This window comes from Salvelinus alpinus, chromosome 11 (assembly GCF_045679555.1).
Source record: "Salvelinus alpinus chromosome 11, SLU_Salpinus.1, whole genome shotgun sequence".
In the NCBI taxonomy this organism is placed as follows: domain Eukaryota; kingdom Metazoa; phylum Chordata; class Actinopteri; order Salmoniformes; family Salmonidae; genus Salvelinus; species Salvelinus alpinus.
Window position 1 is genome coordinate 55,673,351 of NC_092096.1, and position 284,298 is coordinate 55,957,648.

The following is a 284,298-nucleotide window of genomic DNA, read 5'->3' on the forward strand; positions in this document are numbered from 1 at the left end:
GTGTGTGTGTGTGTGTGTGTGTGTGTGTGTGTGTGTGGGAGATCCAGGAGCTAGTTGAAAGGTGAGAACAACAGCGTTTTCTCAGTCGGGTTTCCTCTCCTTCCACAGCCCCTCTGAAGACATCTAGTATGGTGAAACACTAGCAAAAGTCCAATTAACATTTCATCTGGGCTAAAGCTCAAGACACTCAAGTTGTATCTCTGCCTTCTCTTTCTTACTCTAATATCTCTGTTATAAGCTGATAGATATTGCTGCTTCTATCTGAATTGTTCTCTGTTCATAACAAGAGGAGACATATTCTCAGCATCTAAGAGTTGCTCAGTATTCAGTGATGGCGTTAAGTCCATCAATGCCAGCTCAGTCACCTTTCATTTGGATCAGAAGGAGTTTCACAGGTAGGGGAAGTTAAAGGAGAAAGGACTTGTGTCTTACTGCTTTTCCAGTCCGTCCACTGATAATCAGTAATATGACTAGAGAAGTTAAAAGGTTGACCTTCTTCTGAGGTGACATAGACCCTATTTTGGTCCGTCTGTAATTACACTAGTCTTGTTTGGATGCAAGGGCCCAAAGGGGAAGTGTGTGTATGCCTTTTTAGGAGAGTGTGTACATTTAGGAGTGTGTCAGGTCAATGACTTCACCAATCCTGGGGAGAGGGACAGAGTGCTGGTGGTACCAATGAGAGGTAACAGCCACATGGAAAACACCTCGCAAGGTCCTCTTTCTCTCCCTCTCTCTCGCTCTCCTCTCGACAGGACCACACGATCTATTCCCACCAGGTGAAAGAGCACACACACACAGGCACACACAAACAGGAGCAATGGTGATGACAACCCAGAGCTGAATGATTTAAGACTTGGGCCAGACTCTCCTCTCTATCTGTTCTCTAAAAAGCCCATGCCTGCCCCGTTTAACCATGCCTGACTCCAGAGGACACACACACACACACACACACACACACACACACACACACACACACACACACACACACACACACACACACACACACACACACACACACACACACACACACACCCGTTCAACACATCCGTCGCCGTTACGACAGCGTTAATGTGACAGCGTTCAGTTAGTGTTGACTAAGAACCTCCTGTGACCCTCTCGCTAATCATCCATATTTAACAGCCTGCTGGATTGACAAGGTCAGATTCATCCGCCATCTTAATCCCTTTATTCACTCCCTTGTTCCCTGCTCTTTTTTCATTTCATGCCTTTCATTTATTTACTTCCTCATTCCCCTCTCTTCTTTCACACCGAGAGCCATTATTTTGACAATGACTCTCAGTTGTGTCATCATGGGAACACTTCACCAATCACGTGTTAGTTATGAAGCTAATTAACCAATCAGCTGTCTGTCATCCGTGTGCTTTCCGTAGAAGTAGAAGCTAAGAGAAAAAAAGAGGCAAGGAAGGAGAGGAGAAACGGAGGAAGAAAGGTTTCACATCAGGAGATGTCATAATTGACAGGAAAGAAGGGCAGTAGATAATTGGCTAGAGGAATGCACCAATGATTTGTAATGATGTATTTCTAAGCAGCTTTGGTGAAGTGGCTCCTCATGTTCAGGTAGTGTGGGGGTCAGTGGATGCAGGGAAAGCCTGAGGCGAGGAAGGAAGGAGAGGGAAAATGAAACGGAAGAAAAGGAAGGGTAAATTAAATAGGCGAGGGGCATGGGAGACTGGGAGAGAAAGAGCCTCTTCTCTCTCCTCTCCTCCCTCAGGATTGACACCATCCATCCATTTCTCACTGATGCCTCTACTAGAGAAAACCCCCAAAGCATCAAAGCTTTCCCTCCAGCTACCTCTATTTCTCCCTCTCTCCTTCTCTCTATTTTCCCTTCTGGATCGAGCCTCCAACTCTCTCTATTTCTCCCTCTCTCCTCCCTCTCTCCTTCTCTCTATTTTCCCCTCTGGATCGAGCCTCCAACTCTCTCTATTTCTCCCTCTCTCCTCCCTCTCTCCTTCTCTCTATTTTCCCCTCTGGATCGAGCCTCCAACTCTCTCTATTTCTCCCTCTCTCCTCCCTCTCCCGCTCTCTTTTTCCCACGTCTGGATCATACAGGGCTAATCACAATCTGTTTCAGTGTGATATCACAACGGCTCTATTGTCAATGTAATTCCATCCAGTCTATTGGGCAGCCGATCACAGTGCAGTCCCAGCCCGTGCCAACCCAACACATACACACACACAACCCAGTGCCGCTGCAGCCCTGATGCCACCTAATTGCTTTAGGATGACCCCATCCATCCACCCACAGCTCTGTCCAGTACCCATACACCCTCAATCTCTTCTATTATTTCATGCTTTTTAGATTTCTTGTAAGTGCTGGTTAAATGTCAACTCAGTCAAACTACTGTATCGTTAGTTGATCACCATGAAGGGACAACAAAGCATTTGTTCTTGGTCTTTACGCCTCTTCAAAGATGAGTAAACAATTATGACTATGTCTATATAACCTTTACACCAGGGTTTCCCAACTGGCGGCCCACGTGTGATTTTATTTGGCCCCCCAAGTTTTCTGAGCAAAAACAATTATATTTGCATATATTTTTTTAAAGTATTGGACAAAAAATACTGTAAAAACTGATTTTGATTTTTGTTTGGAAATCTATTCCAAAGTATTCCCACGCATAATAGGGAGGTACAGTTGAATTTGGAAGTTTACATACACCTTAGCCAAATACATTTAAACTCAGTTTTTCACAATTCCTGACATTTAATCCTCGTGAAAATTCCCTGTTTTAGGTCAGTTACCACTTTATTTTAAGAATTTGAAATGTCTGAATAATAGTAGAGAAAATGATTTATTTCAGCTTTTATTTCTTTCATCACATTCCCAGCGGGTCAGAAGTTTACATATACTCAATTAGTATTTGGTAGCATTGCCTTTAAATTGTTTAACTTGGGTGAAATGTTTCAGGGAGTCTTCCACAAGCTTTCCCACAATAAGTTGGGTGAATTTTGGCACATTCCTAAAGACAGAGCTGGTGTAACTGAGTCAGGTTTGTAGGCCTCCTTGCTCGCACACGCTTTTTCAGTTCTGCCCACACATTTTCTATAGAATTGAGGTCAGGGCTTTGTGATGGCCACTCCAATACCTTGACTTTGTTGTCCTTAAGCCATTTTGCCACAACTTTGGAAGTATGCTTGGGGTCATTGTCCATTTGGAAGACCCATTTGCGATCAGGCTTTAACTTCCTGACTGATGTCTTGAGATGTTGCTTCAATATATCCACATAATTTTCCTCCCTCATGACGCCATCTATTTTGTGAAGTGCACCAGTCCCTCCTGCAGCAAAGCACCCCCACAACATGATGCTGCCACCCCCATGCTTCACGGTTGGGATGGTAATCTTCGGCTTGCAAGCTTTTTCCTCCAAACATAACGATGGTCATTATGGCCAAACAGTTCTATTTTTCTATATCATACCAGAGGACATTTCTCCAAAAATAACTATCTTTGTCCCCATGTGCAGTTGCAAACCGTAGTCTGGATTTTTTATGGCAGTTTTGATGTAGTGGCATCTTCCTTGCTGAGCGGCCTTTCAGGTTATGTCGATATAGGACTCGTTTTACTGTGGATATAGATACTTTTGTACCTGTTTCCTCCAGCATCTTCACAAGGTCCTTTGCTGTTGTTCTGGGATTGATTTGCACTTTTCGCACCAAAGTACATTCATCTCTAGAAGACAGATCGCGTCTCCTTCCTGAGCGGTATGACGGCTGCGTGGTCCCATGGTGTTTATACTTGCGTACTATTGTTTGTACAGATGAACGTGGTACCTTCAGGCATTTGGAAATTGCTCCCAGGGATGAACCAGACTTGTGGATGTCTACAATTTCTTTTGATTTTCTCATGATGTTTAGCAAAGAGGCACTGAGTTTGAAGGTAGGCCTTGAAATGCATCCACAGGCACACCTCCAATTGAGTCAAATGATGCCAATTAGCCTATCAGAAACTTTTAAAGCCATGACATTTTCCATGCTGTTTAAAGGCACAGTCAACTTAGTGTATGTAAACTTCTGACCCACTGGAATTGTGATACAGTGAATTATAAGTGAAATAATCTGTCTGTAAACAATTGTTGGAAGAATTACTTGTGTCATGCACAAAAGTAGATGTCCTATCCGACTTGCCAAAACTATAGTTTGTTAACAAGAAATGTGTGGAGTGGTTGAGAAACGAGTTTTAATGACTCTATGTAAACTTCCGACTTCAACTGTATATGTGTCCGTATACAAATGTAAGCAAGGTTTGAAAGGATTATGTTTTAGTCAATTTGCAGTCTACAAATGATTTGTAATTATGTTCCGGCCCCCTGACCATCCGCTCAAGAAAAAAAATTGTCCCACGGCTGCATCTAGTTATTACCCCTGTTTTACTCTTTTACCTGAGAGTGTACCTGCAACACCACAATCTGAGTACTCAATCAGTGACCTAACTCACCCTTTGCCTGCAGTTTGCCTGCATGTAATTTAAAAATCAGTGTTTAATATCTATCCCAAGCTGTCTGCATGATTATACAAACATTCCTACTGTGATATCATCAGTGTACTTAGCATCACCCATTTAATCCTCCCAAAAAAGCCCTGTCGCACTAAACCCCATAGACATGTCATAATACCTTTACATAACGCCTGTTCAGAATGCTTTAATTAAAAATAAAGAAATAAAGCTCATTTCAAAATGCTTTCCTACTTAGCAGATCAGCACTCGCATCGGCGGCTTTAAAAAAAAAAAAAAATGACAAGATAGCACGGGATGACAGGCTTAGAAAGAGAGGGAGGGCGAGAGAGCAAGAGAGGAAAAGGGGGAGGAGAGGAGAGAGAAAGACAGAGAGATAAAGAGGAGAGGGAGTCTACAGTATTCATAATGCTTTATCTCAGGGTAGTCGCGTTTCCTGTCACTCTAGCAGCAGAAGACAGACACTCCCATCCAAACTTCATCAAACTATGCACTCTAACCACTCTGATGGAGAAACAACTCACAAACCAACACGCCAAACAAAGCGGTACATACACTCTTGAGAACTATACGCCACACACACACGCACGCACGCACGCACGCACGCACACACACACACACTGATAGTTCCTCTGAGATGCGAGTGTGTGTGTGTTATGTTACTGAGAGTGGAAAGAGGAAATTAAAAGACAATGCCACAGTTTGTACTGCATCTCTCTCTCTCTCTTGTTTCTCTATTTCTCTCTCTTTGTTTCTCTATTTCTCTCTCTCTCCTCCTCTCTCATTGTTTCTCTTTCTCTCCTTCTGTCCCTCTTCTTCTCTCCCTCTCTGGCTCTCTCTCTGGCTCTCTCTCTAGCTCTTTAAGTATTTAAAGCTACCAGCCAGGCTTTTTCTCTCTACTGCCCTCAGTCTGTTTTGAGTGGGGCTAAGGCTGTCCCTTGTCGACCTGTCCGCTTCCTCGCTTCCTCTCACTTTCTCTCCTCTCATCAGCACATTTATAATTTCTACTTCATATTCACAATTAATTGTCTCCTTTCCGCTCTCTTGTTCTTTTTCTCTCTTCTCTTCATCATCTTGTCATGTTAACCCTGTCAGCGATTGGGTGCAGAGATGTAGCGGAGTCAGGCGCAGGACACAGGTTTGAGAAAAACAACAGAGTTTACTCACAAAAAGGCAAGCAATATTCCAATAAGGAAAATACATACAAAAATAACACCTGCACGAACCACTAAGACACCAACAATCACGGACAGAACAGAAAGGTATGCCAGAGGGTTAAATAAGGAACATGATATGGGAATTGAAACCAGGTGTGTGTAATACAGACAAAACAAAACGAAAATGAAACATGGATCGGTGGTGACGTCGACCGCCAAACACCACCCGAACAAGGAGAGGGGCAGACTTCGGCGGAAGTCGTGACAAACCCGCTCTTCCTCTCCTCCCCTCTCCTCTCCTTTCCATTAGTTTCCTCTCCTCTCCTCTCCTCTCCATTGCCTGCCTCCCTTAGACACACAAAGAAAGGGCTGCTCCATGACCCGTGCATTGTTTCAGTGTTGCAAGAGAACCTCTCTTACACAAGTACTGTTCTCTAGTTATCTGAAGAGAGAAGAGAAGTGGAGATGGGTTACAGGGAGGCTAGGCTGCCTATTGTCTTTGGTTGGCTTGGCTGGCTGGCATTTGGAGAATTCTTGTAATGTATCACTAAATCCCAACAGCACTCAAGCCCTTCATGTCTGTACTGGGAACTTGTGGGAAGGGACGTAGTGGCAATGATATTTCTATCCATCAGCTCTGGTTGTTGACTGGTTTGTTTGACAGATTACATTATTGTCAATACATTGGCATTACATTTTCAATACATTGGCATTACATTTTCAATACATTGGCATTACATTTTCAAAACATTGGCATTACATTTTCAATACATTGGCAAAAATGTCTAAAACATGTTCTCACTTTTTGTTAATGGGGTATTGTGTGTAGATGGGTGAGAAAAATACATCTGTTTAATCCATTTCGATTTCAGGCTGTAATACAACAAAATGTGGAAAAAGTCAAGGGGGTATGGAACCATGGCAGACACAAACGTGCTACACACTTACTCACTTTTTTCCCTGTGTGACTTTGAGAGGCGGATAAATTTGCCAGGTATCTTTGTCAGAGAGTAGTGCAGTGGACTTCAATTACTGCCATTAGCTTAGTGCGCTTTTTTTCTTCAGCGGATGGTCAGGGTGCCGGAACATAAATACAAATCATTTGTAGACTGCAAATTGACTGCAAGAAGCCCAAACAAATATAATATTTGACCATAACATAATTATTTGAGACCTTGGTTAAATTTGTATATGATTACATACACAGTATCTCTCTATTATGCGTGGGAATGCTATTATGTGTGGGAATGTTATTATGCGTGGGAATGCTATTATGCGTGGGAATACTATTATGCGTGGGAATGCTATTATGCGAGGGAATGCTATTATGCGAGGGAATGCTATTATGCGAGGGAATGCTATTACGTGAGGGAATGCTATTACGCGAGGGAATGCTATTACGCGAGGGAATGCTATTACGCGAGGGAATGCTATTACGCGAGGGAATGCTATTACGCGAGGGAATGCTATTACGCGAGGGAATGCTATTACGCGAGGGAATGCTATTACGCGAGGGAATGCTATTACGCGAGGGAATGCTATTACGCGAGGGAATACTATTACGCGAGGGAATACTATTACGCGAGGGAATACTATTACGCTTGGGAATGCTATTACGCGTGGGAATGCTATTACGCGTTGGAATGCTATTACGCGTTGGAATGCTATTACGCGTTGGAATGCTATTACGCGTGGGAATGCTATTACGCGTGGGAATGCTATTACGCTTGGGAATACTATTATGCCTCGGAATACTATTATGCTTGGGAATACTATTATGCTTGGGAATACTATTATGCGTGAGAATACTATTATGCGTGGGAATGCGTGGGAATACTATTATGCGTGGGAATGCTATTATGCGTGGGAATGCTATTATGCGAGGGAATACTGTTATGCGGGGGAATACTTTGGAACAAGCCACCAGATGGGGAACCCTGTTATCAGATGTGTCTGTATAGAGTAAGGTATAACGTGTGTGTGTTTCATCAGTATCTCGGTTGGCAGGATATGAGGTAACTGCAGGCTGATGGCCAAATGCATCACAGTCTAACAAAGACGTTAGCAACCCTCGTCTCAGAGCAGGAACTCTGTCACCTGAGGTTTATGCGTCTGTGTCTGTGGAGAGAGTGGAGTATATTAAACGTTCCCTGTAGGACGCGTTTCAATAGCAATCCTTGTTTTGGGGGGTTATTCATCTCAGAGCGACACCAGGCTAACAACCACTGACTGACACAGGCACTCGTGGATTATTGCATGGCTTGGACGTTGGCGAAAGGTTGTAATTTACCCAGGCCTTATCGACGGGTGTATCTGTGGATTTATAGTAATAGGATCCTTTCAATTGTAGCCTTCGTGGTATCGCACAGCACGCACACAAACACACACACCATAGGCCTGTATTGCTATCACATCTCTGCATTTGTGTTTTTATAGCCCCGTGGTTGTGTACATTTTAGTTTTATTGGGTATATTCATCTGTGACTCCCATGTCTCGGCACAGTGTTGCAGACCACACAAAATGAAAACAAGTAGCCTCCACACAGTGTAGTGTATATATATATATATATATATATAAGGGACTATGCATACTACGCATGTGTGCCAGTGTGTTTAGGTGATAAACTAAAGCTGGCTATTATTATTCTATCTGTATGCGAATGTGTCTGTGTTTCTCTATATGCATGGCTGCATCTCAAATGGCACCCTATTCCCTGCATAGTGCACTAGTTTTGATTGGCCCTGGTCAAAAGGACTGCACTATATAAGGAATAGGGTGCCGTGTTACCACAATTTATGTTGGCGTGGTAGGCACTGTTTCCTAAGGATTACAGAGGAAGCTGGCATTATGCAGGCTATTTGCAAACTTTCATCTCCACTCTCTCTCTTCCTTTCCTTTCCCCTCTAGTCATTCTCTGTGATCCCTCCTCCCTTTCCCATTTCCCTCCCTCTACACCCCTCTCTCCATCTACAATTGAAAGTTGTGGAGGTAGCCTTCGGCCTCTGTTTCGGCCTCTCTCTCGCACTCTCTCACACACACACACAGGGCTGAGAGGAGGCGATGCACTCGTTCCTTCAGATCTGTGAAGATTACGGGCTCTATTCAATCCGCATCGTGGAAATTCAGCTGCTTTACAGCGCAATTGACATTTAAAGGCAATGTTCCGCTTTAGCGGGGACCACATTCACGGTAAACGCAGCATATGTCGGCTCAATGGGAAACTACCTTTACATTTCTATTGCGCAATCTGTAACAGTACAGCTTTACAGATTGAATAGAGCCCCTAGTGCTATGCTAATCTTTAACAGTCCCCTCTCCAACGGAGGGCTCGGAGATGAACTGTTCATGTCAAACATCAAAACGAGTCCACTGCTCTGCTCCCTCCTTTCACAGCACAAGTAAGGGACTAGATGAACCCATTTGCCTCAAGTGTTAATGAACCATACACAGTTACATGTAACTAATCGAAGGATGTTTCTGTGTGAGAGAAGATGATTCTTTATGGGGAGAGTGTGTGTAAATGTGTGTAGAGCACTTTGTGTGTTTGTGGCGATGATGAACATCAGGGTGTGTTTCTCCACTGTGTGTCTAAATGGGATTTCCTCTGGAGAGGTCTCTGGGGTCTCAGACTATTAATCTCTCACACGGACACTGTGTCTGGACTCCAAATCCCACAATCCCATCTGCTTGAACCCCCCCCCCTAGCCTACAGCGGTGTGATAGGAGAGTCTGATGAGATGTGATATTCAGGGACTAAAGAGAGTGTTTTAGTGCTAATCTGTGTGCTCATATAAAACATGTGTTTGGGATTTTCTACTTGACAGATTAAAAAGAGGAAGTGGACTTCATAAGCGGAGCCAGGGACAGCAGCACGATGATGTTACATCATCTGACCATGGTTGGGACGTTATCTCTCTATCCCAATGAACAACTGAGAACACAGTGTTCCAACTCTAGTACTACATCTGGTTGATGATTGAGGACTGGACTGACAGTGACATGTTTTCAGTCGAGATGTAATAACTAGAGACTTCCTGAATGCCTCAGTGTGACTTGATAGAATGATGGAGGGATGGAAGGATGAGGGATTGAGGGATGGAAATATGGAATTACGGTGTTCCTATTAGGTCAGCCAAAAATAACAACCAAGCCACACCATCCCTCTATCCCTCCATCCTTACATAATGATGTGGAGGATTAGAGAGAGAAAATGAGACCAGTCACCTCTGTTGTGTCAGAGAGAGGGGGGGAGTGAGAGAGGGAAAGGGGGATACCTAGTCATTTGTACAACTGAATGCATTCAACTGAAATGTGTCTCCCGCATTTAACCTAACCCCTCTGAATCAGAGGTGCGGGCGGCTGCCTTAATCGACATCCACGTCTTCGGCGCCCGGGGAATAGTTGGTTAACTGCCTTGCTTAGGGGCAGAATGACAGATTTTTACCTTGTCAGCTCGGGGATTCGATCCAACAACCTTTCGGTTACTGGCCCAACACTCTAACCACTAGGGAGAGGAGGGAAGAGATGGAGGAGAGGTAGAATGTAGGAACAGAGGGGAGAGAAGTGTGACATGATCAATTTGGGCACCATCCATGCATAAATCATCAGATACATTTTTAAGAGTTTTGGAAAATAACATGTACTTCGTTTTTTACCTGCATTAAGTACCCATTTCAGTTCAACAAAAGGTTTCTACAAAGCAATAAAGGCAGATTGTAGCTCTGAAAGAGCCTTGTCAACAGAAGGGGCAACGGAATACACAACAGTATCATCTACACACAAGTGGAGTTTACAATTACTTACAGACAAACCAATATTGTTTATATATATAGTAAAAAGTACAAGGCCCAACATCGACCTTTGTGGGACACCTTTAGTAATATTAATGAACCCTGACTTAACACCATCAGAAGATACACATTGTGTCCTGTCTGTCAGATAATGTTCAAACCAATTGCATGCCGCCTGATCCAGGCCAAGTTCAGATAACCTATGAATGAATAATGAGTGGTCAACATTATCGAAAGGTCAATGAAAAGGGCAGCACAATGCTGCCTTCTGTCCATACAGTTTACAATATCATTTATAACCAATGAAGCAGCAGAAATATGCTATGATTTGGCCTGAAACCCGATTGATAAGCACTTAGAATACATCTTGTTGATTAAAGATTCTAAGATTTTCACGAGGAAAAACAGTTCAGAGATCAGGCGATTAATTATTCATGTCAGTGGGGTCACCTCATTTGTGGAGAAGGAGCACATGGACAGCCATCCAAACCCTAGGGTTAGCAACTGAGATAGTAACAAATGTGTCAATGATTCCACAATCAGAGGAGCAGAAATCTGCACCAAGAAAGGATCAAGAAAATCAGCCCAGTGGATTTTTTTAACATCAATCTTACGCAAGGTGTCTAGCACATCACAAGTAGAAAGTTGTTGAAATGAAAACAAAGATTCACTAGAAGTTGATGGATCTTCCATCATGTCAATTAGAGGCTGGGAGAGGGAAAAGCAGTCGACTGACCAGGGTCAATTAAACCACCATTTATTTTAAATAAAAAGCCTGCAGGTATAAAATGCTGACTAAAAGCGTCATTTATCTCATTTTTCTCTGTAATGATGCTAGAGTCTGACATCTTGCTTAGGCAAGGAAAGAGATTCATTATCACACTTCAGTGCATTAACTGTTTCCCAAAATGTTGACGGATCATCAGCAGAGTCTCCTCATAATGAGATCTGAAAGTTCTATAGAGAATTAAGGATTTGTCATATTTTTTACTCAAAGGTGTTTAAAGGGGGCAAGTTTGTCTGCAAGAGAGATAAAAATAGATGACAAATGTTCTACAGCCAATTCATGGTCAGGTAAACAGCTGATAATGGAAAGCTCAGTAATAAAAAATGAAGAATTCCAGGAGAAAAGTAAAAAGATTAGATACAGTATGTCTTCATAATTAAATGAGAATCAGTATTTTTCTGTTTGGTATCTCTAATACATGCAATATGACAGTGATCGCTGAGATAATTTGCCAAGACACCACTAGACAAATACTTGTGGGGGCTATTAGTCAGAATTAAATCAATCATTGAGGAGTTAGCAAGGTTTTCCACATTGAGCTGCATCAGGAATCAAGGTAAGACCCAGATGCAGACACGGAATATTAAACCATTGTCAATTTGACAACAGGGGCAGGCAATAGACAGGTCAAGACAGGCAGGGGTCAACAATCCAGAGGTGGGGCCAAGGTACAGGTCGGCAGCCAGGCTCAGGGTCAGGCAGAGTGGTCAGGCAGGCAAGGGTCAAAACCAGCAGGGCGAGAAAAGAGAGACTGGGAAAAGCAGGCGCTGAGAACAAACACGCTGGTTGACCTGACAAACAAGATGAACTAGCAACGGACAAACAGAGAACACAGGTATAAATACACAGCGGATAATGGGGAAGATGGGTGACACCTGGAGTGGGGTGGAGACAATCATAAGGACAGGTGAAACAGATCAGGGTGTGACAAGCTGTGTGGGCTTTGAAATCAGTTGAGGCAGGGGTATCTCAATCTACACTGAAGAAAAATATAAACAACACGTTAAGTGTTAGTCCCATGTTTCATGACCTGAAATATGAGATCCCAGAAATGTTCCATACGCACAAAAATCTTATTTCTCTCCAATTTTGTGCATACATTTATTTTCATCCCTGTTAGTGAGCATTTCTCCTTTGCCAAGATAATCCATCCACCTACGCAGGTGCATCTTGTGCTGGGGACAATAAAAGACCACTCTAAAATGTGCAGTTTTGTCACACAACACAATGGCACAAATGTCTCAAGTTTTGAGGGAACGCTCAAATAGAATGCTGACTGCAGGAATGTCCACCAGTGCTGTTGCCAGTGAATTGAATGTTAATATTTCCAACGTCGTTTTAGAGAATTTGGCAGTACGTCCAACCGGCCTCACAACCGGCCTCACAACCGGGAAAGCCAGGACTTTCACATCCGGGCTTCTTCACCTGCGAGATCGTTTGAGACCAGCCACCCGGACAGCTGATGAAACCGAGGAGTATTTCTGTCTGTAATAAAGCCCCTTTGTGGTGAAAAACTCATTCTGATTGGCTGGGCCTGGCCCCCCTGTTGGTGGGCATGGATCCCAAGTGGCTGGATCTATGCCCTCCCAGGCACACCCACGGCTGCGCCCCTGCCCAGTCGTGAAATCCATAGATTTAGAAATCACATACATTTCACATACAGCGCATTCGGAAAGTATTGAGACCTCTTGGCTTTTTCCACATTTTGTTACGTTACAGCCTTATTCTTAAATGGATTCCCTCTAGCAGTGTGGAGGCTGTGCTTTGGAAAAGTGGGTGGGGTTATATCCTGCCTGGTTGGCCCTGTCCAGGGGTATCGTCGGACGGGGCCACAGTGTCTCCCGACCCCTCCTGTCTCAGCCTCCAGTAATTATGCTGCAATAGTTTGTGTCGTGGGGCTAGGGTTAGTTTGTTATCTGAAGTATTTCTCCTGTCTTATCAGGTGCCCTGTGTGAATTTAAGTATGCTGCCTCTCTTTATCTTTCTCTCTCTTCTCTGAGGACTTGAGCCCTAGGAACATGCCTCAGGACTATCTAACCTGATGACTCCTTGCTGTTACCAGTCCACCTGGTCGTGCTGCTGCTCCATTTCAACTGTTCTGCCTGCGGCTATGGAACCCTGATCTGTTCACCGGACGTGCTACCTTGTCCCGGACCTGCTGTTTTCGACTCCCTCTCTCTACCGTACCTGCTGTCTCTAACTCTGAGTGATTGGCTATGAAAAGCCAACTGACATTTACTCCTGAGGTGCTGACAGGTTGCGTGCCTCTACAACTAATGTGATTATTATTATTTGACCCTGTTGGTCATCTATGAACGTTTGGACATCTTGGCCATGTACTGTTATAATCTCCACCCGGCACAGCCAGAAAAGGACTGGCCTCCCCTCAGAACCTGGTTCCTCTCTAGGTTTCTTCCTAGGTTCCTGCCTTTCAGGGAGTTTTCCAAGCTACTATGCCTCTACATCTGCATTGCTTGCTGTTTGGTGATTTAGGCTGGGTTTCTGCATAGCACTTTGTGACTGAGTTTCTCCCATTCTTCTCTGCAGATCCTCTTTATCTCTGTCAGGTTGGATGGGGAGTGTTGCTGCGCATCTATTTTCAGGTCTCTCAAGAGATTTTCATTCAGGTCCAAGTCCGGGCTCTGGCTGGGCCACTCAAGGACATTCAGAGACTTGTCCCGAAGCCACTCCTGCGTTCTCTTGGCTGTGTGCTTAGGGTCGTTGTCCTGTTGGAAGGTGATCCTTCGCCCCAGACTGAGGTCCTGAGCATTTTCTCAGTTCATCTTTCCCTAAAGCCTGACTGGTCTCCCAGTCCCTGCCGTTGAAAAACATCCCCACAACATGATGCTGCCACCACCATGCTTCACCGTCGTGATGTGGCAGGTTTCCTCCAGACGTGACGCTTGGCTTTCAGGCCAAAGAGTACAATCTTGTTTCATCAGAGCAGATAATCTTGTTTCTCATGGTCTGAGAGTCCTTCAGGTGCCTTTTGGAAAACTCCAAGTGGGCTGTCATGTGCCTTTTACTGAGGAGTGGCTTCTGTCTGGCCACTCTACCATAAAGGCCTGATTGGTGGAGTGTTGCAGAGATGGTTGTCCTTCTGGATGATTCTCCCATCTCCACAGAGGAACTCTGAAGCTCTGTCAGAGTGACCATCGGTTTCTTGGTCACCTCCCTGATCAAGACCCTTCTCCCCCGATTGCTTAGTTTGACTGGGCGGCCAGCTCTAGGAAGAGACTTGGTGGTTCCAAACTTTTTCCTTTTAAGAATGATGGAGGCCACTGTGTTTTTGGGGACCTTCAATGCTGCAGAAATGTTTTGGTACCCTGCCCCAGATCTGTCCCTTGACACAATGCTGTCACGGAGCTCTCGGTCTCGGAGCTCAACGGACAATTCCTTCGACCTCCTGGCTTGGTTTTTGCTTTGACATACGGACAAGTGTGTGCCTTTCCAAATCATGTCAAATCAATAAAATTTACCACAGGTGAATCAAGTTGTAGAAACATCTCAAGGATGATCAATGGAAACAGGATGTACCTGAGCTCAATTTCGAGTGTCATAGCGAAGGGTCTGAATACTTATGTCAATAAGGTATTTCTGTTTTCGGAGAGCAGAAATCATTAAATATTAAAGCATTAGACCTCTCACTAAAGGTATCAGTCATACAACAGTTAAACTTAAATCCAAACCAGTTCTCTAGTAAATTGGTAGGAATGTCTCACCCCATGTTCAAGAATGGCCTTTTCCCTTTATTCAGATTACAACCTCTCACTTTCAGTTGTTTGAAAATGAAATAATCTCCAAAATATCGTTATTTTTAAAACAAGCCATGGGTTGGTTGCAATTTCAGTTTAATCCACAAAAGACAGAACAAATAATACAACAAATAAACAAATTAAACTCAAATATATGAATTTGATAACAAAACATTTTCAATAAAAAGGTATAATCTTTGTAAATTATATCATAAATAGAACTGGTGGAGGTATGTCACACATGCAGCTAACAAAAATAGATGAAAATGTCTGCTCTACTCAAAATTACAAACAACTCATTGCAACATTACTGCAAACATTACTGCAAAAATGGAAGAGGCAAGTGGAAGGGAAGGGGGAAAAAGTAAGGAACATGTCTGTAGGCCCTGCAATAAAGACCAAAATAAATAAAACAGTATATCAGTTTCATTTAAGGACCAAAAAACTAAGGACCAAAAAACTAGCTGTGCCATATAGATTTCAAAATAGTTGGGAAGAGATTTCCGATGTACCGATTCCATGGCACATGGTTTATGAACTGATACGCAAAACAATGCTGGATTCAAGACTTCAAATTTTTCGATTTAAATTATTAAACAAAATTCTTGCAACCAATGGAATGTTATATATTTATATATATATATATATAAATACAGTTGAAGTCGGAAGTTTACATACACTTAGGTTGGAGTCATTAAAACTCGTTTTTCAACCACTCCACAAATTTCTTGTCAACAAACTATAGTTTTGGCAAGTCGGTTAGGACATCTACTTTGTGCATGACACAAGTAATTTTTCCAACAATTGTTTACAGACAGATTATTTCACTTATAATTCACTGTGTCACAATTCCAGTGGGTCAGAACTTCCGACTTCAACTGTAACTATTTGCTTAGCACTTTTGAAATGTACAGCGACAGAATTCAGATCATGGGCCATTCTTACAGTGTTCTCCCTGTACACCAAGTCCGAACCGTAGGATAAATAAAGGGGGCATATAAGCAGACAATGAAAGCTTTTACAAAATTTGATGATTACATTTCTCTAAAACAGGTTATAGGCTACTTTGCACCACCAAGTCAGAACAGTAGGTGAAATTAAGAGGGGTAAATCGACCAAATTATTCGGGTGAGCCACATGGGCTACTAACATCTTACTAATCAAATCAAATCAAATACCATTTTGTCGGTCACATACACGTTTAGCAGATGTTATTGCGAGTGAGCCACCTGTCCTGAATGACGGGTTGCCGCTGAATTTATGTATGTATATTTATATATGTGTGTATGTATGTATGTATGTACAGTGTGTGTGTGTGTGTGTGTGTGTGTGTGTGTGTGTGTGTGAGTGTGTGTGTGTGTATATATATATATTTACAAAATATATGGGGGATTGGAAATGATGCAGACAAGTGTGTGCCTTTCCAAATCATGTCCATTCAATTGATTTTACCACCGATAGACTCCAATCAAGTTGTAGAAACATCTCAAGGATGATCAATGGAAACACCTGAGCTCAATTTTGAGTAAATAAGGTATTTCAGTTTTTTATTTTTAATAAATTGCAAACATTTCTCAACCTGTTTTCGCTTTGTCATTATGGGGAATGGGAGATTCGATATAGGCCGATAGTTTTTTCGATTTTCTGGGTCAAGGTTTGGCTTTTTCAAGAGGCTTTATTACTGCCACTTTTAGTGAGTTTGGTACACATCCGGTGGCATAATAAATAACATGAATAGACAGGTACAGAATTATATCAATTTAAAATAAGAATACACTTTCATAATCATAATAACGGCTACACTGCAGTCATCCATTTTGTTTTAGTTGCTTACTGTTACAATTGCACGTCCTGATCCTAATCTCTCAGAACCAGTTGTTCTGTGAAAAACTTGTGAGAATCTCACAACATTTGGAACCGCCGTGTCCTTGGTTCTCCCGTTTGACGTCAATACTATTCATAATAATAATGTGATTCATAGATGTTGCTGAACGCAAGTGCAATGAAAACGGATGAAAATGGAAATGCAACAATTCCCCAGCTAAGACTCCAACCACAGTCTTCACTCTAGCACCTGTGCCATTCAGCTCATAAATGAGCTGCAGATGGAGTGTCCTCCCTGCTAAGGTTTCAATTTAAACCTTAAATTGAAACTTCCCATTTGGGCTAACAGTAACAGAGCTAACACTGGATTGTGGGGGTTTGCAGTTGATAAAAAGAAAATTCAAATGTTGGATATCCCCACTCTGGCTGGATTCCAATAGGAATTGCACATCCCTTGCTAGCCAGCATAATGCGACTTGCAGGCCTGAGTTTCAGGCCACTACGTTAGGGTAAAACTAGGCCTTAAAAAACAAGGTCTTATGAAATATATATTGTTTTTTCTTAAATAATAACATTTTAATGATAATATATTTGCTTAGGATCTCACTTGGTGAAAGCCACATGACTGAAAATGAGTCCAACAACCATGTCACTAAAAAATACAGTCATGGGTAGTAACTCTCTACGATTCACTCGAAAAGGCAAGGCACACTGGGAAATATGAAAATAGAGCTTTACACTGAGCAAAGTGTTAATTTAAAACTGATAAGTATGGACCCATATAGACACTGGAGAGGAGAGGAGATCATCTGATGTGTGATCTCTGGTCAGAGCTAACAGGTTGTGTCACGCTCAGGGATTTGACAGTAATGAAACCGACACACACCAAAACTTATGGACTCTAACTCCTTATATTCTCATCTCTCCCACCTCTTTTTCTCTCTCCCTTCTTCTCTCGTTATGTCTACCTCTCTCTTCCACGTCTCTCTCTCTCTCCCTCTCTCTCACAAACACTTTTTCTCCTTTGTAGTGTTATCTTTCCTTGGCCTCCCTCCCTCCTCTTCTCTCTTCCTCCTGGCACTCTGTAGCAGGTCTTGGCTCGTTTGGACTGAGTGATGTCTTCATCACCAATCTCCTGTGTCTGTGGCTCTTCCCAGTTTTAAGTGTCTACCTCCCCTCAATGTGGAGCTGCGAGAAACGGTGTCCTTCGGATCCGCTGGAGTTCTGTGGTGTGAGGAGAGCTAAGCTAACTCCAGAGCCAAAAGGAGAGAGAAAGGGATAATAAGAGAGTAGGAGGGAGAGAGAGGGAGAATAAGAGGGTAAGAGGATAGGAGAGAGAGAGAGAGAGAGAGGTGCAGTAGGGATATGCAGAGAACTGGAATAGGTGTGTGTGCATGAGCATGTGTGTGTAAGTTCCCAGGAGAGGGAGAATCTTACAAAGAGAGAAAACCCAGCAGGTGAGAATCCAATCCAGGGCTTATATCCATATAATATAAGCACTGTTCAACTGCTATTACTATACTGAAGAAAAATATTAAATGCAACAAGCAACAATTTTGAAGATTTTACTGAGTTACAGTTTATAGAAGGCAATCAGTCAATTTAAATTAATTCATTAAACCCTAATCTATGGATTTCCCATGACTGGGCAGGGGTGCAGCCATGTGTGTAGACCAACCCACTTGGCAGCCAGGCATACCCACCTAGAAGTATGTGGACACCTGCTCGTCGAAGATCTAATTCCAAAATGATGGGCATTAATATGGAGTTGGTCCCCCCTTTGCTGCTATAACAGCCTCCACTCGTCTGGGAAGGCTTTCCACTCGATGTTGGAACATTGCTGCGGGGAGCATCAGTGAGGTCGGGCACTGATGTTGGGCGATTAAGCCTGGCTCGCAGTCGGCGTTCCAACTCATCCCAAAGGTGTTTGATGGGGTTGAGGTCAGGGCTCTGTGCAGGCCAGTCAAGTTCTTACACACCGATCTCGTCAAACCATTTCTGTATGGACCTCGCTTTGTGCACGGGGCATTGTCATGGTGAAACAGGAAAGGGCCTTCCCCAAGCTGTTGCCACAAAGTTGGAAGCACAAAATCATCTAGAATGTCATTGTATGCTCTAGAGTTAAGATTTCCCTTCACTGGAACTAAGGGGCCCGAACCATGAAAAACATCCCCAGACCATTATTCCTCCTCCACCAATCTTTACAGTTGGCACTGTGCAGTCGGGCAGGTAGCGTTCTCCTGGCATCCGCCAAACACAGATGAATCAGTCAGACTGCCAGATGGTTTAGCGTTATTCATCACTCCAGAGAACGCGTTTCCACTGCTCCAGAGTCCAATGGCGGCGAGCTTTAAACCACTCCAGCCAACGCTTGGCATTCTGCACGGTGATCTTTGGCTTGTGTGCGGCTACTCAGCCACGGAAACCCATTTCATGAAGCTCCCGATGAACAGTTATTTTGCTGACGTTGCTTCCAGAGACAGTTTGGAACTCGGTAGTGAGTGTTGCAACCGAGGATAGACGAGTGTTACACGCTTCAGTACTCGGCGGTGCCGTTCTGTGAGCTTGTGTGGCCTACCACTTCGAAGCTGAGCTGTTGTTGCTCCTAAACGTTTCCACTTCACAATAATAGCACTTACAGTTGACCGGGGCAACTCTAGCAGGGAAGAAATCTGAAGTACTGATTTGTTGGAAAGGTGGCATCCTATGACGGTGCCGCGTTGAAAGTCACTGAGCTCTTCAGTACGGGCATTCTACTGCCAATGTTTGTCTATGGAGATTGCATTGCTGTGTGCTTGATTTTATACACCTGTCAGAAACTGGTGTGGCTGAAATATCAAAATCCAATCATTTGAAGGGGTGTCCACATACTTTTGGCCATGTAGTGTATATTGTTTAATAATGTACATTGATAATACTTAACCAATATGCAATCGAGTATGTTGAGATTAGCTGACTAAGATCGAGAAATGGTAATGAGAAGCGAAGAACAAAGCAAGTATTTCGTTAACATAGTAGCGTGTACAAGTTCCATAGTATAAGGCGAAATCATAAGTTACAAAGCATCACTGGCATTAAAACAGGCCTTATTCTAAGCATTAAGATCTAAGCGTGAACAAAACATGCCTACTCAGGCCAAAGGCCAAGCAGTCTAGGGAAGAGCGTTTTCATGCAACCGTTTCCGTAGGGCAAGAGATCGAACACAATACCTTTCATTCCATTTATGCCATTTGAAGGTTAACTTTTCAAACCATAACCATTCACCATTGACCAATCAGACCCACCAAATTTCGGTAGCTTGATCAATCTGGCCCAATCTCCACAGCATGTCACAGCATCCAAAGGCTTGTGTGGGGGATGAGGCCAATGCAGAATAAAACCTTTTGCATACAGTACTTTCAAGTTCACCCTGTCCAGATACAAGTTACCACAGAGATCATACATCAATATAGATGGCATAAGAATTATCCTCAGAGGACAAGTTTCAGACGAATACCAAACATGGCTGCAATAGCATTATTCTAACACACATTTCAATAAAGGCATTTTGTCCTCTTAACGGGGAAGGGCTAACTGGTCCTTGAGCATCGTCTTGGTCCATTTGCCATGCGGACCCAGGTGAAAAAGAACAAATAAGTTGGCGCGGGGTCTTCATACGTCTGTCTATGACGTTTGATAAGTGACGTTGTACCGATGACACTGTCCTGTCTGACTCAGTGTGTCTGTCTGTCTGTCTGTCTGTCTGTCTGTCTGTCTGTCTGACTGTCCTTGTCCTTGTCATATTGAGCAGTGTCGAGAGGGACTACAGCCACTGACATCCACTCTCTGTTTGTCTCTTTACACCAACATCACAGAGAGAGGGGGGGCGATAGAGAGGGAGACAATAGGAAAGGGGGAGAGAGACGAGGAGAGGAAGGGAGAGAGGCGAGGAGTGAGGAGGGAAGGAGGGATTTCGAATCAAAGAGAAGGGAGGGAGAAGGAGAGCAAAGGGGAGGGCTTAGGGAAATAGAGAGCGTTATTGAGTGAGAGAGAGGGAGCGAGAGAGCGTGTAAAGCATGTTGCTGCTGCTGGCTCTGTATTGCGCTGTGAGCAAAGGACGAGAAAGAAAGAGAGAGAGGGAGAGAGGGAAAGAGGGAGTCACACACACACCCTGTCTCTTGCACACACACACACACAGAGAAACTGAGAAGTGTCTTGCTCGGGAGATTGAGAGACACATGCACGCACTCTCACTCTCTCACACATGCACACACACACAGGGGGAGTGGTGAAGGCAGGCTCCGGTGCGTTTTGAAGCAGCAGTGAGAGTAAGAGAGAGGACTAGCCAGTACAGAGGACAGACGACTCTTAAGCTTGAAACGGACCGTCACCTACTTACCAGCCCCCAGCCGATGAGCCACAGCCACGGCCACAGCACCGTAAGAGACTACAGCTACCTGTCACCTCCATCCCTTCCTCCATCCCTCTCTCCCCCTCAACTCATCAGTGTCTGTGTGAAGGGCACTCGGCTGTAGTGGTTCTGTAGTTAGCGCGCCTCGCAGAGTTGGAGATCTGAGGGGAGGATAGGCAGCAGGCGTACTGCATGTGTTCCCCCTCTCTCTCTCTGCTCTCGTTCTTCATCTCTCTCGCTCCCTCGTTCATGAATGTCACCTCTGTCTGTGGGAACTGCTGGTATTTACAAATGTTTCTTTCTCTCTCCCTCTTCCTCTCTCTCTCTCCCTCTGTCACTCTTGGGGGGGGGTAGGTGATAAAAGGGGTTATGCCAGGAGAGCTTGAAAGGAAGGGAAGATCCAGCTCTCCGTCCGTCCATCTGTCCGTCCGTCCGCCTCTCTTCATCCTCATCCCCCTTTTTTTTCGGAGCCGATACCTCAGGTCGGACTGTCCCATTTTGAATTCTTTCCCTTTCTCTCGTCATTCTCTTGTTTTGATGGCGGGATGTTAAAGATCAGGTGAAGAAAGGAGGAGCTACATTGTGGACGTCTGCCAGGTCATGTCATTTATACATTTTTTGTTTGTTGTTATTTCAACGCTCCCTCATTTCTCCTCCTCCTGACTGAATTGGAGAGTGTGTGTGAGACGCAGGACTGGAGCCTACGAGGACTTTGAGACTGATCTGTTTTGATATGATTCGGTCGTCAGGAAAATTCTTTCCTACCCTGACGGAGCTGTATCAAAGTTAGCTGGTGCTCCAGGGAGAGGAGGGGGCCGTGGGGAGGGCCTGTGGCCCACGACGGAGCACCCAGATTGGAACACATGCAGAGAGGGACACTGGCATAGTGGTTCTTCTCACCCACTGTTTTCTGTGTACAAGGAAAATGACAACATTAGTTTTCTATTGTCCTGTTGCCACGTTGACGGAGGGACAGTGACATAGCAGGGCAACACCTGAACAACATCAACGGTAACAGCAAGGACAGGCAACAGCCATATCGAAAAGACAACAACAGTTAAACCACCAGTGACAGCAACAACGCACTGCAACAACGCACTGCATCTAACCAAACCTCAATCAGCCAACACCTGATAACTTTGGGTGGGCCTTTGACAAGGACTCCACCCCTCCATCTCTCCATCCCCCTCTCTCCACCTCTCGCTCTGCTGTGGTGTTCTTCTCCCTTCATCCTCCAGCGAGAATCCCCTAGTGACCCCACTCTGCTACTATATTTATCCAGATATTGTTGACATTATATTGACATTTATATGTCAATCTAGGCAAGTTTGCTCAAAGGATTCTGGGTAATCACCCCGGGCGGTGCTCCATCGCCCTGGGTGAAAGGGCAGGGGGGCGGCCCACGGTTCCCCCCGACCACAACCGGGTGAAGAGCGGGCGCGGGCAGCAAGATGGCGGCTCTCGCCAGCTCGTTGATCCGCCAGCGGCGGGAAGTGAAGGACCCCCAGGCCAACCGGCAGGTGGCCAACAAGAGGAAGCCGTGCCCCAAGGCCAACAAGTCCCTGTGCCAGAAACAGATATTATTACTCATTTCAAAAGTCCGACTATGTGGCAATCGAGGCCGAAAATTAGAAAAAAGACCGGGTGAGTCAACACTTATATCTTTCTCTTTTCTGTTTTTTTTTTCTTTCTTTCTTTCTTGTCTTTCTTTCTTTCCCGCTGAGATTCAGGATTGTATCTTTGGTCTGGTTCATTAAAAGAAAAGCTCCTTTACCTCCCTGTTACTGAACACACACGCAGAGTATGAGTTGAGTCTGTGCTCCCGGTAGGAAGGAGAGGTGTTGTTCAGGTATTGACCAAGCGGCAACACTAGCATAAGCCCCCGTCGTATGTGGGAGGTCAATGGAGCTGATCACAGGTTTATTGAACTCAGGTCAAGGTGAATCATCAGGGGAATGGCTGGAACATCTGTTGCATTATCAGCTAAATGGAAGCGAGAGGGAATAACTATTTGTATGTACTGGTTCTGTTCAGCCTGTCTGTAGAGAATCTAAAACCTTCAGACATATATCCAGTCACTTCTGACAAGACAATATAAGCACATTTTCTTTCTCAGACACAATTGAACCATCTAAACACCTCAATTCCCCTGTTACAATACACCTCAATGGTCAAACAAGAGTCCTAGTATACATGACAGAGAATTAACCAGAAAACGGACCCCTTCTCTGTCTGTAATGGCTCTGATTATTGTGTTACGTGTCAACACGGCGGACCGACCAGCAGACAGGTCCCGGTCATTCGCGACAGTCGAATGAACTTGACATATGGCGTAGTGATTTAGCGCCGTATGAAAACGTCACTAGTCTCATTTACGATTCTGGGGGCCGTTCACTGAGGGGCCCCCACGGTAACTGGCTTGGGACTATTTCTACAGTAGGTGTTGTGTAAAATAAACCGTGTGTGTGTGTGTGTGTGTGTGTGTATGAGTGTGTGTGTGTGTGTGTGTGTGTGTGCGTGTGTGTATGTGTAATAAACCCAGAGACACATTTAGCCTGTCAGAGTAAATCTATCACAAGACATTTCTGGTTAGCGGAATTAAACTAGACGTGAGGAGGCATATTCCCAGACTGCTTTGGGGTCTTCGTCACTTCATCTGGTGGCGTTTTATGACCTCCTATATAAATGTACCAAAATGATGTTTAATGGTGGCAATCGTATTTCTATGAGGTAGTGTGAGACATTGGGTTGAGTATGACATCTAAGACAAACAGTTCTTTAAAGGGATATTCTGGCATTTAGGATGAACTCGTGGACACCAGTTTTATGTCTATGCGTGCTGTATGAAGGAAATAAGAGGTCTATTCGCAAACCAACGCTAACTAGAAAATGGCTTCAATTTTTTTTACTATAATACTGCTTAATTGCCAAATCTCGCAGTATCCCTTTAATGTAAAAAAAAAAAAAGCAATAATATGAATATTATTTACAACATTGTGATGTTTGGAAATAAAGAGCACATCCTGATTTTGTGTGATACACACACATTGTGACACACATCTCAATCCTCTTGTCATTTGGAAGCGGTCGTTTGGAGGGTGTTGGGTGTCAATGAATTGGATTGATTTAGTACGTGTGACGTCACCTTTAGAATCTATTAGCCTTTTCTCTCTCGGTATACCGTCTTCTATGTAATATCATATGTCCAAGTATGTTTTCAGGCATGTCGCTTTAAGAATTGAAGGCTCACTTACTGTTTGATGCTGTTTGAGGTTTCTCTCTATTGTGGTTGGATTGTTGTGTGAATTCTCTATGAATGTTGTGTGAACGTTCTACAAAACGTTGTGTGAACGTTCTACAAAATGTTGTGTGAACGTTCTATAAATCAGTGGTTCTCAACCCACATTAAACCAATCTGGGAAACCATTTTTTAATGCTATATTGATAGTAATTGTAGCAATCATATGACAAAGGAAATAATTCAATGTTGCCCATATTCTTGATGAAGAATGTTAATAAGCCCTGCTAATAGCACCTCATTAAAAATACTGTGACTGAAGAAAAATATGTCAAATGGTGAAATGATTTAATCACTCTCCCTGGTTTTAGTCATTTAGTAATTTCAGTTCAGACCAGTTGAGAATCGCTGCTATAAATGTTGTGTGAACGTTCTATAAATGTTGTGTGAGCATTCGATAAATGCGGTGTGAGCGTTCTATGAACGTCGACCCACCATATTTCATCAGGATAATCACCATGGAAACCTTAACCCTGAACACAGCATCTGCCGTTGCGGCGACCGCACTGTAATTACAGGTGTAAAATATGGTGGGACACACTCACGCTCACACAGTCACACCGATCCAAGCCACAGTGAAAACAGATATAAAAGCCAGGTCCTAATGGCCTGCCATTGTTTGAGACCCATTCCTTTTCTTTACAGTCTGATTGATTTATGATGGCAATACAAGCCCCTTTGCCCTTCTATGGGTTCTCCACAATGGTGACATTCACTTTAAGATGTAGCTGGGCCCCTGTCATTGTGGGAATATTGCTGAGAGAGAGATAGCGAGAGAGAGTGAGAGTGAGAGAGAGAGAGAGACTTAATCATTTGTTCAGGGTGCGTGAGGAGGTGTGTGTGTGTGTGGTACACGGTAACGAGGGATGGAGAGAGGAATGGAGAGAGAGATGGAGAGAGGGGATAGCTGTGTAATGTTTAATTCCTGTATCAACTATGGTGACAGTTCGAACGTGTAGTATGGCAGTGTGTGATCTTTCCATTGGTGTGTGTTGTTTTGTTTGTGTTGGTGAGTGTGGTGGTGCGGGTGATATGGGTCAATATGTTTTAGTGTGTTTGTGTGTCTCTGTGAGTGTGTGAGTGGCAACGCAATCCCTTACAGAAAAACCACAGGAGATGTCAGTTAGAGAATGAGGTGAGTGGCGAATGTTAGAGGACATGGAGATGTCAGGTAGAGAATGAGGTGAGTGGCGAATGTTAGAGGACACGGAGATGTCAGTTAGAGAATGAGGTGAGTGGCGAATGTTAGAGGACACGGAGATGTCAGTTAGAGAATGAGGTGAGTGGCGAATGTTAGAGGGGGAATAATTAGCCACATACACCTCCTAGCCATTCACATGTGACACTTCACACGATTTGTGATATCATGTGAAAACGTGTTTTTTGGACCACTTCACACGTGATATGAGGAAACCCCGGGGGGGTACTATCCCAAACTAATGACGGCCCACCCTCCACTTCAGCCCAGTCAGCTGTTAAGAAGGTCAGCCTGCTCCACTGCAACCAACACTACATGGAGGAGGAATCACCACATGGGAATTAGAGAAGGTGTGAATGCGCACATGCGAGAGTGAGAGAAAAGGAATGGGATGATGTATAGGGCATAAATGCTGTTAACCAAACAGAATACTGTAACACCTAGACCTCACATCATTTTAGGGGCACGCTCATCTATGGTGTGTGTGTGTGTCTGCATGATAGTGGGCCTGCACGAGGATGTGTCTGTGTGTCTGTGTTTGCATAGAGACAAATGATGTGGTGACAACACACACACTCTGGCTGACTGCTGGTGTGTATAAAGGAAGTGTGTGTGTGTGTTTGTGTGTGTGTGTGTGTGTGTGTGTGGGTGTGTGTATAGAGGCAGCGTGTGAGCGGCTCATTCTTGCAGTGTGATTCATCAGGCCCCGTCAGCACCGCTCATTAACACACTGATTTATCAATAACAGACACACACACACACAGATTTGTACTTTTTTTTTTTTTTTTTCCACAGATTTCTACTGTAAGTCGCTCTGGATAAGAGCGTCTGCTAAATGACTCAAATGTAATGTAAATGTAAATTTGATCAACAACACCGTGCTCAGTTTAGAGAGCAGCCGCTCAGCCCTGCACACACACAGAGCGGTATCGGCCTGTCCCGAGGTTAACCCATCTCTCTCTCTCTCCCCCCTCTCTCTCCTTCCCTCACCCTCTAAGTGTATCTTCTCTCCCTGGCTAAAGTAACCATGGCAGCGTTGTCAGTGAGCCAGGCAGTTAGTCAGGGACAAAGGGGAGCTGGGGCATTGTGTATTATATATGCTACAGTACATAGACCCAGGAACCAGTCTATTGTGAAGCTGATAATGTGCATCTATAACGTACAGTAACTCTAATTATTATAGGGGAGTGGCTACTATTGGAGATGAAATGACAGGCACTCACTGTTGTGCGAGGGTTGTGTATGCATGATGCTAGTAACTACATACAGTAGACAGTATTACACACACACACACACACACACACACACACACACACACACACACACACACACACACACACACACACACACACACACACACACACACACACACACACACACACACACACACACACACACACACACACACACACACACACACACACACACAGCAAGTTTGTCAATAAGGATATGGGTCCGTCAATAAGGATATTGCTTTCCCATTAGTGTTGTAGTGTATGAAAAATACAACTACCGCAATAAACCACAGAAAATGTAAGTGTTACATACCACTGAACATTTTAAATGATTTCATTACGTTATTGTTTCCAAATACGGTCGCAGATCTATAAAAGGCTATGAGCTGTGAGCGTATGACAGCAATTTGTATCCCGCCATTCAGACCACCGCCATCCATGAGAATGATGTCTGATTCTACCCGTCTGAGACGGCCGTAAATTTCCATTGTTTTTCACTACTCACCTCCTGTTTAATGCCAATGGGACAGATGTTGTGTGTGAAATGGTGCCGGTAGCAATGGGTTTTAGATGATCACATTTGGTCCTACCTGACTGATTTATGGTTTTATGTGGAAAGTATATTTGTTTTCTGTGGGTTTGGGTTGGACGTCAATCATCGTCCATGGGCATCTACGGGCGATGACTTTGGGGAGGTGGTGGTGGTGGTGGTGGGGGGTGGGGGGGGGGGGGCTGGGTATAGTGCCTGGTAAAGGCATTATTTGGATTGGATTGGTGCGAGTGCCATGGTACCAAAGTGGGACAGAGAGAGAAGGGCAGTCGATTTGGGATCGGAATTACCGTGCTTCAGATGACCTTCAAAGTAAGAGCACAGAGGGACAATGCACATTTACACACACACACACACACGCACACACAATCTGTGACAGGTGTGCCACTGGTATCAGTATGTCAAACAGCTCAGGGGTCATCAATGCACAATTAACCTGTAACACCATCTGTAACTTGTACCGGTGACACACACACACACACACACACGGATAGAGTGCCCAATTAGTGCCCGGTGAGAGCATCGGCATGGATAGGTGACAGTGCCATGGTACCAAAGTGGGACAGAGAGATTGGAGCACTTGATTTTGGATCGAACAACTGCGCTTCAGTTGACCTTCAAAGTAAGAAAAAACATAGGGACAACACATACACACACACACACACACACACACACACACACACACACACACACACACACACACACACACACACACACACACACACACACACACACACACACACACACACACACACACACACACACACACACACACACACACACACAAACAGTCAAAAACTGCACTGCAACAACAGGGCTCGCAATTTTAACAAATCACCACACTTTTACAGCATATAATGGTGCAATCAAGCAACACATCAACAAACCTTTTTTTGTGACAAATTGGACAAAATCATCACAAATTGTCATGCAGAATGTCATGACTGCCGAAGCAAAAATCAAACATTTTGGACCGCAGCTACCACAACAACAAAAAAATCAATATTGGCACCCTTGCACTTTTTTCAAGTAACTCACAATTTTCCCTAATAATAAGTTGAAATTGAACAAAGTATTTGTTCTCCAAATTCTTTATTTTACTGTTAATATTACAGAACCTTTGTTTTTGATTCAGAACTTAATATATCCATTTAAATCAGAAAATAAACAGGAATGGCATTGACAAAATTATTGACACCCTAGACTTAATATTTGGTAGCACTGCCTTTGGTCAAATTTCAAGCACTTCTGATAACCATCAATGAGCTTCCGGCACTTCTGTACTGGAAGTTTGGCCCACTCCTCTTGTGCAAACTGCTCCAGTTCTCCCAGATTAGAAGGGGGCCTTCTCCCAACTGCTGTTTTCAGATTTCACCAAATTTTAAATGGGATTTAGATCTGGACTCATTGCTGGCCACTTCAGAACAGTCCAGTGTTTTGTCTTGAACTAATCCTGGGTGCTTTTTGAAGTACACTGCTCAAAAAAATAAAGGGAACACTAAAATAACACATCCTAGATCTGAATGAATGAAATATTCTTATTAAATACTTTTTTCTTTACATAGTTGAATGTGCTGACAACAAAATCACACAAAAATGATCAATGGAAATCAAATTTATCAACCCATGGAGGTCTGGATTTGGAGTCACACTCAAAATTAAAGTGGAAAACCACACTACAGGCTGATCCAACTTTGATGTAATGTCCTTAAAACAAGTCAAAATGAGGCTCAGTAGTGTGTGTGGCCTCCACGTGCCTGTATGACCTCCCTACAACGTCTGGGCATGCTCCTAAGGAGGTGGCGGATGGTCTCCTGAGACATCTCCTCCCAGACCTGGACTAAAGCATCCGCCAACTCCTGGACAGTCTGTGGTGCAACGTGGCGTTGGTGGATGGAGCGAGACATGATGTCCCAGATGTGCTCAATTGGATTCAGGTCTGGGGAACGGGCGAGCCAGTCCATAGCATCAATGCCTTCCTCTTGCAGGAACTGCTGACACACTCCAGCCACATGAGGTCTAGCATTGTCTTGCATTAGGAGGAACCCAGGGCCAACCGCACCAGCATATGGTCTCACAAGGCGTCTGAGGATCTCATCTCGGTACCTAATGGCAGTCAGGCTACCTCTGGTGAGCACATGGAGGGCTGTGCGGCCCCCCAAAGAAATGCCACCCCACACCATGACTGACCCACCACCAAACCGGTCATGCTGGAGGATATTGCAGACAGCAGAACGTTCTCCACGGCGTCTCCAGACTCTCACGTCTGTCACATGTGCTCATGTGCTCAGTGTGAACCTGCTTTCATCTGTGAAGAGCACAGGGCGCCAGTGGCGAATTTGCCAATCTTGGTGTTCTCTGGCAAATGCCAAACGTCCTGCACGGTGTTGGGCTGTAAGCACAACCACCACCTGTGGACGTCGGGCCCTCATACCACCCTCATGGAGTCTGTTTCTGACCGTTTGAGCAGACACATGCACATTTGTGGCCTGCTGGAGGTCATTTTGCAGGGCTCTGGCAGTGCTCCTCCTGCTCAAAGGCGGAGGTAGCGGTCCACTTGCTGGGTTGTTGCCCTCCTACGGCCTCCTCCACGTCTCCTGATGTACTGGCCTGTCTCCTGGTAGCGCCTCCATGCTCTGGACACTACGCTGACAGACACAGCAAACCTTCTTGCCACAGCTCGCATTGATGTGCCATCCTGGATGAGCTGCACTACCTGAGCCACTTGTGTGGGTTGTAGACTCCGTCTCATGCTACCACTAGAGTGAAAGCACCGCCAGCATTCAAAAGTGACCAAAACATCAGCCAGGAAGCATAGGAACTGAGAAGTGGTCTGTGGTCACCACCTGCAGAACCACTCCTTTATTGGGGGTGTCTTGCTAATTGCCTATCATTTCCACCTGTTGTCTATTCCATTTGCACAACAACATGTGACATTTATTGTCAATCAGTGTTGCTTCCTAAGTGGACAGTTTGATTTCACAGAAGTGTGATTGACTTGGAGTTACATTGTGTTGTTTAAGTGTTCCCTTTATTTTTTTGAGCAGTGTATGTTTGGGGTTATTGTCCTGCTGGAAGACCCATGACCTTTGACGGAGACCCAGCTTTCTGACACTGGGTCCGACATTGCACTCCAAAATGCCTTGGTATTCTCCTGATTTCATGATGCCATGCACACGTTCAAGGTACCCAGTGCCAGGGGCAGCAAAGCAACCCCAAAACATTACTGAACCTCCTCCATGTTTGACTGTAGGGAAGGTGTTATTTTATTTGAAAGCTTAATTTTGTTCTCTGTAAACATAGCGATTGTGTGCTTTACCAAAAAGCTCTAATTTGGTCTCATCTGTTTACAGGACATTTTCCCAGAAGGGTTTTGGCATGTTCAGGTGTCAAATTGCAGCCCATCTGTCTTATGTCTTTCTCTCAGCAGTGGGGTCCTCATGGGTCTCCTACCATATAACCCCCTTTCATTGAGTTGGCGACGGATGGTGGAGTTGAAACTGTCATACCTTGTGTCTGAAGGTCAGCTTGAATCTGTGTGGCAGTTGATCGAGGTGATTTCTCCACAATTCAAACAATCGTTCGCTGCACTCTTCCATCAAGTTCTCTCTTGCGGCCACATCCAGGGAGGTTGGCTACAGTGGCATGGGCCTTAAACTTCTTGATAACATTACGTACGGTGTAAACAGGAACATCAAGGTCTCTGGAGATGGACTTGTAGCCTTGAGATTGTCCATGCTTGGCTACAATCTTGTGTCTGACCTCCTCAGATAATTCTCTGGTTTTCTTTCTTTTCTCAATGCTCATTGCGGTACACACAGTTACACAAAACAGGAGAATAAGTCTTTTTCTCTATTCAGACTGGTTGAGTACATGATTTTTATACTGCAGACACCTTCAACTCAGCACAGGTGAGTTCAATTCCAAAGTAAATGAGAATCACCTGTTTGAATGAATCATCTGTTTCTAATTATTTCTAACTACTTCCAGAAGGTGCCAATAATATTGTCCGGGCCATTTTAGGATTTCTTTGTGGAATTAGCTAAGATTCAGTAAATTATTCAATTTTATTTTATTTTTCAACTGCACACCGAAGACATACATACGTGGATCCCAAAATATGTTTTAATTTCAACAGTTTTCTGGAAGAAATGCTGCATTATTTGAAAAAAGTGCAAGGGTGCCAATATTTTTGGCCACGACTGTATGTAGTTGGCAGCCTTCTCTCTCATTGTGAATATGTGACTTAAGCACATGCAGGTAAAAGATGATGTGTTTCTGCCAAGGCAGCATCTTCCTCTCTCCCCACCTTCTTGACTCAATGTCAAAAATTAGCAAGTGGCGAGATGACATGAATGAAGCATTGTCCCTTTAATCAATGGCCACACTTCTAATGTCAGTATTAACATGCACTGAGACAGGAAAGCCCACATTAGCATTTTCTATGCAATCAATTTGCCTGATTTTTATGCACACACAGATGTGCATACGGTGCATTCGGAAAGTATTCAGACCCCTTGACTTTTCCCACATTTTGTTACAGCCTTATTCTAAAATGGATAAAATTGTTTTTTTCCCTCATCAATCTACACATAATACCCCATAATGACAAAGCAAAAAATGGTTTTGGGAATTTGTAGCAAATGTGTAAAAAATATATATTCTCATCAATCTACACACAGTACCCCATAATGAAATACAAAAACAGGCATTTAGAAATGTTCGCAAATTTATAAAAAATTAAAAACTGTAATATTACATTTGCATAAGTATTCAGACTCTTCACTCAGTACTTTGTTGAAGCACCTTTGGCAGTGATTATGGCCTCTAGTCTTCTTGGTATGACGCTACAAGCTTGGCACACCTGTATTTGGGGAGTTTCTTAAGCTCTGTCAGGTTGGATGGGGAGCATCGCCGCACAGCTATTTTCAGGTCTCTCCAGAGATGTTCGATCGGGTTCAAGTCTGTGCTCTGGCCGGGCCACTCAAGGACATTCAGAGACTTGTCCTGAAGCTACTCCTGCGTTGTCTTGGCTGTGTGCTCAGGGTCGCTGTCCTGTTGGGAGGTGAACCTTCGCCCCAGTCTGATGTCCTGAGTGCTCTGGAGCAGGTTTTCATCAAGGATCACTCTGTACTTTGCTCTGTTCATCTTTGACTCGATTCTGACTGGTCTCCCAGTCCTTGACCTGAAAAACATCCCCACAGCAACAGTTTTCAGCTGTGCTACCATAATTGCAAAAGGGTTTTCTAATGATCAATTAGCCTTTTAAAATGATAAACTTGGATTAGCTAACACAACTTGACATTGGAACACAGGAGTAATGGTTGCTGATAATGGGCCTCTGAATGCCTAAGTAGATATTCCATTAAACATCTGCCGTTTCCAGCTACAGTAGTCATTTTCAACATTAACACTGTCTACACTGTATTTCTGATCAATTTGATGTTATTTTAACGGACAATTTTTTTTCCTTTTCATTAAAAAACAAGGACATTTCGAAGTGACCCCAAACTTTTGAACGGTAGTGTATATGCAGAGAAAAACACAAATGCGCATGCACCACAACCACCCCCCTCTCCCCTTCACCCCTTCACCCCTCGTGGCCATGCGTGCAGAGTGTGATATCTCTGTCGGCCCTGTCACACCGGCCTCACACACCCTCATTAAATAACTCTTCCCTCTATCCCCCTCTTTCCTATCCTCCGTCTCCTCCACCTCTCTTCTCCCCATGGCCAGTGTATGTGTGTGGTGTGTCAGAGCTGGGTGCGTGTTCATTTGCTTTGATCATGGAGGGATTAGGGGGTGACAACAGGTGTGAAAGACAAAATAGATAATGGCATACTATGCTCCTGGCATCTCTCTCTCTCTACCCCCCCACGCCTCTCTCCAGCTACCACTACCCCTTCCCACACACGCACACATATACACATGCTGCACTAAAACATGTACTGTATACTAACGGCCACTTAAAGCAATCTTTTGACATGAGTACATGAAACACAGTTAATGGTAACTGCCCAGTGAAATCTCACTTTTAAAAGTTCATATTCTGTTAACTCATAACCAAATAATGTTGTTGACTTGTCCTATACTCGTATGTGGCCAAAGCATAAATTGGAGAAAAAACACTTAACCCCCCCCCCCCCCTCAAACTTGTATCTCAAACAGCGTTAAAAGAATGCTTGCTATTTCCTTATAGAACATGATGTCATCTCCCTGAGGAGGATAATCTGGCCAATCAGCAGTCTAATGACCATTATACGCCCATACCCTTCTGTTGTTGGGGTACACACACACCGTTCCAACACAGAAAATTAGCTTTATAACATACTTAATTTTTTTTAATTAGGAAGGAAAACTATAAATAGGTAATATTTCATAGAAATCTGGAAACACTGGGCAGTTACTTTAAATATTCAACACCTTCCATACTAAGTACATGAACTACATTAAAACATTCATGCTCTTCTGCCATGCAGCCAGCAACCACACACCTCATTATCAAAATGACATCCGGAGGAGCAGTGTGTGCGTGTGTGTGTGTGCACGCAATGGCACGTGTATGCATACGTGCCTGAGCTTTCACGTCTGTCTGTGTGACTGTTCTTGTCTGTGTGTGTATGTGTCTGCTCATGCCTGCGTGGTTCTGTGTATGTGTGCCCGTGTGTGTGTGTGTCAACCATCCCATAAGAGGTAGCTAGAGTAGAGTGTAGAGTGCTAGTATTTAGACTAACAAGGAGTACATTACAGCAGTAAAGAGGCTCCCTGTTGATGTTCTGCTAAGGCAGGGTAGTGTTGTGATGGTAGGGCTGATGATGTAACAGGACCTTCATGCTCACCGGGACGGGGCTGCATTACAGGGACGGGGCTGATCTCTGTGCACTGTGGGGTCTCCCCTGGGAACCTGGTGTGCGTGCAGAGCAATGAGTGCAGATACATGTAATGTATATTCGTTTGTGTGTGTACACTGCATGACCAGAAGTATGTGGACACTTGCTCGTCAAACATCTCATTCCAAAATCATGTGTATTAAAATGGAGTTTATCCTCCCTTTGCTGCGATAACAGCCTCCACTCTTCTGGGAAGGCTTTCCAGTAGATGTTGGAACCTTGCTGCGGGGACTTGCTTCCATTCAGCCACAAGAGCTTTAGTGAGGTCGGGCACTGATGTTGGGCGATTAGACCTGGCAAGCAGTCGGCATTCCAATTCATCCAAAAGGTGTTTGATGGGGTTGTGGGCAGGGCTCTGTGCAGGCCAGTCAAGTTCTTCCACACCGATCTCGACAAACCATTACTGTATGGACCTCGCTTTGTGCACAGGGTTATTGTCATGCTGAAACAGGTAAGGGCCTTCCCCAAACTTGACACAAAGTTGGAACCACAGAATCGTCTGGAATTTCATTATATGCTGTAGTGTTAAGATTTCCCTTCATTGGAACTAAGGGGCCTTACCCGAACCATGAAAACAGCCCAGACCATTATTCCTCCTCCACCAATCTTCGCAGTTGGCACTATGCAGTCGGGCAGGTAGGGTTCTCCTACCATCCGCCAAACCCAGATTTGTCTGTCGGACAGCCAGATGGTGAAGCGTGATTCATTACTCCAGAGAACGCGTTTCCACTTCTCCAGAGTCCAATGGCGGCTAGCTTTACACCACTCCAGCCAACACTTGGCATTATGCATGGTGATCTTAGGCTTGTGTGCGGCTGCTGGGCCATGAAAACCCATTTCATGAAGCTCCTGACGAACAGCTCTTATTCTGACGTTGTTTCCAGAGGCAGTTTGGAACTCGGTAGTGAGTGCTGCAACTAAAGAGAGGCGATTTTTACGCACTACACGCTTCAGCACTTTGCGGTCCCGTTCTTTGAGCTTGTGTGGCCTACCACTTCGAAGCTGAGCCATTGTTGCTCACAGACTTTTCCACTTCACAATCTCAGCATTTACAGTTGACCGTGGCAGCTCTAGCAGAGATTGCATGGCTGTGTGCTTGATGTTATACACCTTTCAGCAATGGTTGTGGCTGAAATAGCCAAATCCACTCATTTGAAGGGGTGCCCACATTTGTATACATGCCTTCGGAAAGTATTCAGACCTCTTGACTTTTTTCCCCATTTTGTTACATTACACCCTATTCTAAAATGGATTAAATAAAAAAATACCCCATAATTACAAAGCGAAAACAGTTTTTTTGATTTTTGTGCAAATTTATAAAACATTTAAAACATAAATATCTTATTTATGTAAATATTCAGACCCTTTCCTATGAGACTCGAAATTGCCCTCAGGTGCATCTTGTTTCCGTTGATCATCCTTGAGATGTTTCTACAACTTGATTGGAGTCCACCTGTGGTAAATTCAATTGATCTGACATGATTTGGAAAGGCACACACCTGTCTATATAAGGTCCCACGGTTGACAGTGCATGTCAGAGCAAAAACCAAGCCATGTGGTCAAAGGAATTGTCCATAGAGCTCCGTAGAGCACAGATCTGGGGAATACTTATGTAAATGTGATATTTTTCTTTTATATATATATATATATATATACACATTTGTTACAAATTACCAAAACCAGTTTTTGCTTTCTCATTATGGGGTATTATGTGTAGAATGATAAGGGGAAAAAATGATTTAATCCATTTTAGAATACGGCTGTAACGTAACAAAATGTGGAAAAAATCAAGGGGTCTGAATACTTTCCGAATGCACTGTACAGTGCCTTGCAAAAGTAGTCATCCCCTTGATGTTTTTCTTATTTTGTTACATTACAACCTGCAATTTAAATAGATTTTTATTTGGATTTCATGTAATGGACATACACAAAATAGTCCAAATTGGTGAAGTGAAATGGAAAAGATAACTTAACATTCAAAAAAATAAAAAACGGAAAAGTGGTGCGGGTATATGTATTCACCCCCTTTGCTATGAAGCCCCTAAATAAGATTAAGTGCAACCAATTACCTTCAGAAGTCACATAATTAGTTTAAAAAAAGTCCACCTGTGTGCAATCTAAGTGTCACATTATCTGTCACATGATCTTAGTAAATATACACCTGTTCTGAAAGGTCCCAGAGTCTGCAACACCACTAAGCAAGGGGCACCACTAAGCAAGCGGCACCATGAAGACCAAGGAGCTCTCCAAACAGGTCAGGGAGAAAGTTGTGGAGATGTACAGATCAGGGTTGGGTTACAAAAAAATATCTGAAATTTTGAACATCCCACGGAGCACCATTAAATCCATTATTAAAAAATGTAAAGAATATGGCACCACAACAAACCTGCCAAGAGAGGACCGCCCCCACCAAAACTCACAGACCAGGCAAGGAGGGCATTAATCAGAGAGGCAACAAAGAGACCAAAGATAACCCTGTAGGAGCTGCAAAGCCCCACAGCAGAGATTGGAGTATCTGTCCATAGGACCACTTTAAGCCGTACACTCCAAACAGCTGAGCTTTACGGGAAGAGTGGCCAGAAATAAAGCCGTTGCTTAAATAAATTAATAAGCAAACACATTTGGTGTTCACCAAAAGGCATGTGGGAGACTCCCCAAACATATAGAAGAAGGTACTCTGGTCAGATGAGACTAAAATTGAGCTTTTTGGCCATCAAAGAAAACGCTATGTCTGGCGCAAACCCAACACCTCCCATCACCCCGAGAACACCATCCCCACAGTGAAGCATGGTGGTGACAGCATAATGCTGTGGGGATGTTTTTCATGGGTAGGGACTGGGAAATTGGTCAGAATTTAAGGAATGATGGATGGCGCTAAATACAGGGAAATTCTTGAGGGAAACCTGTTTCAGTCTTCCAGATATTTGAGACCTGGACAGAAGTTCATCTTCCAGCAGGACAATGACCCTAAGCATACTGCTAAAGCGACACTCGAGTGGTTTAAGGGGAAACATTTAAATGTCTTGGAATGGCCTAGTCAAAGCCCAGACCTCAATCCAATTGAGAAACTGTGGTAGGACTTAAAGATTGCTGTACACCAGCAGAACCCATCCAACTTGAAGGAGCTGGAGCAGTTTTGCCTTGAAGAATGGGCAACAATCCCAGTGGCTAGGTGTGCCAAGCTTATAGAGACACCCCAAGAGACTTGCAGCTGTAATTGCTGCAAAAGGTGGCTCTACAAAGTATTGACTTTGGGGGGGGGTGAATAGTTATGCACGCTCAAGTTTTCATTTCTTGTTTGTTTCACAAGAAAAAATATTTTGCATCTTCAAAGAGCTAGGCATGTTGTATACATCAAATGATACAAACCCCCCAAACAATCAATTTGAATTCCAGGTTGTAAGGCAACAAAATAGGAAAAATGCCAAGGGGGGTGAATACTTTCGCAAGCCACTGTATATAGTGTATGTGTAGGTGACCTTTGTGGATGTCTGCGTGTGTGAATGTATGTACATTTTGTGTGGGTTAGCCACCTTTGAGAGATGTGAGAACAAGTGTGTGGACTTGTGTATGCATCTTCAAGGGGAATGGAAACACTTTAGGAAGTAAAGCTATAAGCACAGATATGTATTTCATCCACTAATACTAAACATGAGCATTTGACATAGAAACATCTCTATTTTTAGGATGTTGATATTGTATGTTTATTAGAGGTATGGGTAGCGCCATTTTAAATTGCCACTGACGACTGGCGGGATTGAGCGAATAGTGAGCAATAGTAATGGGGTCTTTTTGTAGGAACTAACTCCGCCATGGCTCGTTTAACAAAGCCTATGGGAAAATGTATAGGGTTTTTAGATAAACTATGAAAATAAGGTCTGTGGTAACACAGGCTTAGGAGATCTTATACGTTTTGTTCTATGAGTCAATCTTCATCAGCTAACGTCACAATTTTGAAGCCTTTTTGTAATAAAAACACAACACACAAAGGCTTCATAATTCATAAAGATCATGTTAACTGACTGACATGATCTCATAGAGCAAAACGGCTAAGATCTCATAAGTCTGTATTAACCACAGACCTTCGGCGTTTATTCCAAAACTCAATTTTTCCCCCATTTATTTTGCCCATATGAATGGCTGAACGAACCAGAGGTAAATCATTTCCGTTTTTTAGGACTACAAGCTGGCGAGATCTATTTTGAGTGGGGGACTGAAAGTGAATGAATGGTGCCACCGGTCTCACCTACACTGGACCTGAAAGGTTTCTCACAACTATGACAGCTTTGTCATTGAGATCAGGACAACAATATTAAGGTAAGAAACTGTATAGCCGGTCGTGACCGGGAGTCCTATAGGGCGGTGCACAATTGGCCTAACGTAGTCCGGATTAGGGGAGGGTTTGGCCGGGGGGTTCTCCTTGGCTCATCGCGCTCTAGCTACTCGTGGTGGGCCGTGCGCTTGCAAGCTGACTTCGGTCGTCAGTTGAGCTGTGTTTCCTCCGACATATTGGTGCGGCTGGCTTCCAGATTAAGCGAGCAGGTGTTAAGAAGCAGCGGGGCTTGGTGGATCATGTTTCGGAGGACTCATGACTCGACCTTCGACTCTCCCGAGCCTGTTGGGGAGTTGCAGCGATGAGACAAGATCGTAACTACCAATTGGTAGAAAAAACAAATAGTTTTTACGTTGGTAAATTATAATATTTACATTTTAAAGTATTTTTCCCGATTATAATATGCCTGTGAAAGGAACTTTTGATAAGAATCCGAGTACACAGTCGCTGGCTAGCCTACTTGATTTAGCTCTTCTCTTGTCTTGTCGCGTTGATGCCTAATGAGATATCTAGCTATGTTTTCATTGATAGATGTACAAAATACAATGCTCATATTGACAATTCAAAAGAGAATTTGTCATTGGTATTAGCTAAGAGCTAAACTGAAATGGCTAGTGTCTGATTCGATTTGTAGCTAGCTAGCTAGTAGCTAGTCAGCCACAAGAGAGAGCTGCTGCAGGATTGCTATTTTACAAGTAAAATGTATGATACCCATATAATTATCAGCTAGCTAAATAACTATCTACATAGGTAGATATCTCATTAGGCGTCTTTATCTGTGATATGATTCCTAAAAATAGTAAGCCTGCTGACTGTTGATTGCAATAATGAATGTAGCCTAAACCTGAAGCTTAACCCTTACAGCTAGCTAGCTAATAGCTCTGACTTTTGAAAGCTCAGGCTGGTAGTCAGCTCGGTAACTACATTATCCTGGTCTAGCTGGCACTCTAACTGTCAATTATGTATTATTGTTGTGTACTACTGGGCCTATATATACTGTACTATATACTATACTGGTCTATGTTTTAAAAAATGTGCTTCTCTCTCTCTCTCTCTCTCTCTCTCTGTCTGTAGGACACTGGTGAACTGTCAGCTCTCAGAACTTAGTGAAGAGCACAACACTGTAGACATGTCACCTGTGCACCAGGCAGTCAATAGAAGGTGTCTCCAAGGGGCCAAGGACAGACAGGGGCTGGAGAGACTGGACAACATGCTGCTGCATCTGCAGACAGGGCTGAGGGACAGTCATACCCTCACAGCCTAGATAGAAACATAGGAAGGAGGATATGACGTGGTTTGTTTGTGTTGCACCAGAATGCCAGGGCAAGCAGCAATGCATCGTAGAGGACCTAAATTGTTTTAGGTTGTGGTACTCCAGTGAGTGTGACTCATTGCAGACATAGGGACTAGTAAAGGGACACCTAGTCCTCACCCAGCAGCTTAGATTGTCACTAGTCATTTAGCCTCCCTTGCACGCTTTTAATTTGTTCCCATTCTGACTAGTCCTCTCCGTGTATTAGGCTATAAGCATAGTGGAATGCATTAGGCTATTGGCATTGTGTATTAGGCTATAGGCCTAGTGTGTACAGAAGAAATATAAGTTTTAAAAGCCAAATATTATTATTATATGCCTTATTCTTATCATATTTTGTCATTCAAATTGTCATTGTAACTTGCACTTTGTTTTCAGGTTTGAGTGAAACGATGTATTCCCCTCAATAAAGTACTTTCAATAAACTTCTTGATTTATTCATATTATATTACTTGTGTATGACTTTCCTTATCATATGTAAGACTAAATGCCATTTGTAATGTTTTGTTGCAGATATGTGTTTAATATACAGTCCAGATAAGAAAATGTCTAATAATGGAACATTCCATGGAATTCTAGAAAAAAACACAGTTCACTAAAACGGATGTAACTCATTCACAGTACAAGGTATTAATATTCTGATTTCAGATTTTCAACCCTGACAAAATAAGAAAGACTCAATATGATCTATGTTTTTGTCTGTCCTCATAAGAAGTTGTGTAAATGGCAGTTGTTTGACAAAAACGCGTTGATTTTCGTATAACATACACATTTTCACAGGTGTTTTTTCTTGACTGATTACCATTTCATTGATGCAGTGCTATTGTATGTCATTTCATTTGAACGGGCTGTTTCACAGCTTTGAAAATACAGTATGTATTGTGTATTCTTATATGGCTTGACACCAGCAAATTTGGCTACATTTACAGTTAGCTGCTGTTCTAAAGCCTAGTGTTTCCATTCCCCTTTAACACTTGAAGCCTGTGTGTGTGTGTGTGTGTGTCTGGGGCACCTTGATAATTGCAGCACCATGTCTACCTGTGCGTTGGTTCTGTGCTACAGGTGCACGATGTGTCCTTCACTTTAATATGCCATCAATCTCTCACACTGGAGACATGCCAGAGAACACACACACAAGGTACACACTTCAAGGATGTACACTTGCAGGATACGCATCAAGGCATAGACATTCACACACTTACACTGTAAAGGGGTTGGTGTGAATTTAAACAGTAGCTCAGTGGCAGCTCAGTGGCAAGTAAAATAATGTATTATATATTGCAGTAAACCTATTGTAATATACAGTGCCTTTGGAAAGTATTCAGACCTCTTGACTTTTTCCACATTTTGTTACGTTACAGCCTTATTCTAAAATGGATTAAATATGTTTTTTTTCCACAGAAATCTACACACAATACCCCATAATGAGAAAGCAAAAACAGGTTTATAGAAATTTTTGCAAATGTAGTTAGACCCTTTTCTATGAAACTCGAAATTGAGCTCAGGTGCATCCTGTTTCCATTGATCATCCTTGATGGTTCTACATGATTTGGAAAAGCACACATCCGTCTATATAAGGTCCCACAGTTGACAGTGCATGTCAGAGCAAAAACCAAGCCATGAGGTCGAAGGAATTGTCCGTTGAGCTCCGAGACAGGATTGTGTCGAGGCACAGATCTGGAAAGTCCCAAGAACACAGTGGCCACCATCATTCTTAAATGGAAGAAGTTTGGATAGACCAAGACTCTTCCTAGAGCTGGCCGCCCGGCCAAACTGAGCAATCAGTGGAGAAGGGCCTTAGTCAGGGAGGTGACCAAGAACCTGATGGTTACTCTGACAGAGCTCTAGAGTTCCTCTGTGGAGATGGGAGAACCTTCCAGAAGGACAACAATCTCTTCAGCACTCCACCAATTAGGCCTTTATGTTAGAGTGGCCATACGAAAGCCACTCCTCAGTAAAAGTCACATTACAACCCACTTGGAGTTTTCCAAAAGGCAACTAAAGCATGAGAAACAAGATTCTCTGGTCTGATGAAATCAAGATTGAACTCTTTGGCCTGAATGCCAACACGTCACTCCAGGAAACCTGGAGCCATCCCTACGGTGATTCATGGTGGTGGCAGCATCATGCTGTGGGGATGTTTTTCAGAGCAGGGACTGGGAGACCAGTCAGAATTGAGGCAAAGATGAACAGAGCAAAGTACACAGAGATCCTTGATGAAAACCTGCTCCAGAGCACTCAGGACATCAGACCGGTGTGAATTTTCACCTCCCAACAGGACAACGACCCTAAGCCAAAGACAATGCAGGAGTGGCTTCGGGACAAGTCTCTAAATGTCCTTGAGTGGCCCAGCCAGAGCCCGGACTTGAACCTGATCGAACATCTCTGGAGATCCCTGAAAGTAGCTGTGCAGCGACGCTCCCCATCCAACCTGACAGAGAAGAATGGGAGAAACTCCCCAAATACAGGTGTGCCAAGCTTATAGCGTCACACCAAGAATACTCAATGCTGTAATTGCTTCCAAAGGTGCATCAAACAAGTACTGAGTAAAGGATCTGAACACTTATTTAAATATAATATTTCAGTTTTTTATTTTCAATAAATTAGCAAAAATGTCTCAACTTGTTTTTTCTTTGTCATTATGGGGTACTGTGTGTATGTAACAGGTGTAAAATATACTTTACGTATTTCAGCGAAAATCCCTCATTTATTTTAATTTATTATTTTCAGGTTTTGAGATGTATTACAGTACTTTCAAGAGTGAACTATTTTATTGTATTCATTTTCTAAATTGTGTTAATGTTGTGGTGTCATCAACGGGAACAATGCTTTTACTCCTCAGTTTGCTCAAAGCAAGAAGAGAGGTACAGTGGGGAGAACAAGTAGTTGATACACTGTCGATTTTGCAGGTTTTCCTACTTACAAAGCATCCAGAAAAAAAATCCAGAAAATCACATTGTATGATTTTTAAGTAATTAATTTGCAATTTATTGCATGACATAAGTATTTGATCACCTACCAACCAGTAAGAATTCCGGCTCTCACAGACCTGTTAGTTTTTCTTTAAGAAGCCCTCCTGTTCTCCACTCATTACCTGTATTAACTGCACCTGTTTGAACTCGTTACCTGTATAAAAGACACCTGTCCACACACTCAATCAAACAGACTCCAACCTCTCCACAATGGCCAAGACCAGAGAGCTGTGTAAGGACATCAGGGATAAAAATTGTAGACCTGCACAAGGCTGGGATGGGCTACAGGACAATAGGCAAGCAGCTTGGTGAGAAGGCAACAACTGTTGGCGCAATTATTAGAAAATGGAAGAAGTTCAAGATGACGGTTAATCACCCTCGGTCTGGGGCTCCATGCAAGATCTCACCTCGTGGGGCATCAATGATCATGAGGAAGGTGAGGGATCAGCCCAGAACTACACGGCAGGACCTGGTCAATGACTTGAAGAGAGCTGGGACCACAGTCTCAAAGAAAACCATTAGTAACACACTACGCCGTCATGGATTAAAATCCTGCAGCGCACGCAAGGTCCCCCTGCTCAAGCCAGCACATGTCCAGGCCCGTCTGAAGTTTGCCAATGACCATCTGGATGATCCAGAGGAGGAATGGGAGAAGGTCATGTGGTCTGATGAGACAAAAATAGAGCTTTTTGGTCTAAACTCCACTCGCCGTGTTTGGAGGAAGAAGAAGGATGAGTACAACCCCAAGAACACCATCCCAACCGTGAAGCATGGAGGTGGAAACATCATTCTTTGGGGATGCTTTTCTGCAAAGGGGACAGGACGACTGCACCGTATTGAGGGGAGGATGGATGGGGCCATGTATCCCGAGATCTTGGCCAACAACCTCCTTCCCTCAGTAAGAGCATTGAAGATGGGTCGTGGCTGGGTCTTCCAGCATGACAACGACCCGAAACATACAGCCAGGGCAACTAAGGAGTGGCTCCGTAAGAAGCATCTCAAGGTCCTGGAGTGGCCTAGCCAGTCTCCAGACCTGAACCCAATAGAAAATCTTTGGAGGGAGCTGAAAGTCCGTATTGCCCAGCGACAGCCCCGAAACCTGAAGGATCTGGAGAAGGTCTGTATGGAGGAGTGGGCCAAAATCCCTGCTGCAGTGTGTGCAAACCTGGTCAAGAACTACAGGAAACGTATGATCTCTGTAATTGCAAACAAAGGCTTCTGTACCAAATATTAAGTTCTGCTTTTCTGATGTATCAAATACTTATGTCATGCAATAAAATGCAAATGAATTACTTAAAAATCATACAATGTGATTTTCTGGATTTTTTATTCTGTCTCTCACAGTTGAAGTGTACCTATGATAAAAATTACAGACCTCTACATGCTTTGTAAGTAGGAAAACCTGCAAAATCGGCAGTGTATCAAATACTTGTTCTCCCCACTGTATGTGTTTATGTATGCTCCGGTCTTTTGAATGCAAACGTTCACAAGTGCACGAAAAAGACAAGCAAAAATGATATCATCATTGACTTAGTGTTGTTGCACTACTGTTTGTAGGAATATAGATTAGCGTGAATGGGAAAATTTTAGAGCGCAACTTTGATTGCAACTTTGCAATGCTAGCTAGGGCAGCTACCGTTAGCTTTGGTTGCGGGAGAGGGTCTCTTTCAGGTACAGACAGCATGAGTTTTCTGACGATTTTCTCAAGGACATTATACACTGTCTTTTGTATTTATCAGGCAAATATACTTGTGTATGAGAGTCCAGACAGCAGCATTAAAGTTTGCCTTGCATTTGTATGCATTCCATGCAGGTATGTTGTGAAATGTGACGTTATTGTAATTCATGTTTAATGTGCCTAGTTAGCGGTCGTTCATTTTGTTACTTGTCTGGTCATTGCCTGATTAGTATGCCTCAGGTATAATGGTACAAAAGTACACTCAAATAAATATCTAGCACGAATGAGCAAATTATTAGAGTTCAGTGTGTCAAATCGGAGGGCCTGTTGTCCGGACCTCTGGCAGTCTCTATGGGGGTGCCACAGGGTTCAATTCTCGGGCCGACTCTCTTCTCTGTATACATCAATGATGTCGCTCTTGCTGCTGGTGATTTTCTGATCCACCTCTACGCAGCTCTACGCAGCCCTTCTTTGGACACTGTGTTAACTAACCTCCAGACGAGCTTCAATGCCATACAACTCTCCTTCAGTGGCCTCCAACTGCTCTTAAAATGCTAGTAAAACTAAATGCATGCTCTTCAACCGATCGCTGCCCACACCTGCCCGCCCGTCCAGCATCACTATTCTGGACGGTTCTGACTTAGAATATGTGGACAACTACAAATACCTAGGTGTCTGGTTAGACTGTAAACTCTCCTTCCAGACTCACATTAAGCATCTTCAATCCAAAATTAAATCTAGAATTGGCTTCCTATTTCGCAACAAAGCATCCTTCACTCATGCTGGCTAACATACCCTCGTAAAACTGACCATCCTACCAATCCTCGACTTCGTCGATGTCATTTACAAAATAGCCTCCAACACTCTACTCAACAAATTGGATGCAGTCTATCACAGTGCCATCCGTTTTGCAACCAAAGCCCCATATACTACCCACCACTGCGACCTGTACGCTCTCATTGGCTGGCCCTCGCTTCATACTCATCGCCAAACACACTGGCTCCAGGTCATCTACAAGTCTCTGCTAGGTAAAGCCCCGCCGTATCTCAGCTCACTGGTCACCATAGCAGCACCCACCCGTAGCACGCGCTCCAGCAGGTTTATCTCACTGGTCACCCCAAAAGTCAATTATTCCTTTGACCGCCTTTCCTTCTAGTTCTCTGCTGCCAATGACTGGAACGAACTGCAAAAATCACTAAAGCTGGAGACTCATATCTCCCTCACTAGCTTTAAGCAGCAGCTGTCAGAGCAGCTCACAGATCACTGCACCTGTACATAGCCCATCTGTAAATAGCCCATCCAACTACCTCATCCCCAACATGTTTTTATTTATTTATCTTACTCCTTTGCAACCCAGTATCTCTACTTGCACATTCATCTTCTGCACATCTACCATTCAGTGTGTAATTGCTATATTGTAATTACTTCGCCACCATGGCCTATTTATTGCCTTACCTCCCTTATCCTACCTCATTTGCACACACTGTATATAGACTTTTCTACTGTATTATTGACTGTATGTTTGTTTATTCCATGTGTAATTTTGTGTTGTTGTATGTGTCTAACTGCTTTGCTTTATCTTGGCCAGGTCGCAGTTGTAAATGAGAACTTGTTCTCAACGAGCCTACCTGGTTAAATAAAGGTGAAATAAAATAAAAATAAATACAACTAGTGTATTGGTGTACAACGTTTATAAAATGAAATGTGAGTCTTTTGAAAATATGAACATGTACATTTTGTACAATGCATTTTTTTGTTGATGTAGAATTTGCTCAAAGCGTGATGAGAGGCAAATATACTTGTGCGTGCGAGTCGAGACAGCAGCATTAAAGTTTGCCTTGCATTTGTATCCATACCATGCAGCCATTAAAAGAGAGACACCCAGCAGAGTTGTGTCTAGAGCCTTCCCTTCCACCTACACCTCACCAGAACATAACGCAGAAAGGTACCAGTACAGAACCGGTTACATGTAGATTGATGAGAGAATTATTTCTTTTTTAAATCAATTTTATAATAAGGATGTAACGTAACAAAACGTGGAAAAAGCCAAGGGGTCTGAATATTTTCTGAAGGCACTGTAAATACAGTATCAAAGCAAGTACTGTGTAATGACACACAATACCAACAACATTATCTGGGTTAAACAATTATTGAATAATGATGGACAACTATATGATTATCCAGAATTCATGAGAACACACAATGTTACATTCAGTCCTGAGGAGTATCAAATTGTTGTTAGAGTGCTCTAAAAGTGCTATTCTTCTTTTTGGAGAATATAACAATACTCAAAGTGCAACTGTTGAGGATTTTGTAGCCTCAATACAATTAGAATGAATTGACATTTTAAACTATGAATGTAATAACATGTATATAAGAAAACTATGAGGAGACGTTACTCTTCCCTCTGCTAAAATGTACTTGAATGCAGCCCTAGGACAAGTGAAGTCTCGTTGTTGTCTGGCAAATATAGTATATCTAATAAGGTGAAAGAAGTATCATACAAACTCATTCATAAAATCTACCCTGTAAATACACAGATTTAAAATAGCTATTGATAACAAATTTGTATTTTGTGGTTGTGACCCAGAAACTCTTGACCGTTTATTTTGGGACTGTTCTTATGTGGGATTTATGAGGGATTTTATTTGAAAAGAAACAACTATTAATGTTAATCTGAGAGACTGATATTATATTTTATTTTGATCCAAATGATATGGACCCTGATTTAAATGTCATTGTTCATTTGTTTATTTTTCATGGAAGATTCTTTGTCCATAAAATGAAGTGGGCAGAGAACAAACCCCTATTCACATTATTTAAGATAGAATTGAAATATTATTTAGAAATGATCAGTAAATGTAAAAACAAAAAAGCAATACACACCATTAAACGTTTTGACAAATTGAAAACGTATCTCGATATGTAATACGTCTGTTAGGTTTATGTACTCGTTTGTATATTTCTGTTTTTGTATTTGTTGTGTTCATAATAAAATACAATTTAAAAATATATTAAAAAAGACACAATACCATCAAATTGACTGGTACCATAATCGGAACGAATGAATGGATACATGGATGAGGGGAGTGGTATGTATTTCACAGTATTTTACTGTAATTACAAGGGATTGATTCAAGCAGGTTGGCTGCTAGGTAAAGTGTTTGCACATTACAGCATATAAATGAATAATTGGTGTTTTATATCACTTGCACTTCTAAATTGTCAACTATTTCTTGTTTTAGACTGCATAACCACATACTGTAGGAATTAAATTGCTACTCACATGTGCAACAAATTTTGCCTCTTACAAGACACGCCTCAAAATATGCTAATGAGTCAGAAACCATGCACCCACTGCTGGTCAAAATGTTTTTGGCGCTTCAAAGACACAATACGGCACTGTATTCTGTGGGGTGGAATTACAGTACCACAGCAATTATTTCCCTGCCCAAAACATTTCCGCACAATGCACCATAATTTACAGTATGCTGCAGTAAAACGTTTCAGAGTATTTTACTGTTGATAATACCCCAAATTACCATATAAATTACAGTTTTCCAATACAGTGTAGCTACATATTGGTGGGGGATAAGAGGAAACATTCTTGAAAGAGAAGAGCCGGGGTTTACCTTCGAGTTGATGTAAAATATTCATCATCAACTTGGCTGTACCTCAGCATAAACAGGAGAGATGGAGAGAATGAGAGGAGAAGGAGGAAGACAAGAAGAAGGGAAAGATGACAGTGAATCATCAGTTAATGTATGAATAAATTCTGTAGCCACACAGAAGAAAAAAAAATATATATATTTTTTTATAGCTTTGGTTAAATGTTGGATTTATACATTATGATTTAAATTGAGCATTTTCTCTGGCACTCATTTTTAACCCATTCAATTATTTAGTTTATTTCATAAAAAAAAAAAGGTGTTTTGACATCAATCATACAGAAAGTCATCTTTAAATCCTGTTCATAAGCATATCAACAACAAACCTCAGGAAAAGTCTCAAAGCAAATGCCAACATTGAGTTCAATCTTCCACACCAGGCCAGTGAAAAACCCCAACAGAATGAATCCTTTACAAGCATTAACAACAAGTAGTAATGAAAAGGAGACACTGCAGCGACCAGCTCTAATCCAATAGAAATTGAAGCGTTTCAGCTTAGTGGTCATTCACTCTCCAAATCAAATCACAAAATGGAGGCTTCTCTGCCAAGTGCTGTTCACGGCTTCTGTAAGGAACAAGGATTGTGTGGCAATGCTCCATCTGGGGAGAGGAGAGAACAGAGAGAGAATGGCCCCGCTCAGTCCAAATCAATCCACAGTAGAGACTATGTACTCTGGTCCAAACCAGATTAAAGCCATACTACGGAACGGTTCTATCCAAGCCAACCCAGGCTAAACATGCCCCTATTGAAGTCAAAAAAGGGTAGAAATAGCCTGGTTCAAACTGGATGGACTGGAGTGCAGTGAAGTGAGCCAAAACTGATATTGTATGAACATACAGCCGGTCCTATTACAAGTGGGCAATGCTTACTCACAAACATCATGGTGACACATAAAAGCTTGCACAATCACAGACATATTCAGTTGGACATAGACACTGACTAAGCCAGGGCCATGGGCCTGTAAGATAGACCAGTAGATGAGAGAGAATGAGTGTGTGTCTCAGGAGGTAGAGTTACGTTTTAAATGGAAGGGCTTTGTGTCCATAATGAAGGGCCTATCAACACCTCTCTCTCTCCCTCCCTCTCTATCTCGTTAATGCAGACAAGGACAAACTGAGCCTGACATGTACTGAGAGGTAACCACAGAGACAAAAAGGGAGGGAGGGGATGGGGGGGAGGGGAAGGGAGGGAGGGAATGGGGGCGGGGAGAGAGAGTTTTGGAGCAAGGGGCAGTGGATGGAGGGAGTGAGGGATGGGAGAGAGATACAGAGAGGGGGTAGAGAAGAGAGAGAGGGAGGTGTGGGTTAGGGCGAGGAGTGGTAGAGGAAGAGGAAGATGTCAGGTGCTGTTTGCCTCAGGTATGCTAGGTAACTCGTCACTAATGGCTAAAACGTCATCCCTTCCCCCCCTCCACCCCCCTTTACCTTCAGCTTTAACTTCCAACATTACTTTCACCTACACTGTTACTTTCAACGTCTCTATTTAAAGCTCTAATTGGAGGAAAGTACTTGGGGGGTGTAGTTGGGGGGTGTGTGCTCTCTCTCAGGATGGGAGAGAGCACACACACACACACACACACACACACACACACACACACACACACACACACACACACACACATCTGTGTGTGTGTGAAACCCCACCTCTTTAAGGAATACCTAGGATAGGATAAAGTAATCCTTCTCACCCCCCCCCCCCTTAAAAGATTTAGATGCACTATTGTAAAGTGGCTGTTCCACTGGATGTCATAAGGTGAATGCACCAATTTGTAAGTCGCTCTGGATAAGAGCGTCTGCTAAATGACTTAAATGTAAAAAATGTAATCTGTGAGAGCTACTGTACGAGCCTGGGAGCCTTGGGTACAGCCCCCATCCATTTAGCAGGAAGCTGCTGTGCATTCGGTAATTTGTCTTCATCCCCATATCGGGCCCTGTTTTATATGAGGGGAGTTTGAGAGGGGGAGAGAGAGAAAAAGGTCTGCCTGGGGACCCAGCCTGCAGTTTGATTACAGGAGGAGGACAAGATGGAGGGATGGAAGAAGAAGGATGGAGGGAAATGTGGCCCACAGCACCGGAAACACCTACGTATCTGGGTTTTTGAGTTAGGCCCCTTGTGATGTGTGAAGGGTTTGTGTGTGTGTCTCCATTCATGTAGTTGAAGTGAGACTGTACTCTCCTCTGTTCTGCAGGCAGCTCCACTGCTTCAGACAGAGATAAGCAGGCATAATTAAGAGGCCATTAATAAATCTGTTAATGAGCACTCCATTAGAGAAAGGAAAAGGCCTGGCACATTAAACCCAGTCTATTGTACGGTGCTACACATGCTATATTATAGAGGAAACAACATGCTACACTATAGAGGAAACAACATGCCACACTATAGAGGAAATGACATGCTACACTATAGAGGAAACAACATGCCACACTATAGAGGAAACAACATGCCACACTATAGAGGAAACAACATGCCAGACTATAGAGGAAATGACATGCTACACTATAGAGGAAACAACATGCCACACTATAGTGGAAACAACATGCCAGACTATAGAGGAAATGACATGCTACACTATAGAGGAAACAACATGCCACACTATAGTGGAAACAACATGCCACACTATAGAGGAAACAACATGCCACACTATAGAGGAAACAACATGCCAGACTATAGAGGAAATGACATGCTACACTATAGAGGAAACAACATGCCAGACTATAGAGGAAATGACATGCTACACTATAGAGGAAACAACATGCCACACTATAGTGGAAACAACATGCCACACTATAGAGGAAACAACATGCCACACTATAGAGGAAACAACATGCTACACTATAGAGGAAACAACATGCCACACTATAGAGGAAACATCATGCCACACTGTAGAGGAAACAACATGCTACACTATAGAGGAAACAACATGCCACACTATAGAGGAAACAACATGCCACACTATAGAGGAAACAACATGCCACACTGTAGAGGAAACAACATGCTACACTATAGAGGAAACAACATGCTACACTATAGAGGAAACAACATGCCACACTATAGAGGAAACAACATGCTACACTGTAGAGGAAACAACATGCTACACTATAGAGGAAACAACATGCCACACTATAGAGGAAACAACATGCTACACTATAGAGGAAACAACATGCCACACTATAGAGGAAACAACATGCCACACTGTAGAGGAAACAACATGCTACATTATAGAGGAAACAACATGCCACACTATAGAGGAAACAACATGCTACACTGTAGAGGAAACAACATGCCACACTATAGAGGAAACAACATGCCACACTATAGAGGAAACAACATGCTACATTATAGAGGAAACAACATGCTACACTGTAGAGGAAACAACATGCTACACTGTAGAGGAAACAACATGCCACACTATAGAGGAAACAACATGCTACACTATAGAGGAAACAACATGCCACACTATAGAGGAAACAACATGCTACACTATAGAGGAAACAACATGCCACACTGTAGAGGAAACAACATGCTACACTGTAGAGGAAACAACATGCCACACTATAGAGGAAAGAACATGCTACACTGTAGAGGAAACAACATGCCACACTATAGAGGAAAGAACATGCTACACTATATCGGAAACAACATGCCACACTATAGAGGAAACACCATGCTACACTATAGAGGAAACAACATGCCACACTGTAGAGGAAACAACATGCTACACTGTAGAGGAAACAACATGCTACACTATAGAGGAAACAACATGCCACACTATAGAGGAAACAACATGCTACACTATAGAGGAAACAACATGCCACACTATAGAGGAAACAACATGCTACACTGTAGAGGAAACAACATGCTACACTATAGAGGAAACAACATACTACACTGTAGAGGAAACAACATGCCACACTATAGAGGAAACAACATGCCACACTGTAGAGGAAACAACATGCTACACTGTAGAGGAAACAACATGCTACACTGTAGAGGAAACAACATGCTACACTGTAGAGGAAACAACATGCCACACGATAGAGGAAACAACATGCTACACTATAGAGGAAACAACATGCTACACTGTAGAGGAAACAACATGCTACACTGTAGAGGAAACAACATGCTACACTGTAGAGGAAACAACATGCCACACGATAGAGGAAACAACATGCTACACTATAGAGGAAACAACATGCTACACTGTAGAGGAAACAACATGCCACACTATAGAGGAAACAACATGCTACACTATAGAGGAAACAACATGCCACACTGTAGAGGAAACAACATGCCACACTGTAGAGGAAACAACATGCCACACTATAGAGGAAACAACATGCTACACTGTAGAGGAAACAACATGCCACACTATAGAGGAAACAACATGCTACACTATATCGGAAACAACATGCCACACTATAGAGGAAACACCATGCTACACTATAGAGGAAACAACATGCCACACTATAGAGGAAACAACATGCTACACTGTAGAGGAAACAACATGCTACACTATAGAGGAAACAACATACTACACTGTAGAGGAAACAACATGCCACACTATAGAGGAAACAACATGCCACACTGTAGAGGAAACAACATGCTACACTGTAGAGGAAACAACATGCTACACTGTAGAGGAAACAACATGCTACACTGTAGAGGAAACAACATGCCACACGATAGAGGAAACAACATGCTACACTATAGAGGAAACAACATGCTACACTATAGAGGAAACAACATGCTACACTGTAGAGGAAACAACATGCTACACTATAGAGGAAACAACATGCTACACTATAGAGGAAACAACATGCTACACTATAGAGGAAACAACATGCTACACTATAGAGGAAACAACATGCCACACTGTAGAGGAAACAACATGCTACACTGTAGAGGAAACAACATGCCACACTATAGAGGAAACAACATGCTACACTATAGAGAAAACAACATGCTACACTGTAGAGGAAACAACATGCTACACTGTAGAGGAAACAACATGCTACACTATAGAGGAAACAACATGCTACACTGTAGAGGAAACAACATGCCACACTATAGAGGAAACAACATGCTACACTGTAGAGGAAACAACATGCTACACTGTAGAGGAAACAACATGCTACACTATAGAGGAAACAACATGCTACACTGTAGAGGAAACAACATGCCACACTATAGAGGAAACAACATGCCACACTATAGAGGAAACAACATGCCACACTATAGAGGAAACAACATGCTACACTATAGAGGAAACAACATGCCACACTATAGAGGAAACAACATGCCACACTATAGAGGAAACAACATGCCACACTGTAGAGGAAACAACATGCCACACTATAGAGGAAACAACATGCCACACTATAGAGGAAACAACATGCCACACTATAGAGGAAACAACATGCCACACTATAGAAAAACAACATGCTACAGTTATGGAACAGGTATATATCATTATTATAATTAATGTATAATTAGATGTTTACTTCTCATCTCTAAAATATGTATGTTACTCTATATAATATTGTGCTTATCTTCAGTGTTAGTGAAGGGGGACTGGTCAAAAGTAGTGCACTATATAGGGGATACGGTACCATTTTGGATGCCACCCTGCATCCCATTTGGGAGTCCAGATGCTGCTGAGAGTGGTGTTGGAGGGCCAGTAGGAGGCACTCTTTCATCTGGAACAAAAAACTATCTCAATACTCCAGGACAGTGATTGGGGACATTGCTCTGTGTAGGGTGCTGTCTTTCGGATGGGATGTTAAATGATTGTCCTGACTCTCTGTGGTCACGAAAGAGCCCATGGCAATATCGTAGAGGTGTTAACCCCGGTGCCCTGAATAAATTCCCAATCTGACTCTCATACCATCATGGCTACATAATCATCCCCAGCTTCCAATTGGCTCATTCATCCCCTGCAACTACTCCTTGGTCATCCAAGATGGCGTAGCAGTCGGACGTGTGTTTTGTCTTGTCCCGTCCTGTCCCGTGTATATATCGTTTTCTTTGTATATATTTCGTATATATATTTTAATCTCACTTTCCATCTACGGACTGAATATACTCTCCTGCAACCCGCCTCACCCAATGTGGTACGGATCTGCTATTTTTATACTTTAGAACCGGAACCCCCATCAGAAGCTAGCCAGCTAACTAGCTACTAGATAGTAGACAGTTAGCCACTGCTAGCGGTCCTCACTGTTAACTTGGACATCAGCCAGCCTCAGCCCGGTCAATTCCTGTCCGTCTGCACAGCGCGATATCAACCCAGAGCATACCGGACTGCTTTTTCTCTACCACATCTCCGGATTCCTACCGCAAGCTCTGAACCTTTACACCGGATCATCGGAGCAAGTTAGCTGCTATCCGAGTGGCTACTCCTGGCTAACATCTTTGTCCCGAAGCAAGCACCAGCTAGCCTGGAGCTAGGCCCATCTCCCGGCTAGCCGAAGAGGTCCATCAGCCAATTCTTGGGCTACAATACCTCTTTTGCCAATTGGCCTGGACCCTTTACTGCCGACACGAAACCCAGCCGATCCATCACGACTGGTCTGCCGACGTAACCGTCCGAGGTGGTTTCAACAGGCTCTTTCGTTGCGATGCCGCCATAGGCCCATCTGCCATCCTCGGCCAGCTAGCTGTCTGAATCGCCGCATCTCCAGCTCGCCTAGCGTAGTAGCGACTACTGAATTGGCTCCATGACTCATCTATTGATACTCTCTGGACCCTACGATCACTCGGCTACACATGCCTCTCCCTAATGTCAAAATGCCTTGTCTATTGCTGTTTTGGTTAGTGATTATTGTCTTATTTCACTGTAGAGCCCCCAGCCATGCCCAATATGCCTTAGATAGCCCTTCTGTTCCACCACCCAAACATGCGGTGACCTCCCCTGGCTTAACTGGTCCCTCTAGAGACAAAACCTCTCTCATGATCACTCAATGTCTAGGTTTACCTCCACTGTGCTCACAACCTACCATACCCTTGTCTGTACATTATGCCTTGAATCTATTCTTCGGCGCCCAGAAATCTGCTCCTTTTACTCTCTGTTCATAATGCACTAGACAACCAGTTCTTATAGCCTTTAGCCATACACTTATCCGACTCCCCCTCTGTTCCTCTGGTGATGTAGAGGCTAACCCAGGCTCTGCAGCACCCAGCACCACTCTCATTCCCCAGGCGCTCTCATTTGTTGACTTCTGTAACCGTAAAAGCCTCGGTTTCATGCATGTTAACATTAGAAGCCTCCTCCCTAAGTTTGTATTATTCACTGCTTTAGCACACTCCGCCAACCCTGATGTCCTAGCTGTGTCTGAATCCTGGTTTGGGAAGGCCACCAAAAATCCTGAAATTTTCATCCCTAAATATAACATTTTCCGACAAGATAGAACTGCCAAAGGGGGCGGTGTTGCAATCTACTGCAGAGATAGCCTGCAGAGTTCTGTCATACTATCCAGGTCTGTGCCCAAACAATTCGAGCTTCTACTTTTAAAAATCCACCTTTCCAGAAACAAGTCTCTCACTGTTACTGCTTGTTATAGACCCCCTTCAGCCCTCAGCTGTGCCCTGGACACCATATGTAAATTGATTGCCCCCCATCTATTTTCAGTGTTCATACTATTAAGTGACCTAAACTGGGACATGCTTAACACCTCGGCCGTCCTACAATCTAAGCTAGATGCCCTCAATCTCACACAAATTATCGAGGAACCTACCAGGTACAGCCCTAAATCCGTAACCATGGGCACCCTCATAGATATCATCCTGACCAACTTCTAAATACACCTCTGCTGTCTTCAACCAGGATCTCAGCGATCACTGCCCCATTGCCTGCGTGCGTAATGGGTTTGCGGTCAAAAGATCACCCCTCATCACTGTCAAACAGTCCCTAAAACACTTCAGCGAGCAGGCCTTTCTAACCAACCTGGCCTGGGTATCCTGGAAGGATATTGACCTCATCCCGTCACTAGAGGATGCCTGCTTGCGCTTCAAAAGTGCTTTCCTCACCATCTTATATAAGCATGCCCCTTTCAAAAAATGTAGAACTAAGAACAGATATTGCCCTTGGTTCACCTCAGACTTGACTGCCTTTGACCAGCACAAAAACATCCTGTGGCGTTTTGCATTAGCATCGAATAGCCCCCGCGATATGCAACTTTTCAGGGAAGTCAGGAACCAATATACTCAGTCAGTTAGGAAAGCTAAGGCTAGCTTTTTCAAACAGAAATTTGCATCCTGTAGCACTAATTCCAAAACGTTTTGGGATACTGTAAAGTCCATTGAGAATAAGAGCACCTCCTCCCAGCTGCCCACTGCACTGAGGCTAGAAAAGACTGTCACCACCGATAAATCTACGATAATCGATCATTTCAATAAGCATTTTTCTACAGTTGGTCATGCTTTCCACCTGGCTACCCCTATCCCGGCCAACAGCTCCGCACCCCCTGCAGCAACTTGCCCAAGCTCCCCCTCCCCGCTTCTCCTTCACCCAAATCCAGACAGTTGATGTTCTGAAAGAGCTGCAAAATCTGGACCCCTACAAATCAGCTGGGCTAGACAATCTGGACCCTCTCTTTCTAAAATGATCCGCCAAAATTGTTGCAACCCCTATTACTAGCCTGTTCAACCTCTCTTTCGTATCGTCTCAGATCTCCAAAGATTGGAAAGCTGCCGCGGTCATCCCCTCTTCAAAGGGGGATACACTCTAGACCCAAACTGTTATTGACCTATATCCATCCTGCCCTGCCTTTCTAAAATCTTCGAAAGCCAAGTTAACAAACAGATCACCGACCATTTCGAATCCCACCATACCTTCTCCACTATGCAATCTGGTTTCCGAGCTGGTCCTGGGTGGACCTCAGCCACGCTCAAGGTCCTAAACGATATCATAACCGCCATTGATAAAAGACAGTACTGTGCAGCCGTCTTCATCGAACTGGCCAAGACTTTCGACTCTGTCAATCACCGCATTCTTATCGGCAGACTCAATAGCCTTGGCTTCTCAAATGACTGCCCCGCCTCGTTCACCAACTACTTCTCAGATAGAGTTCAGTGTGTCAAATCGGAGGACCTGTTGTCCGGACCTCTATGGGAGTGCCACAGGGTTCAATTCTCGGGCCGACTCTTTTCTCTGTATATATCAATGATGTCGCTCTTGCTGCGGGTGATTCTTTGATCCACCTCTACGCAGACGACACCATTCTGTATACAGCTGGCCCTTCGTTGGACACTGTGCTAACAAACCTCCAAACGAGCTTCAATGCCATAGAACACTCCTTCCGTGGCCTCCAACTGATGTTAAAGGCTAGGAAAACGAAATGCATGCTCTTCAACCGATTGCTGCCCGCACCTGCCCGCCCGACCAGCATCACTACTCTGGACGGTTCTGACTTAGAATATGTGGACAACTACAAATACCTAGGTGTCTGGTTAGACTGTAAACTCTCCTTCCAGACTCACATTAAGCATCTCCAATACAAAATTAAATCTAGAATCGGCTTCCTATTTCGCAACAAAGCCTCCTTCAATCATGCTGCCAAACATACCATCGTAAAACTGACAATCCTACCGATCCTTGACTTTGGCGATGTCATTTACAAAATAGCCCCCAACACTCTACTCAGCAAACTGGATGTAGTCTATCACAGTGCCATCCGTTTTGTCACCAAAGCCCCATATACTACCCACCATTGCGACCTGTATGCTCTCGTTGGCTGGCCCTCACTACATATTTGCCGCCAAACCCACTGGCTCCAGGTCATCTATAAGTCTTTGCTAGGTGGTCACCATAGCAACACCCACCCGTAGCATGCGCTCCAGCAGGTATATTTCACTGGTCATCCCTAAAGCCCACACTTCCTTTGGCCGTCTTTCCTTCCAGTTCTCTGCTGCAAATGACTGGAACGAATTGCAAAAATCACTAAAGCTGGAGTCTTATCTCCCTCTCTAACTTTAAGCATCAGCTGTCAGAGCAGCTTACCGATCACTGTACCTGTCCACAGCCAATCTGTAAATAGCACACCCAACTACCTCATCCCCATATTGTTATTTATCCTCTTGCTCTTTTGCACCCCAGTGTCTCTACTTGCACATCATCATCTGCACATCTATCACTCCAGTGTTAATGCTAAATTGTATTTGTTTCGCCTCTATGGCCTATTTATTGTCTTAACTCCCTACTCTTCTACATTTGCACACACTGTACATAGATTTTTCTATTGTGTTATTGACTGTGCGCTTGTTTATGTTTAACTCTGTGTTCTTGTTTTTGTCGCACTGCTTTGCTTTATCTTGACCGGGTCGCAGTTGTAAATGAGAACTTGTTCTCAACTGGCCTACCTGGTTAAACAAAGGTGAAAAAAAAAATAACTACAACTATTCCCCAGATCGTTGCTGTAAATGAGAATGTGTCCTGAGTCAACTTACCTGGTAAAAAAAATGAAAATACTATTTTCCTTCCTGTTTAGAGTAGCAGAACACCCTCCTCAAAGTAGGCTTTAGAGTTACATGTGTATCCTGAGTATCCCCCCACCCCCTCAAAGCTTTACAGTAATAAATGAGACAGTACTATAACAGAGTAAGAGCTCTTTGCATATCTGCAGTATGTACTGTATTTCCGGTACGAAGCGTGCAGTACACCCTTTGGGGGTGGTGTTGTGTTTGTGGTGACGCCGGGAAGCTTTCAGGCCCTGTTATGTCACATGGCGGGTGTTATAAATGTTGGATGGCAATCAGGAGGGACGATCTGAGAGAGGGGCAGAGTGGGACGTGAGTGGGGTGGGGTGGGGAGGCGGTGGGGCTGTGTGTGTTTGTGTGTGAAAGAGAGGGTGTGTGTCAGAGAGAGAGGGCGAGAGTATGTGTGACCGTGACCTCCTGAAAATGTTGTTGTAGTGTTACAATGGATTTTATTGTAGTAGGAAGAGGCTGTGGCCTCGGCAACATATGGGCTGTTTGTGTTTGTTGTTGTTTTTGTTGACAGGATTTCATGATAATGGATGTGTTTCTCGCTCTCTCTCTCTCTCTCTCTCAATCCCTCTTTTTTACCTCCCCATCTCTCTCTCTCTCTCTCAATCTCTCTCTTTACCTCTCTCAGAGTAAATTAAGCTTTTACTTAGTTAAAACTGTCCAACTCCTCTCTCATTATCCCATAGCTAAAGGGCTTTGACAACAGTAATTGCTAAAAGACTGCATCCCACCCACACACAATTAAGAGAAAACATTGGAAGGATTCCGGGGGTTTTCCCTGTATTCCAATTAAACACAGAAAGAGAGAGCGCAGGGATAGAGAAGAGAGACAGAGAGAGAATAATAAGAAGGGGAGAACAGAGAATCCCCCCTCCCTCCCTCCCTCCCTCCCTCCCTCCCTCCATCCATCCCCCTCTCTTCTCCTCTCCTCTAAAACCCATCTTTTAAACTAAACTCTAGGGACCGGAGGGTGGAAGCAATTACTAATGTTTCCCCTTGTATTGCATGATGGTAATGATTAGACTGATGATGAACCACGGGGGTTGCCAGATGCTTGGAAAAACTCTTTTTAACTCTCCCCTTTTTTTTACCCGGTGGCCTTTCTCCAGGAAAGAGCCAAATAGACTTGATGAGACTGCACAAGCCTGTGTGAATGGAGGGTTGTGTGTTACAGTATCCAACCTGGCAGCCCCTGAGAAATTAAAGACATAATGAGTGAGTCACTAGCTAGGTTTCCATCCAATTGGTGACTAAAAACAATACGTCCATTTTTCCACCAGAGATGTGCTTCTATCAAATTGACTAGCTGCGGATAAAAGACTGTGTGTGATGATGTAGTGCACATAAAATGTACTTTTGTGGTTAAGTTCCCATGTACCCGTTGTGGAAATTCTTACACAGGGACACTCGAAGTCAATCTTACATTTATTGTCAGGGCACTGGAGAGGTTCCACCAAAGTGAACGTCTGTCAGAAGCTCCGCTGGGGCAGTCCCAGCAGTTGTCTTATATACAGCTATACACAGACAAGTTATATTTGCATGATTTAGCATAATTAATTCATCATTAGCATTTTGTTTCATTCATGTGACCGAACCAATACTGGCTCATAACATGTGACAGACCAATACCTCACGAGGCCTCTTCTCTCTAAGCTGAGACCTTGAAACAGATCTTTTGTTCTCAAAACAAGGTCTGGGCGTACTGCCAAATTGCAGACACTGATAATGAGGATTTGTTCAGTCAGTCACTTGCACGAACACAGAAATTGGTTTATAGAAAAGTATAAACATAGAACATAGAAATTGGTAAAGAGAAAAGCAATAGTATAACATTTCCATCACATACCAAATAAAAAATACAAGTTAAATGGTTTTCCATCACATTTTCAACTCTGCTGATGGTATTGTCCCCCCAAAAATTTGATTGCGAACTTGTCCACTCTGAACTCTGGCCAACAGTGATAAAGTGCGGGTAAGCTTGCCTACATGGTGAGCTTGTATTTGTCAAATGGCAGCAAAACATTGATCGATCATCATAATTGAATACATTTTACAGACCAAAAAAGATCCCACCTTCTTTAGCGTATTTTGTTTTGTCGACATCTGGAAAGTTTACCGACAAATCTGCTGCTTCCATCAGGCCTGTCTTGACATTTTTTATCTGATTTAAAAAGGTTGAATGCAGGTTTGGGTAGGTTACTTTATAAATGCAATCTGTTACAGTTACTAGTTACCTGTCCAAAATTGTGATCAGTCAGTAACGTAACTTTTGAATTACCCAAAGTCAGTAACATAATCTGATTACTTTCAGTTACTTTTAAATTACTTTCCCCTTAAGAGGCATTAGAACAAGACTAAAATAATCCATCTTATACATGTGGTGTGTCATCATAGGGGTCTCTGACTTGTGGTCAGACTCGTTTAGGTGGACGAAACTTAAACTTGCGCCTTTTTTCAATGCTGAATTTACTGTCAATGAGAAAACAGAAACGTGTCATAATGTATTATATTTCGCAAACATCCTTTCTGAATTTAAAAGTAATCATCTAGGTTTTTCAAAAGTATCTGTATTCTGATTACAATATGTGACCGACCGCCTTGATTCGGTCTTATGTAGCGATATTTGAAATTGTGTTTTTTACATTGGATAAAAGCAGAGACACAGAGTTACAAAATGGTATATCATACACTGCATGTGAGGTACAATGGGAAAGTAATTCTGCTTTGAAAGTTGATAAACTTGTAACCTCACGTTTGAGAAAATGGCCTTTGAATGTTTTGGTACCTTCTGGAGAGCTCTTCTTTGTCTACACCAATTCAGCATCATTCACGATAAGCTTTAGCCCCCACCCAAACTCTTACCATTTTACTCGCCTTAGCAGAGCTGGTTAGGCTGTTTTCATGTTATCCAGAGCGTTGGTGACTGTAACTGTGCTGCTGGTAACAATTTAATTACTTTTTTTTGCCAACGTTTACTGACACCGGCCATATTCAACGGGTGTTGAGCGTTCGTAAATTCACCTGTTATTCTGTACTCTGGCACACTCAGAAGAGAGTGCTCTGTAATCGGAGTAGATGGCTGTTACGTTCCCCAGTTTCTGTGTTGTGGTTTGTGTATTTGCATGGCTTCCTGAAATTCTCCCTAAGCAGCTGATTGGTCAGCCCCATTCATGATTGGAGAGCTGACCCCACCCCCTCTTCAGGACGCGCTGTCTTCAATTACCAACTCCTTCTGAAGCTATATAAACCAGAGTTCTGTTGCTCAGTAGAGAGAGGAGGCTGATGGCTGTATCATGTTGGTTGTCGCGAAAGGATTTGGTATGTACTGTGTTAGTTGTTGCTCAGAGATCTTCTTCAATGTCCTGAGTTCGTTTTTTTCTCTGTTTTTACTTTGTTCCCGAAGGGGAAGGCACCTAGGGAGTGCTTAGGCAAGAGGCCTGCGGGCATACATATACCCGTAGTATATTCACTGTCTATTCACACTTGGTAAGACCTGGGCGGACCATCCCCTGTATTTTGGTTAGCGCACCAGGTGGTGCTAAGTTAGATAAGTAGTGGGTAGGCAGGTTAAATAGGAGAGGGGGCTTTGATATTTACTTTCTTTGCTTTGGTTCCGTCCAGCCTCTTTTCCCCCAAATTACTGTGTGACGGAATAAATTCCTTGTAAACGGTACCACTCTCTGCCTTTGTCATCCTTACTCGCACCTACAGTCCCATACCTCTTTCACACCACGGGGAGTTTAGTTGTAGCAGGGTGTTGCGTTTCCTCTTTCGAGAGGCGTGTGTAACAATGGCCAGACTGAATTTATGAACGCACCCGAAATTGTTAATTGTATATTGGAGTCTTTTGTTAAGACATGTAGCTAGGTAAACAATGAACCATAATCCAACTCGATGTTACTACACTGCAGGTAGCTCACCAACCAGGTTCAATGTTAGCTAGCTAACATTAGACTATAACTAGCCAAGCAAATGGCTCTGAGATACGAATAATAAGATCATACGAGCCAGCAAGCTAACAGTACACTAACTTGAAAAGATTAGAAACTTGTAAGATCTGAAAATGTAGCTAGCTAGACTATCTGTGGTCTGAAATCGGAATAGATAGCCAGAGTGAATTTACCAGCTAGTACGTCTATCAACAGTTAATGCGGTGGCATTCTATTAAAATGGTGGGGTCTTTTGTTAAGACATGTAGCTAGCTAGCTAAACAATGAACCATAATCCCAACTCATGACATTACTACCCTGCATGAATCTGCAGGTAGCTAACACACCAGGTTCAATGTTAGCTAGCTAACATTAGGCTATATCTAGCCAAGAAAATGGCTCTGAGATACGAATAATATGATCATACACGTAACCTTACCTAGCGAGCCGGCCAGCTAGTTGTTGGGGATGAATCAGAATGAGTTGGGTAACATAGATAAGATGTTTTATTTTCATCATATGGTTGTGAGATACTTGTCATTAAAATCTTTCCCTTTGTCTATAGGGTTGGTAGTTGCAGTTATCACTTCTCAGCTAGTGCTTAGTCACATTGGGGCGCAGAGAGGGGAGAGGTCAGGCTTGTCTTATGTCAATCTAACTATTCCTAAACCATGTGAAGGGATGGCGTTATTAATGGGGAACCATTGTCGCTATCTCATACAATGTCTGTACGCCAGTCACTCCCTACTTTTCTCAGTGGGGGAAAGAGTATGGCTGTGTCTGGAACCATTGTATTTCCCCTCTGAGGTTGCCCTTATCTTGACCTAGTATTTGACCTAAGAGGCTCACTGTCTGATTTTGAGTTTGTCCAGGTTTGGGAGTATCTAGGATTGACAATTGATATATGCCATTGGATGAGGTAATGTTTTGGTAGACAGTGAAGTATCAAGGAAGAGATTAGAACCTGTTTAGGAGACCAAACTGAGCGATAATTTATAGCGAATGCTGTCTCTGTATGGGATACTCCTCTCTAAAGTAAAAGTCTTTCTTTGTGAAGCAGTTCCTATAATGAGATTACTTGTAACTCTCTCTACATTTACATTTGTCTTTCTACATACAATCAGTTTCTCCCAAACCTTGAGAGAGCGAGAGAGATTGAGAAAGATAACAGGGGATGAACAGATGGAGCAGGAAGCACCTGCTGCAACTGTAAACCATGTGGGTAGCCTTGCTGGCTGGTGGAGAGAGAGAAAAAGAAACCACACCACTGCTCTCCCTGTCTCCCTTTGTGGTAGACTTACTACAGACCACACTGGGATAGGATAGCAGTAGTTTGGTTCAGTGGCCAGGAGCCAAAACCACAACCACCGTTGCTAAAGCATCAACTAAACAATATGAAACCATCATAAAATGAATAACACTTCATTTGGCCCTGACCAAACTCTGTATCAGGACATGGTAGTCTGTCTATCTGTAGTTGTTTTTGTCTGGGAGCCAGTGCCACAATTGATTTGAGCAGTTAGAGAGGATTACGCAGGAGGTGGAAACAGCAGTGGTACAAATGAATGGGGGAAATTATTAGGACTAACATTTCAGGTGATTGCAGGGAAATCATGGGGGAATGATTAGTGTGTGTGTGGGTGCATGCACTGACTGTGTGTGCGTGTGTAGCGGGGGAGCGGATAAACTGAGGACAGAATCAGAGAGAGACATAAAGAGACTCCCAGCAAATCAGATTAATTAAAGAGTATTGATGCATGAGATTAGATTGGGAGCCTATGGTGTAAAGGATATGATTACACGAGAGAGAGAGAGAGACAGAGAGGAAAGATAAATACTGAGAGAGAACGGGAGAAAGAGATGGAGAGAGAGGAAGAGAGTGAGTGAAAGACCAGAAAAACAGGAGAGAGCTCCCACCAACTCACTCAGTCGCCCACGGAGACTAAACAGCGTGCTTTTGCTTGGTTGCCAAGGCACCCAAGGTATTTCCTGTTGTCGTGGCAACGTCAGCTGACATGTGGGTGACGATGACATCTACGGCTGTGTGCGCGGCGGCCTGTCACACACACACGCACTCTGTCCTCCAGTCCCTAATTAGGAATGTCACCCAGAAGAAGGTGACGAGACCGGGCCCGCCGGAGAGAGAGCGAGCCAGCGAGCTTAATCACACACACAAACACGATATGTCAGGACACCCATAGCATTTCTTTGTCAACACACGCAGTGTCACATGTCACCGAATATGACAGTGAGAATACTAAATATGTCAGGTCTTTAATTTGTTTGTATCTTTATGGAGGACAGCTGTGAAATAGGGTGTGTGTGTGTGTGTGTGTGTGTGCGTGTGAGACCATTAAGTTGCATGGCTGTTACTTGCCCCCGTGGGAATTGACAGGGACGTATATAGAGATAGATTTTGGAGTAACGGAGGGAATGTGTGAGGGAGGGAAGTAAAGAGAGAAATAGCTAGCTGAGGTTTGTTTGTTTTTATGACTCCTGACACAAGGTAGACAGGGTGCTTTTGAGTGAGAGAAAGAGAGAGAGAGAGATGTACACCACTGAAAGCTGATTAGCATTGTGGTCCATGTCCCACTGCCGTGGCTTCGACTCACTGCTAAAAAGAGAGAGAGAGAGAGAGAGAAAGACAGAGGGATGGAGAGATAAAGTGGCAGAATCGCTGCCTCAGCACTCTGGGGCGGAGAAGAGAGGAGTCTGGTGAACCTGTGTATTTAGAGAAAGAGAGATGGAGGGAGAGCGAGAAGGGAGAGAGAGAAGGGAGAGAGAGAAGGGTGGAACTGCAGACAAGAGGACACTTCACCCTCATACAGGATAATTGACACTTTTCTCTCTTCCCCCTCTGTCCTCTATCTTCCCTCCGTTCTCAGTGTCTGTGCTGCCTCATTGAACTATGGTAATAAAACAACTAGGTACTGCTCTTCTTCTTTTTCTCCTTCTGTTCTTCTTCCTATCCTCCGCCGTCATTCTTTTCTCTCTTCTAGCTGTTGGGGGTGTGTCCTCTTCTCTCGTCCTGTGCATTGCTGCTGACGTGCTAAAATACTCTGCTCCATACTGGTGTTTAAGGAGACAGCACATAGACTGTACACCGCTCAGACACAGTCACACACTGGTGCTCGCTGGGCGAACGGTACAGCGGTCATTAACTAATGGACTGTGGGGAGAGCGTGCCCACCGCTGCCCGCCACACAGGGGTCAGGGGGTCACTGACGCAAGAGAACACCAGTCCATCGGAGGGTCACTCCACCCCATCTATCTCTGTCATACTGCCGTGCCAAGACAACACACACGCACACTAGCTGATAAACACATACACACACTCACTATCACACATTCATTGATAAACACACACACAAACACACACACACGCACTGATAAACACACACACTCGCTGATAAACACACAGATGAATGGAGCTGTCTTCAAAAACTGCTGAGAGATGTGTGTGTGTATGTGTAAGGCATTGGCAGCCACACACTGTCTCTCCTCAGCTCAGTGAGTCAGACACAGAACAGTAGCACTGCAGTGGGAGTACAAAGTCTCAGTTCACAATAGGAATTTGGAAGGTGATACGAATAGCTGCCTGGAAGCAGTGTTAACTGTTGACTGTGAAATATACAGTTGTATGGAATAGTGAGTCACACTGTAGAATGATGCCAATCAGTAACTGTCACCCTGAGAGCGACGGGAAAGAGATTTCAGAGGCAGATTATTGTGCTAGTATCTGCCTCTGATGGCACTTAAGGGAATATACAGAATGTATCTGTCCATAGGTCATACCACTTTAACATTACCACGTTGGATCACTTTCCTGTTAAATGTATTGGGTATTAAACCATTTAAACAGCTGAAAGACAAGTAGGGTTCCTCGTTTGGTTCGTAGCCATCCTCCAACTTTGACGCCCTTTAACGATACAAGTTGCAACACAAGAGTTAAAGCTAGATTGATTTTTTTCCCACTCTTTCGCTGACTCCGCCCCACCTTTGATTTTTCTTTCTTCTCTCTCCCACTCTCCCTTTTCTCTCTCGCTCATTCTCTCCTCCTCCTTCCACCCCTCTCTCTTTTCCCACGTTCTCTCTCCTTCCCTTCCCTCTCCACTCCCTCCCTTTTCTTTCTCCCCCCTCCCTCCCTCTCCCCTCCCTCCCTTCCTTTTCTTTCTCCCCCCTCCCTCCCTCTCCCCTCCCTCCTCACCGCTCTCTTTTCTTTATCTTGTTCCCTCTCTCCGCTCCTCCCTGTTCTATCAGGTGTTGGGTGGAGGCCAAACACCAGAGCATTGTGGGTCTAATCGTTAACGTCATTAAACATCACTAACGGCTCGGCATGGGAAACCTCCGCAATGGCTCTCTCCTTCACGCTTTCTCTCGCTCTCCCTTCCCTCTCTCTCTTTAACTCTATCCATCTGTCTGTCTGTCGGTTTGCCTGTCACTCTACCCGTCTGTCTGTCCATTTGTCTCTGTTAACCGTCTGTCTGTCCATTTGTCTCTGTTTGCCTGCCTGTTTGTCTGCCTGTTTGTCTGCCTGTCTGCCTGCCTGCCTGTTTGCAAGTTAGTCTGCCTTTCTCACTCTTCCTTTTTTCTCCTCTGAACACGACAGCCCCCAAGGGAAACGTTTCTCTTCTATAGCATTGTCATGCCTCCCTCCCTCCCTCCCTCCCTCTCTTTTCTTCCTCTCTCCCTCCCTCTCTTTTCTTCCTCTCTCCCTTCCTTATCAATATTCCCCTTCATCCTCCCTCTTATCTCTTCCTCTTTAACCCATCGCTCACTCATTTCTCTGACAGCTGCTTTTCTTTCCCCCCTTCTCCTTTCTCTGGCTCCCTCTATCTCTATCTCGGTCTTAATCATTTTGCCATCCGTTAAGCTACAAATCATTAAGCTTTACAGACAAACTGCTCATTAGTCGCTCTTTAATTAATCCTCAACTCCCCTCCTTCACTCTGACCTCTCAGCGGGGTGTGTGTGTCGTGTGTGTGCATGTCTCTGTGTGTGCGCATCTGTGCGTATGTGTATGAGTGAATATCTGTGTGTGCGTTTGCGTTCTGTGTATAAGTGTTCTGTGTGTGTGTGACTGCCTTTCAGGAAGTAGATGGAGATAAATGTGATGTATGGCTTTGTGTCTTAGCCTCTCTGCCTTCATTGTATGTATCTAGTCTCTCTGGATATAGAGACAGACATTATGGAATTAGACTGAGACAGCTGACAAATATCCACTTTATCTCCTACTCACACACTTTTCCTTCATTTTCTGTCCATTTTTGCCCATTTCTCAGACCACCAAAGGCCAAGTCTGCGTCCAAAAATGTACATATCTATGTCCTATGGCAGCCTATTTCCTAACTGCACTATATGTGATTATGGTGCCATTTAAGGCATATCCCAAGAGATGTGTACTGTTTTCATTGGCTAGCTGTCATCTCTCTTCGGCCAATGCAATGTCAGTAGAGAAATACTGTCCCAGTTGGTGAGCCATTGTAACTTACTTAGTGGTCTAAGTGACAGCAAGAGTTGGAGCTGTTGTACGTAGTGTCAGGGCTCCATTTCATTGGTCCTGGTTGCTTCTTCCTCTTCTTATCACTAACCTTTTCTAACACGTTAATAAATGTCTAATAAGCTCCACGACCATTCATCAACAACAAATAAATCCGTTTCATTAATTATCATTATCGATTTCCCTAAAAGCGGGCGTTGGGCGGGCTGCAGAGTCAGAGCAGCGGCGAGAAAATGGTTTGTTTTAAAGTGTCACCACGCCCATCTCTAGATGAATGATGAGGAAGTCTTTCACAGCCAGATATGATTGATGGTCCCACTAAATACGCCCATTAGGAAGTGGGCTCTCCCTGCCTCCCTCCCCATTACTCTTACTCACACAGGGCCACCAAGAGCAGCCATGGTCATTTGATGCAATTTAAATGCAGAACTATCGTGAATATGAATATGTGAAAATGTGATGGAAGATACACCTAGAGCTTTTTATGCCTCCCGTGTGTGTGTGTGTGTGTGTGTGTGTGTGTGTGTGTGTGTGTGTGTGTGTGTGTGTGTGTGTGTGTGTGTGTGTGTGTGTGTGTGTGTGTGTGTGTGTGTGTGTGTGTGTGTGTGTGTGTGTGTGTGTGTGTGTGTGTGTGCGCGTGTGTGTATGTATTTCTCTCGAACGCTCTAACTGCTCTCTAGAGTTTTGTTATTGGGCGTGATAGGAACAGCGATGGGAGATGTTACAGCTTCACCGACAGCAGCTTTTGGTACAGTAGAGATACCTGCTACATCCCAAAATGGCACCCTGCTCCCTATGTAGTGCACTACCTTTGACCAGGGCTCATAGGGCTTTGGTCAAAAGTAGTGAACAATATAGGGCATAGGGTTCCATTTGGGACATAGCACAGTTGTGTGTAGGTAAGAAGTGGTAGCTTGTTCTTTAGTGTTTTTACTAATACTATTATATTAGTCTTCATCTTCTTCTTCTTCTTATTATTATTAATTGAGTACCTTCAGTGGATGGAATAAATTATTCAATGTGAAATATTAACGCTACAGTCGTGGCCAAAAGAATGACACAAATATTAATTTTCACAGTATGCTGCCTCAGTTTGTATGATGGCAATTTGCATATACTCCAGAATGTTATGAAGAGTGATCAGATGAATTGCAATTAATTGCAAAGTCCCTCTTTGCCATGCAAATAAACTGAATCCCCCAAAAACATTTCCACTGCATTTCAGCCCTGCCACAAAAGGACCAGCTGACATGTCAGTGATTCTCTCGTTAACACAGGTGTGAGTGTTGACGAGGAGAAGGCTGGAGATCACTCTGTCATGCTGATTGAGTTCGAATAACAGACTGGAAGCTTCAAAAGGAAGGTGATGCTTGGAATCATTGTTCTTCCTCTGTCAATCATGGTTACCTGCAAGGAAACATGTGCCGTCATCATTGCTTTGCACAAAAACGGCTTCACAGGCAAGGATATTGCTGCCAGTAAGATTGCACCTAAATCAACCAAGGAGAGCGGTTCAATTGTTGTGGAGAAGGCTTCAGGGCGCCCAAGAAAGTCCAGCAAGCGCCAGGACCGTCTCCTAAAGTTGATTCAGCTGCGGGATCGGGCACCACCAGTACAGAGCTTGCTCAGGATTGGCAGCAGGCAGGTGTGAGTGCATCTGCACGCACAGTGAGGTGAAGACTTTTGGAGGATGGCCTGGTGTCAAGAAGGGCAGCAAAGAAGCCACTTCTCTCCAGGAAAAACATCAGGGACAGATTGATACAGAGATCAGGTACAGGGATTGGACTGTTGAGGACTGGGGTTAAGTAATTTTCTCTGATGTATCCCCTTTCCGATTGTTTGAGGCATCCGGAAAAAAGCTTGTCCGGAGAAGACAAGGTGAGCGCTACCATCAATCCTGTGTCATGCCAACAGTAAAGCATCCTGAGACCATTCATGTGTGGGGTTGCTTCTCAGCCAAGGGAGTGGGCTCACTCACAATTTTGCCTAAGAACACAGCCATGAATAAAGAATGGTACCAACACATCCTACCAGCAACTTCTCCCAACCATCCAGGAACAGTTTGGTGACGAACAATGCCTTTTCCAGCATGATGGAGCACCTTGCCATAAGGCAAAAGTGATAACTAAGTGGCTCGGGGAACAAAACATCGATATTTTGGGTCCATGGCCAGGAAACTCCCCAGACCTTAATCACATTGAGAACTTGTGGTCAATCCTCAAGAGGAGGGTGGACAAACAAAAACCACAAATTCTGACAAACTCCAAGCATTGATTATGCAAGAATGGGCTACCATCAGTCAGGATGTGGCCCAGAAGTTAATTGACAGCATGCCAGGGCGGATTGCAGAGGTCTTAAAAAAGAAGGGTCAACACTGCAAATATTGACTCTTTGCATCAACTTCATGTAATTGTCAATAAAAGCCTTTGACATTTATGAAATGCTTGTAATTATACTTCAGTATTCCATAGTAACATCTGACAAAAATATCTAAAGACATTGAAGCAGCAAACTTTGTAGAAATTAATATTTGTGTCATTCGCTCCACGACTGTACATCCTTAGGGGAAAAAATGCTATCTAGAACCTAACCTAACCTTAGGTTTCGGGTAAAACCCATTCCAACGGGTTGGTTCTACATGGAAGCCATAAGGGTTCTACCGGGAACCAGAAAGGGAAAGCCATGTAGTAAAGAGTGTAGTAAAAACCAATGTGGGTGGGTGTCTTAAAAGCCGTAAGTTGTGATTGCGGGAGCAAAGACAATATTAGCTGCAGTAAGGGGTAACACAGTGACTGGCTTAACAAGAGAGGAGAAGGAATCCGGAATCTATGCCAAACTATTGCAATTTGAGTTATTTGAGCTATTTGACCAGTATAAGGAACAGCACCGTCTCACCCTCCAGTGTGTCTCAGCAGACAGACTGATTTGCTTAAGCACTGTCTCGCTTCAGTGCTTTATTGACGTTTGGCGTGACGAGCACTCCTCTTTTATTTAGAGTGTGAATCTCTCCTAATGAAATAACAGTGTCATTCCGCGCTACCCACCCACCGCCGCAGCCACGCTATTCCCACACCCCTCCCTCCTTATCTCTCCTTCTTACTCTCTTCTCTCGCTCTCTTCCTTTTGCTTCTCTCTCTCTCTCTCTCACTTCCTTCTCTTCCTCTTACTTCTCTCTTTATCTTTTGTCTTAAAAGGCTAAACTAATCCTAGATTCAGCACTCATACTCTGAGCATACACTACATGACCAAAAGTATGTCGACACCTGCTCGTCGAACATCTCATTCCAAATTCATGGGCATTAATATGGAGTTGGTTCCCCCCTTTGCTGCTAGAACAGCCTCCACTCTTCTGGGAAGGCTTTCCACTACATGTTGGAACATTGCTGCGGCAATTTGCTTCCATTCAGCCACAAGAGCATTAGTGAGGTCAGGCTCTGATGTTGGGCGATTAGGCCCGGCTTGCAGTCGGCGTTCCAATTCATCCCAAAGGTGTTCGAAGGGGTTGAGGTCAGGGCTCTGTGCAGGCCAGTCAAGTTCTTCCACATCGATCTCGACAAGCCATTTCTGTATGGATCTCGATTTGTACCTGGGGGTATTGTCATACTGAAACAGGAAAAGGCATTCCCCAAACTGTTGCCACAAAGTTGGAAGCACAGCATCGTCTAGAATGTCATTGTAGGCTGTAGCGTTAAGATTTACCTTCACTGAAACTAAGGGGCCTAGCCCGATACATGAAAAACAGCCCCAGACCATTATTCCTCTTCCACCAATCTTTACGGTGTGCACTATGCATCCGGGCAGGTTGCGGCGTTCTCCTGGCATCCGCCAAACCCAGATTTGTCTGTCGGACTGTGACAGATGGTGAAGCGTATTCATCACTCCAGAGAACGCGTTTCAACTGCTCCACCACTTCAGCTTTACACTTTGGTTGTGGTAAAGTGGGAGATTTGTACAGGGTAAAAGGGATCTTGAAGAAGGAACGCCATGCCATACCCTGTGGCTGGTGCTTAATTGGAGCCAATTTCCTCCTTCCTGCAGCAAGAAGCAGTCAGCTGGTATTCTGTCTATAATGGAATGGCCAGCACCGGATCTCAACCCTATTGAGCTGTTGTTCAGCCACTTCAACCGACGCTTGGCATTGCGCATGGTGATCTTAGGCTTGTGTGCGACTGCTCGGCCATGAAAACTCATTTCATGAAGGCCCCGACGAACGGTTCTTGTGCTGACGTTGCTTCCAGAGGCAGTTAGGAACTCGGTAGTGAATGTTGCAACCGAGGACACACGACTTTTATGCTCTTCAGCACTCGGTGGTCCCGTTCTGTGAGCTTGTGTGGCCTACCACTTCGCGGCTGAGCCGTTGTTGCTCCGAGACTTCCACTTCACAATAACAGCACTGACAGTTGACTGGGGCAGCTCTAGCAGAGCAGAAATTGACGAACTGACTTGTTGGAAAGGTGGCATCCTATGATGGTGCCATGTTGAAAGTCACTGAGCTTTTCAGTAAGGCCATTCTACTGCCAATGTTTGTCTATGGAGATTGCATGGCTGTGGGCTTGATTTTATACACCTGTCAGCAACGGGTGTGGCTGAAATAGCCGAATCCACTATTTTGAAGGGGTCTCCACATACTTTTGTATATATTGTGTATCTCTTTCCACCCTCTCTCTCTTTCCTCTCACTCCCACTTTCTTGCTTCCTTTAAAAAAAAAATCCCTCTCTCACTCTATCCCGCATTCTCTTTCTTCCCTCTCTCGTTCAGCAGAGAAAAGTAATGACTTGATATCCCCTGCTGATTGGTTGATGTACACTACCGTTCAAAAGTTTGGGGTCACTAAGGATTTTTTTTGTTTTTGAAAGAAAATCATATTTTATTTCCATTAAAATAACATCAAATTGATCAGAAATACAGTGTAGACATTGTTAATGTTGTAAATGAGTATTGTAGCTGGAAACGGCAGATTTTTATTGGAATTTCTACATAGGCTTACAGAGGCCCATTATCAGCAACCATCACTCCTGTGTTCCAATGGCACGTTGTGTTAGCTAATCCAAGTTTATCATTTTAAAAGGCTACTTGATCATTAGAAAACCCTTTTTGCAATTATGTTAGCACAGTTGAAAATTGTTCTTCAGATTGAAGAAGCAATAAAACTGGCCTTTTTTAGACTAGTTGAGTATCTGGAGCAAATCAGCATTTGTGGGTTCGATTACAGGCTCAAAATGGCCAGAAACAAAGACCTTTCTTCTGAAACTCGTCAGTCTATTCTTGTTCTGGGAAATGAAGGTTATTCCATGCGAGAAATTGCCAAGAAACTGAAGATCTCATACAATGCTGCGACCTAATCCCTTCACAGAAAAGCGCAAGCTGGCTCTAACCAGAATAGAAAGAGGACTGGGAGGCCCCGGTGCACAACTCAGGACAAGTACATTAGAGTGTCTAGTTTGAGAAAAAGATGCTTCACAAGTCCTCAACTGGCAGCTTCATTAAATAGTACCCACAAAACACCAGTCTCAACGTCAACAGTGAAGATGTGACCCCAGGATGCTGGTCTTCTAGGCAGAGTTGCAAAGAAAAAGCCATATCTCAGACTGGCCAATAAAAAGAAAATATTAAGATGAGCAAAAGAACACAGACACTGAACAGAGGAAGATTGGAAAAAAGTGTTATGAACAGACAAATCTAAGTTTGAGGTGTTCGGATCACAAAGAAGAACATTTGTGAGATGCAGAAAAAAATGAAAAGATGCTGGAGGAGTGCTTGACGCCATCTGTCAAGCATGGTTGAGGCAATGTGATGGTCTGGGGGTGCTTTGGTGGTGGTAAAGTGGGAGATTTGTACAGGGTAAAAGGGGTCTTGAAGAAGGAAGGCTATCACTCCATTTTGCAACGCCATGCCATACCCTGTGGACGGCTCTTAATTGGAGACAATTTCCTCCTTCCTCCTACCTCTTCCCTTTTAAGGAAGAAGCAGGAAGCAGTCAGCCGGTATTCTGTCTATAATGGAGTGGCCAGCACAGTCACCGGATCTCAACCCTATTGAGCTGTTGTGAAGGACACAATTATTATTTCAATTATAAATCATTATTTATAACCTTCCTATTAATTTTGCAACTCATTTCATGTATGTTTTCATGGAAAACAGGGACATTTCCCAAACTTTTGAACGGTTGTGTACATGGCGTTACTGAGAATGATCCAAACCATAGAGAGAGAGAGAGAGGGAAAGATAAAGAGAGAACGAGAGAGGGAAAGAGAGGAGACTAGAAGGAAGTGATGGAGAGTAGAGAGAAAGAAAGAGGGAGAAACATTGCCAGTGAGGTCCCGTGTGGCTCAGTTGGTAGAGCATATGCTAGCTTGCAATGCTAGTGTTGTGGGTTAGATTCTCACGGGGGACCAGTACGAAAAAGTACGAAAGTGTATGCACTCACTACTGTAAGTCGCTCTGGGTAACAGTGTCTGCTAAATGACTAAAATGTAAACTGAAAAAATAGAGTGAGGTCCCACTGTGGGCATCTGTCTGTGTGTGACGGCTCCAGTCTTTGGCATGTCTGCCTCACCCCTCTGCCCCCTGCCAACCCCATTCCTTAAGATGTGTCCCTCACTGCCATTCTCTGGGATGAGGCCTGCCAGCACTCATATGTCCATCTCAGACCTTGCACACACACATCCATCTCAGACCTCTCAGTTCCTACACACAGCCCTCCGACATGACAAAGAAACCAATGGGAATGGGTCAAGTTAGATGGGAGTCACAGGGGAATATTGGGACTCACAAGTCTAGTGTCCACTTGGCTTGTCTTCTTACCCCTTGCTTCACAATCAGAATAGAAAAAAGTCCTGTACAGCCCTGAGAGCTCTAACCCTGGATCGATGGCTCTCTCTATCAGGCTCCGGTGATGACTGGGACTTGGGATGAGCTGGGTGGGGCTGTCTGTGTGTGCATGTGAGATGGTGTAGAGTGGTAGTGCCGCTGCAGTGTTTAGCATACAGAACAAGGGAGGGTCCGTCTAACAGCTTGTCCAGCCCAGGCAGGAGGCACTCAGGATGGGGAAGCTCTCCTCGGCTCGCACCTGCCCTCTCCAGAACCCCCAGACGTCCTGCTGAACACAGCCCAGTCTAATTGACATGATCCCCCGCCTCCACACCACTCGCGGCGGATACTGCTGCTTTTAACCTTGACTGGAGGGGGAGTGTGAGTGTGTTTTTGTGTCTGTGTGTGTGTGTGTGTTTTTGTGTCTGTGTATGCGTGTGTGATGTTACTACAACATTTATTTTGAAGAGTGACGAATACTCCAGTCCAGAATGGAGATTACAGTTTACAACCAAGTTGTCGAACTCTGACCCTGTTTGTCTGATGTTTGACCACCCACGTGATCTTTTTGTTGTTACTTGGAAGCAAAAAGGGTTCTCCTATGGGGACAGCCGAAGAACCCTTTTGGAACCCTTTTTGCTAATAGTGTATCCTCATGGATATTTGAATGTCGTTCCTTAAATCTTGTTCGCTGCTGCTTAACTATTCTGACATTCCCTGTCATACAGTATTTCCCTGCTCTTTGGAGGTCTAAAGTAAAGGATTATCCCTGTTGTGGATGATATTGAGTTGCGCACCTTTGGGGACCTTTTAACAGAATGTGACAGGCAGAACTGGTGTTGTATGTGGAGGATGAGGGCTGAAGTAGATATCTCAGATAGGGGGGAGTGAGGCCTAAGAGGGTTTTATAAATTAACATCAACCAGTGGGTCTTGCAACGGATATACAGAGATGACCAGTTTACAGAAGAGTATAGAGTGCAGTGATGTGTCCTATAAGGAGCATTGGTGGCAAATCTGATGGCCGAATGGTAAAGAACATCTAGCCGCTCGAGAGCACCCTTACCTGCCAATCTATATATTACGTCTCCATAATCTAGCATGGGTAGGATGGTCATCTGAATCAGGGTTAGTTTGGCAGCTGGGGTGAAAAAGAAGTGATTATGATAGAGGAAATCAAGTCTAGATTTAACTTTAGCCTACAGCTTTGATATGTGCTAATAGAAGGACAGTGTACCGTCTAGCCATACTCCCAAGTACTTGTATGAAGGGACTACCTCAAGCTCTAAACCCTCAGAGGTAGTAATAACACTTGTGGGAAGAGGGGCATTCTTCTTACCAAACCACATGACCTTTGTTTTGGAGGTGTTCAGAACAAGGTTAAGGGCAGAGAACTTGTTGGACACTAAGAAAGCTTTGTTGTAGAGCGTTTAAACACAAAATCCGGGGAGGGGCCAGCTGAGTATAAGACTGTACCATCTGTATATAAATGGATGAGAGAGCTTCTTAATGCCTGAGCTATGTTGTTGATGTAAATTGAGAAGAGCACGGGGCCTATGATCGAGCCTTGGGGTACACCCTTGGTGACAGGCAGTGGATGAGACAGCAGATGTTCTGACTTTATACACTGCACTCTGAGGGAGGTAGTTAGCAAACCAGGCCAAAGACCCCTCAGAGACATCAATACTCCTTAGCCGGCCCACTAGAATGGAATGGTCTACTGCATCAAAAGCTTTGAGTCAATAAAAACAGCAGCACAACATTGCTTAGAATCAAGGGAAATGGTAACATAATTTAGGACCATTAAGGTTGCAGTAACACATCTATAACCTGAGTGGAAACCAGATTGCATACCAGAGAGAATACTATAGACATCAAGAAAGCCAGTCAGTTGATTATTGAGAAGTTTTTCCAACACTTTTGATAAACAGGGCAAAATAGAAATAGGCCTATAACAGTTAGAAAATTCACCCTCAATGGCACACACACACACAATCCATGTCTCAGTTGTCTCAAGGCTAAAAATCCTTCTTTAACCTGTCTCTTCCCCTTCATCTACACTGACTCAAGTGGATTTAACAAGTGACATCAATAAGGGATCATAGCTTCCACCTGGATTCACTTGGTCAGCTGTTCTTAATGTTTTGTACACTCAGTGTATAGCACAGTGTTAGCTAGCTAGGATGCTACATAATATGCAACACACTTCATGTCATACAGTAGTTCCCTGCTCTTTTGAGCTCTAAATTGTAGGATTCTGTTGTGTGGAGGCAGAAAACAACAACTGCTGTCCTGTAGCATTAGCTAGCACGCTACAGTAGCTCTCAACAGGCTACATAATTCCAGGTGTATTTCCTTGCTCTTTGGAGGTTGAAAGGGGAGGATTCTCTCTAAGTAGCACAGCTGTCCCATAGCATTAGCTAGCACACTAGCTGTCAACAGGAAGCTACACACGATGTTACATATTATTTCCCTGCTCTTTTGAGGTCTTATGGGAAGGATTTTCTCTGTTGTAGGAAGGGCCGTAACCAGGGTTTGAGTTTTAGTGAGGTCCGGAATGACTTTTTGAAAGTTTACTGCATTTCGATACAATTAAAACACTTAAAAATGTTGTATGGAGAACAGAAATCAACAAGCAAAAATGACCCTAGCCATTATCACCTTGGCTCATTCAGTCGATCTACAAACACATAGCCTATTAGATATGCAATTGTAACATTATACAATGTTGAGAAATGGAAAAATATGAGAAATGATTCACACTGACAAGTAGCATCAGCAACTGTTCAGTTAGTTGTAATGATGAATTGCATAAAATCCTCAACTCTACATAGGTACAGTGCATTCGGAAAGTATTCAGACCACTTGACTTTTTCCACATTTTGTTACATTACAGCCTTATTTTAAATGGGTTAAATTGTTTTTTCTCCTCAGCAATCTACACACAATACCCCATAATGACAAAGCAAAAACATGTTTTTGGAATTTGTCGCAAATTTCAATAAAAAAAAAACTGAAATATCACATTCACATAAGTATTCAGACCCTTTACTCAGTACTTTGTTGAAGCACTTTTGGCAGCGATTACAGCCTCAAGTCTTCTTGGGTATGGCGCTACAAGCTTGGCACACCTGTGTCATGATGTGGCCCTTTCTGGGTGTAGATCGTGGCTTCCCCCTCTCTCACTCTCTCCTACACCTAGGTTCTGTTATCGCAGGTCGTAAATTCCTGGCGGAGGCTCTCTCCCCCTTTTCATGCAGAGAGAGAGATCACAGAGTGAACAAAGGATTTCACGTGGCCAAACTCCTAAATCCCCAAAATGGGAAAATGAAACTATGTCTACATGTGATAATGTGGGAAGGGTCCGTGAACACTTAAGGGACAGTTATGTTGAGTGTGTTTCACTTGGTGACCTCACGAAGGACAGGAAACACGCACAACTATATCTCTGAATGTGTACATTTCTCAATTATGGTGTTTGCATCTAATTCTTTTAGAAAATGAATGAGTAAAGATGAAACTATTTGTGAAATGATGTAATGTGATGTTAACCTTTCATTTTGAGAGAATTGTATTCCCTGTAAAATGTAACTAGTCAGCGGCCACGCCCCCGTGAGCACAGACATGATCTGGCATCATGGAACCGCCCTCTTCTACTGTTACGAATAAAAGCCCCTCCTGAGACAATCCTCTTAAGACTAAACAAACCCACAGCGTGAGCTGTGTTTGCGAATAGTTAAGACCACAAAAACCTCAGTGTAAGCTAAGGTTGCAATGGTTGTTGAATTCCTAACCATACCACGTGGAGCATTGGCTACACAGCTGGAAATAAATTCTGAGACTGCCGATCCCTACAGAATAAGCGTAGAATAATCTTAGATACTAATTACTAGCTAGAATTTATGCAAACCTGGGATGCGAATAACGACAACCGCTGAAACATCTATTCTAAGAACAATGGACGCCTGACGGTTCCATTACAACAGACACTATCAGGAGCCGCCACCATGAGTAGCCAGAGACTCTCTGTTTAACTGACCAACGATTCCAACAGAGAAGACAACAACTACATAATGGCGTAAATATATTGATTGCAATTATTCCCGAATGAGCGAGTGTTCATGTGTAAAGGATTAGCATTTCAATGAATATAATTATCCACTGTGTGTAGTGATCCATTTTGTCTTTCCCGCTCTCTCATCCACACCCCCTTCCCTTTGTCCACCAAGCCGTTATATCGGTTTAGCCCACTAGGGGATCTTCCCTATCATTGTTAGTAACCAATATTTGTTTGTTTATGCATTTCTGTGAGTATTTAGTTACTTAGTAAATAAATGATTAAGCCAATTGGTGTATGGATGATTCATAGTTTAGGCTGGGTTCGTGCAGATAACCAACAATTTACGACGTTTGGAATGAGACTGGCGTGAGGTAAAGCATAATTAATTAATAGAAGACTAATTGATCAGATATTAAAATATCTGAAGAGTTATATTCGGAAAAGTATAACTTTGTAGTCTGAAGATTTTCCGTGGTGCCCCAACTTCCTAGTTAATTAAATTTACATGATTAGTTTAATCACGTAGTAATAATTACAGAGAAATGATTTGATAAAATAACTGTCTTCACCTTTAATGATGCCAAAGACACAACACCTGTTTTGGGGAGTTTCTCCCATTCTTCTCTGCAGATCCTTAAGCTCTGTCAGGTTGGATGGGGAGCTTTGCTGCATAGCTATTTTCAGGTCTCTCCAGAGATGTTTGATCGGGTTCAAGTCCAAGACTTGTCCCGAAGCCACTCCTGCATGGTCTTGGCTGTGTGCTTAGGGTCGTTGTCCTGTTGGAAGGTGAACCTTCGCCCCAGTCCTGAGCACTCTGGAGCAGGTTTTCATCAAGTGGGCTGTCATGTGCCTTTTACTGAGGATTGGCTTCAGTCTGGCAAATCTACCATAAAGGCCTGATTGGTGGAGTGCTGCAGAATTGGTAGTCCTTCTGGAAGGTTCTCCCATCTCCACAGAGGAACTCTGGAGCTCTGACAGAGTGACCATAGGGTTCTTGTTCACCTCCCAGACCAAGGCTCTTCTCCCCTGATTTGAATCAGTTTGGCTGGGCGGCCAGATCTAGAAAAAGACTTGGTGGTTCCAGACTTCTTCCATTTAAGAATGATGGAGGCCACTGTGTTCTTGGGGACCTTCAATGCTGTAAAAATGTTTTGGTACTCTTCCCCAGATCTGTGCCTCGACACAATCCTGTCTCGGAGCTCTACAGACAATTCCTTCAGCCTCATGGCTTGGTTTTTGCTCTGACATGCACTGTCAACTGTGTGACCTTTTATAGACTGGTGAGTGCCTTTCCAATCAATGGAATTTACCACAGGTGGACTCCAATCAGATTGTAGAAACATCTCAAGGATGATCAATAGAAACAGGATGCAGCTGAGCTCAATTTCGAGTCTCATAGCAAAGGTTCTGAATACTTATGCAAGTACGGTATGTTTATTTTTATTTTTAATACATTTGCAAAAAAAATCGAAAAACCTGTTTTCACTTTGTCATTATGGGGTATTGTGTATAGATTGATGAGGAACTGTCACGTTCCTGACCTTGTTTTCCTTTTGTATAGTTGTGTTTAGTGGGTCAGGACGTGAGCTGGGTGGGCAGTCTGTGTTGTTTGTTCTATGTGAAGTGTCAGTGTTAATTGACCTTGTATGGCTCTCAATCAGAGGCAGGTGTTTGACGTTTTCCTCTGATTGAGAACCATATATAGGTAGGTTGTTTCACATTGTTTGTTGTGGGTGGTTGTCTTCCGTGTCTGTATGTCTACCACACGGGACTGTTTCGTTTGTCGTTCGTGTATGTAGTCTGTTCCTGTTCGTGCGTTCTTCGTATATTGTAAGTTCTCAAGTCCAGGTCTGTCTACATCGTTTATTTGTTTTGTAGTTTGTTAGTGTTTTCGTGTTTCGTCTTTACTTTAATAAACATCATTATGTCCACATTCAACGCTGCGCTTTGGTCCAATCCCTACTCCTCCTCTTCAGACGAAGAGGAGGGGAACGACCGTTACAGGAACATGTTTTATTTAATCTATTTTAGAATATGGCTGTAAGGTAAGAAAATGTGGAAAAAGTGAAGGGGTCTGAATACTTTCTGAATATACTGTATCTCTTTTCTCAGATTACATATTATTCACGTCTGTATTCCAAGGCCTTACTAATCAAGCTCCACACAAACAGACATCAATGGAGCTCAAAGATGACCCTATTATCAAATTCAAATGAATTATTTTAGAATATGACTTATTAATAATTAATATCAGTGATGGAAAATGGTGGGTAATGGATAAGAAAAACAACCACCGATATAAACAAAACTTTTTAGAACTGTAATCTTTTGCATTTTGATAGCATTTTAATGCAGGCCTATAGGGAAGATAGGCCACCTTGAGATGTGTTCATATTGAAACATATCATTTTTTTTCTCCTAATTTGTTTGATAAGGTTAGTACAGATTTTCTCAGGGGACCCCACATGGGCCTCGACCCTAAGTTTGGGTACCACTGTACTAACCTTTCTCTCTCGCTCTCTCTTGGTTCCTCCTGCATGCATTGCAGCCATACATTGCAGCCATATCTATAAGCAACTAAGTTGTGCACAAATTTTAAGAAAGTCAGTTTTTGTTTGTTTGGGGGATGTCTGTAGACACGACAGGAGTCGCGGTAAGTTTTAAAAAATTGCCTTTTGTCTGGCGTTGCAAACAACCTGTCCGCAGCGTCTCTAGTTTTGCCTACTTCTCTAGTGAGCCGACTCTGAGCTGGGGAAGTTTGTTTCATGTCTCAGGCCCTAGGCCTGTACCGCTAGAGGGCAGGGTTAGAGAGAGTGGTGAATGTGCTGCTAAAAACGCAAATAAAGGAGGCAAATCCGGCGGACGCAGGCTAACATAACGAACAAACCGCTCTTCATGATTCCAGAGGCAAGCGAGATTAGAACTCCGATCAATAATATAAGCGTTCTCAGATTTGATCACCGCTGGCAGCAATATTTAGACTTTGACCAGAGTTGATTTTCTTTATTGAGTACAAAATATACAGTACTAAATCATGTAGTAACCAATAAAGTGTTAAACAAATACAAATATTTTTTATATTTCAGATTCTTCAAAGTAGAGACCCTTTGCACTGATGACAGCTTTGCACACTATTGGCATTCTCTCAACCAGGTGTATCTTGTTAAAAGTTATTTTGTGGAAATTTTTTCCATCTTAATCCGTTTGAGCCAATCAGTTGGGTTGTGACAACCCAACTGATTGGTAGCCCTATTTGGTAAAAGACCAAGTCCATATTATGGCAAGAACAGCTCAAATAAGCAAAGAAAAATTACAGTCCATCATTACATTAAGACATGAAGGTCAGTTAATACCGACAATGTCGTCAAGAACTTTAAAGTTTCTTCAAGTGCAGTCGCAAAAACCATCAAGTGCTATGATGAAACTGGCTCTCATGAGGACCGCCACAGAGTCACATTTGCTGCAGAGAATACGTTCATTAGAGTTACCAGCCTCAGAAATTGCAGCCCAAATAAATGCTTCACGGAGTTCAAGTAACAGACACATCTCAACATCAACTGTTCAGAGGAGACTGCGTGAATCAGGCCTTTATTGTCGAATTGCTGCAAAGAAACCACTACTAAAGGACACCAATAATAAGAAGAGACTTGCTTGGGTCATGAAACACAAGCAATGGACATTAGACCGGAAATCTGTCCTTTGATATGATGAGTCCGAATTTGAGATTTTTGGTTCCAACTGCCTTGTCTTTGTGAGACGCAGAGTAGGTGAACGGATGATCTCTGCATGCGTAGTTCCCACCGGGATGCTTTGCTGGTGATCCTGTCAGTGATTTATTTAGAATTCAAGACACACTTAACCAGTATGGCTACCACATCATTTTGCAGCGATACGCCATCCCATCTGGTTTGGGCTTAGTGGGACTAACATTTATTTTTTAACAGAAGAATGACCCAACACACCTCCAGGCTGTGTAAGGACTATTTGACCAAGAAGGAGAGTGATGGATTTCTGCATCAGTTGACCTGGCCTCCACAATCACCGGACCTCAACCCAATTGAAACGGTTTGGGATGAGTTGGACAGCAGATTGAAGGAAAAGCAGCCAGCAAGTGCTCAGCATGTGTGAACTCCTTCAAGATTGTTGCAAAAGCCTTCCAGCTGAAGCTGGTTGAGAGAATGCCAAGAGTATGCAAAGCTGTCATCAAGGCAATGGGTGGCTACTTTGAAGAATCTCGAATATAAAATATATGTTGATTTGTTTAACACTTTTTTGGTTACTACATGATTCCATAGGTGTTATTTTAAGCGTTGATGTCTTCACTATTATTCTACAATGTAGAATATAAAAAATAAAGAAAACCCCTTGTAGGTGTGTCCAAACTTTTGACTGGTACTTTTAATATTTCATTTTTCCTTACAGAAAAAATTGCAGAGGTCCAGACCTCAGTGTCCTCATATGTAGTTACAGCCATGGTTATGGGGAAGGGTAAACGACTGCTGTTGTCCCGTAGCGTTAGCTAGCACGCTTGCTGTCAACCAGAAGCTACTACACAACAAGAGCCTGCAAATGTAGCAGGTAAACTCTGTTCATCTGGAGATATAAATCACAGTTAGCTCTACAAAAAATGTCTGCCTCAGAACATACTTTGTAAACAACAAAACGGAGCGTCACAGTAGATGGAAGACGGGGTCCCGTGTCATTAAACTTTTAGTAGCTCAGTCAAGTTTTCCTTGTTTGTGTTTTTGTCTTTAACTCTCCTCCCATCTCTCTCTCTCACTCCTCTGCCTTATCGCGAAGAGGGCAGCACAGCCTCACATGCTATTCATCTTTAATGAAGCATTCCCCGTACTAGGCAGTAGGCAGGCACACACACCCTACCTCCCTCATCGTAGACACGGCCCCATTTTAAGCAGGCACCAAGGTCCCATCAATAGGCCATCATTGTAAATAAGAATTTGTTCTTAACTGACTTGCCTAATTAAATAAAGGTTAGATAAAAAATAAAACATAATTTAATAGAGAAGGCCACTGTGGACACAGATGCTGCCTTTCAGTGTAAATCACATGTTATAATATATTTGGGAGAAAATACATTAGAGTGTAGAATCTTCCTTTACTGCTGTTTGTTCCCAGATGCTGAGTTTGAGTGCAAACATCACTGACTATCATGCAATATGAGGACACAAATTAACCCTGTCCTGTCCCCCTGCAGAGCCCCAACTGAAAGGCATTGTCACGAGACTCTACAACCGGCATGGCTTCTACCTCCAGATGCTTCCGGATGGCACCATGGACGGCACAAAGGACGAAAGCAGCTCCTTCTGTAAGTCTGTCTATCTGTCTCACACCTGTCTGTCTGTCTGTCTGTCTGTCTCTGTCTGTCTGTCTGTCTGTCTGTCTGTCTCTCTAACCCTGCTGTCATGTAAGTCTCACACCTGTCTTTCTGTGCCTGACTGTCTCTCTAACCCTGCTGTCTGTCTGTCCCACCACTGTCTTTCTGTATCTGACTGTCTCTATAACCCTGTTGTCCTTCTGTAAGTCTCATACCTTTCTGTCTGTCTCTCTAACCCTGCTGTCCTTCTGTAAGTCTCATACCTTTCTGTCTGTCTCTCTAACCCTGATGTCCTTCTGTAAGTCTCACACCTATCTGCCTGTCTCTCTAACCCTGCTGTCCTTCTGTAAGTCTCACACCTATCTGCCTGTCTCTCTAACCCTGCTGTGCTTCTGTAAGTCTAACACCTGTCTGTCTCTCTAACCCTCCTGTCCATCTGTAAGTCTCACACCTATATGCCTGTCTCTCTAACCCTGCTGTCCTTCTGTAAGTCTAACACCTGTCTGTCTCTCTAACCCTGCTGTCCATCTGTAAGTCTCACACCTATCTGTCTGTCTCTCTAACCCGGCTGTCCTTCTGTAAGTCTCACACCTGTCTATGTCTCTATAACCCTGCTGTCCTTCTGTAAGTCTCACACATGTCTGTCTGTCTGTCTGTCTGTCTGTCTGTCTGTCTGTCTGTCTGTCTGTCTGTCTGTCTGTCTAACCCTGCTGTCCTTCTGTAAGTCTCACACCTGTCTTTCTGTGTCTGACTGTCTAACCCTGCTGTCCTTCTGTAAGTCTCACACCTGTCTTTCTGTGTCTGACTGTCTGCCAGTACGTAATGCCATGCAACTCTCCACAGTTTCTATTGAAATATTAAACTCTGTATAGGCACAGTGAGAATCTTTAGACAGTACGTCTTTTTAGACAGTTATTGGTAGACAAGTTATTGCATAACAGTCTGTGAATCTGAAATATATTGTAGATGTGTACAGGGCTCTCACACTTTAGGTAGGTACAGTATAGAAACTGTAAGCACAGTAAATCACTGCATAACATAACAGGTCCCGGTTGGGGTATTAAAGTTTATTCAGAGATTAGAGGACAACTGTGAAGTGTTTTTGAGTGTGAGTTACGGTATATTTCATAACAACTAGAACTCTATCAATCCTTACATCAGGCTTACTGTATCTGTGAGCTTTCTGTAAGGGGAACAAGCTTAGGGGAGAGGAAGTGGCGGAGTGCGGCACGGGAGAGGGAGGAAGAGAGGAAAGAGGTGTGGAGAGAGGGAGAGAAAGAGGTGAAGAGCGATAGAAAGAGAGAGGGAGATAGAAAGAGACGGATGGAGGGAGGTCTGGCATGTACAGCCCAGTACAGGACTCATAAATCGTTCACTTTTCATTCAAAGCAGATTATTTATTCATTCCCACAGCACGGTAGAATTGTTGAGTGATTGACATCACAACGGAATAATCATCTACCCCACTGCACAGAAAATTGAATGGGATAGATTAGTGTTTTGCGTGTGTGTGTGTGTGTGCGAAGTGTGTGCATGAGTCTCTGTTTGTGTATGTGTTTGAGCGTCTATGATCAAGGTCTGGAATATCTCATTTTGTATTTACTGTAGGCCAGAACAGAATGGCAGGCCTCCCTGTGGAGGGAGCAGAGACTCCTCTCATACACCACAACTATGGTTCTGAGTGGCTGAGGGACCTGCCTAGCTTTCTCTGTCTCGCTACAGCGTACACTCCTCAGCCTCTCTCTTTCTCTCTCCATCTGCCTCTCACCCTCCCATCAGCCCCAGGGTGGGACCCCCAACTTGTTCCCTGACCTCTCCTATGAAAAAAGTGTGTGTTTACGTGCATGCCCGGATGCGTGTGTGTGTCTGCCTGTGTACATGTCCATGTGTGTGTGTTTGCATGCGTGTGTGTCCGTGTGTGTTTATGTATGTGTGTATGTGTGTGCATATGTGTGTAATTACGCACCCCACTGCAGAGTGTGCTGAGGCCAGTCAGTAAAGGGCCAAATCAGCAGCAAATGGAGATAAATAATTAAGGAGGAAACAGTCAGATTCATATCTGAGTTCTACAGAGACAAGCTGCCTCCCAAATTGCACCATATTCCCCATGTAGTACACTACTTTTGACCAGGTTCCATAGGGCATAGTGCACTATGTAGGGAATAGGTTGCCATTATGGACACACTCACAGAGTCTGGAGTGTTCTGATGGACCAGGCCTACCCAGGCTTCCCCTGCTTTCCAGTCTTGATAACAGGACAAACACACGCTACTTTCTCACACACACACACACACACACACACACACACACACACACACACACACACACACACACACACACACACACACACACACACACACACACACACACACACACACACACACACACACACACACACACACACACACACACACACACAAAAGACATGTCAACACATCCATCCAATACACACAGTCCCCCCATTCAGCAATATGCTTTATCACAGGGGACAATTTTAGGGCTCATCATTGAGTCCTAAAATCCCACAAAAATGTGGGCTGGACCTCTCTGTCTGGAAGAAGAAAGCTGTATTCTCTTTGATTTATTTACAAAGCAATCTGACAGAAACTCCCTCTATATGTAACATCATTCATTAAGATAAAATCATGAGTTACCAAACCCGTTCACAGGACTGGATAACACTAGAGATCCCTCCAGTCTCCACAGATTTGGGAAAATCTGTGTTTTGTATATTTTGCCCCTAATTTGTGGAACAATCTGCAGTTAGATGTGCTGGTGTCACTCAGGCAGTTTCCATTATTGATTGAGGACCTCTATGTAGTTGAATGTGATTGCTTTTATTAAATTTATTTTTTGTTGTTGTGCTGAATTGTGTTGTTTTATACACATGTGTACAGTCGTGGCCAAAAGTTTTGAGAATGACACAAATATTAAGTCTGCTGCCTCAGTTTGTATGATGGCAATTTGCATATACTCCAGAATGTTATGAAGAGTGATCAGATGAATTGCAAAGTCCCTCTTTGCCATGCAAATGAACTAAATCCCCCAAAAACATTTCCACTGCATTTCAGCCCTGCCACAATAGGATCAGCTGACATCATGTCACTGATTCTCTCGTTAACACAGGTGTGAGTGTTGAAGAGGACAATGCTGGAGATCTCTCTGTCATGCTGATTGAGTTCAAATAACAGACTGGAAGCTTCAAAAGGAAGGTGGTGCTTGGAATCATTGTTCTTCCTCTGTCAATCATGGTTACCTGCAAGGAAACATGTGCCGTCATCATTGCTTTGCACAAAAACGGCTTCACAGGCAAGGATATTGCTGCCAGTAAGATTGCACCTAAATCAACCATTTATCGGATCATCAAGAACTTCAAGGAGAGCGGTTCAATTGTTGTGAAGAAGGCTTCAGGGCACCCAAGAAAGTCCAGCAAATGCCAGGACCGTCTCCTAAAGTTGATTCAGCTGCGGGACCGGGGCAACACCAGTACAGAGCTTGCTCAGGAATGGCAGCAGGCAGGTGTGAGTGCATCTGCACGCACAGTGAGGTGAAGACTTTTGGAGGATGGCCTGGTGTCAAGAAGGGCAGCAAAGAAGCCACTTCTTTCCAGGAAAAACATCAGAGACAGACTGATATTCTGTAAAAGGTACAGGGATTGGACTGCTGAGGACTGGGGTAAAGTAATTTTCTCTGATGAATCCCCTTTCCGATTGTTTGGGGCATCCGGAAAAAAAACTTGTCCGGAGAAGACAAGGTGAGCACTACCATCAGTCCTATGTCATGCCAACAGTAAAGCATCCTGAGACCATTCATGTGTGGGGTTGCTTCTCAGCCAAGGGAGTGGGCTCACTCACAATTTTGCCTAAGAACACAGCCATAAATAAAGAATGGTACCAACACATCCTCCGAGAGCAACTTCTCCCAACCATCCAGAAACAGTTTGGTGACGAACAATGCCTTTTCCAGCATGATGGAGACCCTTGCCATAAGGCAAAAGTGGGTCGGGGAACAAAACATTGATATTTTGGGTCCATGGCCAGGAAACTCCCCAGACCTTAATCCCATTGAGAACTTGTGGTCAATCCTCAAGAAGCAGGTGGACAAACAAAAATCCACAAATTCTGACAAACTCCAAGCATTGATTATGCAAGAATGGGCTGCCATCAGTCAGGATGTGGCCCAGAAGTTAATTGACAGCATGCCAGGGCGGATTGCAGAGGTCTTGAAAAAGAAAGGACAACACTGCGAATATTGACTCTTTGCATCAACTTCATGTAATTGTCAATAAAAGCCTTTGACACTTATGGAATGCTTGTAATTATACGTCAGTATTCCATAGTAACATCTGACAAAAATATCTAAAGACACTGAAGCCGCAAACTTTGTGGAAATTAATATTTGTGTCATTCTCAAAACCTTTGGCCACGACTGTATGTTGTCTATGTTTTTATTGTCATGTGTACAGGGCTCTCTGTGTAAAGAGATTCTTCATCTCAATGTGACTCCGTTTAAATAAAGGTTCAATAAAAATTTAATAAAGAAACAAACAAATACACAGACAGATCTCGACGTAAAATTATGCTCAACAAACACACACACACACACACACACACACACACACAAACAAACAAAAACATAGACAGAGAAACTCCCTCAAAGTACATTTGACCGTTGGAAGTTGTCAAAGGACACTGGGATGGGATGCATCGCTCCCTCCCTCGCTCGCTCTGACAATTAAGTAGAGAGGCTGTTGTTGGCGGAGACCCCTGGGTGTTTGGTCCCTGGCCAGGGGTATTACACACTGCGGCTGCACCGCCCTGCCAGTTAATTGCTAATTTTACTAACGCCGTCCTGTCAGATCGACCCCTGCGGCCCCCTCAGCCTTCAGCCCCTGCCCTTGGAACTTCCACCCCCAGCCCCCTGACAGACCCCAGACACAATGCCCCAGTCCTGGGCACATAGACACATCCCCCACCCTGGGCACATAGACCTAGCCCCCAGCACATAGACCCAGCCCCCATCCCTGGGAACATAGACCCAGCCCTGGGCACATTGATCCAGCCCCCGGCTTCAGCCATGGGAACTTTCCCCCAAGGCCCCCTTACAGCCACGACGGGTCAGGCCACGGGAACGGAGTATACATCCACCCCCATCACCTATGTCTTGATTCAACCCCTCTGCTCCCATCTCGGGGAAAAACGCTTATTTTCTTCCTCTATGACTTTAGAGGTCTGGACCTCTGAAGGGATGAAGGGAGGGAAAGAGAAAGGGTGAAGCAAGGGAGGGAGGGAGGGAAGCGAGCAGAGGAACAGAGGGGAAGACAGAGAATAGGGAGAGAGGGGAGGGATGAGAGATGAGGGAAAGAGGATAGAGAGAGGAGGGACTGCGCTGCCAAAGAAGCAGCTGGCGAGCCACTGATGGCCATTCAATCACTGTGTCTCCCCCCTCTGGTGGGAGGTACAAGAGACTGGCTTTTTCTCTACCCCCCCCCCCCCCCCTCCTCTCTCTCTCTTTCAGATGGTTATGTAATGGGAAAAGGGGAGGAGGGAGGGATAGAGGGAGGATCCAGAGTTTGGACACCTCTTCTCTGTTCAGCTGGACTGACCAGTGGATTGTCACGGTGACATGAATGTGTGTGTAAGAGAGCCAGACCTCCCACTTGACGGACATGGAGGGGAGACAGGGGGAGAGAGGAGTGAGGGAGGATGCATGAGTACTGTACCAAGAGAGGAGGGACTCTCCCGTCCTACAGAAAAAGGCAGGAAGAAGAAACAGACTGGAAAATGAAATGATGAGATAGAAAAAGACAGGGAGGGTGAGAGAGAGAGAGAGAGAGTGAGAAAGAGAGAGGAAGGGAGGGTGAGAGGCTGCGAGATAAGTTTACAAGAGGGTGGTTGAGACAGAGAAAAACAGAACCAGAGAGTTGCAGAGGAAGACATGAAAGTGAGATATTGGGTTTGAAAGGGTGGTGTCAATGGATTTGGCCTGCTTTGGAGGTCTCCATCCATCCGGAGGGACAGGGGGAGTGGGAGGAATGGAAATCCCATCAGAAATCCATAAAGATTCTCTGAACATTTATCCCCTCCAATTCCTGCCGCGAAAAACATTTATTCATCTCTCTCAGCTTCGGGATTGGTCTAGGCTGACATCGTCTTTTCAGTTTCAGCATCTCAATAACACACACACACACACACACAGAGTGAGCGAGAGAGAGATAGTGACATTTGAAATGGCTTTATTCTTTTGAAACTTTGTGAGTGTAACGTTTACTGTTAATCTTTATTGTTTATTTCACCTTTGTTTATTATCTACTTCACTTGCTTTGGCAATGCTAACATATGTTTCCCATGCCAATAAAGCCCTTAAATTGAACTGAGAAAGGAGATGAGAGGGTGAGGAATATGGAGAAGGTGAAATCAAGGAACTATAGTGTGAGAGAGAGGGAAAGAGAGCGAATCAGGGAGACAGAGAGCGAGAGAGACGGGGAGACGGGGAGAAAAGAGTGAAGAAAGAGAAGAGGTGCTGAGAAATTAGGATTTAGAACAATACAGATGCATGAGAGTAGAATAAGAGATATTAGCTTCGCAGGAGGAAGAATGAAAGACAAGAAGAGGGGATTGAATGAGAGAACTAGAGAGGGAAACAACAGCTCTAAAGGAATAGAGTCAGGTTAAATACACACAAAATTATTGACAGACAGACAGAGGCAGGTAGATAGAGTTTAAAGGTCGTGAGAGTAGGTGGGGAGAGAGAGGGAGAGTAGATGGAGGGACAGAGAGAATGAGAAAATAATAATTATATCTTGTATTATATATTCTAAAAAGAGAGGTATGGGTAGATGGCTTGTGGTCTTTATAGTATTTGACCTCTCGTGACCCCTATCCTCTTCCTGTTGATCTGTCTCTGATCTGATTGGTGAGTGATGGTGGAGGGAGCAGAAGTTTGTCACCAGCCATCCAGGCAACTCTAATCCCTCACAGTAGCATTGCCATGGCGATGAGAGATGAGTGACAGCCAGATAGGGGTGCACTCAGGCTTTGAACATTAGAAGAGTATGACACTATACTTCAATAACATGTCTAACACCCAAACCCATAACAATGAGTGACTGGCTGTGTCCGAATACCCATACTAGCGTACTACATACTTAAACTGCCTACTATTTAGCACATACCGTATAGTAAAAATGTAAAATCCTGACTGGCTGAGTAGGTGGGGCGGGGCCTAGTTCAGTTGGATTTTTCCAAATTCAACAGACATGCACCTGATAATAGATCCTTTCCAATTTGATTAATTTCTCTAAACTCTGAATAGAATAGGAATGGAGTTATAATCCTACTCAGGCTGGTTATAGGCAGACTATTAGACCCTTAGCATAGCCCATATCGCCCATCTATCCTATTTAAAAAGGACTGAAGACAGAAACATATAATTTGGTTCCATTTCAACATATTTATTAGTGCTGTAACATATATAAATTAAATCAAATTGCCTAGTATACAGCAAAACTAAGGCTATTGCACAAAAAACATGGACATCACAAATTCAGAACCACTGGACAGCAACATAATAAACTAAAGCACTGATCATTGGAAACGAGATCAGAATGACTGCTAAAGGCTTGATCCATACATGTAATGATATATGTAGCCTGGCCTACAAAACCAAAACAATCCATGTGTTCAAATCAAAAGGCCTGATTAACACGTCATCAATAATGCAGCCACATCCCGAATCCCCGGTGCCGACACATTCAGAAATCAAAAGATGGTTTAGTATTTAGTTTAAAAGCTCTGACGAAGGAACACTTTTCAAAATAAGCACTTTTCAATGAAAAGCCTACATTTGAACACCACCGCAGAAGCTTCGCTATACAGCATCTTCCCAATTAAGTAACCTCGTTTTGTTGTTTGGCTACTTGAAGAAAACCCGGCACTATCATTCGCAGCCCACCTCTTCCAATGCACTGTGGGAAAGTGTGAATCGGATTCTACTAGATGAACAGCCTAAATGACTATAACATCCTGGCATTTAAACCATACTTGATTTAAGAAAATTCACATACTATAACTAATTTTATTTTCACATATTGAGGATGCTCTGTTTCCCGCTATTCATTGAGTTCGCTAGTACGTCCCCATATCTAACTGATCAGCTGTTGTCAAAGCCGAAATGAGTATGACATCCAGGCTTTTAAAGTATACTCAATCTTCAAAATGTCACGTACTATTAAAACTACATTTTTTCACATACTCAAACGGCCTACTATTTAGGATGCAAGTACGAGTATTAGGTCTCTCTCACCCGTCACCCCAAACAGGAAGTTGAGAATGAGCAATACGTCCTGTATTTCTTCTACTTGTAGTCCTTCTACTTCCTGTCCATCGACTTCCTGTCCATGTGTTGAACTCTCTCCATGACACAGACAGCTAATCCTCCCGTTCTCGGCTCAATACAGCACAACATCTTCAGCAAGACCACTGATGCCCTCTCCTCCATGCCTTCCATCCATCTCCCCATCCTCCCTCTCCTTCATGCCTTCCATCCACCACCCCTTCCTCCCTCTCCTCCGTGCCTTCCTGGTTGTTTTTCTCCTCGTTTATTTATTGTGTATCGACTTGCTGGGATTGATTCGGCAAAGCCGCCTATCTCCCCATCTCCCCCCACCCATCTCCATCTCTCTCTTTCTCTCCCTCCCTCTGTCTCTTACTCGGACAACTTTAATTAATCCAGCAGTCTCCCCAGCGCCACGCCGAGTGTCTTGAGAAAGAAAGAGGAGAGGGGAAGAAAGAGAGGAGGAAGCGAAAGAGAGAAACGGCAGGCTGACCTATAATCTGCCGTAATCCATATGATTAGAAAGAGAGACACCTTTCATGGAGAGAGAAAGGAGGACTAACTCTCCCTCTCGTAGAGAATGAGAGTTATGAGAGAGGTGGGAGGGAGAGATTAATAGGAAAGTGGAAGACATAGTAGATACAGTGTCTTCAGAAAGTATTCACACCCCTTGACTTTTTCCACATGTTGTTGTGTTACAGCCTGAATTTAAAATGGATTAAATTGCGAGATTTTTGGGGGGTCACCGTCCTACACACAATAGCCCAGAATCTGAAAGTGGAATTATGTTTTCAGAAATTAGTTAAAAATGAAAAGCTGAAATGTCTTGAGTCGATAAGTATTCAACCACTTTGTTATGGCAAGTTGCATGGACTCACTCTGTATGCAATAATAGTGTTTAACATGATTTTTGAATGACTACCTCATCTCTGTACCCCACACATACAATTATCTATAAGGTCTCTCAGTTCAGCAGTTGAGCAGTGCATTTGAAATACAGACTCAACCACAAAGGCCAGGGAGGTTTTCCAGTGCCTCACAAAGAAATGCACCTATTGTAACGTCCGGGGTGTAGTGGAGGAAGAAGTCAGGCGCAGCAAGCAGCGAGTTCAGGGTAGTGATATATTTATTACACCACACCGGTGAAAATGACGCCAACTCAAAGAAATGCCCCAAACAGGGGGAACTAAACAGTTCAGCAAAACACACCATACACGAACAACCGTGACTTACAGTCGAGTACTAACGTATACTGAAAATAATCCCGCACAACCAGTAGGCGGGCCGGCTGGTAAATAAAGCCCAACCAATAAACCTAACTGAACACAGGTGCAACTAATAAACAGACAAGGGGGGGGGGAGGATCAGTGGCAGCTAATAGGCTGGCGACGTCGACCGCCGAGCGCCACCCGAACAGGAAGGGGAGCCACCTTCGGTGGGAGTCGTGATACCTATTGAAGACATTGAATATCCTTTTGAGCATGGTGAAGTTATTAATTACTCTTTGAATGGTGTGTCAATACACCCAGTCACTACAGAAATACATTCGTCCTTCCTAACTCAGTTTTACGTTAGTGTAATAAGGCACTAAAGTACAACTGCCAACATTTGGCAAATAAATTAACTTTATGAGAGCGTTATGTTTGGGGCAAATCCAAAAAAACACATCACTGAGTACCACTCTTCATATTTTCAAGCATTGTGGTGGCTGCATCATGTTACAGGTATGCTTGTCATCTGCAAGTTTCAGGGAGTTGTTTAGGATAAAAAAATAAATGGTATAGCTAAGCACAGGCAAAATCCTAGAGGAAAACCTGGTTCAGTCTGCTTACCAACAAACACTGAGATAAAAATTCACATTTCAGCAGGACTATAACCTAAAAGAAAAGGCCAATATACACTGGAGTTTCTTACCAAGACGACATTGAATGTTCCTGAGCGGCCTAGTTACAGTTTCGACTTAAATCAGCTTGAAAAACTATGGCAAAACTTGAAAATGTTTGTTTAACAATGATCAACAACCAACTTGACAATCCAGGTGTGCAAAGCTCTTAGAGACTTACCCAGATCACTGCCAAAGATGATTCTAACATCTATTGATTAAGGGGGTTGAATATACAAATCAAGATACACAATATATACAAAAGTATGTGAACACCCCTTCAAATGAGTGGATTCGGCTATTTCAGCCACACTCGTTGCTGACAGGTGTATAAAATCAAGTACACCGCCATGCAATCTCCATAGACAAACATCGGCAGTAGAATGGCTTTAGTGAAGGGCTCAGTGACTTTCAACGTGGCACCGTCATAGGACGCCACCTTTCCAACAAGTCAGTTTGTCAAATTTCTGCTCTGCTAGAGCTGCCCCAGTCAACTGTAAGTGCTGTTATTGTGAAGTGGAAACATCTAGGAGCAACAACGACTCAGCCGCGAAGTGGTAGGCCACACAAGCTCACAGAACAGGCCCGCAAAGTGCTGAAGCGCATAAAAATCGCCCGTCCTCGATTGCAACATTCCCTACCATGTTCCAAACTGTTTGTTGGGAGCTTCATGAAATGGGTTTCCATGGCCGAGCAGCCGCACACAAGCCTAAGATCACCATGCGCAATGCCAAGCGTCGGCTGGAGTGGTGTAAAGCTTGCAGCTATTGGACTCTGGAGAAGTGGAAATGTGTTCTCTAGAGTGATGAATCATGCTTCACTATGACATTCCGACGGATGAATCTGGGTTTGGTGGATGCCAGGAGAACGCTACCTGCCCCAATGCACAGTGCCAACTGTAAAGTTTGGTGGAAGAGGAATAATGGTCTGGGGCTGTTTTTCATGTTTCGGGCTAGGCTCCTTAGTTCTAGTGAACGGAAATCTTAACGCTACAGCATACAATGAAATTCTAGACGATTCTGGGCTTCCAACTTTGTGGCAACAGCTTGGGGAAGGCCCTTTCCTGTTTCAGCATGACAATGCCCCTAGGCACAAAGCGAGGTCCAGAAATGGTTTGTCAAGATCGATGGGAAAAACTTGACTGGCCTGCACAGAGCCCTGACCTCAATCCCAACAAACACCTTTGTGATGAATTGGAACACAGTCTGCGAGCCAGGCCTAATCGCCCAACATCAGTGCCGACCTCACTAATGCTTTTGAGGCTGTATAGAAGCAAGTCCCTGCAGCAATGTTCCAACATCTAGTGGAATGCCTTCCCAGAAGAGTGGAGGCTGTTATAGCAGCAAAGGGGGGACCAACTCCATGTTAATGCCCATGATTTTGGAATTAGATTTTCGACGAGCAGGTGTCCACATACTTTTGGTCATGTAGTGTATCTTAGTGTTTTATTTTTGTTTACTTTTTTTTTTTTTTACAAATGTTAGAATTCTTTATCCAATTTGACATTAGATAATTTTAGTTGTTAGTTGACAAAAATCTATTTTTATTGAACTTTGTAACAACAAAATGTGGAGGGGTCTGAATAATTTCTGAAGGCACTGTAGATATATATATACACAGAGAGAGAGAGAGAGGAGGAAGTGAGCAAACAAATGGTGGGAGAAATGGTTAAAGAGAGGAGATTGGAGAGAGGGAAGGGGAGAGTGAAATTGAGATACAGGTGAGCGAATGGTCAAAATGAAAGGAAGAGAGAGCGAGAGAGAGTGTCTGTCTGTAGCAGTGTCCAGGGTTACAGAGGGTCATAGACTCCATGTGGAGTAGGGGGTACTATATATTCTATATGTGTATGTGTGGTTGTGTGAGAGAGACAGAGAGACAGAGAGAGGGACTGTGTGTGCTCTTCTATGTGTCACCTTCTCCGTGGTCTTTAGTGACACCATGTTCATTTGCGAAACGGCCTGGTTGAGATTCAGGGATCGATAGAGCAAATAAAAGCAGGGCCTAGAGAGAAGGGGGGGGGGAGAGATACAGAGGACCAGGGCAGCCTGCACTCTTTCATCACCCATCCCATCATCACTCTCTTTCTTTCAGCAAGAAAACCCTATTAGACGAAAGCAGTTGTTGGCTGATACTTGTGGTTGCTGTTGTTCTTCCATTTTTAAACTGACTATGAAATGGCCTATTCAAAGCTACTATTCCTGGCTGTTTTTTTGGGACCTTTTAGGACCTTCAAGGGCAGTCATTGAGGGCTTTGGTTGTCACGGCAGCGGTCGCCGCAATGCTTTCAGGCGTCCGTTTAAAATCTGCATGGCTCCCGCAGTGTTGTGTAGCCCGAGGGGCGTTTTGTCAATATCACTCAAGTTAACATGTTACTTAGCATATCCCCCCAACACAGAGGGCTTACGGTCAAGGCTCTCTGACAACGCACAGACACACACACAGAATGCTTTTTACATCGACCCAGGTGTGGCGTCTTTATGGAAAACGATGCACATTAAAAAGGTTCAAAATAGAGGAGATGCACTCAACGGCATTAAAAAAGACAGAAAACTAAATTAATGTGGTGTTTACAGTGTTGTTAAAGATTCATTCTGCACATTTTTAAGAGGTGTCACTCAGTAATGTATTCCAGAGGCGTAAAGCTTTCTGTTCTCTCTCCCTCTCATTCTCCTCTCCCTCTTTCCCTCTCCTTCTCTCTCCTGTCTCCTCTCTCCTCTCTTCCTCCCTTCTTTCTATCTCCGCCTATCTCTCTCCCTCTCTCTCCTACCTCAAACAGAAAAAAATATGTTTTATTGTCAGATACACCGGATAAATGCAATGAAATGTGTTGTTTTACAGGGTCAACCATAGTAGTAGGGCGGGCCTGAAGCAAATTAGGGCACAATAGATTTTTAATTTTGTCGGCTCAGGTATTCAAACCAGCTACCTTTTGGTTACTGGTCCAATGCTCTACCACTAGGCTACCTGCCGCCCTTTAAATCAAGTAAATCGGGGGGGGGGGGGATTTAGTTATTCGTGGCAGAAGGGCACGCTGGAGGAAGCGGCGGAAGGAAGCGTCTCTAAAAGCGTGATCGCCCCAGGCGGTCTCTTCCTCTCTTCCTTCTCTCTGACGGATGGAGGGAGGAATGAAACGAGAGGAGGCTCCAATTGTCTTTTTCAAACACTGAGAATGTTTTAGTAAGAAACAAGGGCAGATTGCTCTAACACCTCTCTCTCCCTCTCCCCAATCCCTCTATTTCTTGTCCTTGTGTCTGTTTTGCAGTGCAGTTCAACTTGATTCCTGTGGGCCTGAGGATAGTAGCCATCCAGAGCACTAAGACAGGGCTCTACATTGGGATGAACAGTGATGGATACCTCTACACTTCGGTAGGGCAACCAATTATTATTAACGTTATAATGCTATAGATACCACTTCTACTATAGTTATAACATCTCTACACCTCGGTACGGCAACCTCTTATGAAGTTATAGCAGCATAGAGACACACCTACTCATTCAAGGGTTTTTCTTTATTTTTTACTATTTTCTACATTGTAGAATAATAGTGAAGACATCACAACTATGAAATAACACATATGGAATCATGTAGTAACCAAAACATTGTTAAACAAATCAAAATATATGTTATATTTGAGATTCTTCAAAGTAGCCACCCTTTGCATTGATGACAGCTTTGCGCACTCTTGGCATTCTCTCAACCAGCTTCATGAGGTAGTTACCTGAAATGCATTTCAATTAACAGGTGTGCCTTGTTAATTTAGGAATTGATTTCCTTCTTAATGCGTTTGAGCCAATCAGTTGTGACAAGGTAGGGGTGGTATACAGAAGATAGCCCTATTTGGTAAAAGACTAAGTCCATATTATGGCAAGAACAGCTCAAAAAAGCAAAGAGAAACAACAGTCCATCATTACTTTAAGAAGTGAAGGTCAGTTATTACGGAAAATTTCAAGAACTTTGAAAGTTTCTTCAAGTGCAGTCGCAAAACCATCAAGTGCTATGATGAAACTGGCTCTCATGAGGACCGCCACAGGAAAGGAAAACACAGTCACATCTGCTGCAGAGAATAAGTTAATTAGAGTTACCAGCAAGTAACAGACACATCTGCTCATCAACTGTTCAGAAGAGACAGTGTGAATCAGGCCTTCATGGTCGAATTGCTGCAAAGAAACCCCTATTAAAGGACACCAATAACAAGAAGAGACTTGCTTGGGCCAAGAAACGAGGAATGGACATTAGATCAGTGAAAATCTGTCCGTTGGTCTGATGAGTCCAAATGTGAGATTTTTGGTTGTAACCGCCGTGTCTTTGTGAGATGCAGAGTATCGGATCTCTGCATGTGTGGTTCCCACCGTGAAGCATGGAGGAGGTGGTGTGATGGTGCTGTGCTGGTGACAATGTCAGTAATTTATTTAGAATTCAAGGTACACTTTTAACCAGCATGGCTACCACAGCATTCTGTAGCGATACGCCATCCCATCTGGTTTGTGCTTAGTGGGACTATCCTTCATTTTTCAATAGGACAATGACCCAAAACACTCCACCAGGCTGTGTAAGGGCTATTTGACCAAGAAGGAGAGTGATGGAGTGCTGCATCAGATGACCTGGCCTCCACAATCACCCGACCTCGCCTAAATTGAGATGGTTTGGGATCAGTTGGACCGCAGAGTGAAGGAAAAGCAGCCAACAAGTGCTCAGCATGTGGGAACTCCTTCAAGACTGTTGGAAACACATTCCTCATGAAGCTGGTTGAGAGAATGCCAAGAGTGTGCAAAGCTGTCATCAAGGCAACTGGTGTACCTCAATAACAGTCTACACATTATCACCTGTACTGTTGTTATAGCAGTGTGTACAACTGTCTCCCCTGTAACTATTCCCCAGGTTGTTGATGTAAATCAGAATGTGTTCTCAGTCAACTTACCTGGTAAAATAAGGGTTCAGTAAAAAGTACTGTCAGACCCACAGAGAGGATGCAGTACCTGATGATAGAATATGTATTATCTCTATGGAACTGTTTGACAGTCATTGATAGAGTTTTCAGTGTCCCTACAAATCTGACAGTCTAATGCACGGTGCTGTCTGCGTCCTAAATGGCACCCTATCCCTATCGAATGCACTTTTTACCAGGGACTATAAGGTACTATATTAGAAAATAGGGTGCCATTTGGGCCGATCAACAGTGTACTGGTCCACAGCTCTTTAAGAGGGGTATTTCACCTTGATCTGGGAGAGTGGAGAGGGAAGGTAAAAAGAGAGATGCTCCCATCTAGTCTGCTGTGAAGTAAATAAAGAGTGCACGTTTCTATTTGAAGTAGATCTGTGCGTTCCCTTCAAAGTCGGCATACTGCCTGCCTACTGCCTGTCTACTGCCTGTCTACTGCCTGTCTACTGCCTGTCTACTGCCTGTCTACTGCTACTGCAGGAGCTGGGGTATAGAGAGGATTGGTGTGAAGTTTTTAAACACCTTGCCTTTCCGGCGGATCAATCTACACACACACTTTGATACACACCTTCACCCCCCCACACACACACAGCTGTAGAGGATATACTACCCAGGCATTCTCCAGACAGAAGAAAGGTGACCTATTTTCACAGGGGAAAGAACCACAAAAGAGAGAGAGAGAGAAAATCCCTTTGAAGAGAGGAAAAGAGAGGGAGCTGTTTTTTTTCGGTCTTTTTCCACAGTGTGAAGGAAGGCTCACCTCAAATTACCTGAACACTAGCTGCTGCTGTGGCAGTTTCTCACACCACACACACACACACACACACACACACACACACACACACACACACACACACACACACACACACACACACACACACACACACACACACACACACACACACACACACACACACACACACACACACACACACACACACACACACACACACACACACCTCCAAGTGACTCAGAGGACTGAAAGCATCAGAACAAGGGAAGGTGGTAGGGACTATAGCGCTTTAACACACAAAAATAAATAATATCTCAATGCCCCAGGCCGTGATAGGGGACATTGAGATATTATTGTACTGTCTTTCGGATGGGCTGTTAATTGTGTGTCCTGACTCTCTATGGTTACTAAAAATCCCATGGCACTTATCGTAAGAGTAGGGGTGTTAATCCGGGGGTCCTGGCTAAATTCCCAAACTGTCACCAGGTTGTCATGGTAACGATATGATATCATGCAGTGACACATTAGAACTTTAACTATTCTTCATAAGGCCAATATACACCGAGTGTACAAAACATAAGGAACACCTGCTCTGTCCATGAATCCAGGTGAAAGCTATGATCCCTTATTGATGTCTCTTGTTATATCCACTTCAATCAGTGTAGATGATGGGGAGGAGACCGGATACAGAATGATTTTTAAGCCTTTAGACAATTGAGACATGGATTATGTACAGTATGTGTGTGCCATTCAGAGGGTGAATGGGAAAGACAAAATATTGAAGTGCCTTTGAACGGGGTATGGTAGTAGGTGCCAGGCGCACCGGTTTGAGAGTGTCAAGAACTGCAATGCTGCTGGGTTTTTCATGGTCCACAGTTTCCCGTGTGTATCAAGAATGGTCCACCACCCAAAGGACATCCATCCAACTTCACATAACTGTGGGAAGCATTGCTGTCAACATGGGCCAGCATCCGACAACAACTTGTAGAGTCCATGCCCTGACAAATTCATGTGGTTCTGAGGGCAAAAGGGAGTGCAACTCAATATTACGAAGGTGTTCCTAATGTTTGGTACACTCAGTGTAAATACCATTCCAAGCTTCAAGATGGAATTCTTAATGGTGAAACTGCCACATCCATTTGTGATATTACAACAACAAAGAAGTTACTGCAAAAAATGAACACAGTTTTTCCCCCTCGGACATCATTGCACGTGATGCATACAGCAATATTAGTCTCAAAAAGACAGTCTGCCATCAAAATTGAGAGTAGTAATGGAAAGCTCCACTAGCCTGTTGGCGAGGATTCGTGTACAGTGCCGCATCTTAATTTGATGAACATGTTGTTGCAGGAATTTGCAAACTATTAAGTTTAAAAAGGCTTCTAAAGTTTGTAATTTCCACTTCAACATTTCAGACTTGATTTGCCCTAATGAAAAATGTATCAACCCCTACAAAAAATATCCATTCATTTTAATCCACATAATAATTCACATTTCCTGTTGCTGCAGGATTATTTTGCTGCTGTGTGAAACTGTGTCAAATTAAGATACGGCATCTGTAACATGTCTTACATCAGAAAGGTGTACAAGTGTAAAGTGAGTTAGGAAGGCGTTGATAGCCATAACTTTGGAAAGGAATATAGAAGGTAGTAGGCTGAGTACAGACTATTGGATTGCGTGTGTGGTTTTAAACAATTGATGTACAGTCGTGGGGTTAATTTAAGAACAGTCAATAACACACACACACGCGCGCACACACACACAACTGGTCCAGTAGTCTCTCAGCATGAATCATTAATGTGTCCCTATGGCAGACAGAGCCCCAACACACTGTCATTATGTTCTCCTCCGAGGCCACGCACACACCTTTCCTCTCCTCCACTCTTGTCTCCTTTAGCTAGAGAACACACTCTCTCTGCAGGAAGGCAAGTCAGGATCTGAGGATGTAAACAAGGATATAATTGAAAGAAGAGACCTTTCTGAGCAGAAAGTCTCTCTCAGCAGATCAAGGAGAAGTTAAATCATCCCACTTCAGACCTACTGCTGGTATTTCAGGATCACTCAACTAGAGAGAGCGAGAGAGAGCGAGAGAGAGAGCGCGAGAGAGCGAGAGAGCGAGAGAGAGAGCGAGAGAGCGAGAGAGCGAGAGCGAGAGAGCGAGAGAGCGAGAGAGCGAGAGAGCGAGAGGTCAATATCAAGAAACTAAAGTGGTGTCTTGAAAAAGTTCTAACAATACACAAATCAACAGAGACTTGACATGGAAACATTTGAAAGATTGAATCCTTGTCTTTTTAGCCTTAAAGTTAGTGTGTGTAACAGTATTGCTTCCATTCTTCTCCTCGCACCAACCTGGGCTTGACCCAGAGACCCTCCGCACACATCGAGAACAGTCGCCCTCGAAACATTGTTTGCAGAGCAAAGGAAACAACTATTTAAAGGTATTTAAAGAGAGAGTGACGTCACCGATTGAAACACCACTAGTGCACACAGCTGACTAGCTCGCAGCGTCACACCGGTTAGACGTGCATGTGTCTGCCTGCCTGCCTCCCTGTGTGTGTGACTGGTGGCATGGTAAAGTACTGGACTGGTTCCCTGGTGGGATGGCAGAGGACTCGTTCTCTGGTGGCATGGTACAGGACTGGTTCCCTGGTGGCATGGTAAAGTACAGGACTGGTTCCCTGGTGGGATGGTATAGTACAGGACTGGTTCCTGGTGGGATGGTACAGTACAGGACTGGTTCCCTGGATGCATAAAATAGTACAGGACTGGTTCTCTGGTGGCATGGTACAGTACAGGACTGGTTCTCTGGTGGCATGGTATAGTACAGGACTGGTTCTCTGGTGGGATGGTACAGTACAGGACTGGTTCTCTGGGGGCATGGTAAAGTACAGGACTGGTTCCCTAGTGGCATGGTATAGTACAGGACTGGTTCCTGGTGGGATGGTACAGTACAGGACTGGTTCCCTGGATGCATAAAATAGTACAGGACTGGTTCCCTGGTGGGATGGTATAGTACAGGACTGGTTCCATGGTATAGTACAGGACTGGTTCCCTGGTGGGATGGTACAGTACAGGACTGGTTCCCTGGTGGCATGGTACAGTACAGGACTGGTTCCCTGGTGGCATGGTACAGTACAGGACTGGTTCCCTGGTGGGATGGTACAGTACAGGACTGGTTCCCTGGATGCATAAAATAGTACAGGACTGGTTCCCTGGTGGGATGGTATAGTACAGGACTGGTTCCATGGTATAGTACAGGACTGGTTCCCTGGTGGGATGGTACAGTACAGGACTGGTTCTCTGGTGGCATGGTATAGTACAGGACTGGTTCCATGGTATAGTACAGGACTGGTTCCCTGGTGGGATGGTACAGTACAGGACTGGTTCCCTGGTGGCATGGTATAGTACAGGACTGATTCCCTGGATGCATAAAATAGTACAGGACTGGTTCTCTGGTGGCATGGTACAGTACAGGACTGGTTCTCTGGTGGCATGGTATAGTACAGGACTGGTTCTCTGGTGGGATGGTACAGTACAGGACTGGTTCTCTAGGGGCATGGTATAGTACAGGACTGGTTCCCTGGTGGCATGGTATAGTACAGGACTGGATCCCTGGTGGCATGGTACAGTACAGGACTGGTTCCCTGGATGCATAAAAAAGTACAGGACTGGTTCCCTGGTGGCATGGTATAGTACAGGACTGGTTCCCTGGTGGCATGGTATAGTACAGGACTGGTTCCCTGGTTGCATTAACAAGTACAGGACTGGTTCTCTGGTGGAATGGTATAGTACATGACTGGTTCCCTGGATGCATAAAAAAGTACAGGACTGGTTCCCTGGTGGCATGGTATAGTACAGGACTGTTTCCCTGGTGGCATGGTATAATACAGGACTGGTTCCCTGGGGGCATGGTATAGTACAGGACTGGTTCCCTGGGGGCATGGTATAGTACAGGACTGGTTCCCTGGTGGCATGGTATAGTACAGGACTGGTTGCCTGGAGGCATGGCATAGTACATGACTGGTGCCCGGGTGGTATGGTATAGTACAGGACTCGTTCTCTGGTGGCATGGTGTAGAAAAGGATTGGTTCTCTGGTGGCATGGTAGAGGACTAATTCTCTGGTGGCATGGAATAGTACAGGACTGGTTCTCTGGTGGCATGGTATAGTACAGGACTCGTTCTCCGGTGGCATGGTGTAGATAAGGATTGGTTCTCTGGTGGCATGGTAGAGGACTCATTCTCTGGTGGCATGGTATAGTACAGGACTCATTCTCTGGTGGCATGGTATAGTACAGGACTGGTTCTCTGGTGGAATGGTATAGTACAGGACTGTATTCCTGGGGATATGAAATAGTACCGGACGGGTTCTCTGGAGGTATGGTACAGTACAGGACTGGACTTGATCCCTGGTGGCATGAAATAGTACAGGACTGGTTCCCTGGTGACATGGAACAGTACTGGACTGGTTTTCCGGTGGCATGGTACACTACAGCACTGGACTGGATCCCTGGTGTTATGAATTAGTACAGGACTGGTTCTCTGGTGGCATGGTATAGTACAGGATTGGTTCTCTGGGGACGTGGTATAGTACAGGACTGGTTCCCTGGTTGCATGGTATAGCACAGAACTGGTTCCCTGGTGGCTTGGTATAGCACAGGACTGGTTCTCTGGTGGCATGGTATAGTACAGGACTGTTTCTCTGGGGACATGGTATAGTACAGGACTAGTTTCCTGGTTGCATGGTATAGCATAGGACTGGTTAACTGGTGGAATGGTATAGTACAGGACTGGTTCGCTGGGGGTATGGTATAGTACAGGACTGGTTCTCTGGTGGTTTGGTATAGTAAAGGACTGGTTCCCTGGTGGCAAGGTATAGTACAGGACTGGTTCCCTGGTGACATGGCATAGTACATGACTGGTGCCTGGGTGGAATAGTATAGTACAGGACTCGTTCTCTGGTGGCATGGTGTAGAATAGGATTGGTTCTCTGGTGGCATGGTAGAGGACTCGTTCTCTTGTTGCATGGAATAGTACAGGACTGGTTCTGTGGTGGCTTGGTAGAGGACTCGTTCTCTGGTGGCATGGTAGAGTACAGAATTGGTTTTCTGGGGGCATGGTATAGTACAGGACTGGTTCCCTGGTTGCATGAAATAGTACAGGACTGGTTCCCTGGTGGGATGGTAAAGTAAAGGACTGGTCCTCTGCGGACATGGTATAGCACAGGACTGGTTCTCTGGAGGTATGGTACAGGACAGGATTGGAATGGTTCCCTGGTGTTATGAAATAGTACAGGACTGGTTCTCTGGTGGCATGGTATAGTACAGGACTGGTTCCCTGGTGACATGGTATAGTGCTGGACTGGTTTTCTGCTGGCATTGTACAGTACAGTACTGGACTGGATCCTTGGTGGCATGAAATAGTATAGGACTGGATCTCCGGTGGCATGGTACAGTACAGGATTGGTTCTCTGGGGACATGGTATAGTACAGGACTGGTTCCCTGGTTGCATGAAATAGTACAGGACTGGTTCCCTGGTGGGATGGTAAAGTAAAGGACTGGTACTCTGCGGACATGGTATAGCACAGGACTGGTTCCCTGGTTTCATGGTATAGCACAGGACTGGTTCCCTGGTGGCATGGTATAGTACAGGACTGGTTCCCTGGTGGCATGGTATACTACAAAACTGGTTCTCTGGTGGCATGATACAGTACAGGACTGGTTCCCTGGTGGAATGGTATAGTACAGGACTGGTTCGCTGGGGGCATGTATAGTACAGGACTAATTCCCTGGTGGCATGGTATAGTATAGGACTAGTTCCCTGGGGACATGGTATAGTACAGGACTGGTTCTCTGGTGACATGGTATTGTACAGGACTGGTTCCCTGAGGACATGGTATAGTACAGGACTGGTCCTCTGGGGGTATGGTATGGTAAAGGACTGGTTCCCCAGGGACATGGTATAGCACAGGACTTGTTCTCTGGGGACGTGGTATAGCACAGGACTGGTTCCTTTGTTCCACGAAACAGTACAGGACTGGTTCTCTGGGGAATGGTATAGTACAGGACTGATTCCATAGTATAGTACAGGACTGGTTCCATGGTATAGTACTGGTTCTCTGGGGGCATGGTACAGTACAGGACTGGTTCCATGGGGACATGGTAAGTACAGGACTGTTTCCCTGGAGGCATGGTATAGTCAGGATTGGTAGCCTGGTTCCATGGTATAGTACAGGAATGGTTCCCTGGTGGCATGTAAACGTACAGGACTGGATCTCTGGGGAAAATTTTAGAGTACAGGACTGGTTCCTTGGGGGCATGGTATAGTACAGGACTTATTCCCTGGGGACATGGTATAGTACAGGACTGGTTCCCTGGTGGTATGGTATAGTACATGACGTGCTCTCTGGGGACATGGTATAGTACAGGACTGGTTCCCTGGGGGCATGATATAGGATAGGACTGGTTCCCTGGGGACAAAGTATAGAACAAGACTGGTTTTCTGGTGACATGGTATAGTACAGGACTGGTTCCCTGGGGACATGGTATAGTACAGGAGTGGTCCTCTGGGGGCATGGTATAGTAAAATAACGGTTCCTTGGGGAAATTGTATCGTACAGGACTGGTTCCCTGGTGGCATGCTAAAGCACAGGACTGGTTCCATGGTATGGCACAGGACTGGTTTCCTGGTTCAATGGTATCGTACAGGACTGGTTCCATGGTATAGTACAGGACTGGTTTCCTGGATCCATGGTATAGTACAGGACTGGTATCCTGGTTCCATGGTATAGTACAGGACTGGTTCCATGGTACAGTACAGGACTAGTTTCCTGGTTCCATGGTATAGTACAGGACTGGTTCCATGGTATAGTACAGGACTGGATCACTGGGGGCATGGAATAGTACAGGACTGGTTCCATGGTATAGTACAGGACTGGTATCCTGGTTCCATGGTATAGTACAGGACTGGTTCCATGGTACAGTACAGGACTAGTTTCCTGGTTCCATGGTATAGTACAGGACTGGTTCCATGGTATAGTACAGGACTGGTTTCCTGGTTCCATGGTATAGTACAGGACTGGTTCCATGGTATAGTACAGGACTAGTTTCCTGGTTCCATGGTATAGTACAGGACTGGTTCCATGGTATAGTACAGGACTGGATCACCGGGGGCATGGAATAGTACAGGACTGGTCCACGGTATAGTACACGACTGGTTCATTGGAGGCCTGGTACAGTACAGGACTGGTTCCCTGGGGACATGGTATAGTACAGTACTGGTTCCATGGTATAGTACAGGACTGGATCACCGGGGGCATGGTATAGTACACGACTGGTTCCATGGTATAGTACAGGAATGGTTCATTGGAGGCATGGTACAGTACAGGACTGGTTCCCTGGGGACATGGTATAGTACAGGACTGGTTCCATGGTATAGTACAGGACTGGTTCCATGGTATAGTACAGTATTGGTTCAATGATATAGTACACGACTGGTTCCATGGTATAGTACAGGACTGGATCACCGGGGGCATGGTATAGTACAGGACTGGTTCCATGGTATAGTACAGGACTGGTGCCATGGTATAGTACATAAATGGTTCCCTGGTTTAGTACAGGAATCGTTTATTGGAGGCATGATGCAGCACAGGACTGGTTCCCTGGGGGCATGGAATAGTACAGGACTGGTTCCATGGTATAGTACAGGACTGGTTCCAAGGCATAGAAAAGGACTGGTTCTCTGGTGGCATGGTATAGCACATGACTGGTTCCCTGGGGGCATGGTACAGTACAGGACTGGTTCTCTGGTGGGATGGTATAGCACAGGACTGGTTCCCTGGTTGTATGGTATAGCACAGAACTGGTTATCTGGTGGCATGGTATAGTACATGACTGGTGAACGGGTGGCATGGTAGAGTACAGGACTCGTTCTCTGGTGTTATGGTGTAGAACAGGATTGGTTCTCTGGTGGCATGGTAGAGGACTCGATCTCTGGTGGCATGGAATAGTACAGGACTGGTTCTCTGGTGGCATGGTAGAGGACTCGTTCTCTGGTGGCATGGTACAGTACAGGATTGTTTCTCTAGGGGCATGGTATAGCACAGGACTGGATTCCTGGGGACATGAAATAGTACAGGACTGGTTCTCTGGAGGTATGGTATAGCACAGGACTGGATTCCTGGGGACATGAAATAGTACAGGACTGGTTCTCTGGAGGTATGGTACAGGACAGGACTGGACTGGTTCCCTGGTGGCATGAAATAGTACAGGATTGGTTCTCTGGGGTATGGTATAGTAGAGGACTGGATTCCTGGGGACATGAAATAGTACAGGACTGGTTCTCTGGAGGTATGGTACAGGACAGGACAGGACTGGTTCTCTGGTGGCATGGTATAGTACAGGACTGGTTCCCTGTTGACATGGTATAGTACTGGACTGGTTTTCCGGTGGCATGATACAGTACAGGACTGGACTGGATCCCTGGTGGCATGAAATAGTATATGACTGGATCTCCGGTGGCAAGGTATAGTACGGCACTGTTTCTGAGGGGACATGGTATAGTGCAGGACTAGTTTCCTGGTTGCATGGTATAGCATAGGACTGGGTCCCTCGTGGAATGGTATTGTACAGGACTGGTTCCCTGGATGCATAAAATAGTACAGGACTGGTTCTCTGGTGGGACGGTATAGTACACTACTGGTTCTCTGGTGGCATGGTATAGTACAGGACTGGTTCTCTGGTGGCATGATACAGTACAGGACTGGTTCTCTGGTGGCATGGTATAGTACAGGACTGTTTCCTGGATGCATGGTATAATACAGGACTGGTTCTCTGGTGGCATGGTATTGTACAGGACTGGTTCTCTGGTGGCATGTTATAGTACAGGACTGGTTCTCTGGTGGCATGGTATAGTACAGGACTGGTTCCCTGGTGGCATGGTATAATACAAGACTGGTTCTCTGGTGGCATGATACAGTACAGGACTGGTTCTCTGGTGGCATGGTATACTACAGGACTGGCTCCCTGGTGGCATGGTATAGTACAGGACTGGTTCCCTGGTGGCATGTAAAAGTACAGGACTGGTTCCCTAAAGACAATGTATAGTACAGGACTGGTTCCATGGTGTAGTACAGGACTGGTTCCCTGGGGAAATGGTATCGTACAGGACTGGTTCCCTGGTGGCATGTAAAAGTACAGGACTGGTTCCCTGGTTCAATGGTTTAGCACAGGACTGGTTCCCTAAAGACAATGTATAGTACAGGACTGGTTCCATGGTGTAGTACAGGACTGGTTCCCTGGATCCATGGTATAGTACAGGACGGGTTACATAGAATAGTACAGGACTGGTTCCCTGGTTCCATGGTATATTACAGGACTGGTTCCATGGTAGAGTACAGGACTGGTTACAAAGTATCGTACGACTGGTTCCAAGGTATAGTACAGGACTTGTTCCCTGGGGACATGGTATAGTAGAAGACTGGTTCCCTGGTGGCTTGGTATAGTACAGGACTGATTCCATAGTATAGTACAGGACTGGTTCCATGGTATAGTACTGGTTCTCTGGGGACATGGTATAGTACAGGACTGGTTCCATGGTGCCATTGTATAGTACAGGACTGGTTCCCTGGTGGCATGGTCCAGTACAGGACTGGTTCCCTGGTTGCATGGTATAGTACAGGACTGGTTTCCTGGTTGCATGGTATAGTACAGGACTGGTTCCCTGGAGACATGGTAAAGCACAGGACTGGTTCCATGGTATAGTAACGGACTGGTTCCATGGTGGCATGGTATAGTACAGGAATAGTTCCATGGTTGCATGGTATAGTACAGAACTGGTTCCCTGTGGACATGGTATAGTACAGGACTGGTTCCCTGGTTATATGGTATAGTACAGGACTGGTTCCCTGGGGACATGGTATAGTACAGGACAGGTTCCCTGGGGGTATGGTATAGTACAGGACTGGTTCCATGGTTGCATGGTATAGTACAGGACTGGTTCCCTGGTTGCATGGTATAGTACAGGACTGGTTCCATGTTATAGTACAGGACTGGTTCCCTGGGGACATGATATAGTTCAGGACTGGTCCTCTGGGGGCATGGTATAGCTCAGGACTGTTTCCCTGGTTCCATGGGACAGTACAGGACTGGTTCCCTGGTGGCATGGTATAGTACAGAATTTGTTCCCTGGGGACATTTTATAGTACAGGACCGGTCCTCTGCGGACATGGTATAGTACAGGGCTGGTTCCCTGGGGACGTGTTATAGTACAGGACTAGTTCCCTTGGGGCATGGTATAGCACAGGACTGGTTACCTGGTTCCATGATATAGCACAGGACTGGTTCACTGGGGACGTGTTATAGTACAGGACTGGTTCCCTGGTGGCATGGTCCAGTACAGGACTGGTTCCCTGGTTGCATGGTATAGTACAGGACTGGTTTCCTGATTCCATGGTATAGTACAAGACTGGTTCCATGGTATAGTACCGGACTGGTTCCCTGGTGGCATGGTACCGTACAGGACTGGGTCCCTGGTATAGTACAGGACTGGTTCCATGGTAAAGTACAGGACTGGTTCACTGGTACCGTACAGGACTGGTTCCTTGGTTCCATGGTATAGTACAGGACTGGTTGTATGGTATAGAACAGGACTGGTTCCCTGGTGGCATGGTATAGTACAGGACTAGTTCCCTGGTGGCATGGTATAGTACAGGACTGGTTCCCTGGTTGCATGGTATAGTACAGGACTGGTTCCCTGGTTGCATGGTATAGTACAGGACTGGTTCCCTGGTTGCATGGTATAGTACAGGACTGGTTCCATGGTGGCATGGTATAGTACAGGACTGGTTCCCTGGGGACATGGTACAGGACAGGACTGGTTCCCTGGTTGCATGGTATAGTACAGGACTGGTTCCCTGGTTGCATGGTATAGTACAGGACAGGTTCCCTGGGGGCATGGAATAGTACAGGACTGGTTCCTTGGTTGCATGGTATAGTACAGAACTGGTTCCCTGGTTGCATGGTATAGTACAAGACTCGTTACCTGGTTGCATGGTATAGTACAGGACTGGTTCACTGGTGGCATGGTATAGTACAGGACTGGTTCCCTGGTGGCATGGTATAGTACAGGACTGGTTCCCCAGTGGCATGGTATAGTACAGGACTGGTTCCCCGGTTGCATGGTATAGTACAGGACTGGTTCGCTGGTGGCATGATATAGTACAGGACTGGTTCCCTGGTGGCATGGTATAGTACAGGACTGGTTCCCTGGTGGCATGGTATAGTACAGGACTGATTCCCTGGTTGTATGGTATAGTACAGGACTGGTTCCCTGGGGACATGGAATAGTACAGGACTGTTTCCCCTTTTGCATGATATAGTACAGGACTGGTTCCCTGGTTGCATGGTATAGTACAGGACTGGTTCCCTGGTTGCATGGTATAGTACAGGACTGGGACCCTGGTTGCATGGTATAGTACAGGACTGGTTCCCTGGTTGCATGGTATAATACAGGACTGGTTCCCTGGTGGCATGGTATAGCACAGGACTGGTTTCCTGGTTGCATGGTATAGTACAGGACTGGTGGCAGTGGCAGACAGATCTTACAGCAGTAGCAAACAGCAGTAACAAAGAGAAGTATCAAACAGCAGTAGCAAACACTAGTAGCAAACAGCAGTAACAAAGAGAAGTAGCAAACAGAAGTAGCAAACAGAAGTAGCAAACAGCAGTAGCAAACAGCAGTAGCAAACAGAAGTAGCAAACAGTAGTAGCAAACACCAGTAGCATACAGAAGTAGCAAACAGCAGTAACAAACAGGAACAGAGCAGAGTAGAAGGGATGGTCTGACAGGGGACCAGAACACTCACACACACACACACACCCCCCCCCCCCTGTAGGGAGACACAAAGTAAAGTCTGTGTCTGTGTCTGTGTCTGTGTGCGTGCACGTGCAAATGCATGTGTAGAAGAATGGCCTGACAGTGCCAGATACACTCAGTACTGCCTGTAGGGAGAAGAAAGCACTCTCCAGTTCCCTCCTCTTTCTCTCACTCTGTCCATCTCGTCTCTCTCCTTTTTCTTGCTTGTCATTCCTTTTCACTCCCTGTCCAGCCATCTATACTGAACAAAAATATAAAACGCAACATGCAACAATTTGATTGATTTTACTGAGTTACAATTCATATGAGGAAGTCAGTCAATTGAAATAAATTCATTAGGCCCTAATCTATGGACTTCACATGACTGGGAATGCAGATATGCAGATATGCATCAGTTGGTCACAGATACCTCAGGGAAAAATGGGCCTCACAATGGGCCTCAGCATCTCATTACGGTATTTCTGTGCATCCAATTTGCCATCGATAAAATGCAATTGTGTTCATTGTCCCCTGCTAATGCATTACGAAAACCCCACCACCACCATGGGGTACTCCGTCCACAACATTGACATCAGCAAACCGCTCGCCCACACGACACCATATACACGTGGTCTGTGGTTGTGAGGCCGGTTGGAAGTACTGCCAAATTTTCTAAAATGACATTGGAGGCGGCTTATAGTAGAGAAATTAACATTAAATTCCCTGGCAACAGCTCTGGTGGACCTTCCTGCAGTCAACATTCCAATTGCACGCTCCCTCAAAACTTGAGATATCTGTGGCCTTGTGTTGTTTGACAAAACTGCACATTTTCGAGTGGCTTTTTTTTTGTCCCCAGCACAAGATACACCTGTGTAATGGTCATGCTGTTTAACCAGCTTCTTGATATGCAACACCTGTCAGGAGGATGGATTATCTTGGCAAAGGAGAAATACTCACTAACAGAGATGTAAACACATTTTGTGCACAACATTTGAGAGAAATATGCTTTTTGTGTGTATGGAACATTTCGGGGATCTTTTATTTCAGCTCATGAAACGTGGGACCAACACTTTACATGTTGCATTTATATTTGTGTATATCCATCGTGCTATTCGCCTTTCTCTCAGACTCGTGGTTTCTCTCTCTCTCCTTCTCTTTTTTATTTCTTCCTCCCATCTCTAGTTTTGTCCTGATATGTACCTGGCTTTGTATATCCTCATTTATTGTCCTTGACCTCCCTTCTTACCCTTCCCCTTTCTCTGTCCTCTTTAACTAGCACTCCCTCTCTCTCTTCCTCTCTTTCACCCTGCACCCTCCACAACTCTCTCTCCTCCCCCACCCTCTCTCTATATCCCTCCCTCCTCTCTCTCCCTACCCTCTCCCCCTACACCCTCCACAACTCTCTCTCCTCCCCCACCCTCTCTCTATATCCCTCCATCCTCTCTCTCCCTACCCTCTCCCCCTACACCTCTCGCCCTCACTGCTCTCTCGCTCTCTCCCCTTCCCTCCATCCCTCCTCTCTCTTCCTTTCCACTAGAAGAGGGGCCATGGGGTGCGCCCCATGCCTAGCCTCAGCTCCTGGGGGAGCAGTAGAGACTAGAGAGAGGTTCATGTTTGAGGGAAACTCCTTGTCATTGGTCTATTGTCTGAGACGCGGCTTGCATGGGCTCAGCTACAGCTACCTGTGATGCGACGGGTGGAAATAGCTTCTGATAAAAATAGGTCTGGCCCACTTTATTAGCTGTGTGTTCTGGAAAACCCTCCTGGGTAGAGCGAGACAGGGATGGATGGAGGGATGGATGGATGGGAGGAGGGAGGATGGGAGATGAAGTTGCACACACACACACGGACTAACAGGGGCGCCCACACACACACACACTGGATGCAGGTCTAAACAAACTGACAGAGGGAGGTAGACATAATTAGGACAGTAGGCTCTGACCAGGCAGCAGAACTGACCGGCTTTTTTTCTCTAAGAGGCTGGGGGAAAGAAAGTTGGCTGGAAAATGTTTAAACAGAGGGATGACATTGTGGGTTAATACAATAGAGATAAACGAACACTTAAATAATGTTGTAAAACTGAGCGAGAGAAAGACATAGAGAGACTACACATTTATAATACACACCGCAGGCATATTTGTGTGCTTAAAGGGGCAATCAGAAGGTGAAACAATAACAAAGTGTTTCAGGGGAAAAGAGGGATGGTCCTGGAGAAATGTAACCACTCTCAAATTCATTGACAGAGCAATGGATGCAAGGACTGACCATCCATGATATCAAAATTATAGTTTTAACCATGTTTTGAGGCTATGTAGTTTTTGCTTACATTTACTTTGTTTATAAACATTGGAGTAAAACAAGGTTATATTTTGGGTTCTGACGGGGTACAACAGCTACATTCTTCATGAATCAATGTGTACATATCATTATTTATAATTCCAAAAATGGATGTAGCAACTGCTCTCTCTCTCCCACTCGTCCTTCCTCTCTTCTCCTCTCCTACACTCTTTCCTCTCTCTATCTGTTTATTTCTCCCTCTCTGTCCCTCTCTCGGTTTCCTTCTCCCCTGCCATCCTCCTTGAGTAGCTCGTTTCATCTCTTTAAAAGGCCTTATCGAGATGCAGCAAGGCAATGCCCGCAAGATAGGGATCACCTCCCTGTCACGTGACTCACACAGCCACGGAGGGAGGGAGAGAATGAGAGAGGAGGAGGGGTGGAGAAGAAGAAGGAGTGGAGGAGAGGGAACAAGAGAAGGAAGGAAGAAGGGAAGGAAACATAGGGACACAAGAGGCAGGAGGAGAGAGGAGGATTCCACCTTCACCTAAATATATTGCAGCTATAGTTAACACAATAAAATGCCTGCAATCTGATAGAGGTATGTGCCCAATGAGTGGGTGAAGCACTGAATGGGCCCTGTTCTGTAGTCTGATCACCACTAACAATCCATAAACACACACTACACAGAATAATGTACAGTAGCACACAAACACACACACACACACACTATTTTCCAATATTTATTATCGCAGCCATGCTTTATGAACTACATCCTGTGTCATTTAATGGCTGTCATACAAAACACGCTAATTGGGATAGATTATATTTTGGGGTTTCTCAGCTCCCAAATCTATCAATTTGTAATAGATGTTCCCATCCCTTCCCCGTATGCATGGGGTGTGTGTGTGCATGCGTGTGCATGTGTATGTGTGTGTGTGTGTGTGTGTGTGTACATGGTTTCTCTTAAACACAGTACAGTAGTGTGCCCATCTGTGTTTTGCTGCAATGCCATTGCGAACAGTAGAGGAGGTCACAAGGAAGTCCAGCTACTGTTGAGTGACATTTATCCCTGTAACCACCCCAGTGGAGTGTGTGTGTGTGTGTGTGTGTGTGTGTTGTAGAAATGATGCCAAAGTGAGAGTGCTCTCATATATAGATATTTTATTAGGATGTTCTATTCATATGAATAGTCTGTTGTCGGGGATGTGGACACAGTGACACACACAGTGTATACAGGACAGTACAGTATATAGACAACCTGTTGTAAGTGGACACACACATAGTATATATAAAGTACATTGTTGTGTGTGTTTGTCCACCTTCCCCAGGAGTCAGGGTGATTCTTCATACTGGTCATGTCTGGTTTGGGAGGCGGTTGAAGGGGGTGAGTTGTAGGGGTCGTATCCCTCTGGCCCCCCTCACCCCTGGACCTCCTTGGCCCTCACCCCTGGCCCTCCTTGGCCCTCAGCCTCTGACGGATGAGCTAATTAGTCAATATGACTAGAACCTGCAAGGATCCACACTGACCTCAGAGGACCAACCTGCACTGTGCAACACACACGTGCGCCGGTTAAGCACGCACACACACACACACACACACACACACACACACACACACACACACACACACACACACACACACACACACACACACACACACACACACACACACACACACACACACACACACACACACACACACACACACACACAAGCGTGCACACTAGCAAACACACACACACTGACCACCCTCTCCATCCCTCTCTTCTGACCTTCCACACCTTTCATGGAATCAGAAAACGCTTGTCTTTTTTTTGATTGAGTCAGCACTCTCTCCTCTCACTCCCTCTCCCTCCGTCCCTTTATCCAACCTCTTCTCTGTGTTTTTCTCATTCTGTTTATCCTCTCCTACTTCCCTCTTCTCCCCCTCCCTTCCCTGAAACTGACCGAGCAGTAAAGGCATGCAGACACGTGGCCCTCAGGTATGGGGGGAGGTAAAGAGGTAGGAGAGATAGGGGTTGAGAGAGAGAGAGATGGGGGTAGAGAGAAATAGAAAGGGTGAGAGAGCGAGGGTTATAGAGTGAGAGAAAGAGAGAAAGGGAGCGAGCGAGAAAAAGAGAGGTAGAGAGAGAAAAAGAATGAGAGGTAGAGAGAGCGAGGGAAAGAGAGTGTGAGAGAGCGAGAACGAGGGAAAGAGAGTGTGAGAGAGAGAGAGAACGAGACAGAGTTTAGGTTAGTTCTAGTTCCCTCTGGAAAATCCCCAAACGCGGGGTCTGGCAGACAAGGTGAGATGCAGAGGACACCCCCTCCTCCTCCTCTCCAGCTGTTCTGAACATGGTGTGTGTGTGCCTGTGCAAGTGCGTGTGTTTCTGTATGTGTGTGTGTATGCATATGTTTGTTTGGCAGTGGGGTCAGTGACTGTGAAGGCTCCTGCAGCTCAGAGGTCCTGGTAATGATCCAAGGCGTCCATCTAGCTGCCAGTTTATTGGCTTAGGACCTCTCCATGCACCTGGTCTACGGTACTACTACTGTACCATAACCTCCACCTGTGTGTGTGTAAGACACCCTACTACAACCCAGCCATTACGACAGTTATGCCGTGTTTTTGGCTATGCCGGATTAAGTGATATGACATGCTAGTCTATAAAATCCTTTCTCTGTAATTAATATTACCTGATTGAGCTAATCATGAAAATGTAATTAACTAGAAAGTCGGGGCACCACGAAATAATATTTATAGAGGAGTTATCTTCCGAATAAACTCTTAAAGACCTAGTAATATTTTACATCAATAGCAGTCAATATTAATCATCACCTTATTTCAGTCTGATCTGAAAGTTGTAAATTCTTGGTTATCTTCACGAACCCTGGCTAAAAAGTTGAACCAGCAATACAAAATTGGGTTTAATTATTTATCTACTAAATACCTAATTAATCACACAGAATTACATATACACAGAATGAATCATACCTTGATGACAAATTATGTCATAAAGGAAAACGTCCATAGCGGACGGAACAGATATGACACAAAGAAAAGGAGGTTGGGTTTGAGTGAAAGAGCGGGAAGACTGAAGAACAAAGGGAGAAGCGATGTCTCTATCGGGCCGTAGGCAGCTACTCTATCGTAAATACAGAATCTTATGCATTCTAAATTACCGCTCATTCAATAGGTTGGTGGTAGATTGAAGGCCGTGTTGCCCAACAGAGTCCTTTGTCCTTTGAAGAGTGTCTCTGGTGGTGAACGGGAAACATTGTAGTGTCGTCGTCGTGTGGTAGACGGGATACTCTGTCTGTCCTCTCCTAGCCCACGTTTACAGCGGCCGCTGCTAACTCAACGGCTAGGAGGTATCACTTCTGTAGCGAATAAGAGTTCAAAATTCATACCATTCGCAACCAAAGCTCTTCTACCACCTCTCTCCCACTCACTCTCTATCCCTCTTCATCTCTTTTTCCCTCTCCTGCCTCTCTACCCAATTTCCCCCTCTATCCATATCTTTCTACATCTCCCTCTCCCCATCTCTCTCTCCCTATCTCTCGGAGTGAGAGTAAGTGATGAGTGAGGGGACTGGTCAATCTGTTACTAATGTCAGCGAGGATTGGATGGCTCACCTCCCTCCTTCCCTAACTCCATCCTTCTATCCTGCTGCCTGGTGAAGGAGATGAAGGATCTTTCATGTCTGGCTGTCACAACAAGACTGGGCCCACATGCAGACATGGAGACACACACCTACAGTATACCTGCCCTATCCCATCTGGACAAGAGGAATACCTATGTACTGTAAGAATGCTATAGCTCAGCATTCAACACCATTGTACCCTCCAAGCTCATCATTAAGCTTGAGGCCTTGGGTCTGAACCCCGCCCTGTGCAACTGGGTCCTGAACATCCTGACGGGCCGCCCCCAGGTGGTGAAGGTAAGAAACAACACCCCCACTTCGCTGATCCTCAACACTGGGGACCCACAAGGGGGCGTGCTCAGCCCCCTCCTGTACTCCCTGTTCACCCATGACTGTGTGGCCAAGCATGCCTCCAACTCAATCATCAAGTTTGCAGACGACACAACAGTAGTAGGCTTGATTACCAACAATGACGAGACAGCCTACAGGGAGGAGGTGAGGGCACTTGGAGTGTGGTGTCAGGTAAACAACCCTTCACTCAACGTCAAAAAAACAAAGGAGATGATTGTGGACTTCAGGAAACAGCAGAGGGAGCACCCCCCCTAGCCACGGGATGATGGGACCACAGTGGAGAAGGTGGAAAGCTTCAGGTTCCTTGGCGTACATATCAATGACAAACTGAAATGGTCCACCCACACAGACAGTGTGATGAAGAAGGCACAACAGCACCTCTTCAACCTCAGGAGGCTAAATAATTTTGTAATGGCACCTAAAACCCTCACAAACTTTTACAGATGCACAATTGAGAGCATCCTGTCGGGATGTGTCACCGCTTGGTACGGCAAAGCACCACCCGCAACCGCAGGGCTATCCAGAGGGTGGTGTGGTCTGCCCAACGCATCCCCGGGGACAAACTACCTGTCCTCCAGGACACCTACAGCACCCGATGTCACAGGAATGCCAAGGACAACACTCAAGCCACTGCCTGTGTGTGTTAAGATGGAGGGGTGGCTGACATTTTATGGGCTCTTGACCAACCGTGCTATTTTGTTTGTTTTTTTGCATTGTACATAATGTTGCTGTTACCGTCTCTTAAGACCGGAAATAGCTTCTGGACATCAGGACAGCGATTACACACCTTGAACTGGATAAAGAATCTTTCTTTAATGAGTCGGACGAGAGGGATTTACTCCAGACACCCAAACAGGCCCTCATCCCCGTCATTCGCAGGAGAAAGAGAAGGAGGTATCACGGAAGGAGATTGGGGTGCCTTGTGAGGATCCGACGAAGAGTGGCTAATCTGACTAATCTACTATTGGCCAACGTACAATCACTGGAAAATAAAGTGGACGAACTACAAGCACGTGTATCCTACCAACGGGACATTAAAAACTGTAATATCTTAGGTTTCACCGAGTAGTGGCTGAACGACGACATGAATAACATACTGCTGGCGGGTTATACACTGTATCGGCAGGATAGAACAGCAGCCTCTGGTAAGACAAGGGGTGGCGGTCTATGTACATTTGTAAACAACAGCTGGTACACGATATCTAAGGAAGTCTCAAGGTGTTGCTCGCCTGAGGTAGAGTATCTCATGACAATCTACCGAGAGAGTTTTCATCTATATTCTTCGTAGCTGTTTATTTTCCACCACAAACCGATGCTGGCACTAAGACCGCACTCAATGAGCTGTATACGGCCATAGGCAAACAGGAAAATGCTCATCCAGAGGCGGCACTCCTAGTGGTCGGGGACTTTAATGCAGGGAAACTCAAATCCATTTTAACTCCTTTCTACCAGCATGTTAAATGTGAAAACATAGGGGAAAAACTCTAAACCACCTTTATTCTGTACCCCCTGTATATATAGCCTCGCTATTGCTATTTTACTCTCGCTCTTTAATTATTTGTTACTTTTATTTCTTTTTTTTGGCATTTTTCTTAAAACTGCATTGTTGGTTAAGGGCTTTACTGTAAGTAAGCATTTCACTGTAAGGTCTACATCTGTTGTATTCGGGGCATGTGACAAATACACTTTGAATTGATTTGATTCACCCCGTTATCATCCAGAAGGCGAGGTCAGTACAGGTGCATCAAAGCTGGGACCGAGAGACTGAAAAACAGCTTCTATCTCAAGGCCATCAGACTGTTAAACAGCCATCACTAGCACATAGAGACTGCTGCCTTTATACATAGACTTACAAATCAATGGCCACTTTAATAAATGGAACACTAGTCACTTTAATAATGTTTACATGTCTTGCATTATTCCTCTCATATGTATATACTGTATTCTATACTATTCTACTTTATCTTAGTATATGCCGCTCTGACATTGCTCGTCCATATATTTATATATTCTTACTTCCATTCCTTTACTTAGATTTGTGTGTATTGGGTATATGTCGTGAAATTGTTAGATATTACTTGTTAGATATTATTGCACTGTCAGAGCTAGAAACTCCATAATTTTGCTACACCCGCAATAACATCTGCTAAACACGTGTACATGACCAATAAAACATGTAATTTAATTTACCTCCGTCCCTCTGTATGTCCCTCTGTCTGTCTCTGTGTCTATGCCCTGTCCATGAGTCTGTGTACATCTCCCTCTCCTCCATGGCACCTTTCCATCGCACTCCTTCTTTCCCTTGGTTTCTTTCCCTCTCTCCCCCTATCCCTCTATTCCCCCCATCCCCATCTCCTCTGTTCCTGATTAACTTATGTAATGTGGAGTGAGAGGATGTGCTCATAACAAATCTGCCTCAAATCCCCCAACATGCAACAGGAGAGACTGAGTCAGCTAAAAAACCCACACATGGATTTGTAACGTGGGTCTGTAAATTAAATGGGCTTTAGCGTGTTTTAAGAGGGCCCAGGCGGTGGTAGGTCTGAGGTTTGGGTAAGTGGTAAGAGAGGAGAGGTCTTTATATTAATATTGTGTGTGTTTGAGCAGCCCCTGCTGGAGAGAAGCGGATTTGCATTAGTGCTTATAGTACAGTCGTGGCCAAAAGTTTTGAGAATGACACAAATATACATTTTCACAAAGTCTGCTGTCTCAGTTTGTATGATGGCAATTTGCATATACTACAGATTTGTTATGAAGAGTGATCAGATGAATTGCAAAGTCCCTCTTTGCCCTGCAAAAGTCCCAAAACGACATTTCCACTGCATTTCAGCCCTGCCACAAAAGGACCAGCTGACATCATGTCAGTGATTCTCTCGTTAACACAGGTGTGAGTGTTGACGAGGACAAGGCTGGATATCACTTTGTCATGCTGATTGAGTTCGAATAACAGACTGGAAGCTTCAAAAGGAGGGTGGTGCTTGGAATCATTGTTCTTCCTCTGTCAACCATTGTAACCTGCAAGGAAACACGTGCCGTCATCATTGCTTTGCACAAAAAGGGCATCACAGGCAAGGATATTCCTGACAGTAAGATTGCACCTAAATGAACCATTTATCTGAACATCAGTAACTTCAGAGAGCGGTTCAATTGTTGTGAAGAAGGTTTCAGGGCACCCAAGAAAGTCCAGCAAGCGCCAGGACCGTATCCTAAAGTTGATTCAGCTGCGGGATCGGGGCACCACCAGTACAGAGCTTGCTCAGGAATGGCAGCAGGCAGGTGTGAGTGCATCTGCAAGCACAGTGAGGCGAAGACTTTTGGAGGATGGCCTGGTGTCAATAAGGGCAGCACAGAAGCCACTTCTCTCAAGGAAAAACATCAGGGACAGACTGATATTCTGCAAAAGGTACAGGGATTGGACTGCTGAGGACTGGTTTAAAGTAATTTTCTCTGATGAATCCCCTTTCCGATTGTTTGGGGCATCCGGAAAAAAGCTTGAATAAACAGCCATGAATAAAGAATGGTACCAACACATCCTCCGAGAGCAACTTCTCCCAACCATACAGGAACAGTTTGGTGACGAACAATGCCTTTTCCAGCATGATGGAGCACCTTGCCATAAGGCAAAAGTGATAACTAAGTGGCTCGGGGAACAAAACATCAATATTTTGGGTCCATGGCCAGGAAACTCCCCAGACCTTAATCCCATTGAGAACTTGTGGTCAATCCTCAAGAGGCGGGTGGACAACAAAAAAAATAACTAATTCTGACAAACCCCAAGCATTGATTATGCAAGAATGGGCTGCCATCAGTCAGGATGTGGCCCAGAAGTTAATTGACAGCATGCCAAGGCGGATTGCAGAGGTCTTGAAAAAGAAGGGTCAACACTGCAAATATTGACTCTTTGCATCAACTTCATGTAATTGTCAATAAAAGCCTTTGACACTTATGAAATTCTTGTGATTATACTTCAGTATTCCATAGTAACATCTGACAAAAATATCTAAAGACACCGAGGCAGCAGACTTTGTGAAAATTAATTTTTGTGTCATTCTCAAAACTTTTGGCCACGACTGTACAAGGCCACATTCATAAGGGTTAAGGTTTTAAAACATACATTCTAAAAACAACTTTCTATCGCTGGATCCAAACATGCAACCTTTGGAACCAGAGGCAGATGCTTACAAGCAATCCACCATCCCCATCCACAAGGCCCTTAACTTAACCATTCCCTAGCTAAACCAGAGGCCTACTTGAAGGTAACAGCGCTCACTGTTGCCCCTAGTGGCCGGTTTTATTTTTTATCTCAACATCAAATAATTTCTGGGTAACAATTAAGCCCTTAGAGTTGATGTCCACATCTGGCATACATCGAATTTGCATAATAAAAAAATCCCCATCAAAATCTATTTTAGCAAAAAAAATTGTATGGGCTCAGCCTTCTGCATCTGTGGTGGAAGGTGGATGAGCTACAGCAGTGTTTGTCAGACCACGAGAGATCTCAAGAATCGGTCTTCTCACGAAAACGATCTGCCAACTTCTGTCTGTAGCGTCCGAACAGTTTGGGCTACACACTAATATGACCCCTCTATGGAAAGGTGAGACTCTTTTTCTGTTTTGCTGTAGGACGCACCACAATCCTCACAAGACTCGTCTGAAGGTAGCCCGGTATCATTTAAAAAAAATGTATGGAAGTATATATGGAAGTAGTTTAGTGACTAAGAAAATGTGTTAAATATGGGTCAAAACTAAATCTAAAACATTTCCTGATCTTTCGTGTATGTCTCAGATATACAGTAAGACAGACACTTTAAAACAAACGTCCATTGATTTCTTTTTTGACTATATGCTTTTCAATGTATGACTCTGCTATCCTTAGATTGAATCATTAAGTACCTTACTGTGATTGTTTTAATTTAAAACAAAAATTCTAAATTACTTCTTAGCAAAAAGCTATTTCTTAAGCAAGAATTTTGCTTGGACTATCTGGGAATGGTCTGATTGAGGTGCCTAATTGGAGGGGGACATGTAACCTGAAACCTACTGTTATTGGCAGAGATGTGGGCAAACTCTCTTTGTTCTTGGTCTATTAACTAATACTGCCTGGTGATGTCGCCAAGTGATCTGGGATCAGTTTTGCCTTTTGCATCATAATGAATAATATTAAATGAACAGGGCCGCCTGATACTAGATCAGTCCTACTCAGAGAGGGTAAACTCTTCTCAGGTTATAGCATGTGTTTTCAACTCACTAGGTTCAGCATATTAATACAAGAAAGAAGGACTACTAAACTAACATTCTGACCACTGTCATTATAAAAGGAGTTCACTGGTTGGTTAGAGAGTGACTAACAATTGACTTTTAACTCGGGACACTCCCTTCCAGCATTCGGGGAACATCCCCCGCCTCCCCTGAATGCACGCACCCACCACATCTATTTCTATGGGCACAAGCACTGTTCATGACACAAACTGTTCACACCTCTCTTGTTGGTGGAAAGAATTTTGCAGGTTTAAAGCATATTTCCTGCAATTCTACACATTTTGTCATGGGGTGCAAAGAACATTTTGTAGTTTTAAAGCAACTTTTCTTGCAATTCTATACATTTTGCCATGTCTAATGTGTTTTTATGATATTTGAGTGATAAATAAACTGACATGGGCTCGTTGATCTGGACATTTCTGACAAGTTATAAATAGCTATCTAAGGTATTCAATGACTAACATGACAAGAGGAACTGATGATGCACTACCCAATTTCGCACCTTCTGCATTCTACTGTTACAACTTTCAAGAGAAAGTTTAAAGCGGACTAAAGCGGACTAAGCCCCCCCTTGGAGGCGCGCACCACAGTTTGGGAACCACCGATCTAAAGATAGAGACAGCACCCATTTATAAGTTAGTATGAAATCAATCTTAACCTGTAATAAAAAATTAAATTAAATTAAACAATAGAAACGGGGTAGACAGAGTGGAGGACCAGAACAAAGAGAAGGATTCGAGGGGGCTACCAATGAGAATAGCCTACAGCAGAGGAAAGAAAGAAAAAGAAAGAAAGAAAGAAAGAGATGGAAGGATGAGATGGAAGGATGAGAAGGATGTCTACGATAAATGGGTGTGTAGTTGTGTCCTGTGGTTGGTGTGTTGGGTGGCTCAGCCTCCTGTTTAAACGATCGTTCTGTTTAAGTGGCTATTATCCTATTAAGAAACATTGCTGATGTCCTGCAGAGTTGATATAGTCAGTTCAGGGGGAGTCATTGTCTGTGTGTGTGTGTGTGTGTGTGCGTATGTGCATCCATGCGCACTTGTGTGCATGTGTGTGTAAGTATGCCTGCCTGTGTTAAACTTCTTAGGGCTGCAAAACGGGATCGATATGACAACAGCCAGTGAAAGTGCAGGGCGCCAAATTCAAACAACAGAAATCTCATAATTAAAATTCCTCAAGCATACAAGTATTTCACACCATTTTAAAGATACACTTCTTGTAAATCCCACCACAGTGTCCGATTTCAAAAAGGCTTTACAGCGAAAGCACCACAAACGATTATGTTAGGTCACCGCAAAATCACAGAAAAACACAGCCATTTTTCCAGCCAAAGACATGAGTCACAAAAAGCAGAAAGAGATAAAATGTATCACTAACCTTTGATGATCTTCATCAGATGACACTCATAGGACTTCATGTTACACAATACATGTATGTTTTGTTCGATAAAGTTCATATTTATTTCCAAAAACCTCAGTTTACATTGGCGCCATGTTCAGAAATGCCTCCAAAATATCCGGAGAAATTGCAGAGCCACATCAAATAACATAAATACTCATCATAAACTCTGATGAAAGATACATGTTTTACAAATAATTAAAGATAAACTTGTTCTTAATGCAACCTCTGTGTCAGATTTCAAAAAAGCTTTACGGCAAAAGCACCATATTCAATCATCTGAGAACAGCGTTCAGCCACAAAAGCAAGCCATACAGTTACCCGCCAAATTGTGGAGTCAACAAAAGTCATAAATAGCATTATAAATCTTCACTTACCTTTGCTGATCTTCGTCGGAATGCACTCCCAGGACTCCCACTTCCACAATAAATGTTTGTTTTGTTCGGTAATGTCCATCATTTATGTCCAAATAGCTACTTTTGTTAGCACGTTTGGTAAACAAATCCAAAGTCAGGAAGCGTGTTCACTAAAAGCAGACGAAATGTCAAAAAGTTCCGTAACAGTCAGTAGAAACATGACAAACGATGTATTGAATCAATCTTTAGGATGTTTTTAACATAAATCTTCAATAATGTTCCAACCGGAGAATTCCATTGTCTTCAGAAGTGCGATGGAACAGAGCTCGCTCTCACATGAACGCGCATGGTCAGCGCATGTTCAGGTCATGGCAGACCTTACTCAATCCCCTCTCCTTCGGCCCGACTTCACAGTAGAAGCATCAGACAAGGTTCTAAAGACTGTTGACATCTAGTGGAAGCCGTAGAAAGTGCAAACTGACCCATATCCCACTGTGTATTCGATAGGCAATGAGTTGAAAACCTACAAACCTCAGATTTCCCACTTCCTGGTTGGATTTTTTCTCAGGTTTTTGCTTGCCATATGAGTTCTGTTATACTCACAGACATCATTCAAACAGTTTTAGAAACTTCAGAGTGTTTTCAATCCAATACTAATAATAATATGCATATATTAGCAACTGGGACTGAGGAGCAGGCAGTTTACTCTGGGCACCTTTTCATCCAAGCTACTCAATACTGCCCCTGCAGCCATAAGAAGTTTTAATATGTCTGTGTGTGATTGAGAGTTTGGGCCGGGCACGCGTCATGATACAAGTCTCCTTCCCTCCTAGTCCTAGGCTAAGAGATGCAGCTTTGGGTTCATTCATTTCAACACAATCATTCCTTTTTGGAGTGAAGGGTAATTTTTATGATTCTTCCTTTCCTTTATTTTAGGCCTTCGGGTACCGAAGGGTGCCGGACACTTTTTAACATTCTCTGTTTTAGTCTTCCCATCCCTCCCTCCATTAATTCATTCCCCAATGGCAGCTCAGAGGGCAGTGTGGTTCTTATTGTCCCCCACAATTAAATCGGGGAGGGGACTGTGGATCTCCGTCTGTTAGTACATACGTTAGCCACAAACGATCTCAGACAGCACTGGCCCGATCTTCACGAAACTTGGTTGAATTATTTGTTTTGCTATAGAGATCCGGCATTTACAAAATTACACTCATTGGCCAGATGGTGGCGCTATAACAGGAGATTTAAAATGCAAGCATTGAAAGGTCACGCCCCGCACCCAATTTGACCTAGTCAGGAAATTCGGTTCATAGGTCACTCTCCTCACAAGGAAAGAAATTGCCCTGGGACCCATAAGGTCTGCCATGATGGATTTTCCGCCATTTTGAAATTGGTGAAAAACACGCTACTCTTCTGGCACCGAATGACCGATCTACACAAAACTTGATATGTGGCACCTATGGACAAAGGACTCGCAACGCAATAAACCATCACATGGGCGTGGACCAATAAACATTCACATGGGCTTGGTCTGGTACATATATGCATATAAATCAGTCAAGGGTATTCGTATTGTAACAAAATGTAGTACACATGTTGCAAACACTGTCAAGACTCAACATATGTGAGAACACTCATATCTACAACACGGTGGTGCTATAACAGGCACATGTTTATATCTCTTGATCTGTTTGACTCAGAGTGATGAAATTTGGCACACATGCTCAGGGATATGAGTCTAACTGACCCACGCAATATCTGACATCACTGGCGCAATTTTGATGAAACTTGGGTGAATCATGCGTCTTGCCAAAGAGTCTGCCATTTTCAAAATTACACTGATTGGCCCAAGGGGGGCGCAGCATCATTCGTGGGGGACAACATGTTTACTGTTGCCTTGTTTATTGATGAACCTGGTGGGGAGAGGGACTGACTGGCTGTGTTTAGGCGCCCCAATGGACTCCTGCTTATTTAATGAGGTGGCATGGGCCCTGCCATGTCTGGGGCCCTCAGGGGCCTCACAGTGTTTTGGTTGGGTCCTCCCAGGGGCCACACATCAGCTCTTTCTCAATTAATCTGTCCTCGATTCGTTGCATCCTCTCTCCTCGCCTCCGCCTCAACTGTATTGGAGGAGAGGGTCTAAGGTCCTTCCCTTATGGCCTTCTCCTCCAATGAGATTTGAGAAGGAGGAGAGGAGCTAGGATGTGATGAATCAAGGAAAGGTGCGACTACATTGTGTAAAGAAGGATTTTTAAGCCTTGAGACAACTGACAAATGGATTGTGTATGTGTGCCATTCAGAGGGTGAATGTAAAATATTTAAGTGCCTTTGAACGGGGTATGGTAGTAACACAACTGTGGGAAGCATTGGAGTCAACATGGGCCAGCATCCTTGTGGAATGCTTTCGACACCTTGTAGAGTCCATGTCCCGACATATTCAAGCTGTTCTGAGAGGGTGCAACTCAATAGTAGGAAGGTATTCCTAATGTTTTTTAGCCGCACTGCTTCTTGACACAATCCCCCTTAACCCGGAAGCCAGCCGCACCAATGTGTCGGAGGAAACACCTTACACCTGGCGACCGTGTCAGCGTCCACTGCGCCCGGCCCGCCACAGGAGTCGCTATTGCGCGATGGGACAAGGACATCCCTGCCGGCCAAACCCTCCCTTAACCCGGACGACGCTGGCCAATTGTGCGCCGCCCCATGGGTCTCCCGGTCTCGGCCGGCTGCGACAGAACCTGGACTCGAACCAGGATCTCTGCCTTAAACCACTGCAAACCACTGCGCCACTAAGGATGATTGCATGGGCTGGATCTTATAGTGCAAACAATTTCATGAACTAATGATAGATTTGCTATTAACAGTAAGTTAATGAGTGAATCAGTTAATTGGATGGGATTTATAATTTTAGGTAATTCAGAGTTTATGTGACTGTTTGTCATATAATTTTTCATACAGGGCGCCTTTCCTTCGATGGGAAATGTTTGGCAAAATTTGAGAATACCCACTTCTCCAGCCACTAAGAGAGAGAGAGCAAGAGACCGAGAGAGCGAGAGAGCAAGTGAGAAGGGGGAGAAGGCGGAGAAAGAGAGTGAGAAGGAGAGAGAGAGAAGGGGGATATAGAGAGAGAGGGAGAAATGGAGAGAGAGGGAGAAAAGGGGGAAAAGGAGGAGACAGTGGGAGAGTGAGAGAGTGAAGATAATGAGGGAAAAAACTGAAAAAAGAGGGAAGACGTAGGAGAGGTAAAGAGCGGGAAAAGGCGAAATAAAGAGAGGGAGAGTAAAGTCCTTATTCAGGGCGTTTCTGTTCACCAGTCACATCAAGGCTCCAAATCAATCCTGCAAATGGGTTTGCTCCTCAACAAGGTTACCAAATGACGGTGGGATGGAGAGAGAGAGATAGATAGAGTAGAGAGACAGAGAGAAAGGAGAAAGGAGAGAGAGAGAGAGAGAGAGAGAGAGAGAGAGAGAGAGAGAGAGAGAGAGAGAGAGAGAGAGAGAGAGAGAGAGAGAGAGAGAGAGAGAGAGAGAGAGAGAGAGAGAGATAGACAGAGGAGAGAGACAGAGATTGTGGTGGTGATATGGGTGACTATAGATGGGACAGTTGAACTGGGTTGAACTGGGGAAGGACTTCTGTTGATTGCTGGTTGTTACTGGAAACAGAATGTCATCCGTGTGTTAAAATACGTTTTTTTTTCTTCCTTCTGTCAATTTTTTCCTTGTGTGTGTGTTTGAGAGCGAGCGTGTGTTTGTTATGACACAAGAGAGAGAAGACAGATAGCCTCCATGTGTGGGCGTGTGTATGTGTGTGTGGTTATGTGTTCATTTTCCTCACAGCAGACACAGATGCTCTCCTAACCCTGTCACAATGAAATGTGGTCTCCATTTCCCGCCATTCCCCAGCTGAGCCTTTGGAATTGGAAAATAATTATATAAATAATGGAATGAATAAAAAATGGTCAGCACTTCCAATCTGTTATTCTTCTCCACTGACCCGGAGTGTGTGTGTTTGTGTACACGCTTAGAAAAAAGGTGCTATCTAGAACCCTTTTGAGTTCAATGTAGAACCCTTTACACAGAGGGTTCTACATGGAACCCAAAACAGCACTACCTGGAACCAAAAAGGATTCTCTCTATAACCAAAAATGGTTCTCCTACGGGGACAACCGAAAAACCCTTTTGAGTTTTTTCAAAGAGTGTGTGTGTGTGTATGCACACATGCGCTTGTATTCACTATGTATTCACCTATGCTTTATCTGTGTGTGTCTGTCTTCTAATCCACAGGAACACTTCACCCCAGAGTGCAAGTTCAAAGAAAGTGTGTTTGAGAACTACTACGTGACGTACTCGTCCATCCTGTACCGGCAGACCCAGTCGGGCAGGGCCTGGTACATCGGCATCAACCGAGACGGACAGGTCATGAAGGGCAACAGGGTAAAGAAGACCAAGGGGGCCGCCCACTTCCTGCCCAAACTCATCGAAGGTGCAGTACAGTACAGTAGGAAGTTAATTATGGTCATTAGTTGTCTCTGTCATTTTGTCACGTTTGCTTTTCATGATGCACTCCGGTCTCATTTGAAAAAAGAGATTTGTTCTGTTCAATATTATTCTGTGTCCCTCTTTCCTTTTCTCACATCTCTTCCCTCCCCCCTACAGTGGCTATGTACAGGGAGCCGTCGCTACATGAAGTGGTGGTGGTCGCCGAGCTGAGTTCGCCCAGGAAAATGGCCAAGGCCTCCGATTCACCTGTGCTGCAGAACGGCAAAAAAGACCCGCCCTCAAAAACCAAAACCTCCTAGCGCACAGAGAACACAGGGGCGGTCATACGGGCATTGGGCACTGGCATGGGCACCTAAAGGAACTACAGGGATGATATATAGAAGCAATGGAGCTACTTGATGGTAGCATTAGAAGAACTCTATCTCCCATAATGCAATAGTGAAGGGGTGGGGAAATAAATACCAATGGAACCCTTCTTTAAAGACATGGTGTGTCCCCCACCCACCCACCGCAGCCCCCTCCCCTTCTCTTACCCAACACCGCCCCTGTATGAGTCTGAGATTTCAGAGCAATAAAACTTGAGGAATGAGGCTGGGTGCGTCGTAGCATGCACTGGTCACGTCACAACTATATACACATCCACTACGGGAAATTCCCGGAAAGAAGACCGACACCTATCATCAGCATCGTCTGTTTTTAATCTACTTCACAACGAACAATATCTTCCTGTTTTTATTACACAGGGTTGTCACGGTCAAATGTTTCCCCCCTGCCCCACTGAGCAGCAGGGGGGGGCCTATTGTTCTACATTCCCAAAGCTTCCATCCATACTAATGTAAGGTTGATCCAGGATGCGTCTGCACCCTATTTTCAATATAGTGCACTACTTTGTGTGGGCTGTGGTCAAAAGTTGTGCACTACAAAGGGAATAGCGTGCCATTTAGGATGCGGCCCAAAACATCCTTTTGTTCTTAGTTATCGGTTAGCAGGTCTTCTCTGTCCGTCAGCACCTTTGTGACCATAGCTACTGTATCTCCTCCATACTGATGTGGAGCTTTTTTCATTTTTTTTTTCTTTCCCTCGTTAACCTCAGTTTTCCACTCGGCAGCACAAGCAAAAACCTCCTTGTTCCTCTCTAGGGCTGTTTAACAGCAGCTTCCACTGATCAAAATCTCCCCAACTCTTGAAAGAGAGAGAGAAACCTCCCTGCTGCACTGAACTACACACACGATTGTGTTCACACACACACACACACACACACACACACACACACACACACACACACACACACACACACACACACACACACACACACACACACACACACACACACACACACACACACACACACACACACACACAGAGGCTGGGCAGCAGAGGGAGAGGGTGATTGTGTGCGGGTCAGGGGTTGAAGAATGATGACGATATAATCAGTGAGATGGTGTAGATGTTCTGGGAGTCTGTTTGTCCATGTAGGTTATTATTAAACTGACTGCTTTACCCTCTCTGTGCCCAGCCATGCGTTACACCATCCTATAACTACACTAGATCATTTCTCTAGCTCATGGCCCTAACATGCTGACCACACCGCCTGCGTCGCGTGCGCGAGCATTGCAAAAATAAATGTACACATACATGTTATTAAATCATTGCACCCACACTGCTCGCGAGCGTCTGCATAGCCAGGCGCTAAAATAGAACTTGGTTCTATTTGTGACGCTTGATGCGCTACAAGTCTCGCCTCTCCTATCTCCTATTGGTTTTTAGGAGCATATTCCCACGTGGGCGATTGAAAAATGAACTGAGATCCACACTAGTCCTGTTGGTAGTGGTAATGCACCTTAAAGTTAGTTGCCAACCGCCATATAAAGTCCAAAGAAAAAGGAGAGACTACTAGAAGCTAACTCGGTTTACCCTTTTATCTGTGGATTCATTGTCGGAGTAGAGGACCTTGTGCATTTCAGGTAAAATAACAACCCAATGTTTATATCCCAGGAAAATTAACTAGCAACAGCAAGCTAGCTAGCTAAATTGCATAAATGTTTCATGCTTTCGACCTGTCCCCAAATGAATATTTGTGGTTCAGAGTTCGTTTTGATATTTCAACCTGGGTGTCCTGATCGCGTCTGGTGTGGGTGGACAAGATCAACATGCACGCGAACGGTCTGGTCGGCATGTAAGCCAGGGAGATACAGCATACATGCCCACTGTGGGGTTTATTTCCTGGTTGGGTATGTGATATTGCAGGACAGTTGTGGTTCTTCTCTGAGGGCTACAACCTCCTAGCCTGGGTGCCAGTCAGTTTCCACTGTCAAAATCCTTATGGGATTGTCATAGCAAACAGACTGGCACCCGGGCTAACGACCTCCTAGTTCCACGTTGATTTCTTCTTGTTAATCTATACTTTATATGTAATAAGCAACTAGTATGCACTGAACCTCTCCAACACTGGGTCAAGTGTGTTAGTTATTATGCAAAGGAAACAAGCCTTCTTTAAACGCACATCTCGCCATCATGTCTCATAGGGTGCGTCCAAAATGGCACCCTATCCCTATATAGTGCACTACTTTTGACCAGAGCCCTGGTCAAAAGTAGCGCACTACAGGGGAAAGGGTTCCATGTCCGATGCAACCATAGACTATTATCAACCTGTAACTTGTGCTGTCAATGTCACATCCCATGCTGCACGACAACGATGTTGCTAAGGGTAAAGACCGGATTCTAAAGGCACAGGCATAATAAAAAGAGGACGATGGTTTAGTAATAAGGATGAGAATGTATAGCTAGAAGAAGCTACATGTGCTTCCTCCTCCATTTAAAAAAAGAAGAAGATTAGCCACGAACAATCTTTCTGCCAGTCACTGACGTAAGTCTATAATTCTATGATGAGTGTTTTTTTGTTCACGTTGACGTGTTAACTGGAGGGATTTGAGCTCTGTATGCATCCCATCCCAAATGGCACCCTAGAGCCCTATGAGGACTGGTCAAAAGTAGTGCACCATGTAAGGAACAGGGTACCATTTGGGAAGTATCCAGAGCTAGGGCAGAGTGGTAGATAGGGGGGGTCCTTATTTTAGACTGAGCATGCTTGTTTTGTCGAGCCAAAGGAGAGAAAGGAAGGAACGAAGGTTCAGAGAGAATTATGGGAATTATGATGGCTTCTCCCCGTGGCAGACCAGGTAATCCCAAATAAGGTGTTGACAACACACACACATGCACGCAAACAACCTGCTGTGAAGATTTGTAAGCTGTATACACTGCAGTGTTGCAACCCTATTGGCCCAATGTTGTACAGTCCACCTTCATAAGCAGCAGAAGATAGAGGCCTACAGGGTGTCTGTCTGTCTACGACTGTGGCTAACACTTCCTCATTGGTTCAGATGAATCACTTTAATTAAGCATTTAAATAGCTTCAGTTTGATGTGTTTTGCCAGCCCCTACCGGGTGCTGAGACAACAGGCTCACGTTTACACAGACACATACAAAACACACCTGACCCACTGATTCCACAAGCTAATTCCAAGCACGTCCTACTGAAGAAAGGTTTTGAGAACATGAGTCTCCGGGAAGATTCCCAACTAAATGGTGTGAGACTGTCGGGTGAGGGGGAGGCGGAGATGGGGGGAGGGAAAGGAGAGGAGAGAAAAGGAGGAGATGGGTGTAGAGGGAAGGAGAGGCGATGAGAGAAGAGAAGAGGTGAGCAGAGCAGCGAGAATAAGAGGATACATTAAGCGAGGGCTTCTACTGGTTTATCAAACCAGTCAATGTTGAATGTCAGTGAATCCATAAATGGGATATTTGGGAAATAGCTATGAATCCTGTGATTTTACTGTTTTCTTTAAGGGCTGGGAAAATCTGTTGCGACATATTATTATTATTATACGCCTCCCGAATGTCTTTCCTTGACATAACTTTTCCATCACAACTCTCCAAACGCACCTTGATAAGCGTTAGTTACTATTAGCTATGAGATTAGAGTGTACCGTAAGTAAGTTAAGGGCTAACGCTGAGTAAGTTACCTGAGTAGCAGCAGATGATGTACGAAGACAACGTAGTCGTGATAGTACAACACTGATACCCACTAGTCCCTTAGCAATGCAATAGAGTACTGTCCTCTTCAGCTGGTTGAGATCACGGTACATTAGAGGTAATGAATGTGAGTGTGTTTACGTGTGTGTATGTCATTGTTATTACACATCACATCTGATTGGGGTGTGTTCATAAGGGTATGTTTGTGTCACTGTAGGGATAGGTGCAACTTTACACCACATTCAATTTGTTCTAACATCTCAAAAAAAACGTTGTGTGTGTGTGTGTGTGTATACATGCACGTACAGTATATCTATGAACGTACAAGGTGTGAGCACCTGTATGTACATGTACGTAGCCACAGGGTGCTGCTATGCTAGCGTATGTAAGGTAGGTATGGTTGCAGTTTATAACATATCGATGCAGGGGTATAATGGATTGTGTATGGCTCTAATCTGACGTAGTTGACAAGTCGGATTCCTCCTCTTCTCGTGTTAATCTGACATCAAAACCAGCAGGGTAGATGCTTCCATCTTAAAATGTACACGCATGCCCACGCACACAGACACACAACAAAACAAATCAAGTTTGACTCTATTCAAAGTTGATTTATTTACATCTGCATCTAAGTTGCAATAATGAAGATAGGATAGCATCCAATAGCATATTGTAAATGGTACTGTACAGTAGAGGATTATGTTGTTATTCAGATGGACTGCTGTTTTATATAGTCCCGTAGATGTTGGGTTTGCAGTGTTTGACCTTCTTTCATTAGATGCAGAGAAGGGAGACTATACATATGTGTACAGAGTGGCAAGTGTGTGTGTGTGTGTGTGTGAGTTCATGGATTTCTGTGTGCGCATTCATAAGTGTGTGGTGTGCCGTGTTTTTGCCGTGTTCCTTGAACCGTTAAAGTGTTGAATACTTCGAAGAACAGACGCCCTCCTCGTCATCTCTTCATATCCTACGCCTTCCTTCGGCCAATCAGATAACACTTCAAGTCATTCAGCTTGAATTACTGTGTCTAAAGACGGCCATTCATCTCGTTTTTGTATTTTCTATTGTCCCCCCCCCCCTCGGAGGACAACGCAACTTTGTTACAAATACATTTTTGTTACAAATACATTTTTACATACATGGTACTTTTTTTAACATAATATAACATATACTGAGTGTACAAAACATTAAGAACACCTGCCTAATATTGAGTTGTAACCCCCCCCGCCCTCAGAACAGCCTGTATTCATCGGGGAATGTACTCTGCAAGGTGTCGAAAGCGTTCCACAGGGATGCTGGCACATGTTGACTCCAATGCTCCCCACAGTTGGGCCAAGTAGGCCGGATGTCCTTTGGGTGGTGGACCATTCTTGATACACATTTGGATTCATTGGATTAAAAAAAACAAACATTTGGATTCATAGTGCTCAGACATGTCCAGTAGACATGATATATATTATTTTCAGCCACAACTACTACAGATTATATTCACCCCCTCAGCTTCTCTCAGCCCATCCCACCCATCTCCATAGACCATCCTCTCTTGATTTCTTCGTGTCGTATATTTTTCTGTGATGTCTTACATAGATTCTGAACCTTTGTAATCCCATATTATCAACAGATTGTGATTTTAAAATGAACATTTTAGCTAAGAGTATTATTATGGTGTTGATCGATTGACTATGGCTTTCCAGAACGCCCAACAGTGGTATTTGTATGGTTCATTCTGGAACACTATTATGACTTTTTACCCACTCCTGAACCGGTGACCAGAATCAAGCTACATAGGGGCAATACCAGAATAAGTGATCTAATGATTCTGTGTCTTCGCAGCAAAATCTGCATAGCTGAAATGGGTGTTTGCCCTGTATACTGTACACAACATTCTGTTTGTGGCAGGAATTTACTAGCATTTTAATTGAAAAACATATTTTTAAATCAAGCGTCGTTTTGTGTATCAGTTCATAAACCACGTGCCATGGAATCGGCACATCGGAAATCTCTTCCAAACTATTTTGCAACCTGTATGGTGCCGCCATTCATCTTTTGCCTAAATACCTTATCTGTCCATCCCATGTTTTACCTGACCACATACAGTACCAGTCAAAAGTTTAGTGTCCAAAGCTGTCCTCAAGGCAAAGGGTGGCTACTTTGAAGAATCTCAAATATAAAATAAATGTTGATTTGTTTAACACTTTTTGGGTTACTACATGATTCCATGTGTTATTTCATAGTTTTAATGTCTTCACTCGTATTCTACAACGTAGAAAATAGTACAAATAAAGAAAAACCCTTGAATGAGTAGGCTGTCCAACCTTTTGACTGGTACTGTACATTGATCAGAAAGATAGAGCTGGATTTACAGCTGCTAAACTCCCCATAAATTGCTCCAGGATTTCACATGCAAAACAGCCTCCCTTTAGAACGCGTATGACATTATATTAACACATTCATTCTGACCGTGTAAGTGGGAGAGAGCTTGTGGATGCTTGTGCATGCTTAAGTATGTGTGTGTAAGGCCGTTCGAATATGTGTGTGTGTTGTGACAGATATGGTTATTAAACAAGGTTAAGAGTTAGAGGTTCTGTGCAGGAGTACACTTCACGCGCTCCGTTTGCCCTTGGTTCCCAGGGGGCCTTCTCTCCCTCCCCTCCGTCTCTCCCGCCTTCTCACCCTCCATTTCTCCCCAGTCAGAGAAAGAGAGAACTGCAGTTTAGGTCTTCTGGAGGACTCGGGGGAGAGGGATGGAAAGAGAAAGACAGAGAGAGAGGGAGAGAGGCTTCCTCTATTGATCCGTCTCCCGAACACAACTTCCCTTCAACCTGAAGGCAGAGGCTGTGCGTGTGCGCATGTGCGCGCGCATCTTCTCTGCATCCCATCTGTCTGTCTGTGTCCATCTCTGTGTACGGCCTGTCTACAGTACATGTATTTTAAGTGTGGAAATGTGTCTGTTCACTCCGTGTGCGCTCCTGACAGCATAAGAGTGAGTGAACGAGGAGAGGAATACGTCGAGAAGCCAAATCAATGAGCGCTAGTCCTCGGGCGGAAAGCAGTGAACTTCATTAAAACATGCAACACAGAGGATATATCTAGGACAGTGTTTAACGACTTAGCAAATATAAAGCTAAAATGTGTTGTTTGTCAGATCTTTTTATTTTTTGAATGTTTTGTTTGTGAGTGAGTGGGGTTGCCGTCACACGTCTGTGTGTGTTCCTTTGGGGTGTAGTCCTTCTCCCCACATCTGCAATGCAGTAGAAAATAGACAAAAAAAAGAGAGAGACGAACCAACAGCCCCGTTCTCAGAGGTATAACCCCGACCCAACCCAGCCCTGAGTTCAATGCTAAAATACCACTGGCCCGTAGCTATGTCCAATCCCCCATCCTGTTAGACCTTGGAGTAACGCTGCATTTTAAAAGGTATAGTGCTCTCCTGAAGCACATCTGCAATGCACACACAGCACTTCTGCATGGAGTCGGGCTGGGCTGGCGCAGATGTAAATTGCAGAGGTCACCTTTAAAATAAGAGCTAAGCTGGGGAGCTGCCCAGAGGTACTGTATACCAGACCTGGGTTCAAATACTATTTGAAATCATTTCAAATACTTTATCATGACTTGATTGAGCTTGCCCGGCATAATGGAACCAATAGAATACTGGCATGAGTGCAAACCCCTCCCATTGGCCCCTTCATGAAGACTAGGGCAAACAAACATTCAAACTGTTTGAAAGATTTAGAATAGTATTTGAGCCCAGGCCTACTATGGTACGACGGTACACAGTGGCATCGCATAGTGATTGTACGTTGACTGTGCTAAAGGGAAGATGTACTACTGTTTTAAAAAGTGGGATCTTGTTGGTGAAGACAGCGATTGATTGATTGTCATCGGTGGGGGTGTTGCTGTTGGGGATATTGTGACTGTTGTAAAAAATGTTATTTTGGGGGATTCTGTCGATGGGATTTGAGTTTTGTAATGGATATGTCACAGTTGGTCTGTCCATATACTGTATGTCTTTATTCAACCTGTTTATTTTCTAATCAGACTCTGACGTGCGCCACCCACCCAACATCGAACATCAACCCGACAATGCAAACTAAAAGACAAACAGAAAAGTAAAATATTAGTGAGTGACAGAGTGCAAAGGAGGAAGGATATTCACCTTTTGGCTACAATCAAACTGGATGACCTCTGACCTATGAACCTTGAGAGGAATCTAACTAGCTCCCCAGCAGCATGTACACTGCTCGCTCACCGTCTCTCACACACACACACACACACACACACACACACACACACACACACACACACACACACACACACACACACACACACACACACACACACACACACACACACACACACACACACACACACACACACACTGTATAACCCACTTGTGTGATTTTGCGATCAATCAAAGTGGTCTGCTTTGTACATTGGAGCCCCTAGAGTTTTGTATTGCATGGATGCTCCAAGTTATTGTGATGATGATAATAATGAAGTCTTCCAAAAAAAAGGATTTTAAGAAAATCTCCATATAACTTTTTTTCTCGTCTTCCAATGCAAAAACAGTGCATCAGTCTTCCAGCTAACTAAAAAGCCACAATGACACTATTTTTGTAACAAAACAATGAGACTATAATAAACATGGACGACAGGAAAAAAGAAGGGAATGGGAGGTGGGACAATGAAGTTCTATCTATCCAAGGTTGATTTGAGCACTATAGCCTATGGCAGCAGAGAGAGTCACAGACAGACCGTACTACAAGCATGCATGCGCCCAACATTTACTGGACACATCAAAAAAGAAAGTCAAGGAGTCCTCTATTTACTCTCCCCTTCCCTTTCCCCATAAACACTCTTCCTCCTTGAACCCTTGTCTTCTCTGCATTTGCAATATGATCTGTATTCATTTCTATAATAACTTATACAACGTCAAGGGAGGCATATTATTGGATATAATTGAATAAAAACGAATATATTTGTATGATTGTAAAAAAAAAAAGAACTGGTCTCCTGGATTTGCTTGTTTAAATTGTGTACTGTGCTTTCTTTCATACTTATTACAACTACTTAATTAAGATATCATTGATGACTACTTAATTAAGATATCATTGATGACTACTTAATTAAGATATCATTGATGACTACTTAATTAAGATATCATTGCTGAGCATATCTGATAGGATCAATAATCTGATTCCCATATCTCCTCGCAATCAGATGCAACCGATTCACATGCCACTTGATATTCTTCATGAGATAAGAAAGATGGGTGTGAAAAGATGGTACAAATTAATCCCTTTCTTTGAGTTAGTACCAAAAAGGAAGCTTTATAAACTGACTTTTGACTAGCGTGGGTGTTGAGTTGACACCAGTTGCCAGTTGTTAATAGTTAGCTTCTATGGTAATTAAATTGGCGGGGCTCCAGATGCTACTGAGGGTGTATCATAAAATACCGGGACTTCACGACGGGTGCTCGTGAAGTGTGGATTGGTGGCGGCATATGTTGTGGGCACCTTCGGGGCTTTGTCTCTGCATTATGCCGGGCCCGGTGCGACCGCAGCCGGCCAAAATTGACCCAGCACAGCGGGCTTTATTTCAAAGAGAAGCAGGACCCGTCAATATTTTCAGATGTGCCAATGACTCTCTGTGATGACAGCCCATCCATCTACTTATGCAATTGCATCTTTATCCTGACAGTGACAGGCAGCTAATGCGCGTCGCCTAACTGCAGGCTATTTGAGTCACCCATTCTCTGCCTTTCACCTCAGAAGTCCTCTGTTGATTTCGACTGTAAACACCAGTGTTACACTAGTGTATACACCCTTATGTTATATTAGTGAAATTGTGTTTCCATAGCTAGTGCTGACAGTAAACACTTGTGAAGAGCAGGATCAACAACCTCTGCATAATCAAAAAAAACGACTGCTTGTGAGATGTACATTTCACAGTTAGTGATTGTAAATGCCAGCTGAAAAGTACCAGTGGTTTGGCTTTGGCCCAAGTCAGAGCAGGTCCACCGGAGCCATGGCCCAGAGAGACACAGGTGCGTGCCTGAGTAGATGGAAAAAGACAAGTCTGAGCCTTTTGGGGAAAACACTGGCGTAAATCCTGTATGGAAATGCGCCATTAAGTATGCAAGGGCTTCAACAGCATAATTAATCTCACCATTAAAAGCTCTGTATCATATTTTAGTTTAATAGCAGAGATAAGCGTGAGTAATTCGTATGAATAACTTTCACTAATGACCTAAAGGTAGATTGCATTAATAACTAGGGCTATGAGGACTCTACTCTTCTGGCCAAAACACTTCAGAAACCACATAGGCTAATTATGCTGGCAGTGGTTCAAATACATCTTCAAATGATATTCCCCCATAAAATAAAAACCCAAACTCTCCTCCCTTGTTATTTCTTTAATATTTTAATTGTAGGATTTTATGCATTCCCAACCTTGTAGCCTCGAACATAACCTTCCTCTTTATTTCAAACAGGTAAGGGATCAAATTGATTAGTTAGTTTGAATGTATCCCTTAATCAATTGAAAAAGTTTTGATATACCCTAATCTAGCACAGTCATGCCCTGAATATGGATGTGTAGGCTAAAGAAGTTTATCATTATACAGTACCAGTCAAAAGTTTGGAAACACCTACTCATTCAAGGGTATTTCTTTATTTTTACTATTTTCTACATTGTAAAATAATAGTGAAGACATCAAAACTATGAAATAACACATATGGAATCATGTAGTAAGCAAAAAAAGTGTTAAACAAATCAAAATATATTTTCTATTTGAGATTCTTCAAAGTAGCCACCCTTTGCTTTGATGACAGCTTTGCACACTGTTGGAATTCTCTCAACCAGCTTTATAAGGTTGTTACTGGAATGCATTTCAATTAACAGATTGTTATGGGATTTTTTTGAATAATGACTAAATTATGTATACATTTAACGTAGAAATATAACTAACAGAATTATATCCTGTCTGATGAAGAATGTTTGTCCATAAGAAAGAGGGACTGTTGGAACTGTGGCAGACAACTTGTGACCACTGTGAAACTGATAACAGGGATGGAAGTCTACCCACCCAGGGAGGGGAGAGACCTTGGGCTTGTAGTAGATTGTATAACAGGTGGCGGACAATGTATGAGAAGAAGACGTGTGAACTATGTTGCCATTGTATCTGAGAGGAGGAGGGACGTTTATGATAAAATGTGAGGTATATAGGCCAATGTACAGGAAATGATAAGCAGAGCTCTCTAAATAAACATTCCTGACAATTGTAGCCGGGCCTCCGCCTGATTCATTCCAACCAGTTTCCTACAAATTCTGGGTATCAGGCCGAGTAATCAATTCAATTGGGTTTATGAACACTGAGAACATAATTCTCGTGACACAGATGTGCCTTGTTAGACGTTCATTTGTGGAATTACTTTCCTTCTTAATTTATTTGAGCCAATCAGTTGTGTTGTGACAAGGTAGGGGTGGTATACAAAAGATAAAGGTATTTGGTAAAAGACCAAGTCCATATTATGGCAAGAACAGCTCAAATAAGCAAAGAGAAACAACAGTCCATCATTACATTAACTTCTCTGCGCTACGGATCCCTTTTACGGGATCAATTTCCTAAACAACCGCTAGAATTACAGGGCGCCAAATGCAAAAATATTACAAAAAATATTTATAATCATGCAATCACAAGTGAAATATACCACAACACAGCTTAGCTTGTTGTTAATCCACCTATCGTGTCAGATTTTGAAAATATATTTTACAGCGAAAGAAATCCAAGCTTTTGTGAGTGTAGCTTTCAATGCTACAACAGCTAGCCCCAAATTAGCATGGTCACGAAAGTCAGAAAAGCAATAAAATTAATCGCTTACCTTAGATAATCTTCGGATGTTTGCACTCACGAGACTCCCAGTTACACAATAAATGTTATTTTTGTTCGATAAATATTACTTTTATAACAAAAAAAACTCTATTTGGGTTGCGCATTATGTTGAGAAAACCAAAGCCGTGTTCCGTTCGACAAATTACAAAAAGTATCCGTAATGGTCGTAGAAACATGTCAAATGTTTTTTTATAATCAATCCTCAGGTTGTTTTTAACAAACATAATCGATAATATTTCAACCGGACCATAACCTATTCTTTAAGAGACAAACGGAAAATGGAGAGCTCCTCTCTCGCGCGCAGGAACTATTCGGAGGACACCTGACTAGTTTTGAAAAATCTCGTTCATTTTTCAAAATAAAAGCCTGAAACTATGTCTAAAGACTGGTCACAGCCTGAGGAAGCCAATGGAAAAAGGAATCTGGTTGATACCCCTTTAAATGGAAGAAAGACGGTCCAGGAAACACAGTTTTTATTTTTTAAATATCACCTCCGGGTTAGATTTTCTCAGGTTTTTGTCTGCAGAAAAGGTTTTGTTATACTCACAGACAATATTTTGACAGTTTTGGAAACTTTAGAGTGTTTTCTATCCTAATCTGTAAATTATATGCATATTCTGCGATCTGGGCCAGAGAAAATGTCCGTTTACCTTGGGAACGATATTTTAAGAAAATAAAAAAATTCTGACCCCTAGCGTCAAGAGGTTTTAATTAAGACATGAAGGTCAGTCAATTCAGAAAATTTCAAGAACTTTGAAAGTTCCTTCAAGTGCAGTCGCAAAAACCATCAAGCGCTATGATGAAACTGGCTCTCATGAGGACCAACACAGGAAAGGAAGACCCAGAGTTACCTCTGCTGCAGAGGATAAGTTCATTAGAGTTACCAGACTCAGAGATTGTAGCCCAAATAAATGCTTCACAGAGGTCAAGTAACAGACACATCTCAACATCAACTGTTCAGAGGAGACTGTGTGAATCAGGCCTTCATTGTTGAATTGCTGCAAAGAAACCAATAACAAAGGACACCAATGAGAAGAAGAGACTTGCTTGGGCCAAGAAACACGAGCAATAGACATTTGACCGGTGGAAATCTGTCCTTTGGTCAGATGAGTCCAAATGTGAGATTTCTGGTTCCAACCGCTGTGTCTTTATGAGACGCAGAGTAGGTGAACGGATGATCTCTACATGGGTGGTTCCCACTGTGAAGTATGGAGGAGGAGGTGTGATGGTGCTTTGCTGGTGACACCGTCAGTGATTTATTTACAATTCAAGGCACACTTAACCAGCATGGTTAGCACAGCATTCTGCAGCGATAAGCCATCCCATCTGGTTTAGTTGGACTGTCATTTGTTTTTCAACAGGACAATGACCCAACACACCTCCAGGCTGTGTAAGGGCTATTTCGCCAAGGAAGAGAGTGATGGATTGCTGCATCAGATGACCTCACCTCCACAATCACCCGACCTCAACCCAATTGAGATGGTTTGGGATGAGTTGGACCGCAGAGTGAAGGAAAAACAGCCAACAAATGCTCAGCATATGTGGGAACTCCTTCAAGACTGTTGGAAAAGCATTCCAGGTGAACCTGGTTGACAGAATGCCAAGAGTATGCAAAGCTGTCATCAAAGCAAAGGGTGGCTACTTTGGAGAATCTCATTTAACACTTTTTTGGTTACCACATGATTCCATATGTGTTATTTCATAGTTTTGATGTCTTCACTATTATACTACAATGTAGAACATAGTAAAAATAAAGAAAAACCCTTGAATGAGTAGGTGTGTCCAAACGTTTGACTGGTACTTTATGAGAATCTGAATCAAATCCGCCCCGTCTCCAATGCAAGTCGTCTGCGGTCTCTCCCGGTGGACACAGTGCCCCCGCTCACGTGGAGGTAATTTGAGCAGACAGCAGTTAACTCGATCTGCCTGCCTGACTGACAGACAGCAACACTCTGGATTTACACGGAGACCGAGGAACTACACCGCACAAACAGCATAATAACTGATATTTGTCGTGTAAAAGAGTATAAATACTCACTGTTTTGAAGGCCTGTCGGTTTGTGGGTCGCCATGAGGGCCCTGGACTTGCTCCTGCTGTTATGTTGCTTGTGTGGCCTGTACGCGGTGGGAGGTAAGTGGGACTTCAGAAACAGAGTTGTGGAGACATGGTAACTCACGGTCGATGTAGTTTGAAAATACCTACTTATTTCAATTGTTGTCAAGTGTTGATGGGCCGGCTATTTTATGCGCGTTCCCCTAAAACATGCAGTTTTGCGCAACTCAAGCAGTGAGTGAACCATAAAATCAGTCTGACGTGATGACATCATACAGATATGATTTAAATTACAAGATTATTACAAGATATATCAATAGGAGAATTACTTGGAGCAAAAAATACCAACTGCATTATTTAGGCCTCGGCTACTTACTGCATATGAGTCACAACCTATTTCCAATGTGAATTTAGGGGAGTCCTGTCTTCAGAAACTCCCCAGGAGAAACCACCCCAGATCATATCAGTATGATTGAGTTTTATAATTAGGAGAGGTCCATAATGGTGTTTTTTAAATTATTTTTAAATTAATTTCTACAATTGTTTTTTTTTTTTACCACCCAGCTGTCTGTAGTTCGTTTGAGGGGAGGTGTGTGTGTGGCATCTGGCATCTATACAGAAGGACTCATTACTGCCTCTACTCTCAGCTATCTATCTATCCTATCTATCATTTCTGTACAGTTAAAAGGCCACTGAATAACAAGTGACAGTAGACTTTGTCGTGAGCTCACATAAAATCTGGTGTATACTTTTATTCCAAATAAGTTCTACTCACACATCCTACCTGATTTCGAGGCCTACATGGTGTAGCCTAAACGGGAGGTGTTAAACGTTTAACAACTGTCTGAGTCCCTCCCGGCTCCCCATCTGTCTGTCCCTTCCTGTGCTTGGCTAATGGAGGTGCCTGGTTGTGTGATGGCTGTAATTTGTCCCTGTCAGAGGCGGTCCTGCTGGGCAACTGGTTCGTAGGGCCACATGATGAATGCTGCTGCCTCCAAAGCTGGCCATTATAAATGCTGTGAAACCTTCAGAGGAAGAGGGGAAAACAGTAGTTATGCATGGAAGTGCTACCCTGCGTCAATATTGGACAGTTTGGCAGGGCTAAGGGTTGGACGCTTACAGGGCCACCGGGCTGGTTATACAGGGGCTTGCACTCTCACCAGACCTGGGTTCAATTCAGATTTGAAATCTTTTCAAATACTTCAGCTGCGCTTGATTGAGCTTGGCTGTTGCAATGGCAAGGATTTCAAATATTATTTATGTCTCTCTTTTTTGGTAGACAAATGTGTAAGAATATTTCAGAGTAGTGAGGTGCAGGAGGTTAAGGATGCACCGTTCCACAACATGCTCTATGCCAGGAGTGGCTGGTCCTGACAAGCCACCAAAGTATAGGCTTATATTCCAGCACAATCAATTAACCAATCCAGATACAATATAAGACGGAAGTTTACATACACCTTAGCCCAATACATTTAAACTCAGTTTTTCACAATTCCTGACATTGAATCAGAGTAAAAATTCCCTGTCTTAGGTCAGTTAGGATCACCACTTCATTTTAAGAATGTGAAATGTCAGAATAATAGTAGAGCGAATGATACATTTCAGCTTTTATTTCTTTCATCACATTCCCAGTAGGTCAGAAGTTTACATACACGCAATTAGTATTTGGAAGCATTGCCTTTAAATTGTTTAACTTGGGTCAAACGTTTCGGGTAGCCTTCCACAAGCTTCCCACAATTAGTTGGGTGAATTTTGGCCCATTCTTCCTGACAGAGCTGGTGTAACGGAGTCAGGTTTGTAGGCCTTTTCTATACGATTGAGGTCAGGGCTTTGTGATGGCCGCTCCAATACCTTGACTTTGTTGTCCTTAAGCCATTTTGCCACAACTTTGGAAGTATGTTTGGGGTCATTGTCCATTTGGAAGACCAATTTGTTGATTATGGCTAAACAGTTCTATTTTTGTTTCAGACCAGAGGACATTTCTCCAAAAAGTACGATCTTTGTCCCCATGTGCAGTTGTAGTCTGGCTTTATGGCGGTTTTGGAGCAGTGGCTTCTTCCTTGCTGAGAGGCCTTTCAGGTTATGTCAATATTGGACTCGTTTTACTGTGGATATAGATACTTTTGTACCTGTTTCCTCCAGCATCTTCACAAGGTCCTTTGCTGTTGTTCTGGGATTGATTTGTACTTTTTGCACCAAAGTACTTTCATCTCTAGGAGACAGAATGCGTCTTCTTCCTGAGCGGTATGACGGCTGCGTGGTCCCATGGTGTTTATACTTGCGTACTATTGTTGTACAGATAAAAGTGGTACCTTCAGGCGTTTGGAAATTGCTCCCAAAGATGAACCAGACCTGTGGATGTCTACAATTTTTTCTCTGAGGTCTTGGCTGATTTCTTTTGATTTTCCCATGATGTCAAGCAAAGAGGCACTGAGTTTGAAGGTAGGCCTTGAAATACACCTCCAATTGACTCAAATGATGTCAATTAGCCTATCAGAAGTTTCTAAAGCCATGACATCATTTTCTGGAATTTTCCAAGCTGTTTAAAGGCACAGTCAACTTAGTGTATATAATCTTCTGACCCACTGGAATTGTGATACAGTGAATTAATCTGTCTGTAAACAATTGTTGGAAAAAATTTCCTAACCGACTTGCCAAAACTATAGTTTAACAAGAAATTTGTGGAGTGGTTGAAACACGAGTTTTAATGACTCCAACCTAAATGTATGTAAGCTTCCGTCTTCAACTGTATATTACATTATAGCATTTTATGTTATCCTATGGTCCCATCCTCCCTCCCTCCCCCTTCAGGTGCGTCGGAGGGGGAGAAGCAGCTGATTAAAGACCTGTTCAACAACTACAACCTGAAGGTTCGCCCTGCGGCCTCACCTGGCGCCAAGGTGGTGGTCCGGATTGGCATGATCCTCTCCTCCTTCGTCAGCCTGGTAAGGGGTGCCGCAACACACACACACACACACACACACACACACACACTCACACACTCACACACAAACACCTAACCACTACGTTACTGGCAACATTCCATCAACATACCAGTGAACATGACACATCCAAAGTGTTACAGGAAGTGAATGAGTAAATGATAGGGCTATGTAGAGATCAGGTGATAGATAGAGGGAGAGTTACATGGTTCACCCCCCCCCCCCTTCTTCTTTCCTCTCTCTGCTAGGTCAGGACAGCTGTCTAGCTAGACCCCTCCCTCTCCCCCTCTCATCTCCTTTCCTCTCTCTGCTAGGTCAGGACAGCTGTCTAGCTAGCTGACATTCTTCTGCAGGTTTTAAATAGCAGCGCCTGGCCGGTCAGTTCTCTGTGCTCAGTACAACTATATGCCCCTGGTCAGAGACAATCACTCCAACCCCATTCACTGCTGCTTTTCACCACAGATCTAAGATCAGATTACCCAACCGGCATTCTAATCATAATCATTAGGGGGATAAAAAAATATCTGACCTTGAATCAGTAGTTAGAGGTGACTTCTACGTACTGTACCACCAAACCCCAGCAACTCACCCCTTTTATCCCCACTGTACCCCTGTTTCCAAACATTACCCCTCTCTGGTTTCAGGTATAGAGAGAGAAGGAGGGCAGACATCCACACTGTTCCCAGCTGTCTTGTAGTGGAGGGCCTTCCCATAATGCACCACGACCTTACTGTGTGCTCTTTCTCCCTAGAACATGAAGGCAGAAGAGATGAGCACAATCGTTATCATGAACCTGGTAAGTGTGTGTACAAACTGTACTCTTTCTCTCTCTCTCTCTTTAATGTTACTATTCAGTCTACCTTGACCCAGGCTCCAATTCAATAACTTTATTTGCGTGTGAAACATTTCTCCGTGCATCATCAGAGCTTTATAAAGCTGAAATGTCAACACGCACAACACCGCAATACAAATCACGCACCCAGTAAGAACACTTGAAATAATAATACACAGTGTATGCAAAATGAAAAACTTATGCAAATGTTATTGATATTATTCATGGCCAAATGCACTGCAATATTGTGCTCCCTATAGTTAATGACACGAGCTGGAAAATGTGAAATAAATTGATCAAATGATGAGGTGGTTAGATTTCAAATCAGAAAGTTATCCCCTCCGTCTCTCTCCGTTTCTCCCGCTCACATGCACCTTTTTCCAACCTCTTTTTCTATCTCTTGTCTTTCTCGTGGTATTTCCGTCTGTTTTTAAATCATTGAAACTTAAACCCAACACCCAACGCACACATGGACAATTCCTCTGTCTGTCTGTCTGTCTGTCTGTCTGTCTGTCTGTCTGTCTGTGTCTGTCTGTCTGTCTGTCTGTCTGTCTGTCTGTCTGTCTGTCTGTCTGTCTGGTCCTGTCTGGTCCCTGTCCTCTGGTCCTGTCCTGTCCTGTCTGACACACACACATCGCTGTGATATCAGGAGTGGACAGACCACCGTCTCTCCTGGAAACCTAAAGACAATGACGGGATCGAGGTGATGAGACTTCCTGCTGGGAAGGTCTGGCTGCCTGACATCGTCCTCATCAACAAGTAAGAACCTGTTATTCCTCCTGTGTAGCTCAGTTGGTAGAGCATTGCACTAGCAACAACAGGGACATGGGTTTGATTCCTGCTGGGGCCACCCATACAAAAGTCACTTTGGATAAAAGCCTATTTTAAATGGTATATATTGTTACCCGGGTGTCCATTTCAATTCAGGAAGTATAATGACGTTCCAATTCCATAATGAATAACAAAATGTTAGTGGTCTCAGTCATTTAGATACTAAAAAGCTAAGGGTTGTGTCCAAAAAGCTTTTTTGAGAATATTGGCTATTTTGATGGCTTCTGCTCCTGGCCATTATCATTCAACACCATGTCTTTTAAGTTCACTGCAATAGTTTTGGCAGAACCTGGATGGGTCAGCCAGGACAGCGTACACACACACACACTTGCTCAGTCAGTGTGGAGGCTCCCATTAACTGTGCTGTAAATATCCCCTCTGCTCCATTCATTCATCACTGCTTTATAGGCAATTAGGCAGCGCGGCTCCCCAATAACAGAGCCAGTGGCACCGCACCGCTCAGACAACGCTCCAGCTGGGAACCCACTCACACAGAACCACACAGCACAGAGGAGTGGGGAGTGGAGCTGGATGCACATACAAGCAAGCACACACACACTCTCCAACACTTAGAAAAAAAGGTGCTATCTACGTAGAACCTAAAAACGTTCTTCGGCTGTCCCCATAGCAGAACCCTTTGAAGAGCCCTTTTTGGTTCCAGGTAGAACCTTTTCGGTACCAGGTAGAACTCCTTTGGGTTCCACGTAGAACCCTTTCCACAGAGGGTTCTACCTGGAACCAAAAAGGGTTCTGCTATGGGGACAGCTAAAGAACCCTTTTGGAACAGTTTTTTTAGCTCCACCTGTTTGTGTGTGTGCTTGTGAGCGTGCAAGTGTGTGTACTCGTCTCTGTGTGTGTGAGAGATGGTGATTTTTCTGTCTCTTTGTCTCATTCTCTGTCGCTCTCTCTGCACCCCCCCCTCTCTCTCTGCAGTAATGATGGTGTGTTTGATGTGGCCCTCCATGTCGCTGTCCAGGCCTATAGTAGTGGGAGGGTGACCTGGTCTCCCCCTGCCCTCTTCTGCAGTTCCTGTGGGGTCAAGGTGACACACACATGCACACACATGGATGTACACACACACCGATTGCAGGTGCGCATACATTCATACATGGATGCGAAGACACACACACACACACACACCAATGTTTCCTTAAAGATGTGTAGCAGGCCTCCCGAGTGGCGCAGTGGTCTAAGGCGCTGCAGTGCTAGCTGTGCCACTAGAGATCCTGGTTCGAGTCCAGGCCCATGGGGCGGCGCACAATTGGCCCAGCGTCGTCCGGGTTTGGCCGGCGTGGATGTCCGGCGTGGATGTCCTTGTCCCATCGCGCACTAGCGACTCCTGTGGCGGGCCGGGCGCAGTGCACGCTGACACAGTCGCCAGGTGTACAGTGTTTCCTCCTTTCTTCCTGGTGCGGCTGGCTTCCGGGTTTTTTATTTTATTTTATTTTACCTTTATTTAACTAGGCAAGTCAGTTAAGAACAAATTCTTATTTTCAATGACGGCCTAGGAACAGTGGGTTAACTGCCTGTTCAGGGGGTTAAGCGGACATTGTGTCAAGAAGCAGTGTGGCTTGGCTGGGTTGTGTTTCGGAGGACGCACGGCTCTCGACCTTCGCGCCCCCAGATGCAGCAATGGGACAAGACTGTAACTACCAAATTGGATATCATGAAGTTGGGGAGAAAAAGGGATAAAAATTGTGTAGCAGTGGGTGTGTCTCCCCCCATTATTATGTAGAAGGACTGAGAAACTAATTTCTGGTGACTTTTTAAAAAGGACATTTAAAATATGATTTTCACCTCCAGAAATTATTAATTGTTAAAATAATTTTAACATATTGGACCATGCATTTATCCTATGCAGGGTCCATATTATCAGGTACAGTGGGGAGAACAAGTATTTGATACACTGCCGATTTTGCAGGTTTTCCTACTTACAAAGCATGTAGATGTCTGTCATTTTTATCATAGGTACACTTCAACTGTGAGAGACGGAATCTAAAACAAAAATCCAGAAAATCACATTGTATGATTTTTAAGTAATTAATTAGCATTTTATTGCATGACATAAGTATTTGATACATCAGAAAAGCAGAACTTAATATTTAGTACAGAAACCTTTGTTTGCAATTACAGAGATCATACGTTTCCTGTAGTTCTTGACCAGGTTTGCACACACTGCAGCAGGGATTTTGGCCCACTCCTCCATACAGACCTTCTCCAGATCCTTCAGGTTTCGGGGCTGTCGCTGGGCAATACGGACTTTCAGCTCCCTCCAAAGATTTTCTATTGGGTTCAGGTCTGGAGACTGGCTAGGCCATTCCGGGACCTTGAGATGCTTCTTACGGAGCCACTCCTTAGTTGCCCTGGCTGTGTGTTGCGGGTCGTTGTCATGCTGGAAGACCCAGCCACGACCCATATTCAATGCTCTTACTGAGGGAAGGAGGTTGTTGGCCAAGATCTCGCGATACATGGCCCCATCCATCCTCCCCTCAATACGGTGCAGTCGTCCTGTCCCCTTTGCAGAAAAGCATCCCCAAAGAATGATGTTTCCACCTCCATGCTTCACGATTGGGATGGTGTTCTTGGGGCTGTACTCATCCTTCTTCTTCCTCCAAACACGGCAAGTGGAGTTTAGACCAAAAAGCTCTATTTTTGTCTCATCAGACCACATGACCTTCTCCCATTCCTCCTCTGGATCATCCAGATGGTCATTGGCAAACTTCAGACGGGCCTGGACATTCGCTGGCTTGAGCAGGGGGACCTTGCGTGCGCTGCAGTATTTTAATCCATGACGGCGTAATGTGTTACTAATGGTTTTCTTTGAGACTGTGGTCCCAGCTCTCTTCAGGTCATTGACCAGGTCCTGTCGTGTAGTTCTGGGCTGATCCCTCACCTTCCTCATGATCATTGATGCCCCACGAGGTGAGATCTTGCATGGAGCCCCAGACCGAGGGTGATTGACCGTCATCTTGAACTTCTTCCATTTTCTAATAATTGCGCCAAAAGTTGTTGCCTTCTCACCAAGCTGCTTGCCTATTGTCCTGTAGCCCATCCCAGCCTTGTGCAGGTCTACAATTTTATCCCTGATGTCCTTACACAGCTTTCTGGTCTTGGCCATTGTGGAGAGGTTGGAGTCTGTTTGATTGAGTGTGTGGACAGGTGTCTTTTATACAGGTAATGAGTTCAAACAGGTGCAGTTAATACAGGTAATGAGTGGAGAACAGGAGGGCTTCTTAAAGTAAAACTAACAGGTCTGTGAGAGCCGGAATTCTTACTGGTTGGTAGGTGATCAAATACTTATGTCATGCAATAAAATGCAAATTAATTACTTAAAAATCATACAATGTGATTTTCTGGATTTTTGTTTTAGATTCCGCCTCTCACAGTTGAAGTGTACCTATGATAAAAATGACAGACCTCTACATGCTTTGTAAGTAGGAAAACCTGCAAAATCGGCAGTGTATCAAATACTTGTTCTCCCCACTGTATAAGCATTATCACCTGTAGCCCAACTGATGCAGCATAGTGGCTATAAATGAATAGGCTGAAGCATGGGGTTGCCCATCTGCATTTACCCTATTGGGTTAATCATTAGCTCGATCCCAAATTTGATCCTTTAACTAGTTAGCATCCTATTGATTCATTTTATGTCCCAAACAATTTGCATAAGCACAGTGGATATAATATAGTCCTACCTGTTAGGGTAACTTGGGGTAACCACCACCTGGGTAAAACATGCCTGTACTTCTCACAGAAACCACTTGTCACCCCACCCCCCCCAACACTTTCCCTGCTTGCCACTAGTCTTGCCCAAAAACAAGCGTATTCTGAAAAATTATCTTGAGGTGGGGTGGCATTTTACCCCAAGTTACCCTACAATTGACCCGTGTTATACTATATTATACTCTTCCATATGCAATTGCATAGCAGTAGGGTGATTAACTATGCCGCTGTTTAAAATGGTGCAATTCGTGCATATTTAGGAGTTGAGAAATAAATAAAGTAGGAATGGAAAGCTGGGATCCTCTTTTTTTTTAACAAAGGCATTAAAACTGGAAGAATGTTTTGTGCATTGACTGCTTGTCAGAATGCATGTTTCCCTCCCGATGGCACTTGAATGCACCTGGAGAGGAATATTTCTGCTGCGTAGAGCAACCAACAACATGCCGACTAGGTAAATAGATCTATTCTGAGGTTGTCTGAATTTTCTATTCATTACTCGTTTTGTTTGCAGAGGGAAAGTAAATATGGACTGTTCTAGCATCTTCAAAGTGAGCCTCGGCAGAAACATTTTCTTCTTTCATGTTCCATATTTTGGGGTCGTGTCGGCAATGATTTTTGACGTGGCGCAGCGCCACAGCTAAGTGACTGCAGCGGAAACACTGACACACTGAATGCAGGTGCGCACACATTCACACATGTGCGCGGAGACACGCATGCATATAAACACACACGCTTGTTGTGGTTACTTTTACCCTCTCTGTGTGTCCTCTCTTTTTGTCATAACACGGTCATGGCTAGAAGGGATCCTTTTGTCAAATTAACCTCAAGTTCAATTTTTCTAACCTTAACCTAATTCTCATAACCTGCCACGTAAATGATCCTAACCTGCTGCATAAGTTATCCGAACCTGCTACGAAAAGTCACATCTGACGTTAATTTGACAAAGCTGGATCCCGTCGAGCCGTGACCCTAACATCCCCTCTTCCTGTTGCATGTGTCCAGGTGACATACTTCCCATTTGACTGGCAGAACTGCACCATGGTGTTCAAGTCTTACACCTACGACTCATCAGAGGTGGACCTGCAGTACGCTCTGGATGACCAGGGCAAAGAGATCAAAGAGATCCAATATGACGGAGGCTTCAGTGGTGAGGACACGAGAGGACGCACGCTCGCACAAACGTGCAACTACTCCAGCTGCACTTAGATGGAGTTGTCCTGCTGGCACAATGGAAACAATCAAATGTGTGTGTTGAAAGGACACAAATACTATTTGAACCCAGGGCTAGAGAAGAGATTAGAACAATGATGATTAGAATAATCTACTTTGCTGTGTATGTTCACTGAAAAAGACTTTGGTTTGGTTACGTTTTCATTATGTTACCAAACACCCATTGTCCCCAGAGAGTGGTGAATGGTACATCCGCCACCAGCCCAGCAGGAAGAATGAGATCCGTGAGGACCTGTATGAAGACATCACCTTCTACCTGATCATCGAGAGGAAGCCTCTCTACTATGTCTTCAACATCATCATCCCCTGTATCCTCCTCACCTGCATAGCCATCTTCAACTTCTACCTGCCGCCCGACGCTGGTGAGATAGCACAGATCTAGGATCAGTGTAATAATAATGGATTTATGTACCAGAGCGCTCACCACACATAGGCACAGATCTAAGATCAGTTTAGCCTCATCGACCCTAATCATAACCCTAACCTTGACGCTGGTGAGGCACAGATTCAGGATCAGTTTAGCCTCCTTTAATACTAACCTTAACTATTAGGAGTGTAATGCAAGACAGACATTAGGTGCAACTACTTCTAATATAGCAGAGAGAACAGTGTGTTATAAAATGAATGAAATTAATACATTTAAGGAGTATGTGGATGTCTATGTTGATATTGCCCTGTTCGTCATGATATGCATCCTAAAACAGGATTGCTGGTTCTTAATAGTAGGTTGAACAGATTCATGTATTTATATAGTGTTCATTTATAGAACCATATAGATCGGTAATACATGTTTTAAAAATAGCCTGCTGTTGTAGTATGGTCTAACTGAAGCTTAGTTGGTAGAGCATGGTGCTTGTAGTGCCAGGGTAGTGGGACCACCCATAAGTAAAATGTATGCAAGTGTAACAGTATAACTTTAGACCGTCCCCTCGCCCCGACGCGAACCAGGGACTTTCTGCACACATCAACAACAGTCACCCACGAAGCGTCGTTACCCATCGCTCCACAAAGGCCGCGGCCCTTGCAGAGCAAGGGGAACCACTACTTCAAGGTATCAGACCAAGTGACGTCACCGATTGAAAGGCTATTAGCGTGCACCACCGCTAACTAGCTAGCCATTTCACATCCGTTACACATGCATGACTGTAGGTTGCTTTGGATAAAAGCGTCTGCTAAATCAAGTTCAAGTTTATTTGTCACGTACGTCGAATACAACAGGTGTTACAGTGAAATGCTTACTTACAAGCCCTAACCAACAGTGGAATTTTAAATAAAAAATAGGTATTAGGTAAACAATAGATAAGTAAAGACATTTTAAAAAACGGTGAAAATAACAGTAACGAGGCTATATACAGGTGGTACCGGTACAGAGTCATTGTGCAGGGGCACCGGTTAGTCGGGCTAATTGAGATATGGACATGTAGGTATAGTTAAAGTGACTATGCATAGATGATAAACAGAGAGTAGCAGCAGTGTAAAACAGGGGTTGGGGGGGGGGGGGGCACAATGCAAATAGTCCGGGTAGCCATTTGATTAGAGAACAGTCTATGACTGGGGTAGCTGGGGTCTTTGACAATTTTTAGGGCCTTCCTCTGACACCGCCTGGTATAGAGGTCCTGGATGGCAGGGAGCTTGGCACCAGTGATATACTGGGACGTACGCACTACCCTCTGTAGTGCCTTGCGGTCGGAGGCTGAGCAGTTGCCGTACCAGGCAGTGATGCAACCAGTCAGAATGCGCTGGATTTTGCAGCTGTAAAACCTTTTTGAGGATCTGAGGACCCATGCCAAATCTTTTCAGTTTCCTGAGGGGGAATAGGTTTTGTTGTGCCCTCTTCACTGTCTTGGTGTGTTTGGACCATTCTAGTTTGTTTGGCGATGTGGACACCAAGGAACTTGAAGCTCTCAACCTGCTCCACTACAGCCCCGTCGATGAGAATGGGGGCGTGCTCAGCCTTCCTTTTTCTGGGGTCCACAGTCATCTCCTTTGTCTTGATCACGTTGAGGGAGAGGTTGTTATTCTGGCACCGCCTGGCCAGGCCTCTGACCTCCTCCCTAATAGGCTGTCCCGTCGTTGTCGGTGTTCAGGCCTACCACTGTTGTCGTCTGCAAAATTAGAGGCTCCAGTGTTGAGGATCAGCGTGGCAGATGTGTTGCTACCTACCCTCACCACCTGGGGCGGCCTTTCAAAGTCCAGGGAGGTGTTTAGTCCCAGGATCCTTAGCTTAGTGATGAGCTTTGAGGGCACTATGGTGTTGAACGCTGAGCTGTAGGCAATAAACAGCATTCTCATATAGGTGTTCCTTTTGTCCAGGTCGGAAAGGGCAGTGTGGAGTGCAATAGAGATTGCATCATCTGTGGATCTGTTTGAGCGGTATGCAAATTGGAATGGGTCTAGGGTTTCTGGGATAATGGTGTTGATGTGAGCCATTACCAGCCTTTCAAAGCACTTCATGGCTACGGACATGAGTGCTACGGGTCTGGCATACTTAAGCAATAAGCTACGAGGGGATGTGGTATATGGCCAATATACCACGGCTAAGGGCTTCTCTTGCGCGCAACGCGGAGTGCCTGGACACAGACCTTAGCCGTGGTACATTGGCCACATATCACAAACCCCGAGTTGCCTTATTGCTATTATAAACTGGTTACCAACATAATTAGAGCAGTAAAAATAAATGTTTTGTCATACCCATGGTATACAGTCTGATATATCACATCTGTAAACCAATCAGCATTCAGTGCTTGATCCAACCAGTTTATAATGTATATTATGGCACAGTGGAAGACCAGGCTACCTATCAAAGAGTCTCTCATTGTGCAGAAATTGTGTGTTTTTCCTATGACCTTCGTCTTCCTACACATACACAGCCTCTCATGGGTGACCACGAGCACAGAATGTTCCTTCAGGCTCCAAGACACACGCAAGCAAGCACACACACACACACACACACACACACACTTCAACACTAAAAAAGCTTGTTAAAACCCACCTACCTGTGAACATGTTTCTCTTTATGGACTCAAGGCTTCTGTAGGAGGGGAGTTAGAGAGAGGAGGGGGGGGGGGGGGGGGGGTGTTATTTGGCTACACTGTGACAGCACTGTAGCGTAGCAACACAACACACAGACAGTACAAGGACACATTTAAGCCCGGATCCCTGGGGCTCTGTATGTAAAGACAGTCTCTTTCTCTCTGTCTCTGTTCAGCTCTGTGCTTCTCTATGCCCCCCCCCCCGTACTCAAGGTCTCATACACACATGCATGTGTACTCCCTGTTTGCAGAGATGACAAAGGCCACAAACCCACTCCTTAAACCTGTTTGGGATAGGGGGTGGTATTTTCACATCAGGATGAAAAGCATGCCCAAAGTAAACTACCCGCTACTCAGGCCCAGAAGCTAGGATATGCATATAATTGGTAGATTTGGATGGAAAACACTATAAAGTTTCTAAAACTGTTAAAATTATGTCTGTGAGTATAACAGAACTTATTTGGCAGGCGAAACCCCGAGGACAAACCATCCAGGAATTATAATTTATTTGAGGTCACTCTTTTCAATAGGTTTTCTATGTGGATCTAGATTTAAGGCACTTGCTTGTAGTTCCTATCGCTTCCACTGGATGTCAATAGTCTTTACAAATTGGTTGATGTTTTTCCTTTGAGAAATGAAGAAGTAGGGCTGTTCAGAACGAGGGTCGAGTGTAGTGTACTGTTTGTTAGGGGCGCACAACCTGAAAGCTCGCTCCACTTTGTTTTTATCCGCTATTGAACAGTTTATCCCGTCTTAAATTGTATTGATTATTTACGTTAAAAAGTACCTAAAGTTGTTTGAAATGTTTGGATCAAGATTACAGGTAACTTATTAGATATTTTGTAGTCATAAATAAATGGACATTTTGGATATATAACGACGGAATTAATCGAACAAAAGGACCATTTTGTGATGTTTATGGGACATATTGGAGTGGCAACAAAAGAAGATCTTCAAAGGTAAGGCATGAATTATATCGTTATTTCTGAGTTTCGTGTCGCGCCTGGTGGGTTGAAATATGAATGTCATGTGTTTGTTTGGTGGGGTGCTATCCTCAGATAATCGCATGGTTTGCTATCGCCAAAAAGCCTTTTTGAAATCTGACACGTTGGCTGGATTAACAACAAGTGTAGCTTTAATTTGGTGTATTGCATGTGTGATTTCATGAAAGTTTAATATTTATAGTAATGTAATTTGAATTTGGCGCTCTGCCATTTCACTGGATGTTGTCAAATCGATCCCGTTAACGGGATTTGATGCCTAAGTAGTTTTAAATGGCAGCTAACCGTTGACGCTGTTGATATCCTATGCCGGGTCGTGATTCCTTGAAGTTAACAGAAAAAGTGTTATGGTCTCTGCTCCGTGATGGCAGCCTCTCGAAATCAACACTCGTCATTCCAAAATATACAGTTGAAGTCGGAAGTTTACATACACCTTAGCCAAATACATTTAAACTCAGTTTTTCACAATTCCTGACATTGAATCAGAGTAAAAATTCCCTGTCTTAGGTCAGTTAGGATCACCACTTTATTTTAAGAATGTGATATGTCAGAATAATAGTAGAGTGAATTATTAATTTGAGCTTTATTTCTTTCATCACATTCTCAGTGGGTCAGAAGTTTACATACACGCAATTAGTATTTTGTAGCATTGCCTATAAATTGTTTAACTTGGGTCAAACGAGTCGGGTAGCCTTCTACAAGCTTCCCACAATAAGTTGGGTGAATTTTGGCCCAATCCTCCTGACAGAGCTTGTGTAACTGAGTCAGGTTTGTAGGCCTCATTGCTCGCACACACTTTTTCAGTTCTGCCCACACATATTCTATAGAATTGAGGTCAGAGCTTTGTGATGGTCACTCCAATGCCTTGACTTTGTTGTCCTTAAGCCATTTTGCCACAACTTTGGAAGTATGCTTGGGATCATTGTCCATTTGGAAGACCCATTTGCGACCAAGCTTTAACTTCCTGACTGATGTCTTGATGTTGCTTCAATATATCCACATACTTTTCCTCCCTCATGATGCAATCTATTTTGTGAAGTGCACCAGTTCCTCCTGCAGCAAAGCACCCCCACAACATGATGCTGTCACCCCCGTGCTTCACAGTTGGGATGGTGTTCTTCGGCTTGCAAGCCTCACCCTTTTTCATCCAAACATAACAATGGTCATTATGGCCAAACAGTTCTATTTTTGTTACATCAGACCAGAGGAGATTTCTCCAAAAAGTACGATCTCTTTTGTACTTTTGTACCTGTTTCCTCCAGCATCTTCACAAGGTGCTGTTGTTCTGGGATTGATTTGCACTTTTCGCACCAAAGTACGTTCATCTCTAGGGGACAGAACGCGTCTCCTTCCTGAGCGGTATGATGGCTGCGTGGTCCCATGGTGTTTATACTTGCGTACTGTTGTTTGTACAGATGAACGTGGTACCTTCAGGCGTTTTGAAATTGCTCCCAAGGATGAACCAGACTTGTGGGATGTCTACAATTCTTTTTCTGAGTTCTTGGCTGATTTTTATTGATTTTCCCATGATGTCAAGCAAAGAGGCACTGAGTTTGAAGGTAGGCCTTAAAATACATCCACAGGTACACCTCCAAGTAACTCAAATGATGTCAATTAGCCTATCAGAAGCTTCTTGAGCCATGACTTAGTTTTCTGGAATTTTCCAAGCTGTTTAAAGGCACAGTCAACTTAGTGTATGTAAACTTCTGACCCACCGGATTTGTGATACAGTGAATTATAAGTGAAATAATTTGTCTGTAAACAATTTTTGGAAAAATTACTTGTCATGCACAAAGTAGATGTCCTAACTGACTTGCCCAAACTATAGTTTGTTAACAAGAAATTTGTGCAGTGGTTGAAAAACGAGTTTTAATGACTCCAACCTAAGTGTATGTAAACTTCCGACTTCAACTGTAGATATAAGCCTTATACAAGTTCTCATCTAACCAATCATGTATAGGTTATTAAGTTTCCGTGTGGCTTTTGAATAGTGTTAGTTTAAACGTTTGCCCCCCGTTCTATCGATTTCAGCGTGATATCCATGGAAGGGATTCATAAAAAGGATCGCGTTACACTTATGGTGTTGGCGACCCACTTGAATCAAAATGCAACACTTCAAAATGTAGCTAGCCGTCTTCCACAAAGTGTCCTCTAACCAGTGATGTACACATTATTCCCAGATTCTGTGTGGGTTTTTGAGCTGTGTTCGTTTTATCAGGATGTGGAACTTCCTCTCCCCTCTTGCGTTATTGATTTCAACTTAATAATCAATGAGTGATTGACAAAACAGTGTTGCACTTCTCTTTCTGTTTTGGTGACCCCAGTATCGGTGACCCTACTGTTTTGGTGACCCTACGTTCCATAATGTAGCTGACTGGACTGTGTTCGGCAGGTAGTCCTCTAACCACTGATGTAAAAAATATATCCAGTTTCCATGTGATTTTTGAGTTGGTTTCAATCGATGAGTGATTTATTGCCACTTGTCAAAGCAACAAGGTTTTTGGTGCGTATGCAGTTTACAAGGTTCTCGTTTAAAAAAATTAAAAAATAAAAGTAATATGATTACTATTGTTGCACATGTGTGTGTAGATTGTACATTTTATGTTGAGATTTTCAATATATCACAAACTGTTTCTGCATATTGGTTATTGATTTTTGACACTTTAAAACTGTGTTTTGACATTGGGCTTTTTATCAATATGTCTTGTCAACAGGAAGCGGTGACGGCAACATTTTTCCACATACGTTTTAGGAATATAAATGGAACTTTCAACATAAATTTCGAAATGGTTTTGTACTTAATCAGGTAAAAACTGCTGAATGAGTCCAAAAATGTGCTGCAATTGATTTGATTTTGATGATATGCTATTTTAGGGCTCCCTGCCTCCCCAGAAAGGGAACGCGAGATGAATCCCCCCCCCCCATTACAAGTCATTAGCTGATGGATTACATAATGGGCCAGCTACTGTTAACACACAGAATCAATCCCTTTGTCTTCTCCCTTCCTCTCACTAACTACACACACACAAGCTCAGTAGGCCAGACTAAGGACATGTTACAAATGATTAAAGGGGGATAATTCCTCTGTTAATAACCTATTAGGCTCTATAAATCCGCTCTGCACCGCATTAACCTGACCACGGGACTCACGCTGGGTGTCCTCTGTGTTGGTAGCAACTGGGGAGGGGAGGAGGGTGGAGGAGATGGGGGTGTGTGTGGGGGAAAGAAAGTGTGTGTGTGTGTATCCATATCTAAATTGTATAATATCAATTCTGTATAATGTCAATGTGTATATATAGATCTCTCGCTTGTGTGTGTGTGTGTGTCATCTCTAACCTATGTGTATAATATCTGTTCTGTATGTTGTTCATCTATTTATCTCTCTGTGTGTCCTCCTTTCTCTCTCCAGGTGAGAAGATGGGTCTGTCCATCAACGTTCTGCTCACCCTGACTGTGTTCCTGCTGCTGCTAGCTGACAAGGTCCCCGAGACCTCCCTGGGTGTCCCCATCATCGTCAACTACCTCATGTTCACCATGATCCTGGTCACCGTCTCAGTCATCCTCAGTGTGGTGGTCCTCAACCTGCACCACCGGTCCCCTTCCACACACCACATGCCCATGTGGGTCCGCAAGGTGAGACTGGGCAGCCCTGTTGCAAGACCCCCCCCCCCAAAAAAAAATGCCTTCCTCTCTCCCTTCCTTTCCTCATAGAAACCGATACGATGAAAACGCAAAAAAAATATTTATGATGGTTGGAGGAGGAATGCAGAAGAAAACGATAGAAGAAAAAAACATTTTTAAAGGGAGTCTCAGGCAGGCGTGAAGGTGTGTGTGTCCATACGTGCCTGTGAATGTGTGTGCGTGTGTTGAACGTGTGTGTCCGTCCGTCCAGACGTGCACCTGCATGCATATTAACCTCCATCGGCTCTGGCCGCTACATTATTTCAAGCTAATTACATCGCCTCGGTACTGCTCCACCACCGCCATAGGTCGCCGCACGCCCATCATTGAATGGCTGAACAATCACCATGGCTACGCCGAAAAATGTGCATGTTTTAATAGAACGAAACGGCACGGAAGTGGATGATAGAAAAAAGAGAGGGACACTATACAGTACTTATCCTCCTTTTCCCTCTGTTCCTCCTCCTTTTTTCCCCTCTAAAAGTGAGTGTGCGTCAACAGCTAGAAGACATTTAACTGAGGAGTTCTCCTTCCTGAGCAGAGATTCGTTGACAGGATGTATTCATTAGCTGGTTAGCATATCAGTGTACTCGCAGTGAATGGGGAATGCCACATAGGACAGAGTGAAATGCGATATCCAGGGTTGTGGTCAATTCCATTAAAATTCAGCCAATACAGGAAGTAAACAAAAATTCCAAATCCAATAAAAAAATATATATATATATAATTTGAAAAGCATTGAGAAGTCACAGTGAGTAGCAAGCACTGAGAAATAATGTAATTGGAATGTCAGTTTACTTCCTGAGCTGACTGTATTTAAATGAAATTGGATATAGCAGAGATCAAGGTTCACTACCAGATATGCTTGCTACTCACTGTGACATCACACATTGGATCAAAGATGCCAGTTAGCCTTAATTGGTTAGGACCATTGTGGGTTAGTGCACACTTCATTGTCTGTTTATGTGAAGAAGAGAAAGAGAGTGATTTAAAAAGCCTTTATTGTCAAATTCAGGAATTCACTTAGAGTTTCAATGTGACATCCACCGAAATCAGTTAAACCTCAGATATGGTGTTCCGATCACATAGGAAAGAGCAGGAAGCCACTGAAGACAGGCTGATTTCAATAAATATTACGAGTCCCGGCGTATGGAGACCACATCTCCTTTCTCCAGCAACAGAATCACTGCATTGGATACATACAGTACTGATTGTGTCCATCATTGTAGTCGTTTGCCGCCATTATACGGTTGTCCATACCAATGAATCTGATGTAGTAGACGCCTCTCACTGGTGCTGTGAAGGCCCTGTATCAGGGCTGTAGGTGTTACCAATGTTAGTGAGGACATTGGTGTAGACCAGAGAGGTGTCAGCATTGAAGGGTCCCACTGGATGGCCTAAAGCAGCAGAGAAGGCCTGCGTTCTCTCTTCAGCTCCTCCACCTCTCCTCTCAGTTGATCCACTGGGTTCTTGTGGCTCTGCAGTTCAGTCTTGGTGACGCTCAGCTCCACTCCTTGCTCGACCACCTTGTTCACTAAAACGGCATTCTCTCTTCAGTTCCACCATCTCACCGGCTGTCAGTCTGGCCTCCATGTACCTCAGCTCCACTCCCTGTTCCAAACCCATGTCTCTCAGCTCAGCCGTCAGGTTAGGGTTGTCTCTAGCTTCGGTCTTGTGACCTTGTTGAGTGATGTCATTCTCTCGGACACCTCCTCTATGTCCCTGAGCCCATGCCCCAGACAGACAGACGTTCCCCAAATGTTCCACTGAGGTCACCCATAAGGTCAGCTGTTGTCAGATACACATGGGTCTGGAAAGACGATTCTCTTCCTCGATAGTGTGCAACAAATTCTTCTAGATGAGAAGCCAAAATGAGTGACATCCTGCCATTTAAAGTATACTACGTTTTAGAAATGTCATATACTATAAAACGATCTATTTTCGCATACCAAAAATGCCTATGCAAGTACGGGTATTCGGACACGGTCTCTCTCTCTCTCTCATATCTGAGCCCCATTATCTGCAAGAGACGAGACGCATGTAGACGCTCCCAGTCCGTTGCCCCAATAGCTTTTCTACTGGCACCTGATTGAATTTGTCTCCCTGATACGACTACTTTTGAGAATGAGAGGGTTGATGCATTGAGACTCAGTCATGCAAAAAATAGTTTTCTACGGTGTGTTCACTCAGACGCACACACATGCAGCGCTGGCTTGTGTGTCGGAGTGATTGAGTGGACAGACAAGTGCGCACACAAATGCAAGCAGACGTTCACACACACACAGAACGAGAAGGTCGGCTTTAGTGCAAACTCAATGAGTGTATATCTGACACTGGAGTGGTGGACAGTAGCCTTCCAACAATGTATGGTGTATTTGTAAGAAAATATTCTGTTTTATTGTTATTTATAGATAGCTAATACAGTACCATTTTCTACATTGTAGAATAATAGTGAAGACATCACAACTATGAAATGACACATGGAATAATGTAGTAACCAAAAAAGTGTTCAACAAATCAAAATATATTTTAGTAGCCACAGCTTTGCACTCTCTTGGCATTACTAATATTGAGTTGCACGCCCTTTTTGCTCTCAGAACAGCTTCAGTTCGTCGGGACATGGACTATGGAAGGTGTCGAAAGCGTTCCACAGGGATGCTGGCCAATGTAGACTCCAATGCTTCCCACAGTTGTCTGGATGTCCTTTGGGTGGTGGACCATTCTTGATACCCACAGAAAACTGTTAAGCGTGAAAAACTCAGCAGTGTTGCAGTTCTTGACACACTTAAACCAGTGCGCCTGGCACCTACTACCATACCCCGTTCAAAGGCACATAAATATTTTGTCTTGCACATTCACCCTCTGAATGGCACACATACACAATCCATGTCTCAATTGCCTCAAGGCTTAAAAATCCTTCTTTTACCTGTCTCCTCCCCTTCATCTAAACTAATTGAAGTGGATTTAACGGGTGACATCAATAAGGGATCATAGCTTTCACCTGGATAGTCACCAGGTGTTCCTAATGTTTTGTACACTCAGTGTATAAAGATGTTTTCTTGTCACATACACCGGATAGGTGCAGTGAAATGCGTTGTTTTAGACCAGGGGTGTCAAACTCATTCCGTGGAGGGCCTAATGTCTGCTGCTTTTAGGTTTTTCCTTTCAATTAGGACCTAGAGAACCAGGTGAGGGCAGTTCCTTACTAATCAGTGACCTTAATTTATCAATTGAGTACAAGGGAGGAGCGAAAACCCACACTTGGCCCTCCGTGGAATGACTTTGCCAAACGTTTTACAAGGTCAGCCATAGTAGTACGGTGCCACTGGAGCAAATTAGGGTTAAGTACCTTGCTCAAGGGCACATCGACAGATTTTTCACTGTGTCAGCTCAGGTATTTGAACCAGCTACCTGCCGCCATTCAGAAAGAGAGGCGAACACACACACACACACACACACACACACACACACACACACGATATACAAGTACAGTTAGCGGAAGCAACAGCTGGTCAACAGCCTTGCTGATAATAACATGCTGATTCATGGTATTTCTGAAGGTATTTATACAGACATATCCACTGAAACATTCATTACTGACAGTAGGTCTCTGGAAAGCCATGAAGGTTGTTCAAATCCATGAATATCACTGAATATTACTTTGACTGATTACCCCCATGCAGTACAAAATAAGGCATTTTTCTATAGTTAAATCAATGTTACGCTGCCTGCCGTGCTAAGCCCTCCTTTCTACCCTCCCTCCTTCCTCCCTTTCCTCCCTCTCCCAGATCTTCATCCACATGCTGCCCCCCTACCTGGGCATGCTGCGGCCCAAGGTGGAGATGCCCCTCTCCTTGGACCAGCCCCCCAGGAGGGAGAAGAACAATATGACTATCAGCCGCGCTGCCGACGAGTACTTCATACGCAAGCCCAACACCTGCTTCCTCTTTCCCAAACCCAACAGGTGAGAGGTCAGGGGTTACAGGTCACTGGGGGGTCAAATGTTAGCCCAACACCATAGAGATGAAAAGAGGTCTCATTTTGTATCTGTGCCATTATGGCATCTGTAACAGCATGGGTGGTGCCATTTGAGGCAATCTTCATTTTAAAGTAGTCAATTTTGTTTTTGAAAAAAGTGTAATGCTAATATTGGGGATTTGCCACCACCTGTAGTAGCAGTAAATCCAATAGCAGTCCCCAATCCCACTTGTAGGCTATGTCATGGCAACTTTGGCTAGCTAAGCTCATGCGTAGAAACACGTCATTGGGTCTAACAGTCGTCTCGCGCCGAACTGCGCATGAGCAGGCCGTCAAATCAAGGCACTCCCTCGATATAAAGTTGTTTTTGATGGAAATTAAAATGTGTCCTTTTTTCACTTTCACAAGGTTGGAGTAATAAAATGTTCAACTACTTAAAGCTGCAATATGTAACTTATTGAGTGACCTGATCAAATTCACATAGAAATGTGTTATATATATATATATATATATATATATATATATCGTTCTCGTTGAAAGCAAGTCTAAGAAGCGGTAGATCTCTTCTATGTGTACTATTTCTATGCTTCCCGTTCCTAAGTTTCTTTTTTGCATCTTTTACTTTAGGTTTTGTACAGCAGCTTCAAACAGCTGAAAATACAATCGTTTTGGTAATGGAAAATATATTTCTCAGCGGTTTAGAGGGTACAATGAATCATTCTCTACACCAGTGGTCGCCAACCTTTTCTGAGTCAAGATCACTTTGAGTCAAAATGCAAGCCGAGATCTACCGCTCAGATTTGTTTTAAAACATGACTTAAGAAAGTAAGCCTATGCAACATTAACCAATTAAAAACAATGCTGTAGCAATGAGGTTTGTGCAGTAGGCTATAGGCCCAATACATTATAACTGCATATTGGCTACGCTTGAATTGCCCTGCTAATGTTCTTCTCAGACCATTTTGATATGATATTTAAAAAATGTAGGTATATGATCACACTGGTAATAGATCATTTGTTGTATTACTTGTGAGGCACAGCTGAGTGAGCATAATATTTTACTTATTTTTTTTACTGGACTGATTGCATATGATGGTCAGTTTGACGGGAGGGAGGGTAGTGATGGGCTTTCAGAGTATTTTCGTTGAGCAGGCTGCCAAACGGCTCTTCGTTCAAAATGCTTCAAATCAATCTAGAACCATGAAGAAATTGCAAATCTACAATGTAAATCCCAAAAGGCAGGCTACCATTATGCCAGATCGTGAAATGCGCATTGAAATACATTTTTACCAAATTATTAGATGATCTGGGAAAAGTATGTTTTTACGCACTGGGAAAAAAATCACTGTGGACCAGATTGATGTGCTTTCCCCGCTATGTCTTGTTTCTGCAGTGAACATTCACCATCATTCACCCGCAGAAAAACATTGAGCTAAAAAAAAAAACTGTTGTCGCAGTATGCAAATTGCGAATGACCCATCACTAAGGGAGGGTGCAGGCTACCTCTCACCTCACTGACACCGTCCCTCCGCTCTCCCTCCCTCTGCTGAGAAAAGGGGACACAGTCTTCCAGCTGGTAGCAAAACTCAAGTTGCACTGCAATATTTCTGCCTCATGCACCAATTCATGTTACTCCTTTTACAGTGCTGGTTGTAGCGTGAGTGTAAGTAGGGAGAACAAGCATTTTATGGCTTTAACAGAGTGTTGACAGTGCTGGAAACAACTTCAACGTTTAACTTACTCATAAAAAAACAGCTGCTCTTTGCTGTATTCGTTGAGTCTCTCTAGTCATGGTTTTGAAATCTCACAGTATCAACTTCGCTGTGCATTTAAGGTTTCTTTTTAAAGTCTGTGGCTCTAGGAAACTACAGACACGGTGAGCTGAGCTAACTGATTGGCCAGCGGTAGGCCTATAGGTTCACTTGATTTGCTCTCTGGGCCTGCCGGGTAGGCGGAGTTCTACCTTCAGATACATAAAATGGGAACACTGACTTCCCCGGCGCTAGGGCTGCTGAATCAAGTGCACCTACTGTCAACAGCGCAATACATTTAAATAGGAACGCAAGGCTTTATCATTGTTGTTTTTTTACAGAAATGTTTGGTGATCGACTAGGAATGCCATGGAGATCGACCCGCGATCGACTGTTTGATGACCACTGCTCTACACTATACTTGCTTGTTCTGTCACAAACTGAAATTAGGCTATGAGGATTTTAGCAACCAGGAAATGGCTGAGCAATTTCTGCATAGTGCATCTTTAAGACATCGGCTCGAATCTGGGTCGTGGCTTTTAGATTTCGAGAAAATTAACAACCTATGGAAGAATTTTTCACTTTCATTGACCTCTCAAACCCCAAACCACGGCCTGGTCTGCTTTGTCTGTTTCGCAAGCCTTCCTGGAAGTCTCACGATGTTGCACCTCTGGGTTTAGAAACTCTGTGATAGCACCCTATTTAAAGAAGACAATTCTCTGATCATTGGGTGATCGCGCCCAACCCATAGGAATCTCCACCCAGTTGACTACTTTAAAATGATGGAAGCTCTCAATGGCAATGTCCATGCTAAAGTAGGTTATATCCAAGTTGAATCCTCTAACTATCTCTATGGTAATTTGAAGGTCATTGCATTGGCATTGAATAAAACATTCTAGAATATACATTCCCATTCGATTTCTGTGTCTGTGATGTGATAGATGGGACCTGTGGCCATATTAAGTGTACCTATTCTCCCCATCGTGGATTTAACAATGGTGGAAACTCCCTCCAGCCAATGCTTGCACCAATTCAATGATTTAAAAAAAAGTAATTCTTATTGTCATTCTGATGGTAAAGATGGCTGTGAGATAGGGGTGCAACTTCTATCACAGATTACTTGGTGAAAGTAGTGACCTAGGCTGAGTCCCAAAGGGTGCACTATTCCCTACATAGTGCACTACATTTACATTTACATTTAAGTCATTTAGCAGACGCTCTTATCCAGAGTGACTTACAAATTGGTGCATTCACCTTATGACATCCAGTGGAACAGCCACTTTACAATAGTGCATCTAAATCTTTTAAGGGGGGGGGGGGGGGTGAGAAGGATTACTTTATCCTATCCTAGGTATTCCTTAAAGAGGTGGGGTTTCAGGTGTCTCCGGAAGGTGGTGATTGACTCCGCTGTCCTGGCGTCGTGAGGGAGTTTGTTCCACCATTGGGGGGCCAGAGCAGCGAACAGTTTTGACTGGGCTGAGCGGGAACTGTACTTCCTCAGTGGTAGGGAGGCGAGCAGGCCAGAGGTGGATGAACGCAGTGCCCTTGTTTGGGTGTAGGGCCTGATCAGAGCCTGGAGGTACTGAGGTGCCGTTCCCCTCACAGCTCCGTAGGCAAGCACCATGGTCTTGTAGCGGACGCGAGCTTCAACTGGAAGCCAGTGGAGAGAGCGGAGGAGCGGGGTGACGTGAGAGAACTTGGGAAGGTTGAACACCAGACGGGCTGCGGCGTTCTGGATGAGTTGTAGGGGTTTAATGGCACAGGTAGGGAGCCCACTACTCGCGCTGGTCAAACGTAGTGCACTATGTAGGGAATAGGGTGCCAATTGAGACTTAGCCACAGCCTCTACTCATGGGTCTGTTGGGGACGACTCACCTCCGGGGTCATTGACTTTCCCTAGTGTCCCCTAAGGTGAACTACCATCATTTACTGTTAACTCATTCAGTTCTGAAGAAGAGCAGCCCCCCAGGGATTCCTACCATGAGGACCTAATGGATAACTTAGTGTCTGAGAACATGTTTTAACCCTCCCCGGAGGCCATTTACACAGACACACACCCATGCACAGACACACAGGCAGAGTCATGCACGCAAGCGCACACACACACTCACACATAGAAAACCAGGCAGGCAACCACAGCTTTATTAACCACAGGCACGTTCTCCCGCCGCTCTAAATCAACTCACAGGGGAATTGAAGTTTGAGGCCGTGAGAGAGAGAGTGCGAAAATCATTGCTAAAATAATGATGATCAGTGCAAATCGCCTCTAACACATTAGACCTGGTGTGTGTGTGTGTGTGTGTGTGGGGGGGGGGGGAGACTGCGATTCGGAGATGGAGGAGAGGGAGTGACTACTAGAGCGATTCGATGAGGCAGCAATAGCTCTCAGCCCACGCCCCTCCGCCCCCCCTACACAGCCTGCGCCCCCCCCCTGTCCTTCTTAATTGGTTTTAGTGTGTGTCTTGGCACCGTTGGTGGCCGGTCTTAGTTTAATTAGTCTCGCTGATTACTCATCTACATCTCCCTGATGAAGTGACGCTGTGAGAGGGGGACCAAGAGGAGGGAGGAGAAGAGAGGAGTCTATCCTCCTCAGTCAGGTAGCTCATCCCAGAAAAACAGAGAGACGAGCTGCTGAGGTCAGTGGCGATTTGCTCGCCTCGCCGGCCCGGGAGACACACACACACACACACACACACCACTGCATTGTAAAGCCAGGATTTGCCCGGAATACCAAGTAGATAGACTACAGAGAGCGATAGAAGACCTGCCTGTTTGCCCGGGAGATGCTTTAGGACCACACCATAGCCAGGCTAAAAGACACAGCACCATGCTGACTCCTGGTGGTAGCTACAGAGAACTGCAACACTAACAGTCTCCACAGGGCTACAGCAACATAGAGGGCTGTTTCAGACAAAACAGATACTGCCACCTGAGAGAAGAGACTACATCTGGTCCACTAGTAGAATAATCTCTATGTCCAGGATTAGGGGTTTAAAATGGCCCCTATTTACTAGATAGGGCCCACTTTGCTCAAGGCAACTCGCAGTAAAGCTGTGTTAACCCATCGTTATAGCTAGTAACCTCCTGTAACCCATGGCAACCCATCACAACACATGGCAACCCCACTTCTTCAGAACAGCTTTGTCAGCAGAAAACTGCTCCGGTCTAGCTAAAGAGCTGAGGGAGAAAATGCAAGGAGGAGCAGGGAGGGAGTTTCTCTGACCTTATCTCAGCAGAAAAAGGCCCAGTCTAGCTAAAGAGCTGAGGGAAGAGAAGAGAGGAAGTTTATCTGACCTTCTCCCCTCTCTCTCTCAACATACAGGGAAAGGAAGTGCAGACTGTTGTTAGCAGGCTGGTATTTCACAGCTTTTAATTAGTGATGAGCTTTGTGGAGTTTGGGCCTGTCTGCACATCTCTGCCTGCTTGTTCTGTGGTGACATCTGGACTAGTTTTAACCCCTTCTATCTCCTTACCCGTCCCTTCTCTCAAATCAATCCCTGTACGATTGAAGTTTTAGGTCCACTTTGCAATCCCTGATACAGTAGTGAGGCAGAAATGTACCCCGTTTTGCCTACACCTATCATTGCCTTCAGGGCCCGTATTCATAAAGCGTATCAGAGTAATGCATGCTGATCTAGGATCAGAAAGGCAAACTGGTCCTATAACAGCACTCTGAGACACTATGAATTCAGGCCCAGAGCCACGAAACGGCCTAGGCGTATAGGGAATAGGAGGTAGTAGTTTATTCGGGATTGGAAATTCGTATCTTGTTTATGTCTAGGTACCAGTCTGAGGGCATGTGTACTGACCTGAGGAAGTTCATCGACGGGCCCAGCCACTACCTCACTCTGCCTCCGGAGCTCAAGACTGCCATCGAGGCCATCATCTACATCGCTGAGCAGCTACAGGCTGAGAAGGACTTTGCCGCTGTGAGTGCTGTGTGGGGGACCTGCCTGGGTTGAGCGTTCTCATTTGAAGTCTTTAGTTTCCCTTGCGATTTCTCCAGCTTCTGGAGAATATTGAAGATCTATATAGGGTCTGGGAATGGGCTGAGTGAATGGAGAGGGGTCTAAGAGGAAAGGGAAAGTCTAGATGTCTATAGCTTCTAGCCTGTACATTTCCCATAGCTCCGTCTATTTCATCCTCCTTCACGAGTATCGATTTATTCCTGTTATGGATCCCTTTACTTTCCTGACTTTTGTCTCTTCTTTGTTTCTCTCCCTCCCCCTCCAGCTGAGGGAGGACTGGCAGTATGTTGCCATGGTTGTGGATCGCATGTTCCTGTGGATCTTTGTGGTCTTCACTACTGTGGGAACCCTGGGCATCTTTGCCAACGCCAGCTTCAACCACACCCCCAGCGACCCCTTTAAGTACCCCTAACGTGGGACACACACTCCACGTATGCATGAACACACACAAGATCCCAAACTTTACCTCACTGAAACCCCAGAAGCCTTGACAGTTGCCCCAGCCTCCAAAACAGACATGCGTAGCGGGATCCTCTACAGGCTTGTCCACTCCACTTTTCTTACCAAAGATGCCTTGGACATAGCTACTCTATACTGTACATGGAAGGGTTTATTTTTCTATATCTGCTGTGCTGAAGTGTGACATTGCTGTAGTTCTGGGGCAGTAGGAATCAAGCGTCTCAGAGTAGGAGTGCTGATCTAGGATCAGCCCCCACCCCCCAGTCGATGGAATCTTACTCATTATGTTCTAAAAGGCTAAACTGATCCTAGATCAGCACTTCTATTGTGAGATGCTTTCTGAATACGGGCCCTGGTTTTACTAATATATATTTATTGATGGCTATATGTTTGGTGGGAGGATAAAGACAGTGAAAACCAGATACTATAAAATACCAAGTGTATGCATTTAATTTACCAGAGTGAGAATGTGTGTTTGGCATGTATACTATATGTACCTTTGGTCATCCTTTGTGTAGTTTAGTGTGTGTGAAGTCTATTCTTTTATTCAGGAGTAGAATAGCACAAACACACACACACATATATATATATATATCTATATAGTAATGGGAATTCCACAGGCAGTTGGTATAGCTGGTGAATACTGTGTGTATATATATTCCCATTACTGTAGAAATCTGTACCACACAAACACCTATCTCAATCACTATTTCTCTCTTCTCTCCCATACACACACACACACCTGTCTGTGACGCTTGTCGTGCTTTTGTTTTGTTTTTTTAAATAAATATCTGAGATGAGTCAAATCAAAGGCTCCATCTGTTGTCACAATGCAAGAGAGGGAGGCCTTGTCAACTGCTGGAACTTAGTTCCATTAATAACACTGGACACTGGTAAGTCCTCTGGGACCACTGGACAGGACACTACTCTACTGTCATGGCCTCCACCTTTAAAATAAAGACAGTGAGATGTTTAGCTTATATGTTAGATACTTTCTGTTATTTAGAGAAAGTATATGAATGAGAATCAAGAGACACCATCCCAGCATACGCAAGTGACAGCAGTGGACATGAGAATTGTCTTTGTATCTTGCAATGGGCAGTTTGTGTAGGTTTCCAGTTCTTCATTCAGCTCTGTGGTCAATGCCACCTGACTGAACAATGTCAACTGTGTCATTGTCAACAGACACAGATGAAACAACAGGTATGAATCCCAAATGGCACCCTATTACCTGCGTAGTGCACTGGGCCCTGGTCAAAAGTAGTGCACTATCTAGGGAATAGGGTGTCGTTTGGGACTTAGTGTCCAACACAGTGGCATTATGGGACAGTGGACAAATGACTGACTGACTGACTGACACACACACAGGCAAACTCCACTGTGTTTATATTGGGAGTAGTGCAGGCAAGAGGGAAGGTTCCAGCTATGTCCGCTCAACTCTGAGGTCTGAACCTGTTTCAGATTTCTGAACTGTTTGTGTTCTCTGGCAACACCCCTGCCAGGCTCGCCATCTTACCTCCACAGGAGCAGGGTCAAACTAGTGAGAAATAATGAGAGAGGGGGGAGAGAGAGTTGGAGGTAGGGGAGAGAGAGAGAGAGTTGGAGGTAGGGGAGAGAGAGTTGGGGGAAGGGGGTAGATAGAGAGTTGGAGGTAGGGGGAGAGAGAGAGTTGGGGGAAGGGGGGAGAGAGAGAGTTGGAGTGGGAGGGAGAGTAAAGAAAAAGGCAGAAGCCATCAGAAAAAGGTGCATTCCAGGACTAAGGGTTTATCCAGACTGTTTGACTTGACCTGAAAAAACTCTGGGCCCTAGTTTTCCTCTATGAAAACGCCCATAGGCTACAACAAGACACAGAGTTTTTCCTGCAGGGTTGTCATGAATGAAAACTCCTGTCCCTATGTTTTTCCGATTTACACATGCATTTAGAGGCTGCCTTCTAGCCTGATTACCTCTGTTGATAGTGATGTTTGAGTGTGTTGACCAGGTGTTGAATACTGCTGTGGTGTTTTATGGTTTGTTTGTGTGTGTGTGCTGGAGTTCCCCCAGGGTTTCTAATGATCTGCATATCACACACTGGGCAGAGCAGAGAACGCATGCCATTCCATCAAAGGACAGAAGAAGAGAAAGAAAGAGAGAGCGAAACTGAGTGTCGGGGGGTAGTAGAGTGAGAGCAACTGATAGTCTAACTAAACAGAGAGACAGACACAGATGGACAGACGGAAAATTGAAAGAGAGAGACATTAGGGGGTAGCATGCAATGAGGGTTCCACCAAAAGCATGGTGCGACCTGATGTGTGGCGTCTCAGGTATCCACCCCCCTTCCTCCTTCCTACGGGGGGAGTGATCATCTGAACCTCTCCCACTTTGTTCTCCCCAAAAATCTCCCCATTGTTATGCCCCCCTCTCCCCACCCCGACCAAACCTCAACAACAGGTATCTGACTACGGAGGCTTCCATAGGCCAAAACCCATTCCTCCCTCCTGTCAATCCCAGCACCGCCGGCCAATCAGGCGAGAGCTTCCCCAAGCGGACGACGCCCACCTATAAAGAGAGGAGAGAGAGAGAGAAACGTTTTGCACGCACAAGCAGGTTGTTGTAGCTATACGGTGGTGTACGGTGCTGTGCTGGCCTATTTCACACTTTGGACCTGGGTGTGTGTGTGGAGGCGTGTGTTAGTTGGAGTGTGTGTGTGTGAGGGTTAATGGTTTCGGAGAAGTGTTGGGTTCCTGGGTTCCTACTACCCAGGTTCCTGAACGACAATGCCTTTGAATTTGACCTTGTGACCCAGTGGGGGTGTTGAAAAACAAACATCCCCCCATGCTAGCTGGTGACCTCTGGGCCATTAGGTCCCTACAGTGGTGGTATAGTGTCCTCTGGGCCATTAGGTGCCTACAGCGGTGGTGTAGTGACCTCTGGGCCATTAGGTGCCTACAGCGGTGGTGTAGTGACCTCTGGGCCATTAGGTGCCTACATCGGTGGTGTAGTGACCTCTGGGCCATTAGGTGCCTACAGTGGTGGTGTAGTGTCCTCTGGGCCATTAGGTGCCTACAGTGCTGGTGTAGTGACCTCTGGGCCATTAGGTGCCTACAGTGCTGGTGTAGTGACCTCTGGGCCATTAGGTGCCTACATCGGTGGTGTAGTGACCTCTGGGCCATTAGGTGCCTACAGTGGTGGTGTAGTGTCCTCTGGGCCATTAGGTGCCTACAGTGCTGGTGTAGTGACCTCTGGGCCATTAGGTGCCTACAGTGGTGGTGTAGTGTCCATGTCTATCCTCTTTCTTTCTTTGGGGAGGAAAACCAGGCAGGACAGGTATGGATGGATCAGGGATTTTATGATTTCCTCTACAGAGAGAGGGGGGAGGAGAGAAGTGAGAAAGGGAGAGAGGGAAAGGGAGCAAGAGAGACAGAGAGGTAAATGGAGTGAAGGAGAGAGGCGGCCAGACGTGACAGTCACTATGATTAGAGGACATGGAACCAGGGAGCTAACGACCTGTTGGCGGGGGTGGAGATGGAGGGAGAGAGATGTACATGGTTTGCTGGTAAAATAAGTAACCTTGATCGAAGCAAAACTGTAAATCAGAAGTCCTTATTCAAATCCCCCCCCCCCCCCCCCAGGAGCAGCAGCATCAGAAGATCTTCCATAACTACAACCTGAAGGTCCATCCAGCCAAACACTGGGAGGAGACAGTCCAGGTCCGAGTGAGATTGGCCCTCCCGGTTTGTCAGCCTGGTACAACACACACATACGCTGAGTACACAAAACATTAAGAACACCTGCTCTGACCAGATTAATCCAGATGAAAGCTATGATCCCTTATTGATGTCACTTGTTAAATCCCCTTCAATCAGTGTAGATGAAGGGGGGGAGACAGGTTAAAGAAGGATTCTTAAGCCTTGAGACATGGATTGTGTATGTGTGCCATTCAGAGGGTGAATGGGGGGGTCAACTCAATATTAGTTAGGTGTTCCTAATGTTTGGTATACTCAGTGTATAAACATACACACAGCAAAACACTCAAACACACACACGCATATATTAACACACCCACAACCTCCTTCCCTTGGCACTGCCAGCCAGCCTTGTCTCAGCAACATCGAGCCTCCAATCATGCATGGATAATTAAGCTTTCCTAGGACAGTATAGCAGGCTGCCATGTACAAGAAGATTCACCCCCAACCTCAGTCTAATGTCTATCTCTCTGGGCAGAATGAGAAGAACGAGGCGATGACAACCAACGGTGCTCATGAATATATGGTGAGCGTCAAACATTTATCATCATCACCTCCTCTAAGCTTCCCTCTCATCTCCACGTTCTCCCTATCTCTTTTCAAAATGAAATTAGGGCTACGTCTCGGGTGTAGCCTCGCTCGGCTTTTCTTCCCTTGGTCTGCAGCGCAAATTGTTATTGGAGAAGGCCCGAGTGTGTGTGACAGTGCAGTGTCTTTGTAAATGAGACCGCCACAGCAGCGTTAGAAATGACAGCAACGTCAGAGAACTGTAATAATGATTTCATCTGTCTGTTCCCATTCTGTCCTTTCTCTTTTATCTCCTCGTTTTGTGACTTAATCTCTCTCTCTCCACCCCCTCCATCTTTCTCTAGGCGTGGACAGACTACAGGCTATCATGGAATCGAGAAGATTAGAATAATATAGAAGTCCTCTGTCCCGCTCCGACATAGAATAGCATAGAACATGACCAAGAGTTTGGAATAGCATAGAACGCCATCCCTGTTCCATGACCAACAGTTTTTCCTGACTATGTGACACTGAACTGGAAAAAGTCTGCCCTCCTCAGGTGTCCCTAAAACTGGGGCCTTGCGGAACTGGAGGTAACCGCCCTGTCCCATTCCTCCCTATCCCTTTTCCTCAGTGCTGAGGATTCAAATCACATTCCTGGCATGTGTTTCTGTACATCTACTTCAACCCCCCCTTCCCATTTCTCACTGTCAATCGTGAATGATAATTCTGCAGGTTAGCGTTTTTCGTCATAACTCTTGTTCTGGAAGCAGCTCTGCAGTGGTTACTAGCTGGCATAGTCATAAAATCAGATTTTAACCCTAACCTTAATCACAACACTAACCTTAAATTAAGACAAAAAAGCTTCTTTTTTTTATGCATTTTTATAATAGAGGAAATCTCTCAGTTCTGCCTCAAGGACAAGACTCATTCCCGTAAACGTCAACCTACAACAATTCTTCAAGTTTTACCACGGGAAACGTCCATGCAGCATCTGCATGCCAACCATTTGATCTCAATCAGTTTCATGGGGTCATGCGTTCTTCCGTTTAAGAACCCAACCAATTTTACTTCACGTTGAAGAGCTTTTTGAGTAAAACGTTTTGCAACAGAATCCAACTAATGAATACACCCCTGGTTTTCTGTTATACCTGATAATTACACCCCTCTGGTGTCCCAGGTCTAAATCAGTCCTTGTTTAGAGGGCCATCTTGCATAAATGTATTTTGCCCCCCACACCAAACGCGATCACGACACGCAGGTTAAAATAGCAGAACAAACTCGGAACCAATGACATTAATTTGGGGACAGGTCGAAAAGCATTAAACATGTATGGCAATTTAGCTAGTTAGCTTGCTGTTGCTAGCTAATTTGTCTTGGGATATAAACATTGAGTTGTTATTTTATCCGAATTGCACTTGCTCCTCTACTCCGCCAATTAATCCACACATAAAACGGCCAACCGAATCGTTTCTAGTCATCTCTCCTCCTTCCAGGCCTTTTCATCTTTGAACTTATATGGTGATTGGCATCTAAACTTTCATAGTATTACCACGACTACCGGCAAAACAGTTCGTCTTTCAATCACCCACGTGGGTATAACCAATGAGGAGATGGCACGCGGGTACCTGCTTCTATAAACCAATTAGGAGATGGGAGAGGCAGGACTTGCAGCGCGATCTGCGTCAGAAATAGAAAGGAGTTCTATTTTAGCCCTTGGCAATGCAGACACTCGTTGGCGCAATAATTGAATAACATGGATTTCTAAATGTATTTTGCGACGTGTCCGGTCTGGTCAGCATGTTTGCCAAATACATTTAACTCAGTTTTTCACAATTCCTGACATTTAATCCTGGTAAAGATTTCCTGTCTTAGGTCAATTAGGATCACCACTTTATTTTAAGAATGTGAAATGTCAGAATAATAGTAGAGAGAATTATTTATTTCAGCTTTTATTTCTTTCATCACATTCCCAGTGGGTCAGAAGTTTACATACTCAATTAGTATTTGGTAGCATTGCCTTTGAAATTGTTTAACTTGGGTCAAACGTTTCGGGTAGCCTTCCACAAGCTTCCCACAATAAGTTGGGTGAATTTTGGCCCATTCCTCCTGATAGAGCTGGTGTAACTGAGTCAGGTTTGTAGGCCTCGTAGCTCGCACACGCTTTTTCAGTTCTGCCCACAATTTTTTTATAGAATTGAGGTCAGGGCTTTGTGATGGCCACTCCAATACCTTGACTTTGTTGTCCTTAAGCCATTTTGCCACAACTTTGGAAGTATGCTTGGGGTCATTGTCCATTTGGAAGACCCATTTACGACCAAGCTTTAGCTTCCTGACTGATGTCTTGAGATGTTGCTTCAATATATCCACATACTTTTCCTCCCGCATGATGCCATCTATTTTGTGGGGTGCACCAGTCCCTCCTGCAGCAAAGCACCCCCACAACATGATGCTGCCACCCCCGTGCTTCATGGTTGGGATGGTGCTCTTCGGCTTGCAAGCCTCCCCCTTTTTCCTCCTAACATAACGATGGTCATTATGGCCAAACAGTTCTATTTTTGTTTCATCAGAACAGAGGACATTTCTCCAAAAAGTACAATCTTTGTCCCCATGTTTAGTTTCAATCTGTAGTCTGGCTTTTTTATGGCGGTTTTGGAGCAGTGGCTTCTTCCTTGCTGAGCGGCCTTTCATGTAATGTCGATATAGGACTTGTTTTACTGTGGATATAGATACTTTTGTACCTGTTTCCTCCAGCATCTTCACAAGGTCCTTTGCTGCTGTTCTGGGATTGATTTGCACTTTTCGCACCAAAGTACGTTCATCTCTAGGAGAAAGAACGCGTCTCCGTGGTCCCACGATGTTTATATTTGTGTACAGATGAACCTTCAGGCGTTTGGAAATTGCTCCCAAGGATGAACCAGACGTGTGGAGGTCTACAATTTGTTTCCTGAGGTCTTGGCTGATTTCTTTTGATTTTCCCATGATGTCAAGCAAAGAGGCACTGAGTTTGAAGGTAGGCCTTGAAATACATCCACAGGTTCACCTCCAATTGACTCAAATGATGTCAATTAGCCTATCAGAAGCTTCTTGAGCCATGACATAATTTTCTGGAATTTTCCAAGCTGTTTAAAGGCACAGTCAACTTAGTGTATGTAAACTTCTGATCCACTGGAATTGTGACACAGTGAATTAAACAATTGTTGGAAAATGACTTGTCATGCACAAAGTTGATGTCCTAACCGATTTGCCAAAACTCTAGTTTGTTAACAAGAAATTTGTGGAGTGGTTGAAAAACAAGTTTTAATGACTCCAAGCTAAGTGTATGTAAACTTCAGACTTCAACTGTATATTAGCATGTACGTGACATCAGTCAAAACACCTCAAAACAGGACACGGTATCAAGAACAAGATCAAACTTTCTGAAACGAGACACTTATGATTCCCACATGGCAGATTGTCATTGTTGCTATCTTTCCATCCAGAATCACAACACCACACAGACTTCTGCCCCACTGAAGCGCGCACATCGTTTTCGTGACGTTCTCAGCCAACCCATCTATGACTCATTAGGATATTCCCCGTTTGACATTACAAGCAGGTGCAGTCTTAACTTTTATTGTGAATTTGGTTTGGGCAGTGTGACACACACAGGCAGTATAGTTGGCAGCAAAAGGGCTGCCATCACATTTGATGACAAAGTTGATTTATAATTGTGTGTAGGGCAGTGTATGCCTAGACTAGGGGCTCAATTCACTCTGTCGTACAGTAGCTGTCTTTTCTCATGGTCAGTTTAAAATCACTATGATTTTACAAGCCAGAATAATGTACCAGTGTAGTCTCCCCTCATTGGTTGATTTAGAATGTAGCCTACACCAACAGGATTGGCCAGTTCAGGTGACGGTTAGACACTTGGCAACAGGCACAGTCTAGATGACAAGGCCATAAAAATGAATTCCACATACATTAGGATTCAATAAAAAAGATGAAGCTGTATTCGTGAACAAAGTCAACTTGAGTAATTTGACATAAGAAATCCCACCAAATGACTCCTGAGTGAGCAGTGAATACCCCCGTAGACAGCACCCCCACCACATCTTCCCGCGGCCATGTTTGTGGCTGTAGGATAGTCCATCTTATTCCCACGCATTAGGCTTAATTTCTATTGAAAGATTCAAGTTGACGTAGCATAGCGTTAGCTGTCATGTACCATTTAATTTGCAAAACATTTCAGGTGTAGTCAGTATGAGTCAGTTAGTGTACATCGCAATAGGTAAAACACGAAAAAAGCATACCATTCTAAAAAAAGAAAAGCCATCAGAAACCTAACCCTGGACAGAAACAGAAACCTAACCCTGGACCTACCTACTGTTGCACAGGAACCTAACCCTGGACCTACCTACTGTTGCACAGAAACCTAACCCTGGACCTACCTACTGTTGCACAGAAACCTAACCCTGGACCTACCTACTGTTGCACAGAAACCTAACCCTGGACCTACCTACTGTTGCACAGGAACCTAACCCTGGACCTACCTACTGTTGCACAGGAACCTAACCCTGGACCTACCTACTGTTACACAGGAACCTAACCCTGGACCTACCTACTGTTGCACAGGAACCTAACCCTGGACCTACCTACTGTTGCACAGGAACCTAACCCTGGACCTACCTACTGTTGCACAGAAACATGAAACTCGTGTAGTGAGTGTCAGAGTTTATTGGTAAAACATGGAAGCGTAAAAAGTAGACTACATAAACTGTTGCACGTCCTTTTTATGCCCATGTCCTTACGTGTGTGGTAAGAATGAGGTAGCCTAAACTAAGGGCTATGTCAAGGGCAAGAACTATTGGCAATCAGAGGCTAGGCCTGCTAACTAGGTTGTCTAACAGCATAATTGTTTTCTTATCTCCCATGAGTCACGTCCGCTTGTCATTTGGCCTGATTCAGACATGCAGGAGTGTGTTTCTGTCCCTGTCTGACAGGCTGAACACAGCCTTGGGATGTTTCTCAGAGTCTGTAACATCTCCTCTACTTAAGTGCCAGTAAACCTGCCACTGGCAGATGTCATCAGGGAGATTGCTATACGGCCCCAGCCAATCGCTCGAGCCAGAACACCAGCCCCACCAATAAGCTGTTTGCGCACTCAAAGCACAGGAGGTTGAGGCCGATGCATGCGGGGATCCCAGGGTTTAAGAGCTCACTGGCGATACACAGGACCAGGTAAGACGCCCACGTTGTGCTGAAGCTCAAAGTTTACCTCAGTAAAGGGGGGGCCTCTGCCATTCGGCCTCCACTGACAGTGCTTTCGCCTCGTCAGCCCCTGGCTGCCCCAACTTGGCATACCTGAAGCTCAAATCGCTATGCACCGTTGGGTTGACGTCGTCCCTCTGCTCTGACAGCCTGTTGGCCTCCTTCAGCCACGAGGACAGTTGTTTGTAGTGGGGCAGCAGCACACATGCGATGGCTACGCAGATCCCCACTGAGAAATGTACCATAAACACAGACTCCTGCACCGCGCACCCTAAAGCGTTTCTCCCTCGCTCGTATTCAACCTCTATGAGATTGGTGACAGCTGAGTAGCAGGAGCGTACGCCGGCTAGCGCCCATACCAGCAGCATCAGGGTGCAGTTCCACAGGGCCCTGCAGGCGGTGGTGTGGCACACGGCATAGCGTGGCTTGGAGGCGTCGTCCAGCAGCCGTACTCTGTTGTCTACAAAGAGTACAGAGTACTTGTTAGCTGTACTCTACAAAGAGCTTCTCACAAGCAGGCAATGTTTTTTCTAGTGTTATCAGTATTGCCTGGCCTCTTGTGACATGTATACAGAAACAACACTTCAACTCTCCCTTTCAATGGATGTAGTATCCCTTAGTTTGGATTCCACAAACCTAAAGTGTTAAATACAGTAGCCTCATACATTTAACTAGTGACAGGCAGAAGCTGGTCAAAGGCTAACATTTCCGAGTATAGCAATCCAATGACAATATTTTCAGCTATAGAAAACGACAAGTTAGTCCCAGTGTAGGAGGAAATGAATGCCTTCTGAGATGATGCAATTGCCTATCCCAGATATTTTCCACTGAAACTGGAATCGTCAAAGATGAAAAGCTTCAAAAACTATCATGCTGATCTCACGGACTGCTAGTCCTTGCATCCAGAGCGCCAACTATGAATTTGAGCATGATTGGATTCCTTCAGCCCCATCCCTCAGCTTAATTGCAAACCAAGTGACTGGGCTGCCTTTGACTATTGATCCCTGTAAGAATGTGATCATCTGAACACTTCACATTTAGGCTCTACCCACTCAATTGTTGTGGGTAATCCTGCTGTAGACAGTATTTTCAGGTGAACCAAAAGAAGAGCAGTTGTTCATCAATAAAAAATATCTGGTATATTACAAGAAGTCAGAGAGAACACATTCAGGGCAGAGGCAAAGAAAAGGTCTATCGGGCTTCTTGGAGACAGAAATCAGACAGTACCAAATGTTTTCTAAACATCAGCCCTGGAAGCTTGTTTTAAGGATACAAAATCACAGTGTTCATAATGTCATCAACACAAAGCGAAGTAATCAGTGTGTCCTTGTACCTTCAGTAGTTCTGCTATCAAACGGTATAGGAACAATCAAATTCCACTGTGCCACCAGGATGGAGCCAGCATGCCATGATTATTTTACTCATACAAAGCTGTTCATTTTAGTCTACTCAAACAGACCCCATTTCAAAGGAAACAAGCACTCATTAAGATCAGGTGTCACTAATTAGTGGGCACGACCAACACACCTTAACACACTTAACTTGATAGAGGATAGAGAGAGTTTTGTTGATGCTGAGAACAGAATGTACATATTTTTAAGTAACATTCTTAGAACGTTCTCTGAACATCATTACGTTTTCTTGTGTTTTTTCTGAAACGTTTTCTTCATTTACTTAGAGCAGAATTTAGAGCTTATTGGTGTTAATGTGTACAATATATATTTTTTGAACATTCCCAGAATATTGCCAAGAACTGACATAAAAGAGAACCATACGTTCTCTGAACATTCTGAGAACATCGCTTAAGTCACACCAACGTTCCCAGAATGTAGTAAAAATATGACAATTAAATAGAATCACGTGGGAACTTGTGTGGAAGGTTCTGTGGAAATACTGAAATTCCAACAGAAGAACATTGTTTCCTAACGTTCTTGGAGCAATTTGAGAACATAACTTTAAATAGAACCACGAGTACACCTGTAGGAAACATTATGCTGTAGTACTGAAATTGCAACAGAAGAACGTTGTTTTTTAATGTGCTCTGAACTATTTGAGAACATGCCCGATGTCAAACCAGTTGGAGAACGTTCCTAGAACATTAACAATATTTTTATTAATTTTGTCAAGTTCCTTAGAATGTTCAAAAGCCAATCAACTATCCTGCACCATTCCCAGAAAGTTGTGGGGAGGTTTTATCCAAAATAGCCATAGGACAACCACGCTTTCACCAAGCTCTAAGAAACATCTGGTTCTCAGAATGTTATGTGCTAGCTGGGAGACAAATGTTCAGTTTTACCTGTTTACCTGTTCCCAGAACCAATGGGAAACCAAAAACGTATGTTCCCACAACTTCCAAGGAACCAAATGTGCTAGCTGGGATGGGGGAGAGCGATTGAGAGCGATGTACATGGTTTGCTGGTTAAATAGATTTTTTTCAAATGTAACATTTAAAGGTCATTAACACTCCATTGTCTGATCATTCTATTTACAATCTATTTTGACTTCAGATTTTTCCGCTATTCCAGACATGATTGAATTCCTTCATCCCCATCCCTCAGCTTAATTGCAAACCAAGTGACAGGGCTGCCTTTGACTCAATTCAAAATGTAAGAATTGTTTTACAACAACAAGAAAAAGCTAGCAATCCACTTAATACTGTGATCATTTGAACACTTCGCATAGCTTTGCCTCTCAATTGTTGTGAGTAATCCTGGTGTAAAGAGAATTTTCAGGTGAACCAAAAGGAGAGCAGTTGTTGATATTAATAAAAAATATATATCCGGTCTATTACAATAATTCAGGGAGAACACCTCCTTAACAGAAGCAAAGAAAATGTCTAACGGGCCTCTTGGAGACAGGCCCTTTCTAGTCAAAATGAAAGACTGCGACTTTGCCAGCTGCTACAGAATCACAGTGTTCATAATGTCATCAATACAATGATAGTCAGTGTGTCCTCAGTCCTTGTACCTTCAGTAGCTTATGGTGTCAAGCACTATCAAACAATATGAGAACAATCCATAACATTCAGTAACAGGTATAGTGACCATCAACCCGTACACAAATAGTGCACTGGAAATCATGTGCACTACAGAATGGGGAAACATATAAATATGTTAGGCATTGTGTCAATTACTCATCTGAATATGAATCATCATCTTAAGTATTTCCATCCCCGTTTTGGTCATTTGAAATACACATCAAAAGTGGCATGCCAGTGACCAATCAGTATTTCAATGCATTTTCAAGTTTAAGACTACTACAAGTTTCACAGTATTACAATAAAAAACGTTGGCCATCCTAAAACAATTACAGGCAGGTCTTCACCCCCCTCCCTCTGTCTAATTTCTTCAGTAGCCCGCTCTCTGAGCAGCCGAACGAGTAGAGCAGAGACTGAAGTAGAAAATCCTGCGCATGCGTAGAAGCTTTGGAGAGGGGTCCAGAGAAGTCGGATCCACAGCCACTCAGTTGAATTTTTTTTCTGGTCAAGTCCACATGATCAGGAAAAAACTTTGGCCCTACCATAATCTCTAGGTATAGAGGCTAATTACTAGGGCTTTGTAGATTGTCATACTGGGTGTGTAGTTCGTGCAAGGTTCCCTTGAAAAGGAGACCTTGGTCTCAATGGGACTCTCCTGCCTAAATAAAATAAAAAAAGTAAAAGTGCATCACATGACTCCTGCAGCCCTCATCCTCCACATACAACACCTGTTCTGCTATGCTATGTTTTCCTGTGTTGCTGCCATGCTATGTTGTTGTCTTAGGTCTCTCTTTATGTTGTGTTGTCTCTCTTGTCGTGATGTGTGTCAACGTGCTGGTCTACAGCGATGAGACAGTGAACTGGCTGCCTCCTGCTATCTACCGCAGCAGCTGCCCTATAAACCAGTACATCATAGCCAGACCTGGGTTCAAATACTATTTAAGATCTTTCAAATATATATATATATTTTTTAAGTTTACCCCTTTTTCTCCACAATTTCATGGTATCCAATTGGTAGTTAGTCTTGTCTCATCGCTGCAACTCCCGTACAGACTCGGGAGAGGCAAAGGTCGAGAGCCGTGCGTCCTCCGAAATACAACCCAACCAATCCGCACTGCTTCTTGACACAATGCCCACTTAACCTGGAAGCAAGTTGCACCAATGTGTCGGAGTAAACACTGTACACCTGGTGACCGTGTCAGTGTGCACTGCGCCCGGCCCGCCACAGGAGTTGCTAGAGCGCGATGAGACAAGGACAACCTGACCGGCCAAACCCTCCCCTAACCCGGACAACGCTGGGCCAATTGTGAGCCGCCTCATGGGTCTCCTGGTCACGTCCGGCTGTAACACAGCATGGGATCGAACCTGGGTCGGTAGTGATGCCTCAAGCACTGCAGTGCCTTAGACCTCTACTCCATTCGGGAGGCATAAAATCAAACATGTTTGAAAATTTCAGGATGTCTGGGACTGCTCCAAGATGGTATCGGTAGCCGAAAGTGTGTGCGTGCGCGTGCGCGCGTGTGTGTGCGTGTGCGTGCGTGTGTGTGCGTGTGTGTGCGCGCGTGGTGTGTGCGTGTGTGTGTGTGTGTGTGTGTGTGTGTGTGTGTGCGTGTGTGTGTGTGTGTGTGTGTGTGTGTGTGTGTGTGTGTGTGTGTGTGTGTGTGTGTGTGTGTGTGTGTGTGTGTGTGTGTGTGTGTGTGTGTGTGTGAGGGGGAGAGAGAGAGAGAGCTCTTTCCACCTCAGGGCCCAGCTATGCTCCGTCCTGCCTACTGCGTGACAGCAGCATTCCAGGGCTTCTATTCATTACCACAGACAGATGGAGCCTGCCTCGCTCCGTCACTCACTCTTTCTCACACACACTCACACAGTCACATAAACAGACAGATATAGTTTACAAACACACACAGACACCCACACTTAGAGAGCAAACGAATAGAGGCACACATACTCATGAACTCATACATAGCACACCCACTCACACCCTCTCACACCGACACACAGAACAGAGACACACCAGTAGATCACAGCTACTTTATTTAGCATTTTTCTCCAGTGCCAGCCTTGCTATTACAGTTAGGTCCACTGTGTGCCCATTCTTGGCAGTAGTATAATCTTCACTAGACCAATTGATGTCTCATCTCAGGGATATACAGCCCCCATAAAATATGAGTCTGGCATTGTAGTTCTATTCCTTCTATCCCTATACCCTTTATACCACACACACATATGTACATACACACACACACACACTTAATCCCCTTTCTTTACCGGAACTGGTCTGGTTTCCTACTTCCCCAGTCTAAGGGGAGATATCTGGTGTCGCCCTGTGTCCCTGGTGACATCATGCTCCCCTCAGTGACACCCTAGCTCACACACACACTCCCTTAGCCTTTGTGTTGCCAGGAGGTTATGATGCCCACATGATGGTGGAGGTGATGACTAATAGGTGGAATCTGGTGCCAGTCTGGCCTCCCTAAAGAGGTGATAGCTGATAGATACTAAATGGCCCTGGGCCCTGGGCCTGGCTAACGAACACACACATCTCTCATTGGCTGTGTGAGTATAAAACAGTGAAATATTTGTACATGTATCTCCATAAAACCAACTGTACATGTATGGTGTATTAAATATTCTAAATATTCGGTGAGCATCAAAATTGATATACTGATATATTGCTAGTGATGTATGGCTTATGATATAGTGATATATTGCTAATGATATAGTAATATTGTGATATATTGCTAGTGATACAGTGATATATTGCTAATGATATAGTGATATATATTTGTATTTTTTTCACCTTCATTTAACAAGGTAGGCCAGTTGAGAACAAGTTCTCATTTACAACCTCGAACTGGCCAAGAGAAAGCAAAGCAGTGCGACAAAAACAACACAGAATTACACATGGAATAAACAAATGTACAGTCAACACAGTAGAAAAATCTGTAAACAGTGTGTGCAAATGAAGTAAGGAGTTAAGGCAATAAATAGGCCATAGTGGCAAAGTAACTACAATTTAGCAATTTACACTGGAGTGATATATGTGCAGATGAGGATGTGCAAGTAGAAGTACTGGTGTGCAAAAGAGCAGAAAAAATATACACTGCTCAAAAAAATAAAGGGAACACTAAAATAACACATCCTAGATCTGAATGAATGAAATATTCTTATTAAATACTTTTTTCTTTACATAGTTGAATGTGCTGACAACAAAATCACACAAAAATTATCAATGGAAATCAAATTTATCAACCCATGGAGGTCTGGATTTGGAGTCACACTCAAAATTAAAGTGGAAAACCACACTACAGGCTGATCCAGCTTTGATGTAATGTCCTTAAAACAAGTCAAAATGAGGCTCAGTAGTGTGTGTGGCCTCCACGTGCCTGTATGACCTCCCTACAACGCCTGGGCATGCTCCTGATGAGGTGGCGGATGGTCTCCTGAGGGATCTCCTCCCAGACCTGGACTAAAGCATCCGCCAACTCCTGGACAGTCTGTGGTGCAACGTGGCGTTGGTGGATGGAGCGAGACATGATGTCCCAGATGTGCTCAATTGGATTCAGGTCTGGGGAACGGGCGGGCCAGTCCATAGCATCAATGCCTTCCTCTTGCAGGAACTGCTGACACACTCCAGCCACATGAGGTCTAGCATTGTCTTGCATTAGGAGGAACCCAGGGCCAACCGCACCAGCATATGGTCTCACAAGGGGTCTGAGGATCTCATCTCGGTACCTAATGGCAGTCAGGCTACCTCTGGCGAGCACATGGAGGGCTGTGCGGCCCCCCAAAGAAATGCCACCCCACACCATGACTGACCCACCGCCAAACCGGTCATGCTGGAGGATGTTGCAGGCAGCAGAACGTTCTCCACGGCGTCTCCAGACTCTGTCACGTCTGTCACGTGCTCAGTGTGAACCTGCTTTCATCTGTGAAGAGCACAGGGCGCCAGTGGAGAATTTGCCAATCTTGGTGTACTCTGGCAAATGCCAAACGTCCTGCACGGTGTTGGGCTGTAAGCACAACCCCCACCTGTGGACATCGGGCCCTCATACCACCCTCATGGAGTCTGTTTCTGACCGTTTGAGCAGACACATGCACATTTGTGGCCTGCTGGAGGTCATTTTGCAGGGCTCTGGCAGTGCTCCTCCTGCTCCTCCTTGCACAAAGGCGGAGGTAGCGGTCCTGCTGCTGGGTTGTTGCCCTCCTACGGCCTCCTCCACGTCTCCTGGTGTACTGGCCTGTCTCCTGGTAGCGCCTCCATGCTCTGGACACTACGCTGACAGACACAGCAAACCTTCTTGCCAAAGCTCGCATTGATGTGCCATCCTGGATGAGCTGCACTACCTGAGCCACTTGTGTGGGTTGTAGACTCCGTCTCATGCTACCACTAGAGTGAAAGCACCGCCAGCATTCAAAAGTGACCAAAACATCAGCCAGGAAGCATAGGAATTGAGAAGTGGTCTGTGGTCACCACCTGCAGAACCACTCCTTTATTGGGGGTGTCTTGCTAATTGCCTATCATTTCCACCTGTTGTCTATTCCATTTTCACAACAGCATGTGAAATTTATTGTCAATCAGTGTTGCTTCCTAAGTGGACAGTTTGATTTCACAGAAGTGTGATTGACTTGGAGTTACATTGTGTTGTTTAAGTGTTCCCTTTATTTTTTTGAGCAGTGTATATGGGGATGAGGTAGGTAGTTGTTTGGATGGGCTATTTACAGATGGGCTGTGTACAGCTGCAGCGATCGGTAAACTGCTCTGACAGCTGACGATTAAAGTTAGTGAGGGAGATATAAGTCTCCCACTTCAGTGATTTTTGCAATTCGTTACAGTCATTGGCAGCAGAGAACTGGAAGGAAAGGCGGCCCAAAGTAGGTGTTGGCTTTGGGGATGACCAGTGAAATATACCTGCTGGAGCGCGTGCTACGGGGTGGGTGTTGCTATGGTGACCAGTGAGCTGAGATAAGGCGGAACTTTACCTAGCAAAGACTTATAGATGACCTGGAGCCAGTGGGTATGGCGGCGAATATGTAGCTCCAGGACCAGCCAACGAGAGCGTACAGGTCGCAGTGGTGGTCGCAGACTGCATCCAATTTGCTGAGTAGAGTGTTGGGGGCTATTTTGAAAAATGACATCGCCAAAGTCAAGGATCGGTAGGATAGTCAGTTTTACGAGGGTATGTTTGGCAGCATGAGTGAAGGAGGCTTTGTTGCGAAATAAGAAGCCGATTCTAGATTTAATTTTGGATTGGAGATGCTTAATATGAGCCTGGAAGGAGAGTTTACGGTCTAGCCAGACATCTAGGTATTTATAGTTGTCCACATATTCTAAGTCAGAACCGTCCAGAGTAGTGATGCTAGTCGGGCGGGCGGGTGCAGACAGCAATCGTTTGAAGAGCATGCATTTCGTTTTACTAGTATTTAAGAGCAGTTTGAGGTCACGGTTGGAGTGTTGTAGTGCATTGAAGCCCGTTTGGAGGTTTGTTAACACAGTGTCCAAAGAAAGGCCAGATGTATACAGAATGGTGTCATCTGCGTAGAGGTGGATCAAAGAATCACCCGCAGCAAGAACGACATCGTTGATATAAACAGAGAAAAGAGTCGGCAAATTTAGGGAGGAGGCTTCTGATGTTAACATGCATGAACCCAAGGCTTTGACGGTTGCAGAAGTCAACAAATGAGAGCACCTGAGGACACAAAGGGCCTGGGTTAACCTCTACATCACCAGAGGAACAGAGGAGAAGTAGGATGAGGGTACTGCTAAAGGCTATAAGAACTGGTCGTCTAGTGCTTTGGGAACAGAGAATATAAGGAGCAGATTTCTGGGCGTGGTAGGATAGATTCAGGGCATAGTGTACAGACAAGGGTATGGTAGGGTTCGAGTACAGTGGAGGTAAACCTAGGCATTGAGTGACGATGAGAGGTTGCATCTCTGGAGGCGCCAATTAAGCTAGGTCTCCGCATGTGTGGGGGGTGGGACAAAGGGGCCATCTGAGGCATGTTGAGCGGGACTAGGTAAAATAAAACAATGAAAGCTGCCTTAAACAACAGTATACAAGGCATATTGAAATTAGAGAGAGGCATAATGCAATCACAGGTGTTGATTGGGAGAGCTAAGACAACAACGGGTGAGTAAATGGCGATGAATGGGCAGTGAGGGTCAGTTAGCTATACACAGGGCCTGAGTTCGAGGCTGGGGCCGACAGATAAACTAAATGAAGTATCGTGTTAATGAACAGTCCAGCAGGCATCAGCTGTGTAGCCGAGTGATCATAGAGTTCAATGAGCAGCAATAGATGAAACAGGGAGCCGTTCGGTAGTCGATTTCTACGCTAGGCGAGCGGGGGACATGGCGTTCAGGAAGGTAGCGGGCCGGGGCTAGCAGATAGATCTTCACCAACATCTACGACGCAGAGGCCGGTTGAGAGCACATCGGCCGAATTACGTCAGCAGACCAGCAGACCAGTCGTGATGGATCGCCGGGGCTCTGTGTCGACAAAGGGTTCAGGCCAATTGGCAAGAGAGATATTGTAGTTGGGGTACTTTGTTTGCTAGCCGGGAGATGGGCCTAGCTCGAGGCTAGCTCGAAGATAACTGGTGCATGCTTCTGGACAATAGCCACTCAGTAGCAGCTAGCTAGCTGCGATGATCTGGTGTAATGGTCCAGAGCTTGTGGCAGGAATCCGGTGATGTAGTGGGGGGAAAAAGCAGTTGGATATGCTCAGGGCTGATATCGCGCTGTGAAGACTGGCAGGTATTATTCGGGCTAAAGCGGCTGGTGTCTGAGCTATAGGTAAAGACCGCTAGCAGTGGCTAACAATGACTAAATAGCTAGTAGCTAATTAGTTTACTATCTACTGAAACAGTTCTATTTTTGTTTCATCAGACCAGAGGATATTTCTCCAAAAAGTACGATCTTTGTAGCAAACCGTAGTCTGGCTTTTTTATGGCGGTTTTGGAGCAGTGGCTTCTTCCTTGCTGAGCGGCCTTTCAGGTTATGTCGATATAGTACTCATTTTACTGTGGATATAGATAGTTTTGTACCTGTTTCCTCCAGCATCTTCACAGGGTCCTTTGCTGTTGTTCTGGGATTGATTTGCACTTTTTACGTTCATCTCTAGGAGACAGAAAGCGTCTCCTTCCTGAGCGGTATGACGGTTGCATGGTCCCATGGTGTTTATACTTGCGTACTGTTGTTTGTACAGATGAACGTGGTACCTTCAGGCATTTGGAAATTGCTCCCAAGGATGAACCAGAGTTGTGGAGGTATACATATTTTTTTCTGAGGTCTTGGCTGATTTCTTTTGATTGTCCCATGATGTCAAGCAAAGAGGCACTGTGTTTGAAGGTAGGCTTTGAAATACATCCACAGGTACACCTTCAATTGACTCAAATGATGTCAATTAGGCTAGCAGAAGCTTCTAAATCCATGACATCATTTTCTGGAATTTTCCATTCTGTTGAAAGGCACAGTCAACTTAGTGTATGTAAACTTCTGACCCACTGGAATTGTGATACAGTGAATTATAAGTGAAATAATCTGTCTGTAAACAATTGTTGGAAAAATTAATTGTGTCATGCACAAAGTAGATGTCCTAACCGACTTGCAAAAACTATAGTTTGTTAACAATACATTTTTGTGTGTGGTTGTGGTTGAAATCGAGAGGTTGAACTCTAGTTTTAATGGCTCCAACCTAAGTGTATGTAAACTTCCGACTTCAACTGTATGTGATGGTGTGTATAGACATTAAAGACAGTATATGAGTACTGCTGCACTGTCAGATCTAGAAGCATAAGCATTTCGCTACACTCGCACTAACATCTGCTAACCATGTGTATGTGACCAATAAAATTTGATTTGATTTGATGAATAGAAAAAAGGTGTGTACAGCTGTAGTTATATTGGATGAGTCTTGACTAGAATACAGTATATACATATAAAGTGGGTAAAACAGTACGTTAACATTAGTCAAGTGGCCAAGGTTCAAAGCAGTCTCTAAGGTGCAGGGTAGAGTACCGGGTGGTAGCTGGCTAGTAACAGTGACTAAGGTTCAGGGCAGAGTACTGGGCGGATGCCAGCTAGTGGTGACTGTTTAACGGTCCTTTGTTACCCAAGGGATATACAGTAGTTCAACCAGGACTCGGGGGTAGACATAAGATAGTAAATGTAAATCTTGGACACTCCAATTAGTATGATATTTTACGTTTCGTAGTGTATGTATTAATTTGTGGATGTCGATCATCCATTTCGTATGATATGCTACGATTTACAATTCGTACGACATCTTACGTATTGCAATGCGTACAATATCTTACAAATTTGCTAAACGCTACGAATTTGTTGCGGTGGCTAATGGTGGCTAACACTAACATTAGCTAGGTGGCTAACGTTAGGGTTACTGTTAAATTCTAAGGTTAGGGTTAGGAGTAAGGTTAAAGGGTTAAGTTTAGGGTTAGACGAAGGTTTAGCTAACATGTTAAGTAGTTGCAAAGTTGCTAATTAGCTAAAATGGTATAGTTGTCTGTGATGCGATTCAAATGCGCAAACTTTGGGTTGCTAGACGTTTGCGTTATACGCCCACCTATCCACCCCTACCAACTACCCTACTTTCGTTTTTGCCTTAAGTAACCTTTTGTCTTATGTAACCATACCAAACGTTACATATCAAATTAATTTGAGTGTCCCGGATTTACATTTACTATCTTACATCTAGTTTATGAGACCAGGCTGAGTAGTTTCATATGATCTATAAAAAAAAAATTACATTCATTGGCTGTTCTCTATGTGAATTGGTGGATATTCTAGTGTGGTTTGTACACTTTGCGCTATTGGACAATGCAGTGTAGAGTTTATATAAAATACTGATCACTTAAATGCTATATGAGTACATAATAGTCAACTTAGATGCATAGTAGTTCCCCACGTTACACACAGTGATAGTCAGTGCCTTTGTCGAGCTCTCACATAAAGATACATCGTAGCGTAAAGTAGTGTTCGGGATGGATTCTCTGACATCACTGCTGCTATGGAACAGCTGTGTGAGGCAGGAATACCTATAGGGGTCAGAAGTCATACCAGCACCACAGTAAGTTGCTCCATGGTTGTCCCAATGTTACCTCTGTGTCAGGAGTGTGTCACTCCGGCCCGGGGATGGGGCGGGGGGGGGCCTAAATACATAATACTTGTGTGTGTGTGCATTTGTTTGTTTGTGTGTGTGTGCATTTGTTTGTTTGTGTGTGTGTGCATTTGTTTGTTTGTGTGTGTTCATATGCTGTTGCTCTCTCTCTCCTCCTTTCCATACACCTCTCTCTCTCTCTCTCTCTCTCTCTCTCTCTCTCTCTCTCTCTCTCTCTCTCTCTCTCTCTCTCTCTCTCTCTCTCTCTCTCTCTCTCTCTCTCTCTCTCTCTCTCTCTCTCTCTCTCTCTCTCTCTCTCTCTCTCTCTCTCTCTCTCTCTCTCTCTCTCTCTCTCTCTCTCTCTCTCTCTCTCTCTCTCTCTCTCTCTCTCTCTCTCTCTCTCTCTCTCTCTCTCTCTCTCTCTCTCTCTCTCTCTCTCTCTCTCTCTCTCTCTCTCTCTCTCTCTCTCTCTCTCTCTCTCTCTCTCTCTCTCTCTGAGGAGTGAGAGTACAGTGCAGCTCCAGAGGTTCTTTGACAGTGACAACTACTGTCTGATCCTCCCCCCGGACCTCAAGTCAGCCATAGCTGCCGTCACATACATGGATGAGCAGCTGAAGAAGCAGGATGGCACCGCCTCGATGGGCACCACACACACACACACACAACCTCCCCCTCGCTTCTCATCACATTCATCTCCATTCTCTAGTCCCATAGCACAGTCAGTGTTCCTAGCATGCTCTAGTGATGTCCATGTGTCACTGCAGACATACTGTACATTTTTCAATACTCACATGCTTGCGTACTGTGCCTTCGGAAAGTATTCAGACCCCTTGACTATTTCTACATTTTGTTACGTTACAGCCTTATTCTAAAATGGATTAAATAAAACACTTTCCTCAGCAATCTACACAAAATACCCCATAATGACAAAGCCGAAAACAGGTTTTTAGAAATTTTAGCAAATGTATTAAATATAAAAACAGAAATACCTTATTGACATAAGTATTCAGACCCTTTGCTGTGAGACTCAAAATTGAGCTCAGGTGAATCCTGTTTCCATTGATCATCCTTGAGATGTTTCTACAACTTTATTGGAGTCCACCTGTTGTAAATTCAATTGATTGGACATGATTTGGAAAGGCACACACCTGTCTATATAAGGTCCCACAGTTGACAGTGCATGTCAGAACAAAAACCAAGCAATGTGGTCAAAGGAATTGACCACAGAGCTCGCAGACAGGATTTTGTCGAGGCACAGATCTGGGGAAGGGTACTAAAACATTTCTGCAGCATTGAAGGTCCCCAAGAACACAGTGGCCTCCACCACTCTTAAATGGAAGAAGTTTGGAACCACCAAGACTCTTCCTAGAGCTGGCCGTCCGGCCAAACTGAGCAATCGGGTGAGAAGGGCCTTGGTCAGGGAAGTGACCAAAAACCCGATGGTCACTCTGACAGAGCTCCAGAGTTCCCCTGAGGAGATGGGAGAACAAGAGAACAACAGGACAACAAGAGAACAACAGGACAACGACCCTTAGCACACAGCCAAGACAACGCAGGAGTGGCTTCGGGACAAGTCTCTGAATGTCCTTGATTGGCCCATCCAGAGCCCGTACTTGAACCCCACCGAACATCTCTAGAGAGACCTGAAAATAGCTGTGCAGCAACGCTACACATCCAACCTGACAGAGCATGAAAGGATCTGCTGAGAAAAATGGGAGAAACTTCCCAAATACAGGTGTGCCAAGCTTGTAGCGTCATACCCAAGAACACTCGAGGTTGTAATCACTGCCAAAGTTGCTTCAACAAAGTACTGAGTAAAGGGTCTGAATACTTATGTAAATGTGCTATTTCAGTATCTTTTTTTTTTATTTTTACATTTGCATTTCTAAAGACCAGTTTTTGCTTTGTCATCATATGGTATTGTGTGTAGATTGATGATGGGAAAAAAACAAATTAATCCATTTTAGAATAAGGTTGTACCCTACAAAAATGTGGAAAAAGTCAAGGGATCTGAATACTTTCCGAAGGCACTGTATGTCTCCGTCTCTTTGTGTGTGTGCCTGCGTGTGTTTACCCTACAGGAGACAGGACTGGCAGTACATAGCCATCGTGGTGGACAGGCTGTTCCTGTGGCTGTTTGCCATCATCTCTTCTCTGGGGACTCATGTTTATGTACGCCAGACTCAACTACACCCCAGATGAACCCTTCCCCCTGGGACTGTAGTCCATGCACACACCCCAGTACAGCCACTCTGTTGCCCACAAGGGATTACAAGAACTACACTTCCCATAATTTCATAACTGAGTGCCAACTTGTTTTGTATGAATAGGGCCAGAGGTATTCCCTGGTAAAACTCAGGGCCCTATGTATATTTGTCACTGGTGCATTGTTTGGGATGACACGGTACCATGTACTTTTAAATGAATAGTCCCCTTCTCCAATTCTAATCTAATATATACTGTTTATAGATTAGCATCTATTTATATAGTACAAATTTATTATTTATGTAAATTGTGAATGTAATATATTTAATCTATGGTTTGACCTCTTGTGATATTTAAAGACTGAATCCATGTACCAACCGTTGTCGAATAATTATTCTCTGTAGAGAGGTTAGCCTGGGTGCCAGTCTGCTTGGTGCCAGTCTGCTGGATGCCAGTCTGTATCTGCTCTCTTGCTAAATCCTTATGGAATTGTCGTGCAATGTTTGACTCGGCAATGGCAGAAAGGGAGTTGGCAAGATCACAAACAGATCTGGGACCAGGCAATAGTATAAGGGTATAGTAGTTTCTCTAGTCTGACTGTAAAGGTCCCATGCTTGTATTGGCAGATTGACTCAATTGTTGGCCGCATTACTTTCCTCAATTGTTGGCATCCTTATTAAATACAACATCCTCTTATACCAAGCTATACTAATGACCCATTCAAACAGTCTGCATCTAAAAAAGCACCTTATTCAATATATAGTGATAGACCTGTGGTCAAAAGTAATGGACTATATAGGGAATAGGGTTCTGTTTAGGGTGCAGCCCTAGAATGATTTATAGAGGTTGAAATTAAAAAGTAACTGATGTTTTGGGAGTGCGAAATAATGGTGATTAATTAACCTCTCATCGCCTGCAGTTGGTAATTTAGACAGAAGGGGGCAGCAGACTGCACTGTATATTCACCTGCTTCTGTTTTGAGCTCCACTCTGCTGGGTCTGTGAGCATGTGACTGCATTACTGTTGCTTTCACTTTGAGTTTGAGCTATTTCCAAAGTCTTGAGTAGATACACAACACCTCACAACAGGAGTTTTTGTAGAACACATTTTCTTTATTACTTACATCATGTAATATGTACAGTACCAGTCAAAAGTTTGGACACACCAACTCATTCAAGGGTTTTTCTTTATTTTTACTATTTTCCACATTGTAGAATAATAGTGAAGACATCACAACTATGAAATAACACATATGGAATCATGTAGTAACCAAAAAAGTGTTAAACAAATCAAAATAGATTTTATATTTGAGATTCTTCAAATTAGCCACCCTTTGCCTTGATGACAGCACTGCACACTCTTGGCATTCTCTCAAATAGCTTCATGAGGTAGTCACCTGGAATGCATTTCAATTTACAGGTGTGCCTCGTTAATTTGTGGAATTTCTTTCCTTCTTAATGCGTTTGAGCCATTCAGTTGTGTTGTGACAAGGTAGGTGTGGTATACAGAAGATAGCCCTTCTTGGTAAAAGTCCAAGTCTAACCTTAACTCTGAGTCCAAATTTGAGATTTTCGGGTTCCAACCGCTGTGTCTTTGTGAGACACAGAGTAGGTGAACGGATGATCTCTGCATGTGTGGTTCCCACCTTGAAGCATGGAGGAGGAGGTGTGATGGTGTGGGGGCGCTTTGCTGGTGACACTGTCAGTGATTTATTTAGAATTCAAGGCATACTTAACCAGCATGGCTGCCACAGCATTCTGCAGCGATACGCCATCCCATCTGGTTTGCGCTTAGTGGGACTGTCATTTGTTTTTCAACGACCCAACACACCTCCAGGCTGTGTAAGGGCTATTTGACCAAGAAGGTGAGTGATGGAGGGCTGCATCAGATGACCTGGCCTCCACAATCACCCGACCTCAACCCAATTGAGATGGTTTGAGATGAGTTGGACCGCAGAGTGAAGGAAAAGCAGCCAACAAGTGCTCAGCATATGTGGGAACTCCTTCAAGACTGTTTGAAAAGCATTCCAGGTGAAGCTGGTTGATAGAATGCCAAGAGTGTGCAAAGCTGTCATCAAGGCAATGGGTGGCTACTTATGTGTTATGTGACAGTTTTGATGTCTTCGCTATTATTCTAGAATGTAGGAAATAGTAGAAATAATGAGAAAACCAATTGAATGAGTAGGTGTGTCCAAACTTTTGGCTGGTACTGTATGTTTTCTTTTCACAATGATAATGGTTAAATCCGCCTGCTCTAGAGATACTGTAAATTAATAGATTATTTATGAACTTCTATGGTTCACACTTCAGCTATTTATGTAGGATTTCTTTGTTTTCATTTTCACATATAATCTTCCACCTATTGTTAAGAATTCCCCCCAAAAATTACATTTTGAAAGATAACTGTCCTCAAAACTCTCAAACTGTTACATAACATTGTCTTTTAATTGAACGCTCCCCCTTCTTTCCTCCCTCTCCTCATTTCTAACCCTGCCCCTTGATTACTTTGAAGTGCACAGCTACCTAGCAAACACAGGACTACACTATATGCTTTGTAACCTTGGGGGCGGCAGCAGGTAAATGCTTAGAGTTGTAAACAGGCTATCCACTTACAGTTGAAGTCAGAAGTTTACATACACATTAGCCAAATTACATTTAAACTCAGTTTTTCACAATTCCTGACATTTAATCCTAGTACAAATTCCCTGTCTTAGGTGAGTTAGTATCACCACTTTATTTTAAGAATGTGAAATGTCAGAATAATAGTAGAGAGAATGATTTATTTCAGCTTTCATTTCTTCCATCTCATTCCCAGCGGGTCAGAAGTGTACATACACTCAATTAGTATTTGTAGCATTGCCTTTAAATTGTTTAACTTGGGTCAAATGTTTCGGGTAGCCTTCCACAAGCTTTCCACAATAAGTTGGGTGAATTTGGGCCCATTCCTCCTGACAGAGCTGGTGTAACTGAGTCAGGTTTGTAGGCCTCCTTGCTCGCACACATTTTTTCAGTTCTGCCCACAAATTTTCTAAAAGAATTGAGGTCAGGGCTTTGTGATGGCCACTCCAATACCTTAACTTTGTCGTCCTTAAGCCATTTTGCCACAACTTTGGAAGTATGCTTGGGGTCATTGTCCATTCGGAAGACCCATTTGCGACCAATCTTTAACTTCCTGACTGATGTCTTGAGATGTTGCTTCAATATATCCACATACTTTTCCCCCCTCATGATGCCATCTATTTTATGAAGTGCACCAGTCCTCCCTGCAGCAAAGCACCCCCACAACATGATGCTGCCACCCCCGTGCTTCACAGTTGGGATGGTGTTCTTCGGCTTGTAAGCCTCACCCTTTTTCCTCCAAACATAACAATGGTCATTATGGCCAAATAGTTCTATTTTTGTTTCATCAGACCAGAGGACATTTCTCCAAAAAGTACGATCTTTGTTGCAAACCGTAGTCTGGCGGTTTTGGAGCAGTGGCTTCTTCCTTGCTGAGCGGCCTTTCAGGTTATGTCGATATAGGACTTGTTTTACTGTGGATATAGATACTTTTGTACCTGTTTCCTCCAGCATCTTCACAAGGTCCTTTGTTGTTGTTCTGGGATTGATTTGCACTTTTCGCACCAAAGTATGTTCATCTCGAGGAGACAGAACGCGTCTCCTTCCTGAGCGGTATGACGGCTGCGTGGTCCCACGGTGTTTATAATTGTGTACTATTGTATGTACAGATGGACGTGGTACCTTCAGACGTTTGGAAATTGCTCCCAGGGATGAACCAGACTTGTGGAGGTCCACAATTGTTTTTCTAAGGTCTTGGCTGATTTCTTTTGATTTTCCCATGATGTCAAGCAAAGAGGCACTGAGTTTGAAGGAAGGCCTTGAAATACAGTGGGGCAAAAAAGTATTTAGTCAGCCACCAATTATGCAAGTTCTCCCACTTAAAAAGATGAGAGAGGCCTGTAATTTTCATCATAGGTAGACTTCAAGTAGACTTCAGGTAGACATCATACACTTCAACTATGACAGACAAAATGAGAAAATAAAATCCAGAAAATCACATTGTAGGATTTTTAATGAATTTATTTGCAAATTATGGTGGAAAATAAGTATTTGGTCAATAACAAAAGTTTCTCAATACTTTGTTATATACCCTTTGTTGGCAATGACAGAGGTCAAACGTTTTCTGTAAGTCTTCACAAGGTTTTCACACACTGTTGCTGGTATTTTGGCCCATTCCTCCATGCAGATCTCCTCTAGAGCAGTGATGTTTTGGGGCTGTTGCTGGGCAACACGGACTTTCAACTCCCTCCAAAGATTTTCTATGGGGTTGAGATCTGGAGACTGGCTAGGCCACTCCAGGACCTTGAAATGCTTCTTACGAAGCCACTCCTTCGTTGCCCGGGCGGTGTGTTTGGGATCATTGTCATGCTGAAAGACCCAGCCACGTTTCATCTTCAATGCCCTTGCTGATGGAAGGAGGTTTTCACTCAAAATCTCACGATACATGGCCCCATTTCATTCTGTCCTTTACACGGATCAGTCGTCCTGGTCCCTTTGCAGAAAAACAGCACCAAAGCATGATGTTTCCACCCCCATGTTTCACAGTAGGTATGGTGTTCTTTGGATGTAACTCAGCATTCTTTGTCCTCCAAACACGACGAGTTGAGTTTTTACCAAAAAGTTATATTTTGGTTTCATCTGACCATATGACATTCTCCCAATCTTCTTCTGGATCATCCAAATGTTCTCTAGCAAACTTCAGATGGGCCTGGACATGTACTGGCTTAAACAGGGGGACACGTCTGGCACTGCAGTATTTGAGTCCCTGGCGGCGTAGTGTGTTACTGATGGTAGGCTTTGTTACTTTGGTCCCAGCTCTCTGCAGGTCATTTACTAGGTCCCCCCGTGTGGTTCTGGGATTTTTGCTCACCGTTCTTGTGATCATTTTGACCCCACGGGGTGAGATCTTGCGTGGAGCCCCAGATCGAGGGAGATTATCAGTGGTCTTGTATGTCTTCCATTTCCTAATAATTGCTCCCACAGTTGATTTCTTCAAACCAAGCTGCTTACCTATTGCAGATTCAGTCTTCCCAGCCTGGTGCAGGTCTACAATTTTGTTTCTGGTGTCCTTTGACAGCTCTTTGGTCTTGGCCATAGTGGAGTTTGGAGTGTGACTGTTTGAGGTTGTAGACAGGTGTCTTTTATACTGATAACAAGTTCAAACAGGTGCCATTAATACAGGTAACGAGTGGAGGACAGAGGAGCCTCTTAAAGAAGAAGTTACAGGTCTGTGAGAGCCAGAAATCTTGCTTGTTTGTTATTGACCAAATACTTATTTTCCACCATAATTTGCAAATAAATTCATTAAAAATCCTACAATGTGATTTTCTGGATTTTCTTTTGTCATTTTGTCTGTCATAGTTGAAGTGTACCTATGATGAAAATTACAGGCCTCTCTCATCTTTTTAAGTGGGAGAACTTGCACAATTGGTGGCTGACTAAATACTTTTTTGCCCCACTGTATATCCACAGGTACACCTACAATGGACTCAAATTATGTCAATTAGCCTATCAGAAGTTTCTAAAGCCATGACATAGTTTTCTGAAATTTTCCAGGCTGTTTAACTCAGGTTATGTAAACTTCTGACCCACTGGAATTGTGATCCAGTGAATTATAAGTGAAATAATCTGTCTGTTAACAATAGTTGGAAAAATGACTTGTGTCATGCACAAAGTAGATGTCCTAACTGACTTGCCCAAACTATAGTTTGTTAACAAGAAATTTGTGGAGTGGTTGAAAAACGAGTTTTAATGACTCCAACCTAAGTGTATGTAAACGTACGACTTCAACTGTACGTATGAAGTGGGAAAACCAGTACGTAAACATTAATAAGGTCCTTGACACCGGGTGATGTAGATCAATTGGTGGTAATGTTTTTTCATTGCCAGGTCTCCTTTGAAAGAGAGGTATTTTGATCTCAATGGGACAACCTGGTAAAGGAAAGGTTCAATACAAACCACCAACTGATGTATGTTTACAAACTACAATGACATTCGCTACATACTGTATTCTTCTGTTTAAACAGTCATCAAAACATGTTTTCACTCCCATACAGGTTAGATGGTCAATTGGCCATGAAGTTGAGTACACATACTAAACGGAAAGAACAATACCTCTCTTAATGTAGTTTGACATGAGAAATGAACCCAAAAGATCAAGACAATGTCCCCTGGACTATGCTGCTATCTATGGACTAAAGGCTTACCTTGTGGCATAAGAAGACTAAGGGAGAAGTAGAGAGAGAGTGTAACTGAGCGATATAGAGAGAAATTAGGGAGAGAGAACGAGAGAGTCAGGGGAGAGAGGGAGAAAAGAAAAGTGGAGGAGGGAGTCAGTCTTTCCCATTACCCTGTTGTGGACTGTTGGCTTTTCAGGGAAAGCCATAGGACCCAGCATGTTTTATTGTTAACGGTTCAGTGGCTTCCAAGAGAGCTTGCGGGACTTAAATCACTGCTTTTCACTGGGCTCCACTTTCTCCGACACCAGAGGAGGGCAGGGGGCCCGCAGGAGAAAGGCAGAGATGTTAGCCTTGCCCTTCTTAAGGGCTGATTTAGCTGTTTTTGCTCTCCCATCGAGCAGTGCAACGGCAAAAAAAAAGAAGACAAATGTGAGTTTTCCGGGGGGAAAAGGGTGGTAAGAGAGAACGGGAAGGAGAGACGGAGGGAGAAAACAGTTTCTTTTGTGTGTCCTGGCGACTCTGGTGCCCTGGTTCCAATACCGGCCAATAGGACGATAGATAAATCGCATGCTGTAACCAGGAGCAACGGCACCGGTGATCAGCACTGAGATAGCTATAGGGGTTACCCTGAGGAGAAGTTACATACCCCCTCTCCTTTTCCCCCTCTCCTCCTCTACCTCCATGTTTTCCCAGAGTCAAGCTATAGGACTAGAGGACATTCCTTAAGTTACAGGGACCTTCTCCAGCGACAATGGGCCATTTGTTGGTCCTCTGAGCCCAGCATCAAGGCTCCGGGCCTAGCTAGGAAGAGGCTGAACACTAGCCTAGTTTACACGTGGCACTAACATGGGTCCTTTGTCCTGATCTTGTCCACATTCTGATTTTGCCCACATTTTATGAAATATGTCAACACATGGTATTAAAATGTGTCTCATATCTGTCCACTGTGTCTGCATTGTGACCAGATTTCCTTGTGACTCCCTATAGGCTAGGCAAATGATTTGACAGCTATAATATTTATTTATTAATTTTAAGTCAAATAGTGATGCCATAAGTCAATGGTGTAACCTGTCAATGATTTAAGAAGATGGGATAATGATGATTTAATGGTTTCACTGTCCATATCTCTCTGCACTTGTAAGATATCCAGACACAAGGGGTGCCTACTAGCTTAAGAGGTGGTCGGGAAGATCTGATCACAAGCAGATCACAATGCATCTTTTAGTCGTCTACCCCTGTCCGAAAACAATCAGAATGTGGAGAAGATCAGGACAAAGGATGCATGTTAGAGCCAGGTATAAACCGGGCTACTGGCTGCAGGGTGGGGAGATGAAGGGTGCTGGTGGAGAAGGGGAGGGGAGGGCGGAGATTCAAGGGACGGAGGAGGGGGGGATTTGGGAGGGGACTCAGCCCTGCCCTTGGGACATCCTGTAGCCTACCATGCTCTGTGAGAAACACCCATCAAGCTCTATGTATTATTTTACCTTTAATCCACTGGTAGCTTGCAAAAATCCCAGTATTCTGGCACTGCAGATATGATTTCCTCCCGAGCGTCTATGATCATAGCTTCCTCCCAGTGTCCGGCTGTGGATCGGGGTTTCCTAGCTGTGTGAAGTCACACACACTGTGGCGCCAGTCATGTTGCTCTCGGGACAATGGCGGTCATTGTTCTACGATTACTGCCCAATCACAACCAGGAAGTAAAGTGAAGTGCTCATTGGATGATTGATTGATTCAGCCAGCATGACAGCTCTGGGAGTAGTCCCGTGTAGCTCAGTTGGTAGAGCATGGCACTTGCACTGCCAGGGTTGTGGATTCGATTCCCACAGGGAACTAGTATGAAAATGTATGCACTCACAATTGTAACTTGCTCTGGATAAGAGCGTCTGCTGAATTATGCAAATGAAATACTGTAGGGAGATCATTATATGCGGACTAGTGGGTAAGGGATCCGATTCGGGGTCAGTTGATTCAACTATAGGCCTACTCTAACAAGTAGTGCCAAACAGAATTGACAATGATTCGTTTACTGTAGCCCATGACAAAATACATAAAATATGAACTCAAATGTTTTTGCAATTGATTCAAATCAAGCCAAATTTGACCGCAAAAGATGAAATGATTCCTTTAGAAAAAATGCTGAAAACCATCAGATTCCAACTGGCCCCACCAGGGTTGGAGTCGCTTCCATTTCAATTGGAGTCAATTCAGAAAGTAAACCCAATTCCAAATGTTCCTCATTGAAGAGAATTGGAACTGTGTCATTTCAGTCTACTGAATTGGCTGGAATTTTGCATTTTTCAAACACCCAAAACAGCTTTTTCCTGCACTCTAGAGCCATAATCATTATGCCCAATTCTGTGTAAAAAAAAATATGTCCATTTGTCTGCTTAGGTCATCTAAGCATACGACTTTACCTGTTAAATTGTAATTTTAATGAGGGTGTCATTCTGACTGTTGTAAATCACACATCTCAATTTACTGCACTAACATGCCTAGGATATTACATCCAATTTACAACACAGCACACGAGATCATAACACACATCATCAATACAGGCACATATCCTGGCATTATAATTAATACACAAATATCATGATATTATCATAAGGTACCAGATTACATTTAAACCAAGTATTTTTCTGCATATGTAAGCATACCGCTTGATCTGTCTGTATCCTGACTGGAGGCAATTTTTTAAAGAAACTAAAAATGCTTCTCTGTATCGCTGTAACGATTTTCCTCTTCTTCAGACGAGGAGTATGAAGGATCGGACCAATACGCAGCGTGGTAAGTGTCCATGATAGTTTAATAAAACTGAACACGACAAAATACTAAAATAACAAAGTGAATGATAACGAAAACCGAAACAGTCCTGAAATGTGAAACTAACACAGGAAACAATCACCCACAACACACAATGGAAAACAGGCTACATAAATATGGCTCCCAATCAGAGACAACGATAAACAGCTGCCTCTGATTGGGAACCACACCAGGCCAAACACATAGAAAAACAACAAACTAGAAAAAAGAACATAGACTGCCCACCCTAACTCACGCCCTGACCAAACTAAAATAGAAACACAAAAAAGGAACTAAGGTCAGGACGTGACAATTGCTGCTAAAATCTGGGTAAAAGATTGAAAGGAATGTGATTGTTATTTAGTATTGCTTGCATTTATAAAGTCTAGACAATAAAAATATTATTCCGACAAAGATTTTATTAAAGATTGATAATATTCTAATGAGATGTATCCTGTGTTTTAAATTACATAACAAACTAGGTTTACCTACTGAACTGAACAATGCAATATGATTCAACACAAGACTAAAGTATTATAAATAATCAGGTGGATATTTTGGTAACATTTTACTTAAAGCATTCACGTATACTGATGTCTAACTTGTTATAAGCACATATAGGCCTTTATAATGTTATTAACAAGGCCTATAATGCCATCTCTCTTAATACAAATGCACATCTATGACTACAAGGAGAGGCATCACTAACTGTTAAACAAGTTCTAAGAAAACGTCCATTACTGTCATCTGGACAACTGTTGAAGGTAAATGATGAACCCACTGCGGGGGTCAGCCCGATATGAACTGTACGGTGGTTTTTACAGTACCGACTACCGACCCGCTAGAGCTTGAGGAACAACCTCTTCCTCGGAATGCAGGAGTAGCCAAATCAATGGGCGTGACATAACGGTAACTGCCACCGGAGGAGGGGATGCGAGAAGAGACCTACGCATCACCGGGCACGGGACACCTCTTGCGCACACACCATCCAGAATTTAAATATTCCGTCCGCACTCTCACTACTACAGTATTCAAGGCGCGGCTCGAACTATAACAGAAAACAGGTGGAAAGGAGATAGACAAGCAAAAACTTTTCACAACTCAGAGATTGTGTTTACTGATTCTGCCGTGTAAAAGGAACATAGGTAGATAGACCTAATTGGAAGGATAACGACAGCAGGTGTAGTGAGAAAGGGTAGGCAGCAAGATAACCTTAGCCTTTGGACACACGCACCCAAAGGATTCTTAGTTTTTTCGCCAACAGAAACGTATTTATTTAGGAATCAAAATAATCCACAAAATCTTTTTTTTCAAGATGGCAAACTCGGGAATTCAACTTTTAGGATTCGCCCTGTCACTCGTCGGTGTTATTGCACTCATTGTGGGGACCATTCTGCCACAGTGGAAGATGTCTGCGTACATAGGAGACAACATCATAACGGCGGTTGCCATGTACCAAGGATTATGGATGTCATGCGCTTTTCAGAGCACAGGGCAGCTCCAATGTAAAATATACGACTCGATCCTGCAGCTCGACAGTAAGTATAGATGCTTTAAAGTGGCAATCAGAAGTTGAAACAATAAGAAAGCGATCCCCGCCTCTGTTTTGGTAAAAAGCTGATGGATGTGGCTGGAGAAATACACCCATTCCCAAATTCATAGACAAAGCTATGGATACAAGGACTGACCATCCATGTTATCAAAATTATAGTTTTAAGCATGTTTCAAGGTTATATAGTGTTTGTTTATGTTTACTTTGTTCACATTATTGGAGTTAAAGATGTTATATTTTGGGTTCTGCTGGAGCAGTTATAAGTTATATTCTTCAATAATCAATGGGTACATATCATTAATTTATAAATTCCAAAAAGGGATGTAGCAACTGCAGATTGCCAGTTTAAGCAAAATATTTCATTTATGCCATGCTTATTTTTTCTTTCAATGTCTGTGACTATATGTGCATCCTGTGCAGCACTTTCTTGTATATCCACTATTATCTAATTATCAAAGGAGGATTTCCGTGAAGATGGTGACTTCACTTGTGTCAGGAAGTCTCATGTTGTACCAGTAAATAGTATTGATTGACGGGAGATACAGGTGAGCAGACACCTGAGACGGTCAGCTGAGGTTCCCCACACTCCCCTTTATGGGGCAGTGCATCCTCAATACAGCACATTGGTGCCGCTGATAAAGGTGTTGGCTCAGAGCTGTTAGTCAGTCATTGCCCCTCATGGTTATCCTTTAGTAGCACCCTTCGTGTTAACATACAGTGGGATATTGTTAACTTCTGGCACCCTCTCACCAACCTCCCCACCCACCTCCACCCCTCTCTGCTGTATATTCTCACATGGCTGGGCCGCTCCACCCCCTAAGCAGGCCCCTGCCCATTCATCACCCACTGTTCCCTGGCATAGAGAGGGGACTGGGGGCTGGCTGGGGCTCCAGATGCCAGAGACGACTTGGTCCTAACGACCTAACGGTAAACAACCAGAAGAATACAGAACACAGGAGTAGCCATGGCGACAGCAGCACAGTACCCTGTACAGGAATTTTACCTCCTCCCACTTCGGTTCGCCCCAAACCCTCAGGGCACCATGATGACGAGAACCAGGGTGTGATTTGATATAACTCCCCATCTACTCCTGTTGGTTTCTCTGGTCATAGTTGTTGGTGTGAGGGGTTTCATTGAACTGAGAGGCTTGTTCAGATTCAGAACACTTAGGGGGGGGGGGGGGGCAGTTTTAACCTGTTGTAACTGCACCTGCTGACAGAGAGCAGGTTTGAGGGTTATTGGAAGGGTACAGGGGGATGGGGTACAGAGGTGATGGGGTGATAGTCCATGGTAGCCCCTATTTGCATGCTGGTGAAAGGACCCTCATTATGTTTAAAGTACAGCAGAAGATTAGTATTTCTTCCTTCCTCTCTCCTCCTTATCACCCTCTTGCCCTCTCCGCCTCCCTTTCTCCTCCCTCTCCTCCCCACCCACAGTTGCCCTCTCTCCCACCCTCATCCTCAAAACCAATTTTATTGGTCACATACACATATTTAGCAGATGTTATTGTGGGTGTAGCAAAAATGCTTGTGTTCCTAGCTCCAACAGTGCAGTAGCATCTAACAATTCACATCAATACACACCAATCTAAAAGTAAAAGAAAGGTACTCTCTCCCTCTCTCCTTCCCTCCCTCCCTTTCTCAGGGATGGAGGGTTGTGTTTGTGAGCTCAGGGATGGCCTGGACTGGCACAGACTGGTTCAGGGTGGACCAAGGAGGTACTCTCCCTCTCTGTCTCCCACCCTCTGTCAGTTTTATGAGGGAGGTGACAGATTAGGGTGTCCCGACAGTAGCTTTCACTGCCCCCTTCCTCTCAACAAAAGCAGATGGAAGAGAGAGAGAGCGTGAAAGAGAGAGAGTGAGACAGGGAGAGAGGGGGGGAGGGAGAGGGAGGGTGTATCTCAGGGTTTCTCATCCAGGAAAACACACACATTAAAGTATCCTGTCAGCGCACATTAAACCCCAGTGATCCATAGAGCTGTGTTTATACAGTCACTTGTTTAAATCCAATACTTTGTGAACACCATACTCTACATGATCCATGGTTGGGGTTGGATTGTGTTGATAATGCATATTTTATATTTGTTCACACCTTTTGTTTACTTGCTGATAAAAAACGAAAGTTTATTAATTGACATTTGCAATATATCCCCCATGCCTATAAATGAAAGCTTTCTATACAATATCCTTCTATAACTGTACCCTCTCTCTCTCTCTCTCTCACTCTCACTCTCACTCTCATTCACTCACACCTACCTACACCCTCCCTCATTCTCTCACTATCTTGCTACTCCTTTCCCTCCTCTCCCTTATCCCTCTCTCGCTCCCCTCCCTGGTGTTTGTGTGCGTGTGTGTCTCAGGTGCTCTCCAGGCCACCCGTGCCCTGATGATCGTTGGCATCATCGTATCCATCGCTGGGCTGGGCGTGGCCACCATGGGCATGAAGTGTACCACCTGCGGAGGGAACAACAAAGTGCGCAAGTCTCGGACCGCCATGACTGGAGGCATCATCCTACTGATTGGAGGTGAGAGAGGGAGGGAGAGAAAGAGAGAGAGAGAGAGAGATCAGGAGAATCCCCACAAACATGTATTTTCTTCGGGTCCAGAGTTTTCCCTACGTGATTAAATGACTTGGTCATGAAAATCTCAGGGCCCTACTTTTGTAAAAAAAAAATCTAGCTGGTCTGAAATCCATGCACATTAGATCTCTTGATCATTCTGGTCCATACCAGGAGCTATAGAAAGAGATCAAGAGAATCACCCCAGTCAGTTGGTCACAATTATAAATGAGGGGTTTGTTCCTCTGTCTGGCCACCAGCTGCTCTCCCACTCATCTAAACCTGGCGAAGGCCTTCGGGTCGAAACGTTGCACAATAAAAGTCCCACTCATCTACCTAGGTTCCCCTGGAGATCAAAGAGGGAGAGAATGGGCACGTTTTACTGACTGTGGCTATTACTCTGACACTATTCCCTATTTAGTGCACTACTTTTCACTAGTCAAATGTCACTGGTCACTGGTGGTCAAATGTAGGGCACTATATAGGGAATAGGGTGTCATTTGGGACACAGGTTGATACTGTTATATAAGAGGTCATTAGAAACTCTCATAGAACAATGCCAGTAAAAAGCTCATGGGTTTCAGAGTAGAAAAAAATATGCACTGAAATGTGTTGTTTTCAATTTTAGTAGACACTCTGATCCAGAGGAATTAGGGTTAAGTGCCTTGCTCAAGGGCACATTGACAGGTTTTTCAACTAGTCATCTCAGGGATTTGAACCTAACCTTTCGGTTACTGGCCCAATGCTCTTAACCACTAGACTACCTGCAATTTTACAGGTCTAAAGTGTCTCAGAGTAGGAGTGCTGATCTAGGATCAGTTTTGCCTTTTAGATTATAATGAACGAACCAGCATGCAATCTTAGATCATGTGAAAACTCTTATAGGACAATGGCAGTATGGTTGGGGGGGGGATTTAATAGCTAGCCGCCCATTGACTTCTTGAGAAGTGTTTGGCTCCCCTCTCTCAAATACGTATTGATGATACCTGGATGTACTGATCTGCCATTGTCTTAGGTCAGATTGCGCTTCAATTCCGCCTGCACTGATCTGTCTCGTATCTCGCAAAGCGTAATGGGATAGCTCGAAAGTAGTCCGGCTACAATGGGTTATCATAACATTACCTAGGTAACGTTGTCTGCTGAATCCCATTTATGCCTCAAAATCGTCTCAATTAATCTAAGCTAAAACAATGAATCTGTCAATAATAGGGCTGTGACATTTTGTCAGCCGTTGATTGTCAAGCAAATAACTGCCGGTCTCATGGTAATTGCCTGTTAATTAACATAAACACGTTTAGCATCTCCTGGCTTCCACGCATAGCCTATAAACCACTGATGCAGACCTTTGGAATGTCTACATTAACATTAAGTATAATAAATCAATTTAATATAGCCTACACCATCACAATAAAACCATTATTTATTTTAGACAGGTCTAAAGAAACATGACATGAAGAAAATGTAGTCTATTTCAGAAGAACAGAATAGCATGCCCTGACGTTATGTTAGGCACTGATCTGGCTATGCCATATGGCTGTGGGATACACTAGTTCATTTAGCAGACAAGATTGGCTTAGAATTCCGTGGCAATATAGTATGAGGAATAAAATTGAAAACAGCGGAATAAAATAGAAAGGATATTTTCTCCAAATGATTTCAGAGGGAGTGCGCACATGTGGCACTGTATTGAGCAGGTAACAAAGAAACAGGTTCTCCAAATACTTAATTTAGAGTTATTTATGCACCTTTAATTGTAATACAAACGTTGGGCTATATGTTTTGATTTTTAATACATTCCAAGGCTATATGATGTGACTCTAATGATGATTTGAAAAAAGTCTCATGAAAGGCATGAGCTCTGCTTTGTTTCTTGCACAGGCTGCACACACTTCATCAGTCTCTCATTCACAATTTGACAAGCACTTGATAATATTCTCACCAAGCCTCGAATTTCCCGGCGGCATCCTCCTTGTGTGGCCGTTTTGCCCTTGGGCTGAATATAATAATTATAATTCCCTTCTCCCGGCTACTAATCGCTGTGCTCCTAAGCACCTCTCACTCACATGGCTCTCTCAGAGATCTCAATTCTTATTAAATCAAATTAAATCACATTTTATTTGTCACATACACATGGTTAGCAGATGTTAATGCGAGTGTAGCGAAATGCTTGTGCTTCTAGTTCCGACAATGCAGTAATAACCAACGAGTAATCTAACCTAACAATTCCACAACTACTACCTTATACACACAAGTGAAAAGGGATAAAGAATATGTACATAAAGATATATGAATGAGTGATGGTACAGAACGCCATAGGCAAGATGCAGTAGATGGTATAGAGTACAGTATATACATATGAGATGAGTAATGTAGGGTATATAATCATAAAGTGGCATAGTTTAAAGTGGCTAGTGATGCATGTATTACATAAAGATGGCAAGATGCAGTAGATGATATAGAGTACAGTACAGTATATACATATGAGATGAGTAATGTAGGGTATGTAAACATTATATTAAGTGGCATTGTTTAAAGTGGCTAGTGATACATTTTTACATACATTTCCATCAATTCCCATTATTAAAGTGGCTGGAGTTGAGTCAGTATGTTGGCAGCAGCCACTAAATGTTAGTGGTGGCTGTTTAACAGTCTGATGGTCTTGAGATAGAAGCTGTTTTTCAGTCTCTCGGTCCCTGCTTTGATGCACCTGTACTGACCTCGCCTTCTGGATGATAGCGGGGTGAACAGGCAGTGGCTCGGGTGGTTGTTGTCCTTGATGATCTTTATGGCCTTCCTGTGACATCGGGTGGTGTAGGTGTCCTGGAGGGCAGGTAGTTTGCCCCCGGTGATGCGTTGTGCAGACCTCACTACCCTCTGGAGAGCCTTACGGTTGTGGGCGGAGCACTTGCCGTACCAGGCGGTGATACAGCCCGACAGGATGCTCTCGATTGTGCATCGATTGTGCAAGTTTGTGAGTGCTTTTGGTGACAAGCCGAATTTCTTCAGCCTCCTGAGGTTGAAGAGGCGCTGCTGCGCCTTCTTCACAACGCTGTCTGTGTGGGTGGACCAATTCAGTTTGTCCGTGATGTGTACGCCGAAGAACTTAAAACTTACTACCCTCTCCACTACTGTCCCGTCGATGTGGATAGTGGGGTGCTCCCTCTGCTGTTTCCTGAAGTCCACAATCATCTCCTTTGTTTTGTTGACGTTGAGTGTGAGGTTATTTTCCTGACACCACACTCCGAGGGCCCTCACCTCCTCCCTGTAGGCCGTCTCGTCGTTGCTGGTAATCAAGCCTACCACTGTAGTGTCGTCCGCAAACTTGATGATTGAGTTGGAGGCGTGCATGGCCACGCAGTCGTGGGTGAACAGGGAGTACAGGAGAGGGCTCAGAACGCACCCTTGTGGGGCCCCAGTGTTGAGGATCAGCGGGGTGGAGATGTTGTTACCTACCCTCACCACCTGGGGGCGGCCCGTCAGGAAGTCCAATACCCAGTTGCACAGGGCGGGGTCGAGACCCAGGGTCCCGAGCTTGATGACGAGTTTGGAGGGTACTATGGTGTTAAATGCTGAGCTGTAGTCGATGAACAGCATTCTCACATAGGTATTCCTCTTGTCCAGATGGGTTAGGGCAGTGTGCAGTGTGGTTGCGATTGCGTCGTCTGTGGACCTATTGGGTCGCTAAGCAAATTGGAGTGGGTCTAGGGTGTAAGGTAGGGTGGAGGTGATATGGTCCTTGACTAGTCTCTCAAAGCACTTCATGATGACGGAAGTGAGTGCTACGGGGCGGTAGTCGTTTAGCTCAGTTACCTTAGCTTTCTTGGGAACAGGAACAATGGTGGCCCTCTTGAAGCATGTGGGAACAGCAGACTGGGATAAGGATTGATTGAATATGTCCGTAAACACACCAGCCAGCTGGTCTGCGCATGCTCTGAAGACCCGGCTGGGAATGCCGTCTGGGCCTGCAGCCCTGCGAGGGTTAACACGTTTAAATGTTTTACTCACCTCAGCTGCAGTGAAGGAGAGCCCGCAGGTTTTGGTAGCGGGCCGTGTCAGTGGCACTGTATTGTCCTCAAAGCGAACAAAAAAGTTTAGTCTGTCTGGGAGCAAGACATTAGCCAATGCTCGTCACGTGATCGGGTCCATCTCACAGGCATCTTAGCTTCGAAGTAGACTACAAGTGGAGACAGACACATCAGGGACGCAACTGCGCGTTTCCTTCTTATCTCATTCCGAGGAGCATATTCAAGATGTTAGAAGAACTGTCCACATTTACTTTTCATCAGCCAACAAGATGAGTAGGCCTAACGAACAGCAAAAGCACTAACCTATGTCCATCTACTATCCCCCATAGTACAAACGTTTACCTATTCTATTGGTTCTGTGTGAGAAATAAATATTCCAAACATACTCTTGTGTACTCATACTCTCAGACAGTTGTGGGATGCGATAGATCCCAAGTTAATGCCCCCCCCCCCCCAGCATTAACCGGTGAAATACAGACTTATTTTTGTTTTAATATGAATGCCATCAGAGGATGGACTGTTTAAAGTAAGACCGGAATGGAGCCCAAGCCTCATTAAACAGTTTGGGGTTCCCACGTGTATTGATTTAAAAAAAAAAATATCTAGTTTCAGAGAGCACAACACATCTCTCACCCAATATTTATAAGATGGGGAAGCTGCCATCTTCCAGTTCTGTAGTATTAGCCATCTAGCTAAAAGAGTTGTATAAGCAACAGTGTCCAACTGGATTCTTGACAGGGGGGTACCTATGGGCAGTACTCCAAAAAGGGCTGTAAGGGGAGACGGATCTATAACAGTGTCATATCTATCAGAGAAACATTTAAATATTAATTCCCAGAAATCTGACAGTTTATGACAGCCCCAGAACATATGCAACAGTGTGGCTGGTTCCATTTTACATCTGACACAGGTAGGATCAAAATCAGAGAATATTCTTCCAAGTTTGGCCCCGGACCAGTGGATACGGTGAACCACCTTGAATTGAATGAGGCTGTGTCTAGTGCTAAAAGAGGACGAATGCACCCTGTGCAGCACAGATTCCGAGGTGTCTTCCCCAAGTTCCTCCCCCAAATCCTTTTTCCATCGAGTCTTTAAAGGCACCAAAGAAGGGTTCTTTCTGTAAGTCATGAATGATTGTATATACATCTGAAATTGCGCCCCTAGGAAGCTTGTTCAGCTAAAAGATGCTCTCTATAGCTGTATTCGCAGGCCTTTGGGGAAATTCAGGTGTGTTAGCTCTGACAAAGTTCCTAGTCTGGAGATAGCGGAAAAAGTGAGATTGGGGGAGGTTGAGCTTTTCCTGTAGCTGAGCAAAAGAGGCAAATGTATCATCAAAGAATAATTGGGCTAGTGAGGAGAGGCCTAGTGAGTGCCAGATGGCAAAAGCCCCATCATTCAAAGATGGAGGAAATAAAATGTTCTGATTGATTGGGCCTGATAGAGAAAAGCCTCGGAGGCTAAAGGCTAAATGGAACTGATTCCAAATTTTAAGAGACTGCTTTACAATTGGGTTGACACACCTTTTGCCTAGGGACACTGGGAGAGACGAGCACAACACAGAAGAAAGTGCAGCAGGTTTACACGATTCAGACTCCATCTGGACCCAGAATGGTCTAGGGCCAGTAGGATCAGTCTGCAGCCAGTACAGTTTGCAGCCCAATAGTATGTCTGAAAATTTGGTAGAGCTAAACCCCCCAATGCCTTAGGCTTCTGTAAATGTTTTCTACCAATCCGTGGTACCTTGCCATCCCAAATAAAATACATGAATGTTTGATTAATTAAAAAAAAAAGATTTTGGAATAAAAATGGGTAAACATTAAAATAAATATAAAAATTTGGGCAACACATTCATTTTAATGACATGAATCCTTCCGATAAGAGAAAGAGGTAGCGAATTTCAAAAAGTAAAAGATTGTTTCAATCTGTCTGCTAGAGCAACAAAGTTTTCCTGAAACAAATTAGAATATTTCCTTGTCACTTTTACTCCCAAGTAGGTGAATTGATCCCGGACAATCCTAAACTGAAAACTTGTAAAAGAGCACTTTAAAGCAGCCTTATTTACAGGAAAAAGCTCACTCTTGCCTAGATTCAGCTTGTACCATGAGATTGATCCAAACTTTGATCCGAGATTGATCCAAGGCACGTGGCAATGAGGTATCAGGGTTAGAGATAAACAAAAGGAGGTCGTCAGCATATAGCGAGACTTTCTGCTCTAAGCACGTCCTGATTATTCCTTGTATGGCATCATTAGAGCGTAGTGCAATGGTGAGAGGCTCAATTACCAAAGCAAGCAACAAGGGGGAGAGTGGACAACCCTGTCTGGATCCGCGGTGCAAGGGAAAATAGTCAGAGGACAAGTTGTTAGTCCGTACCGAAGCCATGGGGGAAAAATCAAGAATCTTTATCCACGCAATGAATTTGGGGCCAAAGCCAAATCTATAAAGGGCAGCTGTTAGGTAATCCCACTCAACGCGGTCAAAAGCTTTTTCTGCATCAAGTGAGACCACCACCTCCGGGTCCCCCGACGCTGGGGAGTACAGTATATTCATAAGGCACCTAATATTGAAAAACAAATGCCTATTTCTCACAAAGCCAGTCTGGTCAGAGTGTAATACTTGGTGCAGCGAGTCTTCCATACGGATGGCTAAAAGCTTGGCTAGGATTCTGTAATCACAGTTTAAAAGCGAGATTGGGCGATAGGATCCACATTCCAGGGGGCCTTTGTTTTTCTTTAATAGTAATGAAATTGAAGCCTGATAAAGACTAGGCGGTAGCTTTGAGGTATTAAGGCACTCTGCAAATAATCAAGACAAGAATGGGCAAAGCAGACCAGAAAACGTCCTGTAAAATTCGGTTGGAAAACCGTCCGGACCCGGTGATTTACCACTTTTCATTGCGGACATTGCTGTTGCAATCTCCTCAGGTGTAAATTCTTCTTCTAGACAGTCATGGGAGTCTGTATCAATTGAAGGCATATTCAAGCCATTAAAGAAGGAATCAATCAGCAAAGGGTCTTGGGGGGTTTTAGAGGTGTATAGCACAGAGTAAAATTGTTTGAATTGATCATTGATCTCTTTATATGTAACTGTGGTGGCACCAGATGGGGTCCTTATTTGTGGGATTAAAATGCCTTACCTCTGATGATCTTCTTCTGTTGGCACTCCAAACGGTCCCAGTTATATCACAAATGGTCCTTTTGTTCGATAATTTCCTTCTTTATATCCATAAAAACTCAGTTTAGCTGGTGCGTTTCAGTCAATAATCCACCCAGTTTCCTTCCATCAAAATGCATACAAAATTAATCCCAAACGTTACTAATAAACTTTTCCAAACAAGTCAAACAACGTTTATAATCAAACCTTAGACAAAATGAATCCCAAACGTTACTAATAAACTTTTCCAAACAAGTCAAACAACGTTTATAATCAAACCTTAGGTACCTTTATACGTAAATAAACTATCAAATTTAAGACGGAGAATCGTTATTGTCTTAGCCACCATTTTGTTTTTATTTTCTCCCATTGCGATTGATAATTTAGCTAGCTATTCTGCCTATTTCATAGTGGATCAATGAAAGCGCAGTGACATCATAAATTAGGAAATATGTTTTCATATTTGAATGGCGGATGCTCTGGAATATTAAAATGTTAATATGAGTTACACATCCTACAAGACTGATCGGTTGAGGGATGAGCGTCGCTTAGGAGTGACACCATCTGACGTAAAACAATGCTGATCCGTCTGATCCCGTGAATGTTTTTTCTTTCTCATTCAGCTCTGTGTGCAGTAGTGGCCTGTTCGTGGTTCGCTCACAATGTCATCCGGGCCTTCTATAACCCTTATACTCCTGTCAACACAAAGTAAGTCAAATTTATTTATGAAGCCCTTCTTACATCAGCTAATGTCACAAAGTGCTGTACAGAAAGCCAGCCTAAAACCCCAAACAGCAAGCAATGCAAGTGTAGAAGCACGGTGGCTAGGAAAAACTCCCTAAAAAGGATGGAACCTAGGAAGAAACCTAGAGGCTATGAGGGGTGGCCAGTCCTCTTCTGGCTGTGCCAGGTAGAGATTATAATAGAACAAGGCCAAGATGTTCAAATGTTCATAGATGACCAGCAGGGTCAAATAATAATAATCACAGTGGTTGTAGAGGGTGCAACAGGTCAGCACCTCAGGAGTAAATGTCAGTTGGCTTTTCATAGCCGATCATTCAGAGTATCTCTACCGCTCTTGCTGTCTCTAGAGATTTGAAAACAGCAGGTCTGGGACAAGGTAGCACGTCCGGTGAACAGGTCAGGGTTCCATAGCCGCAGGCAGAACAGTTGAGATTGGAAAAAGCAGCACAAACAGGTGGACTGGGGACAGCAAGGAGTCATCAGGCCAGGTAGTCCTGAGGCATGGTCCTAGGGCTCAGGTCCACCGAAAGAAAGAGAATTAGAGAGAGTATACTTAAATTCACACAGGACACCGGATAAGACAGCAGAAATACTCCAGATATAACAGACTGACGCTAGCCACCCAACACAAACTATTGCAGCATAAATACTGGAGGCTGAGACAGCCCTGGCTGCCAACACAATTCCTGAATATTTTTTAGGGCTACATTAACCTGTTTGCGGTCTTACAAAAAAAGATTGCAGTTTTTAAACTGCAGTAAAGTGTAGTAACTGCAGTCGACTGGTATTTCGGACGCAGTAATTGCCGCATACTGCAGTTAAACTGCACTTTAACTGCAGTTATACTGCATTGTACTGCAGTTATACTGCACTGTGACTGCAATCTTTTTTCGTAAGGGCGATAATGGACAAAACTATGTTTTATTATTGTAAGGCTATAGGGGCAACTTAAGGTAAAGTGTTACCAAAGAATGTTAGAACACTGCTCTAAAACCATGTCTCACCCTTTTCTTCCTCTCCCCACTCACAGGTTTGAGTTTGGAGCAGCCATCTTCATTGCCTGGGGAGGTTCTTTCCTGGACGTGCTGGGGGGAGCCATGCTGGCATCTTCCTGCCCCAGGAGTAAAAAGCCGGTGCCCAAATACCCCGCCATGAGTGGCGTGAGCGCCCGCTCACCCCCCAGCAGCACCAAGGAGTATGTGTGAGTGCCCTCTACTGCCGATAACCGGAATAACAGAAGCTTGAATATGAAAGAGTTTGTACATGGAGTCGAACGTGACTAGTCTGTTGTACTTTTGGGGCAAAAATTTTGTGTCGCAAAAGAGCACAGATATGTATAAGAAATACCGTAAACTTCATTATATTCTGGCACCGTGATTTAATCTGAAACTTTTCTTCAACAATGTGTATTAAAGGATGCTGTTATTTAACTAGAGTTTCGTAAACTGAGCAATGCATAAAGAGTAACGCATGAGTTTCAAATTAAACCAGCTGCCAGATTATGAGATTTACTGTATTTTTTGTTGTTGCACAGATCTGTGCTCTTTTGGACAGCGTAAATGTTGCCCATGAAGTTTGCATTTGGGGGGCATATCGGGATAGTATGACAGGATGACAAAAAAAGAAAGAATTACTAGATGTGAATATAGTTTTACAGAGCAGACCGCCCGACCCCCACCCCAACAAGACTCTATCATGCAGTAGTTTGTTTTTGAGTGACGTCTCTCACCCCCTCCCAACATTCCACAATTGTTTATGAATTTATGAGTGGGCCTCACAAATACACTGTAATTGGTTATTGGATGCGCCTTATATTAACAGACCATGTCTTAGGGTGTATGTTCTCGTATTACACACACACACACACACACACACACACACACACACACACACACACACACACACACACACACACACACACACACACACACACACACACACACACACACACACACACACACACACACACTTCTCATATTACAGCCAAGATGCAGTATCATGGCAAACACTCTCACCCCCCTGTAAGAAACACTGTGCATTTAATTTAGCATTTCCATTGTAATTGAAGGTAATAAATTAAACTCGGTGTGGCGCTAAGGGCATACTTTTGGCATACTCAGGGGATAGCTATGTATGTATAATAGCAAAAGGGACTAGCGCGCCACCAGTTCTTTTACAATGGAGTTTTCTGTCGACACGACTGTCTCCAGTGGCGTTCAACGTTCAGGCCAAGTGTTGACGTCACACTAGTTGTGAGTGACTGCATACACTATGGTGAATCCCCGAGCAATTCACTACTGCACTCCAAAAGGGAGAGGGCTTTTCATACAGGCCTGCAATATACTCTATCCCATTATAAATTATCTTTCACCACAGTCATTCTTAACAGGTGCCTTGACTATTACTATTACTAAGGAGTGTTTGTTTTTATTACTGTAATACACAATATATATTATTATCATCAAACAGGTTTTTATTTATGTGTTTGACCATGCTCTGTTCTGATGTCCACACTAGTATTCTACTTAGGACGGCGCAATATGTTTGGAATGCATTCTATATAGTATGATAGTGTTGAGTTCTGGTTGTAGCCTCTGTTTGTGTTTTAAATGTAGCAGAATATGGTAGTACCACTCCCAAGTGCTAGTGTAGTCTTGTGTCTCCAGTTCAGTCTTGTGTTTTTGCTTTTAGCTTTAGATAGCATAAATAATATTTTATGTTTGATATTTGTGATCATGGAGAAAGCTCAACTATCCTGCCTTTGACTGAAAAGATGCTCAGCGGAATTTTAACCCTGGGTGCTTTTGTATTAGGTGATGTTGTAAGCATAGAAATACAATTATTAGATAGTAATAGTAACTAGATTACTAAATAGTAATTATATTTCTATGGTTGTAAGATGTCCAAAAGGTTTCTAGAAATTTTTATTTTTATTAATGGCCATGTAGCTTACTACATAATACATGTTCTTCTACAATTTGTATATCTAGCCCGTTTTTCTTTTATTGAAAGTTTATCCAATGGTTCTTGTTTTCTCATAACAACAGTTGAAATGCAATGTTATAACTGTCAATATCCCAATATGGAACATCTCTGATAATAAAATACACAACAGGAATATAATACAACGGGTGATGTGTGTTCTTTGTCGTATTTGGTTCGACATGGGGGCTCGTATTTGGCTGTTTTGAAGTACGACAGGGGCGAGTGTAATTCTGGAGGTTGCATTTCAATCATAATGATATAATAAATGTTCCATTAAAAAAGAAAAGCTCTTCCCTCCTTTATTACCAATAATGAATTATTATGCAAAAATCATCAAATTTTCATGCAAACATTCTCAATGCACATAACAATTACATCCATTTAAGCCATGTGATCATGACAGCGCCACTATTAGCTATGCTGTGAAATGCAACGTTTCACTGAAAGTAGTGACCAGTGTACAAGAAAGTTACAGGCATTAGTTAGGTCAACATTGTCCTTATAGTCCACGTGAAATATTGTATGTGTCCCAAACGGCACCCTATTCCCTATATAGTGCACTACTTTCGACTATGGCCCATAGGACCTATGTAGGGAATAGGGTGCCATTTGGGACTCAACCGTTATGATAGAAACATTTAAACAACGAAGAAGAAATTAGCCCTTCTGGACAGGAAGTATGCCCTGACTTGTTGATGCTTAAATAGAATCCGTGCATAGACATATGTAAAGTTTCATCGTCACATATTTAACAGTCATTCCCACAAAGTGCACCATTACGCAATAACATAAGAAAAACAACAAACCATATATTATATCAACTCTTTAAAAAAATGTGCTGGAAAATAATAGCCATCCATAATTGATTTATAACAAGGTAATAAACCAAAACAATATTTTTTTTGTAAATATAAATGATCAGTAGTAACCTTTTCCAACTGTCCCTGCATTCCAAAACAGTGATCATTCAGCAGTAACCTGATACTCCACAAGGTGAGAGAACCACAGATTTAGGTTAAATCACAACTGTCAGTAACTCAACATGTAACGTACAGGTGGAACATTAACAGGCTTCCGTCCTGCCTTCTTCTACACAACATCCACCTTGTAAAATCAGTAACCAAGAAAACTGTATTCATAGCCTCTGTGTGCTGATCTAAGATCAGACTTGCCTTTTAGATGATATTAAATAAGATTCTATAGACAAGTGGGGACCTGATCCTAGATCAGCACTCCTACTCCATTTTACCTTATCATTTAAAGAGTGCAACTTTTTTTCAAATATAGCCCTTTAGAAGCTTTAAAGACAAGCCACACTGTACTTTCCCAAGTGCAGATAGTCCACTACAGAGGTAATAAGAGCAGAACAAGTTTCAGTACAATTCATTCACAGTATAACAACAGACAAGTTAACCGCAATATACAAGCTTTTGATGCAAAGGTCTATAGAATCCTAAAATTAATGTCTAGAACTAATGTCTAGAATTCCGGCAATAGAACTGTCCCTCAATGTGCCACGATGAGCTTTTCAGCTATGATATCCTAGGCCAAGCTTCAGGGGAGGTCACTTGTAAAGTTGATTGATCAAGGTCAAATTGATTCAGTTGAGTTTGGCTTCGAAGATCTTCATTGGCACATGTGGTGTGGTTTAGGAGATGGGTGAGAGGTTGAGGGACACGGAACATTATTATTGGCTATTATTATTCATGATGTCATCCACGTCCTCATCCCCTAGGTCCACTGGGAAAGAGAAAGGTGACAATTAGTTGAATATCTGCTCATACGAGTGTCAATAAGGTTGAGAATAATCATATTTTATTCCTATTTTGATAAGATTATATAGTTGTGGGGGAGGCTAAAAAGATGACAGATTCTGGTTTTAAATGTCTCTATCTTGGTCTATACTCATAAAACCTGACATAACCACAAAATCGCAATACAGTAGGCATATATCTCTTTCTCAAAATATGTGGGTGTACAGGGAGAGGAATATTTCCACTTTACTCACCTTTCTTGGAACGACCAATTTGTCCGAGTTTGGGCGCCCGCTGCCCTAGTCTCTGGGGGTTGGGCCTCTCATGCCCATTCTGTGCTACCTGCCTATGTCCCGGGTTGAACTGGCCGGCCGGACCGGGCTGTCGCGGGCCATTCGATGGAATCAGATCTGGCATTCCTGACGATCCGTACATCTCTCCCATACAGAAGGTCGCGCGCAGTATTTCTCCGTTGAGTCCACTTGGTGTCCCCCTCTTCTCACGTCGAGGTTGGGTTTACTTCCGCAATGGTGTTCTGGGATTTTTGATACGCGAAATCAGCAGATATAGTGCTTTGACACACCTACGGATGGGGAAATAGTTGCCATGAAATTAGTTGCGTTCATGAGTATTAACCAAATAAAGTACGCATAACGGGAGAAGCTCGTTTTCCGATGAAACAACAGTATTGACGAAGTCTCTTAGCTACATAATTACTCACATTGAGCCTATGAATTATATAGTGGCCTACCTGTACACATAAACATCGTGTTGCAATAGCCTATACAATATGGATACATTTCTGGACTTAAGTGTAAAGTGTTGTGTGTGTCATGTCAATGTCCATATTTGCCATGCCGGCCTGGGCTATAAGAAAGCGTACCCATGTACCCTTTTCCTTATAACTAATAATTAACAGACGTTTTGTGTATAATAGTCCAGCTATAAACAACACTATTACCTTAAAGATCCGTCGTTTGTATGAACAAGATGAATCCCGGTAAACGGTCTATTCGGTGTTATTCTACCCCCGCAGTTGTTGTTTATCTGCTCCGTGTCGTGCTTGTTTTAGGAAGTCTCCGCTTAAAGGAACAGCACCTTCTGTCGTAACTCTCACTGGGGGATTTCCTAGTTGTTCTGACTCACACGCATTGCTCTTTCTACGTCACTGCGAGGGACTGTATTGAAACGTGGGTGTAATAGAACCTACCCGCGCCATCCACGCAATATATGCATAACCAATAACGCACCGACCACATAAAATAGGTGACTCATCTGCGGTAGCTGGTTTCTTCCAGATGCATTGAGGTCAAATGGCAGATAAAAAAGTTTGGACACACCTACTCATTCAAGGGTTTTCTTTATTTTTACTATTTTCTAGAATAATAGTGATGACATCAAAGCTATGCCATAACACATGGAAGCATGTAGTAGCCAAAAAAAAGTGTTAAATAAATCAAAATATATTTTAGATTTTAGATTCTTCAAAGTAGCCACCTTTGCACACTTTTGGCATGCTCTCAAGCAGCTTCATGAGGAATGCTTTTCCAACAGTCTTGAAGGAGATACAACATATGCTGAGCACTTGTTGGCTACTTTTCCTTTATTCTGCAGTCCAACTCATCCCAAACCATCTCAATTGGGTTGAGGTCAGGTGATTGTGGAGGCCAGGTCATCTGATGCAGCACTTCATCACTCTCCTTCTTGGTCAAATAGCCCTTACACAGCCTGGAGGTGTGTTTTGGGTCATTTTCCTGTTGAAAAACAAATGATATTCCCACTAAACACAAACCAGATGGGATGGCATATCACTGCAGAATGCTGTGGCAGCCATGCTAGTTAAGTGTGCCTTGAAGTCTAAATAAATTACAGACAGTTTCACCAGCAGAGCACCCCCACACCATCACACCTCCTCCTCCAAGCTTCATGGTGGGAACCACACTTGCAGAGATCATCTGTTCACCTACTCTGCGTCTCACAAAGACATGGCGGTTGGAACCAAAAATCTCAAATTTGGACACATCATGACCAAAGGACAGATTCTCACCGGTCTAATGTCCATTTCTCGTGTTTCTTGGCCCAAGCAAGTCTCTTCTTCTTATTGGTGTCCTTTAGTAGTGGTTTCTTTGCAGCAATTCAACCATGAAGGCCTAATTCACGCAGTCTCCTCTGAACAGTTGATGTTGAGATGTATCTGTTACTTGAACTCTGTGAAGCATTTATTTGGGCTATTAAGACCTTCATGTCTTAATGTAATGATGGACTGTTGTTTCCCTTGGCTTATTTGAGCTGTTCCTGACATAATATGGACTTAGTATTTTACCAAATAGGGCTATCTTCTGTATACTACCCCAACCTTGTCACAACACAACTGATTGGCTCAAAGGAAGGAAGGAAATTCAACAAATTAACTTTTAACGAGGCACACCTGTTCATTGAAATGCATTCCAGGTGACAACCTTATAAAGCTGGATGAGAGAATGCCAAGAGTGTGCAAAGCTGTCATCAATGCAAAGGGTGGCTACTTTGAAGAATATCAAATAGAAAATATATATTTCACTTTTTTGGTTACTGCATGATTCCAAGAGTGTTGTGAATACTGAAGTTAACCTTTCTGATTATAACTTTTTTTGGCAAGACAGATCTTCCAAAGGCGGGGTAGTGGCAATCTTTACCAAGGATCACCTTCAGTGCTCGGTTGTCTCCACCAAGTTTGTCCCCAAACAATTTGATTTGCTGGTTTTAAGCATTAAACTTTCAAATAGCTCTTTGTTGACTGTTGCTTTGTGCTATCGTCCTCCATCTGCACCGGCCTGTACCCTACCTGCCCTGAGCTCTCTCCTGGCCCCTTACACTAAGTCTGAATTTGTCCTGCTGGTGACCTAAACTGGGACATGCTTAATCCACCTGACCAAGTCCTAAAGCAATGGGACTCACTAAATCCTTCTCAGATTATTACCAATCCCACAAGGTATGACTCCAAACACCCAGAAAAGGCTACTCTCCTCGATGTTATCCTCACAAATAATCCTGATAGGTATCAGTCTGGTGTTTTCTGTAATGACCTTAGTGATCACTGTTTTACAGCCTGTGTTCGTAATGGCTGCTCAGTGAATCGACCTGTCCTGATTTTTCATAGACGCTTGCTAAAAAAGCTTTAATGAGCAAGCCTTCCTTCATGATCTGGCCTCTGTAAAATGGTATAGAATCAGCTTGAATCAGCTTCCTCTATCGTAATCGCTCCTTATTCACCCCAGCTACCAATCTAAACCTGGTTCAGATGACCATCCTACCCCTGCTAGATTATGGAGACGTAATTTATAGATCGGCAGGTAAGGGTGCCACCAATGCTCCTTATAGGACACATCACTGCACTCTATACTCCTCTGTAAACTGGTCAACTCTGTATACCGTCGCAAGACCCACTGGTTGATGCTTATTTATAAAACCCTCTTAGGCCTCACTCCCTCCTATCTGAGAGATCTACTGCAGCCCTCATCCTCCACATACAACACCCGTTTTGCCAGTCACAAAGCACACACATCCCTGGGTTCCTCGTCTTTTCAGTTCGCTGCAGCTAGCAACTGGAACGAGCTGCAACAAACACTCAAACTGGACAGTTTTATCTCAATCTCTTCATTCAAAGACTCAATCATGGACACTCTTACTGACAGTTGTGGCTGCTTTGCGTGATGTATTGTTGTCTCTACCTTCTTGCCCTTTGTGCTGTTGTCTGTGCCCAATAAGGTTTGTACCATGTTTTGTGCTGCTACCATGTTGTGCTGCTGCCATTTTGTGCTGCTACCATGCTGTGTTGTCATGTGTTGCTATGTTGTTGTCTTAGGTCTCTCTTTATGTAGTCTTGTTTTGTCTCTCTTGTCATGATGTGTGTTATGTCCTAAATATATATTTTTATTTTATTTTATTTTGAATCCCAGCCCACATCCCCGCAGGAGGCCTTTTGCCAGTTAACCCACTGTTCCTCCGGTAGGCCATCATTGTAAATAAGAAGTTGTTCTTAACTGACTTGCCTAGTGTTATTTCATAGTTTTGATTTCTTAGCTATTATTCTACAATTTAGAAAATAGTCAAAATAAAGAAAAACCCTGGAATGAGTTAGTGTGACTGGTACTGTATATACTATATTTTTCCCAATTCTTTTCATTCCCCCCCACTACAGATACACATTTACACGAACAAAAACGTACACAGACACACACAAACAATGACTACATCTAATCTACCCCCGCACACTCACACCCCTATCCCCAGTGACTGCCACTTAGTCTTAAATTCTACCAATTCGTTTTTCTCGGTTTCCCATGCTATTTCAATATTACAGTGGCTTGCAAAAGTATTCACCCCATTGGCATTTTTCCTATTTTGTTGCCTTACAACCTGGAATTAAAAATTGATTTTGGGGGGGTTTGTATCATTTGATTTACACAACATGCCTATCATTTTGAAGATGCAAAATGTTTTTTACTGTGAAACAAACAAGGAATAAGACAAAAAAACGGAAATCTTGAGCATGCATAACTATTCACCCCCCAAAGTCAATACTTTGTATAGCCACCTTTTGCAGCAATTACAGCTGCAAGTTTCATGGGGTATGTCTCTAGAAGCTTGGCACGTCTAGCCACTGGGATTTTTTCCCATTCTTCAAGGCAAAACTGCTCCAGCTCCTAAACTGCTCCAGCTCCAGATCCTCCAGCTCCGCTGGTGTACAGCAATCTTTAAGTCATACCACAGATTCTCATCAATTGGATTGAGGTCTGAGCTTTGACTAGGCCATTCCAAGACATTTAAATGTTTCCCCTTAAACCACTCGAGTGTTGCTTTAGCAGTATGCTTAGTGTCCTGCTGGAAGGTGAACCTCCATCCCAGTCTCAAATCTCTGGAAGACTGAAACAGGTTTCCCTCAAGAATTTCCCTGTATTTAGCGCCATCCATCATTCCTTAAATTCTGACCAGTTTCCCAGTCCCTGCCAACATCGGCAGGGTGGTGTTCTCAGGATGATGGGAGGTGTTGGGTTTGCGCCAGACATAGCGTTTTCCTTGATGGCCAAAAAACTAAATTGTAGTCTCATCTGACAAGAGTACCTTCTTCCATATGTTTGGGGAGTATCCCACATGCCTTTTGGCGAACACCAATTTTTTTCTTTAAGCGATGGATTTTTCTGGCCACTCTTCCATAAAGCCCAGCTCTGTGGAGTGTATGACTTAAGGTGGTCCTATGAACAGATACTCCAATCTCCACTGTGGAGCTTTGCAGCTCCTTCAGGGTTATCTTTGGTCTCTTTGTTGCCTCTCTGATTAATGCCCTCCTTTCCTGGTCCGTGAGTTTTGGTGGGCGGCCCTCTCTTGGCAGGTTTGTGATGCCATATTCTTTCCATTTTTTAATAATGGATTTAATGGAGCTCTGTGGGATATTCAAAGTTTCAGATATTTTTTTATAACCCAACCCTGATCTGTACTTCTCCACAACTTTCTCCCTGACCTGTTTGGAGAGCTCCTTGGTCTTCATGGTGCCGCTTGCTTGGTGGTGCCGCTTGCTTAGTGGTGTTGCAAACTCTGGGGTCTTTCAGAACAGGTATAGATATATATATCATATGACAGATCATGTGGCACTTAGATTGCACACAAGTGGACTTTACTTAACTAATTATGTGACTTCTGAAGGTAATTGGTTGCACTAGATCATATTTAGGGGCTTCATATTAAAGGGCGTGTATACATATGCACGCACCGCTTTTAAGTTTATTTAATAATTTTTTTTTGTTGAAACAAGTCTTTTTTTTTAATTTCACTTCACCAATTTGGACTATTTTGTGTATATCCATTACATGAAACCCAAATAAAAATCGATTTAAATTACAGGTTGTAATGCAACAAAATAGAAAAAACGCCAAGGGGGATGAATACTTTTGCAAGGCACTGTAAATCATAGATTTTTCCATTGTGTTAATGATGACAGATTGATTTCCAAGTTTTTAGTATACATTTTTTCAAGATCGTCAGGGAAATGACCGGACCAAGGTGCAGCGTGGTGAGCGTACATTGTTCTTTATTATAAATGTCACTAACAAAACAAGAAACAACAAAAACAAACATGAAGCTTACTAGGGCTATACAGGCCACCAACAAAGACAACTACCCACAACTAAGGTGGAAAAACAGGCTGCCTAAGTATGATTCCCAATCAGAGACAACGATAGACAGCTGTCCCTGATTGAGAACCATACCCAGCCAAAACATAGAAACAGAAAACATAGAAATAAAGAAACTAGAATGCCCACCCTAGTCACACCCTGGCCTAACCAAAATAGAGAATAAAAGCCTCTCTATGGCCAGGGCGTGACAAGATGAGTGATGAAAAGAGAATCGCCAGCCCATTGGGTATCTCACTACACCCCCATATGCAATACTTGAAATATGTAGACAGATGGATTAAAAGTAAGTTTACATTGTAATACTTCTGACAACCAACTTTCTAGCTCCGCCCACAACTTCCGGACTTTATAGCTTTACCAGAAAGCATGGATTGTGGCGTCATTATTAGTTTAAACTTAAGACATGACTCTGGCGTTGTGCTGTAGAATTTGTGAATTTTGTCTCTTGTATAATAAATTCTATACATTAGTTTATACTGTACATTTTTGTTAACTGTAATTGTGTTAGTTATGCTCCAACTTTCCCTCCATCTTGTGCCAACCTCCGTTCTTTTTGTGTATTCTTTTTGCAGAATTCAATGGTAGCCCTTTACCTTCTGTAAAGGGTTTGTGAAGGGTCTGTAGGCCTATGTAGTAAATGTTAATATTTTATTTTAAAAATAGTTTATAAATCTTGAATAATGTGATATGATTGCAGAGAGCACACACAATGACTGATAAATTCCAGGTAAACAGATATAATCAGAGAAAGAAATGCACATTTTACATGTGGAGGCCTTTCTTTGAATAGTTACAGATTGGAAACCCATTGGTAAAAATGCAACAACTAATGGTTGGGCAATGATCACCCACCTTGCATATTGTAGCCCTAGTTACAGATTCCTAGTGGATTGAATCTTTACCAGATTACTATAAACACAGCCCCACTCAGTCTTAACCACCACCACCACAACAGCTCTTGCAGCATTGAGGCTAGCCATAGATGGGTCTTTGTGGGTTTTTCTGTTTCACATCCTGTTGTCCTGCCTTTTCTAGCCCCTTCATCATCACATATCAGCTGGGAAGGCAGGCCCGTGGTAGACGAAAACAAAAAGCCCCTACCGTCTGTGCAGACCTATCTCTTTCTCTGCCTGGCAAGAACACAAATATGACCCATGGAGAGTTGACAGAGAGGCAAGGGGTTGGTGAGTATTTCCAGATAATCTACACAGGAGGTCTTAAGAGGAAATGTACTATTTCACTGAAACACTACTGAGACATTACCAAGAGTAAAGACCCACTTTGTCCAGTGTCCACGGCTGCCATCATCATGTCCAAGATCATCTGTGTGTCTCTCCTGCTGGTCGTCATGGTCTCCATTTGGTGCGACAGCACAGGTACAATACAGTATGCAGTATATTATATGTGAGTTTACAATACACTTTCTGCATTACATAGGTAAGTCGTTCATGCCTGCATGTTGTCAGTTCTGTAGATTTATGACACCTGAACATCACAAGGTCAATGACTAACCGATATTAAACAGTGAATGTACTTCACACCTTTTGAAGGGACTGTTGTGTTCTCAGGGGTTGATCAGTAACGCGTTGTTGCAGCATTTCAACATTTATGACAAAATGGGAACAATGATTAAGTTAACTCGCCAAATGGTCTGTGAGGGACATGCTCCGTACGTGTCGGTGCAAAGGTGAGCATGCCTATTTAGTAAGTGCTGTAAATTATAAATGCCAATGAAGACATATTCATTGTATTTGTTGACTATAAAGCAGTTGCTGTAAGTTAACCCCGCTGCCTAGTTAAACCTAAACTTGAACTTGAACTCAAACTCCAACTTATTTCTGTACAAAGTGTCCTACAGGCCTGGGAAAGGTCATCGTCAACATCCAAACATAGCATAACTATGATGAATCTGTCATGTGTTTAAAGACATACACATGTGTAATTGAATGGCTCAGTGGATCTCATTCTCTCTCTCTTCAGTTCTTCCCACTGGGAGAGAAATCTGCTGTAAACCACTCTTTCCCAAAACTGACGCGGAGAGGCACAAGTTGATGAAATGCCTTTGCTGCAAAATAACCTGCACTGTATCTCTATCATCTAACCCTGACTTGAGAGTCATGAGGGAATCTCAATGACAGATCACACACACACACTGCTGGGCCTTGGCATCAGTTAAATCATCAAACAACAACATTAAATCACAGTTGTAAAGTGATGGCGCAGTACTGTAATGGATGTTCAGTTGTTTTATTCATCATGGAGATCTCAACCTCAATCTGGTTTTTAGTTTTACTTTATGCCAAAGTCCTTTGGCATAAAATATCACCAATTGAAAAGAAATACGACACAAACTACAGTCAGGTCAGCAAATCCTTGTAAGCTTCCGTGGGAACGTGAGTCCACTGCTGTTTACTCCATGTGGTTTCTGTCTGTTTACACTGTACACCCCTGGTAAGGACGAGGAACAGAGAGGTTAAACATGATAGCACGGACTGTAGTCTGAGAGTACTGAGATACGGGTGAACACTGATCAGGAGACGACTGTACGGGAACCCAGTCTTCACATCAGGAACTAGCCATCAACACCCCTGTCTGTGAGTCTGACTTAGCAACAAGCTTCAAGTCAGTAAGCAACACATACAGTCATATTGTATGGTATTTTAACACGACAGTTTCCAATGAATTGAACTCATTTTAAAGACATCTGTAACTGTATGACTCATTCTCCACTGGTCAGCGATGGACCCTGAGACCCTGAGACATTGTATTTAGGCTGTATTTAGGCTGTATTTAGGCTGGGTCAACCCAAGTGAAAGATTCACCAGTGGAATTTGTCCTGTGTCATTTCTTTAACTGATGGAAAACTGCTGGTCGTAAACCAAAACAAGAACGTATGTGTTTGTGTGTATGTGCGTGCGTGCGTACATACATATGTGAATGTCTGTCTCCCGGTTGCTGTGCCCTGTGGTGTCTGCCTGTGTAAGACAACCAGTGTGGTGGGGGGTTGCCCCTGTCTTCCCCTGCTGGACTGTATCAGATATGTTTAATTTATTTATTTTATTTAACTAGGCAAGTCAGTTAAGAACAAATTCTTATTTACAATGACGGCCTACCAAAAGGCAAAAGGCCTCCTGCGGGGATGGGGGCTGGGATTAAAAATACAAATAAGCACACATCACAACAAGAGAGACAACACAACACAACATAAAGAGAGACCTAAGACAACAACATAGCATGGCAGCAACACATGACAACACAGTATGGTAGCAACACAATATGACAACAACATGGCAGCAGCACAACATGGTAGCAGCACAAAACATGGTACAAACATTATTGGGCACAGACAACAGCACAAAGGGCAAGAAGGTAGAGACAACAATACATCACGTAAAGCAGCCACAACTGTCAGTAAGAGTGTCCATGATTGAGTCTTTGAATGAAGAGATTGAGATAAAACTGTCCAGTTTGAGTGTTTGTTGCAGCTCGTTCCAGTTGCTAGCTGCAGCGAACTGAAAAGACAAGCTACCCCAGGGATGTTTGTGCTTTGGGGGATGTGTGTGCCTCCTGCCTCGCTGGCCATGAGAGTGTCTGTCAGGAAACAATATGGCATAGAGGTAAGGGTAAACTAAAGGGCCTTCTTAATTGATTAATGGTCATACATTAAAGGGCAATTCCACCACTTTTCAACCTCATGTTCATTATCTCCAGCACCATACCAGTGTCTACATACTGTATGTGAAAACAGAAAGTTTCTATGATTTGTGGTTAAAAAGATGACAAGAAAGGTCCTAAAAAATGCTTCTCTTTGACATGACAGGGTATGGATTATAATGAAGAAAAACAGTGATTTTCAAAACCTGCAACGAGTTTCTAGCCAGAGAGAGGGTATTTCCTTGGTCCCCACATCACCGCGAATTTCATAGTGCTTGAAAATCACTGTTTTTAAAATGTAACTTATGACGATGTCATTGTGTAGAACTTTTAAACTTCATATTTTTTTTGGGGGGGGGGGTGGAATTGCCCTTTCATTTAGCAATTGCTTTATTGATGTATTACTATTAGGATGGTATATTATTATATTATTATTCTAATATGAATATATATCCTGCCAGGTCACCATGATAATGTAATGACAGTGTAATAAGCTTCCACTCGGACACTGTGCACAGATGCAAGTAGCTAGTGGGTATTGTTTGTCAACACAACAGCCTGACATGGCGCCTGTTTGTCTCCAGGGCCTCTGAAACGGAAGGTCATCAGCTCACACAGTTTCAGTCACTGACAGTGCGGTTGGCGGTAGGCAAATTTGGGCAACACAACACAGCAAAAAGAGCTTGCCTGGGCCAAGGGGCATGTATGAACCAAAAGAACAGAACTGAAATTCCCTGTTAGAGAGGAAGACAAGAGAATCGAGATAAGAAAGGAACTGATGGGCAGTGGGCTGGGACCGGTTGTTGGAGTCAGGCCATAGAAATCGAATGGTTTTGGCCCACTGAGATAGAGTGGGCTGTTGCTGATACTGCAGTATGTGAGCTATAGATACCATACCTTCTGCTAAGCAGTATGTGCAGTTCGTATCTGATGGACGAGCATCTGATTTTATTGTCATGTATTAAAAATATCCTTAAATTCACTACTTTAATAAAGAGGCTTGTAGATCAATTCAAAACCATTGCAACATACATTTTGGTGCAAACCATTTTGTATGTTCTTCTTCTGGTTAGACACACAGATAAATGCTCACATCTGTGTTAGCCTCACATCCTGCGTCTATCTTTCCATACACACTGGTACGATGCATTCACCTTTCACCAGCTTCTGCAACAGAGCAAATCAAAACCACAGATTAAAGGTAGTTTCAAGTAGTTGAAAAACAGGGCGCCAATGTTCCAGGACCTGTAAGACATTAAAGCCCCCATGCAGACTTTTTGATTGTATTTTAAAATCATCACTGTATGCCTAATAAATCACTGTGTTTATTTCATGAAAATAACAATGGCTTCCTCTTTCACAAAAAGGACATTACCATAATTTCTACAATTTCAGAGTGTTATTTCGACCTTATAGTGTGGAAATATCAGTTACAAAGTCTAGTTTTTGACGGCACTGCCGTACACCATCTTTGTCTCTAGAGAGAGCTCTTCCACACAAAAACAGAGGCTATTGGTCAATGCACTTGTCAGACTCACTATCAATCACTATCAATCAAACATAAAATGAAGCAACATGGACAGGTGTTGAAGACTAATAGCTGATCCACCACCTGTTTGAACACTCCTTCGCATGTGAACTGTTTATGTGGTATCAAGTACTGCAACACAGAGATATTCAGTGAACACCTTGTTTACTGTTAGTTTATAACCACCTACACAGTTTGAGCTCTCTGCTACCCACTTGCTCGCTCGCTCACTCGCTCACTCACTCACTCACTCACTCACTCACTCACTCACTCACTCACTCACTCGCTCACTCGCTCATTCACTCACTCACTCACTCACTCACTCACTCACTCACTCACTCACTCACTCACTCACTCACTCACTCACTCACTCACTCACTCACTCACTCTCTCTCACTCACTCACTCACTCACTCACTCACTCACTCACTCACTCACTCACTCACTCACTCACTCACTCACTCGCAAACACTCTCTCTCTCATCTCTCTCCCTCTCCTTCTGTCTCTCCCTCACCCCCCCCCCTCTCTCTCTCTACCCCCCCTCTCTCTCTCTCTCGTCTCTCTCCCTCTGCTTCTGTGTCTCTCCCTCACCCCCCCCCCTCTCTCTCTCTCTACCCCCCCCCCTCTCTCTCTCTCTCTCACACACTCACTCTCTATTGATCCCTGTCTCTCCCACACTCCCCCCCTCTCTCTCTACCCCACTTTCTCTCTCTCTCTCTCTCTCTCTCTCTCTCTCTCTCTCTCTCTCTCTCTCTCTCTCTCTCTCTCTCTCTCTCTCTCCCACTCCCTCTCTCTCTCTCTCTCTCTCTCTCACACACTCGCTCTCTATTGATCCCTGTCTCTCCTCCTCCTCCTCCTCCTCCTCCTCCTCCTCCTCCTCCACCTTTACCTCGACCCACCTCTCCACCACTCTCACCTCCCTGCAGGGGGTGCACTTGATATGGATGGAGATAGCAATGGAAAAATGCCATTGGTTCAGTCTCTTCCTGAGGCAACTTCATATTATAGCACCAAGAGACAAACCCATGACATCATTGACACTGACTACTGACTACACCCTCAGGGCTTTTCACCACATGCAGGCTCTGTACTTCCTCTCCCTGATCCCTTCCTCATCTCTCCAGCTTCTGGTGCGTCATGCAAGCCAAACTATTGCATGACGAATGAACAAAGCAGCTTGTTCAAAATATTCATATACTTTTGTAAATGAAATTTGTTGTGGTCTCCTGTGATAATTCATTTAAAAAAGGAAGATAGTAGAGAAGCAAATGGTGATGTTGTTAGGAGAGCGGCGAACAAGGTGCAATTACACAAGGAAAACTTGAAAAGGGCAAGAGTTTAGAGAATGGCGATAGAAGAAATGAGAGAGGAGAGGAATGATGAGTGATATTCAGTGAAGGTGGGTGTGTGACTCAGCTTTAAAATAGTTTTGTGTCATCTTGACGATGGCAACTAGTCTGTCCAGTCTTGATAAATACACAGAGTGGCATTTCCACTGCTGCTTCTCTACACAACATGCACAAATTGCAGTTAGTACCAAAGCTAACACTACAGCAAGAACTCTCTCAATTATTATTGTCTTTGCCTCTTTTACTATCACTTTGGGTGGAATGAGATGGAACGCAGTCAGTCGGTATTCTATTCTATTTATGGTTTATGAGGTTTCGATGGCCTCCTTCAACCACCAAACAGATGACATCTGACCTTCTAGGAACAGACTCAGGGCCTTAACATTCCAAAACCATGCCAAACAAGTTCCAAGGAACCTGAAAATAATCAGAGGGGATTAACTAGAGTTGTGAAGGCCATCTTTTGTTTCACACACGTCTTTGATATTTTAATTGTCACTGATATGTCTGCATATAATACATTGTTTTAGGTTATTCTAGAGAAATAGCAGCACTTCAAGCTTTTTTGCAGAATCTTGGTTGCTAACATACAGGGGATCCTATCTTCAATGCTACCAGATACAGGTCACTGCCAAAAGTTCATTAAGAAATTAACCTCAAATGCTTAGGGTCATGTATAAAAATGCCCAGTTGCCCATTATTTTGGCTACCGTGGCTAGAAGAGATCTCAGTGACTTTGAAAGAGGGGTCTCAAAGGAGCATAGGGGGTTTAAAGGGTGTGTGTATGTGTGTGTGCGTATCAGTCACCAGATCTCAACCCAATTGAACACTAATGGGAGATTCTGGAGCGGTGCCCGAGACGCCTAAGATGCAAAAGAAACTGTCCGAATAACGGATTTCTGAAGATATTATGATCAATAGTTGCAATATTTCAGCTTTCTGGGTAGATTCTTACCACAATTCTGTGAATAATTTAACGTCTTTATATATCTGGCACACCTGGCTTATTTGGTTGTGTATTCTACATCGCTATGAACATTTGAGATATTATTGAGCATATTCTACAATTATATTTCATACAGGTATGGTCATGCGAAACGTATCCAATAAGACTCGATTGAGTTGTTTGGCGGCCATATTGGGAAAAAAAGGCTTCTGTGGGGTTAATGTGTGAATCCTGTGATGGCCCTGAAATATACAAATATTTTTTTAAACCCTGATCTAGCTGTGTATGTAACATTTGGTGCCTCTATCACCAAAGTTCCAATCCAAAAACCTAGCTGCCCAACTACACGGAATTGTATGGCTATAAGGCTATAAGCTATAGCTAGTGCTTTCAAAGTTGGTTATATTATATCACTTAGAAACCTTTCAGAATCACTTGTCAAACAATGTTTAAAAATGTATTAGGATTTCCTTTTTAAAGCAATTTATACATATAATTCTGAAATGTTCCATAGAGGTCAAAGTTCAAACTTCTGTTGACCTGAACATTCCCTGAAAATGTGTCTTATGTATAGCTGTGAATCTAATCTTTAAAGATAACTTGTTGTATACTGACATTGTTTGTCATGGGTAAAATCCCTATGAGAAAATGACTGAGATGGAGGGATAAAAGATAGCGTGATGACACAGAGAAAGCTCACATTGCTGCACTGCTATCACACATTTTTCCACACAAGGAACATAGACCTTCACGAAAATCACTATGAGACATCGTCACCCCAGTTGAGCCTGACCGACCCCCCTGGACTACTGCCCTTCCTTCACCCGACAGTTGGCTGCCAATCTGATAACGCTCCATCGAAACTAGGCCTACCCCTAAACTATATTGAAACTAATTTCACACATGTAATAATAATGTAGCCTGAAGCCAAGACTACATTGACAATATTCTGATGGGTGACATTAGTCCTATCAGTTGTCAAATTGTGAATGAAGAGACTGACGAACAGCGCAGCGTGTGTAATTGACAATGAAGGAATGGAGCTTACCAAATCATCCTTCAGAGGTTCATGCAGATCAGATGTTTTGATTTACCTATCAGAAATAGCATCTTCTAAAGTTTCTAAAACACATATATTTGCCAAATAACTCTACAAATTGAGCGGATGAACTCTACTTCAAAATATAACTTTTCCCAAGAATAACCGCTGTTCTATGCACTCCACACTTCAGCATGCGGCAGTAACTTATAGCCTAGGCTATAAGCACAGACTAGCAACAAAATACAACTTAAAATATGCTACCGTATTCTGTTCTTTAAAATACATTTTCTTAGTTCAATAATTTTTCTTAAGACCTGCCAAAACAAAATTATAATGGATTTCTTTGTGATGGATTTAACACTTGAATTTTTTGTGGTTTTCCATTTTTACACATGGCCTACAGTAACATAAAGAAATGAAAATTCTATTGTAGTCTTCGATTATTTTTTTTTTCTTCTTCTAATGTTAACTACTCCCTCACGACGCCAGGTCAGCGGAGTCAATCACCACCTTCCGGAGACACTTGAAACCCCACCTCTTTAAGGAATACCTAGGATAGGATAAAGTAATCCTTCTAACCCCCCCCCCCCCCCTTAAAAGAGTTAGATGCACTATTGTAAAGTGGTTGTTCCACTGGATATCATAAGGTGAATGCACCAATTTGTAAGTCGCTCTGGATAAGAGCGTCTGCTAAATGACTTAAATGTTAATGAAATGTTAAATGTTAAACTAAGACCTTCATTAACACAACCAAAGGATTAGTTTTGCGATACCATATATGAAAAGTATTTATTAAACTGTTAGAATGTTGAGAAATGACTTGCTTAGAATGGGATGGATTGAGGCTTGGCTTTCCTAGTTTTCTTTTTACTCGTTAAATACCATTTTTTGCATGGTTTATGGGGCTCCCGAGTGGCACAGCGGTCTAAGGCACTGCATCTCAGTGGTAGAGGTGTCACAACAGACCCTGGTTCGATTCCAGGCTGTATGACAACTGGCCATGATTGGGAGTCCCATAGAGCGGCGCACAATTTGCCCAGTGTCGTCCGGGTTAGGGTTTGGCCGGGCTAGGCCGTCATTGTAAATAAGAATTTGTTCTTAACTGACTTGCCTAGTTAAATAAAGGTTAAATAAAAAATAAATAACATTAAAATTGTTCAACTGAAACAGCTTCACATAGAAATATGGCTGCAAGTTTTGTAGAAGATGTTATCTATTCGACCAACAGGAAATGCCATTATGCATTCCTAGTACCACATACATTTTCTGTTGAGAAGTAATGCCATATATTTGTTTAATGTACATTGATGTAAAGGGCTTGTGCTAGACATTCCACTGGACAGCAGGAACTTAGCAATATCATCCGAGAGAACACTCAACAGCATGGGTAGCAGAGAAGTGGATTTCATCTTTCACAAACCCAGAGGTTGATTGCTTGTAAGCTTGATGGTATAGATGTCTTAAAGATAAGAGTCTGGCATTGGTTTATGAAGTTGTTCACAACACGCATTAAGCGAATGAAGTTAAAGATGTTTAGCCTCAAAACGCATGCACCAACATTGCCGCAGTGGCCCCAAAAGCCTTAGGTACTGTGGGTAATGTAGGAGAAAGTGTCTTACATGCTGACCAAACTGGGCGCGCGTCTGCGTTGATTTTGAAGCGATCAGGACACGCAGGTTGAAATATCAAAACAAACTGAACCAATTATATAAATTTGGGGACAGGTCGAAAACATTAAACATTTATGGCAATTTAGCTAGCTAGCTTGCTGTTGCTAATTAATTTGTCCTGGGATATCAACATTGGATTGTTACTTTAACTGAAATGCACAAGGTCCTCTACTCCAACCATTAATCCACAGATAAAACGGTAAACCGAATTCCTTTCTCGTCATCTCTCCTCCTTCCTCAGGCTTATTTTGTACTTCTTTGGACTTTATATGGCGGGTGGCAACCAACTTTACGGTGCATTACTATAATCGACTGAAGTGTGGAGGTCAGTTCATCTTTCAATTACCAACGTTGGTACATGCTCCTAAACACCAATGAGGAGATGGCACGTGCGTATATGCTCTTAAACACCAATGAGGAGATGGGAGAGGCTGGACTTGCAGCTCGTTGAGCGTCACAAATATAACTATTTCTATTTTAGCGCCTGGCCACGCAGACGCTCGCTGAGACGCGAGAGCAGTGTGGGTGCAATAATTGAATAATATGTATGTGTAAATGTATTTTGCAATGTTCAAGCACGCGATGCGAGCATTGTGGTCAGCATGATAGGATGTTGATTCCCCAACACATAATAAAAGGCGAGGATTTTGTGTTTCGTCCTGTTGGGACCCTAATGGATTTACAATTTCAAATTCATCAGAATATAAAATAATCTGGAGTACATTATCATATTTAGAAAATATTGGATGCTTTTGAAATGTTTTTCCATCTTGGAAATCTGATAGGACGCCCTCCACAGATTGGCGAAGACTGAAAACCTCATTTAGTACTGTCTTCATGGTTTCAAGAATTGGAAGGTGGTCTGTTTATCAATCCAATTGCATCTGAATTTGAAATCATTTGGGTAAAAAAAAAATTGCATGGGCCAAATCTGAGTGGACAGTGCTGATAATCCATGCCGAACAAAACTTTGTTTGATTGTCCCATATATGTGAGCTGCTGTAACGGCTTTCTTCCTGGGCTGAAGGAGAGGACCAACATGCAGCGCGGTTAGTGTTTAACATGTTTAATAGACGGTAAACTGTGAACACTTAACAACAATACAAAAACAACAGACGTGAAAGCCGAGACAGTCCTATCTGGTGCAGAACACAAACACAGAGACAGGAAACAATCACCCACAAAATCCCAGCACCAAACAAGCCTCCTATATATGATTCTCAATCAGGGACAACGATTACCAGCTGCCTCTGATTGAGAACCATATTAGGCTGGACACAGAAACAGACAAACTAGACACACAACATAGAATTCCCACCCAGCTCACGTCCTGACCAACACTAAACAAGCAAAACACATAATAACTCTGGTCAGGACGTTACAGCTGCGATTGAATTGTCCCCAAACCATTTCAGCTTCACTTCACTGAAGGTCATTAGAGTCTTCAAGAATAGAGTTACACTTTTCAATGATGCTTTGTAATGTGCTTGAAGCAAGCATGTCGTCCTTGTAATTAAAAAAATGTTACTGCAAGGGTTCTTGTAACATAACAATGTGGATTATGGCTAGATGGGTAATTAGTTTAGCAAGATTTGTGAAGTTTGTTGCATTGCACAGAGGACAAGCCAACATATTGCAAACAAGATTGCATGGGCATCAGATGTTTGTCATACACTGTGACTGTGAAGCGATTATCCTCTACGGTAGTTAGGATCACTTATCCTCTCAGGCAGTTAGGATCACTTATCCTCTCCGGGCAGTTAGGATCAGTTATCCTCTCCGGTAGTTAGGATCAGTTATCCTCTCTGGCAGTTAGGATCACTTATCCTCTCTGGCAGTTAGGATCACTTATCCTCTCAAGCAGTTAGGATCAGTTAGCCTCTACGGCATTTAGGATCAGTTATCCTCTCCGGCAGTTAGGATCAGTTATCCTCTCCGGCAGTTAGGATCACTTATCCTCTCAGGCAGTTAGGATCAGTTATCCTCTACGGCAGCTAGGATCACTTATCCTCTCAGGCAGTTAGGATCAGTTATCCTCTACGGCAGTTAAGATCAGTTATCCTCTCAGGTAGTTAAAATCAGTTATTCTCTCGGGCAGTTAGGATCAGTTATCCTCTCCGGTAGTTAGGATCAGTTATCCTCTCCGGTAGTTAGGATCAGTTATCCTCTCCGGTAGTTAAGATTAGTTATCCTCTCCGGGCAGTAAGGATCAGTTATCCTCTCCGGCATTTAGGATCAGTTATCCTCTCCGGTAGTTAAGATTAGTTATCCTCTCCGGGCAGTTAGGATCAGTTATCCTCTCCGGCATTTAGGATCAGTTATCCTCTCCGGTAGTTAAGATTAGTTATCCTCTCCGGGCAGTTAGGATCAGTTATCCTCTCCGGGCAGTTAGGATCAGTTATCCTCTCTGGGCAGTTAGGATCAGTTATCCTCTCCGGTAGTTAGGATCAGTTATCCTCTCCGGTAGTTAAGATCAGTTATCCTCTCCAGGCAGTTACGTTCAGTTATCCTCTCCGGGCAGTTACGTTCAGTTATCCTCTCCGGGCAGTTACGTTCAGTTATCCTCTCCGGGCAGTTAGGATCAGTTATTCTCTCCGGGCAGTTAGGATCAGTTATTCTCTCCGGCAGTTAGCATCAGTTATTCTCTCCGGGCAGTTAGCATCAGTTATCCTCTCCGGCAGTTAGGATCAGTTATCCTCTCGGCAGTTAGGATCAGCTATTCTCTCGGGCAGTTAGGATCAGTTATTCTCTCGGGCAGTTAGGATCAGTTATCCTCTCGGGCAGTTAGGATCAGTTATCCTCTCGGGCAGTTAGGATCAGTTATCCTCTCGGGCAGTTAGAATCAGTTATTCTCTCCGGCAGTTAGGATCAGTTATCCTCTCGGCAGTTAGGATCAGCTATTCTCTCGGGCAGTTAGGATCAGTTATTCTCTCCGGTAGTTAGGATCAGTTATCCTCTACGGCAGTTAAGATCAGTCATCCTCTCAGGTAGTTAAAATCAGTTATTCTCTCGGGCAGTTAGGATCAGTTATTCTCTCCGGTAGTTAGGATCAGTTATCCTCTCCGGTAGTTAAGATCAGTTATCCTCTCCGGTAGTTAAGATTAGTTATCCTCTCCGGGCAGTTAGGATCAGTTATCCTCTCGGGCAGTTAGGATAAGTTATCCTCTCGGGCAGTTAGGATCAGTTATTCTCTCCGGCAGTTAGGATCAGTTATCCTCTCGGCAGTTAGGATCAGCTATTCTCTCGGGCAGTTAGGATCAGTTATCCTCTCGGGCAGTTAGGATCAGTTATCCTCTCGGGCAGTTAGGATCAGTTATCCTCTCGGGCAGTTAGGATCAGTTATCCTCTCGGGCAGTTAGGATCAGTTATTCTCTCTGGCAGTTAGGATCGGTTATTCTCTCAGGCAGTTAGGATCAGTTATCCTCTCGGGCAGTTAGGATCAGTTATTCTCTCTGGCAGTTAGGATCAGTTATTCTCTCCGGTAGTTTTGAATGCTGACTTTTCTTTTTGTTCATTTGTGATTGTTGTTTTGTTGTCATTTATATTTATTAAGTATAAGGTTGTGGGAGACAAAAAAGAAAGGGGCATGTGTTATCAAGCACTATTTCTATCATGTGTGATCAGCATATGACGTATTCTTACCTGGGTGTATTATATCAATTTTGAATATTGAGGAATCAATTTAGTTATTCCATGTCTAGGTAATTCCATGAGAAATGTTCCAGGAAATGGTGGTACCAGGAAGAATGCTATTTGTTTGTCACATGACATGCTGTGCATTCATTGAGATGGCTGTATTCAGTGGGGAAAAACCACAGTGATGAGAACATTTTCACATTGTGGCAGATAGAAGTATGACAAATAGAACTGACAATCATTTTAGGATCCTTTTATATAAACACTTTAACATCACAACCCAAGGCTCAATGCGATCCACCAGTTATTCATTATGCTAATGTCTGTCTCTCTAGGAAAATGCATGGTTTTGTGTTGTCAAGTGAGTTAAGGTGTTTTCTTGAACAATAGGTTGCAGGTTCATTCCCTGGTTGGAGCAAGTATGGAACCAACTCTTATAGTGGCGCTACACAATCAGAGTTGGACAGGCTTGAATTCTCAATTGTGACTACCCTTTAAGAGTTAGACAACATTTAAGACAGCACAATGTTTGAAGTTGACATATTGCCTTTAATATAAATACGGTGGGGTCTGAAAGTACTCTTTCCGAATGCACTCTTCTGACTTGGGGGCCCAGGCTTTACCTTAATTGGATTCACAAGTTCCTCACATGATACGTGGTTGTGTGGTTGAGTGGGATATTAATTTCCTGAGGTTGGGGGTTCTATTCTTCTGACTGTCTCACACTGTCTCCTTCTCTTCCTGTTTCTAATGTCTAAATAAAGCATTTGAAAATAATGTTGGAATTTCCATTGGTTCAAATAATAATAATACATGGGACTTATAAAGCGCTTTTCAAGGACCCAAAGTCGCTTTAGAATTATAGAAAAAAAAGACAAAAGACATGAGGCATGACAAAACATCAGACTAAACAAAACATGAATTAAGAGTGAGGTGTTCTGATTACGGCGAGGGAAGTAACTGGTTAGCTTAGAAGGATGTAGCTAGCTAGTGCCAGCACAGTAGATGGCGGCATTCACCCATTTGTTTGCAGACCACCATAATACCATAGCAGAAGTAGCTAGCTAACGTTAGCTATGACACCGGTCCCGGCGAGGGCAAAGGACACTGTGTACCGTGTTCTAGCTAGCTAGCTAGCTACTTCCCTTGTAGTAACGTTGTTATCAAAACTGCAAAGGACATAGTACATGTCCAAACTCTTGTGTTAATTATCCATAGCAAAGATGACGGATTTTAAAAGAAGACCGTTTACCATTGAAAACAATTGTCAGGTACGGTCGGAGAGAATGCTCTGATCATTGGCTGATCCATCCTAATGACCTAGATATAATCATGTGATCCTTCCTTAACCCATGCAGCTGATTACAGTAAAATGGTAGAAGCCCTCAAAGGCAATGTCCATGCTAAAATGGCCTTTTGGCCACTAGAGGCCTCTATCCATCTCTTTGGCTTAGCACATTGACTTCTATTGAACCAGAAATAAAATGAGTCAAATTCCACATGACCGTTAGTCACGGTAATTAGGCTTCTCCAAGCTCTGATGCTGCTGCTGGTCACTAGTAGCCAACCAAACTTGCTAACTGCCTGGTACTCAGCACTCTATTGTCCCTCTAATCACTCTGACATCAATGCAAATGATTTCGAAAATCTAATCCAACACTTCATGAGAGCACATGAGCTCATGTTGCTCAACATTTCTATAGGCTATGCAATTGTGGGAGAAAAAAGAGTGATGGTCGCTAATAAAAAGAGGAGGATCCCATCAGCTTTCTATAGGCTAGGCCAACTATATTTATTTCTCAACTTTCCTAATATTAAGCACATTGCTTATAATTACAACAGGAGTATAGCCTACCTGTCTGGCATGAAAATAAATCACGGGGAAAAGCGTCTTTAAGTGTATAGATGACATATATTTATTCCCATTGCCCCTGTTTCGATACAGGTGCATGATAATGGTCCATTCTAAATCAAAATAAGTGTCACACATATATTATTTAGTATATGTAAAGACAAGACTAAATCAAGATTAGTCTGATGGGTGACAATATTAGCCTATCACTTGTGAATGATATATTATCACTTGTGAATGTTGCCCAGCATAAGAAACTATGCCTTTTTTTGCGACTTTTCTAATCATAGTCATGTAGCTTAGCCCATTGGCCTATATGTTTTAATAAGGTTTGTAATCACAACTAAAGTGGCCAAATAACTTCTTAAAATTAAGCACATTAACCCACTTTACAAGGGGTGTAGAGCCTAACTGGCATATATAAGCAGCGTGTGAGTATTAAGTTTGGGGAAGATATTTTTCACCATAAAAATGCAACTTTATAACAGAAGCATTACATGCAAAATTGCATTTGCAGTCACTTTTGATAATGGTGTTTTCCGCTAATGGAACATTTGGGCTTATTACCGTGTGCGCATTGCTGCGCTTATAATGTGAAGAAATAGACTAATAGTTTATCAACATTTTAAGCTAAAAGTTCTGATCTGTTGAGTCAGCCACATTGCATAAGAAAGTTTTTTTGATGCTAGTGGTTGTATGAATTTGGGATCTATCGTATACCACAACTGTCCCAGGCTGTTTGTTATATTTATTTCTCGCATACAATAGGTCGACTTTTGTACTGTGGGCGATAGTAGATTGGCATAGGCTAGTGCTTTTGCTGTTCGTTAGGCCTACTTATCTTGTTGGCTGACGAAAATTAAATGTGGACAGTTCTTCCAATGTCTTTAATATGCACCTCGGATTTGGATAAGGACACGCCCAGTTGCGTCCCCGATATGTCTGTCTTCACTTGTAGCCTGTGAGAAAGACTAGATCACATGACGGAGAGCCATGTGCGTGAGAGGCGCTTCTGATTGTGCAGCACACTCAGGGAGAAGGGCACTCCAGGCTGCAAAAAGCATGGATTTTTTTAGGGTGCATTACGGCCACAAAGGGGATGCCGCCGTGAAATTAGAGGCATTATCAAGTGCTTGTCAAATTGTGAATGAGAGACTATTGGAGCGTGTACAGCCTATGCAAAAAAAGCAGAGCAAATGCCTTTCAAGCGACTTTTTCAAATCATCATTAGAGTCTCATCATGCAGCCTTACAATGTATTAAAAATCTAAACATATAGCCCAACGTTTGTAGAACAACTAAAGTTACATTAATAACTCTAAATTAAGCATATGGGAGGACCTATTTCTTTGATAACTGCTCAACACAGAATAGCCACATGTGCGCACTCCTTCAAATCGTTTGGAGAAAATATTTCAATTTTTTGTTAAATTGTATTCTTCATACTATAAAATAATATAAAACAATACCATGGAATTATAAGCAAATCTTGTATGCTGAAGGAACTAGTGTAGCCCACAGCAATTTGGCATAGCCACATCAGGACCTAACATAAGGACAACTCAGAGTATTGTGAAGGATGGTTTTGTTCTCTTTTAACATAAATATATGCCTTATAGAAATAGGACATGTTAATCACAAAACATAGCGTGACTGCAGAAAAGCTGTTGTTAATCTAGGGTGTCGACTGTGCAAACCACAAGGTTGAGACAAGATGGAAAAATGCTGAATAACAAGAAAACAGGAATTGAGGAATATGTAGGGAAAATGCTGAATAACAGGAAAACAGGAACTGAGTAATGTGTAGAAACCAACAAATCCGTTCAATCTTCACAAACAACATTCCGGACATTTGAATCCTGAGTGCTGTGTCTGGGCACCACCGATAGGCTGGCAAGTTTAAACCACGCTAAGCCTCTACTGTGACAGGCCAACTCTGAAGTTGGAATTACCACTGACACAGTATAAAAGAAGATGTCTGTACTATTTCAGTCAGTTCTCTGCTTTACCCTGCGTGGTGATACAGTGAACCCGTATATACGAAAATTGCATTTACCATTTATCACTTGTGTTAAATAAATATAATTATAGTATATTCAGTGACTCTGAATCACATTATATCCTGATACCAGATTTGATTGACGCAACCCTTCACAGTATGCTATTCTTTTCATCTGAAATAGACTACATTTTCTTAATATCATGCTTCTTTAGACCTGTTTATAGGTGTAGGCCATATTGCATGGATTTTATTAGACTTTTTAACATGTCTTGTAGGCTATGTGTGGAAGCCAGGAGATCCTAAATGTGTTAATGTAAATTAACTGTCAATTACAGTGAGACCGACAGTTATTTGCTTGACAATCACCGGCTGACGAAATTTCATGACCGCCTATGGAGTGACATGTCTTGCTTCCACTTCCGTCTCTGTCTCTATGTTGATGCAAATAAGGAGGCGTTTGTGCAGATGCAGAAACACCCACATGCAGGAACATCCTGAGTTGCGGGCTGCAATTGCACCCTTCTCTACACATTTGGGGTGGCAAATAGCTTTGAGGTTAGAGAGTTAGTCTGAGTTGGTACAGTTACCAGAATGTGGCTTGTTTGAATCCTGGTGCCAACAAGTTGAACAATTGTTGTGTTCTTGGGCAAGGCACTTAATCCCAATTGCTCCAGAGATGCAGTAAATAATGGCCGTGACCAACGTTCCCTGAAATGTTTTCGTCACTGAGCAAATGTCAGGTCTGCTGAGCACAAACTTGAACAGCTGTTCTATTGTTCCGCCTACAGTAGCAGCCAATGTGTGGTGTTCAATGTAGGCCTACATTCCATGAGACTTTTAAAGAAAACATGCAGGGCTTGACGTTAACCTGTTTATCTACTTGTCATTCAGACAAGGAGGTGACTGAAAATGTTGTTGTGTTGTTTGATGGAAGAAACCACTTAAAATGCTTTATTATTATTCCCATACCATTATTACAATCAGACAAATTATTCTACACTCCGCCTATTGGCTATTTAGCTCATTCAAGCCTGTCTCAAAATACAACACTGCCCCTTTAAGGCAAAAAAAGCTTTTTACTTGACTCACTTTTCAAAGATGTCTAGAAATGCACGTTTTGTACTCTTGTAGGAAGCAATCACTCCCCCATTGCTGACTACAAATGATCTATAACTGGGATAATAACTCACTAACTAGCAAAACCATCCAGTTTGGCTAAATAGTTCAGATACAGGCATTTGTAACGAACGTCGTCGGGAGAAGGAGAAGAGGACCAAGGTGCAGCGTGGTAAGTGTTCATAATTTTAATCGAATAAACTGAACACTGAACAAAACAACAAAAGACGACAAACGAACAGTTCTGTAAGGTGACGACACACACTAAACAGAGAACAACTACCCACAAACACAGGTGGGAACAGGATACCTAAGTATGGTTCTCAATCAGAGACAACAATAGACAGCTGCCTCTGATTGGGAACCATACCAGGCCAAACACATAGAAATACAAAACAAGGACAACATAGAACACCAGACATGGAATGCCCACCCCAACTCACGCCCTGACCAACCAAAATAGAGACATAAAAAGGATCTCTAAGGTCAGGGCGTGACAGTACCCCCCCCCCCCCCCCCCCCCAAAGGTGCGGACTCCGACCGCAAAACCTGAACCTATAGGGGAGGGTCTGGGTGGGCTTTTCACCGCGGTGGCGGCTCTGGTGCGGGACGTGGACCCCACGCGGTGGCGTCTCTGGTGTGGGAGGTGGTGCCTCTGGAGCGGGGACCCTTACCGCCGACCCCGGACCGGGGACCCTCGCAGCGGGCCCCGGACAGGAGGGCGACTCTGGCTGCTCCGGAAAGGAGGGAGACTCTGGCTGCTCCGGACAGGAGGGAGACTCTGGCTGCTCCGGACAGGAGGGAGACTCTGGCTGCTCCGGACAGGAGGGAGACTCTGGCTGCTCCGGACAGGAGGGAGACTCTGGCTGCTCCGGACAGGAGGGAGACTCTGGCTGCTCCGGACTGGAGGGCGTCGCTGGAGGCTCCGGACTGGAGGGCGTCGCTGGAGGCTCCGGACTAGAGGGCGTCGCTGGAGGCTCCGTACTAGAGGGCGTCGCTGGAGGCTCCGGACTAGAGGGCGTCGCTGGAGGCTCCGGACTAGAGGGCGTCGCTGGAGGCTCGGGACTAGAGGGCGACGCTGGAGGCTCCGGACTAGAAGGCGTTGCTGGAGGCTCCGGACTGACGTCCTTCGTTGGAGGCCTCGTGCCACTACTCCTCACTGGAGGCTTCGTGCCACGGATCATCACTGGAGGCTTCGTGCCATGGATCATCACTGGAGGCTTCGTTCCATGGATCATCACTGGAGGCTTCGTGCCATGGATCATCACTGGAGGCTTCGTGCCATGGATCATGACTGGAGGCTTCTTGCCATGGATCATCACTGGAGGCTTCGTGCCATGGCTCATCACTGGAGGCTTCGTGCCATGGATCATCACTGGAGGCTTCTTGCCATGGATCATCACTGGAGGCTTCGTGCCATGGATCACCACTGGAGGCCTCTTGCCATGGATCATCACTGGAGGCGTCGTGCCATGGATCACCACTGGAGGCTTCTTGCCATGGATCATCACTGGAGACTTCGTGCCATGGATCATCACTGGAAGCTTCTTGCCATGGATCATCACTGGAGGCTTCGTGCCATGGATCATCACTGGAGGCTTCGTGCCATGGATCATCACTGAAGGCTTCGTGCCATGGATCATCACTGAAGGCTTCTTGCCATGGATCATCACTGGAATGGAGAGACACAGGCCTGGCTCTGGGAGAAGGCACAGGGCTCACCAGGCTGGGGAGACATGCAGGAGGGTTAGAGCTTAGCACTGGCACAGGACTCACCAGGCTGGGGAGACATGCAGGAGGCCTTGTCCTTGGCCGAGGCACCGGATACACTGGACCGTGGAGGCGCACTGGAGGTCTCGAGCAAAAGGCCTGCGCAACCTGTCGTGGCTGTATGGTGACTTTGGCCCTGCACGTGCGGGGCGCAGGCACAGGACGCACTGGGCCGTGCAGATGCACTGGAGACACAGTGCGCAAAGCTGGCGCAGGATAACACGGGCCGAGGAGATGCACTGGTGACCAGATGTGCTGAGCCGGCTCGATGCCCACTCTAGCCCGGCAGATGCGAGGAGCTGCGATGTAGCGCACCGGGCTATGAACACGTACTGGAGAACACGGTGCCTGACCAGTACGACGCTCGCCACGGTAAGCACGAGGAGTTGGCTCAGGTCTCCTACCTGAGTCCGCCAATCTCCTCGTGTGCCCCCCCCCCCCCCAAATAAATTCTGGGGCTGCCTCTCGTGCCCGTTACCTCGAGCCAATTCCTCGTAGTGTCGCCGCTCCGCTCTAGCTGCCTCCAGCTCCTCTTTCGGATGGCGATACTCCCCCGGCTGTGCCCAGTGTCCCTTGCCGTCCAAAATTCACTCCCATGTCCAGGAGTCCATTTGTGGTGTCTGTTCCGAGTAGATTTTGTCCTGTTTGTTTTGGACTGTTACTTGACGCGCCCTTGTATGTGTGGCGTAGCCGTCTCGCTGTATCTTTTGGAATATTAAATCCACTCGCTTCTCACTACCCTGCTCTCTGCGCCTGACTCCTTCATCACCACTTTTGGAACTGTGACAGAAGCCCGCACCATTACATGGAGTCAGCAGGAGCAGCGACCACCCCTCTTCCATCGATAGAGGAGCGTGTCCTGCATCACACAGCCGTCCTCCATCGGATCGGTTCAGCGATGGACCTGATGATGGAGAGGATGGAGCGATGGGAGAGGAGTGGTCTCCCGACTTCTACCCCAGCTCCTCCACAGACGACGCAACCCACTCCTCCAATGTCATCATCTGGTTCCGGCGCGTTGCGTCTCGCGCCCCCGAGGGAGTACGATGGAGAGGCGGCTGGGTGCCAGGGGGTTTTGCTCCAGCTGGAGCTCTACCTGGCTACCGTTCGTCCGACTCCCTCGGGAGAGGAGAGTGTTAGCCTCCTCATCTCCTGTTTGACGGGTAGAGCCCTGGAATGGGCCAACGCTGTTTGGAACGGTCCAGACTCGGCTCAGGACCACTACCCAGAGTTCACCCGCCGCTTTCGGGCCGTATTTGACCACCCTCAGGAGGGCCGAGCGGTGGGTGAGCGACTGTTCCACCTCAGACAGGAGACGAGGAGCGCGCAGGACTTCGCTTTGGAGTTCCGGACCTTGGCTGCTGGTGCGGGGTGGAATGACAGGGCCCTGATGGATCACTACCGATGCAGCCTTCGGGAGGACGTCCGCCGGGAGCTAGCTTGTCGGGACACTACACTCTCCCTTGACGAGCTTATAGACATGTCGATACGACTGGACAACCTGCTAGCTGCCCGCGGGCGTTCAGAGGGGGTCCTGTCAGTTCCACCTCCCAGCCCTCCCGCTCCAACTCCGATGGAGTTCGGAGGAGCTGCATCTAGGGGGACCGGCGGAGGAGGCTCCTCCTGCACCTACTGCGGCCTAAGAGGACACACTTCGGACCGGTGCTGGAGGAGTCAGTCAGGGAGTCGAGATGGCAGGCGGAACACTTCTCGGCCACCCCAGGTGAGTAGGCACCAAACTCACCCAGAGCTCCCTGTTGGTCACATGTTTTTGTTTATTTTCTTCCCTGCGTTTTTTCCCTCTCTCCAGCATAAGCCGCTAGTCGATTCAGGCGCAGCTGGGAGTTTTATGGATCGCGGACTCGCCCTTAAGTTGGGTATTCCGTTAGTGCAGATAGACCCACCTTTCCCCGTGCACTCCTTAGATTGCCGACCGTTAGGGTCAGGGCTGGTCAGGGAGGCCACGATACCGCTGGAGATGGTAACGCAGGGGATCATAGGGAGCGGATCAGTTTCTACCTTATTGATTCACCTGCGTTTCCAGTGGTGTTGGCTAGTCACAATCCCCTCATTTCCTGGAGACAGGGGGCTCTTCAGGGGTGGTCAGAGGAGTGTTCAGGTAGGTGTATAGGAGTTTCCATCGGTGCCACGTCGGTGGAGAGTCCAGACCAGGTTTCCACTGTGCGCATCCCCCCAGAATATGCCGATTTGGCGATCGCTTTTTGTTTAAAAAAAAGGCGACCAAATTCCCTCTTACTATTGTATTAACCCCTCGTTTCATGTGTCTCTCCTCAGGCCGGTGGTAGCTGGTCCCCTTCAAGAAGGTGAGGTGCCGGAGGTCCCTCCGCCCCCTCTTGACATCGAGGGGTCCCCGGCGTACACGGTACGAGCTATTCTGGACTCGAGACGCTGGGTGAGGGGCCTGCAGTACCTCGTGGACTGGGAGGAGTACGGTCCGGAGGAGAGGTGCTGGGTACCGGTGGGGGACATTTTGGATCCTTCACTCTTGAGGGACTTTCACCGCCTCCACCCGGATCGCCCTGCTCCTCGCCCTCCGGGTCGCCCTCGAGGCCGGGGTCAGCGCGCTGCGGGAGCCGCGCGTCAGGGGGGGGTACTGTCACGAATCCCGCCGAAGATGGTGCCTCTTCCCGTTCGGGCGGCGCTCGGCGGTCGTCGTCTCTGGCCTACTAGCTGCCACCGAACCCCTTTTCTGTTTCATTTAGTTTTGTCTGATTTGTTGCACCTGTTTTGTGTTTAGGTTCATTGTGGGCTATTTAAACCCAGTTGGCCCGCCGACTTTTGTGCGGGCTTGTTTTTCTGTTTGTGGTGTCGTTATTTCTTGTGGTGTCTGTTCCGAGTAGATTTTGTCCTGTTTGTTTTGGACTGTTACTTGACGCGCCCTTGTATGTGTGGCGTAGCCGTCTCGCTGTATCTTTTGGAATATTAAATCCACTCGCTTCTCACTACCCTGCTCTCTGCGCCTGACTCCTTCATCACCACTTTTGGAACTGTGACAGATGTAAAATATTTATTGAAAAAATTATCAATCAATATTTACGCTATAAAATATTTGTATTTCACCATTTGATTCTATGATTCCAAAGCATTCGTTGTGTGTTTTGATGCTGTTTTGTACATGCATTGATACACAAACAAGTATTTTCAAGACACTCTCTTAAAAACACCAACATTTAGATTGAAGAACCACTTTGAGAGTACTTTCAGAGTACTTCTATTCTGTTTTTAAAACACATTCTGTGTGTCATAACGCTTACATTTGGGTTTCCATTCAAAAACATTCCAAACACCAGATCTCAACATAGGTTGAGTACTTCTCATGGTTTCACTTCACAGCCATGTTTTTTTTTATTGTCTTTCTATTTTTACAGTGTAACAACGACCTATAATTTCAAGTTTGTCGTGCTTAGATCACACAGTCTTTTGAGATTTGGAGGTCACGGGGCTTATCGGGAATGCCTGTATCTGAGAGTCTAAACTATTTAGTCAAACTGGATGGGCCAGTTCATGGGTGGTTTTGTCATCTCTGTGTGTGTTTGTTCAGACATTCCTTCTTTCTCTGTCCTACAATAAAGCATACCACACTTCCTAACTGGGTTTCAGTCACTCAGCCTCCCACTTCACACTCCTCTTCTCTGAAGCTAACTCAGGTAAGACAAACATAAATATTTCATATTTACACATATACTGTATGTCATTAACGTTTGGCCTACTTTTTGTCATTTCAACGTGGAAATGTTGGTCATATTTGGTAAAGACGTTGATCAATGAGATTTCAACCTTTATTCACCCACTCAGCCAGAAGCTTGTTGAATTCCCAATGTGTTATCACTATGCTTTCAACTATCTAAAAGCACAACCAAATTCCTATCGAAAAACAGTGTCTGATTTTTTATTTAGTTGTCATCTAAATGTGTTATTATATTGCTTCATCTAATAGCAGAACCAAATGACCTGGATTCCAGTTGAGATTACATTAAAAGTACATAGTGCAAGTGATCAATGCTGTTTGAGATTCTGCTAGATTATTACAGTGCCTTCGGAAAGTATTTATACCCCTTGACCTATTCCACATTTTGTTGTGTTAGAACCTGAATTCATAATGGAATAAATAAATAAAAAAGTCTTACATTTTTATATTTATTTAATACATTTTAGAATAGGGTTGTAACGTAACAAAATGTAGAAAAGTCAAGGGGTCTGAATACTTTCCGAAGGCACTGTACATATGTATTCACACCCCTGAGTCAATACGCTGTAGAAGCACCTTTGGCAGCGATTACAGCTGTGTGTCTCTAAGAGCTTTCCACATTTGCATTGTGCAACATTTGCACATTACACTTTTTTTTTTGTTATTCTGTCAAATTGGTTGTTGATCATTGCTACACAACCATTTTCAGGTCTTGCCATAGATCTTCAAGTAGATTTTAGTCAAAACTGTTACGGCCACTCAGGAACATTCACTCTCTTCTTGGTAAGCAACTCCAATGTGGATTTGGCCTTATGTTTAAAGATATTGTCCTGCTGAAAGGTGACTTCTTCTCCCAGTGTCTGGTGGAAAGCAGACTGAACCAGGTTCTCCGATAGGATTTTGCCTGTGCTTATCTCCATTCCATTTCTTTTTCATCCTTTAAAACTCCCCAGTCCTTAACGGTTACTAGCTTACACAACATGATGCAGCCACCACTATACTCAAACATTTTGGAGAGTGTTACTCAGTAATGTGTTGTGTTTGCCCCAAACATAACACTTTCTATTCAGGACAAAAAGTTAATTACTTTGCCACGTTTTTTGCAGTACTACTTTAGTGCCTTGTTGCAAACAGGATGCATGTTTTGGATTTTTTTTATTCTATTCATGCTTCCTTATTTTCACTCTGTCAACTAGGTTAATATTGTGTTGATCCTATCATAGCTATTAAACTATGCAACTGTTTTAAAGTCATCATTGGCCTCATGGTGAAATCACCTTCCTTTCCGGCAACTGAGTTAGGAAGGACGCCTGTATCTTTATAGTGACTGGGTGTATTGATACACCATCCAAAGTGTAATTAATAACTTCACCATGCTCAAAGGGATATTCTGTGACTTGTTAAGGAAATTAAATCAAACTTTATTTGTCACATGCGCCAAATACAACAAGAACCTTACCATGAAATGCTTACTTACAACCCCTTAATCAACAGTGCAGTTCAAGAAGAATTAAGAAAATAATTTGCCAAATAAACAAAAGTAATAACATTTAAAAAATGAACACCATAAAATAACAATAACGAGGCTATATACAGGGGGTACCGGCATAGGCGGAAATCCCAGGGGGGACGGGGGGGACACGACCCCCCCATCCTGGGAAAAATATGATTTGTCCCCCCCAATCTATCACTGTAAACATAACTATGTAATTTCAATAATATTAATAATACGCAATGAAAGCAGTTGTGCTGATTATAGACACTTAATAGCGCCTTTTTAAGTTTCAAAAGATTGCGACCACCCCGCCCTTTGCCTCACAATGGTTTGATCCACTGCCAGTTCTTTAGCTGGCAAGGTAATAGAGGGTTCGTATCTACTGTCCGAAAGGCACTCAATGTACGTAACTGACGTGAGGTTAATCCAGTCAATCGCGCCATATTATTATATTATATATTATTACATATTATTATATTATATATTATTACATATTAATGTTTACATTTTTATGTTGGCAGGGTTCACACACTAGCTGAATTTGCAGAGCTAGCGCGCAAACTAAAGCAAACATTAACTAGCAAGCTAGCTAGTACCTATTCCATTAATGTGGCGTCGTCAAAGATGGAATCTTTGCTATGGTCAGTTTATTCCAAGATCAGCATGCAGCTGTAGTGCTTCAAAGTCCCTGTGATAAGGTTAGCTATAAACTGAAGTCCAAACTGAACAGAACTACACTCTCTTATACCATTGTCTTAAATATATTTAATGGTCTCGTTGCAAAAGCTAAGTTGTCGCTAGTGAACTTTTTTACATTTATTTTATTTCACCTTTTTTTTAAAGATTATAGCAAACACCACAGAAACGGAATTGGTGCTCGCTAGCTTTACAAATTCAGCTATTGTTGGAAGCCAGCCAATATGAAACAAACTGTATTAAAATTAGAAAAGGTTGTAGCATATGTTGTGTAAATGTGTGTGTGTGCAGCTAGACCGGCCAGCCAGCCAGCCAGCCAGGTAGAAAAATGGCAGAAAAAAGTAAAAAGACGGACATCAGAGTATTTTTCAGTATACCAAAACGCAAAGTAAGAACTCTAGTAGCCTAATATCTCAAAGACGAGTTGATAAAATGTTCATAAGAAAGAAGTGAAATGCTAATGGTAATGTTTCACAATGATGTCATTAGGCAGAGCAGGCAACAGATGGCACACAGACAGCAGAGCTGGGGACAGATAGGCAGGGACAGACTGGCAGAGACAGGGAGTCTCAGGTAAGTTTGTTGAGTCTTTGTTTGGCAACATTATGAAAGGTTCTCAATTTTTTTTACTTGTAAAATAGGGACATAATTGGAAAATGCCATGGATACCCCCGCTCTCAACTTAAACTGATGACTAAACTAAGATTTGTTTATGGCAATGGTATTGCTGTTGTGATTAATTGTGTAGTTTTGGGTACCGGTAGTTAGGAGTACGGCAAACACCTTATTTATTTTCTAGGAGACAGACTGAGTCAGTGAGGGTGGTGAAAGGGAAAGAGCCAGGGAGAGAGACTTCAGAGAACAATGTCACAGCCACGGCAGGACCAGGTGTCACCCTTGTTGCCAGCAGCACCAGTATAGGGGACAGTGGCACAGCATTGTCCAGTTACCTCAGTGATGGCACAAAACCATATCAGCCACACCCACAATTTTTGAACCGCAAACTCTTGCCAACAGAGTGTTGACGTTTCAAGAGGCCCCAAAGCACAGAATGAAATTCTGAACATCATGGCCAATACAATCATTCGAGGCATTGCAGCTGAGATTAGGTCTCTTCCGATTGTACAATTTTCATTAATTGTTGATGGTACTCAAGATGTCTGGTGCTGAACAGGAGAGTGTATTTTTGCATTATGTTGACCATGACCTTGTCCCTCACGAGGAGTTTATTGGGCTATACAGGGTGTCGGAGACAACAGGCGAGGGCATTGCGAAAGTGGCAACTGAAGTGTTGTTGAGGCTCAATTTGCCCATGTCTGGCTTACGTGGGCAGAGTTACGATGGTGCCTCAAACATGGCAGGAAAATACACAGGTGCACAGGCAATTGTGAGAAGGCAGCAGCCATTAGCCCTCTATGTCCATTGTGGAGCACACTGTGTAAATCTGATTACACAGGCTTGCTGCTCAGCCTCCCCACTGATCCGGGATTCCCTTTCTTGGGTCCATCAGTTAGGTGTCCTCTATGGCCAGTCAGGAAAGTTTAAGAGCATGTTTGAATCAATTGCCACGTCCAAAGAAACACATCTGCCCACCCGGAAACCCCTATGTCCAACAAGGTGGACTGTGCGGAATACTGCTATTAGAGCTGTGCTAGGGCAGTATGAGCGGGTACTAAGCAGCCTAGAGGAGAGTAGTTTTTAGTACATGACAGTACACTTACAAATTATTTATTTCATGTTATTTTATTTAAAATTGCATACTTTGTGCGACATACTTGTCCATAGCTGCTGTTTGAAGAGTTGAGACACTGACTGAAGGATATTTTGTTTGATTTATTTGGGTTTTTCATTGAAGTAGTTATTTTGCTTTTAGAACTGTACTTATTTTAAGCTTTTTGTTCTTGTAAAGATATTGTAGTAGACTCAGGCCAGTGGCACATTTAATGACTATATAAATGTATCAGAAAAAGTAAAATTAAAAGGTCAATTCAATACGGAGACCAACTTTGTGATGGTTCTCAATGGAGACTCTTTTAGATGAGATCACACCATGTTCATTGTATTTATGAAAACTGCACCCATACAGTGTACAGTACCATTGCTATCTACTGGCCTTTCTTGATATTGCTAGTTGTAAGTACGAATACCTGCATACATACTGGACTGGTAAGGAGCACTGCTATAACTATTATTAGTAGTAGTATTATAATGATTTAAACATTTGAACAAGTTGGTTAAACCCTTCAGTTAACTACTGTACCTATCAATTATTCAGTTGTAGGAATTATGGTTCCTCAATATACATTTAACATATTACAACGTAGGCTATGTGTTACAGCACTACTTTTGGTGTCCCCCTCAGGAATTGCTCTTGAGAAAATGTAATGTAATTGTCCCCTCCAAGGTTGATATCAGATTTTCGCCCCTGGGTACCGGTACCGTTTAGTCAGTGTGCAGGTCGCACAGGTTAGTTGAGGTAATTTGCACATGTAGGTAGGGGTGAAGTGACTATGCATAGATAATAAACAGCGAGTAGCAGCACAGTACAAAACAAATATAGAGGGGAAGGGGGGGGGGGGGGGGGGGGTTAATGTAAATAGTCCGGTGGCCATTTTATTAATTGTTCAGGAGTCTTATGGCTTGGGGGTAGAAGCTGTTAAGGAGCCTTTTGGTCCTAGACCTGGTGTTCCTGTACCGCTTGTCGTGCGGTCACAGAGGAAACAGTCTATGACTTTGGGGACTGGAGTCTGACAATTTAATGGGCTTTCCTCTGACACCACCTGTTATATAGGTACTGGATGGCAGGAAGCTTGGCCCCAGTGATGTACTGGGTCGTACGCACTACCCTCTGTAACGCCTTACGGTCAGATGCCGAGCAGTTGCCATACCACGCGGTGACGCAACCGGGCAGGATTCTCTCGATGGTGCAGCTGTAGAACTTTGAGGATCTAGGGACCCATGCCAAATCTTTGTCTCCTGAGGGGTAATAGGTTTTGTCGTGTCCTCTTCACAACTCTCTTGGTGTGTTCGGACCATAATAGTTCGTCGGTGATGTGGACACCAAGGCACTTGAAACTCTCAACTCGCTCAACTACAGCACCGTCAATGTTAATGGGGGCCTGTTCGACCCACCATTTCCTGTAGACCACGATCAACTCCTTTGTCTTGCTCACGTTGAGGGAAAAGTTGCCCTGGCGCCACACTGCCAGTTCTCTGACCTCCCTATAGGCTCTCATATCATTGCCAGTGATCCAGTCTTTACTCATAGACTTAAGTGGTTGAACACATTTCAGGTTTTCATTTGTAAACATTTAGAAAAACATAATTCCACTTTGACATTATGGGGTATTATGTATAAGCCAATGAGAAATATAAATTTAATTCAGCCTGTAAAAAAACATTGAAAAAAGTCAAGGGGTATGAATACTTTCTGAAGGCAATGTATAGCAATTGTGAAGATCGTAACAAACATGCAACCTATGCATGCCATCTTGAACATGCACGCTTTTTATGATTACGTAAGACATTTATTGTTAAGGTAAGTTAATGTTACATATGCCTCTTGGAGGGGAAACGCCCTGCTATTTACACCCTGCTACAACTCAACGTGGAATGAAAAACGTATGTGGCCGTAGGTGCGGAGGAAGGACGACAGAGGCAGAGAAAATTACCGTTTACAGGGAATTTATTATTCCTAACACGGTATTGTGGGAAAGGAGCTGGACGGACCCAAAGCAAAGAAAGTTAGAGTACCCTCTCCTACCTTACCTGCCTACCCACCTAATCTTTCAGCACCTCCTGGCATGCTAACCAAAATACAGGTGGTGGTCCACCCAGATCTTACCTAGTGTGCGTAGACAGTAAATAATACAGGTTACGTATGCCCGCAGGCCTCTAGCCTAAACACTCCCAATGCAATCCCCTTCACCCCCAGGAACAAATAAAACAGAATAATTACTAACTTAAAGTGAACAATTTCAATAATCAAAAACTCTAAGTCCTATTGGCATACACATACCTCAGAAAGCAGCAACAAAATACTTTTAACAAAACTTTCACAGCCTTACAACCAACACCAAACATCAAATAAGCTCTCTCCTCCTACCAAAGGAACACTGGCTTTTATCCAGCTGGAGATGGAGTTGGTAATTGAAGACAGCTGTTTCTCCTGACTAGAGGGAGGGTTCAGAGCTCTAATCATCGATTGGGCCGACCAATCAGCTCCTTGAGGAATCCAGGATTCCGTTTCCTGAAATGCACACACACATACAAACCCACAACAACACAGAAACTGGGGAACGTAACAGCTAACCTCAAAATGTGGCCATGGATGTGTTACTTTGATGGAACTATCCAAGCAGAAGATCTCCTTAAAATGTTGATATTTGGTTGCATTGACAACCAAACACAATTTAAAAGTGAATCCAACATATTAAAACCTCTTAAGGCTGCAAGCCCGAGGTCGGTACACTTATGACAACATCCAGCTCAAGTGCAGGGCGCGAAATTCAAAATATATATTTTTAAAATATTTAACTTTCACACATTAACAAGTCCAATACAGCATTTGAAAGATAAACATCTTGTGAATCCAGCCAACATGTCCGATTTTTTAAATGTTTTACAGCGAAAACACCACGTATATTTATGTTAGCTCACCACCAAATACAAAAGAGGACAGACATTTTTCACAGCACAGGTAGCATGCAGGTAGCATGCACAAAGCCAACCTAACTAACCTAGAACCAACCAAACTAACCGAGAAACAACTTCCTCAGATGACAGTCCTATAACATGTTACACAATAAATCTATGTTTTGTTCGAAAAATGTGCATGTTTGAGCTATAAATCAGTTTTACATTACTGCTGCCATCATAGCTACAGTCAGAAATAGCACGGGAGTAGCCAGAGTAAATACAGACACCAACGTCAACTACCTAATTACTCATCATAAAACATTTCAGAAAAATATATGGTGTATAGCAAATGAAAGACAAAGATCTTGTGAATACAGCCAATATTTCCGATTTTTTAAGTGTTTTACAGCGAAAACACAATATAGCGTTATATTAGCTTACTGCAATAGCTAACACACAACAGCATTGATTCCAGGTAATCGGTAGCGATAGCACAGTTCGACAGATATATGAAATAGCATCCCAAATTGGGTCCTACCTTTGTTGATCTTCCATCAGAATGTTGTACAAGGGGTCCTTTGTCCAGAACCGTCTTTGTTTGGATCCAGAACGAACTATTTCCCTCTTGAATTAGCAAGCACACTGGCCATGCGGCGCTAACCTCTCCTTCGTGAACAAATTCATACAACGCATCACGCCTAAAGTCCCGAATAAATTTCAATAATATAATAAAACTATATTGAAAAAACATACTTTAGGATGATATTGTGACATGTATCAAATAAAATCTAAGCCGGAGGTTGTATTCGCCCATAACGACGGCTTTCCAGAAGGCGATTCCAGGTCCTACTTCGCGCTTTCGAAAAAAAAGAAAATGGCGGACCTCTCATTCCAAGATGATGTATTCAATCTCTGAACAAGATAATCAACTCATTTCTGCTCTCACTTCCGCTTGACACCCAGGGGAAGGTGTATGACGTGTATCTATAGTCCTAAGTGACATGCCCATTTATAGACAAGCTCTTGAACAGAGACCTCGCTTTCGGAAATCTCACTTCCGGATAGGAAATGGGCTGCAGAAGGAGTTCTGTTTCACTTAGAGACATAATTCAAACGGTTTTAGAAACTAGAGAGTGTTTTCTATCCAATAGTAATAATAATATGCATATTGTACGAGCAAGAATTGAGTACGAGGCCGTTTGAAATGGGCACCTCTTTCCAGGTTACTCAATACTGCCCCTTCAGCCATAAGAAGTTAATGATTAACTTGAAGATTACATTTAAAATCAACCCAAGCTTGAAACCCTAGGCCTATATATATTGTAAATTTTTTGTTGAACCCTGGATGGAATAAAAACAATGGCTGTTGATGACTTTGCATATGCTATGTAGGCCTAAATAGTCGCATTGATGATATATGTCTTATAAAGTATGGTTACATTTCATTTGCTCTGTTAAACCTACATTTTGGAATGATTTTGATAGCAATAGTGAATATAGTTATTAAGAGATCTCTCAACAATCATTCAGCAATCATTCTTGAGATAGCACATAGGTAGTAGTCAGTGACAAATATCAAAGCTAAGCAGAGCTGGGTTGAGTTGAGTTAAAACCCAGGATGGGAGACCCAATAAATATCTGTAGATAGATCACCTCTCCAGTAGGAGGTGCTGCCTAGCCAATTGTCTTTTTCTGATACTGGATATAACGTTGAAGAACTGATGTTGTTTCAAAGGTACAAATTCAACATATTTTATAAGCTGAAAATTAATTACAATCATGACATAATCCTGTGGTTGAAATTCCACCATCAAAACAACAGTTTACGTCGATTACTTTTTTCCAATCCAATGTATTTTCCACGTCACAATACGTTGACAAATTACGTTGAAATGTTGACTAAACCAGTTTGTGCCCAGTGGGATATTACGGTATGTAATCGTAATTTACAGTTTACCTCAGACTATGATTGCTGCCATATTCAAAGAAACAGTTATGGAACAAAGATTAGTCTGGGGACAACTATACAGTAAGCACTTAGCACTGGACTTTTGTGTGCAACATACAGCATTATGAAGAATTTCAACTCAGTTTGACTTCACAAACTATCTTGAAAACTATATAGGACCATTATTGTGGAGTGTTAAACATCTCCTTATATTGGTTTGCTGGTGGTGTGACTTCTGTCATAACATATTTTTTTAAATACCCACAGACACCTCCACCATGTCAAATAAGATGGTAATTCAGCAGCCCAATCACTTTGTTCAGGCCGTCACATCAAACCAATGGAGCTCCGAAATCTGTGACTGCACCCAGGATATGTCTTCGTGTAAGTGTGTGTGTGTGTGTGTGTGTCTGTATGTGGACATGTTTAACTATTCTTGTGGGGACCAGAAGTCCCTACAAGAATAGTAAACAAAGTAAAAATTGACCAGCTGGGGACATTTTGTTAGTCCCCACAAGGTCAAATGCTATTTCTAGGGGGTTTAGGGTTAAGGTTAGAATTAGTGTTAGGGTTAGAATTAAGTTAAATATTAAGGAGCTAGGGTTAGTTGTAGGGTTAGGGTTAGGAGCTAGGGTTAGGTTTAGGGTTGGGATAAAGTTTAGGTTTTTGGGTTAGGGTTAGGGTTAGGGTAAGAGTACGGGTTAGGATTAGGGTTAGGTTTAGGGTTAGGGGTTAGGGAAAATAGGATTTTGAATGGGACTGAATTGTATGTCCCCACAAGGTTAGCTGTACAAGACTGTGTGTGTGTGTGTGTGTGTGTGTGTGTGTGTGTGTGTGTGTGTGTGTGTGTGTGTGTGTGTGTGTGTGTGTGTGTGTGTGTGTGTGTGTGTGCGTCTGTTACCACTCAATTCCATTCAATCGATAAACTATGCTTGTATCAATCAACAAAGAGAACATCCTGTTCACTGTGATTTCTTGTCCTCTATATCCTTCTATAGGTTGCTTTGCGTTCTGGTGCTTCCCCTGTTTTTCATGTGTAACAGCGAGAGAGGCTGGGGAGTGTCTGTGTCTGCCTCTGCTAGACGGTTTCGGCGCCATCCCCCCAGCCACCATGTCCATGAGAGTGGGCATGCGCCAGCGCTACGGCATCGAGGTAGGGACACACAGAACCTCATGCACTATGCTCATGTCTATGCTCTGAAGCTTAGATGTTTGCTTTAGATTTTTTTTACTGACTCAGCTTGGCATGTCTTATGACTAGGGCCCTGAGTTGTTCCTGATCACATGATCTGACCAGGAAACACTCTGGGCCTTATAGTTATAGGCAATATGTACAGGTATGACTATTGGTGAAGATGTTGTATTATTGAAAAATGTTGTGTCCATAGAAATTAGGTATATTTCCCAATTCTTTTGATACTGTTCGTGTGAACGTGTGTAATGTCTCGTACAACTACAACTATCAGTCCCTCCATCTCTCCAGTAATTCATGATGTTCCCCTCACCTTAGCCACCTTCTAATCTGATCTCAGAACTGTCCTAACCAGTTTTCCGTACCTTCATGCACAGGGAGTGGCCTGGGTACCAGTCTGTCTGCACTAACTTTCCACTCCTTGCCACTCCTAGTCATGCCAAACAAGGAGTTGGAATGATAGCACAAACTGATTGGGGACCAGGCTAGTCGGGGAGTAATACATAATGTTCTGATGATGTCATAGTGCTGAACTCCGATCAGATATTCTACCCCCTCTTTGTAATTGATTGACAAATGTAGCCCGTATTAACAGATCCTAGATCAGGTGTAATGTGGAGTGTCTCTGTCTTTCCACTAATCTTAGATCAGTTATAATGTGTAATGATGTATCTCTGTCTCCTCCCTAACAGGGCACCATGTGTAATGACTGTGTCTATTCCTTCTTCTGCGGGCCCTGCACCTGGTGTCAAATGTCACGAGAGATGAAGAACCGCCTCCAACCCATCACTCTCATCAATGCACACACAAGATAAGGAAAGACCTCGCTCTTTCTCATACTCCTCATCACTGTCGCGTAGAGTAGGCCAGAAGGCAAACTGAAAAACCTCACCTCTATCAAAACAAAGGATGATGGAGCTGCTAAAGTACTTCTGTGCAAGGGTGTTTATTTACATAATGAATATGGAAGAAAAACAACAGTACTGCCATCAAAAGTATAAGACAGCTTAAAAATATATAATTACATTTTAAATTATTTAATTGATAATAAATATATTGGTGCCCCATCAACAGCTCAATCCAATGTGCCCCCCCTTAAACTGAAAGAGAGGCAGCTTTTGTAGGGGAAGCCCCTCACATCAGAACCTACCAAACACGAAGTAATTAAGCAATTACCATCATCAAAGCCTACATTTTCCACTCAGCGAAACATCATGAATTATATACATTGCACATTTGCAATCCGTTTCTCATGATACAATATAACACATTTACAAAATCACATTACTACTGACATGGTGTCTTCCATTCGGAACAGGCACTACGAAGCCAGTCCTATTGCCATAGCTCCGGTCCTTATCCCAGCATACCCGGAAGCTACAGAGACGGAGAGAGAGGAATAGAACCAAACAAAGAGCGCGCTCATTCATAACATTGATAAGTACAATAAACGTTGTTTAACTTAAACATGAACGCGTGTCTGTATATTATTTATACCATAACAAACTGTTATTGACGGGAGGTAAGGATAAAGTGTGTAATAAAGTGTGTAATGTAGGTACTAAGATGGCGAAGTTAACTTGTGTGTCGAACCACATTGCTAACGTTGCTGATAACGGAGCAGGTGATGAGTGTGTGTGTTCCAAACGCTGCTCGCGGCCAGTGGCATGTATGTGTATATATCAGTGGTGGGCCGTCAGGGCCAGCAAGGCCTTCTCTGCTGGCCTAAACATCATCAGAATATATATATTTTTAAAATATATTTTCCCACAAATATGTATTAAATTATTCCCCAGAGTAAGAGTTATACTCTTCATTTCATAGCTTTCCTCTTGGTTGCACTGCTTCCAGCCCCAGGTTGAGATTTGGAGGGCTGGTCTTTATGTTAGATCTTTTATCCAATCATATTCAGCCATCATGTGTTGCCAGGGGTCTAAAATCTGCCCTCAGGCCTTCAGAATCAACAGTGCGGGCGCTTGTAGCTTAAAGTGAATGGAAATTAAAATTTTGTGTCAACCAATCAGCTTTAGAGTTGGCTATTGTACGCCTGCTGGCTGGCTCCAGTGTTACACAGGAGCCAGCTAGCAGGCGTAGTGCGTGCACGTCTTTTGTATTGGATTACCAATATTGAGAGGCGGGTCATATGGGCAGGTCTATGCAGAACCTCAGAACTAGGAAACTGAATTTGATAAACGAATTAATTCGCATACTACTAAGCTGTTTTTTCAACCCACAATGGCGGATGGAGGAGAAGATATCGATTTGGTCGAGGAAATAATTATAACGCCATTCTCAAGACGAACTTTTCAAGAAAAGTTAGACATTGTAAGGAGAGGTCGCCCGACGCCGACGCTACAAAGCCTGTCACAGGCGGGAAAGGGGTTCGTTCGCCACTTTCAAAGTTCCAACTACGAGCGCTATCAATGGCTCACAGGCTCCGAGAAGCACTGCAAACTGTACTGCTGGGAATGCCTATTATTTGCAAGTGATCGATTCTGGATAAAGTTGTGGCACAGTGTTTTGATGGCGCAGCAGTCATGGCATCTGGACTCAATGGGGGGCAGGCTAAAGTTAAGGAGAGGGCACCGATGGCCTTATTCATTCACTGCTATGCACATCGACTAAATGTAGTACTGACTCAAGGAGCCTCAAAGCTTAAAGAATGCAAGGTCTTCTTTGCCAACCTCAATGGCCTTGCAGCATTTTTATCACGATCCCCTAAGCGCACGCAACTGCTGGATGACATCTGCAAGCGTCGTCTTCCTAAGGTTGCACCAACGAGGTGGCAATATATATCTAGATTGGTCAATGCAGTCTTTGAAAAGAGAGTTGCCCTAAAGGAGCTGTTTAACCACTTACTGGAACATCATGATGGCCATGACGGGGATACTGTGCTTATGGCTGATGGATTTAATGCACGTTTGGATGATTTTGAGTTTTGTTTTTTGCTTAAAACATTCAATGGAATTTTTTATTATTCGGATGTGCTTTTTGGAATTCTACAGAAACAAACTTTGGATGTACAATTCTGCCTGACAAGGGTGAACGAGTTTTGTGACACAATTGAGCAGGTTCAGTCAAATCTACGATGACACAGCGCGCATCTCAAGTTCACCCAGCGCACGCAGAGGCCCAGCACAAGGAGACCCTCGCACATACTACCAACAACTCCACAGCAATATTCTGGCCAAAATTCTTTGCCAAATACGAAACAGGTTTCAAGACCACGAAAAATTCACGTTTCTCTCCCTCCTGGACCCCCAGCACTTTCAGACCTACCGGAAAAAATTCACGCAAACAGCCTTCTCCAGCTTAACAGAGAGTCACGGAACACTGTTCGACCTATCCAAGCAAAAAACAGAACTGACTGTAATATATGCTATGACTGATTTTGAAGGGAAAAGTCCCTCTGATCTCCTTGATTTCCTTAAGCAGAAAAATCTGAATGAGGACATGGGGCAACTTTACACATTGGCATGTGTGACAGTGACTATCCCTGTGTCCACGGCTTCTGTCGAGCGGTCATTCTCGGCCTTAAAGCGAATCAAAACGTATTCCAGAAATGCTACTGGACAGACTCGGCTTTCAGCATTAATCTCCATGTCGATAGAAAAGGACTTATTGGTGGAACTAAAATGCACAGATAGACTGTACAACAGAGTCATTGAAGTCTTCTTGAGGAAAGAAAGGAGGAAGGATTTTGTGTTCAAATAATCAGTCTTTGGTGAGTAGGCATACAATGCATTTTATTTTTTATTAAATGTGTATGTATGTTTCGCATTTTATTTCGTTAATATTAAATAGCCTATATATTAACAAAATAAAATGGCAAATAGCCTATGTTGCAAATTATTAGTTTTCTTTCTTTTATTTTCAGTGAATAGTTATGTGTCTTTTTTATTTTTATTTTTTATTTTTATTTTTTTGGGGGGTGGATCAGCTTAATATTGTGGAAAGAATGTTGTTTCCAATGTAATTGTCTGCATCATTTCCAATCCCCCATATTTTTTTGGGTAAATATATATATCCATTCACGTATGCATACATATACACATATATACATACACATACCTACATAGACATACATACTTTTTTTTAAAGAGTATACCTTTATTATTATTCCCTGCAAACCCTACCACCGATCCCCCAATTGGAGTAAACTGATAAACATTTCTGTTTTTACCTTCAATTTATACATCTTATACACATTTACAGACACAGTCTACTTTATAATAGTTCTCTCTTGTTTGTTCTTAGTCCTTCCTCTATTTCTGTTGTCCATCCAGTTTGATTTCCACTTGTAACTGTGCTATTTCACAATAGCTCCGCACCTATACACATTTCACAGATCCCGTATGCCCTACATTGTTTATCTTGTTATTAGTCCCACCCTTCAGCTCCACTCAACCTTTCCCATCTATCTTCCAACATCATCCATTTCGGATTTTTATTTGCCATATATTTTTCAGCTGTGCTGTGTTGCTTCACAAAAGATTTGAATCTTCCTATTCTCATAGCTTCCACGGATTGTAAATTAAAAATAAACATTTTTGCTAAAATAATTATTATATTATTGATTGATTGACTATGGCTTTTCAAATCCCCCAGTATTGCTATCTGTAGCGTTAGTTCTACGCAAATGTTGCAATTCTTCAACCATTCCTGGACCTGTGACCAAAAACGAGCTACATGCGGACAATACCAAAATAAATGGTCTAATGACTCTGCCTCCTCACAGCAGAATCTACAGAGCTGAGAAGATTGTATCCCCCATATATATAACATTCTATTAGTTGCAAGAATTTTGTACAATAATTTAAATTGAAAAATTCGAAGTTTTGAATCCGGCGTTGTTTTGCGTATCAATTCATAAACCATGTGCCATGGAATGGGTACATCGAAAATCTCTTCCCAACTATTTTGCAATTTATATGGCACAGCTGTAAGTTTTTTGGTCCTTAAATGAAATTGGTATATGTTTTTATTTATCACACTTTTCTTTAACCATTTATGTTCTTTAATATAAGGCCGACATACAAGTTCCTTACTTTTATCCCCTTCCACCTGCCTCTTCCATTTTTGTGGTAATGCTGCAATTAATTGGTTGTAATTTTGTGTAGAGCAGACATTTTCATATGTCTGTGTTAGCTGCATGTGTGACATTACTCCACCAGTCCTATTTATGATATCATTCACAAAAATTATACCTTTTTTAAAAATTTCTTCGATAAATACAGTTTTTTTATCAATTACTATATTTGAATTTAACCACAAGATTTGTTGTACTATTTGTTCCGTCCTTTCAGGTGGATTAAACTGAAATTGCAACCAACTTTCTAAGGCTTGTTTAAAAAATAAAGATATTTTGGAGATTATTTCCTTTTCAAGCAACCGAAAGTGAGCAGGTGTAATCTGAATAAAGGGAAAAAGGCCCTTCTTGAACATAGGATGAGACATTCGTACCAATCTACTAGAGAACCAGTTTGGATTTAAGTATAACTTTTGTATGACTGATGCCTTTAGTGAGAGGTCTAATGCTTTAATATTTAATAATTTCTGCCCTCCGAATTCATATTCGTTATATAAATAGGCCCTTTTAATTTTATCTGGCTTGCCGTTCCAAATAAAATTGAATATTTTTTGTTCATATAATTTAAAAAGCAGGTCACTAGGTGTAGGCAAAACCATAAGCAAATAGGTAAACTGTGATATGATTAAAGAGTTAATCAGGGTGATTTTCCCACAAATAGACAGGTATTTTCCTTTCCATGGTAGCAAGATCTTATCTATTTTTGCTAACTTTCTATAAAAATTTATTGGAGTGAGATCATTTCTTTCTTTTGGGATTTGTATACCGAGTATGTCCACATCACCGTCAGACCATTTAATTGGTAAACTACATGGCAATGTAAAATGTGTATTTTTTAGTGATCCAATACGTAATATGGTACATTTATCATAATTTGGTTTTAATCCAGAGAGGATAGCAAATGTATCTAGATCCTCTAAGAGGCCGTGGAGAGATTCTAGTTGTGGTTTTAAAAGAAAACATGAATCATCAGCGTACAATGACACCTTAGTTTTTAGGCCCTGGATTTCTAATCCCTTAATATTAATGTTTGATCTAATTTTAACAGCTAACATTTCGATGGCAATAATAAATAGATATGCCGATAGTGGACAACCTTGTTTTACTCCTCTAGATAGTTTAAAACTTTCTGAGATGTAGCCATTATTTACTATTTTACACCTAGGGTTACTATACATAATTTTTACCCATTTTATAAGAGATTCCCCAAAATTGAAATATTCTAGGCATTTATATATAAACTCCAGTCGTACTTTATCAAAAGCCTTTTCAAAATCAGCTATGAAAACCAGGCCTGGTGTCCCCGATATTTCATAGTGTTCTATTGTTTCCAGTACTTGCCTTATATTATCTCCAATGTATCGTCCATGTAAAAAACCTGTCTGATTAGGATGAATAATATCTGACAAAACTTTTTTTATTCTATGCGCCAAGCATTTTGCTAGGATTTTTGCATCACAACACTGAAGTGTAAGAGGTCTCCAATTTTTTAAATGGACTGGATCTTTATATATACCACTTGGGTCCTGTTTCAGTAATAATGATATCACACCTTCTTGTTGCGTGTCTGATAATCTATCATTTATATAGGAGTGGTTAAAACAAGCTAATAGTGGTACTTTGAGTATATAAAAAAAATGTTTGTATACTTCCACTGGTATGCCATCCAGTCCTGGAGTTTTCCCATCCTTAAAGGCCCCAATTGCATCAAGTAGTTCCTCCTCTGTAATTAGGCCTTCACATGAGTCTTTCTGTACAGATGTTAATTTTACATTATTATTAGGGAAAAAATCCATACAATTAGTTTCAGTTAGTGGAGATGGAGGAGCCTGAAACGAAAATATATTCTTAAAGTACTTTACTTCCTCTTTCAAAATATCATTTGGTGAATCATGCGTGACTCCATCATTTGTAACAAGTTTTAATACGTTTTTTTTGGTAGCATTTCTATATTGAAGATTGAAAAAGAATTTGGTGCATTTTTCCCCATATTCCATCCAGTTAGCTTTATTTTTGTAATATATTACACTGGATCTTTCTTGAATAAGTTCCTCCATTTCTTTTTGTTTTTCCTCTAACTTATTCTGTGCCTCTATGGTACCGTTTTTATTGTTATCTAACTGTACTGTTAGTCCTTCAATTTCCTTTGTTAATATGGACTCTTTTGATCGAAATTGCTTTTGTTTTATAGATGAGTACTGAATTGCATGGCCTCTAAAGGCACACTTAAAAGTGTCCCATACAATATGGGGATCTGCTGTACCTATGTTATGTCTAAAAAAGTCAGTTATAAATTCTTCTGTCCTAGTTCTAAACAATTTATCATCTAGTAGGCTTTGATTAAATTTCCAATATCCTCGCCCACGTGGAAATTCTGTAAGAGTAATATATATGCCAATTATGTGATGGTCCGACCGCATTCTGTCCCCTATCAAACACTTTTTAACTTTTGGTGCCAGAGAGAATGATATAAGAAAGTAGTCAAGGCGACTAGCTTGATTAAGCCTCCGCCATGTATATCTCACTAGGTCAGGGTATTTAAGTCTCCATATATCCACTAATTCCAATATATCCATGACATTCCTGATTTCCTTAAGTGCCTGAGGGTGATAGTTTGTAGTGTGATTTCCTTTCCGGTCCATAGAGGTATTTAAGACCGTATTAAAATCTCCCACTATAATAATAGAGTCTAGTGTTGCTTGTAGAGTTGATACATTCTTATATATATTGTCAAAGAAGCTTGGATCATCATTATTCGGACCGTATAGGTTAATAAGCCATATATGTTTATTGTCCAATAACATATTTAAAATAATCCATCTACCTTGAGGATCTGTTTGGACAAGTTGCACATTTGGATCAAAGTTATTATTAATTAAAACCATCACCCCTTTTGAATTTCTTTGCCCATGGGAGAAATATATTTCACCCCCCCAGTTCTTTTTCCACAAAACTTCATCTAAAACTGTTGAATGGGTTTCCTGTAAACAGTAGATATTATAATCCTTCTCTTTTAGCCAGGTAAATACTGATCGTCTTTTCTTATTATCTGCTAAGCCATTACAATTGTAACTGGCTATACTTATTTCACCACTTACCATAATGAGACACACCTTTCAATTATTTTTATCAAAATATATGTTTGTAAACGTCCTATTAAAAAGTAACATAATGATTGAGTGTCTATATAGTTGTACCATGACATTTGCATCTCCACTAAGCAAACCTCCAATTGGTCCCCACTATTCCACCCGCCAAAAGCCCCCATCTCGAGTTGGGTTGTCATCCCAATGCCCGGCAGACCACCCCCGACCCCCCGCATCGCACAGCCCCGGACCGACTGGGATCCATCCTTCGAAAAGTGCACACAGCACCATCCACCGAACCGAAGCAGATCCATTGCCAAATGCATTTCCATCGCCCTCACCTCGATTTTTATTACATATTGCTGTGAATCATCCTCTATAGTCCCTAACATCTTTTACTTCTTCCTTCGCAACAGTTGTGGGATACACACATACACCCACACACATTCAGCCCTTACCCCCACACAACCATAAGCTCACCCTCTCAACAATTGCACCATCCCAGAGCCCAACTCAAGATGGGTCATGATTTACAAATGTACTTGCAGTTGCAGCTGCATGAGAAGGCCTGCAAGACCGCGCAAAAAATGAGCATAAATGTAGAGATTTATTTACCATTGTCACATCCTAGATGATGGAGGTCAAATGTACACCTTCTTCCTGAAACACCCACAATACGGTCATCCATTTTGACCATGTTCCCAAGCCTCTCCATGCAGTCCGATTGGTTTCGTGCCACCAGGGCCACAATAATATACCCCCTCTCTGAATGTCCGAGTGTGACCCCCTCCCCATGGGTTACTGCAGCTAGTGTTGCCAGCACTGCCACTGCCTGGGTGGGGGCACCCCACCGGAATCCCCACCGGCTAGGTACAAGGTCATCAAGGTTCTCATTAGCAGCTTTGAGAATTTCCTTGTATATTATGCTCTCCCTTTAGGGGGCTTTGGCTTTGCAGGACCAACCCTGCCAAGCAGGCTCAGAATCTTGAGGGGGCAGTGCTGCTCTTGGTCCCTGACCTCATTTTGGCTGCATACAGACCGCATACAGCATGCACATAAAACAGTTAGGGACTTCTCCTTAGTATCTGGGCTATTCATGTGGGTGTCTAGGGTATAGGGCCATGGACCGTACTATTAAAATAGGATAATAAATAATTAGATATAATTTATTTTAAAAATGTAGTAGGACAATAAATAAATAAGACGTGTAATTCATTATAAAAGTATATCCATCATCTGAACAACATTGAAAGCCCTCTCATACCCGGCCCACAGCAATACACTGGCTCTGGGATATGCAACTATTTCATTACTCACTCACTCAACTTTTCAAACATAACAAATAAAAATAAACACACACCACACCATCCACACATACTGTGCCTTCTGTTTACTTAGTTTTTATCTTCACTATATAGAAATAGTGCTTGTGTTCAATTAGTTATATGTGAAGATTTATAGAAAAGCTATATTTTGTATTGTATTGTTACAATCACATTAGTTATGTGTCTTTATCATCACGGTGAAACTGCTTTGGGTGCGACAATGCGCTGTTTAGTGAACACACTGTATTTTTTGGGGGGGGACTTAAAGCTCAAAGTTTGTGGACCAGAAATGGATAGAAGAAGAATATTAATATAACTCTGTTGCACTCGACTATGTTCTTGCCTATTAGTTGAACTGTACTGTATTGTACTCTTCCCCTGCAATTCTCTGAATAAAAATGTCAATTTCAAGGTGACGCAACGCCTGGTTATACTGCGTTTCTGTCTAAATGTATAGTGTCTAGAGCCATGGCATCATAATGATGGTAATAAGAGGTGGATTCATTCGGGTGGGACTGTGTAGGACCTCACTGAAGCCCCAGGCCCACGGCACGGCACGCCACACATACACTAAGGAAAGTATTCAGACTCCTTGACTTTTTCCACATTGTGTTACGTTACAGCCTTATTCTAAAAAGTATTAAAAATCTATATATTTTTTCTATATCAATCTACTCACAATACCCCATAATGACAAAGTTAAAACAGGTTTTTATGTTTGATAGTTTATCAAATTTAAAACAAATACCTTATTTACATAAGTATTCAGACCCTTTGCTATGAGACTCAAAATTGAGCTCAGGTGCATCCTATTTCCATTGATCATCCTTGAGATATTTCTACAACTTGATTGGAGTCCACCTGTGGTAAATTCGATTGATTGGACATGATTTGGAAAGGCACACACCTGTCTATATAAGGTTCCACAGTTGACAGTTTATGTCAGAGCCAAAACCAAGCAATGAGGTCAAAGGAATTGTCCGTAGAGCGCCGAGACAGGATTGTGTCGAGGCACAGATCTGGGGAAGGGTACCAAAAAATGTCTGCAGCATAAAGGTCCCCAAGAACACAGTGGCCTCCATTCTTAAATGGAAGAAGTTTGAGCTGTCCGCCCGGCCAAACTGTGCAACTGGGAGAGAAGGATCATGGTCAGGGAGGTGACCAAGAACCCGATGGTCACTCGATGACAGATCTCTAGAGTTCCTCTATGGAGATGGGAGAACTTTCCAGAAGGACAACCATCTCTGCAGCACTCCACCAATCAGGCCTTTATGGTAGAGTGGCCAGACTGAAGCCACTCCTCAGTAAAAGGCATATGACAGCCCACTCGTAGTTTGCCAAAAGGCACATATAAGACTCAGATCCTGAGATACAAGATTCTCTGGTCTGATGAATCCAAGATTGAACTATTTGGCCTGAATGCCAAGCATCATGTTTGGACAAAACCTGCCACCATCCCTATGGTGAAGCATGGTGGTGGCAGCATCATGCTGTGGGGATGTTTTTCAGCGGCAGGGACTGGGAGACTAGTCAGCATTGAGTCAAAGTACAGAGAGATCCTTGATGAAAACCTGCTGCAGAGCGCTTAGGGGGTGAAGGTTCACCATCCAACAGGACAACGAACCTAAGTACACAGCCATGACAATGCAGGAGTGGCTTCGGGACAAGTCTCTGAATGTCCTTGAGTGGCCCAGCCAGAGCCCGGACTTGAACCCGATCGAACATCTCTGGAGAGACCTGAAAATAGCCGCGCAGCAACCCTCCTCCATCTAACCTGACAGAGCTTGAGAGGATCTGCAGAGAAGAATGGGAGAAACTCCCCAAATACAGGTGTGCCAGGCTTGTAGCGTCTCCCAAGAGTCGATACTGTAATTGCTGCCAAAGGTGCTTCAACAAAGTACTGAGTTAAGGGTCTGAATACTTATGTAAATGTCATATTCCCATTCCAGGTGATGCTGGTTGAGAGAATGCCAAGAGTGCAAAGCTGTCATCAGGGCAAAAGGTGGCTAGTTTGAGGACTCTCAAATATAAAATACATTTTGATTTGTTTAACACTTTTTTGGTTACTACATGATTCCATATGTGTTATTTCGTAGTTTTGATGTCTTCACTATTATTCTACAATGTAGAAAACATTAAAAATAAAGAAATATCCTGGAATGAGTAGGTGCATCCAAACGTTTGACTGGTACTGTATATATCTATCATGGCAGCCTAATATTCTGGTAGTAGATCATGTTCATTCTAATGATAGATATCTATCTTATACTTGTTTACAGTATAAATGCATGTGTCTTTAATGGTAAATAAAATATTAAAAGAAGAGTGTCTGTCTGGCCTTTCTCAATGACGTAAATACATTGGATACTGTATATCACAGACCCTCAGGATTTTGAATCCTATACAAACCAAACACATGCAAATAGTCAGTCTCCATAATTGTGTTTGTAGTCTGGAGGTAGGGATCACAAACCTGGATACAGCCAGGCAGAGTTGACCATTTCAGGTGAGTGTATTGTTTTTTAAGAGTCAGAATTAAAGAAAATGGGACTTGAATATTACCCACTACTAGAATTATAGGATGCCATGATTTGTGGTTGATGGGTAGATTTATACAATTTAACATCAGGTCAATGGTGAATATCATGATAATGCACAGTATAGCTTATTGTTTAGAAAAATATAGTTCCAAACACTGAGGTTTTGCCGTTTAAAGAGTGCACAGAGTAGCATATTGGCTGCAAAGAGATGACTGAAAGATTTAAGTGTTTGTAAGATGTGAATGAGAAATATTATTCAATAGGGGCCCAATTCTGATTTAGGAAATTATGCCTTTCTTAGACACGCCTTTCCTACACAATTGTGGGTAGTTCGTATTCAGACTTACCTTACCTTACCTTAATCGCTGCCAAAGTTGCTTCAACAAATTACTGAGTAAAGGTCTGAATACTTATGTGAATGTGATATTTATATTTTTTCCTTCTAAAAACCTGTTTTTGCTTTGTCATTATGGGGTATTGTGTGTAGATTCATGAGGGAAAAAATACAATACAATACAATTTAATACATTTTAGAATAAGGCTGCAACTTAACAAAATATGGAAAAAGTCAAGGGGTCTGAATACTTTCCGAAGGCACTGTACCAACTGAAGGGAACTAACAGTAAATTGGCAGTTGAATATATGTTGCTATTAGGCCTATTGACGGTTGATACTGCTAGTGGCTAATATTTAACATGACACAAATAGGAAACAGAGAAAGTTGGTATAGCCTATCAAACATTCGAGAGTGCCCACCCCTGCAAGTTAAAAGGCCGTACAATTTAAATTCTGCATAATGGTACAGCATTTCATAGACTTTACTGTGGAAAAGTTGATATGCTGATATGTTATGGGAATTTTATGAATAATGACTAAATGATGTATACATTTAACATAGAATTATAACTAACAGAATTATATCCTGTCTGATGAATCATGTTTGTCCATAAGAAAGAGGGACTGTTGGAACTGTGGCAGACAACTTGTGAGTACTGTGAAACTGATAACAGGGATGGAAGTCTCCCCACCCAGGGAGGGGAGAGACCTTAGGCTTGTAGTAGATTGTATAACAGGTGGCGGACAATGTATGAGAAGAAGACTTGTGAACTATGTTGCCCTTGTATCTGAGAGGAGGAGGAACGTTTATGACGAAATGTGAGGTATATAAACCAATGTACTGGAAATGATAGCCAAAACGTTCCCGTAAATAAACATTTGACTTTTGTAGACTGGGCCTCTGTCTGTTTTTATTTCTATCAGTATCCTACAAATCCTGATATAGCAGACTGAGTAATTTAATTTAATTGGTTAATGAATATGAGAACTTAATTCTCCTAACATGATATGCTTCAGTTTGCGTCCATATTACATTTGTCTCCAGCGACTATAAGGTAAAATATATCTAAAACAAATGTCATTTATATTACAATTCCCTTATCCAAACAAATTGCTCATTTACCTAGCTCTTATCAATTACAGTGTATGGAGAATGGTGTTTTTTCCATCTGAAATAATAAAGTAGATGCTTTTCCTACTTCGAACCGGTTGGTTCGGGAGACCCTATTCATGGTTTCCTCGTGCATAAAGGTGGTGGAATTATTAGGAAATTAAGTCAAGGTCAGACACACCTCCGCCACAACTTCATTTATTCGATCTCCCCCAAAACGAATAGCAGGTGAATAGCACGCTATTCTCATGCTTAAGTTTAATGTCAGAATATGCATAGAGAGAAAAGTGCATAAAAAGGGACTTTTCTTTATGCGCGCTTAAAACTCGGGACCCTAGAACAATAGAAGGAATTGCAGAGCCATTAAAAAGCAAGTTGCAGCCAAGTAAAACGGATTTCATATTTGACACAAGTTGGCATTGAGTTGCAGATAGAGCCAAAAGTTAGGAAAAAGTAACAGTCCATTGTTGTTGCTTGTTGTTCATGTTCTTCCTCCTCAGTCGAGCGGCTGGCCAGTCACCATGGCAACAAACGTGATAATCAACAACAACCAACAGTCTCAGCCTCCTCAGCCCTAGACACCAGCTCTAATAGCCACCCACTCTAACCAGTGGAGCACTGGCATCTGTGGCTGCTTTGACGACTTACAAGTCTGTGAGTCTGTCGGTCTATTTATTCAGCAAAAAGTAGAATCTGTATTTCAGAATGTCTTAATAAAATATGGCATATTTTGAGACATCAACCTTTTGATACAACCATACTCTTTATATTCCATGCATACAAAATAACTTCAGAAAAACACAGTGCTACACGCTACAGATCACGGTGAGTTAGATACGTCTCCTATCAGTGCTAACAGATCTTTTCTCTGCCCTGTGCTCTCACCCCATCCTCAGGCTGTTTTGCCTACTGGCGCTTCCCCTGTTTTGCCTGCACCACCACCTCAGAATTCGGAGAGTGTTTCTGTCTCCCCCTGCTGGACGTCTTAATGGGATTCACCCAGCTGGTAGGGGTGTCTTCCTGTACCCCTCCTGTGTCCATGTCCATGAGGGTGGCGGTGTGCAACCGATATGCCATTCATGTAGGTTAACAAATTGAGAGCTGTACTATCAGTCTGATCGCCTGAATGAAGATACTGAAGCGAGACTATCAGACTAAGCTTATGGACTTTGTGTAAGCGTGAGGCAGTGCATACACCACAGCACATGAGGGCTTATGTGGGCTTGTGCCTAATAATACAAATAATAATCATTTATTCAACTTATATAGCACTTTTCAAAGAATCTCAAAGCGCTCCAAAGCACAGAAAAAGACAAGTAATTAAAAAAAAACAACATCATGAGATGGACAGTCATTCGAAAGTTAATGGTTTGACTGGTCATCTGAGGTAGGTGGTCAAGTGGGAGAGAAAGTCCGGAGGCAGGCAGAAAGCATGGTCTCATCAAGGTGTCTCGCTGTCTCTGGCTTTTCCATAGAAGAACTCAGTCACATGAAGTTTGAGCTTAGTTTTAGCAGTCAATGTAATCATGCAGTATTCCAGGTTTGGTACCCTTGCTGATACCTTATTGCAACTGTTTGTGACTAGAAACACTATAGAGTACTTCTAAACATGACGCCTACAAGATCAAACGATAATGACTGTTTGAGATTATAGTATTTAAGTCATATGTCACGTCTCTCTAAAGGGTGACATAATGGCGGACTGTGTGTACTCCACCTTCTGCAACATCTGCCCCTGGTGCCAGATGCCTCGGGAGATCAAGAGACGCAGACAGACCTTCACAGTCATCACCGCCCAGTCCGCGATGCTGCCCGGTCAGAACACGGTGATGGCCTCCCAGCCTGGGGTCAACACATCTCAGCCCACGGGTCATATCCTCTCAGCCTATGATCAACTCCACCCCTCAGGCAGTCTTGGCCACTAGGTTCATGTAGCCTTTGACTTTTGACCCTGCAAACACACCTCACTGGGTCAGCCACACCCTCTGGTGGTGATGCCGAGGTACCTACTCTTTCAACTCCTTTAAAAATTATGCTCCCAATATACACTGCTCAAAAAAATAAAGGGAACACTTAAACAACACAATGTAACTCCAAGTCAATCACACTTCTGTGAAATCAAACTGTCCACTTAGGAAGCAACACTGATTGACAATAAATTTCACATGCTGTTGTGCAAATGGAATAGACAAAAGGTGGAAATTATAGGCAATTAGCCAGACACCCCCAATAAAGGAGTGATTCTGCAGGTGGTGACCACAGACCACTTCTCATTTCCTATGCTTCCTGGCTGATGTTTTGGTCACTTTTGAATGCTGGCGGTGCTCTCACTCTAGTGGTAGCATCAGACGGAGTCTACAACCCACACAAGTGGCTCAGGTAGTGCAGCTCATCCAGGATGGCACATCAATGCGAGCTGTGGCAAGAAGGTTTGCTGTGTCTGTCAGCGTAGTGTCCAGAGCATGGAGGCGCTACCAGGAGACAGGCCAGTACATCAGGAGACGTGGAGGAGGCCGTAGGAGGGCAACAACCCAGCAGCAGGACCGCTACCTCCGCCTTTGAGCAGGAGGAGCACTGCCAGAGCCCTGCAAAATGACCTCCAGCAGGCCACAAATGTGCATGTGTCAGCATATGGTCTCACAAGGGCTCTGAGGATCTCATCTCGGTACCTAATGGCAGTCAGGCTACCTCTGGCGAGCACATGGAGGGCTGTGCGGCCCCACAAAGAAAAGCATTCAAAAGTGACCAAAACATCAGCCAGGAAGCATAGGCTCCAAAACATCAGCCAGGAAGCATAGGAAAAGAGCCAGGCAGTTGTTCATGTCTGTGGATAAGGCCAGCAGAGCAAGTTAGACTGGGAGGCTGTAGCCCTCTGATACGACTGTGGTAACAGTCACAGTGACTCGTGCTGTGATTGTAATCATCGTTAAAGCTCACGTTTCTTTTCCTTCTGCTGTGTCCTCCCTTCCTCCCTCTCCGTCCCTCCCTCCCCTCCCTCATTTTACATTTTAGTCAGATTTACAATTAGCGCATTCATCTTAACATAGGGAGACAACCACATATCACAGTCGTAGCAAGTACATTATCCGTCAATAAAGTACTGTAGTTATCAGCAAAATCCGTGCTAGTAGGAAAAGGAGGGTGGGTGGCCCTGTGGGATTTATTTCAGAAACTCATTAAAGAGATTGGGTTTTAGACATTTTTGGAAGATGGGTAGGGACTCCGCTGTCCTGACGATAGGGGGAAGTTTGTTCCACCATTGGTGTGTCAGGACTGAGAAGAGTTTTGACTGGGCTGAGCAGGAGCTGACCCCCTGTAGGGGTAGGATGGCCAAGAGACCAGAAGTGGCAGAATGGAGTGCACGGGTTGGGGTATAGGGTTTGAGCATAGTTCCTCTCTCTCTCTCGTGTGCGCTCTGTCTCGCTCGCTCTCAATTCAATTATCTCTCTCTGTCTCTCACCCTCCCTCCCTCTTCCCTCTGACATTCCAAAACATTGAAGGACATTGCTGTACATTAGTGAAGGGAGGAGTCCATCTAATGTGAAATGGATTTATTGTCAAATACATTTTTATCAAAACATTATCTATACCAAAGACCATCATGTGTTAATGTGAAAAAGAAAATGTTACTTTGCCTGCAACGTGTATATTTGTTGTTAAACAACTCTAAACTATTATTCTCCTGACTGTTTCTGAAAATTTGACAATACAAAAAAATGTAAGAGAGCCTATAACCAGAGATACTGGAACATAATGTCCTAGCTATCTGGTATAATTTGGCCAACGACGCTATATAACATTCTTGCTGGTTATGTAGGTAGCTATCTTTTGATAAAGTGAGGCAGGCTAGCTAACGTTAACTAGCGAGGGAGGCTAGCTAATGTTTTGGCTACCATTAACGTAGTTAGTTAGTTAGATAACTAACTAGCTACCTCATGACAACTTAGTTCGTTGCTCATACAAGTTTGCGTATTGTCTAGATACTGCTGGTTATCATTTGATAACGCTAGCAAGGCAGGCTAGCTAACTAACGTTACCCTACTACAAGTCGGATTTGCAAGTCAGTTTGTAGCTCATACAAGTGTATTCTGTATTGTTTAGGGCAAAATGAAATAATGGATGCAGCTATGATGGTAGCTAACGTATGTCTAAGTCTGACTAATACAGTGAACAAGGAACAACAAACCGTCACCGGCCTGAATCTAATCCAATCTGGAGCTACAGTCAGTCAACATCTGTAAAGCATAGAATTAACTTGACCAGAGTTACTGCCCTGATGACACAGACAGCTTTATCAACAATGTAATGTGTGTTGTGTGAAAAGTTGTAATACCCAGGTTTGATAAACTAGTAGGTTAAGGTTAATTACCCAGCTAAGCAGATACAAGTAGTAAGTCATGTTGGTTGTGAAGTGCATTATCAAAAAGCTTTGTCCTTTCCTTATAATAATTGACCACTTGGCTGTCCCTTGTATTACCGGCGCTCCCAGTCAGCATCACCTCATAAGATGAGGAAGTACATTTTGTTTATGAGAAATGTCCAGTTTGCAGCCGAACATGCAACATAGAGAAGACCAGCAAACGGACCCTCAGCATCATGCAGACATGCCCTCGCTGTGAGCATTCCTGTCAAAGGTCAAAACCGTTTAGAGTTCTGTCCCTATTCACCTTCATAACTTAGCCTGGTGGAACCAGCCTGATCGTTTGATGGGGAGACCATAATTGGGTTGTTTTGATCTGACCTGTTCAAACCTCAATATAGTATCTGTTAGGTTATATCTGAGAAACAATCTTAACTTCCGTTGGTAATATAACAGTGACTGTGTGTATGTGTTCACAGAAACATGTATGGAGCCAGCACATGGAGACTTTCAAGATGAAGTCCAGACTGATAGACAGGCTTGATACTGATGTCTGAATGGAGAGAGACTTGGCATTACAATTTTACTAGACACAAATTTTACATGTATTTTTTTATTATTGAATTTAATGGTGTCAGTCAATATGGGGTGGAACAAACCCTGTGTGTTCTGCCCCAGGATCATGGAAATCCTTTTGTATACGGGACACCACACAGGAAGGTATGACCCCTCTGACATGTTTGCCAAGGTAGCCCCAATTCCACTAGACAAAATGCCGATAATCATATTGGCTGGGAATGACAATGAAAAGTGCACATTGTTATATTAGCAGAACACTGCTTCTATGGTATTATGTAAAGGGCTGTTTATTTTACATGGACCTGTTAATTCATTTCAAAGTTATCAAAACATTAGTTTAGAATATCTACATAAATTCAGCAATTGCATTATTCTCATATTACTCTGTAGGCTACTGATCTATTCAAAGGTGGCAGGTAGCCTAGTGGTTAGAGCATTGGACTAGTAACCGAAAGGTTGCAAGATTGAATCCCTGAGCTGACAAGGTACTTATCTGTCATTATGCCCCTGAACAATGCAGTTAACCCACTGTTCCTAGGCCATCATTGAAAATAAGAATTTATTCTGAACTGACTTGCCTAGTTTAAAAAAGCTTCCTCTGCCATCTCACTGTACATCTGCCTGTAGTTATTGAACTCAACCTGCAGGGGGTTTGTTTGTTGTGGGCAAGGTTGTGATGTGACTATCATTAATGTGATGACTGTTATTTATCAAATAATTACCTACTCTGTTTAATGATATCATTAACTCATTAGGAATTATGGGCAGTAGTTCGATGTAAGTCTCTGGTTGTCCACCAGAGGTCACAATGTCCTTAGTTTTAGGCATCTTTGTCTTGGAGTGTTCTTAGAATGAATACCTCCAGGTGTACCACACTGTGGTGAGAGGGATCTGTTCTTCCCTCCCTTCTTTTGTCAATTGTCCTAGACTACTTTACATACCCAGCTGCAGACTGTGAATGTTTGGCCTAGTCTTCACCTTCACTCGTCAAGAGTTTCAGCGGGTCTTACCATTTTCTGGTCTTGTAGTTTTAACCATTTCAACATGTCCACACGTTCTTTGGTATAATGTAAATTTAGTTACAAAGGGTTTTATACTCGGATAGAAAGGGGGCGGTCCATCGCACCAACACAATGTCTGTGCTCACTTGGGTGTGACCACTGACTGAGCATAGGTTTGCATGGAAAACAATCTCATTTTAGAAGGCTGGAATCACATTATCCTCACAAAAGTATTCTTATACTTAATCATTTATTTTATACAACATTTAGATGCAAACCTGATAACTAGGATGTGTACACGTTCAGAGTTACCGTTATCTTGTTATACCATCCTTAATGACATCACTATTGTTTGGATCCCCAACAACCATTCCAAACGTTTGGATTTCAAAACCATGTCCAATCTTTTGACGTTAAGAGTTCTCTACACACAGCACATTCCTTTGTTGGATATTGAGAGGCAGAAAGTTAGAAACCATTTATGACCGGTTGTTAAGTCATAAAACTGGGCCAACTCCCTCAGGAGACGGGGTTCTGGCTATCTTCAAACCTTTGCCTAGCCGGCACCTTTGATCCTCAGCAAGGAGAGAGAGTCATAACAGTTCTGACAGATGGGTGTGTCCTGGTGGTGGCGCTCGAGAAACACCCACATCAAACCACACCCCCCAAGCCAACTAGTGTTTGGCTTCTGTCATGGCTGCCAGCATTTTTTGAGGAGCAAGCCAATGAATGAGTCCAACTCAGCGGGTGCAGTTGCCTTTTAAGGCAATTTAGAAGTCTTACAAGGCATTACATTGTTAGACAATCAAAATCTACGGAGTATTTCATCATCTGGGAAAGAAGTAGCACATGTCCACGTCTCTCACCCCAGCCTGATCTTCCCCCAGAAGCACCTGCAGCACAGCCTGCTGCAGACAGAGACTGAGGCCTAGAAAGAGACCCCGCTGAGGGCCAGGAGCAGCGCCGCCACATCCAGCCTGTGGTAGGAGTACCATTGCAGGCTGTAGACCTCGGTCCACCATTCCTCATCACGTACTCAATTTATTAGTTGCCACTGGTGAGCGGGGATGGGTGTGTCGCGGTGTATACGGCAGAGCTGCATGCTGTGGCGGTAGAAGGGATTCTCCAGCACGTCCCTTAGGGCCTCCAGGAAGTCCTCTGTGGTAAGAGTGGCAGCCTCAAGCACCCGCACTGCCTCGCGCACCTGCAGCCGCAGGACGTTGTCAAACTGGTCGAAGAGGAGCAGCAGGCCCAGCACAGGGACCCCGTGGTAGATGGCCTCATACAGGCCTTTGGTGCCTGCTTGAGCCACGAAGGCGCGGGTCTTCGGGTGGCCCCGGAGGTCGTTCTGGGGGTGCCGCAGCAGGGTTAAGCTAACGTAGGCTAATGTGAGGTTGTAAGTAACATGAACATTTCCCAGGACATAGACATATCTGAGATGGGCAGAAAACTTTTATTATTGTTAATCTAACTGCACTGTCCCATTTACAGTAGCTATTACAGTGAAAGAATACCATGCTATTGTTTGAGGAGAGTGCACAATTATGAACTTGAAAATGTATTAATAAAAACTATTAGGCACATTTGGGCAGTCTTGATACAATATTTTGAACAGCTATACAATGGTTCATTGGATCAGTCCAAAACTTTACCCATACACTGCTGCCATCTAGTGGCCAAAATCTAAATTGCACCTGGGCTGGAATAATACATTATGGCCTTTCGCTTGCATTTCAAAGATGATGGTACAAATTATTTGTTTTTAAACTCATGTTTTTCTTCTTTATATTACCTTTTACTAGATCTAATGTGTTATATTCTCCTAGATTAATTTCACATTTCCACAAACTTCAAAGTGTTTCCTTTCAAATGGTATCAAGGTTATGGTATCAAGGGTATGTCATTTTAGGCGAAAACTGAACAAAAGGGGCAGATCCTTAAGAGGGTTTACGTAAAAAAAGAAAATGAAAATAAAGGTAACAAATAATTAAACAGCAGCATTATAATAACAATAACAATAGCGAGGCTATATACATGGGGTACCGGTACAGAGTCAATGTGTGGGGGCCACCGGTTAGTCGAGGTAATTGAGGTAATATGTACATGTAGGTAGAGTTAAAGTGACCAGTCATAAATAATAAACAGAGTGTAGCAGCAGCGTAAAAGAGGGGTCTGAGTAGCTCTTTGATGAGCTGTTCAGGAGTCTTATGGCTTGGGGGTAGAAGCTGTTAAGAAGCCTTTTGGACCTAGAAGGGCAGTGATTGGTAGATGGGTAACAATAACAAATCAGACATTGAATATCTCTTTAAGCATGGTCAAGAAAATAATTATACTGTGAAGGATGAATTAAACCACCCAGACACATCAAAGATACGGTCATCCGTCTAAACTGAGCTGCAGGACAGGAAGGAAACTGCTTAGGAGTTCAATGGCTGTGATCAACAAAATTGTAACAACTGGGCACAGACCACGTCATTTCAACATGGATAATTGGGTAATATTTGGTTGAGACGTTGATCAATGAGATTTCAACCTATTTTCACCCACTCAAAAAGACAGCCAACAGTTTCCGATGTGTTATCACTATGCCTTCAACCATCTAAAACCGCATCCAAATTCCAATGGAAAAACAATGTCAGATTTTAGGTTTAGTTGTCACTCAAATGTCTATCACAGCGCTTGCAACTTTTTGAAAGCACAGCAAAGGGCTGGGAATACAATGTTACAATGTTAGATATTTTGTTTATTTAATACGTCAAATTAATGTATTATCACTGTGCTTCATCTAATAGCAGAACCATATGACCTGGATTTCAGTTGAAATTACATTAAAAGTACATGGTGCAAGTGATCAAGGCTGTTCAAGATTCTGACAGATTATTATAGCAAATGTGAAGATCTTCACAGACGTGCGACCTTTGCCTGCTATCTTGAACATGCACACTTTATATAATAACATAAGAAGAAATGTATAGTTACAGTAACCTCAAAATGTGTCCTTGGTTGTGTTACTCATTTTGAGGTTGAATGTTACATTTGTTTGTCAGATAGCCTTAACTTTAGGCTATTTACTGTATTTCAAAGGTAATACAGCATTGTGTTTGGTTGGCAACGCAACCAAATATCAACATTTAAAGGAGATGTACAGTGTCTACTGCTTGGATAGTAACATCTAAGTCACTGGCTTAATCCCATTCTTTAACTTTTATTTTTGGTTGAGTTGGAGATGTGAATCCAGTTTCATTGTCAATGCAACCAAATATCAACATTTGAAGGAGATGTATCTTCTGCTTGGATAGTTCCATCTGTGCCTCTGACTAAGTCTGTCTAATAATTAACGTCTCCACCTCAACCAAAAATATAAGTTAAAGAATAAGACTAAATCAAATCAAACTTTAAATGCACTTTCAATAACGTTTTATTGCGTTGACAACCAAACACAATTCAAAATAATTACATTTGAAATCAACCAGAGCTTGTAACCCTAGGCCTATTGTATTGTCCCCCCCCAAAAATATTTTAAT

General features: G+C 43.5%; 6 protein-coding genes across 7 annotated transcripts; 5 read left to right on the top strand and 1 right to left on the bottom strand.

The window, feature by feature from the left end:
• Window positions 1-20,799: 20,799 nt before the first annotated feature.
• On the top strand, window positions 20,800-138,994 carry LOC139534506 (fibroblast growth factor 11-like). Of its 2 annotated transcripts, XM_071333689.1 has the most exons (6): window positions 20,800-21,209; window positions 21,536-22,825; window positions 84,313-84,423; window positions 97,911-98,014; window positions 129,721-129,919; window positions 130,093-138,994. In XM_071333689.1, the coding sequence occupies exons 2-6, from the start codon at window positions 22,633-22,635 to the stop codon at window positions 130,233-130,235; spliced, it is 750 nt and encodes a 249-aa protein (XP_071189790.1). In that variant the 5' UTR covers window positions 20,800-21,209; window positions 21,536-22,632; the 3' UTR covers window positions 130,236-138,994. The 2 variants fall into 2 exon arrangements, with proteins under 2 accessions (XP_071189790.1, XP_071189791.1); XM_071333690.1 differs by having other exon boundaries at window positions 20,800-22,825.
• A 4,797-nt stretch (window positions 138,995-143,791) lies between these two features.
• On the top strand, window positions 143,792-172,137 carry chrnb1 (cholinergic receptor, nicotinic, beta 1 (muscle)). Its single transcript, XM_071333692.1, has 11 exons — window positions 143,792-143,987; window positions 146,721-146,854; window positions 147,603-147,647; window positions 148,333-148,442; window positions 149,448-149,556; window positions 153,240-153,384; window positions 153,641-153,829; window positions 160,910-161,133; window positions 164,970-165,145; window positions 170,692-170,839; window positions 171,144-172,137. The coding sequence occupies exons 1-11, from the start codon at window positions 143,927-143,929 to the stop codon at window positions 171,288-171,290; spliced, it is 1,488 nt and encodes a 495-aa protein (XP_071189793.1). The 5' UTR covers window positions 143,792-143,926; the 3' UTR covers window positions 171,291-172,137.
• A 33,050-nt stretch (window positions 172,138-205,187) lies between these two features.
• On the top strand, window positions 205,188-217,820 carry cldn7a (claudin 7a). Its single transcript, XM_071333641.1, has 4 exons — window positions 205,188-205,701; window positions 208,075-208,239; window positions 216,073-216,157; window positions 217,224-217,820. The coding sequence occupies exons 1-4, from the start codon at window positions 205,479-205,481 to the stop codon at window positions 217,396-217,398; spliced, it is 648 nt and encodes a 215-aa protein (XP_071189742.1). The 5' UTR covers window positions 205,188-205,478; the 3' UTR covers window positions 217,399-217,820.
• A 1,641-nt stretch (window positions 217,821-219,461) lies between these two features.
• Window positions 219,462-222,031, bottom strand: LOC139534469 (uncharacterized). Its single transcript, XM_071333642.1, has 3 exons — window positions 221,894-222,031; window positions 221,187-221,515; window positions 219,462-220,918 (listed from the first exon to the last, which is right to left on the bottom strand). Exons 2-3 carry the CDS (start codon window positions 221,374-221,376, stop codon window positions 220,866-220,868), a joined length of 243 nt encoding a protein of 80 aa, XP_071189743.1. The 5' UTR covers window positions 221,377-221,515; window positions 221,894-222,031; the 3' UTR covers window positions 219,462-220,865.
• Window positions 222,032-251,214: 29,183 nt separating this feature from the next.
• Window positions 251,215-262,820, top strand: LOC139534470 (cornifelin homolog B-like). Its single transcript, XM_071333643.1, has 4 exons — window positions 251,215-251,337; window positions 260,423-260,539; window positions 261,154-261,308; window positions 262,040-262,820. Exons 2-4 carry the CDS (start codon window positions 260,434-260,436, stop codon window positions 262,160-262,162), a joined length of 384 nt encoding a protein of 127 aa, XP_071189744.1. The 5' UTR covers window positions 251,215-251,337; window positions 260,423-260,433; the 3' UTR covers window positions 262,163-262,820.
• An 8,509-nt stretch (window positions 262,821-271,329) lies between these two features.
• LOC139533337 (uncharacterized) lies at window positions 271,330-276,759 on the top strand. The gene is made up of 4 exons (XM_071331390.1): window positions 271,330-271,426; window positions 275,429-275,488; window positions 275,731-275,915; window positions 276,520-276,759. Exons 1-4 carry the CDS (start codon window positions 271,330-271,332, stop codon window positions 276,757-276,759), a joined length of 582 nt encoding a protein of 193 aa, XP_071187491.1.
• The last annotated feature ends 7,539 nt before the right edge of the window (window positions 276,760-284,298 follow it).

Bases quoted from the DNA above. Each gene is read 5' to 3' on its own strand.
- LOC139534506 (XM_071333690.1), top strand. From the start codon at position 22,633: ATGGCGGCTCTCGCCAGCTCGTTGATCCGCCAGCGGCGGGAAGTGAAG. The intron at 84,424-97,910 runs GTAAGTCTGTCT...TCTGTTTTGCAG, and splicing joins GGACGAAAGCAGCTCCTTCT to TGCAGTTCAACTTGATTCCT. The intron at 129,920-130,092 runs GTGCAGTACAGT...TCCCCCCTACAG, and splicing joins CCTGCCCAAACTCATCGAAG to TGGCTATGTACAGGGAGCCG.
- chrnb1 (XM_071333692.1), top strand. From the start codon at position 143,927: ATGAGGGCCCTGGACTTGCTCCTGCTGTTATGTTGCTTGTGTGGCCTG. The intron at 146,855-147,602 runs GTAAGGGGTGCC...CTTTCTCCCTAG, and splicing joins TCTCCTCCTTCGTCAGCCTG to AACATGAAGGCAGAAGAGAT. The intron at 153,385-153,640 runs GTGAGGACACGA...CATTGTCCCCAG, and splicing joins ATATGACGGAGGCTTCAGTG to AGAGTGGTGAATGGTACATC.
- cldn7a (XM_071333641.1), top strand. From the start codon at position 205,479: ATGGCAAACTCGGGAATTCAACTTTTAGGATTCGCCCTGTCACTCGTC. The intron at 205,702-208,074 runs GTAAGTATAGAT...TGTGTGTCTCAG, and splicing joins CTCGATCCTGCAGCTCGACA to GTGCTCTCCAGGCCACCCGT. The intron at 216,158-217,223 runs GTAAGTCAAATT...CCCCACTCACAG, and splicing joins TATACTCCTGTCAACACAAA to GTTTGAGTTTGGAGCAGCCA.
- LOC139534469 (XM_071333642.1), bottom strand. From the start codon at position 221,376: ATGGGAGAGATGTACGGATCGTCAGGAATGCCAGATCTGATTCCATCG. The intron at 220,919-221,186 runs GTGAGTAAAGTG...TCTCTTTCCCAG, and splicing joins AATTGGTCGTTCCAAGAAAG to TGGACCTAGGGGATGAGGAC.
- LOC139534470 (XM_071333643.1), top strand. From the start codon at position 260,434: ATGTCAAATAAGATGGTAATTCAGCAGCCCAATCACTTTGTTCAGGCC. The intron at 260,540-261,153 runs GTAAGTGTGTGT...ATCCTTCTATAG, and splicing joins CACCCAGGATATGTCTTCGT to GTTGCTTTGCGTTCTGGTGC. The intron at 261,309-262,039 runs GTAGGGACACAC...CCTCCCTAACAG, and splicing joins GCCAGCGCTACGGCATCGAG to GGCACCATGTGTAATGACTG.
- LOC139533337 (XM_071331390.1), top strand. From the start codon at position 271,330: ATGGTAATAAGAGGTGGATTCATTCGGGTGGGACTGTGTAGGACCTCA. The intron at 275,489-275,730 runs GTGAGTCTGTCG...CCCCATCCTCAG, and splicing joins CTTTGACGACTTACAAGTCT to GCTGTTTTGCCTACTGGCGC. The intron at 275,916-276,519 runs GTAGGTTAACAA...GTCTCTCTAAAG, and splicing joins GCAACCGATATGCCATTCAT to GGTGACATAATGGCGGACTG.